The sequence below is a fragment of the Zophobas morio genome, unplaced genomic scaffold, assembly GCF_036711695.1.
Source record: "Zophobas morio isolate AGI-343-1 ecotype UQ-CSIRO unplaced genomic scaffold, CSIRO_AGI_Zmor_V1 ptg000006l, whole genome shotgun sequence".
Taxonomy (NCBI): domain Eukaryota; kingdom Metazoa; phylum Arthropoda; class Insecta; order Coleoptera; family Tenebrionidae; genus Zophobas; species Zophobas morio.
Genome location: NW_026972111.1, coordinates 8679847 through 8924513, shown reverse-complemented (window position 1 = coordinate 8924513; position 244667 = coordinate 8679847). Strand labels below are relative to the sequence as shown.

Here is a 244667-nt window from a genome sequence, read left to right as displayed (position 1 = left end):
AAGCAGATGTATCTTCGTAAATCTTCGCAGAATCATCAATAGTTATTATTTTTTCAGGTTGCTCTGCGTTGGCCATTTTGGCTTACAAAAACCTGAAAATATTAGGAATATATTTTAACATTCACTTGAAAAAAATTTGGATTGCAAGTGAAACTTATTATTGATTAAGTAGTAAAGAATAACAGAAGTAGGCTCCATTGGACTGAAATTTTTATCTGTGGCAGGATTCATTAATAAATCGCCGACTAAGAAGTTTTTGTTTTTGAAGACACATCCGTTACATTTATCTCCGACTTAAATAGGGTTTTAATTTGTAGAAATTTCATAACGAGTTGTTTACTTGTTTAGAGTCTTGTATTTAAAAATTGTTTCAAATATTTGCACCTAGAACTATCTGAAATTTCAAATTTTGTTAAATTAATTTTATCTTAATTGAGTGAGAGAGGTAATTTGTGTGCAGGAATTGTTTTATCAGAGAGGACTAACTTGATGTCAGAGAATGTTTCCTTTTTTTGAAAGCCAACATGCATATCTTGCTAAATAATCTTTAGGTTTCGATTCCTCGTTTGCTGGTTTAACTTACAAAAACCTGAAAATATTAAATATACATTTTAGCAATTAGATGAACATAATTTGCATTGCAACAGCCACTTATTTTTGATTAAGTTTATGTTTATCTTTTATATTGTTGAAGATGCTTTCTGTTTGCCACTAGATTTCTTAACTTATTGATAAGATACCTAACAATTATTATCAGAGATAGGAGACCTACAGCTGCCTTTATTTCAGATAGTATTTCAGGTTATTAAGTATTTTTTTTTTAATTTACAAAGAAATAAAAATACTTAATCCATAGCATTTAACTTGCGTTAGAACATTCAATAAAATTCCTCCCAGTATTTTTGAAAGATGTTCGTTGGTAAAAATTAGATAGTGACTGAGTAATAGTAGTAATTAGGAGGACGTGTATAAACTAAATCTTTAGGTCACTATTAAATCAAACTTGACTGGGATATTATATTATCCAAGCAAGTAGTTAGTAATATTTGGAATGCATTCAAAACTAATAGTGTTTGCCTTTGAAGACACTACTCTAATGTATCTAGCTTCCTGTTACTCAAATTATATATTCTGGACATAGTAGCAACCATATTGACTGTAATCAATTAGATTGTGCCAATTTTCTAAGTCATCTAAAGTTTCTATATAGTAGGAAGAATTGAGTGATCTAAAATTATTATTATTCAAATGCCGGAAAATTTCCATTCTTACGCGATTGAAGCACATAATAATCTCTGCTAACGACGACTTATTTGTAAACTTGGGTTTTAAGCCCACTTGGTTAGTTAAAATTGACTTACGTTAAAAATTGACCTACAGATTAGTTTTGAACCTTACATGAGGACCGTCTCAATTAGGAGGACGTGTATGCACTTCAAATCTTTAGGTCACAATTTAATTCAACTTGATTGGGGGACTATATTATCCAAGCAAGCAGTGAGTGATATTTGTACGCATTGAAAAGTAATTTTAGTGGCCTTAATGTCTCAGCATTTATCTTTTGGACACATCACTTGAATATATTTAGCTTTATGTTGCTCAAATTATAATTTCTGAACATAACAGTAACCATATTGACTGTAATCTATAAGGTTGTGCCACTTTTCTAGGTCATCTGAATTTTATATGTAGTAGGAGGGATTGTGTGATTTAAAATTAAAACATTACTGGAACTCCTTAAGCATATCAGTATTTAACCTGGTATCTCCATTTTCACGTGGTTAAAGAATCTATTCGCCCTGATTCATTTTTACAGTTCTCGGCATGGGAAGAACCCTATTCTTCTCTTTCATTTTCTTCTAGTGACATTGCTGTGTATATTCGAGAAATTTCTTTAGCATTGTGTGCTCCTATAGCAATATTTTTACTTTTTATTAAAAACGTAAAAAATACGTTTCATCAGTATTTCTTATCTTAAATTAACAAATCATAATTACTTTTTGGTATTTGGCGTGGTTCCTCCTTTGAACTGTTATTTCTAATTTTCGCCATGGCATCAAAAATCGAACGTTATTAACTAGGTACTTTATAGACAATATTCACAATTTCATCCTCCATTAACCAACCGAACACATTCTGTAACTAAATTATCAACGTCTTCGTTAGCTTTACAACAGTTTTTCACTATTTTAAAAACATGGATTTCCTCGGCAGGAAAGAATTACTCTTCAGGAATTTAACACTGGATTTCTGGAATTCAACACTTGCATCAAAAATAATAGAATGCATAGCGCTTTACTTGTGTTAGAATATTCAGAAAATTTGCTCCCAATTTTCCTGGGAGTTGTTCATCGATAAAAATAAGACAAAATGTGTCGTAATTCACCTATCCCATGTTCGTTCGCCTTATTTAATAACGAAAAAACGTTTGATATGTTCATAATCGATTTTTTTTCTTCTTTTTCTTTCCAATGGTTTTAGCGAGCAAATGTTTACTGTAATGTGTCGAATATGTCGTCACCAATTGATAATTTGATACAAGCAGATCCTGTAATTGATTTTTAGAAATTTGCTTACTTGTTTGGAGTCTTGTATTTAAAAATGGTTTCAAATACTTGTACCTAGAAGTATTTGAAATTTCAAATTTTGTTAAATTAATTTTATCTGAATTGAGTGAGAAAAGTACTTTGTGTGCAGGGATCGTTTTGTTAGCCAAGATTAATTTCACGTCCGAAAATATCTGGTTCTGAAGAAAACAGATGTATTTTCGCAAATCTTCGCAGAATCGCCAATATAGTTATTATTTCTTTAGATTGTTCTGCGCTGGTCATTTTGGCTTATAAAAACCTGAAAATATTAGGAATATATTTTAACATTCACTTGAAAAAAATTTGGATTGCACGTGAAACTTATTATTGATTAAGTAGTAAAGAATCACAGAAGTAGGCTCCATTGGACCGAAATTTTTATCTGTGGTAGGATTCATTAATAAATCGTCGACTAAGAAGTTTTTGTTTTTGGAGACACATCCGTTACATTTTTCTCCGACTAAAATAGAGCATTGATTTTTAGAAATTTGATAATGAGTTGCTTACTTGCTTGGGGACTTATATTTAAAAATGGTTTCAAATATTTGCGCCTAGAACCATCCAAAATTTCAAATTTTGTTAAATTAATTTGGTGAGAAAGGTACTTTGTGAGCAGGGATTGTTTTATTAGCTAGAACTAACTTGATGTCAGAGGATGTCCCTTTTGTTAGAAAGCGAACATACTTATCTTTCTAAATAATCTATAGGTTTCGATTCTCCGTTTGAAATTTTGACTTAACAAAATTCTGAAAATATTAAATACATATTTTAGCAATCAAATGGACAAAATTTGGATTGCAACAACCACTTATTATTGATTAGGTTTGTGTTTATCTTCTATTTTGTTGAAGATGCCTTCAGTTTGTAATTAGATTTTTTAACTTATTGATAAAGTACTTAATAATTTTATTAGACACACTAGACCTACTGCATGCATTGTTTAAGACAGTATTTCACGTTATTAAGTAAGGTTTTTAATTTACAAAGAACATGCGTTGGAACATACAGAAAATTTGCTCCCAGTATTTTTCAAAGATGTTCGTTGATAAAAATAAGACAAATGTTTCCGAAATTCATCCACACCGTGTTCGTTGGAGTTGTTTAAAAATAGGCATACATTTGATATGTTAACAATAGAAGTGATTTTTTCTTTACAATATTTTCCTATGATTTTAGCGAGTGATTATTTACGTACCAACTGCAATATTTCGAATATGTCGTTTCCATTTAATGATTTAGTGAAAAAAAATCCTATGAAAATTTTTGGAGACAAAAAATGTTTTAAAAATAGGGACTAGTTCTTTCCAAATTGTATAAATGAATTTTAGGACTGAAAATGAAATTCAGTACTGCTTTGAATGTTTCTAAAGATACATCCGCTGAAATTATCTTCGATTAAAATAGGTCATTGATTTTTAGCAATTTCAAAGAGTTGCATACTTGTTTGTAGTCTTGCTATAAAATGGGTTCAAATATTTGCGCCTATAACTTTTGTTAGAAAGCAAACATACATACCTTCCTAAATAATCTTTAGGTTTCGATTCTCCGTTTGCCATTTTGACTTAACAAAATTCTGAAAATATTAAATACATATTTTAGCAATCAAATGGACAAAACTTGAATTGCAACAACCACTTATTATTGATTAGGTTTGTGTTTATCTTCTATTTTGTTGAAGATGCATTCAGTTTTTAATTAGATTTCTTAACACATTGTATCTTATTGATAAGGTACGTAATAATTATTATTATCAGAGACAGGAGACCTACTGCTGCATTATTTAAGATAGTATTTCAGCTCATTAAGTAATGTTTATAATTTACAAAAAAAATGCATTAGAACATTGAGAAAATTTGCCCCCAGTATTTTTCAACGATGTTCGTTGATAAAAATAAGACAAATGTTTCTGAAATTCATCCACACCGTGTTCGTTGGACTTGTTTAAAAATAGGCATTCATTTGATTTGTTCACAATCGAAGTGATTTTTTTCTTTACTATGTTTTCGTATGATTTTAGCGAGTAATTATTTACGTACCAACTGCTATATTTCGAAAATGTCGTTTCCATTTAATAATTTAGTGAAAAGAAATCCAATGAAAGCTTGTGGAGACGCAAAATCTTTAAAAAATAGGGACTAGTTCTTTCCAAATTGTGTAAATGAATTTCAGTACTGAAAATGAACTGCTTTGAATGCCTTTAAAGATACATCCTCTATAATTATCTCCGAGTAAAATAGAGCATTGATTTTTAGCAATTTCAAAAAACGCTGCATATTTGCTTGAAGTCTTGCTATAAAATGGTTCAATTAAGTATTTGCGCCTACAACTATCTGAAATTTCAAATTTTGTTAAATTAATTTTATCTTTATTGAGTGAGAAAGGTACTTTGTGTGCTGGGATTGCTTTATCAGCTAGAACAAACTTGATATCAGAGAATCTTCCGTTTGTTAGAAAGCGAACAAACGTATCTTCCTAAATAATCTTTAGGTTTCGATTCTTCGTTTTCCCATTTTACCTTACAAAAACCTGAAAATATTAAATATACATTTTAGCAATTAGATGAATAAAATTTGGATTGCAACAGACACTTATTATTGCTTAAGTTTATGTTTATCTTTCATATTGTTGGAGGTGCTTTCTGTTTGTAATTGGACTTCTTAACTTATTAATAAGGTACCTAATAATTATTATCAGAGATATGAGACCTACTGCTGGCTTTATTTAAGATAGTATTTCAGGTTATTAAGTATTTTTTTTATTTACAAGGAAATAAAAATTCTTAATACGTAGCATTTTACTTGCGTTAGAACATTCAATAAATTTCCTCCCAGTACTTTTGAAAGATGTTCGTTGGTAAAAATTAGATAGTGACTGAGTAATAGTGGTAATTAGGAGGACGTGTATAAACTAAATCTTTAGGTCACTATTAAATCAAACTTGACTGGGATTTTATATTATCCAAGCAAGTAGTTAGTAATATTTGGAATGCATTCAAAACTATTAGTGTTTGCCTTTGAAGACACTACTCTAATGTATCTAGCTTCTTGTTACTCAAATTATAAATTCTGGACATAGCAGCAACCATATTGACTGTAATCAATTAGACTGTGCCATTTTCCTAAGTCATCTAAAGTTTCTATGTAGTAGGAAGAATTGAGTGATCAAAAATTATTATTATTTAAATGCCGAAATATTTCAATTTTTATGCAATTGAAGCACATAATAATCTCTGCTAACGACGACTTGTAAACTTGGATTTTAAACGCACTTGTTAAGTCAAAATTGACTTACGTTAAAAATTGACCTACAGATTAGTTTTGAACCTTACATGAGGACCGTCTCAATTAGGAGGACGTGTATGCACTTCAAATCTTTAGGTCACAATTTAATTCAACTTGATTGGGGAACTATATTATCCAAGCAAGCAGTTAGTGATATTTGTACGCATTGAAAGTAATTTTAGTGGCCTTAATGTCTCAGTATTTACCTTTTGGACACATCACTTGAATATATTTAGCTTTTGGTTGCTCAAATTATAAATTCTGTACATATCAGTTACCATATTGACTGTAATCTATAAGGTTGTGCCACTTTTCTATGTCCTCTGAATTTTATATGTAGTAGGAGGGATTGAGTGATTTAAAATTAAAACATAACTGGAACTCCTTAAGCATATCACTATTTAACCTGGTATCTCCATTTTCACGTGGTTAAAAAATCTATTCGCCCTGATTCATTTTTACAGTTCTCGGCATGGGAAGCACCGCATTCTTCTTTTTCATTTTCTTCTAGTGACATTGCTGTGTGTATTCCAGAAATTTCTTTAGCGTTGTGTGCACCTACAGCAATATATTTACTTTTTATCAAAAACGTAAAAATCACGTTTCATCAGTATTTCTTATTATAAATTAACAATTCATAATTACTTTTTGGTATTTCGCGTTGTTCCTCATTTGAACTGTTATTTATCATTTTCGCCATGGGATTCAAAAATCCAACGTTATTTACTAGGCACCTTATAGACAATATTCACAATTTCATCCTCCATTAACCAACCGAACACATTCTGTAACTAAATTATCAACATCCACGTTAGCTTTACAACAGTTTTTTACTCTTTTAAAAACATCCATTTCCTCGGTAGGAAAGAATTCCTCTTCAGGAATTTAACAATGGATTTCTGGAATAGAACACTTGCATCAAAAATAATAGAACGAATAGCGCTTTACTTGCGTTAGAACATTCAGAAAATTTTGTTCCCAATATTTCTGGGAGTTGTTCATCGATAAAAATAAGACAAAATGTGTTGTAATTCACCTATCCCATGTTCGTTAGCCTTATTTAAAAACAAAAAAACGTTTGATATGTTCATAATCGATTTTTCTTTATTGTGTTTTCCAATGGTTTTAGCGAGTAAATATTTACTGTAATGTGTCGAATATGTCGTCACCAATTGATAATTTGATACAAGCAGATCCTGTAAAAGGGAGTGATTTTGTCCAACCTGTATACCTAAATGAAATTCAACACTGTTTCGAATGTTTTTGTGGACACAACCGTTACTATTATCTCCGACTAAAATAGAGCATTGATTTTTAGAAATTTCGTGACGAGTTGCTTACTTGTTTGGGGTCTTGTATTTAAAAATGGTTTCAAATACTTGCACCTAGAACTATCTGAAAATTCAAATTTTGTTAAATTAATTTTATCTGAATTGAGTGAGAAAAGTACTTTGTGTGCAGGGATCGTTTTGTTAGCCTTTGACACACCACTCTAATATATCTAGCTTCTTGTTACTCAAATTATAAATTCTGGACATAACTGCAACCATACTGACTATAATCAATTAGTTTATGCCATCTTTCTAAGTCATTTAAAGTTTCTATATAGTAGGAAGAATTGAGGGATCTAAAATTGTAATTATTTAAATGCCGTAAATTTTCCATTTTTATGCGATTGAAGCACATAATAATCTCTGCTAACGACGACTTATTTGTAAATTTGGATTTTAAGCCCACTTGTTATGTCAAAATTGACTTACGTTAAAAATTGACCTACGGATTAGTTTTGAACCATACATGAGGACCGTCTCAATTAGGAGGACGTGTATGCACTTCAAATCTTTAGGTCACAATTTAATTCACCTTGATTGGGGAACTACATTATCCAAGCAAGCAGTTAGTGATGTTTGTAATCATTGAAAAGTAATTTTAGTATCCTTAATGTCTCAGCATTTACCTTTTGGACCCATCACTTGAATATATTTAGCTTTTTGTTGCTCAAATTATAAATTCTGAACATAACAGTTACCATACTGACTGTAATCTATAAGGTTGTGCCACTTTTCTATGTCATCTGAATTTTATATGTAGTGGGAGGGATTGAGTGATTTAAAATTAAAACATTACTGGAACTTCTTAAGCATATCAGTATTTAACCTGGTATCTCCATTTTTACGTGATTAAAGGATCTATTCGCCCTGATTCATTTTTACAGTTCTCGGCATAGGAAGCACTGTATTCTTCTTTTTCATTTTCTTCTCGTGACATTGCTGTGTGTATTCCAGAAATTTCTTTAGCGTTGTGTGCTGCTATAGCAATATATTTACTTTTTATTAAAAACGTAAAAAATACGTTTCATCAGTATTTCTTATCTTAAATTAATAAATTATGATTACTTTTTGGTATTTCGCGTTGTTCCTCATTTGAACTGTTATTTCTAATTTTCGCCATGGCATTCAAAAATCGAACGTTATTTACTAGGTACTTTATAGACAATATTCACAATTTCATCCTCCATTAACCAATCGAACACATTCTGTAACTAAATTATCAACGTCTACGTTAGCTTTACAACAGTTTTTCACTATTTTAAAAACATCGACTTCCTCGGCAGGAAAGAATTACTCTTCAGGAGTTTAACACTGAATTTCTGGAATACAACACTTGCATCAAAAATAATAGAATGCATAGCGCTTTACTTGCGTTAGAACATTCAGAAAATTTGCTCCCAATATTTCTGGGAGTTGTTCATCGATAAAAATAAGACAAAATGTGTCGTAATTCACGTATCCCATGTTCGTTAGCCTTATTTAAAAACGAAAAAACGTTTGATATGTTCATTATCGATTTTTTTCTTCATTGTGTTTTCCAATGGTTTTGGCGAGTAAATATTTACTGTAATGTGTCGAATATGTCGTCACCAATTAATAATTTGATACAAACAGATCCTGTAAAAGGGAGTGATTTTGTCCAACCTGTATACCTAAATGAAATTCAACACTGTTTCGAATGTTTTTGTGGACACAACCCTTACAATTATCTCCGACTAAAATAGACCATTGATTTTTAGAAATTTCGTAACGAGTTGCTTACTTGTTTGGGGTCTTGTATTTAAAAATGGTTTCAAATATTTGTACCTAGAACTATCTGAAAATTCAAATCTTGTTAAATTAATTTGGTGAGAAAGGTACTTTGAGTGCAGGGATTGTTTATCAGCTAGAACTAACTTGATGTCAGAGAATGTCCCTTTTGTTAGAAAGCGAACATACATATCTTCCTCAATAATCTTTAGGTTTCGATTCTCCGTTTGCCATTTTGACTTAACAAAATTCTGAAAATATTAAATACATATTTTAGCAATCAAATGGACAAAACTTAGATTGCAACAACCACTTATTATTGATTAGGTTTGTGTTTATCTTCTATTTTGTTGAAGATGCATTCAGTTTTTAATTAGATTTCTTAACACATTGTAACTTATTGATAAGGTACGTAATAATTATTATCAGAGACAGGAGACCTACTGCTGCATTATTTAAGATAGTATTTCAGCTCATTAAGTAATGTTTATAATTTACAAAAAAAATGCATTAGAACATTGAGAAAATTTGCCCCCAGTATTTTTCAACGATGTTCGTTGATAAAAATAAGACAAATGTTTCTGAAATTCATCCACACCGTGTTCGTTGGACTTGTTTAAAAATAGGCATTCATTTGATTTGTTCACAATCGAAGTGATTTTTTTCTTTACTATGTTTTCGTATGATTTTAGCGAGTAATTATTTACGTACCAACTGCAATATTTCGAATATGTCGTTTCCATTTAATAATTTAGTGAAAAGAAATCCAATGAAAGCTTGTGGAGACGCAAAATCTTTAAAAAATAGGGACTAGTTCTTTCCAAATTGTGTAAATGAATTTCAGTACTGAAAATGAAATTCAGTACTGCTTTGAATGCCTTTAAAGATACATCCTCTATAATTATCTCCGATTAAAATAGAGCATTGATTTTTAGCAATTTCAAAAAACGCTGCATATTTGCTTGAAGTCTTGCTATCAAAGGGTTCAATTATTTGCGCCTACAACTATCTGAAATTTCAAATTTTGTTAAATTAATTTTATCTTTATTGAGTGAGAAAGGTACTTTGTGTGCTGGGATTGTTTTATCAGCTAGAACTAACTTGATATCAGAGAATCTTCCGTTTGTTAGAAAGCGAACAAACGTATCTTCCTAAATAATCTTTAGGTTTCGATTCTTCGTTTTCCCATTTTACCTTACAAAAACCTGAAAATATTAAATATACATTTTAGCAATTAGATGAATAAAATTTGGATTGCAACAGACACTTATTATTGCTTAAGTTTATGTTTATCTTTCATATTGTTGGAGGTGCTTTCTGTTTGTAATTGGACTTCTTAACTTATTGATAAGGTACCTAATAATTATTATCAGAGATAGGAGACCTACTGCTGGCTTTATTTAAGATAGTATTTCAGGTTATTAAGTATTTTTTTTATTTACAAGGAAATAAAAATTCTTAATACGTAGCATTTTACTTGCGTTAGAACATTCAATAAATTTCCTCCCTGTACTTTTGAAAGATGTTCGTTGGTAAAAATTAGATAGTGACTGAGTAATAGTGGTAATTAGGAGGACGTGTATAAACTAAATCTTTAGGTCACTATTAAATCAAACTTGACTGGGATTTTATATTATCCAAGCAAGTAGTTAGTAATATTTGGAATGCATTCAAAACTATTAGTGTTTGCCTTTGAAGACACTACTCTAATGTATCTAGCTTCTTGTTACTCAAATTATAAATTCTGGACATAGCAGCAACCATATTGACTGTAATCAATTAGACTGTGCCATTTTCCTAAGTCATCTAAAGTTTCTATATAGTAGGAAGAATTGAGTGATCTAAAATTGTTATTATTTAAATGATGGAAAATTTCCATTTTTATGCGATTGAAGCACATAATAATGTCTGCTAACGACGACTTGTAAACTTGGATTTTAAGCCCACTTGTTAAGTCAAAATTGACTTACGTTAAAAATTGACCTACAGATTAGTTTTGAACCTCAAGTGAGGACCGTCTCAATTAGGAGGACGTGTATAGACTTCAAATCTTTAGGTCACAATTTAATTCAACTTGTTTGGGGAACTATATTATCCAAGCAAGCAGTTAGTGATATTTGTACGCATTGAAAAGTAATTTTAGTGGCCTTAATGTCTCAGCATTTACCTTTTGGACACATCACTTGAATATATTTAGCTTTTTGTTAATCAAATTATAATTTCTGAACATAACAGTAACCATATTGACTGTAATCTATAAGGTTGTGCCACTTTTCTAGGTCATCTGAATTTTATATGTAGTAGGAGGGATTGTGTGATTTAAAATTAAAACATTACTGGAACTTCTTAAGCATATCAGTATTTAACCTGGTATCTCCATTTTCACGTGGTTAAAAAATCTATTCGCCCTGATTCATTTTTACAGTTCTCGGCATGGGAAGCACCGTATTCTTCTTTTTCATTTTCTTCTAGTGACATTGCTGTGTGTATTCCAGAAATTTCTTTAGCGTTGTGTGCACCTACAGCAATATATTTACTTTTTATCAAAAACGTAAAAATCACGTTTCATCAGTATTTCTTATCTTAAATTAACAAATCATAATTACTTTTTGGTATTTCGCGTTGTTCCTCCTTTGAACTGTTATTTCTAATTTTCGCCATGGCATTCAAAAATCGAACGTTATTTACTAGGTACTTTATAGACAATATTCACAATTTCATCCTCCATTAACCAACCGAACACATTCTGTAACTAAATTGCCAATATCTTCGTTAGCTTTACAACAGTTTTTCATTATTTTAATATCATCGATTTCCTCCGCAGGAAAGAATTACTCTTCAGGAATTTAACACTGGATTTCTGGAATACAACCCTTGCATCAAAAATAATAGAATGCATAGCACTTTACTTGCGTTAGAACATTCAGAAAATTTGCTCTCAATATATCTGGGAGTTGTTCATGGATAAAAATAAGGCAAAATGTGTCGTAATTCACCTATCCCATGTTCGTTAGCTTTATTTAAAAACGAAAAAACGTTTGATATGTTCATAATCGATTTTTTTCTTTGTGTTTTCCAATGGTTTTAGCGAGTAAAGATTTACTGTAATGTGTCGAATATGTCGTCTGCAATTGATAGTTTGATAAAAGCAGATCCTGTCAAAGGAAGTGATTTTGTCCAACCTGTATACCTAAATGAAATTTAACACTGTTTCGAATGTTTTAGTAAAGACAACCGTTACAACTATCTCCGATTAAAATAGTACCTACCTACCGTCACGGACTGCCGTCCCGATGAAACGTACTCGTCCCGCCTCTGGTGAGGCCCCCAGAAGCCGCATCGACGAGCCAAGTACTTTGACGTACCGGGAACCGCCCTGTCTTTCTCCATTGCCCCCACCGACAGCCTCGAAACCAACCGCGCCGTCTCCAATCAGAGAATTGCAACCGTCACTGCCGAAGCGTCCGTCTCTCGTGCCACCACCGGCACCGACACTGGGTCCAGGTTTGCTACGCACACCAGCGGGACACCTGTTGGGATCCCTGGACCTGGTGCGCAAGGGCCGTATCCGTTTCGATGAAGAGAGCGACCCCGTGGCGTTTCTGAAGCGCGCCAAAGAGCCCGAAAAACTCATACCATCATCACTGTTGTTGTCGTTACCGTCAGAAGTCGAAACCGTCAAGCACGCGATTTCCCGTTTCAAGCTCGCTGCCTCCAAGTCCAGGAGGAGCCCGTCCTGAAGGAAGTCGCCGACTCGGAGGGAACCACCGTGCTGGACTATTATTCTTTTTTCTTTTGTAAAGTTCGTTTTGTAATTATTTAAGTTAATTTTAGCCGTAAGATATATTTTAGCCGTGTAATTGGTGGCAGGAAATAAACCCGATTTATTGTAAAATATTTCTTTCCGTTTTATTTTATTTTATTTTATTCTTTTGTTTTCGTGGGTGCTCACACCTGAGATGCTTGAGAGCAACACCAACGCTGGCGCCCAAGCCTCCCCCAGTGGCGTGAAGGTGTCCGCATAACCCTTGGTGGGACAGACGTGTTTCTATTTCAGCGGCACTACTTGGCCCAAGGCTTGACACCGAGGTACGCCGCCCCCTTACGTTATCAGCGAGATTCCGGACCACCAGAATTTCATCGCAGCATGGAGAGTATAATAAAAAACTTGACATTTTTTTTAATTTATCATAACCCCGCATGTAGCTACTCGAATAAAGTTTGAATTGCAACAGTCATTTCTATACTATTGACAATACTTTAAGTTTATAATCAGAAAATTTGCTCCCAATACTTCTGAAAGATGCTCGTCGAAAAAAATAAGACAAATAAAACAAACATTTGACATACTCATAATCGAAGTGATTTTTTTCTTTATTGTGTTTTACAATGGTTTTAGCGAGTGTTATTGATTAGGTTTATGTTTTATCTTCTATGTATATTGTTGAAGATGTTTTAGGTTTATAATTAGATTTATTAACTTATTATCTAATGAGGTAATCATTCTTATCATAAAAAGGGTACTGTAGGTTTTTGAAATATAAAATAAATAAAAGTAATGTATTCTCACAATTGTTTTATCCACAGTTACAAAGAATTTAACAAAAAAAAACCTACCTGCATTTGAAACTCAGAAAGCTCCAAAGCTCTGCGTTTATTACCAAAAGTCTAAAGAACATCACGAAAAAGCATTTGTTGTATTTAACAAGTGGATCGAAAAATGGAAAGTATCGGTAATCAATGAGGAAGTCATGCCGTCATATTTTCTAAAAGATACAAAGTAAAGAAAAACGGAGAAATATTGAAGAATTTCTGACAAATCCTCCTGATGAACAGTATTTGATGACTCAGGTAAACCTTTATCTTTTTGTTAATGTTAGGTTTAAATTTTGATTTATTTTAGGTTGGGAGTCGCCGGTGTATGTAGATGTTGTGAATTGATGAAACATAACAGTGATGACGTAGAAAATACTTTCTCATATTTATTGGTTTCGATCAGTGCTGTTAGACTTTGTAAGAAGTACATTTTGTTATATCCAAAGCTTCTTTCTACGATATATGGATCAAAAAAGTACTGCGCAGATACTTACCTTTCAAGTTGCTTTGTTTTTAAACATGTCTAACGCAAAAAACCTACAGGCCACTGCATGAGACGAGCTTCAGCAATAGCAGAAAGTTATCCCTGAAGATTCCATAAACGAATAAACTGAATATAGGAAAAAAATCAATAGGAATTTTCTAGTTCCGCGCAAAAAAACAAATTCACAGTTCCCATAAATTTGTCGAAAACTGTGTGTTATATTAAATATAAATGTTAATGTAAATACGTAATTATTCAATAAAGTTTAATTATTTTTATTAATTATCCATACTACTTTGTAGCAGTGGAATAAACTAACTTTATTCCACTAATGGATAAAATGTTAGTTAAAAGGGTCCATAAGTGTGGATAAAAATCCAATTATAAGTTGGTTGAGAATAAACAGTTTTTAATCAACATTCTACAATCTCTACATTAGTATCGGTGATTCACTATAGTTTTTGATAAATCTGTTATTTGCTGCTTGGTATACGTTTTAAACTGAACTTGCTTCGACTAATTTGATTATTTATTCTAGAATTTTCAAGGTCAGTATATCAGCCAAATCTAAGAAAGACATGGTTAATCTCTAAAAAAAAAAATAATTATCACAACCCGTATATATGAAATTAAAGGTAAGTAATTAAATTATAAGTAAGTAATCATCTGTTAAGTATATTCCTAAAGTGAAATTTAACAACATATCTTAAGGTACTGAGGACTCCATGCGTGGTTTTCTCGAAGTTTCATAGCAGCCACAATATGAAAAAATAGGTCTCTCGTTTCCATCTCTCAGTCGTTTGTCGTCCGTATCGATATTTATTAAACATCTCTGAAACTATTGGAGCAATTATTATCAAATTTTATGTGTATTTTAGGAATATCGTATAGGTGGTAAAATTGATAAAACACTAACTAGAAACATGTTGACATCCTCGCAAAATTTTGCATACTAAATGTTACTATTATAACAATTTACATATATGTGATTTATGAATCTGTCATGAGTTTTTACCATGGGCATCTAGATTTTTGGAAAAAAAAATTAAAATGATATAACAACATTTTACAATTTAATATTCAGTCACGCTTTTAACATATACTTGATTTTAAAAATATCTTGAGCAAGACTTATATTTATGCAACTGTCTCGTTACCAGTCTTTAAGAGGAATTGGCTTGATAAAAATCAGGAATCTGTTAAATATCAGATTATCAAAGATTTATTTTTAGAAAAATTTTACAAACAATATACTAATGTTGAAGTTATATGCGACATGATCCAAAATCTTCATTATTTAAAATGAAATGACTTTATGTCGTCAAAAAATCTTTAAATATCTAACACCAATAGTTCTCAGATATAGAAGTATGCATTAGAATATTTCCAATCATCTAACAAAGACGTAAGGTTGTTAAAAATTTTTCCAAATATTTTAAAAATATTTAGGAAATATGTGTGACTTACGTCATCAACGCCTGTTGAGAGCACTTTTAGTTCCGGTTGCAAAATCCTGAGGCCATCAAGGACTAAATTAAATGACGAAAGGTTCGAGTTATTGTAATTTTTAAAAGATAACAAAGAGTTGTTATTAATATAAGATATTTTAATGGTAGGAAGTGAAGTTATTATACCTAGTACTTTATCTGTATTTTTATTAATACATATACAGTTGCCGCCAAAAAATTTCAGACGTCAATGTCACTCAGTGGTCAGATAGCGTAAGGCAACCTTTAGATGTTTCTAACCTAAATATTTTACGGTCATTTTTAACTTTTACATTTGACACTTATATGAATGTGCTGTAGCGTAAGCTGGAATTTTTAAAGTTTCCAGCTATCCGAAATAATGACAATAAGGAATAAAGCATAGACTACATTAAAATTTTTGACATGACAGAAAAGTGATGTTTGAAATTTTTTGTCGGAAACTGTATGTATATTTTGGCTAAGTACTGTTTTATTTATACTTACTTTAACTACTTCTTAACTACTCTAACTACGTAGTTAGAAATGTAGTCAAATTGTTTTTACTGAACCTATAGTTGAAATGTATGTGTAAGAAAAACAACATGTATGATAAATTTATTTTATTATTTGTCATATAAAGCATGCGTTTTGTAAACACCATGTTAGCAATAGCCAGATTTTTCATTTAAGTATTCTTCATCTCGGAGGGACATTCGAAGTGCGACATAAGAAAATCCTAGAATTTTGCAAGCGAAAATCGTTCATTATAAGTTCAAACACTCAAACATTGTAATAATATTAAATTATATGTTACTCACGTCGAGTAAAGAGTCGTAAGTTCCGGTTATTCTAATGAAAACCACAGCCCTTTCTTCAAAATGAAGATTCTGCCAAAGTGAGCAATTTTCATTTCTTCGATCAACAGCAATCTCCCAATCTGAATAATTGATAGAAGTTTCAACCAAATAATTATAGTGTCTGGCATCAGAACAATCATCTAATAAAAATCTCATTGTTGAAATCATGTAAGGTTGAGCTGCAGATTAGTAATTTTTACAAACAAAAATTTAAGATTGCACTGAGGTACCTAGTTGTATTGTAATATGTCCATGGTCTATTTTGTGATAGCAATTAGTGCGATCTAAAGAACCATCAAACAAGTCGGAGAGACATTCTCTTAGAAAATGATCGTTACTATTATTATTATTCTACATGTATTCTTTCGCTTACCCTTCACCTTCAATAACAATCGCTTTCTTGTCTACAGTTGCAACATTGTAATTGGGGCAAATAATATCATTTCTCATTGTAGGTATATCACTTTTGAAATATGCTTCAAAGGATATGATGTGAAAATCCTAATTTAAAAGTAAATAAATGACCTGAGTACTGTTTATATTCTTACTTGATTGGCTGTATTTTGCGTCCCTACAATTTTTATATACTGAGCCATCTGCTGACTAAAAAACAGGACCTGGTCTGAACCACAACAAATACAACTGTAGTCGATAACTGTTCTCCAATACGTCTGATCAAGAGAAACCGAAATGTAATAAGAATAAGAACTACAACGAATTTTCTTAAAACTGTAAATAATATTTTAGTACGTACCGGTTATCCCCATCCCATAGTCTCATTTTGAAGTGGTTAACAAAACATGGAGTACCAAGCTTCACAATAATTTCACTTTTACCGTCTATAGTGTGGTATGCATATTTCATTCCTATGTTTCCATCGCCTGTCAACAACCAAGATGTATTTTTTCCAAGAATCACTTCAGCGTTGTGTTCAGCAGTTGCTATATTTTCGCCCAAAACTTAAAAACTCTCATTTTATTTTTATCCCGAATTTGGAGAAAAATTCTTACGATAGAACCCTCTTGAAGTGGAAGTTTCATCGATCTCGGCAATGGCCTGTAACAACTTTTCACAGTCGAATAGTTTCGAAGGCCAGACTGTAGTTACTATGTCCACGACAGTCATCGACGATAAACGAACACACTGTATAACTAAATCATCGACATCGTTGTTAATTTTGCACCACTTAGCCACGCTTTTGAAAATTTCGATTTCAGGAACAATAAAACTATTGCGTTGTAAAAGTTGAATCATCGATTTCTGTAACAAAAGTATAACGTGTGTAAATATTAACACTACAGTATGACCTCTATAATCCGAACCCACGATTATCCGAACATCCAGTAATCCCACCAGAGGCTAGTTGAAGTTGATGTCTCTTTAATCCGAACAAAAACTCTATACTATAATCCGAACTGAACTTGAAAACGTGCACCATGTACCTACTTGCAAAAATGACACAAGATTTTCTTTGTACACAGGTTGCATCGAATTTTTTGAAATTTTTAAAATTTGCGATATTTCAATGCACTGAATTAAAGAATTCTGGAAAAAAGCGAAGTTATCGAAGAAAAAGTATGAAATTTGGAAAATTGTCCAAAATGGGTCGAAAAAATGAGGGAAAATTTCATTTTTGTAGAAGTTGTGTAAAAGTTGTCCTTAATCTTTAGGGAGGTAATACGAATACATAATGAAAAATTTCATTTTTGAAAAAGTCATATAAAAATTCTGAAAAAATTCAGGAATATAAATCCCTACGTGTTGATTCCAAAAATATAGGGTGTTTATGGTCACGGAATAATAGTTTTTTCGAATGTATCAATTATCAATTGTTGCTTAAGAATACTTTATTCCTATTTAATAAAATTAAGGTTTATTTCTTGAAGTTTCTTTTCACCAGTGTATGAAGTTGTTATTCAATTCCCTTTCAGATTTTTGGGAAATTCGCGGATTCTAACAAATCGCTAATCCGAACACACCTTTTCCCCAATTAATTCGGATTATCGAGGGCATACTGTACTTTGGTTTTACTTGGGACAGGTCGGTGAAACAGTCACTAGTGACGACTTCAGATGCGTAAACGTCCATGAAAGAATAGCAGGCTTCGAGCAGTTCTTCTAACTCGTAGAGATTGGCAGTGTTGAGGACGGCGCAAATATTTTTCAAATTTAGAAGGGGTTTTAGTTTTTTTACGATGGTAGTTTGTAAGTCTGTTAATGAATGTTGATGGGCAAATTCAAGTATCTGAGGGATTGAATCGACATCGATGGTATCTGAAATTTATCCATGAATCTGGTTCTGTTGTAAAAACTGATGGTCCACCTGTATAAATGTATTTTAATAAACCACGTAAAGCGTCAAAAGGCATATTGGTTATTCTTATTTCGGTCTAAAATTTTTGTGTAAGGATTATTTTGCAAAAAATCCTCAAATCTGTTACCTGGTTTGTGTTTTGCGGATCTTCGTAAAGTATAGACTCAAAGTATTTACTCCTCACGGCCAGAATCACCTAAAGTGTGTAGAGTAGGTTTCACCACGAAAGAGTACAGCAGGTGGGAGTGCGCCGAACACAGTTTTGGTTTGGTCTTACGGATATCGTGAAAGCAGTGGCAGCGGTGTTGAAAATTTAAAAACATGCTGGATGTAATCCGAGAGGTAATCAAAATATTATTACTTTGAAATATTAAAATATTGTTTCTATTTTATTAGCGTTGACGTTATAGAAAGCGAATTTAATGATTTGTTAATGCCGTATTACGATACAAAATGAATAAAATTGTTGTTTAAAACCGAAAACACCAACAAAGTCAAAATCACGTAACTACTTTCCAGAAATAGGAATCCTATAGAAAAGAAAAGAAACTGTCCAAATAAGTTAACGTCTCATTGCCTGTCTTCACTTTCCTTGTCTCGTCTCGTCTTTTTCTTCTTGTCTACATTTATTTTCCTGTCTCTCGTGCTTGTTGACTGCTTTTCCGCGTTTCGTTGTGTTTTTGCTTTGTTGGAGTTTTTGTGTTTTGGAAGTTCGTTTTTAAGAGATCTGTCTTTTTCAAGACAATTTTGCTTCTGTTCTTTTTTTTTGGTAAAAATAAAGTGTCGTAATTTGTTATATTACAAAATAAGAAGTCTTCTGAGAAAAAAAATCCGTCAATTTACAGTGCGTTACCGCCTTTTTTGGATTTTAAATCAAGTGAAAATGTTTACTTACTGTAGGGCAGCTACTAGAATTTCGAAAAACGCGTATCACAGCATCGTAAAAGAGCAAGGAAAAGTCAAATCTGAGGAAAAATCAAGCTTCTCTACACCGACAAAAACAAAACCTATACCGAAAGTCATTAATTAGACGAAAATTTTTCATCTATTTTTTATCAAACAAATTTATTTTTGTTATATGATTGTCTCTATTTTTTTTTGGATATGTTCTTTTTTTAAATTGTATTTAAAAGAAATATAACTCAGCAGAGCCTCCCTTCTCAATACATCGATGTTACGCCACTGCTAGCCAGACTACAAGTTGCACAACTTGAGCCCCGTCCCTGTCACATTTCGTGGTGAAATTACTTCTAATACATTTTTGGTAACTCATACCAAGTAATTGTAGACTAACCTTGTGAGCGTATAACTTTTGACCATCGACGAGCAACGTAATATCAGAAAATTTCTGGTTGAGGTAGAGAGATGCGACATCTCCGAGTAACTCGGTGGTGTCTGTAACAGTCACAGTCTCGTCACTTTCCAGCATTTTGTTTAGATTTTACACAGTTTAATAAGACGGGCTCAACACTGAATCACAGTATAGAAATGATTCAGTACGAATCACTCGTATCGGCGCCTTGTATGTTCCTGACCCGAATTTTAAGCCGTCATCGGTGGTCGTTGCCTAAAATATTTCTAGATGTCGCCACCCAAATTAAAAAGAATCACAATCGCTTCATATGAACATTTAAACATCGTGAATCACAAAAGAAAAGAAAAAAAATTATCTTTAATCTTTAAACGTAATGATTTGTTTCAGATTTTAATTTATTACTCGCACAATTCACACATTCTTTCTTAGAATACTTGCAGTTTTGTCATGAATATCAAAATAATGTAATAAATACGTATAAAAACAAAAAGGTTTATTTCGAAAAAAATAAAAAAATACAATGCGAAAATGAAAAAAGTTAATGTCAAATTACTATTATTACAACAGGTAAATAAATATTTTGATATATTTTTTTTCCTTTGCACAAAGTTTCTAACACTAACATTTTGTAGTTCATTTTAGAAACCACACAGTCTATCATAATAAATAATAAATTAAGCGCCCTACAACAGAAATACCGTGTTGAAATTCAAATTTGGCCCCACTTCTAGGATAACAACTTTACGTTTTATTTAATTTATTTTCTATGTCCAGTTCAAGTTTTCAAAATTTTTTCTTCGATTAGGGACGAATATTCTAAAAGTTCTTCAGGAAGTGTCGATTTATATTAGGTTTTATAAAGAATATTTTGCAAATTTTAGAGGTTGTTGATAAAATCTTGCGTCACAGTAGCAATTATAAATGAAAATAGAAATGTTGTTAATTGTTAATTCGGGAAAAATAATAAAAAATGAGATGTCATAGGACTACGAAAGAAAAATATCTTCCTTGAAGATTTCATATGCGCTTTTGATTTTGCTGAAAGTCTGAAGTGACGGAAACATTTCTAATTTATAGATATATCAATAAAACCAGAAGTGGTTAAAAAATTATCTAAAAAAAAGTGAATAATACGGAAGAACAAACAGGAAACTTTAGTTTTTTTTGAGAGGACGCAAATAACATCAAGAAAACTGTGCATCTATTTCAAGAATTATGTGTCTTGGACCCATAAAATATTGTGAAAAGGTATTTTTTACTGATGGTATACCTAATGGTTAATGGTAATGCACACCATAAAACTATTCTTTGAATAATATTGCCATCTTTTGGTATCCTACAAAACAATCTTTGTTGTCTGTCGTAAACGGACAATTAGTGTCAATTAAAAAAGAAACTTTGCAAAACTACTTTTATCCTCTCTTTATCTTCATTTAGTTCTTAGATACTGTTCGTTTTGATGGTCTGCGACTAAGATTTTCGAATAATTCCGTTTGAAAGCCAAATTTTTAAAGATTATAAAAATTGCTTGACAAAATGATAAGAATTAAAAAAAAAACAAAAACAACTTCTGGAGTTCTGTAAGAGAAAAAAAGACGTTGACGATGCTCGAAAAAGAGTCGGTCAAAAAGTTCATACTGAAAAATTGAACTAAACCGAAAAACATGGTGTGTTTATGGAGATTTTCGAAAAATTGGGTTTCAAAGTCATTTTTTTTAATACTAGAATTTATACGACTTTTCGAAGAAATGAAACTGAAAATAACTTCATATGTCGAAGTTTACAAAAAATATGTTTCGGTAATTTTCCAAAAATGAAAAAAATTAAAGAGTTTGACGTAGAGGGGGAGAGATTGAAAAATGAGTATTTGAAATAGTTTTTCGAAACTCTCGCTTTAAAAGGTTTTTTTTTAATCCTTTAATCCCTAATATTTAATTTATATTGGCGATTTTGGAAAGACGCTAGGAGTTTAAGTAATTTTCGAACTGAAATGAAGCTAAAAAAACTTCCAGATTCCAAACTCCACAAAAAATCCCTCTAGGTGATTTTCGATTGTGGGCAAAAAATGGGGAGAATTTTAAGAAGGCGGATGAGTATTCAGTAATTGAGTTTAGGAAGAAGTTACTTAAACATAAAAAAAAATAATTCTGAAACATAAACTGATTTCGACGAGCTGATTCAAAAAACACGATGTTTTTGGCCTTGGACCGAGATTTTTGAAGATTCGGTTTGAAAGCCATTTTTTTAATCCTAAAAATTATGTATGTTATATTGGCGATTCTGGAAGAATGAATTTTCGAAGAAATGACACCGAAAATGAATTCTACAAGTCGTAACCTAAAAAAAAACTTCTGTAGGTTATTTTCGCAAGTGGTCGAAATGTTCAAAATTGTTTGGTATTGAAAATTTGAGCTTTGCAAAAAATTGCCTAAAAGTTACTTAAAATACAGAAAAAATCTGAGAAATAGATCTCGACGATCTAATTCGAAAAACATAGCATGTTCATAGCCTCAGAATGAGATTTTCGAATATTCAGTGTAAAAATATATTATTTTTATTCCTAAAAATTGACACATTTTAAGTATATTGCCGAATATGGCAAAATGGATTTTCGAAAAAATGAAACCGAAAACAACTTCTAGAAATCAGTATCTGTAAAAAAATATCTGTATGTACTTAACTTCTTAAGGTGATTGAAAAAAAGTCAAAATTTTGTGCCTACTGAAAAGCTAAATTTTTGAAAAATAGCGTGTTCGCGGTTCGGGACAAAAATTTTCAAAAATCCGGTTAGAAAGTCCAAATTGATATTGTCAGATTTTCGAAGAAATGAAGACAACAATGAGTTTTAGAGGTTGAAATCTACAAAAAATCATTGTAGGTAATTTCGAAGGTGATAAAAAATGTCGACATTTTCAAAATGGGAAGGGTATTGAAAAATTGAGTTTGAAAAAGTTGCCTAAAAATTCACAATTAATCTCGAGAAGCAGATTCGAGAAACAAAATATGGTTATGGTCTCGGATCGAGATTTTCGAAATATTCAGCATGAAAGTCAAATTTTGTTCCAAAATTGCCACATTTTATGTTGGCGACTTTAAAAAGTGATAAAAAGTATTACTGAACTGAAGCCGAAAATAAATTCGAGAAGTCGAAATCCTACAAACAAATCCCTGTAGGTAATTTTCGAAAGTGCTCAAGCAAATGTAAAAAAATTCATATTGGGGAGTATGTATTTAAAAACTGAGCTATTGAAAAATGCCCTAAAAATTCACAAAAAATTATGGTTTATACAACTCAAACACTGATTCGAAAAATATGGCATATTTATGGGGTCACACCAAGATTTTCGAAATATTCGATTTGAAAGTCAAATTAAAAAATAATAATTCTGTAGTTTAAATTGGTGATTCTGGAAAAATAGTACGGATTTTCGAAGAAATGAAGTAGAAAATAACTTGTAGAGGTCGAAATAAAAAAAAAACTTCTTTAGCTTCTTTTCGAAGGTGGTCGAAAAGAGATCGAATTTTTCAAAAAGGAAAGTACCTACTAAAAAATCGAACTTAACAAAGCTGTCTTCAAATTCAGAACAAATAGTGGAATATAGATCTCGAAGAGCTGATTCGAAAACAAAGGCTCGGACCAAGATTTTCGAAATATTTGATTTGAAGGTTGTATTTTTTAAAAATCATAAAAAAATTTCACTAATGACGATTTTGGAGAAATGAAAATGAGAAAAACTTGGAGAGGTTTAATTGTACCTTCACAAAAATCTTTGTAGGGAATTTGTGAAGGTGACCGAAGAAAGGTCGAAATTATCAAAAGGAAGGAATATTGAAAAATTGAGTTATCGACAAAGTTGCGTAAAAATCCACAAAAATTCTGGTACACAGATCGTATATATTATTATTATTCTACATGTACTCTTTCGCTTACCCTTAAATAATAATCGCTTTCTTGTCTAAAGTTGCAACATTGTAATTGGGGCAAATAATACCATTTCTAATTGTAGGTATATCACTTTTGAAATATGCTTCGAAAGATATGATGTGAAAATCCTAATTTAAAAGTAAATAAATGACCTGAGTACTATTTATATTCTTACTTCGTTGGCTGTATTTTGCGTCCCTACAATTTTTATATACTGAGCCATCTGCTGAATGAAAAACAGAACCTGGTCTGAACCACACCTAATACGACTGTAGTCAATAACTCTTCTCCAATTCTTCTGATCAAGAGAAACCGAAATGTAATAAGAATAAGACCTAAAACGAATTTTCTTAAAACTGTAAATAATATTTTAGTACGTACCGGGTATCCCCGTCCCATAGTCTCATTTTGAAGTGGTTAACAAAACATGGAGTACCAAGCTTCACAATAATTCCACTTTTACCGTCTATACCGTGGTATGCATATTTACTTCTTATGTTTCCATCGCCTGTCAACAACCAAGATGTATTTTTTCCAAGAATCACTTCAGCGTTGTGTTCAGCAGTTGCTAGATTTTCACCCACAACTTAAAAACTCTCATTTTATTTTTATCCCGAATTTGTAGAAAAATTCTTACGATAGAACCCTCTTGAAGGGGAAGTTTTTGTTTTGGCGCCCACGATCTCGGCAATGGCCTGTAACAACTTTTCACAGTCGAATAGTTTCGAAGGCCAGACTGTAGTTACGATGTCCTCGGCTGTCATCCACGATAAACGAACACACTGTATAACTAAATCTTCAACAACGTTGTTAATTTTGCACCACTTAGTCACGCTTTTGAAAATTTCGATTTCAGGAGCAGTAAAACTATTGCGTTGTAAAAGTTGAATCATCGATTTCTGTAACAAAAGTATAACGTGTGTAAATATTAACACTACAGTATGACCTCTATGATCCGAACCCACGATTATCCGAATATCCAGTAATCCTACCAGAGGCTAGTTGAAGTTGATGTCTCTTTAATCCGAACAAAAACTCTATAATCCGAACTGAACTTGAAAACATGCACCATGTACCTACTTGCAAAAATGACACAAGATCTTCTTTGTACACAGGTTGCATCGAATTTTTTGAAATTTTTAAAATTTGCGATATTTCAATGCACTGAATCAAAGAATTCTGGAAAAAAGGGAAGTTATCGAAGAAAAAGTATTAAATTTCGAAAATTGTCCAAAATGGGTCGAACTTTGCATGAGGGAAAATTTCATTTTTGAAAAAGTTGTAAAAGTTCTGAAAAAATTCAGGAATATATATCCCGACGTGCTGATTCCAAAAATATAGTATGCTTATGGTAACGGGGCAATATTTTCGGAAAATTCGGTGTGAAATTCGATTTTCCTTTTAATTTTTACAATTTGTATATTTCAATAGACGATTCTGGAAAACGGTTTAGGTTATCGAAGAAATGAATGAAGCCAGAAGTTATTTCTGCGGCCCAAAATCTACAAGAACCTTAGTATTTACTTAAATTTCGAAAATCGTCGAGAATGGGTCGAAATTTGCATAAGGCGGTAATACGAATACATAATGGAAAATTTCATATAAACATTCTCAAAAAATTCAGGAATATAAATAAATCCCTACGTGTTGATTACAAAAATATAGCGTGTTTATGGTCACGGAATAATATTTTTTTCGAATGTATCAATTATCCATTGTTGCTTAAAATTACTTTATTCCTGTTTAATAAAATTAAGGTTTATTTCTTGAAGTTTCTTTTCACCAGTGTATGAAGTTGTTATTCAATTCCCTTTCAGATTTTTGGGAAATTCGCGGATTCTAACAAATCGCTAATCCGACACACCTTTTCCCCAATTAATTCGGATTATCGAGGTTATACTGTACTTTGGTTTTACTTGGGACAGGTCGGTGAAACAGTCACTGGTGACGACTTCAGGTGCGTAAACGTCCATGAAAGAATAGCAGGCTACGAGCAGTTCTTCTAAATTGTAGAGATTGGCAGTGTTGAGGACGGCGCAAATATTTTTCAAATTTAGAAGGGGTTTTAGTTTTTTAACGATGGTAGTTTGTAAATCTGTTAATGAATGTTGATGGGCAAATTCAAATATCTGAGGTGTTGAATCGACATCGATGGTATCTGAAATTTATCCATGAATCTGGTTCTGTTGTAAAAACTGATGGCTCACCTGTATAAATGTATTTTAATAGACCACGTAAAGCGTCAAAAGGCATATCGGTTATTGTTATTTCGGTCTAAAATTTTTGTGTAAGATTATTTTGCAAAAAATTCTCAAATCTTTTACCTGGTTTGTGTTTTGCGGATCTTCGTAAAGTATAGACTCAAAGTATTTACTCCTCACGGCCAGAATCACCTAAAGTGTGGAGTAGGTTTCACCACGAAAGGGTCCAGCAGGTGGAAGTGCGCCAAACACAGTTTTGGTTTGGTCTTACGGATGTCGTGAAAGCAGTGGCAGCGGGGATGAAAATTTAAAAACATACTGAGTATAATCCGAGAGGTATTCAAAATATTATTACATACTTTGAAATATTAAAATATTGTTGGCGTTAATAAGAATACCAGTTTTCTAATATTTTATTAGCGTTGACGTTTGTTGCGCGTAGGGGTTGGCAATTCAAACAGATTGGGCAGTATACCAAATTTATTAGAAGGAAATGTCGCTGGTACGGGTGTTGGTTACAATTATCCCTTGTCTGCTACAACTACAACTACTTCTTCAACTACAAATACAAATACAACTAATACAACAACTTCTTCAGGTGCGAGCCAAAAGTTATATATTGACAACTATAGTCATGTGACCGGCCATAGTTGCGGAGTAATGACATGACCTCCTTAATTTTGATTGAGTCGATACTTAGCAATCGCGGAAAAGGAAATGCAACTCAGCTTGACTTCGGACTCGCTTCCTTCTAACAACGCTTGCACATGCTGCCGCAGCAACCCCAATTAAACAGGATATTTCACAACACGTTATAGAAAGCGAATTTAAAGATTTGTTAATGCCCTATAATAATATGAAATGAATAAAATTGTTGTTTAAAACAGAAAACACCAACAAAGTCAAAATCACGTAACTATTTTCAAGAAATAGGAATCCTATTGACAATAAAAGAAACTGTCCAAATAATTTAACGTCTCATTGCCCGTCTTCTCCTTTTCTTGTCTCGTCTCGTCTTTTCTTGTCTACATTTATCTTCCTTTGTCTCGTGCTTGTTGACTGCTTTCCCGCGTTTCGTTGTGTTTTTGCTTTGTTGGTCGTTTGTGTTTTGGAAGTTCGTTTTTAAGAAATCTGTCTTTTACAAGATAATTTGACTTCTGTTCTTTTTTTGGTAAATATAAAGTGTTGTAATTTGTTGTATTACAAAATAAAGTGTTTTGAAAAAAAAACCGTCAATTTACAGTACGTTACTGCCTTTTTTGGATTTTAAATTAAGTGAAGATGTTCACTTCAAAAACTAGCAAAACCCCTTCATTTTCAAAATAGAGAAATAATGGCAGGGATCATGCATTTCATGAAATAAGAAACTGAAGAAGGAACTACAATTCCCATAGCAAATTATAGAGAACGTGTCAGGGTGGCTACTGGAATTTAGATAAACGCATATCACAGCATTGCAAAAGAGCAAGGAAAAGTCAATTCTGAAGAAAAATCAAGCTTCTCTACACTGATAAAAATAAAACCTGTACCGAAAGTCACTAATTAGACGAAAATTTTGAGAAAATCATTCGCCAATTTTCATTTCAATACCTGATAACATTTTTATTTTTATTTTTGAACGATTTTTTATCAAACAAATTTATTTGTATTATATGGTTGTCTCTATTTTTTTTTGTACATGTTCTTTTTTTAATTGTCTTTAAAAGAAATAAAACACAGCCGAGCCTCCCTTCTCAATACATCGATGTTACGCCACTGCTAGCCAGACTACAAGTTGCGCACCTTGAGCCCCGCCCCTGTCACCTTTCGTGGTGAAATTTCTTCTAATACATTTTTGGTAACTCATACCAAGTAATTGTAAACTAACCTTGTGAGCGTATAGCTTTTGGTCATCGACTAGCAACGTAATATCAGAAAATTTCTGGTTGAGGTAGAGAGATGTGACATCTCCGAGTAACTCGGTGGTGTCTGTAATAGTCACAGTCTCGTCACTTTCCAGCATTTTGTTTAGATTTTACCAGAGATATGTAAAAGACAGATGCGGTTATAGCTTTCCCGATCTAGGGCCAACATCTATGATCTAAGAGTAGCAATACTTTGTGTCGCCTATCCTTTTCTATATCAGCACCAGTACTATGGAATGCCAAGTGTAGGCTACATCGATCACTCTCTAAAAGGTGGTTGTCTTGTTATTGGCCCGTTCTAATGGCGGCAATTATAAATAATCATAACCACCCACAGTCTGAGTGGTCTGACAGGGACCGGCACAAACACAAGAACGGCATCAACGACAAACGTTGCGCCAACTGATTGGTTGCGCCGTACAGAGCGAGACCTTCAGATATCGGGTTACCTTTATACGTGCTAGAGAAAAAGAGGGAGATATAAACGTACAGTGACATCTTGGCCCTAAACGTATGTCCACGAGAACATTAAATGTCTGTATCTAGTCTTTTACATATCTCTGGATTTTAGACAGTTTAATAAGACGAGCTCAACACTGAATCACAACATAGAAATCCTTCAATACGATGAATACGAATAACTCGTGTCGGCGCCTTGGATGTTTCCGACCCGAATTTTAAGTCGTCATCGGTGGTCGTTGCCTAAAATATTTCTAGATGTCGCCACGCAATTTAAAAAGGATCACAATCACATCATGAAAATTTAAACATTGATTCGTGTACGCAATGTACTACACACTACTTTGCTCAAATCGTACCATCGTGAATCACAAAAATAAAAGAAAGAAATTTATCTTTAATCTATGTATAAACGTAATGATTTGTTTCAGGTTTTAATTTATTACTAGCACAGTTCACACATTCTTTCTTAGGATACTTGTAGTTTTGTGATAAATATCAAAATAATGTAATAAATACGTATAAAAACAAAAAGGTTTATTTCGAAAAAAATAAAAAATACATTGCGAAAATGAAAAAAGTTAATGTTGCCAAATTATTTTCATTCTATAATTTTTTTCATCTTTGGGATTTGTAAATTTAACTCTGGCATATATTGTTATATGCCCAATTCCGGACTAAGTTTTTTTTTTTGTTCACTCTTGTGAACAAAAAACACCATATTTCTTAATATGGTTTCCTAGACACTAATTCATATGGTACTACAGATGAAGATACTATATTCATAGTCATAGTAAATGAACAATAAATTAGTAATCTTTAAAAACTAAATGCGTGGACAATTTTAAAAACAACAGGTAAATATTTTGATAGAGTAAAAGTCCTGTTTCTAACTTTGTGCAAATGAATACTTACAATAATATTTTGCAATTGATTTTAGAAACCACACAGTCTACCATCATAAATAATAAATTCAGCGCCCTACGACAGAAATACCGTGTTGAAATTCAGATTTAGCCCCACTTTTCGGATAACAACTTTACGTTTTATTTAATTTATTTTCTATGTCCAGTTCAAATTTTCAAATTTTTTTCTTCGATTGGGAGAAAATATTCTAAAAGTTCTTTAGAAAGTATCGATTTATAATAGGTTTTACCAATGATTTTATGAAGAATAATTTGCAAATTTTAGAGGCTGTTGATAAAATCTTGAGTCACAGTTGCAATTATAAATGAAAATAAAATAGAAATGTTGTTACTTGTTAGTTGAGCAAAACTAATAAAAAATGAGATTGTCATAGGACTACAAAAGAAAAAATATTTTGAAGTCCTATGACAGCAACATTCCTTCAGTACTTCAGCAGAAGAACAAACAGGAAACTTTAGTTTTTTTGAGAGGACGCAAATAATATCAAGAAAATTGTGTATCTACGAGTATTTCTAACAAGAATTATTTTTGTCTTGGACCCATAAAATATTGTGAAAAGATATTTTTTACTAATGGTATACCTAATGGTTAATGGTAATGCACACCGTAAAACTATTCTTTGAATAATATTGCCCTCTTTTGGTATCCTACAAAACAATCTTTGTTGTCTGTCGTAAAGGGACAATTAGTGTCAGTCAATTAAAAAAGAAACTCTTCAGAACCACTTTTATCTACTCTTAATCTTCATTTAGTTCTTAGATGCTGTTCGTTTTGATGGTCTGCGACTAAGATTTTCGAAATATTCCGTTTGAAAGCCAAATTTTTAAAGATTATAAAAATTGCTTGACAAAATAAGAATTAAAAAAAAACAACTTCTGGAGTTCTATAATAGAAAAAAGACGTTGACGATGCTCGAAAAAGAGTCGGTCAAAAAGTTCATAGTGAAAAATTGAAGTAAATCAAAAAACATGGTGTGTTTATGGAGTCGGACCAAGATTTTCGAAAAATTCGGTTTCAAAGTCATTTTTTTTAATACTAGAATTTATACGACTTTTCGAAGAAATGAAACTGAAAATAACTTCATATGTCGAAGTTTACAAAAAATATGTTTCGGTAATTTTCCAAAAATGAAAAAAAGTAAAAAGTTTGACGTAGAGGGGCGGATTGAAAAATTGAGTATTTGAAATAGTTTTTTGAAATTCTCGCTTTAAAAGTATTTTTTTTAATCCTCTAATCCTTAATATTTTATTTATATTGGCGATTTTGGAAAGACGCTAGGAGTTTTGGTAATTTTCGAACTGAAATGAAGCTAAAAAAACTTCCAGATACCAAACTCCACAAAAAAATCCCTCCAGGTGATTTTCGAATGCGGACGAAAAAAGGAGAGAATTTTAAGAAGGGGGAGTACTGAATAAATGAGTTTAGGAATAGGTTGCTTAAACATCAAAAAAAAAAAAAATTCTGGAACACAAACTGATTTCGACGAAGTGATTCAAAAAACACGGTGTTTTTGGCCTTGGACCGAGGGTTTCGAAGATTCGGTTTGAAAGTAATTTTTTTTTAATCCTAAAAATTATGTATGTTATATTGGCTATTCTGGAAGAATGAATTTTCGAAGAAATGACACCGAAAATGAATTCTACAAGTCGAAATCTATAAAAAAATTTCTGTAGGTCATTTTCGCAAGTGATCGAAACTTTCAAAATTGTTTAGTACTGAAAATTTGAGCTTTTCAGAACGTTGCCTAAAAGTTACTTAAAATACAGAAAAAATTCTGAGAAGTAGATCTCGACGATCTAATTCGAAAAACATAGCATGTTTATAACCTCGGACCGAGATTTTCAGATATATTCAGTATAAAAATATATTATCTTTATTCCTAAAAATCGCCACATTTTAAGTATATTCCCGAATATGGCAAAACGGATTTTCGAAAAAATGAAACCGAAAACAACTTCTAGAAATCAGTATCTGTAAAAAAATATCTGTAAGTACTTAACTTCTGAAAGTGATCGAAAAAAAGTCTAATTTTGTGTTTTGTACCTACTGAAAACCTAAATTTTTGAAAAATAGAGTGTTGGCGGTTCGAGACAAAAATTTTCAAAAATTCGGTTAGAAAGTCCAAATTTTTTAAATCCTAATTGAAATTTTCAGATTTTCGAAGAAATGAAGACAACAATAAGTTTTAGAAACATGTCGAAATTTTCAAAATGGGAAAAGTATTGAAAAATTGAGTTTGAAACAGTTGCATAAAAATTCACAACAAAATCTCGAGAAGCTGATTCGAAAAACATAGCACAGTTATGGCATCGGATCAACATTTTCGAACTGAAACCGAAAATAAATTCGAGAAGTCGAAATCTACAAACAAATCCCTGTAGGTAATTTTCGAAAGTGCTCAAGCAAATGTAAAAAAATTCATATTGGGGAGTATGTATTTAAAAATTGAGCTATTGAAAAATGCCCTAAAAATTCACAAAAAATTATGGGATATACAACTCAAACACTGATTCGAAAAATATGGCATATTTATGGGGTCACACCAAAATTTTCGAAATATTCGGTATGAAAGTCAAATTAAAAAATAATAATTCTGTAGTTTAAATTGGTGATTCTGGAACAATAGTACGGATTTTCGAAGAAATGAAGTAGAAAATAACTTTCGAAGGTGGTCGAAAAGAGATCGAATTTTTCAAAAAGGAGAGTACCTGATCCGAAAACAAAGGCTCGGACCAAGATTTTCGAAATATTTGATTTGAAGGTTGTACTTTTTAAAAATCATAAAAAAATTTCACTAATGACGATTTTGGAGAAATGGCTGAATTTTCGACGAAATGAAAATGAGAAAAACTTCGAGAGGTTTAATTGTACCTTCACAAAAATCTTTGTAGGTAATTTGTGAAGGTGACCGAAAAAAGGTCGAAATTATCAAAAGGAAGGAATATTGAAAAATTGAGTTATCGACAAAGTTGCGTAAAAATCCACAAAAAATTCTGGTACACAGATCGCGACGATTTGATTTTTAAAATATATTTTTAAGAATTTCGAAATGTTGGGTTTCATAGTTAAATAGTACATAAAAAAAATCCTAAAAATTCACATACATATTTTATATTGGCAATCCTGGAGAAATGGTAGGAATTTTTAAAGAAACGAAGCCAAAAATAACTTCAAGAAGTCGAAATCTACCAAAATATCTCTGTAAGTAATTTTTGAAGATATTCGAAAAGATCGCAATTTTCAAAAGGAAGTATTGAAAACTTGTGCTTTTAAAAAAATGGCCTAAAAATCCCCAAAAAATTCTGAGACAGATCGTGAAGAGCTCATTCGAAAACTTATTTTTAAGAATTTCGAAATACTTGCTTTAAGGTTAGTTAAATAAATATTTATTTCAAAAATCCTAAAAATAGCTGCGGAGAAATGGTACTAGTCTCGAAAAGAACTTGGAGAGGTCGAAATCTAAAAAACATCACTAAAAAGCATTTGTTGAATTTAACACGTGGAGCGAAAAATGGAAAGTATGAGCAATCAATGAGGAAGTCATATTGTCATATTTTGTAAAGGATACAAAGCAAAGAAAAAGGAGAAATATTGAAGAATTTCAGACAAATGCTCCTGATGGACAGTATTTGATGATTCAGCTAAGCTTTCATTTTCCTGACAATATTAGGTATAAATTTTGATTTATTGTAGGTTGGGAGTCGCAGACGTATGTAGGTGTAGGGAATTGATGAACTTGAATATTGGTGGGGTAGAAAATACTGGCTCATCTTTATTGGTTTCTATACTTGATACCAAGACAAATATTTCAAGTAGGCTCATCTTTATCGAGAAAGGAGTTTTTTATAGTAGGTACTTTGTAAAAAGTACATTTCGTTATATCCAGAGATTCTTTTTACGGTACATATTGATCCAAAATGTCCTGCGAAGGTACACTGTTACATCTTCTTCAGAATCTGCTAGAAGAGTTGCACCTTGCACCTGAACGCCTAAAACTATGACTCGTGAATTCTTCTAGACTTCGAAGGCCTAAAAAATGTGTAATTTTTCTGGGAATTATTGAAAACGTGTTCACTCCCACTTCGAGTGTGAAGACCTTGGATTTCTTTGGTCTGTACCCTACAGATTGTTGTTTTACGAGAAGTAGTACTTCATGAAATCTATAACAATGAATAGTTTAAACCTCATGAAAAATCATTGCGATGTCACGAGCCTGATTATATCAATATTTTCCTTCATAAATAACATTTTTTTCAGTTGGTAATAATACGACCATAATGACGAAAATTTAGCATTTTTAGACCGTTCCGAATTATAAGCCAAAATTATTCTTTCGCCCACTTTTTTTGCATGCCGTTTCCCCCATTCACAAAAATTCGTATACTCTTTATCATATGAACGCTTGGATTTTGCTGGCACCACTTTATTGATAGCTTAATTCCAAAGCTTCGTCCGTGACTGCTGAGGAAAACTTCATTTTCGTCTTCATCTTGCAAATGCCACAAGTGTCACAAATTTAGAAACATATAAACAATTTATTGTTAAACTGTTTGTCACGAGAATTAGTTTCGCAGTCTGCACGATTTCTCGAGTGGAATTCCTATTATGATTCGAATTTTTATTTATTAAAAAACAACAAAAAACACCACTGACGCAAATCTTTATTCTGTTGCAAATCTATCGTCTTGCAGTATTTCTCGAGATTATGAGTCAACATTGTACAGGAATTTGATTTTCTGTTTTTCGACGTTATTCTTCAGATATGCTATACTATATGTGTCCCAGTAGTCCTAATAAAAACCATCGCTCTTCCCTTAAACTCAAGATTTTGCCAAGATCTACCGCAGGAAATGTTTCGAAAAAAAAATCTGTAACTCCTTTCATCTTGGTCTCACAACAACAAACTCATGCTCAACAATTTACAGTTAGTACACTGACCCGTTCATCAGCTTTCAAGTCTTTGCTTGATATCAAATATTAATTTTCACGTACATTTTCGTATTCGTATTGAAGTTAGTAATAAACCTCAATTACAACATAAGCTGATTTTTTGTTTTCTCAACACAAGTGAAAACGAAAGAGTCTGTGTTACGTTCCAGAATGTTTTTGAATTACAGACCACATTTAACCCCATTCTAAATATTGACTCCTATGATTAACAGCTTTATTTTTATTTTTAGTTATCGAATACAATTATTAAAAATCACGTGTGTGTGTGTGACAAATTTATTTTAATATTTGTCATATAAAGCATGCGTTTTGTAGACACCGTGTTAGCAATGGCCAGATATTTCAGTTATTTCCATCACATCTCGGAGGGACATTCGAAGCGCGACACCAAAAATATCTAAAATTTTAGAAGCGAAAACGGTTCAATAGTTCAAACATTCAAACATTTTAATACTACTCACGTTGCTCAAAGAGTCGTCAGTTCCAGTTATCCTGATGAAAACTACCGCCCTTTCTTTAAAACGAAGATTTTGCCAACACTTGCAATCTTCATTTCTTCGATCAACAGCAATCTCCCAATCTGAATAATTGACAGAAGTTTCAACAAAATATCTATAGTATCTGTAACCATCCGCTTCATCCAAGAAAAATTTCATTGTTGAAATCATGTAAGGTTGAGCTGCAGATTAGTAATTTTTACAAAAAAAAATTTAAGATAGCACTAAGGTACCCAGTTGTATTGTAATAGTTCCACTATCTATTACGTGATAGGCATCTAAATCACCATGAAACTGAGACGGAGGTTCTCTTAGAAAATGATCGTAACTATTATTTTTATTATTCTACATGTATTCTTACATACCCTTCAATAACAATCGCTTTCTTGTCTGAAGTTGCAACATTATAATTGGGGCAAATGATACCATTTCTAATTGTAGGAATATCACTTTTGAAATATGCTTCGAAAGATATGATGTGAAAATCCTAATTTAAAAGTGAATAAATGACGTGAGTAGTGTTTATATTCTTACTTGGTTGGCTGTATTTTGCGTCCCTACAATTTTTATGTACTGAGCCATCTGCTGACTAAAAAACAGAACCTGGTCTGAACCACAACTAAAACCACTGTAGTCGATAACTCTTCTCCAATTCTTCTGATCAAGAGAAACCGAAATGTAATAAGAATAAGAACTACAACGAATTTTCTTAAAACTGTATATACTATTTTAGTACGTACCGGGTATCCCCATCCCAGAGTCTCATTTTGAAATGGTTAACAAAAGATGGAGTACCAAGCTTCACAATAATTCCACTTTCACCGTCTATACCGTGGTATGCATAGTTACTTTCTATGTTTCCATCGCCTGTCAACAACCAAGATGTATTTTTTCCGAGAATCACTTCAGCGCTGTGTTCAGCAGTTGCTAGATTTTCGCCCAAAACTTAAAACTCTCATTTTATTTTTATCCCGAATTTGGAGAAAAAATCTTACGATAGAACCCTCTAGAAATGGAAGTTTTTCTTTTGGCACCAACGATCTCGGCAATGGCTTCTAACAACTTTTCACAGTCGAATAGTTTCGAAGGCCAGACTGTAGTTACTATGTCCACGACAGTCATCGACGATAAACGAACACACTGAATAACTAAATCATCGACATCGTTGTTAATTTTGCACCACTTAGCCACGCTTTTGAAAATTTCGATTTCAGGAACAATAAAACTATTGCGTTGTAAAAGTTGAATCATCGATTTCTGTAACAAAAGTATAACGTGTGTAAACATTAACACTACAGTATGACCTCTATAATCCGAACCCACGATTATCCGAACATCCAGTAATCCGACCAGAGACTAGTTGAAGTCGATGTCTCTTTAATCCGAACAAAAACTCTGCAATCCGAACTGAACTTGAAAATATGCACCTACTTGCAAAAATGACGCAAGATTTCCTCTGTGCACATGTTGTATTGAATTTTTTGAAATTTTTCAAAATCTCGATATTTCAATGGACGATTCTGGATAAACGGTTTAAAAATGTAGAAGAAAATGTATTTAGTTAAATTTCGAAAATCGTTGAGAATGAGTCGAAATTTGCATAAGTAGGTAACACATATTGGAAAATTTCATTCGTCTAAAAATTCTGAAAAAATTCAGGAATACAAACAAATCCCTACGTGTTGATTCCAAAAATATAGCGTGTTTATGATCACGCAGTAATTTTTTTTCGAATGTATCAATTATCCATTGTTGCCTAAGAATACTTTATTTCTGTTTAAAAAAATTAAGGTTTATTTCTTGAAGTTTGTTTTCAACAGTGTATGAAGTTGTTATTCAATTCCCTTTCAGATTTTTGGGAAATTCGCTGATTCTAACAAATCGCTAATCCGAACACACCTTTTCCCCAATTAATTCGGATTATCGAGGTCATAATGTACTTTGGTTTTACTTGGGACAGATGAGTGAAACAGTCACTGGTGACAACTTCAGATGCGTTAAGGTCCATGAAAGAATAGCAGGCTTCGAGCAGTTCTTCTAAATCGTAGAGATTGGCAGTGTTGAGGACGGCGCAAATATTTTTCATATTTAGAAGTGGTTTTAGTTTTTTAACGATGGTAGTTTGGAAGTCTGTTAATGAATGTTGATGGGCAAATTCAAGTAACTGAGGGGTTGAATCAACATCGATGGTATCTGAAATTTATCCATAAACCTGGTTCTGTTGTAAAAACTGATGGTCCACCTGTATAAATGTATTTTAATAGACCACGTAAAGTGTCAAAAGGCACACCGGTTATTGTTATTTCGGTCTGAAATTTTTATAGTAAGGGTTATTTTGCAACAAATCCTCAAATCTTTTACCTGGTTTGTGTTTTGCGGATCTTCGGAAAGTATAGACTCAAAGTATTTACTCCTCACGGCCAGAATCACCTAAAGTGTGTAGAGTAGGTTTCACCACGAAAGAGTACAGCAGGTGGGAGTGCACCGAACACAGTTTTGGTTTGGTCTTCGTATTATGATACAAAATGAATAATATTGTTTAAAACAGAAAACACCAACAAAGTCAAAATCACTTAACTACTTTCAAGAAATAGGAATCCTATTGAAAAGAAAAGAAACTGTCCAAATAAGTTAACGTCTCATTGCCTGTCTCACATTCCTTGTCTCGTCTCGTCTTTTTCTTCTTGTCTACATTTATCTTCCTGTCTCTCGTGCTTGTTGACTGCTTTTCCACGTTTCGTTGTCTTTTTGCTTTGTTGGTCGTTTGTGTTTTGGAAGTTCGTTTTTAAGAGATCTGTCTTTTTCAAGACAATTTTGCTTCTGGTCTTTTTTTTTTTTGGTAAAAATAAAGTGTCGTAATTTGTTATATTACAAAATAAGAAGTCTTCTGAGAAAAAATCCGTCAATTTACAGTGCGTTACCGCCTTTTTTGGATTTTAAATCAAGTGAAAATGTTTACTTACTGTAGGGCAGCTACTAGAATTTCGAAAAACGCGTATCACAGCATTGTAAAAGAGCAAGGAAAAGTCAAATCTGAGGAAAAATCAAGCTTCTCTACACCGACAAAAACAAAACCTATACCGAAAGTCACTAATTAGACGAAAATTTTTCATCTATTTTTTATCAAACAAATTTATTTTTGTTATATGGTTGTCTCTATTTTTTTTTGTATATGTTCTTTTTTTAAATTGTATTTAAAAGAAATATAACTCAACAGAGTCTCCCTTCTTAATACATCGATGGTACGCCACTGCTAGCCAGACTACAAGTTGCGCAACATGAGCCCCGCCCCTGTCACATTTCGTGGTGAATTTACTTCTAATACATTTTTGGTAACTCATACCAAGTAATTGTAGACTAACCTTGTGAGCATATAGCTTTTGACCATCGACGAGCAACGTAATATCAGAAAATTTCTGGTTGAGGTAGAGAGATGCGACATCTCCGAGTAACTCGGTGGTGTCTGTAATAGTCACAGTCTCGTCACTTTCCAGCATTTTGTTTAGATTTTACGCAGTTTAAGACGGGCTCAACACTGAAGCACAGTATAGGAATCATCCAGTAGGAAAAACTCTTGTCGGCACCTTGAATGTTTCTGACCCGAATTTTAAGTCGTCATCGGTGGTCGTTGCCTAAAATATTTCTAGATGTCGCCACCCAAATTAAAAAGGATCACAATCGCTTCATATGAACATATTTAAACATTGATTCGGTACGCAATGTACTACACACTACTTTGCTCAAATCGTACCATCGTGAATCATAAAAAGAAAAGAAAAAAATGTATCTTTAATCTATAAACGTAATGATTTGTTTCAGATTTTAATTTATTACTCGCACAATTCACACATTCTTTCTTACGATACATACTTGTAGATTTCCGATGAATATCAACATAATGTAATAAAAACGAATAAAAACAAAAAGGTTTATTTCGAAAAAAATAAAAGATACATTGCGAAAATAAAAAAAGTTAATGTTGCCAAATTATTTTCATATATATGTATATGCCCAATTCCGGACTGTTTTTTTTTTCTTCGCAAGAAGTATGGTTTCCTAGACGCTAATCCGTATGGTACTACAGATGAAGATACTATAGTGGAATTAAAATGTCCATATTTCATAGTAAATGTTCCATTAATTAGTGCGAGTGTAGATAAAAAAAAATCTTTACAAACTAAATGCGTGGACAATTAAATTTAAAAGCAACAGGTAAATATATATTTTGATAAAGTAAACGTCCTGTCTCTAACTTTTTGCAAATGAATAATAACAATAACATTTTGTAATTGATTTTAGAAACCACACAGTCTACCATAATAGATAATAAATTAAGCGCCCTACGACAGAAATACCGTGTTGAAATTCAGATTTAGCTCCACTTCTCGGATAACAACTTTACGTTTTATTTAATTTATTTTCTATGTCCAGTTCAAGTTTTTCTTCGAATGGGAAAAAATATTCTAAAAGTTCTTCAGAAAGTGTCGATTTATATGAGGTTTTATCAGTGATTTTATGAAGAATAATTTGCAAATTTTAGAGCCTGTTGATAAAATCTTGAGTCACAGTTGCAGTTATAAATGAAAATAAAATAGAAATGTTGTTACTTGTTAGTTGAACAAAACTAATAAAAAATGAGATTGTAATAGGACTACGAAAGAAAAAATATTTTCCTTGAAGATTTTGAAGTCTGAAGTGACGGAAGAATTTTAAATTTATAGATATATCAATAAAACCAGAAATAGTTAAAAAATTATCAAAAAAAAAAACAAAAGTGAATAATACAGATATCTTTCAAGAACTTGATAACAGCAACATTCCTTCAGTACTTCAGCAGAAGAACAAACAGGAAACTTTAGTTTTTTTGAGAGGACGCAAATAATATCAAGAAAATTGTGCATCTATTTCTAACAAGAATTATTTTTGTCTTGGACCCATAAAATTTGTAAAAAGATATTTTTTACTGATTGTATACCTAATTGTTAATGGTAATGCACACCATAAAACTATTCTTTGAACAATATTGTCATCTTCTGGTATCCTACAAAACAATCTTTGTTGTCTGTCGTAAAGGGACAATTAGTGTCAATTAAAAAATAAACTTTTCAGAACCACTTTTATCTTCTCTTTATCTTGATTTAGTTCTTAGATGCTGTTCGTTTTGATGGTCTGCGACTAAAATTTTCGAAATATTCCATTTGAAAGCCAATTTTTTAAAGATTATAAAAATTGCTTGACAAAATGATAAGAATTAAACAAAAAACAAAAACAACTTCTGGAGTTCTGTAATAGAAAAAATTCGTTGGTTATTTTTTGACGATGCTCGAAAGAGTCGGTCAAAAAGTTCATACTGAAAAATTGAACTAAACCAAAAACATGGTGTGTTTATGGAGTCGGACCAAGATTTTCGAAAAATTCGGTTTCAAAGTCAATTTTTTTTAATACTAGAATTTATACGACTTTTCGAAGAAATGAAACTGAAAATAACTTAATATGTCTAAGTTTACAAAAAATATATTTCGGTAATTTTCCAAAAATGAAAAAAAGTAAAAAATTTGACGTAGAGGGGGAGGGATTGAAAAATTGAGTATTTGAAATAGTTTTTCGAAATTCTCGCTTTAAAAGTTTTGTTTTAATCCTTTAATCCCTAATATTTTATTTATATTGGCGATTTTGGAAAGACGCTAGAAGTTTTGGTGATTTTCGAACTGAAATGAAGCTAAAAAATTCCAGAATCCAAACTCCACAAAAAACTCCCTTTTTGAAAAGTTGCCTAAAAGTTCCTTAAAATACAGAAAAGATTGCGAGAAGTAGGTAGATCTCGACGAGCTGATTCGAAAAACATAGCATGTTTTTGGCCTCGGATCGAGATTTTCAAATATTCAGAGTAAAAATATAGTTTCTTTATTCCTAAAAATTGCCACATTTTAAGTATATTCCCGAATATGACAAAATGGATTTTCGACAAAATGAAACCGAAAACAACTTCTAGAAATCAATATCTGTAAGTACCTAACTTTTGAAGGTGATCTAAGAAAAGTCAAAATTTTGTACTTTGTACCTACTGAAAAACTAACTAAGTTTAAAAAAAAAAATCGTGTTCGTGGTTCGGGACCAAAATTTTCAAAAATTCGTTAGAAAGTCCAAACTTTTGTCAGATAATTTTACAACTTTACCAAAAAACGAGATATGTTTTGCACTGTATTTTGGAGGCGAGGGAAATTGGGTCTAAATAACTTTAGATCAGTTTTTAGAGGTTCCATTTATTTATTTGTTTTATTCGTACGTTGCTCGTTCGGTATCTTATTTCTGATACTCACAAGAGAATGCATTAATACATCGCTTTCTATTAACTTAGATGGCCAAACTAAATCCAAAATATGGTCTTCGGTTAACTCATTTAAACGAACACATCCGATAACTAAGTTGTCCGTATCTACATTATTTTTACACCAATTTGCTGCTAGTTTAAAAATATCGATTTCGTTGGCAGGAACCACATCTCTCTCCAGCAATTTAACCATAGAATTCTGAAACAAATACAACGCTAGTATCAAAAATATAGCATGCATACCACCATACTTGCGTTAAAACATTCAAAAAATTAGTGTCAATTATTTCCGGAAAATGTTTATCTATAAAATCAAGACAAATTTTCCTTAATTCCTCCATGTCGAGCTCATCGGCCTTATTTAAAAGCAAACAAACGTTCGACATATTTATAATCGAAGTCATTTTAACGGTTATTGTTTTTTCCAGTTTTTTAAGTGAGTATTTATGTGCTAGCTGCAATACGTCCACTATTTCGTCTTCTTGTGATGACTTTATAAAAATAGATCCTGTAACAGTTGTTAGAGAAGAAAAATCCTTAAAAAAATAGGGAGTGATTTTTGTCCAACCTGTATAAATGTAATTCAGTACGACATCGAAAGCTTTTGGAGGTACGTCCTTTAAAAAGATCTCCGACTAAAATGGAACATTGATTTTTTTAAATTTCATAACGAGTTGCTTACTTGTTTGGGATCTTCTGTTATGATTGATTTAAAATATTTGCACCTGGACGCAAGAACTATCTGAAATTTTAAAGTTGATTAAATTGATCTTATTGATCAATGGGTCAAAAAGCTACTTTATGTGCGGGGATGGTCTTGTTAGCCAAGACTAAATTTACATCAGAAAATGTCGTCTTCTGGTAAAAACCCGACATATCTTCATCAATCTTCGCAGAATCGGTAATGGTTATTATTTCCTTGGGTTGTTCTTCATTGGCCATTTTGATTTATTAAAACCTGAAAATATTAGGAATGTCATTAGTCAGTATCCGTGATTTTCTAAAGTTTTTGCAAAGTCTAACATTTGTTATCGATTGTTTAATATAAAATTTTAAAACGAGCCTCCTTCGTCTCTAAAGCCTAGCATGTCAAGGAATATTTTGTATGAAGGTTATTAATATTCTTGGAAATAAATCAGCAACGTGCAGATTTTGATTTTGGGATGGACTCATAATTCACCACTTATACATTTATCATTTTAATAAATGAGATTAATCTGAAATAATCGATAATTGATTTACCTATTTTCCTATTTATTAAAACGGAATCTTCAAGGCTGGTGTTTTGGTCAAACTTTTAGGACGTCTGTTAAGTATATGGTTAATCTCTAAAAAAAATTGTTTGAAATGTAATGATCCGTATGTAAAAAAGAAGACATAATTTTTATTTAAGACAAAAAAAAAAGAATAAAACAAGTCTCCCTGCGTCAAGTCCACGATTTTATTAATTTAATGTAACTTAGTAAACTTAACTTAAAAACAGTGGAAATCTACCAGATATTATTTGACAGTTGCCGGTGGTTGCCGGACTTATAATTCCAAAAAATCCGAAAAATGCAAAACCCAAGAAGTCTAATAATTCAGAGAAATAAAAACAGAAAATGCAAAACTCAAGTAATCCAATAATCAAAAAGATCGAAAATATGTACCCAAAAAAATCAAAGGATTAAGAAAATCAAAAAATCTAAAAAATTGAAACAATCCACAAAATTTAATCAAGAAACTCAAGAAATCCAATAATTCCAGAAATCAAAATAATGCAAAGCCCAAGATAACCAATATAATCCAAAAAATCGAAAATATCCAGAAAACTGAAAGAATTTAAAACATTTTAAAAATCCAAACAATCCACAAAATCTAAGAAATTCAAGAAAATCCAAAAAATCTAAAAAAATGCAAAACCCAAGGACTGCAATAATCCAAAGAAAAAGAAAATATCCAAAAAGAATCAAAGGCAAAATAAAAGATCCAAAATATCCAAAAAAATCAAAGAATTTAAGATATCAAAAAATCTGAAAGATTGAAACAATCCACAAAATCGAATAAATTCAAGAAACTCAAAGATGTAAAGCCCAAGAAATCCAATAACCCAAAAAATCGAAAATATCCAAAAAGAATTTACTAATTTTAAAAAATCCAAACAATCCACAAAATCCAATAAACCCAAGACACTCAAGAAATCTAATAATTCAAATCCAAAAATGCAAAACCCAAGAAATCCAATAATCCAAAAAATCCAAAAAATGAAAATATCCAAAAAATCAAAGGCTGAAAAATTCAAAAAAACTAAAAAAAAACAAAAATTCCACAAAATCCAATAAACCCAAGACACTCAAGAAATCCAATAATTCCGAAAATCCAAAAAATGTTACCTAAACCTAAAAATCTATGCAATAGTCAAAATAATCGAAAATATCCAAAAAATCGAAGAATTAAAAAAATCAAAAAATCTAAAAAATTGAAACAATCCACAAAATTTAATCAAGAAACTCAAGAAATCCAATAATTCCAGAAATCCAAATAATCCAAAAAATGGAAAGCACAAGAAATCCAATAATCCAAAAAATCAAAAATATCCAAAAAATGAAAGGATTTACAAATTTTAAAAAATCCAAACAATCCACAAAATCCAAGAAATTCAAGAAAACCAATAAACCCAGAAATACAAAAAATCTAAAAGAAAATGCAAAACCCAAGGACTGCAATAATCCAAAAAATCGAAAATATCCAAAATGAATCAAAGGCAGAATAAAAGATCCAAAATATCCAAAAAAATCGAAGAATTTAAGAAATCAAAAAATCTCAAAGATTGCAACAATCCACAAAATCGAATAAATTCAAGAAACTCAAAAATGTAAATAAAGCCCAAGAAACCCAATAATCCAAAAAATCGAAAATATCCAAAAAAATTAAAGAATTTACAAATTTTAAAAAATCCAAACAATCCACAAAATCCAATAAACCCAAGACACTCAAGAAATCTAATAATTCAAAAAATCCAAAAATGCAAAACTCAAGAAATCCGATAATCCAAAAAATCCAAAAAATGAAAATATCCAAAAAATCAGACTTTGAAAAATTAAAAAAAATTAAAAACTGTAGCGGAGCTTTCAAAGCGCTCCGCTAGTACCCTTTCGAGGGCGCTGTCCTCGGCAGCGCCGATACATTGATTAAATACATATAGATAGACCCATGCTATTGTTTGGAGCGAACAGGCCAACGGCCGGCGAACAAGAGATGGCGCACCAACAGTCGGCCGTCAAACGCCGGCGAAAAGCTTGGACACCAATCGCGCGCGTAGATAACCCAAATCGCAGCAACAATACATTTAATAAAGCTACCACTCGACAGAGGGCGACGAAAACAATGTGTAAAAATCTCATAGTAACCATTTATATAATTTGCAACGTTGCCAGATGAGCCTAGCACAACTTTGCCGTTATTTCTAGTCGATTAGATTTTATTTCGTTTAAAAGTTTCTGGTGAATAAATGGAATTATTATAATGAATAAACAATACAAACAAATTATTACTTGTTATTTTAAATACTTGTTAGTGTTGATGAAAACATAAATGGTAATTAAAGTTATTCTAAATACGGTCCGGTCCGGTAGCTCAAATTTTACAGTACGAGTGATATGTTTCAGGACGAGTAGGTAGCCGAGTCTTTAATTTCGAAACGAGTACTGCGAAAAGAGTTACCGGACGTATGTTGTTATGTATTTTATTTCATACTGTCAACATACTTTTTTATTCGATAATATTATTATTATTTTGAGAAAAAATCCAAATCGAGTCACTTTTTCTGACATCGTTAGCAACCGCTCTTTGGTAAATGTTTTAATTTGTTTATTCGTGCGAATCAGCATCATATGTTTAAACACATAGTACTTATAACACTTTACAGGACTTATTGTTTTGTATAATCCGACTCGATGGACGAATGTTTTGTGCAATCCGTCTCGAAGGACCAATGTTTGTGCAACTCGGCTCGTCCTACCAGTATTTTTTGTAATCTGGTTGATACGACAATGTGATACCGAATTGTACTTTGATATTGCTCCAAGGACCTTTGTTTTCTTGCGTGCGAGATAATAGACAGCGTTCGGTTTCGATGTTTAATACAGGACGGTTACAGAAATACTAAATTTACATTTGTATTTACAATAACAGGTAAAGCAAAAGAGACCCAAAAGGGTCAGTGGCCGCTTCCGGAAATGGAAGACTTGTCCTTTTTGGCCACGGAGGTAGAAGAGTGTCTCTTCTACCTCCGTGTTTTTGGCTCAATTTTATCGGACTTGTCCGTTTTCTTTATTTTACCGGAATAGTTCGATCCAGTAAAACGTCAAACTTGACATAGTATGAAGTAAAATAAATAAATTTTATGATGTAAATACAATTAAGTGTATCGATAATAATTCGCTACTGAAAATTTATTGAAATATAATTTGTGTTAAAAAAAGATTTTTGTGGTTTTATGGTTTATTAAATGTAATTAAAATAAATAATATCAAGAACTTGTATTATATATCAAAAACATTCATTGTAAATAAGAAAATTATGTAAATAAACCATAAAACCATACAAAATTTTCCTGCGACCTCTATTCAAAATCCCAGTTTACCAATAGGAATTAAGGCACAAAGATGTTTCACTGAATGAATTTATTACCGATTTTTCAAGAAAAGTATGCTTATAAGCCTATAAGCGTCTAATGGGTTAAAACAACAAATAATAATCACAATTTATTTGTTTTATATGTTCATTACAATAATCCCATTTATTTACCAGAAACTTCTAAATGAAATAATATCTGGTTGACGAGAAATATCCGCAAATTTGTGTTAGGCTCATCTGGCAACGTTTTCGGTAGGTAGGTATCAATGGAATAATGCGATTAGGTATACTGACCGTTTTAAGGAGTGCTCGTCCAATAGTGCGTAAACTAAAAGATTTGGTAATTTTCTTGGAAGAGTTTGTTTCTTCAATGAAAATTTATGGTTTTTAATTCTTCGGCCGCTTGAAAGTCTCGCCATGTGAAAATAGATTATTTGATAACCTGTTTCGTAATAATTGTAAATACGAACAAAAGCATATTTGCATATTCTAAACAACTGGCCATATCGATTCCAACCAAACTTGTACAGATATGTTTTTTATTGTTTCTGTTTTCAATGAAATAAATTTTATTTGCAAAATACCTAATGTCTAACGACATATCACGCATACATACTACCCCATTTACTATATTTTCAATCTGTGCATTTTTCGCTTCATTCGTAGGAGCCAAGTAAGAAGTATCAGTGAGACCGGCGGACTTTCAATAGCTCGTAAATGAAAAGATTTAGTAAAGTTTCCTAGAACAGTCTGTCTCTTCATAAAAAAATTTAGACATTTTTACTATGAAATATAGGTACAATACGGTATATTCCACTGTTTGTTTTCTTTGAGATACGACTAGTTCTTGTGCCGAAGTGAAACACCAAAAAGTCTAAAGTCCGGAAATCAGAGTGAATTTTAAAACACATAAAACGACTTCTTTATTTATTTAAATATTGTCCTGTAACGTCCTGTGACGTGGAATGGAGTTTCTTAATGTACAAAAGTATGTTAGATAATAACCGAAAAATTTTCTTGATTAAAACTAAAGGAAACACAATTATTACTTGGAATAAAAATAAAGAATATCAAGAACTTGTGCTATGTATTAAAAATATTTAATTTCAAATAAGTAAATTATGTTAATAAACCATAAAACCACAAAAATCTTTTTTTAACACAAATTATATTTCAATAAATTTTCAGTAGCGAATTATCGATATACTCAATTGTATTTACATCATAATAGTTATTTATTATACAAGCGGTTAAAGTGAATGTTTAATGAGCGGCCAGTTTAATGCGAGAGCGGCGTATGCCGCGAGCGCCTTAAGACCACGAGTTACACATTCATTTTAACCGCGAGTGTAATACAAACTTTTATTCAATTTTGACAACCCCAAGTCCCAAATTGTGAAAAAATTGGTGATTCAAAGTTCACATTCGAGAAACGTCAGAATTGACAGCGACCAAATAAAAGTTTTATATGCGTAGAATTTAGGTTACAATATCAGGTGTGTGTGTGTAGTATGTGACTCTGGCGACGGTGTTTGTTTATTTTAAACAAACTAAAATTATCGAAAAATTGCAAAATCATGCAAGATTCCAACGGCAAAACTTGCTCCCAAAAAAGAGCAAATCAGAAAGTGTATCAAAAGTTCCTTAGATGGAAAGAGCAGCAAGGCATTGGAGAAATTACAGAAATGGTAACCATGGTTTTAAAACAGCAAAATAAAAATTTTATTTCGCTAGCGGTTTAAAAATTTTATGGTGCTACCGGATAAACCAAAGCTTTAGTGGCCTACTGACGGCAAAATAAACGTTTGTTTACATGTCAAAATTGAATAAAATTTATTTATTTTACTTTATACTATGTCAAGTTTGACGTTTTACTGGATCGAACGATTCCGGTAAAATCAAAAAAACGGACAAGTCCGATAAAATTGAGCCAAAAAGGACAAGTGTTCCATTTTCGGAAGCGGCCACTGACCCTTTTGGGTCTCTTTTGCTTTACCTGTTATTGTAAATACAAATGTAAATTTAGTATTTCTGTAACCGTCCTGTATTAAACATCGAAACCGAACGCTGTCTATTATCTCGCACGCAAGAAAACAAAGGTCCTTGGAGCAATATCAAAGTACAATTCGGTATCACATTGTCGTATCAACCAGATTACAAAAAATACTGGTAGGACGAGCCGAGTTGCACAAACATTGGTCCTTCGAGACGGATTGCACAAAACATTCGTCCATCGAGTCGGATTATACAAAACAATAAGTCCTGTAAAGTGTTATAAGTACTATGTGTTTAAACATATGATGCTGATTTGCACGAATAAACAAATTAAAACATTTACCAAAGAGCGGTTGCTAACGATGTCAGAAAAAGTGACTCGATTTGGATTTTTTCTCAAAATAATAATAATATTATCGAATAAAAAAGTATGTTGACAGTATGAAATAAAATACATAACAACATACGTCCGGTAACTCTTTTCGCAGTACTCGTTTCGAAATTAAAGACTCGGCTACCTACTCGTCCTGAAACATATCACTCGTACTGTAAAATTTGAGCTACCGGACCGGACCGTATTTAGAATAACTTTAATTACCATTTATGTTTTCATCAACACTAACAAGTATTTAAAATAACAAGTAATAATTTGTTTGTATTGTTTATTCATTATAATAATTCCATTTATTCACCAGAAACTTTTAAACGAAATAAAATCTAATCGACTAGAAATAACGGCAAAGTTGTGCTAGGCTCATCTGGCAACGTTGCAAATTATATAAATGGTTACTATGAGATTTTTACACATTGTTTTCGTCGCCCTCTGTCGAGTGGTAGCTTTATTAAATGTATTGTTGCTGCGATTTGGGTTATCTACGCGCGCGATTGGTGTCCAAGCTTTTCGCCGGCGTTTGACGGCCGACTGTTGGTGCGCCATCTCTTGTTCGCCGGCCGTTGGCCTGTTCGCTCCAAACAATAGCATGGGTCTATCTATATGTATTTAATCAATGGCCGATATCAACCCCACCAAGCTCACCCCCACTGGAACGCACCCCACCTGAAGTTACTTCATTGTGCAGGTACTCCCACGCATCTCAACCCTGCCTATAAAAGGGCAACTCGGACGCTTTCCAGGCAGATGGAACTCCACCATCTCCACCTTAAGGGCTGCACTGTCTCGGTCCCCTTCTGGTGATCACCAGGGCTGCACTGTGTTACGGTCCCCTGCGCCGCTTCGAGATTATCACCAGGGCTGCACTGTTTTACGGTCCCCTGCGCTGCTTCGAGATCATCACCAGGGCTGCACTGTGTTACGGTCCCCTGCGCCGCTTCAAGATTATCGCCAGGGCTGCACTGTTTACGGTCCCCTGCGCTGCTTCGAGATCATCACCAGGGCTGCACTGTTTTACGGTCCCCCTGCGCCGCTTCAACGACGTCATCTCCAGGGTCGCACTCTCTAGGTCCCCTGTGCCGCATCGCCGACGTCGTCATCTCCAGGGTCGCACTCTCTAGGTCCCCTGTGCCGTATCGCCGACGTCGTCATCTCCAGGGTCGCACTCTCTAGGTCCCCTGTGCCGTATCGCCGACGTCGTCATCTCCAGGGTCGCACTCTCTAGGTCCCCTGTGCCGTATCGCCGACGTCGTCATCTCCAGGGTCGCACTCTCTAGGTCCCCTGTGCCGTATCTCCGACGTCGTCATCCCCAGGGTCGCACTCTCTAGGTCCCCTGTGCCGTATCGCCGACGTCGTCATCTCCAGGGTCGCATTCTCTAGGTCTCCTGTGCCGCACCGCCGACGTCGTCATCTCCAGGGTCGCACTGTCCAGGTGCCCTGTGCTACATACATCGCCGCCGTCATCCCCTACGACGCTCTGAGTCCCAGGAGCCGCCACCATCCCCGACGAGAATTGCCACCACTTCGATAACCCATACCCATATTTTGCTTTGTATTGTTTGCTTATTGTCAATAAACCGCTGAGCTACCACAATCTGTCGCCCTCACGTGGGGCCGCGAACAAGGGAGGATACCACAAAACCTACAAAATCCAATAAACCCAAGACACTCAAGAAATCCAATAATTCCGAAAATCCAAACAATGCTAAACCTAAAAATCTATGCAATAATAAAAAAAATCGAAAATATCCAAAAAATCAGGGAATTAAAAAAATCAAAATATCTAAAAAATTGAAACAATCCACAAAATTTAATCAAGAAACTCAAGAAATCCAATAATTACAGAAAATCGAAAATATCCAAAAAACTGAAAGAATTAAAAAAATTTTTAAAATCCAAACAATCCACAAAATCCAAGAAATTCAAGAAAACCAATAATCCCAAAAATTCAAAAAATCCAAAAATGCAAAACTCGAGAAATCCAATAATCCAAAAAATCCAAAAAATCAAAGACTGAAAAATTCAAAAAAATTAAAAATCCACAAAATCCAATAACCCCAAGACACTCAACAAATCCAATAATTCCGAAAATCCAAACAATGCTAGACCTAAAAATCTATGCAATAATCAAAAAAATCGAAAATATCAAAAAAATCAAATAAAAAAAATCAAAAAATCTAAAAAATTGAAACAATCCACAAAACTTAATCAAGAAACTCAAGAAATCCAATAATTTCAGAAAATCGAAAATATCCAAAAAACTGAAAGAATTTAAAAAATTTTAAAAATCCAAACAATCCACAAAATCTAAGAAATTCAAGAAAACCAATAATTCCAAAAATCCAAAAAATCTAAAAAAAATGCAAAACCCAAGGACTGCAATAATCCAAAAAATCGAAAATATCCAAAAAGAATCAAAGGCAAAATAAAAGATCCAAAATATCCAAAAAATCAAAGAATTTAAGAAATCAAAAAATCTAAATGATTGAAACAATCCACAAAATCGAATATATTCAAGAAACTCAAAAATGTAAGCCCAAGAAATCCAATAATCCAAAAAATCGAAAATATCCAAAAAATGAAAGAATTTACAAATTTTAAAAAATCCAAACAATCCACAAAATCCAATAAACCCAAGACACTCAAGAAATCTAATAATTCAAAAAATCCAAAAATGCAAAACCCAAGAAATCCAATAATCCAAAAAATCCAAAACACTCAAGAAATCTAATAATTCAAAAAATCCAAAAATGCAAAACCCAAGAAATCCAATAATTCAAAAAATCCAAAAAAAAAACAAAATATCCAAAAAATCAAAGACTAAAAAGTTAAAAAAAACTAAAAAAAATAAAAAATCCAGAAAATCCAATAAACCCAAGACACTCAAGAAATCCAATAATTCCGAAAATCCAAAAAATGCTAAACCTAAAAAACCTATGCAATAATAAAAAAATCGACAATATCCAAAAAATCAAAGAATTTAAAAAAATAATAAAATGTAAAAAATTCAAATAATCCAGAAAATCCAATAAACCCAAGAAATCCAATTCCAAAAATCCAAAAAAAAGCAAAACCCAAGATATCCAATAATCCAAAAAATCGAAAATATCCAAAAAGAATCAAAGGCAAAATAAAAGATCCAAAATATCCAAAAAAATCAAAGAATTTAAAAAATAAAAAAATCTAAAAGATTGAAACAATCCACAAAATCGAATTAATTCAAGAAACTCAAAAATGTAAAGCCCAAGAAATCCAATAATCCAAAAAATCGAAAATATCCAAAAAAATGGAAGAATTTATAAATTTTAAAAAATTCAAACAATCTACAAAATCTAATAAACCCAAGACACTCAAGAAATGTAATAATTCAAAAAATCCAAAAATGCAAAACACCAGAAATTCAATAATCCAAAAAATCCAAAAAATGAAAATATCCAAAAAATCAAAGACTGAAAAATTCAAAAAAACGAAAAAAAAAACAAAAAATCCACAAAATCCAATAAAGCCAAGACACTCAAGAAATCCAATAATTCCGAAAATCCATAAAATGCTAAACCTAAGAAATGTATGCAATAATCAAAAAAATCAACAATATCCAAAAAATTAAAGAATTTAAAAAAATTAAAAAGTCTAAAAAATTCAATTAATCCAAAAAATCTAACAAACCCAAGAAACTCAAGAAATCCAATAATTCCAAAAATCCAAAAAAATGCAAAACCCAAGATATCCAATAATCCAAAATATCGAAAATATGCAAAAAATCTAAGAATTTAAAAAGTTCAAAAAATCTAAAAAATTTCAAGCAATCCACAAAGGCCAAGAAACTCAAGAAAAAAATCCAAAAAAATGCAAAACCCAAAAGCTTCATTAATCCAAAACATCGAAAATATTCAAATAATCCACAAAATTCAATAAACCCAAGAAACTCAAGGAATGCAATAATTCGAAAAATCCAAAAAAATTCAAAATCCAAGATATCCAATAATCCAAAAAATCGAAAATATGCAAAAAATCAAAGAATTTAAAAAGTTCAAAAAATCTAAAAAATCCAAACAATCCACAAAGTCCAAGAAACTCAAGAAAAAATTGCAAAAATCCAAAAAAATGCAAAACCCAAAAGCTTCAATAATCCAAAACATCGAAAATATCCAAAAATTGAAAGAATTTAAAAAATTTTAAAAATCTAAACAATCCACAAAATCTAAGAAATTCAAGAAAACCAATAATCCCAAAAAAACAAAAAATCTAAAAAATGCAAAACCCAAGGACTGCAATAATACAAAAAATCTAAAATATCCAAAAAGAATCGAAGGCAAAATAAAAGATCCAAAATAATCAAAAAATCAAATAATTTAAGAAATCAAAAAATCTGAAAGATTGAAACAATCCTCAAAATCGAATAAATTCAAGAAACTCAAAAATGTAAAGCCCAAGAAATCCAATAACCCAAAAAATCGAAAATAACCAAAAAAATGAAAGAATTTACAAATTCTAAAAAATCCAAACAATCCACAAAATCCAAAACACTCAAAAAATCCAATAATTCCGAAAATCCATAAAATGCTAAACCTAAGAAATGTATGCAATAATCAAAAAAATCAACAATATCCAAAAAATTAAAGAATCTAAAAAAATAAAAAAGTCTAAAAAATTCAATTAATCCAATAAACCCAAGAAACTCAAGAAATCCAATAATTCCAAAAATCCAAAAAAAATGCAAAACCCAAGATATCCAATAATCCAAAATATCGAAAATATGCAAAAAATCTAAGAATTTAAAAAGTTCAAAAAATCTAAAAAAAAACCCAAGCAATCCACAAAGGCCAAGAAACTCAAGAAAAAATTCCAAAAATCCAAAAAAATGCAAAAACCCAAAAGCTTCATTAATCCAAAACATCGAAAATATTCAAAAAAATCCAAGAATTAAAAAAAAAATCTAAAAAATTCAAATAATCCACAAAATTCAATAAACCCAAGAAACTCAAGAAATGCAATAATTCCAAAAATCCAAAAAAATGCAAAACCCAAGACATCCAATAATCCAAAAAATCGGAAATATACAAAAAATCAAAGAATTTAAAAAGTTCAAAAAATCTAAAAAATCCAAACACTCCACAAAGTCCAAGAAACTCAAGAAAAAATTCCAAAAATCCGATTAACTTTTAATTGAGGTCCGTTGCTAGGTAACGTGCATGGTTTAACCAATCACGGGCTCTTATTGCACATTTTAATCCTCTGTTAAATTAATCGAGGATTATAGTATATTACATATCGAGGGTGGTAAGAAGCTAATTACGAACGAAGTTTATACACGAGCGAGCGTAGCGAGCGAGTGATGTAATATGAGTTCGTAATTAGCATACCACCAGAGTTGTGTCATATACTTTTTCTACGATCTATAATGAAGAATCGCTTTCAGAAGAAATTTTTTTGGGAAAGCAAATATTTATAGTTGCTATGGAAACTATTCAAACAGGCACGTAATATATATATATTACGTGCCTGTTCATTCATTACATGCCAGTGGGTGTAACTATGGTTTTACCACAGACTATACAGACAAGCCACTGCCCCACCACTGACAAACGAATATAGTCTTTAATTCAAGAGTCCAAACAGTCGATTTCAATTATTTTGCCCTTGAACACAAGAAAATGACGGTTTAGGTAAGGATGACCTTGATTCCGCTTAAAAATTTGCAAAATACTGTAGTGGCTACCCTGTTTAGTGGAAACTTTTAGGAGAATGTAACTAGAAAAACTAGAATTTTGACACTTCGGGTACAGAGATATGTAAAAGACAGATGCGGTTATAGCTTTCCCGATCTAGGGCCAACATCTATGATCTAAGAGTAGCAATACTTTGTGTCGCCTATCCTTTTCTATATCAACACCAGTACTATGGATTGCCAACTGTAGGCTACATCGATCACTCTCTAAAAGGTGGTTGTCTTGTTATTGGCCCGTTCTGATGGCGGCAATTATAAATAATCATAACCACCCACAGTCTGAGTGGTCTGACAGGGACCGGCACAAACACAAGAACGGCATCAACGACAAACGTTGCGCCAACTCTCATTGGTTGCGCCGTACAGAGCGAGACCTTCAGATATCGGGTTACCATTATACGTGCTAGAGAAAAAGAGGGAGATATAAACGTACAGTGACATTTTGGCCCTAAACGTATGTCCACGAGAACATTAAATATCTGTATCTAGTCTTTTACATATCTCTGTTCGGGTCAGAGATATTGAATATAAGTACATATATACATTTAAACCTCCTTGCTTTGGGTTGACAACATAACCACATATAACCTCAAAATGGGTCTGACCAAGACCTGTGAAGTGCAGCGCACTCCTGTGAGTCCTGCGGCGACAGAATACACAATACAATACAATATAAGTATTCACTCACTTTTAAAAAATGTATAAATTTAATTAATAGCACTCATAAATTTTTTAGCTTGTTTATGATTTTTTTTTTACTATGAACGTACGTACGAACGCCTTTATTATTTTAGTAAGTTAAACATAATATGACTTCTGTTGATGTATTTTTTTAACATTATATTGGCTTTTAACCGAGATTGTGTTGTAAAGTGGCAGTCCTCGCGTTTAAAAATCGCGCGTATGAAGTGACGGTTGAGGTAAGTCGTCAATAAGGGTCACGTTCGCTCAAAGTGGGTATGTGTCTTGTCTGGTAGTCTGTGGTTTTACTATCAGGCTAGACAGTTCGTAATTCATGGATTACTATGTGGAAGTAGAAAATAGTATATTATTAGCCAAGGTTGCAAAGCCAAGCATTCTAGGCCGAGCGCAAATTAGAACCCGAGACGCGCAGCGTCGAGGGCTCTGAAGTGCGAGGTCTAGAAGTGGCTTTACAACCGTGGTTAATAGACTATTTTTTTCACTAGTAGAAACCATAAGACAATAAATTGAAAAAATAAACGTTCAATTTTTTGACGCAACATGATTTTGTTTTGATTTCTAATCAAACTTAATTTAAATCTTCAACACAAAGAAAACCGTTTACACTTGTCGCCGCATTAATCATTTTATCTTCTACCGTCTACCAACTACCATGCGTATACTCAAGTAATATTAGTAGCACACATTCATTCATTTTTTAAGAAATAATTACATCAAATATTGGGTACATAACCTCAATCTTCTTTTTGAACCCGTGGTAGCAAAAGTTGAATTTGCTACCTCTAAATGAGTCGACATTTGCATGCTTCATGGCTGCTAGTGAAAAAAATATTTAATTCGCTGTTCTATAAACCGGCCATAAAAAAAATCTCCCTGCGTCAAGTCCACGATTTTATTAATTTAATGTAACTTAGTGAACTTAACGTAAAAGCAGTGGAAATCTACCAGATCCAGATATTATTTGACAGTTACCGGTGGTTGTCGGACTCAACACGATGATCATGCGCTCTGAGCAGAACACTTTTAAATTTTAATTTAACGTTTAAACATGAGTGTTTGGCAACTTTAGAGTTCGTTAAATTAAATTGGTTGCTCATAAACACTCCTGTATGATTTTGGGAATTTAACTTTTTCTTAAATTACGTTAAATTAAATCTTAATTTTTCGTGCATGAACCCACCATAACTGACGCTAACCTTCAAGTTCTTCCTGTTTTAATTTGGTTTAAAATTTTGCTTTTACATTATTTTGAAATAAGTTAAAAACAGAAAACTGTGTTTATTAAAAGTAGTTAAACCTGAGTTCCTAAAGAATTCATAACAATGTCGGACAAAAATACGCGTGCGGATACACGGATCAAAATTTCACAACACAAAATTGAAAATGACTAGCTGCTTACACTAATGACACTCCTGGATGTCCGTTGGGTCTAGGTGAGTTTGTTAAAAGAATTGTCGTTTGGTAAGATTTAACAAACAACGACAAAGCTTGGAACACCACTATTAAAACGTATTCACTTTGCACATAGGGAGAGAACAGGAGCAGGCAACAGGGGAACAGGACAACAGGATTCCGCTTGTAGTCCTGTGCTAGAACTTCAGTCCCCTTCTTCTTCCGCCTATAGTGAATTCCCCTACCCCATGAATGCGTGAAAGCATGGGTGGTTGACTATATTATCGAAATGACTTTTGTTTTCAAATGCGGTTTCAAGTCTAGTTTTTTTTTGGCGCGAATATTTTATTTAAAAATGCAGTGAACTATTATTATTACCATTACTTCGTGGTTTATTAGTGTTTTTCATACTGTATTCAAATCAACGTTTTCCAAAGCTATAGAGGCTTCCATTTTCCATATGTTTTGGAATACCTCCATCACCGGACGCAAATAATACGCAAGTCGCTGACAATTTCAGATTATAGATATTATATCGGTTGTAATCAAATAAGTGACAGATCCTTTCATGTTCGTCTAATGGTATTTCCATTCTAAAAGTCTTAAATAGATGAAACATCCTGTATGCTCAATGTTTACAGAAATTCAGTATCTCTTTCCGTTTTCAAGATATTAAAAAATACAATTGGGGCGTTTTTGCTCATCTTATTAAAGTTAACTTTTCCTATATATAAGAAAATAACAACAAAGCACTTTTAAAATTTTGCATCTTTCACAGCAAAAACTTTGAAATTTCAAATATCCCCAACTGAACCATTTTTTAATAAAGGAAGTATATGTAATATCTAACCTGTATACCAACTGTAATCTTTAGCTGTTGGTATTACTGGTATATATTAGTAATCACAACAATATGAAAAATATTTATTACAAATTTTAATTCACATTATAGTGGAAAACAAAGAATGTGACAAAATGTTAAAACTATGTGATTATTCCAACTTATTCAAATATATGTCTTAACATAATTACAAGATGTATGTGTAAAAATTTATTTATTTAAAATAAATTGTTTTTATCACTGTCTACCAGTGCGCTTGCCTCAGCTTAGCCACAGTTTCAATAAAACTGGAATGACTAGCATATAAATCGAGCCCTTTGTCAACATCCACCCACTTCACACTCTGGGCGTCATCTCCCGCCTGCAGCTTAAATTTACCCACAGTTTCATTCTTATCATCGTGAAAATTCACAGCCACTGTCTCCATCCAAGCATTATCAGTATTCCTAGGGTCATCTACATATCCACGAAAAATCTCTTCACCTTTCTCAAAAAACTTCCCCACCATATCTTCAGTAACCTTTTTCTCTGCAAACAACATTTTCAAATTTGTTAATTAACACTCATGGATCAAACCTCGCCCCATCTCCAAACTATTGAAAGCTTCTTCTAGGAACTCCCTTTTCAAAGTTTCACTGACTTTCTCACCTGGATCTACCATCCCGCCTGGAATCGCCCACTGGCCACAATCGCGCCTCTGAATGGCACAAAATTGCAAAATAGGCCTATACTACATAAGTTGTACATCAGCAGTCCTAACTCACAATTTTGATATTGGGTGTGTGTCTTTAATCCCGTTGGAGAGTTTCCATCGGGTTACTACGGGGTCTGCAGCGTGATTGGGGCCCCACTTGCCCAAGACACCGCGTCCCTTTAAGCCAGTGCGTCCCTCAGGATTTAAAGGGCGTCCATCTACTACTTTGTAGGGACCTGTGTGGCTTTGGCGGTTGACTGTACCATCTAAGCCATTCCATTTTGGATGGAAACTTGAAGAATCTAAAATGGCTAATTTGGTGGGTGAACTTTACAGTGTAAAATAGATACCAGTGGGAGGGTCAGCCCACGGCTTGTTGTGCAGCACAGGTGAGTCATAGTCCGGGGGGCTGTAGTTGTCCATGGGTGTGGTCCACGGGACTTGATCGTCTGAAAGGGCCAAACGTCGAATTTCACTGAAAGGATATAACACGGTCCTGCATTTTATGTGTACCATTTTTATAATTCTTTTTTCTAATTTATAATAAGGGATTATCTGAGAAATAAAAATCAAGGTTAGAAAAAAATTGACATTTTCAACGTAAGTTTGGTCTACGACTCTGGTACTTTGGAGCTACAACACCTCCTATTATCTGATAATAAATTATAAACTTTAGTTTTTTCTGATTAGTGATACTATTGAAAGCTCAAGAAATAGAAACGTAATACAAAGTTTGTTAATAACAAAAGCAGCATAAAAGTAGTTCGATTGCTAGTAACTAGAACTACCCTTACCTGCCCTCAAACGTCAAACTCAAGTCAAATTTAGTTATTGAACATTTTGCTTGCATTCCAAAAATTCTTTTCATTTTAGCTATTGCCAAACAGTGGACGCTCTTAAGGACGTTTATTTCGAAAATAGCGACAAGTGGAACGATTATGAACGAATACTTTAAAAGGTAAATTTCGTGTTTTGCGACATTGATTTCAAACTTTTTTCTTCCAGTTGTTAGATTATTCAGAGTCTGTCTGATTCCTGACAGGTAAGTGTGTTTCGTTTATTTGTATTTGTTGTTTTGACACACACTGTTTTAGTTACCGAATTCGAATATTAGCTTTAGCAAGCACACGAGCAAAATGAGCAGTTTGAGACCCATTAGTTCCCCCAACTACGAATCGAAATGTCCTAGAAATGTTTACGAAATGAACAATGAAAGCATGGTGTTTCAGCAAAATGACTTGTTCCCTTTGGCTTTTCCATGTATGGAGGAAATTCGCCGACAGGGACGCCTTTGTGATGTGGTGTTAAAGGTAAATAGATAAAGTAAATAAACATTGACACATAGTGTCAATGTTCTACAAAGATAACGCTACGTGTGAGTGCACAACTAAGTTTTCTTATTTTATTCTTATACATAGTGCTTCCCTAGTCATTGAAACTGTGACCATTACCACATTCATACCAGATGTTTGATCACTTCCAATTTTTTACCCCACTGTGTACAATTCTGTGTTTTCAAATTACTAAAATTTATTCATAACGTCCAATGAATTGCTAAAAGTTTAAAAGGAATCAATACATACTTTTTAAAATAATAGATTTTAAGAACTTGTAAAATTTTGAATTTTTTACAACAATCCACCTGTATAATTTTAAAAATAATTATGGATTACTAAATACAAAGTGAAATTTACTTAACAAAATTTTGATATAACGTCATCGGTTTTTTGGAGAGACAAAGAACATTTAGTTAATATTTTGTAATCACTAAATTATTTTTAGTATGACTATATCCTTTACCCCGACTCTTAGCGTTTAATTCTAATTAAAATTCAATGTACTGATGATTGGTTGCATTTGATCATTTTGATTACAAGATCAATTAATTTCGTAATTAAATAAAATGAAAGTTTAGCAGGTTATCACTAAAACAATGAATCTGCAACTGAGTCTAAGATCTGATTTAAAACAGGTGGATTAAATTTAATTCGAAGTTAAATCTAATATGTGATTAATCCGTGAATCTGAAATTTTGAGTGGTTGATTCTGATTATGTGATCAGTTTTTTTGCGTGATTTATAAACTGAATTTGAGAACCGGCAGATAATTCGAATTAGAATCTAATGTGGAATTAATTATTTACTTTGCAGGTTCTAATTTATAAATACTTGTTTTAACACTCTAAATAATAAATATTAGGAATACTGTGTGGTCAAAATACGATACATCAGATAAAATTAATATAGTCCAGATTCGAATTCAAAAAAGGCCAAATAGTGTTCTTTCACTGTATATTACAGAAACAAATTTAGTTTATTTATTTATTTTTGCAAGAGAAGTTAAAATTATCGATTGCAAACTTAGTTAATGTTAAAAAATCTTAAATAATAGATTGATTGATAGTCCAAATCAAAGATATTTACTTTTATGTGCTGTTTTACTCCCTGCAAAAGTAGGGAATGCGATATTGTTACTATGAGTAATACTACAGTGCATCTACCCAAATTGATATACTTGTCCGTGCAAAAATGTTAATGAAGTCATCACAAAATTGTGTAAAAAAAACTCATTTGAAACAAAGGTGTGTGTATCACTCTTCTGTATATTTACTTAATTTAACATTCCATACTTTTCTTTATTTTAACGTATAGAGGTTCTTACAAAAAATAAATAAAATTCGCAAAATGAAATTTTGTCATTTTTTGAAAAAGTTGGATGTGTTATTGTACTTCAGGGGCGAGGGAAGTTCTGTCGAAATGAATCTTACCGCCTCGTTGTGATGCTTGATAATGATATTTTCATTGTATTTGCTTCCTTATAAGTAGGCAACCAGTAATTCAGCCGGGCTGATAACTGCTACTTATCTCAATGAAACGGTAAATTTTATTCAAAATCCCGTGACAGATTTTCCAAAATTAACTTAATGTTGAACATATCATAAGGTTTAGCCAAAATAAATAAATTACTTACATACTACGTAGTGGAATTCTTTAAATTTTGTGATTTATTAGTGTTTACAGAACATTAACATAATTTTATTTATTCATCCTCTTCAGAATTACTCCGAAAACTACAACAAAAAAATTGTAGAATTTGCTAAGATAAGACTGATTTTTACTTCCTGAGCGTAAGCAAAGGAAGTATTGTAATCGAGTCCGTCGGCCGACTCTATACTTTTACATTTTCTCGATCTTTCATGACCCCTAGAAGACGAAGAAATAGGTCTCCCTTTTCCGTCTGTCTGTTCGTCTGTCCGTCTGTCTGCCGTCCCGGATTTTTATTAGACAGATAATCTCCGAAAGTACTGGGCCGATTGTTGTCAAATCCCCACCACTAATGTGATGACGTCACTTAAAAATTATACATAGTAATTGGGTTTTAAATTGTATCAAATAGCATAGTCTTACACATGTAGTTTATGACCCCGAATTGAGATTTTAACCGAAACGTCCAGATTTTTCGAAAAAAAAAAAAACAAAATTAGGAAACAACATTTCGAGAGTTTTAATTTGGAATCTACAAAACCGAATGCTTTGAAATCTTGCAGATGGTTTACAGTTATGACAAGCATGATAAAATTTTAATCACAATATATTTAGTTATCCCCTCCAAAAAATTGATGACGTCACCCCAAAATTTTTCTGAATAAATCTTATCTAAAATCTACAAAATATGATGAGTCTCTTCTTGTGATTTATCATTCCATTCATATTTTTTTGATATGCATATACAGGGTGATCCAAAAAATTAATGAATGCGTGAATTTATTTTATTGATTTAATCAGGAACTACAGAACCGAATGCTTTGAGATTTTGCAAATGTTTTAAGGTTATAAAGAGCATAATAAATTTTTAGTCAAAATATATTTGCTTATCCCCTTCAAAAAATTGATGACGTCAGCTCAAAAGATTGCCGAATAATCCTATCTAAAATGTACAAAATATGATGAGTCTCTTCTTGTAATTTATCGTTACATTCATATTTTTTATATTTGGATATACAGGTGACTCAAAAAATTTAATGAATGCGCAAATTTATTTTATTGATTTAATCAAGAACTACAAAACCGAATGCTTTGAAATCTAATGCGAAAAAAAACATAATAGACATGCAGTCGTCACGTTTCCGACAGCGAGGGAAGTACTGTCTAAACTCTTTAGACCAATTTTTTCAAATGACATACATACCCTCCTCGACCGGTTTCTGGGTAGCGTTATCGTCTTTCTTCATTTTCATTTTCATTCATTACTCCTGTTATACATTCGGTGCCCCTTTTCCACATTTTTCCACAGTCCAAAATCGTTTCTCTCACATTTGCCAAAGTCAGTCTTATCTTAGCAAGTACTAGCCCCGCCCACCCACCCTCTATTTTCTTAGAGGATATATTATTTGCCAAAATCAGTCTTATCTTATCAAATACCAGCTCCACCTACCCTCTAATTTCTTAAAGAGTATATCATTTGCCAAAATCAGTTAGACCTTAGGAACTACTAGCGTTTTTGTTTTAATATGTGTAGACGTCTTTTCACAACATGAAACTTAAAACATGTTTAAAATGGAAAATTTGTATAAAGAAATATCGATTTTGCAATTGGGCTCCGCTTCATAATTGCAAAATCCATATTTCCTTGCAAAAATGTACCATTTTAACCATGATGTAAGTTTCTTGTTGTTAAAAGATGGCTATGGATATTAATAAAAAAACACAAAATATAAGCCCTGCCCGCCCGCCCTATCTCGATCCTGATGATTTTTGTTATTCGTCGTAAGCTGAGGGGCCAAGCTTAATTGTAAAATCCCTATTTTTCTACGAGAAAGAGAAGATCCACCCATTCGTCTCGATCTCAGTCGTGATGAGTTTTTTATTCGTGGTCAGACCGAGAGGCGGAGCATAATTGCAAAATCGATATTATGGCGTGGACGTCGTGACACGTACGTATATTTTTTTAAACTGTAAAATATGTATATATTTATATATAACTCATTTTGATAGACTGTTACGATTGCAATGATATATAACATGTAGATATTTATTTTATTTTCAGTTGATAAAAACATAATAAAATCTATAAACTTAAAAAATTGAATGGTGAGTGAAATAAACACTTGCATTTTACTTTATAATCAACAAGATCTGTTCCAATAGCTATTTATTTTATGATATGTTCAAACTATCGTAAAACAGTGGTAGTTCTTTAGTTCGCGGAACTTTAATTTTATACATATTATAAATTTTATTTATTTTTTTCAACTGAAAATGAAATAAATATCTAAGTGTTGTATATTACTGGATTACTGTAACTGCAATTTAACGGTCTACCAGAATCCGTTAAAAATATATTCTTTGCTATTTAAAAAAATATAAGTATGCGTCGCGACGCCGACACCATGGATACATCATATTTATAGCATACTAGATTATAGAATAATAATAAAGGTCTTTCTTCAAAAAAGAAAAAAAAAACAGAAAAAAATATGCATAAGCCATTCTACTTAACCCACAAAACAAAGAACCATTTAAACTATAAATATATAATAAATATTCAGTAAGTGATATTTTATCCCACAAGTAATTTTATTTTCATTTGTTTACGAAAACTTGGAAAACTTAATTTAGAACTAAACAAGCCACAAGAGTTGTACAATTTTACACAGTTGTACGACATTGACCTTTGAAAGATTGATGTATGAAAGACTGGCATAGATAAATGATGCGCATGTCGGAGGTTCACATTATGAACATTCCTTCTAGAATGAAACTGTTTCCTTATGTAATTTGGCGAAAAGGGGGCAAATGTGCAAATGTTTTATATGAAAATGCGAATAAATGATACTTATACAGCTTATCTACTTTCAACCAATTCAAATTAAGAATTTTTTGCGATACCTGGTAATCTTTTTTGAGTTTATGTACAAATCTACAGCATACATTCTGAATCTTTTACAGTCTATTCGTACACTGAACGTCTAAACAAGAGTGGTAAACTATCAGACAATAATTTAGACTTGTCTGGGTCTTCTTAACATTCGCTGAACTCGACTCGGCTGAATAATCTCGTTCCCGAAGGTGGCCTCCATTTGAACCCATGTTCCCTTCTCGATGTTTCCCAATCGAGGTGTTTCTGGAATCCATCGCGACTTCCGCTTCCAGGCCTTTCTTTAGCGAACTCATCGACGATGAGTCATCGGCGTACAGACTAGAAGCTCTCGATGTCCCATAGGCGTCGTACCGGGGCGGCAAATGGGTTTATTTTGTAACACTACAATACCTTTTGTGTTCTCTAAACTGTAGTTGAAATTCAGTTTTGAATGTTCAAGTTCTGTTTCATCGTTGATTTTTCTAATTGCACTTTTTAGTTTCAATGTTCAGAATTAACTCCCAAAAAAATTAAAATATTCTCTTTCAAATCTTCGATTTCGAACTCGAGATCCGAACTTGGCAATTTTCAAAATGTGGAATATTTTGAATTCAGAATCTTCAGCCTCCAAAAAGCTTGAAATTATTCCCTTAGAAGTTTCGATCGAAGTTTCAACTTTCTACACTTTGGAGACTTGAACTTTATTTTTTGAATGTTCAAGTTCAACTTCATCATTGACTTATATAAGTGAACTTATTAGCTTCACCACCATTTAAATTTACCTCCCAAAAAATTAAAATATTCGTTTTTCAAAACTTCGGCATCGATTTCGAGATCCGAACTTCGTAATTTTCAAAATTTTTGGTTGTGGATGTTTTTTGTATGGATTTATTTATGTACACATATTTACAACGAATGACATTTAAGCAACGTGGTTGTGTTGGAACTCTGCGGCGACGAGGAGCGCGGTGTTCTTGTGATCTTGCTGCTTCTGTGGACGATGGCGGAGAGAGCGAGTTGTGCTTCCATCAGGCCTTTTCTAGTCTCGCTTCTCGTTTTCGCTTCTGCGTGGTACGCCAGCCAATTAGCGGTGTTCTTTGCAGGCGTACGGTTGGTTGCCTATAGCGCAGGCAACTTGCTCGCCACAAGTATTTTGAATTTAGAATCTTTAACTTTCAAAAGCTTGGATTATTTTCAAGCTTGAAATTGTCTCTTTGTACATAAATTTCCAAAGTTTTAATGTAAGTTTTCAACTTTTTGAACCCCAGACACTTGAACTTCAGTTTTTGAATGTTCAAGTTCTGTTTCATCGTTGATTTTTCTAATTGCACTTTTTAGTTTCAATGTTCAGATTTCATTCCCAAAAAAATTAAAATATTCTCTTCCAAATCTTTGACTTCGAACTCGAGATCCGAACTTGGCAATTTTCAAAATGTGGAATATTTTGAATTCAGAATCTTCAACTTTCAAAAATCTTGAAATTACTCCCGTGGAAGTTTCAATCGAAATTTCAACTTTTTACACTTAAGAGACTTGAATTTAATTTTTTGAATGTTCTATTCTAGTTCAACTTCATCATTGACTTATATAAGTGGACTTGTTAACTTCACTATTCAGATTTAACTCCCAAAAAATTAAAACATTCCATTTTCAAAACTTCGGCATCGATTTCGAGATCCGAACTTTGTAATTTTCAAAATTTTTGAGTATTTTGAATCTTTAACTTTCAAAAAGCTTGGATTATTTTCAAGCTTGAAATTGTCTCTTTGTACATAAATTTCCAAACTTGTAATTTAAGTTTTCAATTTTTTGAATCCCAGACACTTGAACTTCAGTTTTTGAATGTTCAAGTTCTGTTTCATCGTTGATTTTTCTAATTACACTTTTTAGTTTCAATGTTCAGATTTCATTCCCAAAAAAATTAAAACATTCTCTTCTAAATCTCGACTTCGAACTCGAGATCCGAACTTGGCGATTTTCAAAATGTGGAATATTTTGAATTCAGAATCTTCATCTTCCAAAAAGCTTGAAATAATTCCCTTGGAAATTTCGATCGAAGTTTCAATTTTCTACACTTTGTAGACTTGAACTTCATTTTTTTAATGTTCAAATTCAACTTCATCATTGACTTATATAAGTGGACTTCGTAACTTCACTATTCAGTTTTAACTCCCAAAAAATTAAAATATTCCTTTTTCACAACTTCGACATCGATTTCGAGATCCGAACTTCATAATTTTCAAAATTTTTGATTATTTTTAATTTAGAATCTTTAATTTTCAAAAAACTTGGATTATTTTCAAGCTTGAAATTGTCTCTTTGTACATAAATTTCCAAAACTGTAATTTAAATTTTCAACTTTTTGAATCCCAGACACTTGAACTTCAGTTTTTGATTGTTCAAGTTCTGTTTTATCGTTGATTTTTCTAATTGCACTTTTTAGTTTCAATGTTCAGATTTCATTTTCAAAAAAATTAAAATATTCGCTTCCAAATCTTCGACTTGATCGCGAGATCCGAACTTCGTAATTTTCAAAATGTGGTATATTTTGAATTCAGAATCTTTAACTTTCAAAAAGCTTGAAATTATTCCCTTGGAAGTTTCAATCGAAATCTCAACTTATTACAATTTGAAGACTTGAACTTCATTTTTTGAATGTTCAAGTTCAACTTCATCATTGATTTATATAAGTGGACTTCATAACTTCACTATTCAGTTTTAACTCCCAAAAAATTAAAATATTCCTTTTTCAAAACTTCGACATCGCTTTCGAGATCCGAGCTTCGTAATTTTCAAAATTTTTGAGTATTTTGAATTTAGAATCTTTAACTGTCAAAAAGCTAGGATTATTTTCAAGCTTGAAATTGTCTCTTAGTACATAAATTTCCAAAATTGTAATTTGAGTTTACAAATTTTTGAACTCCAGACACTTGAACTTCAGTTTTTGAATGTTCAAGTTCTGTTTCATAGTTGATTTTTCTAATTGCACATTTTAGTTTCAATGTTCAGATTTAACTCCCAAAAAAAATAAAATATTCTTTTCCAAATCTCGACTTCGAACTCGAGATCCGAACTTGGCGATTTTCAAAATGTGGAATATTTTGAATTCAGAATCTTCAGCCTCCAAAAAGCTTGAAATTATTCCCTTGGAAGTTTCGATCTAAGTTTCAACTTTCTACACTTTGGAGACTTGAACTTCATTTTTTTAATGTTCAAGTTCAACAAGACTTATATAAGCGGACTTCATAACTTCACTATTCAGATTTAACTTCTAAAAAATTAAAATATTTATTTTCAAAACTTCGACATCGATTTTCAAATCCGAGCTTAGTAATTTTCAAAATTTTTGAGTATATGGGATGGAATACTTTGAATTCAGCATCTTCAACTTTCAAAAAGCTTGAAATTATTTTTTAAAATTGGAAATATTTTGTTTTAAGAAAGTTACATATTACTATCTTTAAACTTGAAATTATTATCTTGTAAATTAAAAAAAATTAATTGAGGTATCAACTTAACTTTTTATACTTCAAAAACTTGAACTTCATTTTTTTTTTTTAATGTTCAAGTTCAGATTCATTGTTAATGTTTCTAATTGAACTTCTTAGTTTCAGTATTCAGTTATAACTCTTAAAAAATTTGATATTCTTTTTTCAAATTCGACATAGATTTCGAAATCCGAATTTTGTAATTTTCAAAATCTGGAATCGTTTTCAATTCAAAATCTACAACTTTCGAAAAGTTTGGATTATTTTTAAGCTGGAAATTATCCCCTTGGGAATTTCAAGGATTCTATTTTAACTTCCAAGTTTTTAAACTTTGGATACTTAAATTTCGTTTAGTAAATGTTAGAGTCAACCTCATTATTGATTCTTGTAATTGGTTTTTTTAATTTCGCTATCCAGATTTAACTCCCAAAAACAATCTTTCTTTTTCAAAACTTCGACATCGATTTCTAGAGTCGAACTTTCTAATTGTTAAAAACTGGAATATTCCGAATTTGGAATTTTCAACTTTCAGAAACCTTAAGCTTAAAGTTATCTCCTTGGAAATTTCAAGAGCTTTAAGTTTCAACTTTTTAAACTTCAAAGACTAAAGCTTCAGTTTTTGAATGTCAAAAATTCAAGCTCATTTTTGATCTTCGTAATTGGACTTTTTTATTTCCCTCTCAAAAGAAAAGTAATTAAAATTTTCCTTTTCCAAAACTTCGAAATCGATCTGGAGATTCGAGCTTTCTAAATTTTAAAAATTGTCGATTTATTTTTTTAATTTGAAATTTTTGACAAATTTGTAATACCTACTTAGTTAAAGTTCACTCGAACCTCAAGGTATATAACGGCTTAAAAATGCTTAAAAAAACTTCCAGATTGACGGTCAAGACTTCAGCGCCCACAAGATCGTCCTAGCCGCCACAATCCCCTACTTCCATGCAATGTTCATGAACGATATGGTCGAATCTCGAAACAAAGAAATCGAAATGAAATGCATCGACGCCATGTCAGTACCACCACCCCTCCCTCACACGTCACTAAAGTCGCTTTTCCAGGGCCCTCGAAGCGCTCATCAACTTCGCCTACTCGGGTCGCGTCGTCCTAGACAAAAACAACGTGCAAAGCATCATGATCGGAGCTTCTTTCCTCCAGCTGAGCAAAGTGAGGGACGCTTGCGCCAACTACTTACTCCAAGGCTTGCACCCCCAAAACGCCATAGGCTTCCGAGACTTCGCCGACAGCTTGGGCTGCAGAACGTTGGCAGACTCCGCCGAGAAGTACATAGAGACCTACTTCCACGAGGTGTCGCTGCACGACGAGTATTTAAACCTGTCCTTGGCCGAAGTCAAAGATCTGCTCAACAAGAACGAGCTGAGGGTGGAGAGCGAGGAGCAGGTTTTTGAGGCTTGCATGAGGTGGGTGAAGCACAGGGATAGCAGAAAGGAGTTTTTGCCGGAGTTGTTGGCGTTGGTTAGGTTGCCGCTGCTGAGTCCGCTCTACATTACGGACAGGGTGGGGACGGAAGAGGCCATAAGGTATTCGCTGCAGTGCAGGGATTTGTTGGACGAGGCGAGAACTTACCATTTGATACCGGAGAGGCGAGCGTTGATGCAGAGTTTTAAGACGGAACCACGGGCTTGCGAAGTTAAAGGGTATATTTACGTTGTGGGGGGTTTGAATAAGCACGGTTAGTTTTGAGGGTGGCAAATGTGGAGGTTGTTTTTGTGTTTTATGTATTTTAGGGGATTCTTTAAGTACTGTCGAATACTATGATCCTAAGACGAATATGTGGCATACAGCGCCACCTATGTCGATGTTGCGGTCAAGGTTAGGAGTGGCAGTTTTGCGAAGTCAGTTGTACGCGTTTGGTGGGTATAATGGGAAAGATAGGTTGGCAAGTGTGGAGGTTTATGATGCTCTTAAGAAGGAGTGGTCTCCTGTCAGCCCCATGCAGTGTAAGAGGAGGTAAGTAATAATAATAATAATGCGTTTATTGACGACTTAATGTAAAAAGTACAGTTACAATATTCACTTAAATAATATTGAGCGTAATTTAGAGATGAGAAAGAATTATAAAAAGTTAACCTTATTTGAAAACAAGTTACAGGTGGAAGACAAACTATTTAGGGGAGAATAAATACAAAGCATATTATTGATCACAGTAATCAACGGAAAATAATTATTTAAGGATTAAACACAGACTTTGAGAAATATTCTTCAATTTTATAACGTCCATTAATGTTTTTTACTTCCCGAGCGTAAGCTAAGGAAGTATTGTAATCGAGTTCATCTCCAACTTTAGGATAGTAAATGTTATTTAAATTTTATAAATTACATAGTCCCCCACTTGTAGTTCATGAATCTGTGTTGAGTTTTTATCAAAATTGTATAACAACATTTTACAATTTAACTTGCAAACGTTTTAAGGTTATCGGACACATGGTAAATCGTTAATCAAAATGTATCCGTTTACGACCCCTGTAAAAACTGATGACGTCATTTCAAAATCTTATCTAAAATGTAACATGGGCAGAATTCACAGAGCATCAAACCGAGCTCATCAGTGCCAAAAATCAAAATATCGAGAAATCAAGAAATTATTTTAAAAATGGAACCGTTGAAAAATCAGAACATCAAGAATTTGAAAAATTGAAAAACCAAAAATATAAATCCAAAAAATCGAAATATCGAGCACTCGAAACGTCAAAAAATCGAAAAATTAAAGTATCGAAAAATTGAGTAATTGAAAACTTGAAAAATCGAGAAAAATAGAAATATCGAAGAACTGAAAAATCGAAAAATCGAAAAAATTTAGAAATTAAAATATGATAAACTGAAAATCGAGAAATTGAAACATAAAAATCGAAAAATCAAAAACCCGAAAAGTCGAAAATACGAGAAATCGAAACACCAAAATGCCGAGAAATTGAAAAATTGAGAAATTAAAATAGGCTTAAACCGAAAAGTTAAAAATTGTGAATTTTAATTTAAAAAATGGATAAATCGAGTAATTAAAATATCGACAAATTTTAAAATCCAGAATTTGAGAAGTTCCCAAAACTGAAATGTTGAAAAATTGAGAGAGTGAAAACTTGAAAAGTGAGAAATCTAAAAATCGAAAAGTCGAAAAATTTTAAAGATTGAAAAACCGAGATATCAATCGAAACATCAAATAATCGCAAAATTGAAAAATTGAGAAATGGAAAAACGTAAAATTTAAACCATCAAAAAGCTGAAACGTCAAAAATTTAAAAATTCGAAAAATTGAAAAAAAAATAGAAATATCGAAGAACCGAAAAATCGAAAATTAAAATATCGAAACACTGAAAATCGAGAAATCGAAACAAAAATCAAAAAGTTCAAAATTCAAAAATCTAAAATTTAGAAATCGAAACACCAAAATATCGAGAAATTGAAAAATTGAGAAATCGAAACATCCCAAAATCAAAAAATTTTAAAATCCAGAAATTGAAAAATTCGCAAAATTGATATGTTGAAAAATTGAGCAATTGAAAACTTGAAAAAATGGAGAAGAATAGAAATATTGAAGAACTGAAAAATCGAAAAATCCGGAAATCGAAAAATCTAAAAAATTGAAAAACTAAAATAAAGAAAAATTGAAAATCGAGATTTTGAAACATAAAAATCGAAAAATTGAAAGTTCAAAAATTTTAAATTTAGAAATCGAAAAACTGAAAAATCGTGAAATTGAAAAATTCCGAAACTGAAATAAGGAAAAACTGGGAAATCGAAAAATTGAAAAATCGAAACATCCAAACACCAAAATATCGAGAAATTGAAAAACTGAGAAATTGAAATAGGCCAAAACCGAAAAGTTAAAAATTTTAAATTTTAATTTAAAAAATTTATAAATCGAGTAATTAAAATATCGAAAAATTTTAAAATCCATAATTTGAGAAGTTATCAAAACTGAAATGTTGAAAACTTGAAAAAATGAAAACTTGAAAAATTGAGAAATCTAAAAATCGAAAAGTGGATTAATTTTTAAAATCGAAGAAAAACCTAGCTGTCAAGAAATCCAAACCTCAAATAATCGCAAAATTAAAAAATGGAAAAACGTAAAATTTAAACCATCAAAAAGTTGAAAAATCAAAAATTTAAAAATTCGAAAAATTGAAAAAAAAAATATCGAAGAACTGAAAAATCGAAAAATATAAAATTAAAATATCGAATAATTGAAAATCGAGAAATTGAAACATAAAAATAAAAAAATTCAAAATTCAAAAATCTAAAATTTAGAAATCGAAAAACTGGGAAATCGAAAACCCGAAAAGTTGACAAAACGAAAATACGAGAAATTGAAACACCAAAATATCGGAAAATTGAAAAATCGAAACATCCCAAAATTGAAAAATTAAAGTATCAAAAAATTTAAAAATCCAGAACTGAAATGTTGAAAAATTGAGAAAGTGAAAACTTGAAAAATTGAGAAATCTAAGTATCGAAAAGTCGGAAAATTTTAAAAATCTAGAAACATACCTTTCAAGAAATCGAAACATCAATTAATCACAAAATTGAAAAATTGAAAGATCGAAAAACGTAAATTTAAACAACCAAAAAGCTAAAAAATCAAAAATTGAAAAAAAAATAGAAATATCGGAGAACCGAAAAATCGAAAAATCTGAAATTAAAATATCGAAACATTGAAAATCGAGAAATTGAAACAAAATCAAAACATTGAAAATTTGAAAATCTAAAATTTAGAAATCGAAAAACTGAAAAATTGAGAAATTGAAAAATTCCGAAACTGAAATAATGAAAAACTGGGTAATCAAAAGCGCGAAAAGTCGAAAAACGAAAATATTAGAAATCAAAACACCAAAATATCGAGAAATTGAAAAATAAAGAAATCGAAACATCCCAAAATCGAACTGTTGAAAAATTGAGTAATTGAAAACTTGAAAAATCGAGAAAATATCCAAAAATTGAAACAAAAATTGAAAAATTGACAATTCAAAAATTTTAAATTTAGAAATCGAAAAACTGATAAATCGAGAAATTGAAAAACTGAAAAATCGAAACATCGAAAAACTAGAAAATCGAAAAATCAAAAACGCGAAAAGTCGAAGAAACGAAAATACGAGAAATCGAAACACCAAAATAACGAGAAATAAAAAAATTGGGAATTCGAAATTTCCCAAAATCAAACAATTAAAAATTATAAATTTTAATTTAAAAAATCGAAAAATCGAGTAATTTAAATATCGAAAAATTTAAAAATCCAGAAATTGAAAAGTTCCCAAAATTGAAATGTTGAAAAATTGAGAAATCTAAAAACCGAAAAGTCGAGAAATTTTAAAAATCGAAAATTTAAAAATGAATAAGCTGAAGAATAAAAAATTTAAAAATTTGGGAAATTGAAAAATAGAAATATCGAAGAACTGAAAAATCGAGAAGTCGTAAAATCTAAAATAACTGAAAATCGAGAAATTGCAACATAAAAATAAAAAAATTGAAAATTCAAAAATCGAAAAACGTAAAATTTTAAAAATCAAAAATCTGAAGAACTAAAAATTTAAAAATTCGAAAAATTGAAAAATAGAAATATCGAAGAATTGAAAAATCGAAAAACTGAAACATGAAAATCAAAAAATTGAAAATTCGACAATCTAAAATTTATAAATCGAAAAATGAAAAGTTCCGAAACGGAAATAACGAAAAACTAGGAAATCGAAACATCGAAAAACTAGAAAATCGAGAAATCTAAAAATCGAAAAGTCTAGAAAGTTTAAAAATCGAAAATTTCAAAAATCAAAAAGCTGAAAAATCAAAAAAAATTAAAAAATTCGAAAAATTGAAAAATAGAAATATCGAAGAACTAAAAATTCGAAAATTTGAGAAATTGAAATAGACCAAAACCGAAAAGTTAAAAATTCTAAATTTTCATTTAAAAAATCGATAAATCGAGTAATTAAAATTTTTAAAAAATTTATAATCCAGAATTTGAGAAGGTAGCAAAACTGACATGTTGAAAAATTGCGAAATCTAAAAATCGAAGTCGAAAAATTTTTAAAATCGGGAAGCCTAACTGTCAAGAAATCCAAACATCAAATAATCGCAAAATTGAAAAATCGAAAAACGTAAAATTTAAACCATCAAAAAGCTGAAAAATCAAAAATTTTAAAATTCGAAAAATTGAAAAATAATGGAAAAGTCGAAGAACCGAAAAATCCAAAATTAAAATATCGAATAATTGAAAATCGACAAATTGAAACATAAAAATCAAAAAATTCCGAAAGTGAAATAATAAAAATTGGGAAATCGAAAAACTGAAAAATCGAAACATCGAAAAACTAGAAAATCGAAAAATCAAAGACCCGAAAAGTCTAAAAACAAAAATACGAGAAATCGAAACAACAAAATATCGAGAAATTAAAAAATTGAGAATTAGAAAAATCCCAAAATTAAAAAGTTAAAAATTGTAAATTTTAATTTAAAAAATCGAAAAATCGAGTAATTAAAATACCTAAAAATTTAAAAATCCAGAAATTGAAAAGTTCCCAAAATTGAAATGTTGAAAAATTGGGAAATTGAAAACTTGAGAAATTTAAAAACCGAAAAGTCGGGAAGTTTTAAAAATCGAAAATTAAAAAAATTAATAAGCTGAAGAATCAAAAGTTTAAAAATTTGAAAAATTGAAAAATAGAAATATCGAAGAACTGAAAATCGAGAAATTGAAACATAAAAATCAAAAAACTGAAAATTCAAAAATCTAACATTTAGAAACCGAAAAACTGAAAAATCGAGAAATTGAAAAATTCCGAAACTGAAATAACGGTAAACTGGGAAATCGAAAAACTGGAAAATCGAAAAATCGAAAACCTGAAAAGTCGAGAAATTGAAAATTTCGTAATCATAATAGGCGAAAACAGAAAAGTTAAAAATTGTAAACATTAAATTAGAAAATCGATAAATCGAAAAAATTAAAAAAAATGGACGAAAAATTGAAGATTTGAAAAATTGAAACATCGAAAAATTGATAAATGGGAAAAACCGAAAATTTAAAATATCGAAAAATTGAAAAATCAAAAACCTGGAAAATCAAAAATTGATTCGGTTGTGCAGTTCCTGATTTAACCAATAAAACAAATTGACTCTCATTAATTTTTTTCAGTCACTGGATAAGTAATTCTAAAACTATGATCGCGTTGATAAACCACAAATATAGAGTTATAATATTCCATATATTTCAGAAAGGATTTATTCCCAAAATTTTGAGATGACAGCACCATTTTTTAGGAGGGGATAAACGAATAAATTTTGCATAACGATTTACCTTGATTATGATAACCTTAAAATGCTTGCAAGATTTCAGAGAATTCGGTTTTGCAGTTTCAAAGTTAAAGATTGTCCAGAATTATATGAATTTTATGGACTCCCAAAGGTAATTTGTTTTACAGCCCTGTTGTCAGTTTTATTGTTTAGCTGAAGAGCGGGGCGAACTCAGGTACAGAAAAGATCGGCTTTTCCCTGACAGGCTCTTTACCTGTACAATAGAATTGACGCCTGAGCTGTGAAACAAATTAACGTTGGGAGTCCATAAAATTCTTATAATTCTGGACAAACTTTAAATTGCAAAATATTGTTATACAGTTCTGAATTTTTTTCCAAAAATCTGGATGTCAAGGGTGAAAATTCGAGACGGATTCACACATCACAAGTGGGGCAGTATCTGATTTTATAAAACTAAAAAAAATACTTACTATTATAAATTTTGAAGATAACGTCATCCCAAAGGTAAAAATAGGTCACCCGTTGGTGTCTATCTGTCACTTGTCTGTCTGTTCATTATGTCTGTCGTCTGTGTCGATTTTTATTAGACAAATAATCTCCGAAACTACCGGACCGAGTTGAGGCCACCTCAAAATTTTGCTTGACAAATCCTCTTTAACTTTTATAAAATAACATACTCCTGTACTTATGGTTTATGAGTTCGCCTTGAGTTTTTGGTCAAAGCATCCAGATTTTCGTACAACATCAGATTTGTTCACGACACTGTTCTTACTGCGACTGGTATTATCTATGTTGTTTTTTCTAATTATTGAATTATTGCAATTTAGTACATATTTATAGTATGTATCATGTATCACTTAGGAAATTACATGTGGCTGAAATTACTTTCAGGTTTGGATTTAGATTCCTGTTTTGTTGACATAAACCAAGTTCTATTTGTAGTGAACCTGTTAAATAACAAAAGCGTCATTCTTGAACTAAATATATCTTATTGAGAAAATACTTCAAGGTCGTAAATATCGAAAACAGGCTTCAAAAAACCGAATCCAATTCCAAACTTGTAGCTTAGTTCAACTTCAGAGGCGTTCGTTATGTTAGTTATAACTTTTTATAACGGTCCACATGCATAAATACAGGGAAGACTGCTAATTGTGGATAAAAGAGTAATCACTAAAGTAATACTAATGAGGTACTAAAATTGTACAAAAGGCAGCCGGAAACGAGAGACCGACACTTTCGTGTTACACAACTTTGAAATGTCAAAAAACCACACCACTAAAAACAGAACCAAAATTCTATTCCATTTTCAAATTCCAGCGCTCTAGGCGCCACGGCCCTCGGTGACATCATCTACGTCTGCGGCGGCTACGACGGCGTCACCTCCCTCAACTCCGTCGAGCGCTACCACCCCTTCACCAACACCTGGTGCTCGCTCGCCCCCATGAATAAATCACGCAGCGCAGGCGCAGTCATCGCCTGCCACGGCTACATCTACGCCCTAGGGGGCCACGACGGTCTCTCGATTTTCGATTCGGTCGAACGTTACGACCCCAGCACCAACACCTGGACGGAGGCAGCCCCCATGCTGACCAAACGCTGCCGTCTGGGGGTGGCCATGCTGGGAGGAAAACTGTACGCTTGCGGGGGCTACGACGGGAGCACGTTCTTGCAGACTGTGGAAATGTACAATCCGACGACGAACAAGTGAGTACCGAATACAATCTTAACTTTAAAAGTTTTTGCGATGACGTCATTAACTTTCTGGAGGGGATGATACATTTATACCCTGTTGCTTGTAGGTGGACGTACGTCGCTCCCATGAACGCACAAAGGAGCAGGGTGGCGTTGACTGCGAATATGGGCAAATTGTGGGCTGTGGGTGGTTATGATGGGATCTCGAATTTGATTTCTGTAGAAGTTTATGACCCCAAGACTGATCAGTGGACTTATGCGGCTCCGATGGTTGCGCATGAAGGAGGGGTGGGGTTGGGGGTGATTTCTGTTCCTTAAGAGGAGACATAGATGGTGATTTTTAGATGATGTTACGCCATGACTGTTGTATATTTTGATTTAAATAGGATCTAGGTTAAGTGATTTATTTAAATTTTATTTATGATATAAATAAAGAGTCACAGGTAGACGGTGAGTTTTATTATTTAATGGTGGAGGTCCGGATTTTTTTTTAACAAAATACAAGTACAAAGTCCGACATTTTATTCAACCTTCACGCCATTTAACATGTCAAATCTACATTCGCTCGAAAATGAACTGAACGACGAAATAAAAATTGCGTGTGTAAACAATAATAAGAAAACAAGTGTGTACTTGTGCAACAGTACTATGAAATAAATAACGGGTCTTTAACTGAAAAGTCATCAAGGTGGCGTTGCTTTTTTGATAGAAGAAAACGTAGTGAAAACTGCATGTCTTTTATTAACCCACATTGTTGTGTACTGACAATTCCGCATTGTCAGCTGTCGTCGATTAAATTTTAGGTTAATTGTAGACATACTTCACAGTGTTTACAAAAATTAAGGCCAACTTGACAATTTTTTTTTTTTTTTTTTCAAACATACCAAATACCTAGTTTTCAGATTCAAGTTCAAAATTGAAATCATGCGACAAACGTCATTCCTAACAAAAAAAGTTTTAAAAATTTAGAAAAAAGAAATATTCACAATGGAGACTTTCTGTTCTTCTGAATGACGTGCAACTATGTGGCTTTTTAAATTCGAACTCTGTTTAGCTTTGTATGGACACTTTTTACACTGGTACCATTTGACATCCTGCTCCTCTAGGTGGCGCGCATTTATGTGTCTATCTAAACTCGACTTTTGTTTAGCTTTGTATGGACAGATTTTACACTCATACCACTTAATATCTTGTTCTTGTAAATGGCGAGCGTTTATGTGCTTTTTTACGCTATAACTGTCTTTAGCTTTGTACGGACACTGTTTGCATTCATACCACTTAATGTCCTGTTCACCCAAATGCCGCACTTTTATGTGTCTTCGTAAATGCGAACTGTTTTTAGCTTTGTATGAACACTTTTTGCATTCATACCATTTAATATCTTTTTCGTCCAAATGCAGCGCATTTATGTGATTTTTTAAATCACAGTTGCGCTTGGTTTTGTAGGGGCAGTGGTGACATTGAAACCACTTAATCTCCTCGTCGTTCAAATGGTGCACGTTTATGTGGGTGTTCAAAGAGCATTTTTGTTTACTTTTGTACAGACATTTCGGGCAGTAAAACCACGGTATTTCATCGTCGTTTAAATGTTTTGAAATTCTGTGTCTACGTAAACTAGACTTGTATGCAGTCTTGTATTCACACTCATCACACTTGTACCACGTAGCAAAACTTTTATCACTGTTCTCACTTGAAATGTGAATATTTTCAACATTTTTCAAACATCTTGCGACGTGCTGCAGCCAATTTATTGCAAAATCTGTCTCAAAGTCACACTTATCACACCTAAATTTCTGAATTGTGAATTCAGAAAAGTCGTTTGCTCTTTTAACGCTGTGGCATTGCTTGATGTGTATTCTGAAGGCGAGTGTCAGGTCTGTTTCAAAGTTGCAATCTTTGCAGAAATAAGGTTCCACTTTGGCGTTTTCACAGTCAAAAAGTATTATTGTTGATAGGTGGCGTTTCATGTGGTTCATCATGAGAAAAAAGGAGGTTGTGGAGTACGGGCAAACTTCACAGTTGTGTTCATTTTTACTGGAAGTTGTTAAGTTGTCGGCACACTTTTCAGTGTATTCCAGGATGGACATTTTATTTTGTCTGGAATAATTTTATTTCAGTGCGCAAATAGTTATAGGGGGGCTTGTCTCACCTAAAAATCTGTGAAAGGAGCGTTCAACATGTCCAAGAGTTGGTTGTTATCGAATTATTGATAACTTTCTTTAGAAAACGATAACAACATAACCACAAAAATTAAACTACGATTAGTTTGATGACGACAGATGCCACTTGTCGCCTGTGAGGTAGGCAACCAACAGTTTCATTTCTATGTACACTTTGTTAATAAGGTTTGTGGGCCATTTTGGGATTTATTATTTACATTTTTTTTTTTGAAATGGTGGGAAAGTTAAATCACACTAGATTTATTTGCTGGAAAATTTATGAGAACATAACAAATTTACTAGATTTTGACAGATTTCAGGTCAGGTCTTATGGTCAAAGTATTATTTCTCTATCTCACAATAACGCAAAAATATCTAAATTAAAAAAAATAACAAGTTCCAGTAGTGACATGATGTTTTAATGTTCGAAAATTAAGAAACTGACGAAAAAATGATACCAAATATTTTTTCTAAAAACATTATTCCTTACTATATGAATTATTTCAGTTTGCCAGCCAGTTTGTGTATTCGTATTTTTTAAAAAATTGTTTTGATTTGAAATACAAAAATGTTAAACATAAAAATAAAAATTACTTAGATGTACAGTGACGGCCATAGAAAACTGGACCACTAGGTTTGACACACACTTCCAAATTAAAAAAAATAGATTTAATTATGTTTTTGTTTTTTGACAAATCAAATGATTTTGCCACAGCCCAGCCCGTTTTTCAAATCAGAAGCGTATATACATTCAAATTGCTGTTATGATATTTAAAATAATAATAACATTAATAATAATAATAATAACCAACTAAAACTTTGTTACATCAAAGTGGTCCAGTTTTCTATAGTAGCGGTTGTACATTATTTATTTATTATTGTACATTAATTTGAATTTCAAAAAAAATTCAAACAAAAAAACCGTTAAACAAAGGCAACCATGTGCACGTTAATGCTTTTTGGGTAGTTGGTAGTCCTGCTATAGAGGTAGAATAGAGGTTGGTAGAAAAGATGGTTAGTTTAGTTTCGTGTGTGAGAGCATGGTGAAAGAGGCCGTAAGTTAGCTAGGTTAAATCAGTTGGCTTGGTAATTAATAACAGGGAGGAAGCCTTTGTTTAACGACAATTAATCGTAACGACGCCGACGCCACAGTTTTCCCCAACACGTGCAGCTAATTCTTGCGGCTTTCTAACCGGAAAAAATGTGCATTTTCGACCGACGCCAACCCGTGTAAATTTGATTGATTGTTTGTAAATTCACAATTCATGTTGGGATTTTAATCGTTAACTGATGCTACCACAATTTAACAGACATTAGATTTATTTAGATAAACACTCACTAGGAGATTTCATGAAATTCACTTAGTCAGGAATCAGTCTTTTGTTTAACAAAGTTACACATAAGTTTCTGAATGCTAATACTTAAGTGTTACATTATAACCAAGACGCGGAATAATATCTCACACGCTCGATCCAGTGCAGCACTGAGATAAAATTCCGCGCACTGATTATAACACTTCTTAATTTTTCACATAAGATTGCAAATAGGTCATTTACGGCAGTTAAATTAACCTAACGAAGAGTTTTCCTCGCAACGCCTGATACATAATTATGTGTTTATTTACATGTGTTTGGTTTGGGATAAACAGTTCACGATATAAACCGTCAAAACAAATTGTTTTATGTAAGTAACCAATCACTTGGATCATGGCATAATGTAACACAATATAAATTCTTTGTTTGAATCGTTGATAAAGTGTGGCAAATATTAATCTCATGTAAATTTGTTAGCTTTGCAATTTTCACCTCATACAATATTTCTCTATCTCACAATTTTAACTTCAGTAATTTTCTTTGTTGTATAATAATTTAAATTGAACGTAAACTTTCATGCCCTGCAGTTTTTAACCTCACGTAATATTTTTATTTGCACAAGTTTATTTCACACCAGATCATTGTTTTTTATAAATCTTTGCTAGTTTTGTTTTATGTGAATATTTTGTTGATGAATGTTACCATCATATAAATTATCTGATGTCCAATCTTAATCAAATAAGAATTATTTGTTGTTTAAATTTTCACAAGATTATATGGCGAATTTAAATGTTGTTTATTGCTCTCTTTGAAACTTTGACACTTGTTCAGTTATAAGAATTGAACATATTGTAATAACCCAAACTTCCCGCCTTTAAATTGACCTTGAAAAAATTTGAAAGGCCCACGAAAAATTCAAAATTTGGCCTTGGCTATGATCGTTTAACAAATGGGAACCTACGTTGTGTGTGTTTTTTTTTGTTTTTGAAAATGGCGGGAAAACGTTCTTTCATACAAGTGTGCATACACTGCGTGTGACTCGGGAGCGCAAGAAATAATAGACAAAAGTTTGGAAGGGGCCAAAATGCCACCCTTCCTTAGGAGGAAAAGAAACGAAGAGCGACAGTGACTCAGCGTGCCCTTCTGGCGGTCCCGCAGGGCCAAGTCGTTATCGGTCTTCATCCCCAAAAACCCCCTAGGGCTATATTCACAGACATATTACATTTCAAACACCTTAAGATATATGAAAGAAAAACACTCGCGAATTGACAGACATACACATATGAAAAACGAACAAACGCAAAATTCTATACATCTGTTTGGAATCAATGCAAATATTTGAATATCACAAATTTAATAAAAACAAAGCAAAATCTGAATTAAAGAAACTGGATGCAAATACACAAGTTATTACGGGCGTGTGGCGTCAGAGGTTAAAGTTACGGCAGTTAATAGGAGCACAACAAAAGTACCCCTGAGCATTCTAGCATAAGCGGAGTTTGGGGCTACCGATCTGGAGCTGTTCTCCCCCCACGACGGTGATTCTATCTATCGCAAAGCCTACCCGCACGCACCTCCATTACGATCTTGCTGTGCGAAACTAGGCCATTACGGTCGCCAGACCCGTAGGTGGAACTCGGCTAAGGACAGAAGCCGAGAACGTTACAACATCGGCGACAGCTCCTGAATCTATCCAAACCTGTGGACTTGTACAGGTGACCCGATAAATCTCGCCAGCTCGGCTAGGAACCGAACTTCGCTTCCGCCACGTTTTCTGTGTTATTTAACCTCAATTTCGTTTCATTCAATCTCTTATAACTGTGATATTGACAACAACTGAACAAGTGTTAAAGTTTCAACGAGCAATAAACAACATTTAAATTCGCCATATAATCTTGTGAAATTTTAAACAACAAATAATTCTTATGTGAGATATAAATTAGACATCAAACAATTTATACGATAAAAACATTCATCAACAAAGTACATATTTACAAAACAAAACTTAGCAAGGATTTATGGAACAAAAGATCTGGTGTGTGAAATAAACTTGTGCAAAGAGAAATATTATGTGAGGTTAAAACTGTAGAGCATGAAATTTACGTTCAATTAAAATTATACAACAAAGAAGATTACTGAGGTTAAAATTGTGGGATTAAAGAAATATTGTATGAGGTGAAAATTTGCAGAGTTAACAAAATTTACATGAGATAGTTGCCAGACTTTATCAGCGGTTCAACCAAAGAGTTTACATTATGTCAAATTATATTATGATCTAAATGATTGGTCACTTAAAAAAAACAATTTACTTTGAGAGTTTAAAATACCACGAACTGGTTACCCCAACAAAACACATAATAAAGAAACACAAAAATATCCAATCATCGCTCCGAGGCAAAAAGCGTCTCGGTGATGTAAATTTTAAATCGTTGCCAGGAATTTCCTCGATGATGTATGTTTTAGCGGTGGAAGGAATAAGCCTCGTTGATGTTATTAATCTCTAGCGTTACGACGGCGAATCTCGATGAAGTAATCAATCTGTAGCGTTGTGAGGACAAGCCTCAATAATGTAATCATGATAACGACGATAATAACGATGATAACTGCCTCAGGGAAGAAATTATTTTAACCCCCCTATCAGTTCGCAGTTTAATGAACTTTGTTTAACTGCCGTAAATGAACTATTGGCAATCTTGTGTGAAGAATTAAGAAGTGTTATAATGTAACACTTACGTATATGCATCCAGAAACCTATTCGTAATGAATCAACAAAGGTGTTTTCCCTGACTAAGTGAATTTCATGAAATCTTCTAGCAAATGGTTTATTTAAATAATCCTGATTGTTAAATTGTGTTTGCACTAGCTGACTATTAAGAAAAACTAACTTGATTGGTGAATTTACAAACAATGAAACAAATTTACAACACGTGTTTCGCATTGAACGGAAGTCCGCATTTTTCTGATTAAAAGGCCGCAAGAATTAGCCGTGCGGGTTGGGGACACGGGAGTGACGTTGGTTACGATTGACTGTCGTTAAACGAAGGCTTCCTCCCATTTTATTAACTACCAAACCAACTAACCGAAACCTAGCTCTTACCACGTGTTTACACTCACAAAGACACATTCAGACTGACGCTCCGTCATGCTGCCCCCTGTCTCTACCAACCAACCAACCAACCCTCTAACTAAAAATTCCCTAGCGCTACCAAGCCGCCATCTTACTCAATAATAATGCAAAACTAACCCCTAAGCGCTATTAATTGTCCGACTACCAAGCAGGCGTTTCCGTGCACCAAGTTGCCATGTTTAACGATTTTTTTTGATATTTTTTTTTCAAATTCAAATTATTCAAATGTGATTTCGCGCCGCTGTTAATTAATTTCAGCGCGAAAATTTTGATTTAAATTCGGTCACCACAATATAAATGGAGTTGAGGTTAAATAATACAGAAACACGTGATGCAAGCGGAATGCGCGGTTTCTAGTCGAGTGGCGAGATTTATCGCGCCATCTGCACAAAAGATGCAGGTTAGAATAGAATTCAGGGGCAGTCGAGATGACATAACGCTGTCGGCTTCCACCCCAGAGCCGGGACCCAACTGCGAGTTTACGACCGTAACGGCCTGCTCGTACGGCATGTCTGTAATAGAGGATTGCTGTACGACAGTGCTTGCGATAGATAGAATTACCGTCGTGGGTAGAAGAACAGCCCCGACCAGGAGCCCCAAACTCCGCTCGTGCTACAACGCCCTTATGGGTATTTTGTTGTGCTCTAAACTGAAATCGACATAGTTCGATCGTCACACTCCTTTAACGCTTTGATGTTGCTAGCGCTGCATAGTTTTTTATTAAAATTTTGCGCTCTTGTGGATTTGCATCCAGTTACTTTACTTCAGATTTTGTTTTGTTTTTATTAAATTTGTGATATCCAAAATATTTGCATTCATTTTGAATTTGATTTCATTTAAATTTCATCCAAAGTTCAATAAGTTTTTTTTTTTGAGTTGAGAAGCGATTGTGATTCGGGCCCCATTGGGCAGCCTGAGGGCAAGTCACGAGTCACCATCGCTAGCTGTTTTTTTTATCAGTGGAGGAATAAATAATTTTGGCATCCCGCCATTTTTCAAAAACACAACGTAGGGTTCCATTTGGTCAGACGAACACACCCAAGGCCAAATTTTTTTCACATGTGTTATTTAAGGCGGGATGTTTGATCTATCACAACCCAGAAAATCAATATCATTTTGGAAAAAAGTAGATGAACTAAGAATACACATATTTTACACATTCTTGAATCTCTAATTTCTGGCCTTAATGAAAGATTCAGTCAGGAATCAATGCAACTTGTATGTAGTGTGGGTCAACTTCTTTATTTTAATTGTGATCCTGATAACTATGAAAATTTGCAAAAAATTTTGACAGGACAAGCCACTTTGGTAATGAAATATCCTAGAATTTCGTTTTATGAACAACAAAAAAATGCGGGGTTCCAAGATATAAACAAGACATTCTTAAAAGTATTTGTAATTATCACAGCCGTCAATACATCAATAGAAAAATACAATAATTGCTGAAGACTTTAACTGCATTTATGAATAGGAAAATGCAATGCCGTTTCAATAGTCAAAAATTCCTTCCCTGTTGTCTTCATTCCTGCATACGCAATGCAATCGTTTGCAACTAATCCCGATGCTACAGTTTTATTCCCACCATTAACTGTCCCAGCCTAGAAATAACACAATTTTGTAACAATTTAAGACCAATTCATATTTCTTACAATTAACTGTAACTGCAGAAGCGATGATAAATCCTCCAATTCAGTTTTACTTGCATCTATGTGAACCAGGCCTCCATTGTTGTTCATGACACAATATGAACCTACTAAGGAATTATTGGCTATCAAGTGCCGAAAAACCTCAACTTTTAACGTGTCTGCAACAATTTCTTCACTTTCCTGTAAATACATAAGTTATGAGTGTTATTTGAGCAGAATTTTTACCCACTTTATCTAAATCTGGGTGGACCAAAGCAACGTGATCATTACACACAATCACGTTTCCTAAAGCAGACAGTCTGTCTTCCAGTGTCCTAACTTCAACAGAATCGGGCAACTCACGTCTTAAATGTTGCAGCTCTATGTTGGAGGTTGTTTCAGGTACGATCAGTCCATTTTTATTTCCTACACACATACGTCCTATTACTCTACAGCCTGCCAGTGAGGTTTTCACCACGGGAATGTCAGGCAAATCATCCTGCGCGACTCTAAAAGAAATATTTACAAGATTAATAATATTAACTAACGTTTTCTGAAAATTGTGAAATTACTTGCAAAAGTTGTCTGATTCCTCCTCATCACAAACGAGCAGATACGAATTCGTCAAGTTAAGAAATGCGCCAACATCGTCGCTATTACCAATGCTTGTTCTTAAAGCTTGTGTCCATTTCCTTTTTGTTTCCCATACATATCCATCATGTGCTCTTCGGGTACGAAACGCTTGGGCCGACAAACCCCCGGTATGTCCGTAAAAATATTTATAATCTTTTGAAAACCGAGCTATGTACCACCAACGATTTTTCTCCCAGGTGCTTGTATAATTACGAGTCGGAACTACTTCTGGTTCTATTTGTTGTTCTAATTCACCACTTTGTTCTGCGGACATTGTTAAAATTGTTGCAAACTTGTAATCACACAACGATGTGAATGCACTACTGAAAATTCGTGTACCAGTCCACAATTTATACGCTAAATTATACAGTCGTAGGATTTGTAACAATATTGCGCAATACTGAATTAATACTGAAGGTTATAACAACATTGTTTTAATGGTTGTCTAATTAAAAAAAAACTTATAGTCGAGAAGGCTGTCTCTATTTTATTGTTTTTTTCCGTATGTCGTAGTGTTTGTCACAGTCTCACAGTATTCAAGACAATTGTAATTTCGATGTCAAATTCAGTGGTATAAGTTTATGGATTGCAAAAGATCATTTTTACAAGATGTTCCATGAAATCTGTTTTCAGATACAACTGATAATATCATATTATGCCATAATACATTATAAAACTTTTAAATTAAAGCTTTCATTTTGATAAAAAAATGTAACCCTATTTTTTAAATTATTTGTGAAACAATATTCTTTTAGTTCTTTTTTTAATTGTTGAAGTTATTGTGTAAATAGAAATTTAAGTGGTGATTATGTACATTACACCATGTGGTCACCAAATTTGAATTAAAAATTTCGCGCTGAAAAAAATAATGGCGCAAAATCGCATTTGGATAATTTAAATGTGCAAGTTTAGTTCTTTTGGTAGTTGATAGCTCTCCTAGGGAATTTCTGGGTAGTGTCTAGTGAGAGGGTTGGTAGAAGTTGGCTTGCTTTGTAGAGGCTGGTGATCCGTTACTTTGGTTTGTTTGGTGTGATTGAAAGGGCGCGTTAAAGTAGCTAGATTAAGTTTAGTTGGTTTGGTAGTTTAAAAAAAGGGGAAGCGAAAAACGAAAAAAAATCGTATCGCGCAGCTAATTCTTTTTGGAAATTCACAGTTCATGTTAAGATTTTAATCATTAACTGGTTCGAACACAATTTAACAGTTATAAGTTTTTCAGAGATAAAGCACTTGCTAGGAGATTTCATGAAATTCACTTAGTCAGGATTTATCTTATATTTATCAAGTTATAAATAAGGTTTCTGGATGCTTATACTTAAGTGTTACATTATAACATTTCTTAATTCCTCACATAAGATTGCTAATAGTTCATTTACGGCGGTTAAATCAACCTAACGTTGTCTCACTCTGGGAAAAGGACCGTGAAGGTGCGGTAGAATTGTGGCGGTCCACCCTTGAGGAGAAACCGCAAAATACCGCAATAAGAAACTTCAGAACATAATTCTCTAACTCAAAGACTAAATTCGCATATTCGCAAAAAGTAAGCAAATTGCGCATGTCCAATCGCGTATGTATTACCCGAGGGGTAAGCCGCCGACCATCAAGTGTACAATTGATTTCCTTTTGACAATGATTTCCTGTTGATTTCTCCCGATTTCTTTTGATTTCCTCTGATTTTCTTTGATTTCCTGTGATTTTTTTGATTTCCTGTGATTTCCTTTGATTTCCTGTGATTTCCTTTTGATTTCCTATGATTTCCTGTGATTTCCTATTGATTTCCTATGATTTCCTTTTGATTTTCTCAAAATTTGTTTACATAATGTACTACAGGGCGATTGTTAACTTTTTTTTAACTTGACTTTTTTGTTTTGCCGATAATGATGTTGAATTTAAACCTTTTTTTACCAAGTGTTTACTAACGTACGGTGACTAGGTAAGCTGAAGTGTTTTCCCTTTAAACGAAAAAAATAAATAAATAAAATGTATTGTGCTGCTAAGCAACAAACTGAAATGTTTAAGAAAAAAAATCTGATTTTACTTACAAAAAGAATGCTACTCTGAAATGGAGGTTTCAGATGTCTAAATCAATAGAGTAAGTATACGTTCGAATTTTACACTTTCTTGGGACAAATGTTTGTTCTAAAAGTGGACATATGCAATATTCTAGATTTTTTGCACATTCAGTCAGAAAACCTTATGGTCTATTTTAATTTTGAAATTAAAAATGTCTGGTGTGTACAAATTAGTTCGTTTAAATCACTCAAAGATTTAATAAATACATTATTATTAATTTTTTAATAAATTATATTATGAAATTTTGCTTTTGACTTTACGAAATTAGAAGTACATAAGGCCAAGGATATTTTTAGTTACGTCAGCAGTTTTTACTTATCAGTGACTCATATTCATAAGGCAACAACGACTGGCTCATACGTTCACAGAGGTAATTAATGAATACCAAATAGTCCAAAATCATTCTATTAAGTTCATCTCTGTGTTGTGCATACAAGATCATGTTAAAGTTTGACCTACTAAATCAAACTTATAATAATAACTTAAGTCATTACTTTTTAAAAATTGACTTTATTCATTTATTATAGTAGCATAAACAGAAAAAACAAGTAGTTTCATTTATTTTATTAAATGTAAAAAAAAAACGGTAACTCTAATCATAAAAGTAAAGCATTTCTGTTGGATCATAACAAAATATCACAAAATAAAACAACTTCTTAAAAAATACTTATCCCATAACCTGGGTCGAGATTTGTGTATATATTGTAGATGATGTTGAAGTAAAAAACTGTGCTAAATTCTAGCTACCCATAAATACAGATGATAACACTTTTAATTTTTTGTTCACAACTTTCAAATGAAGCACATGAGAAAAAAACTTTTAAAATGCAAAATTTAACACGTAAGAATTTTTTTTTGCACAATAAAGGAGTGGATAACCCCACCTGATTAATTTTCAGAGGTAATTTTCCCCTTTAAAAGTGTTCATGGGCCCCTAGAATTTTGCACAGTTTCTTACTTTAGTTTTCTCTACGATATATACTTGTACAAATCTCGACCCACGTTGAGGTTACATTATCAAAAATTTTAATCACATCACTTAAGAAAAAACTAGAAATAAATCAAATATTTTTTCAATATTTTTTTTTTCAAAAACTAAACTGCCTCTTCTGAGTACCTGAGGTGGAGGTAGTTTCATTATATATTCATTTTCTTGGATCTCCCCCTGATCTTTAATGTCCGAAAACATAAAAGCATCCGGAATTTTTGGATTCATTTTCAAAAAATCACAAAAAATAGAGTTAAGTGATAACACTTTACCAATGTAACATTTTTTGTTTTGTTTTTGAGTTGTTAATTGTACTATAATATAATTGTCTATATTTAAGTCTAGTTTAGAACGATTAGTCTTACTATTTTCAGCCTTGAGATTCAAACGAGGATTCAAATCATCAGAATAATTGGAAGAATTCAAACTTTCGGTGTCCGTGCTGTCATCATATTCGATACTACTTGGGTTGTCTAAATCAGATGAGTCACTTGATATATTATAGCGTCTTTTTTGTTTTCCAATTTGGACTGGTTTTTGAATTTGAGATGCATCTTTATGTTGAAAGCAGGTATCTGTTTCTGAGTTAACTCTACTACTATTACATTTCTTATTTTGAATAAATCTTTTGAGACGATCCACGCTGACGCGATCCTTTTCATTGTCTAACAGCCAGCAAAGTGAAGACTTTTTCATAACTTTTGTTGTATTATCTAAGCGTATTCTGACTAGATCACGTATCTCAACAAAAATATCGTCACTATCAAAACTTCTAAGGTGTATGTCTCTGTCAAATTTCTTAGATTCGTACGAAATTGTGCAAAGATCATTCAGTAAATCTTCATCTTGGTCAACTGGATCGTTTTCCAAACTTTGAAAACAGTTACGTTTCATGACTATTTGAGAATTGTTGTAATTTTCAATGTGATAGCACTATTCTTCACTAAACATTTCATCTTCAACTTCGTCATTGCATTCATTGTCTTTACACGGAGGCAAAAATACAAAGTTGAAATCTATCACTTTCATTCCTAAATCTTCAGTGTCACGCAGACAATCCCGTAAAGCTGATTCTACGATGCTCTATATATATCTTTATCTGAAATGTTTCCTAAGTCATCATTTTTCACAAAATCTCTTTTCATGATTGAACTTTTTTTCCTGATTTCTCTAGGAAAAACGAATTTTTTATCCAAATCGTTTTTAATGTTGTTTATAGTTTGCAGTCTGTCACTTCGATGCAACATATCTCTTATAGTAAAATTAGCAATTGTGTTAAAAGTTGAGGTCATTGATCTAAGGGCTTCTAAACATACTCTCACAAGTTTGAGAGCTAAACTTCCAAGACAAGAACATATCATCAGTAAGATTTTTGCACGACCTGAACTTAATGAATTTGGTACCTCATATCACAAACTCAATTTTTAAAAACTAATTTGGGGTGAAATTATAAATTTGGTTTGTAGGTATAAAGCAATATAATGTGTCATTTCTCATCGGAACTGCACTTCATTAACTACAACTTTAATATTTGTCAAGCTGAAATATCATCCTGTCAGTTAATGATATTATACTGGAATTTTCTATCATTATGCCCTTAAATAGCTATTTATGGTATAAGTGAATAAAAGTGAATTTTATCCAACGAAAAAACAGTTTAGCACACGACGCGAAGCTGAGTGTGATAATGTTTTTGAGTGGATAAAATTCGTTTATTCACGTGTATCATACAAGATTTTTTCCAATTTCGCAAAATTTTTCAAAAAATTTATTGATTAGGTAATCCATATACATAATATTAATTGTACTATTACTAATATGATGAACATTTGAAGAACGTAAATTGCCTAAGCTGCCTGTACTTTCGTCACGGTCAAATTCAAACGATGCTCCTGGACTTTCATTAGGATTGTTTTACAGGAGGTGGACTATCAAGCGTTGCAAATTTTAGTTGAATATCCACACATCCATAGCAACGTAAATTTCAGTGGTAGTGGGAATTTTTATTTTTTTTTACTTTATTCGTGTTGTCAATGACAGTGTGAATAAAGTGTTGCTACAAACATTTTATTCATCCTTTCGATTAAACTATTGTTTTAATAGCGAGATTTGACATACAAAATGAGCATTTTATTAGTAGAAATTGGAAAATAGCTATTTATGGTATAAGTGAATAAAAGTGAATTTTATCCAACGAAAAAACAGTTTAGCACACGAGGCGAAGCTGAGTGTGATAATGTTTTTGAGTGGATAAAATTCGTTTATTCACGTGTATCATACAAGATTTTTTCCAATTTCGCAAAATTTTTCAAAAAATTTATTAATTAGGTAATCCATATACATAATATTAATTGTACTATTACTAATATGATGAACATTTGAAGAAGGTAAATTGCCTAAGCTGCCTGTACTTTCGTCACGGTCAAATTCAAACGACGCTCCTGGACTTTCATTAGGATTGTTTTACAGGAGGTGGACTATCAAGCGTTGCAAATTTTAGTTGAATATCCACACATCCATAGCAACGTAAATTTCAGTGGTAGTGGGAATTTTTATTTTTTTTACTTTATTCGTGTTGTCAATGACAGTGTGAATAAAGTGTTGCTACAAACATTTTATTCATCCTTTCGATTAAACTATTGTTTTAATAGCGAGATTTGACATACAAAATGAGCATTTTATTAGTAGAAATTGGAAAAAGGTTATTTAATCTCCACTTTTAAGATTAAATTGATATTTTCTTTCTTATGATGAATGCTATGACTTATGTCGTACATGTTACGTTTATTAGTTCTAGAAAATATCTAGTTTAACTGGATTTGCTGTGATGATTTTGGATTTCCTTTGTTTTCTTGTTGATTTCTCGTTAATTTCTCATTGATTTCCTCTTGATTTCTCGTTGATTTCTTTTTGATTTCCTTTGATTTCCTTTGATTTCCTGTGATTTCCATTGATTTCCTTTAGCGTGTCCAATTGATTTCCTCTGCGGTTTACCCCTCGGTATTACCCAACCACCAGATAATTGCAAACCTATATTTGCACACCATTGAGAAGCACTCACTCAGTCAACCCTAGCTAAACACCACACCCAAGCAAAAGTTCCAAGATGGTGACAGCACGTGACGTTAAAATGATAACAAGACAAAGAAGAATCCACAACGTTTGCACGTGATACTAACGACTTTCAATTAAAAACACAGAGGAACCAACAGCAAATAAATCACACCAAATTAACAACCAAAGGCTTCCGCATACAAACAAAATATAACTTTAGTCAACCAGTAAATAAGGCACACAGGCGTTACACAATAACGCAACGCAAGATAAAAGAAGCATAAAACAAACCAAATCTCACGCATTACCACCAATCTATTTTGCGACTTATCAGTCTGACGAAATTCCCGGAACAAGGAAACTAAGACTTATAAAACCTCTAAAAGTCCAAAAGGATTGCATTTTTATCAACTGACCCAAATATGAATACCACGATGCAACACGTGCACTCATAAAGATGCCACCAAAGACATAATTAATGACAAAAACGCCGTATAAAAGGTCGCAAAATCGAGAGTAAAGAGGAAGTCGAATCCAGTGTGCCACGAAGACGAGAAGTACCCACGACGATCAATACCCAAGTAGTGCCGTGTTGAAGCCTTGTCCAGCTGAGTGTTCTTTTGTCCGAAATTGCGAAGGAAGACTTAGAAAAGTTCTATGGTTTCCAGTAAGTTAAGATTCCAAATTTAAACCGTCATGCATGTGTTATCTTGCTTTTGTGCCTTCTTCGATAATAATCGACTGATGTGTGATTAACCCGAACCTCCGAATGGTCCACTACTATCATCAAGAGGGCGAACGTTTATCAATTAAGAACTGAGGAATTATCTGAGAAATTGGTTACTATTTTGTCGCTTAAATGCAAACGCCATTAATGAAATGACGAAGATAACGAAATCGGTCACTGCACTCTGGGGCCCCTGTTTTAGATGTGAATCGCGGCATTTTGATGGTTCTTGGAGGTTTTAGGATGACCCGCGTACTTTAATAAGACTTTAAGACTTGCCATAATTAATCAATAATCACGTAGTAATCTTAAATTAGTATTTTCATTTTTATTCGTTTTAAGGTCCGGAAACTTCTTTTCCTAATATTCTAATAGCTTTTTTTTTTATTTATTATTATTATTTTAATTTGTTTGTGTAGATTCTAATCTTCCCAAATTTTATTATTGTAACTTAGGCTAATAGGGGAAGACCCTTGTGAAAAGTACCATTCGCAGATTGGACCTCATACGTCCATGTCCTACCTATTTAACGTCATACTTGCATTTATTCAATGACATTTAATTTACGTTTTGGTGCTAATATTTTATTGATCAGGGATAGGAAAAGATTATTTAAGGATATTTTGAGTAGCGTTTTCGTTTTAAATAACTTTAAGGAGACGTAGATATTTGGCCCTTTTGTAGCAACTGTTGATTGCCATATATCTAAATAATTGAAATGAAGAGTAATTATTTTAGTTTTGTATTATCAAGTAGAGATTATTATTATTTAGCGGACGCGTCAAATATCGATTTTCGGTTTCGTAGTCTTAAGAATGCAATTATATTTAACCTTTGTTATTTTCATGCTCTGCGTTTTTTAACCTCACGTAATGTTTTTCTCTACACAAGTTTTACTTCACACAAGATTATTTTTTGTTTTATAAATCTTTGCTAGTTTTTTCTCATGTAAATATTTTGTTGATTAATGCTTCCATCATATGAATTATCTGACGTCCAATCTTAATCTCAGATATATATTCTTTGCTGTTTAAAATTTCACGAGAGTGTATGGCGAATTTAAATATTGTTTATATTTTTTTAAAATTTAACATTACTTGTTCAATTGTAGTTTAATATGAGAGTCATTGAAAGTGAACATTTAAATGGAATTGAAGTAAATAACATAGAAACACGTGGCAGAAGCGGAGGGTGCGGTTTCTAGTCTAGCTTGAGCAACACCAACGCATTCTTTGTTAGATTTGACAGTTACAGTTGTAGTGTCCCGATTTGAATTAAAATTTTGCATTAAAAAAAAGAACAAAGCCTCAACCATGGTAGAAGGAGACATGGTATAGGCATCCGATGTACCAATTTAAAAATGGTCTGCGCATCCATTTGTGACGTTAGGTGGCATCAACGACCTTGTGACTCTTGTGAGCTTCGCTAGGGAAGTCTAGGGAATTTCAGCTTGAGTTGTCATTGCTCTGTCCAATACGTCAATTAGTTGTCGGATAACGAATTGTATTTTAAATTTCGCGCTAATTTCACCCCACTTGACGTCACACCAGGTGCGTATGCCTATACCATGTCTCCTTCTACCATGGCCTCAACCATGTGTAGAGACCTTCAATTAGGGTAGACCAAAGACTTCAAATATATATAGACCGGCGATAGAACGAAAAAGCTGAAGCTAACCGGTCGCCATTTTGGATGTGACCGAAACCGCGGGAAGTTTAAAATCGTATACAATCGACTTCATATGAATAGTGAGTTTGCACATCATACACACACAAACTAATAAACTTCAACAATACTATAATTGCTGAATCTTAAATGCACGGAAACACGATCAAAAGAACCAAAGAAACTGTGATGACATCCACGTCACAACTGAAAGTGATACATAAGAAAGAAATAGGTTATGGATATGGGTTGTTGCGATGTTATTAGTGACAGAAAAGTGACAGCAATGGCGGCGATTTCTGTTGACAGAACTGCTTCACGAAATACAATAGAATTTAGGGTGACAGCCAGTCTATATATTTGAAGTCTTTGGGGTAGACCGTTTAGAGAATTAGTGAATGTCACTCTTTAGGTTGGTAGTTGGTGAGTCTACAGACTTGTTTTGGCTTTGTTGCGACACTTGTTGTCTTGTTGTTGTTTGTGAGTGTAAACACTTGGTGGAAATAAGGGTAGGTTAAATTTAGTCTGCAACTTCAAAAAGGGACTTTTTCTGATTTTCTGAACTGAAATGTGTGGAAAATCAACAATACGTCAACACGTGTTATTCTTTTTTGATGGTTTTAAGACAAGTTAACGATCATCCAGACTTCACTCGTTTGCTAATCAAGTTATAGACTTAAAACTAAAGTTCTGGTCGTTTTACTTAAGTATAACATTATAACACACATTTCTTGTAGGTTTAGTAATTTGTTTTTGCGGGTTGAATCTGAACAGTTATTCTCGATGAAGCGCAGCGTTTCCGGAACCACCGTATTTTAATTTTGAACGTATTGAATTTGTGTTTTTGTGTGATGAGGGATATCGGTTCACGAGGAAATTTGCGAATACATTTTCGTTTAATCAGTAACTCGAATTAACACAGAATTAAATGTCACGTAAATTCTTTGTTGGTTGAAATTCTTGATGGCATATGGCGTAGTTAATTTAAGTGAGTAATTTTAATTCTCATTCAGCCATCGTTCGAGAGAGATAGAATTTGACTTTAAATAATTAATCAATTAATTAAAATGGTGTAAGATCTACACTATGTTGACGATCATAGTTCAAAAATTTTGTTTACATGTCAAATTTTGGCGGGATGTTTGGGTTTATCACACTGTCGAATAAATGCAATTTCACCTCCTAAAAATTTGCAAGAAGTTAAAATATAATTAAGATTTTTTGCACATTTCATTTTTAGAACAAGCTAAACAACTAGCAACAATGTAGCTAAAAACAATATGAGAACTACGTTTTTAGCTATTATTACTATTATTTGGTGATAATAATTTCGAATTGAAGATGTCTTAGGTGAAATAACTTGTATGGTGTTTTACTCCCTAAGTGGTATACTGGAATGTCAGGTGTAATAAAAAATCAATTAATTGTCCACTTGCATCTATTAAAAATATATTTGTATGCATAAATTCATTTACAAATTTTGGTTGCCACTGACAAACAATATTAATAATATCATACTCTAGATGCCACGAAATAAAACACGTTTGAAAATGAATAAATAAATAAAAAAAAAAATAACAACAAGTTTAATAAAATATCTAATTTTGTGAAATATCGACATAATAGCAGCACCAAAAACCAGCAAAGTACAAAAAAACTACTTTTTAACTTCCCCTTTACCCAAATACTGTGGCTGAACGTGCCTTTTTAAATGCGAATTTTGTTTAGCTTTGTACACTCGAACCATTTAATATCCTTCTCGTCCAAATGGCGTGCAGTAACGTGATCTTTCAAACTCGCTTTTAATTTAGCTCTATACGGGCACTTTTCACACGAAAACCACTGAACATCCTCGCCTTCCAAATGATGCGTTCCAGTGGCGGCTCGTGACTTTTTTTCTCGAGGAGGCCACTATTGTATCATTATTTTTATAAATTTGTGCATTATTAAGAATGTTCCTTGCTGTTTCCAGTTTCACTGCACAAATTCAACGCAAAAATAAAACGTTTGACAAATAATATTTTTATGTACTTTGATTAGGATTGACGATATATACCGATCAAATAATTTAGCTCTACTCAACGTCATCGTTACAAATACATCTCCTCTTTGAAAATAATTGTTCAATAATAATGTTTAGAAATTTTGTATAAATATCGACCACAGTACATACAAAAATTGGTGTCGAAAACTGTGAAATTTGTTCCATATTTTAATCATATTTAAGACCCACCACTGACCCGGAAAAGACCGGCATTCAGACAAGACTTATTATCATTACAAATACAGAGGATAAGATAATAATGTTATGCATTGACAATTGGTTTTAAAACTTACCTGACCATAGATTGTCCCCGTGAGTCTTGTGATACCATACACTAAATTATTAAGGATCATAAAATTATTATGTATTTATTTAAGAGACTCTATATTTTAATGGAATCCGTCTTTCCTTTTTAGAAGCAAAATGATGTAGAATTTTGTCATAAAATAAAGGTTGTTTCATTAAATTTCGTACAAAGTCTTTTTCTATTGAAATTATTGCTAAATCTTGCAAACGATCCTGACTGACTGTATTGCGTGTGTATGTTTTTAAACGTTTTAACGCAGAAAAGCTTCGCTCAACTGAAGCAGATGTTACAGAAATTGTAAGAATAATACATACAATTTGTCGCTTCTATCAAGGATGCACAATCTCCTAGAATAGATGGATCATTATAAACAGCACGCAGCTGACTTTCTAATTTACTCTTATCAAAAACGTCGTAAAGTTCACAAAGATTACCAATTAATTGAATGGGAAAATCTTTCGCAAAAGTTTGAAATTCTTCAAAATTTAGCGACTCAAAAACTTGTAAATTTTCAATATCTAGGAACCTTACTTTTATCTGATCAATAATAATTTGTAATATTTCATCAAATTTTTCCTTATAAATAGTTTTTGGTTCATCATAAAATCTAGCTCTTTTTGTTGGTGGTTCAACATTATCCGTAAGGTCTCCAAAAATTTTATTAAAGTGTGTTTCCTCTTTTTGAAATCCCATTAGTATATCTATTAACTTGATTAATCATTTCTTAGCGTATGAAATGTGTGTCAACTTATTTTGTAAAATATTAAAAACTAATTCCGTTTGATCAAAAATTTTTTAACAAATTCCTTAAACCTACGGCTCCTCTGACAGAATTATCATCTCTGGCAAAACTATCACTATTAATAATAAAATCAAATACTTCAGTTAGTTTATCATTTAATGACACCACTGTTTGAACAGCTCTTGATGTAAAATTCCATCTTGTGTGTACATTACTTGGAATTCTTTTGTTACATACTTGATCTAAAATATTACATCGTTTCGTTGATTTTGAAAAAAAAGATGAAAAACCCGTCAAATTTTGAAAAAATATACGGACATCCCGGCAGCTTTTGGTTGCATCGCTTAAAACTAAATTTAAATTATGGGCATAACAATGAAAAAAACGTGCTTGAGGGGCAATTGTCTTTATTTTGGCTTGAAGCCCATTAAGTTCTCCAGCCATTACCGCTGCCCCATCATATGTCTAAGATATGAGCTTCGTATTTAAATTAAATTTTGAGACTTCATTAATTAATAAATTGTACAAATCGTTTGCTGAACGACCTGCACTAACATCGAAAAAAAAAACAGAAAGCGCTCTACGGGATTCCCTCCAACGACATAACGAAATATTACATACAACTGGGATTTACAGGCTATATCTGTTGTCTCATCAACTTGCCACGAAAAGAATGGGTTATCAAAAATTTCCTTATGGATCTCAGATTGAAATACGAACGCAGTGGATTCAATAATGTCATTTTGAATGGTTTTTGAGGTACCTGAAAAATCTGACCCCTCAATTCATATTTTTCATTGTAATTAGACATTAATGACACTAATTCCCGAAAATTCCCCCTGTTATTTGATTCTATTCTTTCATCATGTCCTCTGAAAGGCAATTCCTGTAACGCTAAATACAATACAATATTTGTTGAAGATTTCAAGTTCTTACGATTTTCGGTAACTTTTTGATTATAATTTTCTATTTCAATTTTCCTGGCATTATCGAGCATATTAGCAATATTGTTTGATTTGCCTAACATCTGATATTTTACATGCGCGGAAATGTGTTCTGCTGAGCAAGAGTGGCGACCAATAGCTCTTGACAAATTTTTTAAGTCAGAAAATCCATTTTTTACCCAGTTTTGATTTTCGGCGTTAAATTTACTAAAAAGAATAAAAAACCAACAAAACAGCTTATTATTATAAATACTACCAGTTAACCATTCACATTTTTTACCAATCTTTAGTAAACGAACGACACTTGGATCCATCCTTAACGGTCAAATCTGGCAAAGAAGGTGTCGGTTTTCCATTATTTTTTAAAATTACTTTTGTTTCGTAATTCAGTGATGAAAAAGAGTTGGTTATCAAAAACTTCACTAAAGAATTCTCACGTGACGCTTCAACTGAGAATTTTGTTTAGCTTTGTAAGGACACTTTTCACATTCATACCATTTGATATCCCGCTGATCCACATGGCGCGCATTTACGTGTGTTTTCAAGCAAGAATTCTCTTTAGCTCTGTATGGACACCGCTTGCATTCGTACCCCTTGATGCTTCGTTCAAGTGGTGGGTGTTTACGTGGTTTTTTAAGTTTGAAGAAAATTTACTTTGATAAGGACAGTTGTCACATTTGAACCATTTAACGGAGTCTGCATGTAAGTGGCGCGATTTTATGTGGCTCGTCAAGTTGGAGTGGTATTCCGTTTTGTACGAAAAGTCTTCACATTCGTACCACTTGAGATCCTTTTTGTCTGAATGGCGCATACTTATGTGGGATTTTAAATCAAAATGTTGTTTAGTTTTGTAAAGACATTGTCCACACTCAAACCATTTAATATTTTTATTTCTTCGTCGTTCAAGTGTTTTAAAGTTATGCGTTTTTTCAAAGAACCTGTTCACAGTGGTAGCATTTTTTATGATGATAATTCTTGAAAGAACTTAAAATTTCTTCCTGCAAATTTTGAAAAACTTTAATAATATTTTTAGAAAAATAAAATACATAACCTCAAAATATGTTTACGTCTGAGTTATGCAACACACAATACACTAGCCTTTACATTTTTTGATGTGTCGGACGCCAAAAATTTAACTAACAATATTTAAAAGAAACTCATTGTAAGACAAGAATGGTTATATTTATGTTTAAACCACAAAAAAAATTGTTTCGAGCTCAGATATACAAGTCAATCGATAAGACGCAGAAATTTATTTTAGTAACTTTCCGCTCCACCTTCCTCTAGGTTGGTATCTCGTTGCGGTGGGCAATTTATGACGTAAAACGTAAATGACATTTATTGCAGTGGTTGTCGTTGTGTGATAAGAGGAGGCGTAGGTGCTAGATGGGTGTCTAGAATCATCAATTTATTTTTAATTGCCCATTGTTGGTAAACGTTATCAAGACTGGGCGTACCGGGTAAATATGATTTTATCGGTTTATATTGTTGCATGTTTTCCGGAGGTCGCCCAATTACCAAACTAAAACTGCGTTCTACACCATTTTGTATTGATGTACCAGATTTTGCACTTTTTTCCCAACAATGAGAACGTACAGCATCCTACGTTAAAGTCAACAGTCTCACTGTCCATTGTAGTTGTTCAAATCGTGATTTATAATACCCGTGGGAGATGTTTTTGCGCTGTACTAAATTTTCCGCCAAAGCTGACCTCTTATATACACAATCGTTATCACTATCAGTTCAATTTTAGATTACATTCGAAATCGATAACATTCATAAAACATTGCTAATACGCAGTGGACGTTCTTTATTAAAAATGTCTTATTCACCTTTGCAGAACCGCACAATGTTCCCCAATAGGTTCAAGTTGGGGTCATCTCGGAACAGCGAATGGAAGTGTTTCTATTGTTTACATGTCAGAACGGCGACTATTCTGTTAGGGATATGGCACTTGGTGAGTCAAATTCGGGCGAAAATCGCTCTATATTGAAACTTCTTTGTTTGGTGTAGATACTGCATGTGCTCGCGTTGGCCGTTTTGGCACTGTTGATGCGTAATCACAATGTGATTATGCAAAGTGAGGAATTCGGACAGAGCAACTTTCTACCAACACCTTTGAGCAAAGTTAAGGATGAAGATAATCCCTATTATTTACCAACTACACAGGATGGTCGTACGATCTACTCAAGTGAGTTTCGTTGTGTTTTTGTTGTGAAAGTCGTACCACGGGTGTGTTTACAAAGAGCAAAGTTGCGTGAAGTCTTGTTTCGTGTTTGAAACTTGATCGCGAAATAAAGTTCAAGTGGTCAAAAAACTGAATCTAGAAAATGAGTTCATGCGTGATTAACACAGATAAGTAGTAATTATAAAAATGTTATAAGTCTAATGGATGTGTGAATCTATTTTGCAAACTTTTGTAATGTATGTATGATATTTTATCTAAAGCACAATTTAAACTCATGAGTAAGGATAACACAGATAAATTAAAAATTTATTTACGTTTTTTATATCAGCAATTAAATTTGGAATTTGTGGTTCAGGGGTTTCCAGGAACACCAATTATGTGCTAATCTATCAAAATAATTGTGATTTGATCATCAAAATCCTTGGAAAATGTAATTTAATTAACAATAGGTTGATATTTTATAAAATGTATATAATTTTTAGCGAAAGTTCCATAAATGGTCACTCTGACAACATATGTCATAATGTCAACATTTATTACTGCAAGTTAAGTTCTACACTAGTTGTTTTAAAATATTGGTGTGAACATGAATAAGACTTTTTCGGTTCCTGAACTCCGGCGAAAACAATAACCAGTGTTTTCGTAGAACACTTAAACCAAGAAATTCGTAATAATTCCATTATTTGCGTCGAGAATGCATTAGTATTCTTATTATTTTTTTTTATTTTTTTTTAGAATGAAAGTCGGGCCAGTAAATTGTTTTAGAGCTCCTCATCTTTCGTAAAAGTATTGACATAAAAGGATTTATTGAAATACAAATATTCGCAGTAAAACAACGTAGGTGTTTGCATGTTTTTGCTTTTTAATTAATTACTTTTACGTGTTTCGTTATACGTGATTATTGCCACTGGGTGTAGCGATTATTTTGCAGCTTGTATAAATAGCTATTGTGTGACATTTTTGCGACAAGTGTTAATTATTGTTGTTAGTATTAATAATACAATTTATGACTTTATCTAGCCGAAAAAATATTGTGACTCAATTTGGGTTTGTGACGTGTGCATTCGTTAATAACAATTTTTTTTGCTGCTGTCGAACAACCATTATGAACAAGGCTTATTTTAAACAATAATTTTTCAGTTTGCAATGGAGCTTTGGGTATTTCTGATTTTACTGGAAATACAACTGATTTTTTAAAAAAGGTGTATATTTACATTGATTCAGAATAATTAAAATATTGCGGGAGAAAGTTTTATTAAATTTCTGTTTAAAAATGCATTTCTTTTATTGTACCTCTGACGGAAAAGTTTTTACTTCAGAAAACTCACAAATTGCGAATATATTAGGCAAAGTAAAAATGAAATTTTAGAAAAAAAATGTAATTTTTCATTGCCGAACTGTCTTCAAATTTTGTAAAAAAATTGGTTGTACACATTTCAGAATTCAATTTTCCTATTTTTAGTATTGGAAGTTTATAATACAGTTATTGTACTTTGAAACGTGTATAAAAATTGCGCAATGTTGCAATTTATTGTATAGGGTGATTAAATTTATAACAAGTTGCTTTTCACATGAAAAATATTTAGCGTGAGTTAAGGAAGTACAGTAATCGAGTCCATCGGACGAATTGCCACTTTTATGTTTTCTCGACGTTTCATGACCCCTTGAGTACAAAAAAAGTAGTCTCCCGTTTCCGTCTGCATGTCTGTCTGCCTGTCTGTCTCCGAAACTGCTGGACCGATTGTCGTCAAATTTTGTATGTATGTTATCCCCACCAACAATTTGATGACGTCATGTCAATGGACCGTATTTTAAAATGAGTTGAATGTTTTACTCCTATACTTGTAGTATACGAATCCGCCCTCTGTTTTGAGAAGACAAAGTCATTCAAATCAATAGAGAAATATCAATTTTGCAATTAGGCTCCGCCCTTTGGTCTAACAACGAATGAAAAATTCATCAGAATTGAGATCGGGGCGGGTGGGTGGGGCTTAATTTTTGTTTGTTTTTTAAAATCTAGGGTTCTCTTTCAACAACAGGATAGTTAAAGATATTGTCAATTTCTTGTTGGGAAAAGAAGACTTCGCATATTAAGAAAAAATGGACAAAATATAAGCCCCGCCCACCCACCCCTTCTCAATTGTAATGAATGCGGTATTCATCGTGAGCTGAAGGACGAAGTTTAGTTGCAAAATCTTTATTTCTCTACAACAAATTACCATATGAAATGTGTTTTTAAAAGGGTATAATTTTCTAGAGAAATAATATGTTACAATTAAACTCCGCCCCTCGTCTGATTAAGAATGAAAAACTCATCACAATTGAGATCCCTTTCTTAATTTTTGTGTTTTTTTTTAATATATAGAATTTTCTTTCAACAACAAGATAGTTAAACATGTTTTCAGTTTCTTGTTGGAAAAAGAAGATTTCGTATATTAAGAAAAAATGGACCAAATATAAGCCCCGCCCACCCACCCCTTCTCAATTGTAATGAATGCGGTACTCATCGTGAGCTGAAGGACGAATTTTAGTTGCAAAATCTTCATTTCTCTACAAGAAATTACCATTTGAAATGTGTTTTTAAAAGGGTAGAATTTTCTAGAGAAATAATATGTTACAATTAAACTCCGCCCCTCGTCTGATTAAGAATGAAAAACTCATCACATTAAGATCCGGGCGGGTGGGTGGGGTTTATGTTTGTTTTTTTTTAATATATAAAATTTTCTTTCAACAACAGGATAGTTAAACATGTTGTATTCTTGTTGGGAAAAGAGGGCTTCGTATATTTAGAAAAAATGGACAAAATATGTATGAGCCCCGCCCACCCACCCCTTCTCCATTGTGATGAATATTTTATTCATCGTGAGGTGAAGGGCGGAGTTTAGTTTGCAAAATCCTCGTTTCTCTACAAGAAATTATCATGAAATATGTTTTTAAAACGGTAGAATTTTTTACATGTTACAATTAAACTCCGCCCTTCGGTCTGATTAGAAATGAAGATGTCATCACAATTGAGATCCGGGCGGGTGGGTGGGGCTTAATTTTTGTTTGTTTTTTAATATATAGGGTTTTCTTTCAACAACAGGATAGTTAAACATATTGTCAATTTCTTGTTGGGAAAAGAAGACTTCGTATATTAAGAAAAAATGGACCAAATATAAGCCCCGCCCACCCACCCCTTCGCAATTGTGATGAATGCGTTATTCATCGTGAGCTGGAGGGCGGAGTTTAGTTGCAAAATCCTCATTTCCCTACAAGAAATTACTATATGACATATATTTTTAAAACGGTAGAATTTTCTAGGGAAATAATGTTACAATTAAACTCCGCCCCTCGTCTAAAAATTGAAAAGTCGTGAAATTTCAAATCGAAAAACTGCAAAATCTAAAAAGTGAAACGTCCAAATGTTGAAAAATCGGAAAACTGGAAAATTTAAAAATAAAAACTCGAAAAGAGATCGTAAAATTAAAGAAAAAAAAAATTGAAAAATAGCAAATTGAAAAACTGACGAAACGAAAAATTGAAAAAAGTGAAATTTAAAAAAGACAAAATTATAAAATTTGGACATTGAAAAATTGTAAAAATAAAGAAAATAAAAAAAAAGAGACGAAAAATTGCGAATAGAAAATTAAAAATTGAAAACTCGAGAAACTCAAATCGAAAAATCGCAAAACCTAGAAATTGAATTGGAAAGTTGAAAAATTGAAAAATTAAATTTAAACTTCAGAACTCGAAAAAATGAAGGAACAAAAAAAAATAAAAAATTGAAGAAAAAAATCATGTCAAATAAGCTGAACTGGGAACGTTATTTACGCCACTGGTTTTTACTTTATGAAGGTTATCAGAAAACAAAAATTGCAAAAAAAATGATAATTTTTCAGAGAAGTGGGATTTAGTTGGCTGCACTTCAGGGGCGAGGGAAGTTCTCTTGAAATAACCTTCGACCAATTTTAGAAAAGATAGTTGGGACCCCCGAGAAGGTTTCACATTCTTAAAAAAATACGTTTGAGGCTCCTAGGAAGGTTTTACATTAAAAAAAAACGACATTTGGCGCCCCCGAAAAGGTTTTCCATTTTTAAATAAAGAGGGGCGTATTCTCACCTTTTCGAGAAAGTGGGGTAATTTCATAAATAAAATAAAATAGTTATGACGTCATAAACATACATAGATAACACAATGCGAGAGAAAAAGAGAAAAAAGAAAAAAAAAAAAACGTGGATTCGTACACCACACTTCTAGGACTACATTGTTGTATAACAGTTAAATCAAATAAACATAGAATTATTTGAAATGACGTCATCAAATTGTTGGTGGGGATGATTAGCAAAATTTTGGTTAGCATTAAACCATCTACAACTACATGATATTTCTAATATACATACAAAATTTGACAACAATCGGTCCATCAGGTTCGGAGATTGTGTCTAAAAAAAAATGAGTACACCAGACAGACAGACGGAAACGGGAGACTACTTTTTTCGTATTCTGGGGTCATGGACTCGATTACTATACTTCCTTAGCTTACGCTCGGAAAGTAGAAAGTAAACCTGTGGTAACGTAACATACTTCTATAGATGTAGTTTATGAATCCGTCTTGATTTCTTACCCCAGACATCCACATTTTTGGAAAAAAAAAATTATAACAATATTCCACAATAATTTAACTTTGAAACTGCAAAACGAGTGCTCTGAAATGTTGTAAAATTCTTTCTTTTATCCACTCTCAAAAATTTGAAGACATCATCATAAAATTTTGCCGGGATAAATCCTGTCTAAAATATGCAAAATATCATGAGTCGTGTTTCTTTTATTTGATACAACCCCTGTAATTTTTTTATTTTTAAAGATAAACATATAGTTCTTTGAGCAAATTTGTATGATTTTAAAAAATCACTTATATGAATAAATGACATGAGTGTTAATTTTTCAAGCTATTAATTAGATTGCCATCAATAAATAGGAATTTTTCGTCTATTTTATTGAACAAGTTTGTAAGTATTGATTTTAAAACATTGGTTGCTTTTGATTAAAAAAAAAATCAGTCTTTCCATTTGTGAAAACATATACCTAGTGTTCCATAAAAAAAAATGAAGTTGACGTCATTTCCGGTTCTATCGAAAGTGATAATAAAAATGTGAGGTTGCCATCACATAGATCTTTTTAAATGATACAAATCTGCTCAAAGAACTACAGGTTTTTCTTCAAGAATAAAAAACTTACAGGGGTTGTATCAAATAAAAGAAACACTCTGTATAGTTGTGATTTATCAGTACATTCATATTTTTGATTAGCAAAATTAAATTTTTGATTTTTGGATGACAGTTTTTCAATTTGTTTTTTTTTGTTCTTTTAAAACGCATTGAAATCAGACCTGTTTAATGCAGAATTAAATAGGAATTTAAAAGAGCAAATTGCTACAAATTTTTTAAAATCATTTTTAAAACCGGTTTGTCCAAATAAAACTGACTATTTTCGTAAATATGTAGATAACGAAAAAAATTCGAAACTTTCCAAAAAGCTATTTTCTAACTTGGCCTTCGTTTGGTTTAGGTGTTGAAACAAAACCTTCATTATTGTCAACAATGTCAACATGTTCGTGTGTACTTTACACAGTGTAAATTTTGTTAAGTCGCGTCATGTTTTAACCATCTTGGTGGTTACTCAGAACGGCAACCTAACGCAATACAAATAAAGTAGTTATTTAGCTTTTTAAAAATCGGTTAATGTTGATTGTTTCTTAAAATCTCTAAAATCGTGGAAAAAAATACAGGTTCACCGTCGTCTTTTCAATTTAAAATTTAACATGTAATATTTTATCAATTTTACAATAAATTCAGTAGTGTCAAAACTAATGGTATCTTTCGAAAACGCCGAAACAGGTCGATTTCTGTACCTGATACAAATACTTTATTGACTTTCCGTAAAGGATTGAGTTGTACTGCGGCGATTAAGGATGCTGAAAGCAGAACTTTACAAACTTTGTTGTCATGTTTTATTAATCAATAAGTCTTTTAAAGAAAAAAGAAAACTGCTTAGATTTCAATATTAGTGCAGAGATTGTACCAGATTTTAGCACTTATTGACAAATTTATTTGCTCTTTTTCAGCGGATATTGACATGGGCGCTTTGATGACAATATGCACTTTGTCTATCACTCTGTTGATGGTCTATGGAACCGTAAGAGGCAAATCAACTCATCTTCTCCCGTTCTTCTGTTTACAGCTGTTTGATTTTGCCATCACAACGTAAGTTAATAGTTGTTTTTATTTATTGTTTAGTACTTTCGAATGGTTAGATGGTATGCGTTGATTTTATAGATGCAATTTCTTTGGGGTTAACAGTTAAATAAGGAAAATTTTTGTAAAAATGAGTGAAAAACATCAGGATATTAAAAAATTAGAACGAACTGCGACAGAACACGGACCTTTTAACACAGACCAAAATTAATTCGTTCATTACTCAGAAAACTTCATTAGATAACTGAATACTGTTTTTCAAGTTGCATTTAGTTGTAATTGCAATTTATACTTCACTATCTGTTATTTGAATTGAGATAAATTGTGGCTTTAGGCAGCAAATTGGAGGTCATTTCCTTGCGCAACTGTATCTGACTCACTTAAAATTACTCAGTTATTAAATACTTACTTCCAGATGCATGTGCGCGAAATTCATTGTATAGACGATTTATATGCAAATTTCCGAGCTTCACTTTTGCTTTCACGCCGAAATCTATCCATCACTCGTTTTTGTTAACCAACTTGATGTTTTTCCTCTATAAATTTTTCATACTGATGGGAATATGTAGATAACGCTTGTTCGTTGTCGTGCCTATTACTCTTTAAAAGCACGTCGTTTGGTGCAATTTCCACCTCATGTTTATTTCAGACCTAAAGTACGCTATGCCTAAACGCGTAGTTGCGTTCCAAATAAACAAAAATAAAAATGTTGCGGCAATTAAGATGCCTTGATGCCTAGCAACCGCTCTCCCCGGATGCAACAGAAATCAATAATGCAACTTCAACGGTAAATTTAGCTAATCATTTTAATACATAATGCGATTTGTCCGCTGAAAGTGGGTGCCGTATTTTCTGTTCTTAGTTTTATTTTTAAAGGATTTGCGCCGGTTTTCCAGAAAATGAGATTTCCAGGGCTGGATGTTAAAAATAACTTGCACGTTCTCGAACGTTCGATTCAACGAAAATCAGTTACTTCAATCTGAATTAGACGCTGTAGATGTTGAAAGTGCCGGTTTGGCGCTTTCTGAAAACTATTTGTTTTGGGAATTCTTCCGGTTGGGAGAAATCTCTTTCAGGTGCGGATTGGAAGTTTTTAAATGGGATGCAGGAGAATAGTGCGGTAATTGTTATCAAAAGTGTCACTACCAAAAACCGGTAGAGTTTACGAGGTCCAATTAAATAGTTGGAAAGCACGCTAGAATATGCAACAGGCAAACTTTTACAATTTCCAGAGTTGAGTAAGTCGGCAGCACGAAAATTAATTACAGAGGATAGGTTTGATAGTTTCCGGGACGGCTTGGGTCATACCATTATAAAGGGTAGTGAAAGGTGGTTCAATTTTTGATCCGGAAGTACGATGATATTTAGGTCGCTTTAGCTTTCTAAATGATGACGGAAAAGTTGGGACACATTTTTGATGAGGAAAACTCAATTTAGTTGACAAATTGAATTTCGTGGTCAACACGGAATAATTAACATCAGAGTCGATCATTCAGGGATTAAATGGGATTAAATATTTTGCATCAGCTGCAAAATAAGCATCTATCCATAAAATGTTTCATGTCGTTAATAAGTAATTGAAATAGAAGCGGACCTGGTCGAGAACCTGGAAGATTTGAAAATCTCTAAAATTTATTTTTAATTGAGTTAGACAAGGTATTCCATTTCAGTTGAATGATCAATTCAATTCGAAAATACTATCTGCGTAGGAAATAAATTATACAATCATGAGTTTATATATAGAAACGCTAAAAATGGGTTTCGTTGGAAATAGGATTTTGTTTTAAAACTACCTCAAAGTTAATTTCATTACATTAAAATGTTTTGTGAAAAAAATTAGAGATCCGACATGAGGCTACAGGGGCCGAATAGTTCGTGACTTTTCTAATAAAGTTGAAGGGAAAGTTTTGAGCTATCACCTCTAACAGAACTACTTATACTAGTGACTAGTATTTGATAATATAAGACTAATTTTGGCACTTTTGACATTTTCGACTATTTTTCAACTACTATATTCGAAAATTAGTTGAAAACACTTTCTTGTAGATTTCAATATCCAGAAGTCATTTTCGGCTTCGTTTCTTCGGAAACTGCTACCGTTTTTCCAAAATTGCTATTTCGTGAAAATAGCTCACTATAAAAATTTTATAGATAAAAATGAAAATTCTTATTAATTTTTGTTTCACAAAATACAACTGTTACTTTGTAGTTTATATATATATCACAGAAACGTTTAAAATTCGTTTATTTGGGACAATAGAGAAGTCAGGACAGGTCAGATCACGTTGGGTCAAGTCTGGTCAGGTGCGTGAAATAAAAAATACATTTTATAGCAAATAGTATAACAAAAAAAGTTACGATTAGCGCGTTTTTTCTTACTTTATTCAGATCCTAGATTCTATTATTAGTTTCCACTCCCACTCGACAGAAGAACATAATTAGCCCCGCCCACCCACCCAGTCTCCTTTTCAGTGATTGATTTATCCGATCTGAATGAAATGAATGATCTTATACTGACCAGAAATTAAATTAGTCGTTCGAATGAGAAGAGAGGGGGTGGGCGGAGCTAGTATTTGCTAAGATAAGACTGATTTTGGCAAATTAAATACCTTCCAAGAAAATAGAGGGTGGGTGGGCGGGGCTAGTATTTGATAATACCAGAGTGACTTTGGCAAATAACATACCTTCCAAGAAAATAAAGGGCGGGTGGGCGGGGCTAGTATTTGATAAGATAAGAGTGACTTTGGCATTTTTGACATTTTCGATTATTTTACAACTATATCCGAAAATTAATTGAAAACATTTTCTTGTAAATTTCGATATCCAGAACATAGCAAATAGAATACCAAAAAAAGTTACGCTTAGCGCTTTTTCTTCACATCCTAGATTTTATTATTATTTTCCATTCCCACTCGACAGAAAAACATATTTAGCCCCGCCCACCCACCCGGTCGCCTTTTTAGTGATTTATTTATCCGATCTGAATGAAATGAATGATCTTATACTGACCAGAAATTAAATTCGTAGTTAGAATGAGAAGAGAGAAGGTGGGCAGAGCTAATATTTGCTAAGATAAGACTGATTTTGGCAAATTAATTACCTTCCAAGAAAATAGAGGGTGGGTGGGCGGGGCTAGTACTTGATAATATCAGAGTGATTTTGCCAAATAACATACCTTCCAAGAAAATAAAGGGCGGGTGGGCAGGGCTAGTATTTGATAAGATAAGAGTGACTTTGGCATTTTTGACATATTCGACTATTTTACAACTATATCCGAAAATTAATTGAAAATATTTTCTTGTAAATTTCGATATCCAGAACATAGCAAATAGGATAACAAAAAAACTTACGTTTAGCGCTTTTTTTCACATCTTAGATTCTATTATTAGTTTCCATTCCCACTCGACAGAAGACTTATTCACGATCTTTATACAATAAAGTAGGCTTTGATATTTTTTCTTTCAGTTGGATAAACTGATTTGATGATTTAGTATTTTGTCTGTCAGTAGTCTGATTGACATTTGCTTTGAGCTGGATTGCCACATTTCTACTTCATTTATTATTATAGATCAGAATTATTAGACGCAATTTTTTAATCAAGCAAACAAATGTTTTAATTTTGTCAGCATAGATAATAATTTGTCATTGTAACAGATTCACAGATCATTGCGACATTATTTAAAAAGAAAATGCCTAAAATAGTTTTACTGCAACAAAAAATTGCAATAAAAAGATGTTTTTGCAGTTTCGAAAAGATAAACCTGATCTTTCTTTCGAAGAAGTAACTATGAGGGTCTCGAACATATTTTCTGTAACTGCCCATTCACAATGGACATAAGACATAAGAACGAGCGCATAACATAATTTACGTTTTTGGTTTGTGTCTGGCTTATGCTTATCTACGTTCACAGTGGACAGAGTGAACTGTGTAAGAATTGTTAAACTGCGCAAACGCAGAACGGAATAACTCCCGGCTAAACATAGAAACGGCTAACCTCAAACTGAGTCAATCAAAATATCTAACCTACAATTTCATACGATATTCGAACTTGACAACTCGCAGTACAGAACAGACTCGCAGTGTGAAGCTTTGATTATAATTTATATAATATAATCAAAGGTGTGAAGTGCCAAGTGCCAACTGTCAAAGGGAATTCAACAGCAGCATTCAAAAGTCCCTAGATTTTAACATAAGTTTGACATAATTCGTGCACAAAGTTGAACTTGTTTCAACTTTGTGTACGCACACAAGGATTACATAAAACGTTCATAAGCATAAGAATTACGTTCGTCCACTGTGAACAGGGGTACACGTTTTCCATCGTTTCAACTTTATGTATTTATGTAAGCTTTATGTACTTGTTATGCCTTATGTCCACTGTGAATGGGCAGTAATGTAAAAATACGCTGCAAAATATTTTTTAATTTTTTTCTCACAGGTGGGAACATCAACTGTGACGAAAATTTTATCAACAGGGGACCAAAATTTAAAAAGATCACTTATCAGGCAAGCGAAAACCAACGGATTTATTTACAAATTATGTTTCGGAAAGCCCTCAACGGCAAATTTGGCAACTTAATGAAAAAAACAAATATTTCACTGTAGATACTCTTTTGGCATATTCTAGGGAACAGTTGGGATTTAAAGGGGGGCGAACTACATTATACAAAATTCTTAAGTCAATGGGTTATAAACCCAGGGAAGTAAATGGTCCCAAAATTCTATGTGAACAAAAACTTGTCGTTGCAGCCAAAATTACTTTTTTGAGAACATATTTACAGTTTCTAAATTCTTGTGAAAATTTGACTTTCGTGTATTTGGATGAAACATGGATCTATCAAAATGGTTCGTCCATTCGTCGCTGGGTGCACGATACTGATCTAAAGAGCAATCCCACCAAAATTAAAAGTGAAGGATCAAGGTTTACTATTCTCCACGCGGGTTGTTCAACGGGGTTCTTGGATGGTTGTAACAATTTTTTAAATTCAAAAAATAACGATAGAGACTCATAAAACGATGGACGGGACAATTTTTCAAAATTGGGTGGTTAATCACCTCATTCCTCCTTTGGCAAAATTTGAACCAAAAATGTGTGGTGGTTTTAGACAATGCACCGTATCATTCGGTTCAGTTGGATAAACCACCCACTTTTTCTAGTAAAAAGTGTGAAATGCAGGAATAGCTCTTTAAAAATAGTGTTGAATTTGACAAATTTTCGAAGAAACAGTTGTGGGATTTAAGTAAACCCTTCCCAAACAATAGAAAAAAAAAGATATTTGGTAGACGAGACATTAAGAGAAAGTGGCCATGAAATTATGAGATTACCTCCGTACCATTGTCAATATAATCCAATTGAAATGGCGTGGGGATTTTGTAAGAAACATTACAACAAGCATATAAATTCTCAACCTTCATTAAAAAATAGGGTGGAGGATTTATAGCTTGAGGCGCTTTCTAAATGTACTCCAAGCATGTGGCAAAATTTTTGTAAACATTGTGAAAAACTTATTTTGGCAGATACGGAAAAAAATATGGGAAATCTTTCGTACGAATCTATACCTTCTTTTATTATTTCGCTAGGTGAATCTGATTCAGAATTTAAATTTGAAAATGACGGTGGTGATACAGTTTTTCATAGCGAAATAATGGAAATGGAGTGAATTGTAGCTTGTCGGGGGGTGATATTTTTACGCATCTTTCGTTCTAAATTTACCAAGGTAGTATGTGAAAAACTACCTGACGTACAACAAAATAAGTATAATTGTAGTTATATCATCCACGTTGTTACTTTGCACCAAATTGTAAGCATTTTCATTTTTTTTGTAACTCTTCATGGACCTGGAGAAGGCGTATAGTAACGTTCTTATTAATAAGCGTTTGGAAGTACTTAGTAAAAGCAAATAAAGATCACTTACGCAAGCATTAGTAATAGCTATATAGATCAATCATTCAATTTAAGGCCGGAAAAATGTTTCAGAAGAGCTAAACCCATCAAAGCACTAGAGCAAGGTTGTTGTCTTTTACCAACCCTTTTAGTAATCTTAGAAAAGTGAAAAAAGAATTTGGAAGGTATGGAAATAGGCTGTTCATAAAGGTCGAAATTTCCATTTCCAAGAAGAGTGGGCGAGCAGAACGAACTGATGATTGAGAATTAAAGATGAGATGCTAAATGTGGCATGCGACAATAGTCGTATGCAGAACCCCCATTCATATAAAAACAATGTTTAAGTGAAATTTTAGTGTTTGTTCCTTACATATGAAATAAACACTTACAAAAAGCCGAATAACAGTTTTAAATAGCGTAAAATTTTATATAATGGATACCGTTAACTTGGTCATTGCTACTGAAAACTGAAAGCATCGGCAACAATATTTATATTTCTGGCATATTTTTTAACCTTTAATTTAATAAAACATAACCCAACGAAAAAAGTTCAGGGAATTTTTATTCTTCTGTGTCGAATACCAACAAACTCACTAGATTTTCATGGCCAACCCTACTATATAAAGATCGTGAACGAATAATAACTGTCTGATTTCAGTAATGCTGAGCTGTTGTTTAATTGTTTAATTCGTTCTGGGTTTATACAAAATGTGCTTCGTTTTATATTATGTGTTTTTAGTTTCTTTGAAGACTTTCAGCGGTATTTGTAATTTACTGGAGGAATTTCCTGTATTTTGAGTGCTATTGATCTTTAACTGCCACCCACGTAGTTGCATTTATTTTATATTTCTGTGAACGGCATTTTTCCCTTTTGTAAGTTATTCAAACGTAAAAGTTTAATAATACCTATATCATTTCACAAACTAAATAAAGTAATAAAACATGTAAAATGTGTAGTGATTGTAAAAACACTTCATGTTTTTTTTTAATACATCATAACAATGACAAATCAAAAAATCAACCTGTACTATATTTATATTAGTTTAAATCTAGAGGTAACATTTCAACGTGACTAACTGTAATGGACTTCATACCTTGACAATTTCAAATATGCAAGGTAATATGCGTTGTTATGCAATTGTGGACGTAAATACCAACATTTGGAATTCTTGTGGGAGTGGTGGCATGGACCAAGATTGAGACATGCGATATTTTGTCAATTACAAGAGTGTTCGTATGATTCCTATTATGTAATATTTTTGTAAAATTCGCAATTACACACATCGGTCTTATGAGTGAATGTAGAAGTGAAATTTGTTTGTTCTCGTTCCAGACACTAAAGTTTTCACATATAATATTGCAATGGTTTGATTTTTAGAAAAATTGCCGTTATCAGGTCTTTCTTGACGTGTGCGTATTTCTTTGATTGTGTTTTAACAACATTGTCCTTGATTTTTATCACGGCATAACATTTTGTCATGTGATTTGATTTTAATATTCTTTGTGTGTCATGCACGTATTTGAAGTGCAGCGGGTCAGAATTGACGTCAATATCGGACAAAAAATACATTTTAATAGGTAATTTGTCGTTTTTAATATGCTATATATTTTACAGCCCGATTGTAGTATGAAGTTGAATTGAAAATTGATTTGTATTATTGAGTGAAGTACCTATAACTAAATGAATTTTATATAATGTCTAGTGATGGAATTGATAAAATATTAAAAAATGCGCGGCTATTTTAACCTAAAAAACTTCTATAAAAATTTCACGAGACAGTCAAAAGGTCGACGAACAACATTGAATAAAATTATAAATTCAGTACAGACTTTAATTGGAAATTGACACGCAGATTTTAGTTGCGTTTATTTGTTTGCAGATATGAAGAAATCAAAATTTCGTAGGAATTATATTAAATACAAAAAACGGTAGCTAATAGTAATAATCTACCTGTAATTGAATTTAAAGCAAGAAAACCCGAAGGTGAACGTTCGCAATATTGCCTCCAGGATGTTGATCTGGGTTTTTGGGAAGGATGTAGTCTGTTGCGATAAACGCAATCACCGTGATTACTATCAAACAATGAACGGTAATACATTAAAGAATGGATCGGAAAACTTTTTGTTCCGGTATTGCAGTTTCACGGATATGAAACAGTAGTTATTATGGACACTGCTAGAAAAAAACGCCGACAAAATTGTGAAGCAGCTACCAAAAAAGGCATAGTTTTGATGAGCATGCGAAAAGAAAGTTGTGGGAAGACATAAATCTAACTGCCTAATTATGCACAACAGTTATGAAATTGACATAATTATGCGTGACTGGTGTGGTCTTCATTGTTTCAATGCCATTATAACCGTATTGAATTAGCTTGGAAAGACTGCAATCAATTACACATACAAGAAAAATCGTTCCATGGGAACTACGCAAATGGTAAACATGGTAGATCGCTAATCAATTTTTTGTTCATTCCGTCCAGAAATTTGTTGACACCATTTTAAAATTTGGCGGCTACATCTTATTAAAATGTACATTTATCGTTTTATTTCTTGAAGTTTTGGGTGTACAATGCTGTTATTGTATTAGTATTGGACTATACCTATCGAAATTGATATATTTGACCCTCTTAAGAAGTTGATGACCTTAAACCTTAAAACTACGGATTTTTGGACTTATGTTGATATGGACTTTTCATGTTATTTTTTTCAAATTTTTCGCATACATTGAGAATCACCCTGTATATCGTTTTATATAATTTACAATAAAACTTCTGTTTGCAAATTTTTAATATTTTAACCGATTTACTAAATAACTGCAGCCGGTGAGTCGTATATGAAACAGCCACCTTGTCCAAAACTTGTAACATTTAAAAGAAAAACTCAATGTTGGGTTAGATTTTAAAAAACGTATTAGTGTTAATACTACCAGGAACTGGATTTGTTGTTTTTTGAGCCTAAAATTCTTACTTGTTGACCGTTACTCATAGATGGCGTTGTAGCACGAGCGGAGTTTGGGGCTCTTGGTTGTGGCTGTTCTCCTACCCAAGCGCATGCCGCTCAGCACCCCTCTATTTAACGAAGAAACGTGCCGCTCTAACAGGCCCTTACGGTCGCACACTCGTGGTTGGAAATTCCAAGCCGCGAGCGTCCCGTCATCCCGTCCGCTTCTCTGACTTCTATTCAAGATCTGCGTCTTTTGTGCAGATGGCGCGACTGTCAGCTCGACAAGGAACCGCGCCCTCCGCAGCAAGGAATTCTTGTGTGAGATTAAGATTGGACATCAGACAATTTATATGATGGAAGCATTAATCAACAAAATATTTACGCTTTAGAAATAACTAGCAAAGAGTTATAAAAACAAAAAAGGTCTGGTGTGCAAGGAAAATTAGTCAGGCTAAAGTTGTGAGATACAGAAAAATTGCATGAGGTGAAAAATTGCAAAGCTAACAAAATTACATGAGGTTAATATTTGCCACACTTTATCAACGATTCAAACAAAGTATTTACATGATGTTAAATTATGCCTTGATCCAAGTGATTAAGCTTACTTAAAACATTTAGCTTTGAGAGTTTATATCGTGAACTGTCCCCAGCTTTTCCCAAACAAACACATGATAAATAAACACAAAATGCATCCTTGTCGCCAGAAAATCCGTCTCGGTGATGTAATTTTCCACGTCGCGAGAAATACGTCTTTTGATGTCCGGATGATACTCGTAATTGCCTCAGTCCACGATATTATGAATTCCACCGCACTTTCCACGGTCCTTTTCCCAAAGGGGGCAACGTTAGGTTAATTAAACTCCCGTAAGTGAACTATTAGTAATCTTGTGTGAGGAATTACGAAATATTATAATGTAACACTTAAGTATAAACATTCAGAAACTTTATTTATAACTCGATAAACAAAGGATGAGTCCTTACTAAGTGAATCTCATAAAATCTCCTAGCTTTACTACTACTACTAACTTTTACCTTTCGCCGTTACGTTGCCGTTGACGTTGGGTTTTCAACCAATCAAATTACGGTAGTGTGCAGTGCTGCCAACTTGAAGGAAAATCCCCTGAATTAGGGGGGACATTTTTCTGGCTGACAGTACTAATTCCACGAAAATAAAATTTCGATAGAGATATTGAGGTCCACTAATATTAAGATTAAAATCACCTGTTCACCGACACCCTCATATTTTAAATAAGCTGCCACAATTTTCTACACTGTGGCTTTCTGTCAGTACTTATGCGTTGTTAAAGGTAGTTCTCGACGTTTAAATCAGCAAGATTTATTGCTATTCTGTTGTGTAGTCTCCTTTTCACAACAAGCAAGGTAAAACATGCTTAAAATGGTAAATTTTTGTAGGAAAGTATCGATTTTGCAATTAGGCTCCGCCCCTCGGTGTGACACCGAATGAAAAATCCATCACAATTGAGCTTGGGATGGATATGGGTGGGGCTTAATTTTTGGCTTGTTTTTTTTTATTAATACACATGGTATTCTTTAAACAGCATGATACTCAAAAACATGTGTTTGAAGGATTTTGCAATTAAGCTCCGCCCCCGTGGCTCACGACGAATAAAAAAAAATTACAAATGAGATAGGTCGGGTGGGTGTTTTACATTTTGCCTTTTTTCATGATATTTGTAGTCATCTTTTCACAACAAGAAATTTAAAACATGTTTAAAATGGTAAATTTGTACAAGGAAATATCGATTTTGTAATTACGCTCCGCCCCTTTTGGTGTTCTTTTTTAATAAAACATTTAGTTTTCTTTGTATAACACGATTACTTACGGTAATTAAGTAATTAATTCAGTCTTTTCTTAGCAAGTACTAGCCCCGCCCACCCACCCTCTATACTTTTGGAAGGTATGTCATTTGCCAAAATCTGTCTTATCTTGGCAATTAGTAACACCGCCCACCCCCACTCTTCTGATTCTAACGACTAATTTTATTTCTATCCAGTATAAAATCATTCATTTTAAAATCAATCACTGAAAAGGAGACAGGGTGGGTGGGCGGGGCTAATTAATTTCTTCTGTCGAGTGAGAGTGGAAACTAATAATAGAATCTAGGATGTGAAAACAGTAAAAATTTGTATTTTAACTACGAGTATTTTAGGTTAGGAATACACAAATCATACTGACGAATAGCGCTGAAGAAGGCTGAAATATAGGCCGAAACATGTGCGATATAATATAAATACAATTTTAATAAAAAGTGAAGAGCAAGCCGGTGACCTCTAAATCAATTAAGACGGATTTTGGCAAATTATATACCTTCCAAGAATATAGTGGGTGGGGCTAGTACTCGCTAAAATAAGACTGAATTTGACAAATGACATATCGGTTCACATTAGGTCAAGTCAGGTCAGGTGCATGAAATGAGAAGTAGTTTCCACCCCCACTCGACAGGAGAACATAATTATTAGTAGCCCCGCCCACCCACCCTCTCTCGTTTTCAGTTATTGATTTTATGCGATCTGTATGAAATGAATTATCTTATAATGAACAGAAATAAAATTAGTCGTTAGAATGAGAATGGAGGAGGAGAAGGGGGCGCTAGTAATTGCTAAGAGTGATTATGGCAAATGACATACCTTCCTAGAATATACTGGGTGGGTCGGCTGGGCTAGTACTTGCTAAGATAAGACTGAATTTGGCAAATGACGTATCTTCCAAAAATACAGAGGGTGGGTGGGCGGGGCTAGTACTTACTAAGATAAAACTGATTTTGTCAAATGACAAACCCACTAAGAAAATCGAGGGTAGGTGGGCGGGGCTACTATTTGATAAGATAAGATTATCATTGGCACTTTTGACATTTTCGACCAATTGTTTCAAGAATGTACTTTGTGGTTTTTATATATTTACAGAAATGTTTAAAATTTGTTTTTTTGGGACAATAGAGAAGTCAAGACAGGTCAGGTGCATGAAATACGAAGTACATTTTATAGCAAATAGTATAACAAAAAAAAAAAAATACGATTAGCACAGCGTTTTTTTTTTACTTTTTTCACATCCTAGATTCTATTATTAGTTTCCACCCCCACTCGATAGGAGAACATAATTATTAGTAATTACATGGTAATTTTTCGTAGAAAAAAAAACACATTTTACAATTAAGCTCCGCCCCTTGGCTTACAACGAATAAAAAAAATCATCAGAATGGCGATAGGGCGGGCGGGTGGGGCTTATATTTTGCTTTTTTGTTTCTTTATATACATAGCCATCTCTTCACAACAAGAAACGTAGAACATGGATTTTGCAATTATGGGGCGGAGCTTAATTCGAAAATCGATATTTCCTTACACAAATTGTCCATTTAAACATGTTTTAAGTTTCATGTTGTGAAAAGAAGTCTACACAAATTAAAACAAAAAGGCAAAATGTAAGCCCGCCCACCCGCCCTATCTCAATTGTGATGATTTTTTTTTATTCATCGTGAATCAAGAAACAGGAGCTTAACTGCAAAATTTTTATTTCTTTACAAAAAATTAAAAACATGTTTTTGAGTATTGTGTTGTACTAATAATAATATGTATATTAAGAAAAAAAGGCAAAATATAAACCCCGCCCACCCACCCCATCTCAATTGTGATAATTTTTTTATTCTTAGAAACCTATAACACGTTAAAAATCTAGCCGTCTCTAGCTCTGCGAACGAATGAAAACTTCATTACTATTTAGATCTCGATATTCAAAAACATGTGTTACAAGGTAATTGCTTATAGAGAAATAATAAGGATTTTGTAATTAAATTCTACTCCTTTGGCTCTTGTTGATAAAAAAAAAAATCATCACAATTGAGATAGGGTGGGTGGGCGGGGCTTATATTTTTGCTCTTTTTCTTAATATATGTAGTCGTCTTTTCAGAACAAGAAATTTAAAACCAGTTTAAGGAGGTAAATTCTTGTAAACAAATATGGATATTCCCCTTGATCTGACAATGAATGAAAAAAATCACAATTGAGAATTGCGATCGGGTGTGGCCTAATTTTTGGCTTCATTTTTTTTCTAAATATACATAATAGTATTTTTTGAACAACACGATACTCAAAAACATGTTTTTAATTGCTTGTAGAGAACTAAGGATTTTGCAGTTAAGCTCCACCCCCTTGGCTTACGACGAATAAAAAAAATCATCACAATTGAGATAGGGCGGGTGGGCGGGACTACATTTTTCCTTTCTTTCTTAATATATGTAGACTTATTTCGATACGAAGAAACTTAAAACATGTAAATTTTTGCGGTAATCAACTTAAATCCCCCCTTTTTCTTCTACAACCCCTTTAAATACGGCAAAAGTTGAACATCTAAGCTACTATCATCAGCAACTTGGCAACGGAGTTTATAAGTGACAATTTCAAGCTTTAACAGTGAGGAACAGCAACTGCAACGGGAACTTTAACGTCAGCAGCAAGTTTATAAATCCCAGTTAATGATTAAAATCCTAACATGAACTGTGAATTTACAAACAATAAATCAAATTTGCACTACGTGTTGGCGTCGGTCGAAAATTCGCATATTTCCGATTAGAAAAACAGCAACAATTAGTTACGCTTCTTGGGGAAACTGTGGCGTCGTCATCGATACGATTTTTTTTCGTAGTCAAAGGCTTCCCCTTTTTTTTTAAACTACCAAACCAACTAAACTTAATCTAGCTACCTTACCGCGTGCTTTCACTCACACCAAACAAACAAGCAAGCCAACTTCTCTACCAAACCAACCCTCTTACCAGATGCTATCCAGAAATTCCCTAGGAGAGCTACCAACTACCAGAAAAAAGAACTAAACTTGCACATGGTTGCCTATGTTCTAACGATTTTTTTAGTTATTTTTTTTTCAAATTCAAATTTGGTCACCACAGCGATAAGATCTGCATTGAAGTAGATGGAATCTGTCTGTCGGCACAACCTACATGGGACCATGACCTTAAAAAATACTGATTTTTGTGGAAAATTCTAAAAAAAATAAGCGAAACGAATTTGTGAAAATGGAAACAAAGCACAATTTAGCTTGTTAAGCCGCCAGATTATAGACAGCCCATCGTAACACAAATTGTAAGTTCTAAGAGACGACCTACGTAATTTGGTGCCACAATGAATGACGAAAATTATATCCCAAATCAAAAAAAAAAAAAAAATGTCACGGTGGAATCGAGGTTTGTCGGAACTTTGTCACACATGGTTTTATGAATTGCAAAAACTGTCATAGTCTACGATGTTGTTTCTCACCTAAATCGATTATTATTATTATTATTATTGTTTGTGTTTCAGGTTAACCGCCACCGGTTACTTCTGCTATTTGCGTTCAGTCCACCGCCTAGTCGCCGAACACTGGCACAACCTCCCCTTCCGTAACGAGCTCCTCAAGCTCAACCCCCAATACTTATCCCTGTTAGTCTTAGCCGCCTTCTTAATTTCCATGCTGTGGAAAGCCTACTGCATCGGCATCGTGTGGCGCTGCTACAAGTACCTCACCATCCGCCAGCACTCCCGCAACAACACCATCACCTACATCCTCCCCGGAGAGGGCTCCGACCGGTTACCCGAACCTGACTACTCCACTTTGCTCCGCGACCAAGAGGCCGCGTTCGCCGGCTACGCCAAGCAGACTCCACCTCCGTCCTACCAAGATATCATGGAAGATCAACCCCCACCATATCCCGCGGTCCTCGTAAGCGAGGTCCACATCCTGGCTCCCGGTACCTACGTGGTGGACGCCGTGCAACCTTCGCAGTCGGAAGAGTGCGACGAAGAGTGCAGAAATGCAGGATGCGCAGATTTGGGCAAGAGGTGCGAGGGGGAGGCTTGTGGTAAATAAGCCGTGGTAGAAGTAAGATAGTTCTAAGAGTATATTTCGCAAATATAATTTATTATCTTTCGTTGATTGGTTTTGATATGGAGATGTTTTGGGTATGACGATTACATTTTTCGATTTGAGTTCGTGTGTCTAGGGAATGATACCCTTGTATGAACGACGGCAGAATTTGTGCATTTTATAGACGGACGATTAATAGAGTTTATTTTTGGATGTGTTTACTCTTTGGTTTCTGTGCAATTATACTAATAGATATAGTTACATATACATCGTATTTAGATGACTGTAAGCGAGTTAGTGTGAGCCGTGACCAGTGAGCGGTTTGGAAGTTGCCGTGGTCACTTTACCTAGATTAATAATCTAAGACTCCATCGCTTGGAAAAGATCAGAGATGATCCCGGCGGTTTTCAGGAAGGTGATTTCACGTTTCTTAAAAGTCGCTTCTAGTTTTACTCTGATCGGTTCCCTAGGGCTCATAGGCGACGGACTACTTAGTATTCTATCAACTTTAACTACATTCCACGTTTGTTTGTGTAATAGAGCACCATAGCGACAATATTGTAATAGGTGTATTGTCAAAATTGAATATTGGTAACTTTCGCTCTTCTCTCTTTTATCCGCAAAGTTTCGGATGAAACGTCGGAAGGGCTGTTTAATGAATGTTCCCTACTCACTTCATATCCTATTTTCCTATTTCTAAACTATCAAGTGTTAAGATTAAGATTTATGTGACAATTCTCCCATTCTGACACGAAAGGAGCTAACAAAATGTATAATTTAAAGATGTTAAGTGCCACTGTTTTGATATTTGGTAGGGGTAAAATCTGAATATCGAAACGTGGTACACAGTTAATGTATAGTGTTTTTTTTATTTTCTTTTTTTAAACGAACGTCCAGACGATCCCGTTTGGAACGGATAGAGAAAGCTTTAAGTTTTTAGCAATTTTATTAGCGAGAGGGAAGTCTGGTTGCCGACGCAGCCTATGAATAGTCTATTTGTTTTTAATTTTATCTAAATCTGTAATTCGGATATAACCTTAGTAAAAAAATTAAAATGTTTGGAAGTTGTGGTTTTAGTAGCAGCACCTACCTACCACATACGATGGTTGCTTTTTCGCGAAAAAAAATTTTAATTGCACAGGGAGTTTTTTCAGATTTTTAGTTAGGACAAGTTGTCATTATTTTCACAAACGTCTAACATTTGTAGAAACCTCGGCGCTGGTTGATCAGTTTTGAGCAACACGTGGCTGTTAAATTCCATGGCCACTGCAAAATATTTTCAAATAAAATTGAGAATTGTCAATTTATATGTGGTTGAATTTGAGTAATGAACAGTGGATTACAATGTTTTCTGTACACCGTCAGGACAGCCTATGAAATATAATAAAACTTCAGTGCGCTTTTAAAATTCATGGAATGGCATCCAAAGAAGTCCGGCTCCTTGGAAACAATGCTGTTGGCGTATTTTCTGGAATTCTCACTGCTCCAATGAAAGGATCGACTGTGTGGGCACCACATTCCATACTTGGTAGTACATTGCGCACTAAAAACAGCGTGGGTGTTTCCAAATACTTGAAGTAAATTTAATTTTAACTGATTGAAATTCTTTACAGGAGTGCAAATTAATGGATCTCTAGAAAATGCCTTAACGAATTTTATTTGACAATAAATGATGTAAGTTAAATATACCCGTGTCTTGTTTCCTTTTCCATCTTAACTTCTCAGGTATTTCAAGTGTAAAACGGTTAAATTGACACAAAAGCATCTATCAAGTGTATATCGCCTTTGGATTGTTAAAAAAATACGATCTCGCTGTTTACATGGACCCGTCGAATGTCTCATATACTTGCAAGTACGAGAAATGTAGAACGATTAACTGAGATAACAAAGTTTATATCGTTGCCATCATATCTAGGCTGGTTTTTCCGCAAATTAGTTCAGATTTGTTATCAGTGATTTAACAGCCTTGTGATTATTGTTGAAACAAAATGTGGACATATTACTTAGTTTTATTAAATGGAAGTCCCTACGTATTTTTACATGGCCTAGTTGGACTCTAAAGATTTTACAAGCATATTTTCCTTCAGTTATTACTTCCAGAGTACCTTAATCATAATGAAGTATTGTAATCGAGTCCATAGGGCGACTGCTACTTTAATGTTTTCTCGACGTTTCATGACCCTAGAGTTCGAAAACATAGGTCTCCTGTGCTCCCCTCCTTTCCCCATTGATTATGTCATCTTACAATTTTGTCGAAAATGTTATTTAAATGTTAAACAAGTAACAAAGTCCTGAACTTGTGGTTTATGAGTTCGTGTTGATTTTTATCCTATAAATCGGGATTTTTGGAAAAAATACAAAGTTTAATAATTTTTCGATTTCGTTGATTTTTCAGTTTTTCATTCTTCAATTTTTCGATGTTTCAGTTTTGAGATTTTTTAATTTTTCGGTTTTTCAATTTTCCTGAATTTTTTGATTTATCGGTTTAGCATTTTTTCGATATTTGAGTTTTGGGATTTTTCAATACATATTTTTATTTTTCAACTTTTCAATGTCTTGTTTTTCAATTTTTCGACATTTTAGTGTTCGGATTTTTCAGATTTGCGATTTTTGAAATTTTTGGATTTCCCCATTTTCTATTTTTCGATGTTTCAGTTGAGATTTTTTAATTTTTCAATTTCCAGATTTTCGATTTTTCAGTTTTTTATTCTTCGATTTTTCATTTTCTTGAGTTTACAGATTTTCAATTTTTCGATATTTTAGTTTTGGAATTTTTCAAAATATCAATTCCTCAATTTTTGTTTTCGATTTCTCAATTTTCGGATATTTCAGTTTTTTCGATTTCTAAATGTTTCAACTTTTTAGGAATTTGATTTTTCAATTTTTCGATGTTTCAGTTTTGAGATTTTTTAATTTTGTGGTTTTTCAATTTTTCTTCAATTTGTCGATTTTTCAGTTTTTGATTCTTCAATTTTTTTATTTTTCATCATCTCGAGTTTACAGCTTTTTGGTTTCTAGATGTTTCGATTTTTCAGATTTTTGATCTTTCAATTTTTTGGACGTTTCAGTTTTGAGATTTTTTAATTTTTCGGTGTTTCAATTTTTCTTCGATTTTTCGATTTATCGATTTAGTAATTTTTCGATGTTTCAGTTTGGGATTTTTCACAAAACATTTCAATCTTTCAATTTCTAATTTTTTCAAATTTTCAATTTCTTGTTTTTCAGTTTTTCGAAATTTTACTTTTGGGATTTTTTAGTTTTGTGATTTTTCAAATTTTCGATTCTTCAATTTTTCTTCGATTTATTGATTTACAAATTTTTCGTTATTTCAGTTTTGAGATTTTTCAATACATATTTAAATTTTTCAATTGCCTGTTTTTCAGTTTTTCGATTCTTCACAATTTTTCAATTTCCAATTGTTTCGATTTTTCAGTTTTTTATTCTTCGATTTTTCATTTTCTTGAGTTTACAGATTTTCAATTTTTCTTCGATTTCTCGGTTTTTGTTTTTTCAATTTTTTGACGTTTCAGGTTTGAAATTTTTAAATTTTTCTTTTTTTCAATTTTTTTTCTTCAGTTCGATTTTTCGATTTAGTAATTTTTCGATCTTTCAGTTTGGGATGTTTCAATACATATTTCAATTTTTCAATATTTTAGTTTTGGGAGTTTTCAATTTTGCGATTTTTCAATTTTTTGATTCTTCGATTTATCCATTTAGTAATTTTTTGATATTTCAGTTTTGGGATTTTTCAATACATGTTTCAATTTTTCGATTCTTCAGTTTTGAATTTCCAAATGTATCGATTTTTCAAATTTATAATTTTTTAATCTTCCCATTTTCAATTTTTCTTCGATTTTTCGATATTTCAGTTTAGAATTTTTCAATACATTTTTAAGTTTTTAGATTTTTTAATTTTTCAATTTGTTATATCAAGTTTTGAGATTTTTCAAATTTCAAATTCTCAACTTTGTAGTTTTAGATTCTCAAATTTCTGATTATTCAGTTTACGATTTTTCAGTTTTTCGATTTCTTAATGTTCCGATTTTTCAGTTTTTTGATGTTTCAGTGTTGCGATTTTTTGATTTTTCGGTTTTTCAATTTTTCCTCGATTTTTCGATTTAGCAATTTCTCCATATTTTAGTTTTGGAATTTTTCAATACATATTTTTATTTTTCAATTTCTCGATTTTTCAACGTTTCAATGTCTTGTTTTTCAATTTTTCGAAATTATAGTTTTGGGATTTTTCAATTTTTCGATTTCCCCATTTTTTATTTTTTGATTTCTCAATTTTCCATGATTTCAGTTTTACGATTTTTCGGAGTTTTAACTTTTCAATTTTTCGCCGTCTCAGTTTTGAGATTTTATTTTTCGATTTTTCTTCGATTTTTCAATTTATCAATTTGGTAATTTTTCAATATTTTAGTTTGGGATTTTTCAATACATATTTCAATTTTTCAATATTTTAGTTTTGGGAGTTTTCAGTTTTGTAATTTTTCAATTTTTCGATTCTTTGAGTTATCCATTTAGCAATTTTTTGATATTTCAGTTTTGGGATTTTTCAATACATGATTTAAAATTTTCAATTTCTCGATTTTTTTAATTTTCAGTTTCTTGTTTTCCAATTTTTCGATTCTTCAGTTTTCAATTTCCAAATGTTTCGATTTTCAGATTTACTGTTTTTTTAATTTTTCGATGTTTCAGTTTTTGGATTTTTTAATTTTTCCATTTTTAATTTTTCTACGATTTTTCGATATTCCTGTTTAGGATTTTTCGATGCATTTTTCAATTTCTAGATTTTTCAACTTCTCGATTTGTTGTTTTTTCAATTTTTCGATATTTTAGTTTTGGGATTTTTCAATTATTTGGTTTCTAGATGTTTCGATTTTTCAATTTTTTGACGTTTCAGTTTTCAGATTTTTTTATTTTTCGATTTTTCAATTTTTCTTCGATTTTTCAATATATCGATTTGGTAATTTTTTGATATTTCAGTTTGGGATTTTTCAATACATATTTCAATTTTTCAAAATTTTGGTTTTGGGATTTTTCAATTTTGCGATTTTTCAATTTTTCGATTCTTCAATGTATCTATTCAGCAATTTTTTGATATTTCAGTTCGGGGATTTTTCAATACATGATTTCAATTTTTCAATTTCTCAATTTTTTTAATTTTCAATTCTTGTTTTCCAATTTTTCGATTCTTCAGATTTCAATTTCCAAATGTTTCGATTTTCAGATTTATTATTTTTTTTAATTTTTTGATGTTTCAATTTTTGGATTTTTTAATTTTTCCATTTTTAATTTTTCCACGATTTTTCGATATTCCAGTTTAGGATTTTTCGATGCATTTTTCAATTTCTAGATTTTTCAACTTCTCGATTTGTTGTTTTTTCAATTTTTCGATGTTTTAGTTTTGGGATTTTTCAATTTTTTAGTTTCTAGATGTTTCGATTTTTCGGAATTTAGTTTTCAGATTTTTTTATTTTTCGATTTTTCAATTTTTCTTCGATTTTTCAATATATCGATTTGGTAATTTTTCGATATTTCAGTTTGGGATTTTTCAATACATATTTCAATTTTTCAAAATTTTGGTTTTGGGATTTTTCAATTTTGCGATTTTTCAATTTTTCGATTCTTCAATGTATCCATTCAGCAATTTTTTGATATTTCAGTTCGGGGATTTTTCAATACATGATTTCAATTTTTCAATTTCTCGATTTTTTTAATTTTCAATTTCTTGTTTTCCAATTTTTCGATTCTTCAGTTTTCAATTTCCAAATGTTTGGATTTTTCAGATTTATTATTTTTTAATCTTTCGATGTTTCAGTTTTTGGATTTTTTAATTTTTCCATTTTTAATTTTTCTACGATTTTTCGATATTCCAGTTTAGGATTTTTCGATGCATTTTTCAATTTCTAGATTTTTCAATTTCTCAATTTGTTGTTTTTTCAATTTTTCGATATTTTAGTTTTGGGATTTTTCAATTTTTTGGGTTCTAGATGTTTCGATTTTTCAATTTTTCGACGTTTCAGTTTTCAGATTTTTTTATTGTTCGATTTTTCAATATATCGATTTGGTAATTTTTCGATATTTCAGTTTGGGATTTTTCAATACATATTTCAATTTTTCAAAATTTTGGTTTTGGGATTTTTCAATTTTGCGATTTTTCAATTTTTCGATTCTTCAATGTATCCATTTAGCAATTTTTTGATATTTTAGTTTGTGGATTTTTCAGTTTTTTGGTTTTTCAGATTTCCTATTTCCCCATTTTTCATTTTTCGATTCCTCAATTTTCCATAGTTTCAGTTTTACAATTTCTCTTTTTTTTTGGTTTCTAGATGTTTCGGTTTTTAAATTTTTTGACGTTTTTGAGATTTTTTTTATTTTCAAACTTTTCAAAAATTAAATCAAAAATCTGAAAAATACGAACGTTTGTATTTTCCAGATTTATGATTTTTAAATTTTTCGATGCTTCAGTTTTGGGATTTTTCAGTTTTTTGATTCTTCAATTTTTCGATATTTTAGTTTTGGGATTTTTCAAATTCTCAATTTCTCAACTTTGTAGGTTTTAGATTTTCAAATTTCCGATATTTCAGTTTACGATTTTTTAGTTTTTCGATGTTTCACTTTTGCGATTTTTTTGATTTTTCGGTTTTTCAATTTTTCCTCGATATTTTGATTTAGCAATTTCTCGATATCTCAGTTTTGGGATTTTTCAATACATATTTTTATTTTTCAACGTTTTAATGTCTTGTTTTTCAATTTTTCGTTATTTTAGTTTTGGAATTTTTCAATTTTTCGATTTCCCCATTTTTTATTTTTCGATTTCTCAATTTTCCATGATTTTAGTTTTACGATTTTTCATTTTTTTGGTTTCTAGATGTTTCGATTTTTCAGGTTTTTAACTTTTCAATTTTTCGACGTTTCAGTGTTGATATTTTTTAATTTTACGATATAGTAATTTTTCAATATTTCAGTTTGGGATTTTTCGATATTTTAGTTTTGGAATTTTTCAGTTTTGCGATTTTTCAATTTTTGAATTTTTCGATTTATCAATTTACTAATTTTTCGATATTTCAGTTTTGGGATTTTTTTAATACATATTTCAGTTTTTCAGTTTCTCGATTTTTCAACTTTTCACTATCTTGTTCTTCAGTTTTTCGATTCTTCAATTTTTCAATTTCCAAATATTTCGATTTTTCAGATTTATGCCTTTTTAATTTTTCGATGTTTCAGTTTTGAGATTATTCAAAATATATTTCGATTTTTTAAATTTTAGAGTTTTCGTTTTCTCGATTTTTCGGTTCTGTGATTTTTCAATTTCTTCATTTTTCCACTTTTTGGTTGTTTAATTTTTAGATTTTAAAAATTTCTGATTTTTCAATTTTTCGAGAAGCATTTTTCCTTTCCATATTATGCGCATTGCGGGAGCGTTATTTACGCCATTGGTTTTTGCATTTTAAAGATCATCGGAACACAAAAATCGCATTTTTTTATAATCTTTCAAAGAAGCGGGATTTGTTGGGTTGTACTTCAGAGGCGGGGGAAATTCTGTCAAAATAACCTTCGACCAGTGCATAGTTTCCCAAAAAATCACAGCAGGGCTATTTTTATTTTTGACATTATGTTGCAATATTTTATGGACAAAATTGAATCTTAGCATACAGAATGTTTCAACAACAAAACAACCATTTTCATTCGGTCAATTATAAATATTGACGTCGCGCAGGGTGGAAGTGAAATAAATTTAAAAAATAAGCAAAATTCGCCCGAAGTAGGCGAAGTCAAATGTAGCCCCTAACAACGTGGTCAATGACCACGTCCCACCGAAGGTCAACGAATTACATTCGGCAGTCACGACAACTACTGTGTACATGGATAATTTTTATGATGGAGTTTTTTTTTTGCTTGCAGTAATTGTGGTGTAAAGTGGGCCGATTTAAAAAGTGAAAAAAACAATTTATGATTAGTGCACTTAAGTAGTGTAACAAGACAGATAAGAAGATAACGTAAGTATACCATGATAAATTAAATGTGCCGGTACACAAACGTTGTGTAGTGGATGTTAATGTTTTTTTTGTGTTTTTAGTGGCAACGATAGGAATTTATTTATATTTAGAAACTTTTAGTCCAGTTTTAAACGTAAAAAATGTACTATTGCCCTTTTTAACGAAATTTGATATAGTGGTGTAGTACAAAATATTGTCTATTACCCAGAGTAGCTAATTATATATATAAATGAATAACTAGTAAAAAGCAGCGTTTTTTTCAAGAGGAACAAATAAAGCGCACACTTTTCTGTATTAATCAGGCTATTGAAAAACACACACCTTTTAGAAAATTATTTTATAGAGAAGCATAACAATAAATGAGAATGAATACTCTAGAATCTACTTTTTAACTATCTGGATGACATCTTCATCATGCATAATGTGGGAAGCTCCAACTCGTTGAGGTGAATACTTGGTGCTAGTACCCCAAACTAAGGCGTATTTAAATTGCTGAGCAAGATTCCTATGTATTGCGTGACAAACATGCTCCACGGTCACCCCCTTCCTGAGAATTAATCCATCACTAAAATCTGGAGGCTGCCCTGGTTTCTTCGTGTAAACCCTAATTAAATTCAAATATTCCCAGAGGATTATTAAGAGGTAGTCTAAATTGAGCTTCATGTTACAGCTACAACAGCAAACATTAAAATCCATCACTAACAATGAACTACCATTACCTGACCACAACACTATTAGGTTGCCTGGCTATTCTATCCACTTCTTCAATTGATATCTGATCAATCTTATTGTACACATAAAGGCAAGGAAGGTAAACGCGATTCGCACAAATAACATCAATAAGCTCATCGGCAGTGCAGTCTTCCCTGAATAGTACTTCAGCATTGAATATTTTGTATTCATGTAGGATCATTTGTACAAGTTTTTCGTCGATTTTTGTTAATGGACACGTGGAGTTGAAGGAAATGCCGCCTCCTTTTTTAATCTGAGACAACACTAAATTTAATTTTGCTCATACAAGCACTAGCAGTTACCTTAAAGTAAATGTTGGGTTTTCTCTTATTCAGCCGAATCCCCACACTCTCCAATTCTTTCTCTAATAAATGCCTATGCACGTCCTTCTTGGTTGCATCCAACATCATCAGCACCAAGTCTGCCGTTCTGGCTACTGCTATCACCTGCCGGCCTCTACCCTTTCCTTGCGCAGCGCCTTCAATAATCCCCGGTAGATCCAGCAACTGGATATTGGCACCATTGTAGTCAATCACTCCAGGAATGCACGTTAACGTGGTGAATTCATAAGACGCGGCTTCGCTTTCGGTTTTAGTTAGCGTTGACAAGAGGGTGGACTGCAAGTGTTTTATGAAAGTAACGATCGAGTTGAGTGTGAAGACTCACTTTTCCCACTGACGGGAATCCGATTAAGGCAACTCGAGCATCTCCACTCTTCAAGACATCAAAACCTTCACCTTTTTCCGATTTTTTGGAAGGTTCAAGTAACTGGGATCTGTATTTGGCTAGTTTGGCTTTCAAGAGCCCCAAGTGGTATTCGGTTGCTGCAAAAAGGGAAGCGGTACGGGGTGAAGGTTAAGTGATGTAATTACCTTTGTTTTTTTGTGTTCTTGATATTTCTTTTTCGATTTCTGATATTTTTTCCAAGATTCCCATTGTAGTGCACGTTACTCCGGCTTGTCAGGAGTTTGACAATCATTGGCAGGTTTGACAAGCGGAGGTACCACTTCACGCACCTGAAACCCCTAGATCGGAATGTCGATTTTTGGGTTTTGTTGCGGTCTGAATAACGCGAATTTCTGGTAGATGTTACTTTAGTCAAGAATTGTGACTTTTACTTCGATTTATTTGCGCTTTGTACGTCGGTGTAAATAATATAAAAAACGGAATTGTGTGGCGACATCTCGAGGGGGTCGTGCGACGTTTCGACAGAGCAATAAATCCGTCTGACAAACGACAATTGACAGGTAGCAGGACGCCATCTTGTCAGTTAGTTGTTTCGTGATTTAGGAGTGTGATTAAATCCAAATTGAAGCTGTATTTTAGTTATAGATACGAACATTGTCTGTGATTTTCTAATACATTCGTTCCAACTAGAGAAAAATGGGTCGCAAGAAGAAGAAGATGTCGAAACCGTGGTGCTGGTATCCTTTATGAAAACATCACAAAATTGTTTCTTCTCCCTCCTGTACCTCACAACCCGTTAAATTTAGCTTGTAGTGCGCCTATTTTTAGCGTAGATTTTCCTCAACCAAGTTTAGGTACTGCAACCGCGAGTTTGAAGACGAGAAGATCCTCATCCAACACCAAAAGGCAAAACACTTCAAATGCCACATATGTCATAAGAAACTGTACACAGGCCCCGGATTGTCAATACACTGCATGCAAGTCCACAAAGAAACGATCGACAAAGTTCCCAACTCGCTGCCCAACCGCACCAATATCGAGATAGAAATTTATGGAATGGAAGGTTCGTACCTAAACTCACCCAACCGCGACTACAATGCCCGTTTCAGGCATACCAGCGGCCGATCTGCGGGAGCACGAAAGACAGAGGCTCGGCAGCGTCTCGGGTACCATCTCTGGGTCCGACGACGAGGACGAGCCTGCTTCTAAACGGGTCAAACCTGAGGGCCTGCTGGGTAACGCTCCAGGTGTGATGTCCGGGATGCCGGGCGTGATGCAGGGGATGATCCCGCCGCCGGGCATGCCTCCAGGTCTTCCCATGGGCCCCATGATGTCGATGGGACCGATGGGGCCCCAATTCATGCATCCAGGGTAACACATTTTGTTGATTATTTTGCCGTTTGCTAATTGGGTTTGTAGGATGCCGATGATGCCTCCACATATGGCCATGATGCAGGGCCAAGGGGGCCCCGCTAAGCCGCTGTTTCCGAGTGCTATTCCGTGTTCGTCACCCGGAGCGTCAATAGTGGGTGCTGATTTTAAACCGATTTCGTCAGGTAAGGGCGCGGTTTGGAAGTGGGTTGTTGGAGTTATTTTTGGGGTTGCAGCGGCGACGATAAGTGCGCCACCTACAACAAACACTCCTAGTAGTAGTGACGGTGCTAAAGTTAACACGATAGCGACCACGGGGGCTACGAGTAAAATTATCCATCCGGCGGAGGATATTTCGCTGGAGGAGATCAAGAGTAGGCAGCCGAAGTATGCAAAGACTATTCCCACAAAGTCAGATGAGACTGCTTCGAGTTCAAGTACGACGGCGTCTGATGTAAGTTACGTGGAAATTGGTTCCTATTTTTGTTGATTTTTTAATGATTTATGGTTCGTGGTGGATGCTGTTATGAAACGAGAATTTCAAGTTTTGTTAAGCGGTTTGTGCAAATTTAAATTGGTCTAAACATAGCTAGAGGGGTCTTTGACAGTTAAGCGGTCATTCATTAGTAAATTTCCAGTGTATGAATCTAATTTGTTTCAAATCTTTTTCATTGTGTCTAAATAATTTTTATATTTTTTCAAAAATATTTACTTGATTTTGAGTTGCTTGTATACAGAATTGGCCTTCACTAAAATGTGTTTAATGTGGCTACACTTCTTGTTTACAGTTTGTAGGTGTTAAAAGTGGAAAACACCTATTTTCAAATTATAGAGTAAATAGTGTTCACCTTTTTTTGTGCAACAAGTTCTTTCTCTTAAAAAAAAATTAATCGTTTAGTAATTGTCTCCAAAAATCCTCCATTTTTTTGTTATTAAAACATGTTTTTACAATATTAATTTAATTTTTTATTTTGGTACATTAAATTGTTTTTTTTTCTGGATAATATCCAATGTTTGTTTAGATAATTCTTTTTTGTAATGTTTGGAGTAGAAAATCGTAGACAAGTACCAGACCAATTCTAAAAAAATATTTACGACGTCACTGGCTAATTTAACACCTTTGTGAATGTGTTTGGATGATTCATTTTGTTCTGTATTTTTTCATTTGGACGTTTCATTCGTTACCTAAATTTGAAAAGTAAACTCATGTAATTGTTTTAAGAGTCTTTGAATCACAAAAAAATGAGTTATTGAAGTAACGAAAAATTTTTATGTTTTTGTAACGTAACAAGATCAGAACGAAATTTAATGTTTTATTTAATTTTTTACTCATATATTATCTTCATTTTTCTCTAGTGTAAGTAAACTAGAGGCCACTTGGTGAATGATTAATTTTGTTTTTCGACGTTTGACAGCTTTTAGAACAGGAAATGTAGGTCCCTCGTTTTCGTCTGTTGCCTGTCATCTATTGGCGATTTTATTATACAGATAATTTCCGAACTGGTGGATAGATTTTTTCGAAATTTTAGATATGTATTAACAATATCGTGTACATAGTAAGATCGTGGATAAAATATATTTGATATTTTAATAAATCAATCCCATTTAAATTTTCAAAATAATACGCATCTGTACCTATGATTTAATAATCTTTTAATCTTGATTATTGGGGAAAAACGCAAAGTTGCACAACCAAATTTTACAATTGACACAAAACCGAGTGCTTTGAAATTTTCTAAACAAACCATTTAAAAAAATAAAAATATGTATGACTAAATCACAAACAGCATTTCATCCCGAAACATATTTCTTCTTATTTATTTAATAAATTTTGCGATGACGTAATTAACTTTACAGAGGAGACAAATTTGGTAGATTGTAAGACAAATCATAGAATTTGTTTTAAAAAATTGTATTTGTTTTCGATAATTCGTGTATATATCGTTAAAAATATGTATACGGTATAAACTACAAATGAAGATGTATCCAAAAAATTTTGCGATGGCGACGAAGTTTTTGGGAATGGAGGAACAGCTGAATTTTGATGAGCGATTTACCACGTCTACAAAAACCTTAAAATTTCAATTAACTGTACATTTTTTTTGGAACAATTTTTTTTTCCAAAAATTTACTTGTATAAGTTAAAATAAGGTAAACGACAAAAGACGGAAAGGGTGACCTATTACTAAAATGACAGTTCGCTGGGTGCTTCAGTTTTAGAAAGAATTTGAAAGCATGTAAAATATTGTGTAATACTTTTTTTTTTTCGAAAAATTACATGCGCAATAAGGCTTTGTTAATGAACCACAGGTATAGAAAAAAATTGTTTTGCGCATTTTAGATAGGATTTATTTAGCAAAATTTTGAGATGACAAAGTTTTTGCAATTTTGGCAAGATACTAACATACTAAAATGTATTATAATATTAAAACTGGTGCTTGTTCGTCTGTATGTTCCAACAGATTTAATGATTACAGGACGATTAAAATTCATTCATCTCCTGTGGAAGTTAATGACGTCATCGAAAATTTGTGTGAAATACAGATTTGTTAAATGTGCTTCATTATTATTTTATATGCACATTTTGAACAGTTATTGCATTAGTTTTGTTATTTTATTATTGTTTTTAAGTATTAATTTTTCTTGCTCTATTTTTAATGACAGTTTAAAGCATTTTTGACACATTTGACGTTTCTTAAAATTGAATAACTTTAATATTAAAAAATTATCGAATGAAAAATTTAGGAAGTATTCAAGAGAATGTATTGTGGGTTGCATAAATACAATTATTAAATCACGCAATTCGTGATTCACCTTGTATACCCTTTGTCATAAAAAATAAATATATAATTTCATAGGAGAGAGAAGGTGTGTTTAAATAATTTAGGTATATTTTTTGATGAAATATTATTACCTCAATTTGTGAAGTTACAACACTGTGCTGGTATGCAAGGCCAATGCATTTTGCAGCCCTGATGATTTTTTTTTTGTGTAATTAATTAAAAGTGGAATTTGATATGGACATAAAAACGTCATTTACCATATACCGTGAAGTGATAACATGTGCCAATTCCTTTTATGTTCAATTGAAGTCCCTGGGCTTCGCTAGAGTGCGAAAGAGGAAGTTTCGGTTTCACGCAAGAATTTAAAGCCGGATTATAAATACGCAAAACCACTTCCCAGATGTTGCAAGGCGGATATATTTACTCACATTTTACTCACTGCACTGTGTAAATATGAAATTTTGGGGGTCGCTTTGCGCAATTTAGTTTGATAAAAATACGCATTTGGTGGCGCAAATATGATTAAACTTTTGTGTATGTTTTAGTTGAACGATTAGTTGATTCTAAGAATAAAATTAGAAATCTATTTATACGCTTGCTAACACGTTAATTTTCTCTCATTCTTTTTGAATTTTATATTTGTCTGTCGTCTGTCATTTTGTTGGAGATTTTGTTAAGACAGATAATCTCTGAAACTAATGGATTAATTGTATTTTAAGAATATCCTGTAGAAGGTCGTCATCTAAAAATTTTGCTAAATAAATCATCATCTAAGAACCTCAAATTAATGTAGTTATGCATGTAGCTTTTTGAGAAAAAAATCGGAATTGTAGACTTTACAATTTATCTTAGAAACTTGGTAAATCGCTAATCTGAATTCATCTGTTCATCCCTTCCAAAAACCGAATGACGTCATGTTAAGTAAATTGTCCCTACTAAAAAGTTTAATAACGTCATCACAAAATTATTAAAAATACTCCAAATTTGTGTCTACTTATAACAGTTACCAGAAAAAAATAAAATTCGCATTGTCAAATTTTATGATTTATCTAGGAAACTGGAGTTGTTTGATTGATTGTACTTCAGGGGCGAGGGAAGTTCGGTGTAAATAACTTTCAGTTAGTCTATTTTTTACGTTGAAGGTTTAAGTTGTTTCGGCTTCAAAAACCATATTACAATTTTACTCTAACCTGTTGTACAGAGTGTTTTGATTTGAAATTTATTATTTTTCTTTTTTTTTTTAGATGGAACACGTGTATATGCAAAACTATGTAAGTTATAAAAGTTAATTAATAAGTAATCTTTCCTTGGGTACCTAGTTTGTGGATAGATATAATAGTAATTATTTTGCTACGAATATAAGAAGTGTAAGAACTACGCTTTTTTCAAAAATAATATTTACAAGATGACGACATAATAGCATTGATGTTATGACTTAGAGAGTGCAGCTACTACCCTAGGGGACTTGAAAAACAATATATTTTTTGTGAAATGCAAAGATTGTTTAAAAAAATCTGAAAACAAAATTCTTGGTTTTCTGTTTTGGAAACCAATCACGTCGACTTTAAATGTGTAAACTTTTGGCTTTTGGAACATCCCTGTTTCATTATCAATGGAGAAATGTCTACTTGTTTATATACAAATTTTAAGTTTTCAGGATTAATGTGGCGGTATGTAAAACAAAATGGCTATTATTAATTTTTTTATTGTTAATGTTAAATGACGTTTGTCTATTTCACCCAGATTTTTTCCTTTTCTGTATTCGTAATTAAAATTAATTGATTGTTAGTAATTACGAATTAGATCGTCTATAAATTTGCTCCAAACCGCAAAATACGTACTATATGCAAGAGAAATAAATAGTAGTGTGTGTAAATGTCGTTTAGGGTGCAGAATAATTCGATTTATTTGTATACTCAAGTATTTTATACACCAGGTTATGTACCTCACAAACCTATAGTTCTTTGGGCAGATTTGTATTATTGTAAAATATGTATGTCTGATGGTAAGCACACCCTTTTATCAATTTTTTTAAATGGAATACTCGGTATGTTTTTTTTATAAATGGAAAGCTTGCTTTTCTTACTACAAAAAATAAAATAGAAGCAATATTCTAAAATCACTAATTAAAGAGTTATTTTGCAAAATGAGTCAAAAACTATCAGTTTAATTCAAATCTAGTTGCTTGAAAAATATGTGTCAACGAACGCATATACCGGGTGTCTGGAAAATGGCGGATTAACTCTTCAATACGTTATGTGCGGGGGTTTCGGGAGTCCAAAAAAAATAATAAAAAAAAATTTATGATGTAGATTACGAAAAAAAAACGTAATTTTATGAAAGTAGAATTGGCAACACTGCACGCACCTAATGCGTGAATACTTTCGGCTTACTTTTTAATTTCTTAGTAATGATGATGACTGAAATCCACCTTTTATTTTTTTTAGGACAATAACCATGACAACAGTAGTCATTAAAAAAACAAGCTGTTATTTTCATTAATAAATAAATAAAAAAAAACATTTAATGAGACATTTATAAATTATAAACAAAAACAACAAAAGAAAAATCCATTAAAGCATAACCATCTAAACACTAGAGATTGTGCATATAAGTAAGCTCGTAATGTTTCCAAATTTTAATATTTTTTTGTAAAAGTTGGTTATCAATACTTGCTAAGATAAAACTGATGTTGGCAAATGACATACCCTCCAAGAAAAGAGAGGGTGGGTGGGCGGGGCTAGTATCTGTTAAAATGAGACTGATTTTTGCAAATCACATACCCTCTAACAAAAGAGAGGGTGGGTGGGCGGGGCTAGTACCTGCTAAGATAAGATGGATTTTGGCAGATGACATACTCTCTAAGAAAAGAGGGGGCTGGTGGGTGGGGCTGAAACTTTCAATTTTTGTCCAAACAGGAATACCTAGAACCTTAAGATTGTTTTAAATTTTCAAAAAAAAAAAAATTGTCCGCCATTTTCCAGACACCCGGTATATTTTTTCATAAGTAGTAATAAAGTTTAATAAAGAATTAATAGCAAATATTACCCAATACATAACTTAAACCGAATTTTGTGCGTTTCTATAGTTAATGACATTAAACAAAAAATTTTAAAAGCAAAAACTAAGTTTCATTAGTTGGTTAGGTACAATAATAATAATTATTATGGTGAAGTAGTGAGTGTTTTTGTTCCTGAACATGTTGTGGATGCTGCAAAAGCAGTGGAAGTCGGTTTGCTCCCAGAAAAATCTAAACGATTTTTAGCCAGCGAAGTGATTACAGTAGGGATATTAGACTTCTCCGCCTCCTCTCTGCGGGTTTACATAATCCCATAGCCACTTAGCTAGATAGACTACAGTGGACAAGGACCAAAATTTCCTGGCGTGATTACAGAAAATTTTGAATTCGAAACGAGAACTCTTGAGATAATATTTTAAATCATACACTAGATTGATTTTTTTGATACATTTATTACGGGCAGATTTTAGATGGGAATATTGACGGTTGAAAAATGGTCTATGACTAAAAATTAACAACGTTTGTGCCCGTTTAAATGACCAAATATCTTGTTAAAGAAGCATTAGAATCGAATCCATCGGGCGACTAGCCACTTTGATATTTTCTCGACGTTTCATGACCCCAAGAGTCTGTCGTCTGTCTATGTCAATTTTTATTCGATCAAAATAATCTCCGAAACTACCCATCCGATTCTTGTCAAACTTTACATGTAGGTGAGGAATATCGTGTAGATGGTAAAACGCTAATTAAATTTTGGATAATCGTCTCCATTTTTAGAAATGCTTATACAAGGTGACTCAAAAAAATTAAGTAATGAGGCGACATCTTTTATTATAAAAAAAATGTATATGGAAAAACGCTTTTTACCTGTACTTTAACAATCCACACATACATGTATTAATTTTAGCTCATAGGGATCATCATAAAAAAGAATAAAATTCTCAAAGTTACATTTTATAGTAGTTTCGGCAACACACTGTATATATCATCATAATAGAACAGATGCCTCATTATTACTTCTCCTCGCTGCTTGATTAATTAATTAATATTTAATGTTAATTTTTTTTTTGTCTACCACATCTTTTTTTAATGACACCCTATACACATTTTTTTTCTGAATTCATTGATATATCATTGGTGAAATTACTAACATATTTATCGTATACAAATCTAGTTACTTCATGCTAAAATATTTGTTAACAAGTTTGTGATTTTTTTTAGCTTTTGTTAATTGCCAACAGAAGTATTTAAATTTGAAAATTAAAATTCTTCTACACGAAAGTAATAATTAAATAGAAAATTTAATTGCAAATGTCAAGATGTGCTGTCAAAAAAATTGAGGTTAGGATGGTTATGGTTTTCATTCAAAACATGTTGTTTTTATTTATATTATTTTGACATTTTTGACAATTTTAAATTTTAAGTTTTTTCTACTACCAACTTACCAGTGTAAAAATAAGCTCTAGAGGAGTTTTATTTGATGTCAACTTAATTCAACAGGTGGTGGTATTCTAATTTTTGAAAAAACAGTACATCAGAGAGTTAAAAAAGGTTTTGATATACCGTTCAGGATGGTTTTAGGCAAAGGTAGGCTATGCAAATCTAGTAATTTAGTTGCCAACCTATTTCGTTTATGCAAAGATCCCTAACGAAAAATGAAATTTAACATATTAGGTTAAGTTAACACTGTTGCCAGTAGAAATTTAAAATTCACATTTACGCCCACCCACCCTCTATTTTCTTAGCGGCTATGTCATTTGCCAGAATCGATCTTATCTTAGCAGGTACTGAAGAGTTAATCCGCCATTTTCCAGACACCCGGTATAATTTTGAAGCAACGTCGTTGATGAGATGATTAGGCAAAGTTTTACCATCTACATGACATTCATAATATTCATATAAAATTCGCAACAATCAGTCCAATGGATCATCGGTCTAACAAAAATCCACACGGACGGCGGACAGACAGAAAGACAGATAGACAGACGGTAACCGGATACCTATGTTTGTGTAGTCTAGGGGTTATGCCACATTGAGAAAATATAAAAGTAGCCATGGACTCGAATAAAATACTTTGATACGTATACTAAAAATATACTGGGCGTTCCCTTAAAAAAAATAAAGTTGTTTTAGTACTTTTAGTACCGATCAAACTCCATTTGTATGTATTTTGAAAGAATACATACAAATATTATTTGTATGTATTCTTTACAATGTTTTAAAAATATATAAAATCAGTGAGTATAGATGTTTCGACTTCTGAATTTTTCGATTTCTTATTTTTTGATTTTTTGATGTTTGGATTTCTCGAGTTTTCAATTTTACGATATTGTAATTGTTCATTGTTTTAAATTTTTGATTTTTCGATTTCTCGATTATTTATTTTTCGGTTCTTCAGTACATATTTCTATTTCTCAATTTTTCCATTTTTTTTAAATTTGACAATTTTTAATATTTCTTTCAGTTTTGGGAATTTTCAATATTTCGTTTCTTCGAATTTTTCCACTTTTCGATTTTTTATTTTTTGATTTTTTAAACTTTGGATTTTTCAGTTTTTCGACTGTTTTATATTTCGATTTCTCAATTTTTAACTTCTCGATATCGTAATTTTTCATTTTTAAAATTCTAGATTTTTCGATTTCTCGAGTCCTCAGTTCTTCTATATTTTAATTTTTTTATTTTCCCAATTTTTAAATTTTCGATTTTTCAATTTTTGAGATTTCGATTTATCAATTTTTCCATTTTTAACTTTTCGATTTTGGCCTATTTCGGTTTCTCAATTGTTCGATTTTTCGACTTGTCGATTTTTTGATTGTTTGATTTTTTTTTTATTTTTTGATTTTAAGATTTCTCCATTTTTCAATTTTACGATATTTTAATTTTTCAATGTTTCAAATTTTAGATTTTTCGATTTTTCAGTTCTTCAATGTTTTTTAATTTTTCAAATTTTGACGTTTCGGAATTTTCAGATTTCCGATTTCTCAATTAATCTACTTTTTGATTTTCCAAAGTCTCGATCTTTCAGTTTTTCAGTTCTTCAATTTTTCGATTTTTCAGATTTTTGATTTCTCCATTTTTCAATTCTTTAACTTCCTAATTTTTGAATATTTTGTTCAATTTTGTGATTTTTCAGTTTTTCGACTTTTAGTATTTCGACTTTTCGATTTTTCTACTTTTTACGGTTTGGATTTTCAATTTTTCGTTTTTTAAACTTTCTATTTTTCAGTTTTTCGACTGTTTTATACTTCGATTTTTTAATTTTTCAACTTTTCGATTTTCTAACTTTTCAGTTTTTGTATGCAGAGGGTTAGTTTTGAGGGGAAACAATCTGAAGATATCCCTATCAAGTTAGGCATTCGTCAAGGATCTATACTCGGGCCGCTGTTATTCATTATTTTCACAAATGACTTTGCATCGCATTTGAAAAATATAAATTTGCCCAAAGAACAAGGGATCTGTATTGAAAAAAAAAGCATGAGATATACTAAAGGATGTCGCGTACATTTATAAAACGATCACATTTCCGCTAATGCGTGTTTCTTTTTCCTCAACAGCTGGCTAACGCCGTTTCCGCCGCCCAGCAGGCCGCCGTCCAGCAGGCGAAGCAGGCCGAGGCGATAAACCATGCCGCCATGATGCAGAGGTTTCCTGTGCGAGTTTCCGGTCCTCCGATCACGATGGCCCTGCCAGGCGGTCCAGTGATGGCCCCCATGCGACACACGATGATCCCGGGTCCGCCTACTTTGATCGGAGGACACTTGATGCGGCCGCCTCCCATCAGCATGCCCCCAGGTATGTGAGGTAGTTGTAAAAACAACTATCATACCGACACACAGTTATGAACGATACTTGAAAAACATACAATAAAAATGAAAAACTAAAAATAAGATTCAATCTCGATTAATAAATCTCGTTGTTGTGGAAGAGTTGTAAGGAGACTGTTAAAGACTGTTTAAACGGACGAAAGATACGAAAAGGCGTCGCTAGTATGTCTAGGAGATAATTCTGTTTTGTAAAGTTTACGACAGGGATTAGTTTTTTATATCTAGAGCTTGTCAGCTTTAGGGGTCGTTTCTGTCAGTTTAATTGGTTATTTAATTTAGCGAGATGTAATCAAGCGACGGTTTTGGCTGATGTGTCATCATAACGATTTGCGGCGAAATGGGGTTTATAGGTCGGTAGTAGGTGATAGGTAGTGTAGATTTGACAGTTTTTTTTATTTTTGTTTTTTTAAAAATAATTTTTTTCAGACTATTACCGAACACGATTTTGAAATGAGAAATGTTTCAAAACAACGTGCCAATGTTACTAATACCGGAGGATGAATCACGTTGACAAAATTCATATACTTAAGTTTTTTTTAGCGTAGTAAATATTTTTCATATTTTTTTAGTGTTGTTTACATTTTTGTATGGGTCAATAAATGCACACTTTGATAGATCGCAGTGGTTTTTAATACCTTATTATTTTCTTCACGATTATGATTTCTTGTGTGACGCGGGTTATGATGAACACTCGCCCTGCTTTTACATCTCGTACTTAAATAGTCAACGTTTCTCTCAGAATTGTATTCAATGTTAGACCTTGCGTTATACTTGGAAATTAGTTTTCTAAATTGTATAAGAGCATCGTTTCGTTCTAGTTTTAGATGATTTTTGTGTATAGTTTTTTACTTACTGATTTTCCCCACCACAGTGAACTGTATCAGTATTATCGCTGTTGTATCAAAAAAAAGTCACCGAATAAATTAAGAATGACAATGGCATTGTAATTTAATACTGAGTGTACTTGTAATAAACGGATGTGTTGTGACAATCTTCCTATACATATCGAAGACGAAACGAGTTGGGGGCATTTCGACACTGGTCCCAGGTATTAAAACTCACGCACTCTGTGTTGGCATGCCTGCATTATATATCTCTGTCACTCGCTTAGTTTCCAGTGGTTTTTACTGTCATTGATTGATTATTGATTGCATCATCATCTGACTGCGTATTATAATTATACATCGTGTAACTATTTTAAATCACTATTCACCAGTACGTGTTTGAATAATGTCATTTCTTTGTCATTGATATTCGCGCGTCTTTGTTGAAAGCTGGAAAGCGCACTTCGCCTGCCCGAAAGAGAGAGAAAGAGCGAAAACTTAGACGGAGACAACACACTCATACATTAAAACCGCATTAAACCATATTTTAAATGTTAAAATTGGTATACATACTTTTTTTTAAATGTATTATATTTTTTCATTTAGTGTGGCGAAAATGTATATTATGAAAAAATTATACAAGGTGTTTGAGCTAAAACTTAATACCGTATGTACAGACAGTAGGCTAAATTGTTGCTGTAAACATAGTATAATAAATAAACAGAAAATAAAATATACAGCAACAATTTAGTTTGTGTCAATTTTATACAGAGCTGTCATAAATGTTTACACGCCACGTGACCAAACATGTAGACAATCAGCGTCTTGGAGCAAACCGTCACAGATGTGTCCATTAATTAGTAACATCGCATGTGCCATAAATTGCAATTTAGTTAGTAGTCAACCAGTTTTCACACAGGTGTTAGTTAGAAGTGAATAACTGGTCACGTGGTTTACATTCATTTATGATGGCGCCATATTTCTTTTTTGAAGTTAAAAATTTGTGTGTAAATTGACAAAAATAGTTTTATTTTTTTTCATGTTTTCTGGACTTTTAGAGTACGAAACAATAGGTCTCCCGTTTCCATCTGTCTCTGTGTCGACTGTCTAGATTTTTATTAGGTAGATAATCTCTGAAACTACCGGACCGATTGTTGTTAAATTTTAGATGTATGTTGCGAATATAGTGTATATGGTAAATCGTTAATGAAAATTTATCCGTTTATGCCCGATGACGTCATCGTGATTTAATCAATACCTAGTTCTATCTTTTCACATGAAACCAATTTTTACTTCCCAAGCGAAATTTAAGTAATAAATAGGGTACATGAGGCGCTTGACTACTCTCATGTTTTCTCCACGTTTCATGCTACGTATAATACCAAACAATAGGTACCCCGTTTCCGTCTGACTAATGTCTGTCAATTGTTGTCAGATTTTATATGTATGTTCGGAATATCGTGTATATGGTAAAATGTTAACCAAAACGTGTCTAATCTAATTTATCCGTTTATTCCGCTCCCAAAAATTGATGAAAAATTTAATAAGATAACAACACTTCTGCACTTGCGGTTTATGAATCCGCTTGCAGTTTTTCCCCTTGATATTAATATTTTTTTACTTTATGGAGGCTAATGTTATAAAATTATGTGCAATTTTGTTAGAGTTCATATGCTGCTAATATCTATAAAATTTTTGAAATTTCGTAACACGTACTTTTACGTTTTCTCCCGTTTCGGTCTGTCTGTCTGTCTGTCTGTCTGTCTGTCTGTATGTCTGTATATCTGTCTGTCTGTATGTCTGTCTGTCTGTTTATGTCGTCTGTCCGGATTTTTATTAGGTAATCTCCGAAAGTACTGGGCCGATTGATGTCAAATTTTGTATTTATAATAGGAATACCATGTAGATGGTAAAACGCTAACGAAAATTTGTCTATCTCCACCAATAACGTGATGACATCACTTCAAAATTGTACATAGTAAATGGGTTCTAAATGGTATAAATTCCTAGTCCTACACATGTAGTTTATGACTCTGTGTTGATTTTTTATTCGAAACATCCAGATTTTTGGAAAAAAATTAAAATTATAAAACATTTAGCAAATTAATTTTGAATCTGCAAAACCAAATGGTTTCAAATCTTGTAGATATATTTGCTTATCCCTTCCAAAAAATGGATGACGTCAGCTTAAAATTTCGCCGAATAAATCTTATCTACAATATCCAAAATATTATTTATGAATCCAATCATATTTGCTTATACAGGGTGACTCAAAAAAAAATTAATGGAGCGTGAATTTATTTTATTGATTTAATAAGGAACTGCAAAACCGAATGCTTTGAAGGCTTGGAGATATTTTAAAGTTGTCATAAGCATGGTAAATTTTTGATCAAAATGTATTTGCTCATCCCCCCTAAAAATCACCTCAAATTTTTGCTGAATAAATACTGTCTTAAATGTGCAACATATGATAAGTCTATCACTGCATTAATATTTTTTAGATTTGATTATACAGGGTGCCTCAAAAAAATTAATGACTAAGTCAATTTATTTTAATGATTAAACCAAAAATTGCAAAAGTGAATACTCTGAAATCTTGCAGACGTTTTGAAGTTATTATAAGCATGGTAGTTTTTAATCAAAATGTATCTGTTTATCAACCTCAAAATATTGATGACGTCATTTGAAAATTTTGACAAATAACTCCTAGTCCATAATGATCAAAATTGATCAGTCTATACTTGTAATTTATCACTGCATTCGTACTTTTTAGATTTTATTGTACAGGTGACTCAAAAAAGTTAATAAATCAGTCAGTTTATTTTATTGTATAAACCAAGAATTGCAAAACTGAATACTTTGCCCTGCAAAAATGTTGTTGACGTCATCACAAAATTGTGTAAAAAAAACTCAATTCGAAAATGCTGGATACGTTTCATTGTACTGAGGGAAGTTCTGTCGAAACAATTGTCGACAATGTTTTTTAAACTTTTCTAAAAATGTATAATACTGCCAATGAAAATAAATAGAACTGCTGAATTTAAAGGTCAAGAAATGAGTTTATTTTTTAAAACGACTGATTGCGAAATATACAGGGTGATTAAAAATGGCGCACTGACTCTATGGCACGTTGTTAAGGTCTGTTTATCAACAAAGAAAAAATGGTTTAAAAAGTCCTTGGACCCAAATGTAGACGACAGAGGCTTTCAAAGTTTAATTTTTGTTTTAGATGTTTGATCATATTTTAATTGGGTATATGAAATCGATAGGTTTTTTATTATTCAAAATAATTTTCATGTCCTTATTTACAGTTTTCTTCATTTTATAGTACTACAAAACACGTAACAATTGTCCAGAGTGAATCTGACAACAGTGGCGAATTTTTCACCTTTTCTAATCCATTTATCTAAATCGATATTTTGTTTTTCAAAAGTCGACGTCTAATTAACGCAAGAAATTTTTTAATAATTTTTCTCGAACTAGACTTGCGAACTTAATAACGTAGCATCGGGTTAGTGCACCATGTTTGAATCACCCTGTATATATCTTTTTTTGAGTTTACACGTTGTTCAGCATCACAGTAGTGAGTATAAAATGGTTAGCAAAAAAAATAAATGATTTAAATAAAAATAATAAGAATTGAAACATTGTTTTGGTGTAGACTAAAACTGAGTTTAATGATAATTTGAGTAGTGCACCCACTGATTTGTTCCGCTTCTTTCGAAGTGTGTAACTGCAGTAAGACCAAACAAAATTATTATTGGCGTACACGTAGTTTTTTTTAATCAAAGGCATATTATAAGTTTTTTCCCCAAATACCGAAATCACAAAATATTTATTAACGCGTTTCGCCAACAAAGTTGGCATTATCTAGGCAGAACTAAACTAAAGTGGATTTACAACCAAACGCTTATTTATACCCTAATTAGGACTCCCTCCCCACACACATTTTTTGTATATATTTTGAAGTATAATTTTCATATGCTGTGCTCATATGACAAGCATTTAACATAAAAAAATACATATAATGCTAGTTGCATAACCTAAAAGATCGTGAAAAAATAAAATGTTTTTGTGGATAAACTGTGTCAGATAAGAAATTGGAACATTAGTTAATTTATCCATTATAGGTCTTGAAAATTATTTTAATTCAATTTTTTATTGTTGTTTTGAATCCAAACGTACTTCTTTCTTCATTATTAAAAAAAGTTCATGTAAGATTGTTTTTTTGTTTTTTTTGTTTTCTGGAAATATGATTTATTATAAGTATTAAAGTTTGTTTGACGAGTGACAAAAAAATTCGAGCAGACGAAAAAAGGAAATTTTGTGTTTGCAACTTTTAATCATCATCGAAAGCCGAAATATTTTTTTTAACGAGCAGTAGAGAAATTAGAAGCACTAGCAGTTTTTGCATTTAAGAGCGCACAATGAACTGGAGCATTTTGTAAATGTGATAGCAGTGTTGTGAATTTTCATGTTCCGATTTTTTGAGACCATTTCATTTCGCATGTTTTTGAAAAATGAAAATTGAACACTGTTTAAGAGAATCTCTCGTCGGGTCGATCAGCTTTCAGCAAAGACCGGTGTGGGTACAGTTTGTCTTAGATTTGTTTTCGTCCGGCGGTGACCACTCTTTGGTTTTCTGTAGTTCTTTTCAATTAGCTATGTGTCATATGCTAGGCTTTAGTAATTTTTGTTTTGGCCGAAGGTAAGTATTTTATTTTTTTGTTGGTTTTATTTATCCGTAATTAACCTGAACTGAGTGTATGATAGAGAAATGGCAGTCTTCAAACTAGCTCATCGAGCTCAATGATGAAAATCGATTTATGTAAAACTCGTTGTTTGTCACAGGGATGATCGGAGTACCGCCCGGGATGGTATATGGTGCTCACATGTTTCCAGCCGCACCTGTGCTGACACCTATGATGCAACCAAGGTTCAGATGATCTCCGATATACCTCGTCTATCACCCGCAAGTCTAATCTTTTTCTTTTATTTTTCGTTCAACTTTTAAGTTTAACTGCATGCAATGGATTCCTGCGATCGTGATTTAATATTGACACTGTTTTATTTTCGACAGGTTTTAAAACAAACGTTAAATTACCTGCCAAAACGGTATGTAAAAACTTTTTATTTTGTTGATAATAGAGGTTAACGCGCCACTTGAAAGGTTAGTGTATTTAAGTTACATTGGTTAGAGCACGATTTTAAGTTTTCGGCTTGGGTGTCGGCCATGGCGTCGTCTGACGTCACACCGACACTGGGTTGGATTTGCCTGTCTCGATAAAGTTTCTGCTGAAGCAGGGTATTGCTTCAACACACACTTTATGTGCCAGAGGCACGTCAGGTTTGTACAAAAACTTTGAAATTTTTATTTATTTATTTATTCCGAAGGTAAGCAGGTTTTCAACTATTTTCATTGTAAATATAAGACGATCCATGTAAATTTCTGTTGAACGTTAAAGTTTTATCGAGTTATTTAAAATTTTCATTGCTTGGCTACGATGTTAAAGGTAGGTTCACTTAGAACACAGCTGACACGCTAACTTTAACTGTTTAGGTAGTTGCATCGTAAATTAACTTAAAAGCAGAGATAATGTTAAAGTGTTTCTCGAGACGTCGTTGTATATTTTATGTCAAAAGGTACGGCATCACTATTTTCCTCACTGGTGTATGGTGTAAATGGGAAGAAAATTCATATATTTAACGTACGACCCTTCCCCGTCTTTAAGTATATGAATTTTCTCAACAGGGATCTTGTAGAGGCAGGCGATTGAAATGTCACAGCTTACGCTGTTGGAGTGTCCGACTCTCTATCTTACCACGAATCACGACCGACATTGTTTTTATTACTTCCTTTTTCTTTGTTTTTTTAATTTCCTTCCGCGTTTTTTCTTGTTGAACTTGGTCTTGGCGCAGTCGGTAAGATAGGTGATCGAGAGATCACAGCGTTTTTTCTATTTCATGTAATTGTTTTGGTCGCTGTTGGGTCGACATTCCCCTGCCGAAGTATGTGGCTTGACAGGCGATTGTTTTGGCTTTGCACCAATTCAATCACAGGTTTTCAACCTGTTGGACCAGATGAACCACTCCTGTGTTAAACAGTGCAATTGTTCTTATAGATTATGAGGGTTTGGTTCGATGGACCCCTGTTCTCACGCTGTCAATGTACTTTTATGTAGTAGTTTATATCTATCATTGTATTGTATAAGTTGTTTTTATAAATAAAGTTTATTTGGAAAGATTATGACTCTTCATTGCACTACCTGGATTTTCTGCAAGGTAAATGTTAAGGTTGGTAACTGTTAGTGACTTGCACGGTCGGAAATGTGTCACGTTTGTGAATGAAACGCAAGGGAAATTCGTTTATTGTAAAGTAGAGTGTTGAATCGTGTACATTGTGGCCCGTTTACTGAACAGATGGATTGATCACGTGCGAGCATCCAAAATATTTCTTATAAATAATATTAGATCAATTGTCCACAGCGTTGTCTGTATATCACAATCATTCGTTTTAAAATTTTGATGAAAACTGCGTTACGAAGTTTCCAATATTGATTTTTAAAGATACGCAAAGAAAAATTTCACCGACATGTTAAAAAGATGATGAGGGACAAGTTATATTTAAAATTTCATAACAATAAGTCTGTTAATAACAGAGATATTACAATCTGAAAATACATTGAAAATTCCATGAGTCAAACGTAGGGACACTCCTTAAATTTTTAAATATTAAAAAGCAGTGTGAAAATGGTTGTCCAATTCAATGTCAATATCCCTCGACCAATAATGTTAGAGTTTTAAAAGCTCATCCCCTTTTCAGCTCCATCTGTTCGGTAAACGGAGTAGAGTTAAAAAAACAAAATGTAACACCTAGGTAAGGTGCGGATTATGAAAAACGCTGTTTAATATGTTTAGTATTTTACTAAAATTTAAACAAAAAAAAATCTCCAAGTGCAAAGTTTACGAAATATAAATAGAATGTGTTATTCACTTTTTCTGTGAGGGATATTGCATTCCTGTTTCATCGTTTCCCGTGCTTTTCAACATGGTTTAGTGCAACAGCAAAATTTGCGTCCCACGCTTATGCGATAGGTGCTAAATCGGGTAATCTAGCTGGTGCTGCCTAAGTGGTTTGACTCTGCCACGGAAACCTTTTAGTAACTACAGTGATAGTGACTGCAGTTTTTTTTTGGAAAAATGTTTTCGGAAAGTCTAACGTTGGGTACAAACGAATACCAGAGGCCCGATAGTTTAGATGACATGTCTTACCAGACTCAGAGTTGGCTTTTATCCAGAATGATTTTGGACTAACGACCAAACGGAGCTTGCTACTAAAGACAATTGACTTCTCGTCACCCTTTGTCCCAGTTCGGTCTTTCCTTTCAAGGGTTAATATCCCGATGTGAAGGACGGTCTGTAGAAGCTCTTGCTTAATCGACCCAAAACAACGCAGAAGTTTGAAATCGACCTTTTATAGCGTAACATACCAAAAGATTTTGTCGTTAGATGTAGATCTCGCTTTGTACACCGCACGTTGTGATTTTAAATTGTCTGATGTCAGCACTATAGACTAAGAACAACAAAGGTTTGAACATAAATCCTTGAAGTACTTGAAGGTAAGCGAAGAAAAATGTTGCCTCGGTGGGAATCGAACTCCACGCCTTCCGCTTGCCGGGCACGTATCCTGACCACTAGACACGAGGCCACTTATCTTTCTCCGCTTACCGATGGGTTATTGTCAACATTTTTTGACATAAACGGCCTGCACTGAGTCGATATTCGGTATCAAACCACGTGTTTTCTAACCACAAGGAACGATACGTTGGTTTTCAGGTGTTGACCACGTGCTTTTATCAATAAATCTATCGAGCGTTTCTTGAATAGTAGCTCTGTTTCTAACATGTTTCGTTTTCATTTCTTTTTTGTCACCAAGCTAGGGATTTCCCCGAAATCACGGAATGTCGCAGCAGAAAAGTTCATAAAGAATTGTCGGGGTTTTTTCGAGCTTGTCTATTTGAGATATATCGTGATATTGATACTACTTTTTATAAAATTAGATTGGTTTACATTCGCGTCGTAGAGTGTTAAATGTCGTAAAAGCCGCTTTCAGTTGTGATAACTCAAATATTTCGCCAAAATTGAGTCTTGCGCACAAAATTCGGAAATCGCGAAAAATTTGAAGTGGCTATGAATTGTGGTCGCCAACAAAATGTAACCCTACGTTATGTTTTGAAATGGCGGAGTGCGTTCTAGTGCAAAGTGGTGAACCGCAAAAGTGGAAAAGTGACCTTGTATTAACAACACAAACATGTAGTTCTTTTCAAATGCAAGATTACAATTTCATTTTATTTCAAAAACGTGTGTTAAATACGATCGAAATCACACTTCGCTGTGAGAGGAGTATCCGAGAATAAATATTTTAAAATTCCCAAATGAGAATTTATTAAATTTAAATAAAGACTTAGGAAAAACCATCCATCTCTTTGGACATGTCGCAATTAAATATTATAAATATTGCATATATCGCTTGCATCGTAATGCTAATTTGTTCGTTATGTTACAAGAAAATAAAAATCAAATTTCTAGAGATTTCGAGAAATAAAGTAACAGTTTTATCCCATTACTGATCCCAACGCTAGTCTAAACAATAAATGACGCAATGTATGGAATTTACGACTCGCGTCGCAATGCATAAAATGGATGAATTGTTAATTAATATCGTCGTGATCTTTTACTTACAAATGGGGACACTACACAATTAACCTTTTTAAATTCAAATCTTGGTCAACAGATCCGGATTCGTTAACGTTGCAGTTCATACAGACTCTGGTACGGAAAAAGTATACTGGCACTAGAGATATATTGGTTTATGACTGTTATTTTAAACAAGGATTCGTGGTCCGTGGGATTTTACACTATCAGTGCTGCTTAACCGAATTCTGGAAAATCCTCTCTGCAAATAATTTTTCGGTGAGATCAATAGAATTCTTATAATTTTAGCAAGAACTGTACCAATTATGGCATCTGGTATGACACACTGTATTTGTGTAGGTAAAGGAATTTCCGCACTGCTTAGCATTTTGGAGGCGGAGACGATAACCTGCGTTAATGTAGTGTGTCAAACATAAACATACCCGTTTACAACACCTTGCCAAAATTAAAAGAATTCTACTATAGTAACGTTACCTAGTTTGGAGGATGATTATTAACATTCTCCACAACGTAAGTAACAATGTGGGAAGATACTTGGTTTCAGTTGTTTGTTTCGTGTTGCTTTAATTATATTTTAATAGTTTCTGGTAGTGGAAATTTGACAACATCGTTTTTTTTTCGACTTTTATGTGTTTTTCTTTTTGTGCTTCATTAATTGCACCGGTTGTATTCTCAGATTCATATTTAGAACGTTTTCCCTGAATTGCAACGATTTTTAGCATTCTTTTATTCATTACCATCTGCAACGGACCGTGAACTTGAAACTAACTGAAGGTTAATTTACTTATGATCCAGTCATTTTCGGTATGCAGTTGGAGTGGAGTTGTTCGCCGGAATAATTTGATCATTACACACTACAATGTCGACCTTTTGAACCCGTTTTTTTGATATTTATGGGTTTTCCTTGGCGTTGCTGTTTGGGTATTTTATTTATTTTTTAATGGTTTAAAGACACCTGCAGTAAATGTCACCTTGTTTTGGGAATAATATTTTACCACTACTTGAATTCCTTCTTTCAAACTTTCACCAAAAAAAGTTCGTCCATAATTTTAAAGCACTTTTTAACCCACTTTTTAAGTTTGTGAATCTTTGGATTTTTGAATGATAAAATATTTAATAATGAGGTGATACAGTCAGTTCTTGAAGCTTCTGAATTTATTTTGTATTTTAGTACATAGTTTAGTAATTTATATGAAAATTATAAAAAAATATCTCTAAATAAACGTACTTTAATGTTTCGGGATCAAGAGTCTTATCAACAGGTAATAAAATTAGTGAAAGTTCAGTGTAATTAATTTTTTCCCACCATGACGAGTTAAGCTGAGTGCTGTGGCTCCCTCTACAGCTGGGATTATGCGTGAAGTCAACAGTCTGTGGTACGTATTGAAGATTTTTAGATGTGGGTTTTAGGATCTGCATATGATTATTTAGTTTAACGGACTTGACTTCTCAGATATGATCTTATTTAGGCAGAACTTCTGCTTCTTTGTACCACAACTAATACCGTACCTTAAAACGAATTTCGCAATGAAATTGATTTCACAATCTTTTGCTATTAATTTATTGGATAACCCTCAAATTTTTGTTATTGTTCTACTAAGATTTCTATATGATACTGTGATAACCCAAACATCCCGCCTTGAATTGACATGTGAAAAAAAATTGAAAGCCCGCGAAAAATTCAAAAATTTGGCCTTGGCTGTGATCGCCACACAATGGAACTCTACATAAAATTGTACACAACTTATTACGGGCGTGTGGCGGCAAATTTAAAATTATGGGAGTCAACAAGAGAACAAAATTTTAATAAAAACTGTATGCAGCGACAGCGGCACTAGAGCGCTATAAGAGTGTGGCGATCGAACTATATCAATTTCATTCTAGAACACAGCAAAATTATCCATAGAGGGCGTTGTAGCATGAGCGGAGTTTGGGGCTCCTGGTCGTGGCTGTCTTCCTACTCACGACGGTGATTCTATTCTATTCTATCGCAAGCACTGTCGCCTAGCACCCTTCTATCACGAAGAAACGTGCCTGCACGAGGAGGCCATCACGGTAGCAAACTCGTAAACTATTCTAGGCCTTTATTCTTTGTGCAGACGGCGCGAGCGCCAGCTCGACAAGGAACCGCGCACTCCGCTTCCGCCACGTGTTATTGTGTTATTTACCTTAGTTTCATTTAAGTGTTCAATTTCTATAACTCTGATATCAACTACAATCGAACAAGCGTTAAAGTTTCAAAAAGAGCAATAAACAACATTTGAATTCGCCATACACTCTTGTGAAATTTTTAAACAGCAAAGAATTCTTATTTGAGATTAAGATTGGACATCAGACAATTCATATGATAGAAACGTTAATCAAAATATTTACGTGGTCAAAAGAAAAACTAGCAAATATTAAGGAATGTTCATTTTATAAAGCGGACACTGAAAAATTGCTACTAATTCGAGTACTTTGGGCTAATTTAATTTTTTTTTTTATAAACATGTTTAACAATGTTATATGAAACAATTATTCTTATTCTCTAATCAATTATATTCAGAAACTATCAAATTTTCTAACTATTGCGCGAATACCGCGAATCACTCTTTGCACAGGTTTGTTTGTGATTTTCTTCGTAGCAGGAGGCCACATTTTTTTAAATTCTCCAAGTCATGATGTTGTTCGGCCATCCTTTCTTAACACTGCTTTCATATTTGCCTATTATCGCTCAAGTGGACGAAGCTCAGGACAGTTGGGTGGTTTATCTTCCTTTTTTAAAAACTGTACATTATTGGCATTAAGAAGCTCCTGAGTGGCACCAGCATAGTGAACCGAAGCCAAATCTGGCCAAAACGATGGAGGGTTATGATGTTTGCGATAAACAGGCGATAATCGCGTTTTTATACATTCTTTCCTGTAATCATTGCCCCCAATTGTTCCAATCGTAAAAAAAAAACTAAAACTTTTTAACCCACAGAAACAAATGGCTTGCCACACTAAGACTTTTTTCCCAAACTTTTCAATTTTTTTTGTTTTCATGTCATCGAGGACATCTTCCCCTACGACTGCATTATAAAACTGGGAGCCGGGTAGTGTATTGCAATCCATTTTAACCTTCGTTTCGTTGTCCATCAAAACACAACGATTTTTGTTCCTGATCAAAATTGTTTATAACTTACCGTTTTTTTTTTGAAACTCTATGCGCTGCTTTTCGCTTCTTTTTGGGATTTTTTGCTTTAATACGTTCTACTGTTATTCTGAGTCTTTATATTTTGTACAGTACCTACGGTAATACCTTGCTTCTTCGGTATTTCCCGCACAGACATACATTTCGTTAATTTTAGCAGCTTAATGATGTTTTTCTCAATATTTTCGTTAAGCGGGCCTTTTCTCGGTCTGGATTTGAGCAAATCTTCTAAAGTATTAAACTCCCCAAACTTTTTGATTATTTGGAACACTGCTGATTTTGAATATTTAGTTATTTTAGCCAGTTCCCCCAACGGAAATTTTTCGTAGCATCACTTTTGCAAAAATAATTTTCTTGCCCCAATGGCGATTCGCTTCATTTTAAAAAGAAATAACGTTATTTTGAAAACAAAAATGGCATTTAATAGATATAATTTAAAGCTTTCATATACAAAAACTAGAATAATTTAGCTTAAAAATTAGAAAATTGGCGTTACTTTAAAGGTGTCCGTTTAATAAAATGAACACTCCTTAATAATAATAAAAAAAAAACAATCTGGTGTGAAGTAAAACTTGTGCTGATAAAAATATACGTGAGGTTAGGAACTGTAGAGCATGAAAATGTACGTTCAATTTAAATTTAAATTATACAACAAAGAAAATTACTGAGGCTAAAATTGCGAGATAGAGAAAAATGGTATGAGGTGAACAAAATTACGCGAGTTTAATATTTGCCATACTTTATCAACGATTCAAACAATTGACATGAAGTTAAATTATGCCACACTTTATCAACGATTCAAAATGCATCCAGCGTCGCGAGAAATGCTCCCCGGTGGTGTAATTTCCAACGTCGCGAGAAATTGTCTTGACGATGTGTTGATAACTGCCTCAGTCCACGATATTATGAATTCTACCGCATTTTCACAGTCCTTTTCCCAGAGTGGGACAACGTTAGGTTAATTTTAACTGCCGTGAATGAACTATTAGCGATCTTGTGTGAAGAACCAAGAAGTGTTATAACACTTCTTATACATTATAATGTATCACTTAAGTATAAGCATCCAGAAAACTTATTTATAACTCGATAAACATGAGTCCTGACTAAGTACATTTCATGAAATCTTCCAGCAAGTCCCTTATCTAAATAATCTCAGGACCGTTAAATTGTGTTAGAACTCGATTTAACGATTAAAAACCTAACGTGAATTGTGAATTTACAAACAACAAAACAAATTTACATGACGTGTTAGCGTCGGTCGAAAATTCGCATATTTCCGCTTGGAAAATCCGCAAGAATTAGCAATACTTGTTGGGGGAAAACCGGGGCTTCGCAATCGGTACAATTTCGGTCAGAAAATTGTGGGCAGTATCTTTCTGTCATTTAAAAAAAACACGAGGTAGTCTATGCTTTATTGTCATATGATTGACACTTTTAAAAAATAACGTCATATAAATTTTGACATATGTCATCATCCACATTCCAATTTACGTCAAAATTTTAAACATGGTAAATTTGAGGTTATAAGTACGTAAAGTCTGTTTTAGAGCTTTTGTTTGACCGAAACTGTACGATTAATTTTTGTTAAACAAAGGCTCTCCCTTTTTTAATTAACTACCAAACCAACTAAACTTAACCTAGCTTCCTTACCTCGTGTTTTCACTCACCAAAACAAAACAACAGTGACGCGTCATCGAACAGAAATGACGCATTTCAACCCTCTACAAAGCAAGGCAACTTCTATAGTTTCGGCCACAAAATCTTGGACAGTTCTGTCATTCCAGTGCCGTAAGCTCTAAAACAGGCTTTATGTACTTATAACCTCAAATTTGCCATGTTTGTCATTTTGACGTAGACTGGAATGTGGATGATGACATATGTCAAAATTTATTTTTTAAAAGTGTCAATCATTATGAAATTGTGCCAACCCTTTCACTAGATACTCCCGCACAAATTCCCCTAGGAGAGCTGCCAACTACCCAAAATGAGCTAAAAGTGTACATGGTTGCCTACGTTTAACGATTTTCTTGATTGATTTTTTTTGTCAAATTCTAATTATTCAAATGGGATTTCGCGCCACTGCTTTTTTTCAAGGCGAAATTTTAATTCAAATCAGGGGTGCGATTTTGTTTCTCGATCGAAAAAAACCGGTTAGCGATAAAATCTCGTTTGCTGATTGGTTGAGATGCTACTTTTCTGTCACATTTCTCGATTCTGTCACGAAGTCAAGTCTTCATGGAGCGATCTTTTCTCGATAGCTCTGAGTAAAGTGATAAATTTTGGAGACATAACCTCGAAATTTATATCAAAATAGAAGTTCAAAATCGTAATTCTGAGTTATAAGTTCTTAAAATTAAGGTAATTGTAAACCTTTGAGCATTTAATAAGCTTATATGCAAAGAATAAATGCAAACTTTTGCATTTAAAACCTACGTAATGACATTTAATTTATCGCTTCGATCGAGAAACAAAATCGCACCCCAGGTCACCACAATACATGTGAATATTTTCTTCTTCAGTGAATTGTGAAAAAAAAGCGTGAGTACCCCAGTAAAAAGTGGAAGTCTAAATAAACTTGTGCAAATAAAAATATTATGTGAGGTTAAAACTGCAGATCATGAAATTAACGTTCAATTAAAATTATACAACAAAGAAAATTACTGAGGTTAAAATTGGGACATAGAGAAATATTGAATGAGGTGAAAAATTGCAAAGTTAACAAAATCTACATGAGATTAATAGTTGCCGCACTCTTGATCTAAGTGATTGGTTACTTAAAATAATTAACTTTGAGAGTTTATCGTGAACTGGTTACCCCAACAAAACACATAATAAATAAATACAAAAATATCCGGTCATCGTTGCGAGGAAAAGCGTCTCGGTGATGTAAACTTTAGCGTTGCGAGACAATGCCTCGATGATGTAATCAATCTTTAACGTTGCGAGGAAATGCCTCAGTGATGTAATCATTCTTTCACGTTGCGAGGAAATGCCTCGGTGATGTAACCATGATAACTACTTAAGGGAAGAAATTATTTTAACCGTCGTCTTCGTTGATTCACTATTAAAGTCTCTCCAATTGGTTACAATCGTCCGACTTGTCAAAAGGGAAAATATCAAAAGATGTCACCCCCTTCGGGAGTTACAGGAACCTGTAATTAATCCGGTTTGCCACGCGCCAAAACAGTTTGTGCTTGAATTGATATTATCAAAATGTCCAAAAAATATTGCTCTGTGCCTGCTTGTGGGGTAATCAAGGATCACAAAATAATGCACAGATTCCCTTCAAACACTGTGAACAAATGGTTGTGGTGTAAAAAGGTTTTTAATGCTACAAGTAGGTACCCCAACATGAATCTTTTACCTAAGGGAATATATAGTCATTAAAACCATTTCAGGTGATAATATTGCCAATAATTTATACACTTGTGGTAAACACTTTTGAGAGAAGTTGTTATTATTCAAATAAAAGACTTAAACTCGGCTCTGTTCCTACTTTGTTCCTCCATGGTTCCAGGTCACCGCTACCTGTTCCTACTTCTTCAAGCTACCCAGCAAGCACTAAACGTGATCCAGAATGCAGCTTCATAATTCCTGAGACACATTCCGGTAACAATGTAAACACCTCAAAGAAAAATTTTCCTACTGCATATCCCTTTGAAGACCATCCACGCACATGGCGTTGTGACTTTGGCACCGGTACCGAAATTTTGCCTCTTTTTCAAGTAAAAACCGAAATACATGATGTCAAATTGTGTCAAAAAGTCAGACCATGACAGACATTTAGCTGACATTACAGATTCCTTTCCCTCCCGACGTATGCGCCCTCACATGTCACATTTAAGGGATTGGAGAGACTTTAATAGTGAATCAACGATAGTGATGCAAGTTATCGTTACATTTCGGTACTTGTAACTATTCGTTACTTTCAAGTACAAAATTCGTTACTTTATATTCGTTACAAGTACTCGTTCTCTCGGACCGGACGATAGACGCCTAGACGCGTTCGGTCGGTAGTCGGACTCTGTGACTGTTTATATTTAGGTATTCATTACTCGCTCTCGATTCTCGTTACTCCATCTCTTCGCGTTTACTTGCACATTAAAAAAAATAGATGATAAGGAATAATAATCAAAAAGAGGGTGTTGTATTGGATAGATTATAAAGAAAAAATATACAAAATATTGATTTTAAGCATCTAAAATTAAACTAAAATTAAATTAAAATTAAACTAACATCGGATCTGCGCTCGGCAGTCAGCAGAGATCCGAGGAGTACCTGATTGCATAAGTAACGAATATTTTCTCATGTGAGTATTCGTTACTTCGGATCTTCTCGGGTACCGAATACTCGAGTAACGAATAGTTACTTTTTCTGCATCACTAATCAACGAAGACGACGATTTTAACCCCCCGCCAGTCCACGACATAATGAATTTTGTTAATTTAACTGCCGTTAATGAACTATTAGCAATCTTGTGTGAAGAATTAAGAAGCGTTATAATGTAACACTTAAGTATATGCATCCAGAAACTTATTTATAATTAGACAAACAAAATCAAACTAGTCCTGACTAAGTGAATTTCATCAAATCTCCTATAGTAATTGTTTGTTTAGACAAATCTAATGGCTGCTAAATTGTGTTAGCACCAGTTAACGATTAAAAATCTTAACCTGATCGGTGAATTTACAAACAATAAAACAAATCTACAGCATGTGTTGGCGTAGTTTAAAAATTCACATGTTTCCGATTAAAAAGCCGCAAGAATTAGCTGCGAGTCAGCTAACTTACATGCACTCACACACACGAAAACCAACACAATAATGATCACGCGTTCACCATGTTCTCGCCATGCCGCTCTCTTGTCTACCATTACCGCCCTCTTATAACCACCCCTCTAACTAAACAACCCTAGTGAGCTACCAACTACTAGAAAAAGAGCTAAACGTGTACAAGTCCTATGTTTAACGATTTTTTTTATTGAATTTTTTTCTCAAATTCAAATTATTCAAGTGTGATTTCGCGCCACTGTTAGTTAATTTCAGCGCGAAAATTGATTCAAATTCGGTCACCACAATACCAGGCATGTTTCAAATATAGTTTCGTTTACTGGTGTTATCTTGTGTCGGTGTGTATGTGGTAGAATCAAATTCATATTTTGTGTTACATATATACCTCCTGACGTTACTTCCACTGAATTAGAACTATTTTTAAATGTACTAGAAGTACATTTACATAATGAGGACGTGATTCTAGTTGGTGATTTCAACGTCTCTCACTTTTGCGATGTTAATCCGCCCAATTATCTTAAAATTTCTCTCCTTCAACAATTTTGTGATTCCCGTTTTACGTCGTGCACCGAATTACACAATGAGTTGTTGTGGAAATAATTGTTTAGAAGACATATTCTGTTAAATTGTAACTATATTATTATTTTGTTTACATAATGATATATTTATTAATGTAGTGTACAATTACTTATTGTTATGGTGTAATTGGGAAATTAATGCTGTTGGACAATAAAGTATATATTATATATTTAAAATCTCACTGAGATGAACTTTAAGATATCGTTAGATATAAATAAGTTCAGTCTAAATAACTGAATTTTCAGTACTGCAACAAAATTGTGTTAGAACTATGAACGGTTAAAATCCTAACGTGAACAGTGGAATTTACAAAGAACGAAACCAAATACAAGTGCTGACGAATTTCGTCAAAGATTTATATCATTTCAGATTAAGAGATCGTTAACAAACAGATCGTACACCAATTACATTCGTTGCAGGAGCCCGGAACGTATAACGAAATTGATTTCGATTTAAAAAAAATTGCCTTTTTAATTTTTAAAACGTGTTTTGACTGGAACTGCAAATGCAAAACGAGAAGTGGTTCAAGATTTTACCTACTAAAAGCTAAACGCGTTAAAATACGGATGATTTTCAAATCCGTTTTCGCGGCGTGTTTTCTTTTGTCGGCGCTAAATCTAATTTTTAAGTCGGGACACCACAACAACAACAACAGTAGTATAATGTAATAGTATAAAAATAAATGTATTTTTTTAACGGCGTTAGAAAAACTAAACACGCACACATCATTTGACCAAAGCGTAAAAAGTTGAGGAAATTCGCCTGAAGTTTGCTCCTGTATCTAGGCAGCAGTTTTAAATTTAACGAATACTTATGGTTTATCTTTAAAAAAATATATAGTAGTACGCCCTGATAATGATCAGGGTTTTCGTTGTCGAATGCTGATGAAATCTAAATTTAAACTGTTCATTGCTTTCATATGCAACATATTTCAAATTCTAACAGTCTTATGAGCCATAAATTATTTTTTTACAGAGGTTCAAATATGGCAAGAAACAATGGCACATCCTGTAACGAATGATTTGTGACTCACTGTTTCACAAATAGTGAGGATCAAATTATAGTGTTTAATTTCAGTCCTCGGATCCTGGGCGAGCTTAACAAAATACCGAACAAACACTCAGTGGATGACACATGTGGAGAAGGCTGGGTCGGTCCTAGATTGTAGCCGTCTAGAACCGTTTATTTTTAGTCTCTTCGACAATTGAAAAGGAAACCAAATCGCAATTTCCACACATCTTTTTGTACATATATAATTGTGCATATTCTAACTAACTGTCTTAATTTCAAAGATCAACTCGTTCAAATTTTTTTCAGATAAAAAATTAAAAATGACTCTGCGACAATGGTTTTCGATTCCCTTTATCATCGTTATTAAAAACTTTATAAATAAAAGTGAACAAGTTCATAAAGGCACTTTATTGGTGTTTGTTGCCGATAAAAATATCGCGGTTATCTTAATTGTCCCTATGTATAAAAAACATTTAAAAGCAAAGTGCTTGATTATTAAATTTTCAGAATTTCATTACGTAATGGCACAAAAATCTGATAAAAGTATTTGGCACCACTTTATATCTTATCGTTATCGATAAGTCGTTATCTAGTTCAATCGTAATCATTCTTACAGCAATAAAGCCAATAACGAGCAGGTGAGTTTCTTTTAATTTTTCAAAATTTGACAATATTTTCAAACTTGCATTTCCACCAACACCACCATTTCTTCACAGTGACCTACTATTCACCCCTATTTTAGTTTTTCCTTCATTCGACACAACTTCACTAAAATGGCCTCAACTTTGTCGTCCACCCCTCCAAAAGGCAGCGTGCGAAACATAATTTCCATCTTCGAGAACCAAACAGTCGCCGTGAACAGCGAACCCACCTTCCTGATCCGACGGGCAAGGTCCATGGGAAGCTTAGCCCCGAAACCCACCGTCATCCAGCGAACCGTCGAGCGAATCGAACCGGAAAACAATCTTGAACTGGCCCAAATTGAGCAACAAGTTCGTCACTTACAAAACAACTTGAGCAACAATTATAGAACCTACTCACGAGAAAACCACATCTACTACCAAAACCAAATTATTTTCATTTTGACTGACTTGGGGAATGTAGAAACGAAGAACAACCCTACAACCATCGAAGACAAGTCGGAGTTAACCGAAGTACTGAAAAGACTGAGCAAAAAGCTAAACGCGCTACTTCCGTCTGGCGAGACGGCCGTGGTGACGACTACGACGAAGTACGACAAGTATGGAATGAAGGCCAGAACGGACTCGTTCGACGAAGATGTCGTCGTCACGACCAGTAGAGTCCACAAATTTGGCGCAAAGTCAAACTCGTTCGAAGAAAAACGCGAAATCAAAATGAACAAGAAGGAACCAGTTGCGGAGAGAGCTGAAGAGAGAGTTGTGGTGAAGAGAGTGGAAGAGGTGCAGAAGACGGAAGACGACGTCGACTCTCCTGCGGTTTCAGTAAGGAACTTGAAGGAACTGTTTGAGAAGAACACGAATGAGGGTGAAGGGAAAACTGAGTTTGGAATGACGAAAATATCGAGGAAGTTCATGACTTTTAATAGCACCTCTGATTTGAAGTACGTGCCTTATAGTCAAAAATTCAAGACGAATTTGGATGTGGAGTTCCGGGGGCGAGAGTCCTTGAAGAAGGAGAATTCATTGGATGTTAATGGAACTCTCGATATTGAAGATACGTCTTCTTCGCAACAGATACAACTTAAGTCGGACGATGAAGACAAGCCTGGAGATATGTCCCCGGATTCTTTTGACGGTTCAGGAAACAATTCCAGCAGTGAGGGTAAGAATTCCCCGAGATGATTTTGTGGAGTAATGGTGGCTTTGTAGGTTCCGATAGTGAACAGACCGCTAAGGAGTACTTGGATGACGAGTAATATTGCAAAGATACTTAATACGAATTTTTATTTACTTTTTTTTTGTGTAATTTACACAGTTTTCAGTTAAATTCATCCAGGAAAGGTGTGTTTAAAGTAATATTTTCCGGTTACCATCTTATATTATGTAAGTTATTTATCTTTATGTTTGCGTTGTATCTTTGTCGTTTTGATTCTTTCGACCTGTTACTGGATATTTAAGAATCCTTGAAAATTCCATGTAAGCATCACATGATCCAAAATAAATAAAGTCTGTTTTCAATATTGACTTATTGTAGTTGTTATTGGGACATTTTAGTACTTCGAAGATCTTCCACTGATCTTAGTTGGTGATGATAGAAACTGGTAAGTATAAAATTTTATTTGTTTTCCGGTAATAACAATACAAATTTTAAACAATATTTACCGATAAATCTCAACATGATTTGTATTAATAGAGATTTTGTAAGCGACGAATATTCAACATGTGTTAATTAAGCTGGCAAAAAATATTGAAATTAGTGTTCGTTTGCTCGTTTTATTTTAATTATCAATGGCACACGTCACGCGTGAGAGATTTCAAATAATTGATTTGTTAGTGAGTTGTAAGAATTTAATTTTTCTATAATTACGTGGTGAACGGTGATAATGATAAGGCTTGAGAAATCCACTGTTGTAATTCAGCAGTTTGAAGGTTCCTATGTTTTTAAATCGCATGCATATTCAACAAAATACCTCAGTACTAATTACCCCACTGTGTTCTGAAAATGAAGCGGACTTATTTTTTTATTGACTTTAAATTGGATCTTGTGAAACGGTCAAGGCGGTTGTAAAATTGCCAATTTATTACATTTAACTTTAGTGCGGCACTTTATATGCCGCTTTTTTAAACTTTGGCTGTGTAATTGTGGCTTAGTGACAAAAACAGAGCCTTGCACTAACTGTCATACTTACGAAATGTACATATATTTCCTTATTAAGCAAAAATTTACACCTTCGAGATAATTTTCTTCATCTAAAGATGCAAAGGTGAGTACTGGTGTGACTAATGGGATTGACATTGATGGGAATTAAGCTGAGAATCACCGGCGCGAGACGCAGCCAAAACTGGAGGAATTAAACTGATTAGTGGTGCCAAGGCTGCCAACCGCACAGAAACAAATAGTGGTTGTAATTTGCGTAAAACAGGGAAGTAATTATACTGTGTTGCAAATTTCCGTGAATAGTGAATTCTTGTTTCAGTAAAAAGCTCTTTTATTTTCACTAATGCAGAACGCTGTACACATGTACTTTAATTAAGTCTGCTGGTAGTTGTGATAGAGTTGCATTATTTCCTACCAACAGTGTCTGGTGGCAGTCTTGTCGCCTGTTAATTAAAAGCAAATTTACTATCGGTCATATCTGTGTCTGTAAGAAATGTTTATGAGCGACGTGTTCGTAGTTAGGTGACCTTGTCATAAAATAAAAATGTAAACAAAGGTGCACCCACCTGTGCACACTTTTTGAAATATGCGTTGCGATTGTTTGAAATATTTGACATTACTTTAATAAGTAGCGGTTGCTCAGACTAAACAGACTCTTAAATACTGATCGAGGCACTAAATTTCCAAAAACATTGCCAAAAATTTTTCGTTTCAGTGTAGTTTACCTTTAACCTTTGCATCAGCGAAAGTTGCAACTTAATATTTCGTTGTAATATTTAAATACTGTGGTTCTTTCGGCTCGGTAGCTCTTGAGGTCAGTGTTAATGGGAAATTTTCCCGTTCCTTTGTGAGAGTGTGTAACCAATTATAACGCCCATGAATGACAACGATTTTTGAAATAATTAAACTACGATGATGACTTGTATATTAGCCATATGGTTATAGCTCAGTAGTAGATCCCCGGGAAATTTGTGTTCGTCAAAGGAGACGACGAAATGAATTTGACGACAATAATGGGTCTATTGCCTTAAAAGTCATCAACACGATGTATAACAGTTCGCTGATTTTCGAACAATGCAGACGTATAATGGAAGGTGATGACTTTTTAGGGTGGCAGAGTGTGATTCTTTTGTTAGGTTAAATTGATTAAATTGGATTAATTATTAATTGCCCTGTGACAACTAAAGCAATATACATGGTGTACAGGTAAATCTGGCCATCTCGGAAGGCCAGGAAACCTTTTTTCGAGGTAATTTAATAATGTTTAAAAAATTGATTTGTTTTTAATAACTTCGTGTTTCTAGGAAAGCGCTTTTCGAATTTTTATGATATATTAATACTTACCATATTTAAACATAAATAATACTAATTATGTTTAAATATTATTTAATTATGTCATGATAACTTTTAAGCAGCGTTTGCACGAATTGATTTCACTAATAATTAAAAATCGTTAATTTAAAAACCATTAATGTGGACAGCGGCACCGCTTAATTCATCCGAACTGTCTTTTCCGACTTTTCATTTAATTTTCCTTCAGTGAGGAACTGACACGATTCTGTTTTCTTACAATTATCACTATTAATTCTAAAAATCCAAGGAAAGCCACAGACATGAGTATATTTTATATCATCACTGTCAATTAATTTAAAAACAAGTTTATAGTGTTGCTAAATAGTCGGCTATTTTCAAAAATAGCCCTAATAGCTGGATATTTAACAACTAGCTATTCACAAACAACACTACAAATTCATAGGAAATTGCAACGAACGGGAAAAATTGCCATCACAGCCGAAAACGAGAAAATTCCAGTTGGAACGATCGCCGATGTTGCCACCATCAGATCAAAATCAAAATTGAACACGAAGGGCCGAAAAACGTGACTTCCACTCGGGTAGCTCACACAGCAGTAATGTCATCGTATGTCATGTGAGATCGTTGAAATCGTCGGGGTTGATTTAACTTTTAAAAAGAAACTGATTTGTTTTTAATAACTTCAGTGTGTAGGGAAACGTTTTTCGCTTTAATTAATTATTATACTTGCCATATTAAAACATTATAAATACTACTAATTAGGGCTTTTAAGCGTGCGCAACTATAGTATTAAGTTTGTCATTCAAATTGCAATACTAAAAAATTGGTAGAAAGTTATTTCGACAGAACTTCGGTCGCTGCTGAAGTACAGTCCAACAAATACTGCTTCTCCGAAAAATGATAAAATGTGATTTTGGGGAATTTTACTTTTTGGTGATAATCTGTATGGAGTAAAAACCATATACTCATAGAAGGTACTAGTCACAGTGTAATAAAAAAAAGAAGGTTTCACCTTCTTAAAAAAAAGGACAGTTGGGAACCCCGAGAAGATTTGATATTCCTAAAAAAAATACATTTGGCGTCCCAAGAAGGTTCTACATTCTTAAAAAAGACGGCTGGGATCCCATGAAGGTTTCACATTAAAAAAAAGATATTTGGGATCTCCCAGAAGGTTTTAGATTAAAAAAAAAAACAGTTGAGACCCCCCAGAAGTTTTCACATTAAAAACAAATCATTTGGGGCCCCTGACAAGGTTTTACATTTGTAAAAAATACAGGCCGGACCTCCGAAAAGGCTTCACATTCCAAAGAAAAACATTTGGCGCCCCGAAGACGTTTTACATTTTTAAAAAAGATTATTGGGACCCCCGAGAAGGTATCACATACTTAAAAAAATACAATTGGGCCCCCCGAGAAGGTTTTACATTTTTAAAAAAGACAGTTGGAATCCCCATGAAAGTTTCATATTCTTAAAGAACTACATTTGGGGCCCCTAGAAGGTTTTACATTTGTAAAAAAGACAGTTGGGATCCCCGAGAAGGTTTCACATTAAAAACAAGTCATTTGGGGCCCCTGACAAGGTTTTAGATTTGTAAAAAAGACAGCTCGGACCTCCGAGAAGGTTTCACATTCCAAAGAAAAATATTTGGCGCCCCCAAAGAGGTTTTAAATTTTTAAAAAAGATAATTGGGACCCCCGAGAAGGTATCACATTCTTAAAAAAATACGATTGGGGCCCCTGAGAAGGTTTTACATTTTTAAAAAAGACAGTTGGGACCCCCGAGAAGGTTTCACATTAAACACAGGTCATTTTATCATATTCTTAAAAAAATACAATTGGGGCCCCCGAGAAGGTTTTACATTTTTAAAAAAGACAGTTGGAACCCGCGAGAAGGTTTCACATTAAACACAGGTCATTTGGGGTCCCTGAGAAGGTGTTACATAAAAAAAAATTGGGAACCCCTTAAAGGTATCACATTCTTAAAAAAAATACAATTGGGGCCACCGAGAAGGTTTTACATTTTTAAAAAAGACGGTTGGGACCTCCGAGAAGGTTTCACATAAAAAAGACATTTGGCATCCCCGAGAAGGTTCTACATTTTTAAAAAAAGACAGTTGGGACCCCAAGAAGGGTTCACATTAAAAACAAGTCATTTAGGACCCCCGAGAAGATTTTACCCTTTTTTTTTTAAAAGACAAGTGGGACCTCCGATAAAGTTTCACATTCTTAAAAAAATACATGTGGGGCCCCCGAGAAGGTTCTACATTTAAAAAAAAAATAGTTGGGACCCCGATAAGGTTCTACATTAAAAAAAAAGACCGTTGAGAGCCCCGAAAAGGTTTCACATTAAAAACAAATCAGTTGGGGTCCCCGAGAAGGTTTCACATTAAAAACAGGTCATTTGGGGTCCCTCAGAAGGTTTCACATTAAAAAAAAAATAATTGGGAACCCCGAAAAGGTATCACATTCTTAAAAGAAATACAATTGGGGCCATCGAGAAGGTTTTACATTTTTAAAAAAGACGGTTGGGACCCCCGGGAAGGTTTCACATAAAAAAAGATATTTGGCGTCCCCGAGAAAGTTCTACATTTTTCAAAAAGACAGTTGGGACCCCAAGAAGGTTTCACATTATAAACAAGTCATTTAGGACCCCCGAGAAGATTTTACCTTTTTTTTTTAAAAAAGACAAGTGGGACCTCCGAGAAAGTTTCATATTCTTAAAAAAATACATGTGGAGCCCCCGAGAAGGTTCTACACTTTTAAAAAGATAGTTGGAACCCTGAGAAGATTCTACATTAAAAAAAAAGACCGTTGGGAGCCCCGAGAAGGTTTCACATTAAAAACAAGTCAGTTGGGGTCCCCGAGAAGGTTTTACATTTTTGAAAAAGACAGTTGGAACCCGCGAGAAGGTTTCACATTAAACACAGGTCGTTTGGGGTCCCTGAGAAGGTTTTACATTAAAAAAAAATTGGGAACCCCTTAAAGGTATCACATTCTTAAAAAAAATACAATTGGGGCCACCGAGAAGGTTTTACATTTTTAAAAAAGACGGTTGGGACCCCCGAGAAGGTTTCACATAAAAAAGACATTTGGCATCCCCGAGAAGGTTCTACATTTAAAAAAATACAGTTGGGACCCCAAGAAGATTTCATATTAAAAACAAGTCATTTAGGACCCTCGAGAAGATTTTACCTTTTTTTTTTAAAAAAGACAAGTGGGACCTCCGAGAAAGTTTCACATTCTTAAAAAAATACATGTGGGGCCCCCGAGAAGGTTCTAGATTTTTAAAAAGATAGTTGAATCCCCGAGAAGGTTTCACATTAAAAAAAACTCATTTGGGGCTTCCGAGAAGATTCTACATTAAAAAAAAAGACCGTTGGGGTCCCCGAGAAGGTTTCACATTAAAAACAGGTCAATTGGGGTCCCTGAGAAGGTTTTACATTTTAAAAAAGATAATTGGAAACCCCGAAAAGGTATCACATTCTTAAAAGAAATACAATTGGGGCCACCGAGAAGGTTTTACATTTTCAAACAAAGACGGTTGGGACCCCCGAGAAGGTTTCACATAAAAAAGACATTTGGCGTCCTCGAGAAGGTTCTATATTTTTAAAAAAGACAGTTGGGACCCCAAGAAGGTTTCACATGAAAAAGAAGTCATTTAGGACCTCCGAGAAGATTTTACCTTTTTAAAAAGATAGTTTCCCAACTATCCCCCCCAAGAAGGTTTCACATAAAAAAAACTCATTTGGGGCTTCCGAGAAGGTTCTACATTAAAAAAAAAAGACAGTTGGGACCCCTGAGAAGGTTTCATATTAATAACAAGTCAGTTGAGGTCCCCGAGTAGGTTTCACATAAAAAAAACACATTTGGCGCCCCCGAGAAGGTTTTACATTTTTAAAAAAGATAGTTGGGACCCCCGAGAAGGTTTCACGTTGAAACAGGTCATTTGGAGTCCTTGAGAAGGCTTTACATTAAAAAAAAAAAACAATTGGGTCTCCCGAGAAGATTTCACATAAAAAAGACATTTGGCATCCCCGAGAAGGTTTCATATTTTTAAAAAAGACGGTTGGGACCCCAAGAAGGTTTCACATTAAAAACAATTCATTTGGGACCCACGAGACTTACTTTAAAAAAAAAAGACAATTGGGACCCTCTTGAAGGTTTCACATAAAAAAAGACATTTGGTACCCCGAGAAGGTTTTACATTTTAAAAAAATTGGTCGAAAATTGTTTCGACAGAACTTCTCTCGCACCTAAAATACAACGAAACATATATCCACCATTTTCGAGTTGAGTTTTTCTTTACACAATTTTGTGATGACGTCATCAACATTTTTGTAAGGACACGTATATCAAGTTGGATAAATGCAGTATAATCCTAAAAATAACAGAACTGTATTCCCAAAATTTTCTGGGAAAATAAAATGAGCCGTCCCTGATTTATTCGATGAAATAAACTGACTTATTCGTTAATTTTTTTGAGCCACCTGTTTAAGTAAATCTAAAAAATATGAATGCAATGATAAATCACAAGTAAAAACTGATCATATTTTGCACATTTTGGGTAGAATTTATTCGGAAAAATTTTGAAATGACGTTATCAATTTTTTGGGGGAAATAAACAGATTTCAAAGCATTCAGTTTTGCAGTTCTTGATTTATTCAATAAAATAAACTGACAGGTTTATTAATTTTTTGAGTCATCAATATTTTTAGGGGGGATGAGCAAATACATTTTTTTCAAAAATTTACCATGCTCATGATAACTTTAAAGCGTCTAAAAGATTTCAAAGCATTATTTCTAATATAAATACAAAATTTGACAACAATTCACCCAGTACTTTCGGAGATTATCTGTCTAATAAAAATCGGGACGGCAGACAGACGGACAGACAGACAGACAGGCAGACGGAAACGGGGACCTACTTTTTCGTACTCTAGGGATCATGGAGGGTCGAGAAAACGTAAAAGTAGATAGTCGGCCGATCATAGCAAAGATAAAGCCCCCTGAAACCAAAGCAAATTGTTAGTGCCTATAAGTAGCTGTCAGTATATAAAACGCATGGATTTTTCGTTGTCTTATTTATCCCACAGCACTTGTAATGTGATCACTTAATCTTTTTTTTTTCTCATCCAAACTCATTAAAGTCATTCTACAATGAAAATAGAATGATCATAGAGTCGTAAAACAGGGCATAAAACTTAATAAATTATTTATTCATAATGAAAATGGTAAGAGGGAAACAGCCTTGTAGAAGGTATCTGCGGCTAATTAGTCTATATGTTGCTACGACAAAAATATGATAGTTTATAGAATATTGAGTAGTTGGTTTATTAGGATTTATTTGCATCTAATGATAAAATACAGGGTTCTTTGTATATCTGGTATTTTCTGACATATTGATTTAGAGATCCGAGAACAATAAGTAGATACTTAAGTTTTATTTATTAATTAATTCCATCCACACAGCTAATGACGTCATTTCAAGCAATCTTAATTATATATATCAAGGCTCACTGTGGTGGGTGTGTGGCCGGAAATTTGACGGACTTTACTAGGAGTAATTAATATTAGCTTATTTTGGTATTACAAATTCTAAGAAATTGTTGATAGTGGGATAGTTGGAAAGTTATGAAATATTGTAATTTTAGTGTTATAAGTTAGACATACGCAAAAGGGGTTCTACAACACACTGATTACAGTTTACCTCAACTATGTGTGAGGTTAATGTTTTATCTAATATTTGTATCTAATACGTATTTATTTAAGTAGCGATGTATGTACTTATCTCTTACTTTTGCTTTTTACACTTATAAACACAATTTGACGACCGCAACTTTTAATAGAATACTTTTGCAACTCAAAGGTTATTAATAATTTTAATTATAATATGTTGCGTATATGTGATCACAATTTATTGATTAATTGAGTAATTTAATTATCGAATAAACACGCAATAATAATAAACAACTCTAATCGTAAATTATTGGATATCTGGTCTTACCACAGTAAATGAAAATAATCTATATGATTATAATTATTATATGTGGGATAAATTATAGAATCCATACTACTGAAGTCAGTAAAAATACAAAATTAAAAATTACTAAGACTGTATCTACTTAATAGTTTTTTCATTTAGAGTACAGAAAATACATATATTACATATTACGATGACGTCATCAGTTTTTAGATGGGAGGAGCCGTGGCAGTGTATTTATATAATTTTAAATTATCGGTTTGGCAGCGTCTGAGAAAAACTATTCTCGGTACTTCGCTGTTAACTATCGCTTGGAAGTAATTATGGTACCGTAACACGAAATTCAGCAAATGCAGAACTTTCATACCACACAGCGCTGGGAAAACCATGTAAAACATACGCATCGATCATTTTTAATGATATAACATATCTCTATTATATCGGAAATGGTTAACCAGTTTTATCTTAGTCATAATTACAGTGAAAAACGTATTTAATTTTCAATTTAAAGAGAACAACGTCGAATTGCGAAATTCTTTGCGGAAATAGTAGTACTTATGCGATAAAATTTATCTACTTGTTTTTTCTTTAGGAATGAGTTGTTGAGGTTGTATAATTTTTCCACTTTTCCAGTTCCCTTTGTTATTTCTTTGTTAATTTTCCCATTATATTCTGTTGATGCTCTCAGATAGTTGTCGCTTTTATAGTGAGTTTCATATTGTGTGATTGACAACAAAATGATTTAGAGTTGGCGTTGCCTGTCAAGTTTTGCATTTTGTATGGTACTACTGGTATCAATTTTACGTAAATCAATGTCAACATAACCTTTAATTAATCACTTTTTTGAACTGGGTGTTGATATCGTTGATAAATGCGGATACTTTGCTGCATGTGTTTAATTTTTTGACACTGACGAATGACAGACGTGTCAGCTAATAGAATAACGTAGTCAGTTCTGCAGTAGTACCACCCATAGATTTTGCTAGCTGATATGCGAAATGCATACAATCCACACTCTACCGATAACACACACTTTTACTGTCAAAAGGAAAGCTAGAAAAACGGGAAAATATGCGCAGACAATGAACTTTTCACCGGAAGAAGCATAAGATAAAATTTAATAACAGGACAATGCATTGTTAATGAAACAAGGTCGAACGGAGAAACAATAACAAAAAGGAAATTACCACGACAAAGCGATTTTAAGCTCACCCAACCACTCACAAACAAAAATAAGATATTTACTTGGTTTATTTACATCTGTTTTTAATTTGATTTTAATGCAGTGTGTAACACGTATAGAGCGTTTCATTTCAACTGGTAAAAATGATTTCAAAACTACTATCTGTGATTAAAAAAAAAAATAACTGAAATGTTAAGGTCAAGTTTATGACACCCTTGAATATATTAGACTAAGACCGTGGTTTTAAAGCAATTTTGATTATCAACTGAGATAAAGTACTTGGTGTGGGAGGTATAAGAATGTAAAAGGGCAAAAAAATGCCATTTTTTATTAAAGACCGGATTTTACTTTAGAAAAAAAGCCAAAATAGGCGATAGAAACCGAGGATTTGGGCCCGAAAAGGGGCAAAATAGCCAGGTTTTAGGAAAAATAAATTTTACTCAACCGTTATTATTGTCGCAATAAATGCACTGCATATTTCATGGTAATTTTTTTTTATGATCTTCACTATGAAATGAGGAAATTAAAGTCTGTCAGGTATCTTTAGTAAGAGATTTGTTTTGTGTACGTCAGTATTTTCATGTTTCTGTTGGCATGAAATCTACAGCATCTTCTATTTATTTTTCAAAAATTGATACATGTATTATTATGCCAATTTATGGAATTAATTTCACAACGATTTTCGGAGTGACACATTTATACAGGGTTTGGAAAAATTACTTTTAAAAAGTAATGGATTACAATTGCTCATTATTTAGTAACAATAGTAATTCATTACAATTACAAATTACTTTTTTTTAATAAAATGAATCAGTGAAATGAAGGCGGGATTAAATATATGTTCTTTTGTAGAGCGAGAATGGGAACTAATACAATGTAGGCTGTTAAAAAAAAGCGCTAACCGTAATTTTTTTTTATACTATTTGATATAAGATTTATTTCTTATTTTAGAAGAAAAAATGAGAGAACGGGTGGGTGGACGGGGCTAAGTTTAACTTTTTCTCACGGTCTTTTATCAGCAAGCAATAGCCCCGCCCACCCGCCCTCTCTTTTCTTAAAGAATATGTCATTTGCCAAAATCACTCTTACCTTAGCAGGAACTAGCCCCGCCCTCTATTATTTTAGATGGATCTTATTTGCCAAAATCAGTCTTATTCTAGCAGATACTAGCCCCGCCCACCCTCCCTCTCTTTTCTTAAAGGGTATGTCATTTGCCAAAATCGATCTTATTTTAGCAAGTACTAACCCCGCCCACCCACCCTAATTTTCTTAAGGGATCTCATTTGCCAAAATCAGTCTTATCTTAGCAGCTACTAGCTCAGATAAGACTGATTTCAACAAAAAAAGTTACGATCAGAGCTTTTTTTACTTTTCTCACATTTTAGATTCTATTAGTAGTTTCAACTCCCACTTGACAGAAGAACAAAATTAGTCCAGCCCACCCAACTTGTCTCCTTTTCAGTGACTAATTGAATGAAATGAGCGATCTTATACTGAACAAAATTAGCCCCACCCACCCACCCTGTCTTTTTTGGCAAATGATATACCTTCTAAGAAAATAGAGGGCGGGTGGGCGGGGCTAGTACTTGCTAAGATAAGACAGATTTTTTCCATTCCCACTTGATAAAAGAACGAAATTTGCCCCGCCCACCCACCCTGTCTCCTTTTCAGTGATTGGTTTAACCGAATGAAATGAATGGTTTTATACTGAACAGAAATAAAATTAGTCGTTAGAATGAGAAGAGGGTGGGTGGGCGGGGCTACTATTTGATAAGGTAAGACTGATTTTGGCACTTTTGACATTTTCGACCATTTTTCAATTATCTGCTAAAATTAGTTGAAAAACATTTTCTTGTGGATTTGAAAAATTTAAAAAATCGGATAACTGAAAATTTAGCAGTCAAAATTTGAAAAATTGGAAAATAGAAAATTTAAAAATTTGGAAAATTGAAAAATTGAAACAAAGAACTGAAAACTCGAGAAATCGAAAAATTGAAAAGCCCAAAAGTAAAAAATCGAAAAACCGAGAAATCCAAAAACCGAAACATACATATAAATTACAATTACTTTTTGTACTTTGAAAAATTTGATGAAAACACAATTTTTTGTACGGTTCCTCACGCACGAGGACTATATTCATAATTTAAATTCAATAATAACTGCGTGGTGACCAAATTTGAATTAAAATTTCGCGCTGAAAAAAAAACGGCGCGAAATCGCATTTGAACAATTTGAATTTGAAAAAAAGTCAGTCAAGGAAATCGTTAAACATAGGCAACCATATGCAAGTTTAGTTCTTTTCTGGTAGTTGGTAGCTCTCCAAGGGAATTTCTGTTGAGAGGGTTGGTAGAAGTTGATTTGATTGCTGAAGGGGCGAGAGGCGTCACTTTTGGTTTGTTTGGTGTGAGTGAAACCACGTGGTGAGTTAGCTGGATTAAGTTTAGTTGGTTTGGAAGTTAATAAAGATGGTAAGTCTTTGTTTAACGAAAATTTATCGTAACGACGACAACGCCACAGTTTCCCGCGTAGTTAATTCTTGCGGTTTTTCGAAGCGGAAATATGCAAATTTTCGACCGACGCCACCACGTAGTGCAAATTTGATTTATTGTTTGTAAACTCACAGTTCATGTTAGGATTTTAATCATTAACTGGGATTTATAAACTTGCTACTGGAAATTGTCATTTATAAACTCCGTTAGGATTTTAACTGTTACTGTTTCGAATACAATTTAAGAGTCATGAGATTTGTTCAAATAAAGTACTTGCTAGGAGATTTTATGAGATTCACTTAGTCAGGACTCATCCTTTGTTTATCAAATTATGAACATGGTTTCTTGATGCTTATACTAAGTGTTACATTATAACATGCCTCACACAAAGGCAGTTAAATCTATATAACGTCCTATTCTGGGAAGAAGACCGGGAAAGTGCGGTAGAATTCATAATATCCTGGACCTCAGTACGGGAGGATTAGATTTTTCCCCTTAGGCAGTTATCATCGTTATCATCATATTACATCATCGAGACATTTTTCTCGCAACGTGGAAAATTATATCACCGAGACCGAGACGTATATTCCTGGCAACGGTGGATGAATTTTGTGTTTATTTATCATGTGCTTTGTTTGGGATAAGCTGAGGACAGCCCACGATAAACTTCCAAAGCTAATTGGGATCACTTGGATCAAGCCATAATTTCACGTCACGTAAATTCTCCGTTTGAACCGTTGATAAAGTGTGGCATAATTTAACTTCATGTAAATTCTCTGTTTGAATCGTCGATAAAGTGTGGCATAATTTAACATCATGTAAATTCTTTATCTGAATCGTTGATAACGTGTGACAAATATTAAACTCATATGTTAGCTTTGCAATTTTTCACCTCATGCAATTTTAACTTCAGTAATTTTCTTTGTTGTATAATTTAAATTGAACGTAAATTTGCATGCTCTGCAGTTCCTAATCTTATGTAATTTTTTATCTACACAAGTTTTATTTCACACCAGATTTGTTTTTTGTTTTTATAAATCTTTGCTGTTTTTTTATGTAAATATTTTGTTAATTATTGCTTCCATCATATAAATTGTCTGCTGTCCAATCTTAATCTCAGAGAATAATTATTTACTGTTTCAAATTTCACGAATTTAAATGTTGTTTATTTCTTTTTTTGAAACTTTAACACTTGTTCAGTTGTCGTTTAATATCAGAGTTATAGAAATTGAACATTTAAATGGAATTGAGGTAAATAACACAATAACACGTGGTGGAAGCGGAGTGCGCGGTTTCTTGTCGAGCTGGCGGTCGCGCCATCTGCACAACACAAAGGATGCAGGCCTAGAATAGATGTCAGGGGCTATCGGAATGACGTGATGCTGTTGGCTTGGTCCAATAGCCGCCACCCAACCACGAGTTTGCGACCGTAACGCTAAAGTTTATTTGACCACAAACTTTAAATATTCTGCCCCTGTTAATCAATTATTCATTAAAATATTTTATTTCTGTAAAGCGCAATAGATTTTTTAATACAATTTCTACAAATGTATTTTTTGAAAATTTAAAATTGATTCATAAATAATGAAAACCAGATAATAGTCGTTGTAGTTTTTTTTGACAACAAAATTTAAAAAACGGAAAAGCAGTTTGGGTAGGGTATTTTTATGCTCATTTCAACGGTGTGAAGTTTATTACAATCGGACGTATACTTTTGGCAAAAACTTGGGCAGAGGTTTATTTGTATTTCCCTATGCTGGAATATGCTTTAGCTCACCCTTAAAATGAATGAATGAAAATATGGTATGCTTATGTATATTATGGTTACCTGGTTTCTTATTAACAAATTCTGTGCTAAACTCGTTTTAGATTTTACTCCCTACTGGGTTAATCTTCTGCTTGTGGGAACGAACCAGGTATAATCAGGTAAACGATTCCTAGAGAAAAACAAAACAATATTTTTGAGTATTTGGGTTAAAAGTAATTGCAAAAAGTGAGAAAAAAAATCGTTACAATTACTCATTACTTGAAAAGGAATTGAATTACAGTAATGAATTACTTGTAATTGAATTACTTTTAACCACTGGGTCAAGTGGTACGAATGCGAACAGTGTGCCTCCAGAACTAAATATAGTTGCTCTTGAAGCAGCATATAAATCGCATACATTCAGAAAAACCAGAATGGTATCAGTGTGCGAATTATAAATATCCACCATTCAGACGACAAGTTGTATCAATGCAAATTCTGTCCATATAAAACTAACTTGAATAGTTCTTTAAAAACTCACATAAACAGTTGCCACGCGGATGGGAAAGATTCTAAATGGCATCGTTGTAAACAGTGTCCATAGAAAACTAAAAATTCGTCATGTTTCTATAAACACAGGAAATAACACGAGTAGGTACGGGTTTTTTGTAGGTTTTATTTATTTATTTTGATTGATTGAATAAATATTATACTCGTAAAGAATAAAAATCCTTTATGTTTCTATAAACACAGAAAAAAAAAAACACACGAGTAGATACGGTTTCTTGTATGTTTTATTTATTTATTTTAATTGATTGAATAAATATTATACCTACTTGTAAAAAATAAAATGAATTATTGAATTTTTGTTTTTTGCCTTATTTGGTGTTTTTCCAGTCGGCTAAAATACGTTTCACCTTAGACGACACAAGCCCCGCCCACCCGCCCTTTTTTTTCTTAAAGGTATGTCATTTGCCAAAATCAGTCTTATCTTGGCAAGTACTAGAAACTTTGTTTTTGGAAGGAGGGTGTGACCGTATATTTTTGTTATAATATGTTTCATATATAATAAAATATAATCAAAATAGATCTTCACGTCAAAAATAACAGGTCGAAGCATAAATTTACAAGGATTGGGTTTATCCGGATTGTATTTACGTTGTGGAAAAAAGAATCATCAAACTGACAACTGTTGCATCAAAAAAAAACTTCTTTGTAATCTTTGTCGAAAAAAGGGGCACACAAATAAAGTATGCATTTCTACATTACTTCAAACAAATCGATAAACTGTCAAAAACGTCGACATCGGTTCAAATTCCTCTGTTGATGAAGAATTTCAAATAAATAATATTATCGACATCTTCAACACTTCTTCGTCAGCTTATGAACCAAGATTGTTCATTACAGTACAAATTCTTGACAAACCAGTTAAATTTGAATGTTATACCGGCAGTCCAGTCAGCATCACTTCAAAGAAAATCTTCGATGCATTGAATCTTAAAGTGACTCTTCGAAGTACAAACATTCAATTTCGTTCCTATACAAAACAAATATTTAAACCTCTGGGTTACATACGAATAGCTGCTACATATAAAAAGAAGAAGTTCATGGGAGATTTATTTGTCGTTTCTGATTATGGTACAGCCATTATGGGAAAAAGATGGATTCGAAACCTACAGATAAGTCTTCATGACTTTTATTTTATTTCTACTTGTCAACCATCAATGTTAGAAATTTTCAATCAATTCAGCGACGTTTTTCAACCAAAAGTTGGTGAAATTCCAAACTATCAATGCTCTTTATCTCTTCGAGCTAATGCACAACTAATTTTTATAAAGCCTCGCCGAGTTCCTTACGCTCTGCAAGAGAAAGTTGAACAGGAGTTAGATGACTTAGAAAATCAATGTATTATTAAGAAAAGTGATCACTTCGAGTGGGGAACACCTTTTGTTATTGTGCCGAAGAAGAATGGTGACATTAGACTGTGTGCTGATTACAAAGTAACTATCAACAATCAACTTCAAGATAATCAATTCAGAGTAGAAGATATTTTCAATAAAATGAAAAATGGTACCTATTTAGCTAAACAACTCTTCTTTGGTATCAAAACGGCTCCAAATGAATTTCATAAAGTCGTCGATCAAATTGTTCACGATTTAGAAGGTACCACAGCGTATTTTGATATAATGGTTCAAGGTTCTTCTATTGAAGAATGTAAATTTCGTTTAATTAAAGTTCTTGAACGATTACGTAATGTCAATTTTTCAAGAAGAGAATTCAATATTTGGGTCATGTAAGTGTTTATTTTTTTACCCTACGGGCTTAAAAGATTCTTGACACTACAATTTTTTTTTCCTAATTACCAAAAACCAAATAAATACATTTTATAAACCAAATAACTCATTTTTTTCCTTTACCCCATCCCCCCTTGCCCCAGCCCTGCTCTTGTCCTCTCCACTTCTTTCATTTATTCCACCCCTCTTCCGTCTTCATTCAAGATCTCTGCCACACTCTCCTCTCTTTCTTTGCTCTCCTCACAGTCATGCAGCATGTGCTCTCTCTCGCCCTTCTCCACACATCCTACACATTCTCTCACCTTCGCTTACCCAAAACTTATTATTTCTTTCTTCATTTCCACACCTAAATCTCGCAATTATTTTTTTTTCTTTCGCGCTTTCTCTGTCTAGGTACTTTGGTATTGTTTTTGTTATTATCTTTCTATAGTCCGCATTGTACCTAGATTTACTTACACTCGCTTTTCTCTCTTGTTTATCTATGTCTCTGTCACGCATACACAACTCTTCTCTCATACTCACCCTCATTTCTCTCTTTCTTTCTATTTCCATCCATGCATATCCTAGTCTTTCATAATATCCTTGTCTACCCTTGTGATGTTCTTTCCCTGCTTCCTTTTTTGTTTCCTTCCAGCATTCATATAATATTCTACATTCCTCTTTTTCTTTCAACCTTTCATCATACTTTCCAGCTCTTTTCCCAGTGTATACTCTTAATTTCTCTCGTTTACATTCTTCTCTTACTATATAGCGTGGTGTCTCTTTCCGTAGCCCTAACATCCTCCTCAAATATTTTTCTTGTACTGCCTATACTCCACACCATTCCCATTATCTGCATTGCTTTGACCCTTCTTTTTCTTATGTCTGCTTTTACCGTGTTAGTTGTTGTAAACTTAAATCCTAAATATTTAAACTCCTTTACTGTGTCTATGATTCGATCTTTCCAACGCCACACTTTTTCCTCCCCTTTTCTCCCTTTTTTTCTAAACACCATCATTTTTGTTTTTTCTACATTTACCTCCAGTTTCTTTCTTTTAAAGTATCTTTGCAGATTTTTTTTCATCTCATTCATTCCACATTCATCCTTCGCCAATATTACCGAAACATCTGCAAATGCCGAACACCATACCTTTTCCCTCCCCACCACAATTCCTCCCGCTTGTACTCCTCTAAACATTTCCTCGATATCGCTTATGTAACAAGCAAACAGACTGGGACTTAATGGGCATCCCTGTCTCAATCTTTTCGTCGTCCAAAACATTTCACTTTCTATTCCTCCCACTCTCACTAGTCACTGTCTCTATAAATCTCTCTTGCTGCTACAATTAACTTTTCACTCAGTCCTCTTCTCTCCATGCATTCCCACAAACACTCTCTGTCCACCGTGTCAAACGCGATTTTTAGGTCTACAAACAGTGCATATACCCGACCTCTTTTTCTATTAGATGATGCAGGATATATACATTGTCCATAGCCCCTCTACCTCTTCTAAATCCCGCTTGACTTTCCGGTAATATACACTTTTCGTTCATCTCTGTCACCAACCTTTCATTTAACACCATTGCGTACAGTTTATATGCCGTATTTAGGAGAGTTATTCCCCGATAATTCTCTACTTTTTCTTTACTACCCTTTTTATGAATTAGGCATATTTGCCCTACTCTCCATTCCCTGGGAAAACCTTTACCCGTACACACATCATTCATTAACTCGCTCAATCTTTCAATCATCCCATGCGTTCCAAATATCTACACTTCGTTTACCAACCCATCCCTCCCCGGTGCTTTTCCTCTTTTCAGTCTTCCTACTTGTTTTCCTACTTCGTCTACTCGAATCTCCGCCTCCCTTTCTCTACCACCAATCCCGGTTTTACTATCTTGCACTACAATTGTCTCTTCCTTTCCATTCAACAGTTCCATAAAATGTTTCTTCCACTGTATTATAGGTATGTCTTCACTATTCGTGATTTTGTTCTTCCGTTTTTTATTTATATATTGCCATGCCTCTTGCTCAGTTCTTATGGCTTTAATTTTTTCTTCTTCTTCTTGCTGTATCTCTTCTTTCTTTTCTTTGCATCGTTTTCTATAATTATTTTTTGCTTGCCAGTACTCTTCTTTTATACCTTTCCCGTTTTTCCACCTTCGTAAACATTTCCTTGCTTCTGTTTTTAAATCTCCGCATCTGCTATCCCACCATCTGTTTCTCTTTTCTAAATTTCTCGTTACAATTTCTTTTCTTATGGCTGCTTTTTCAATTTCTCTTTTTAATTCTTCCATTTTCTTTTCAGTTTCTTTTTCTGTAAATTCCACTTCCAACATTTTTTTTTTATAATGCTCAATTCCTTTTTCATTCCATACCCATATCTTCTTCTCTTTTCCTATTTCATTCCTTTAGCATCCGCTCCCTCTACATATGCCCCTCATTTTTACTTCTAGTGGCATGTGATCGGAGTCCACTCTTTCTCCTATCTTGAATGTTTCTACCTCTTCTTCTGCTAATCCGTTTACTATTATGTAGTCTATTACCGACTCCCCTCTTTTACCTATCCAGGTAAATTCCCCCTCCTCGTCCCCTTCTTTCACCCCATTCAAGACTTCCCAACCTCTTTCTTCAATTAATTCCCATAGCAATTTTCCGTCTTTGTTTTCTACTTTATCTTTCGATTTTCTTGTGTGTTCCCCGTCTTCTTCCCTGCTTTTGTTCCCTATTCTGGCATTAAAGTCCCCTCCTAACAGTAGAAATTCTTCGGACCCTTCGATTTTTTCTTGTATTTCTTGTTTCGTGTTTCTCATTCCTCTACTATATATTGTACAGATTCCCCATCTTTTTTTATTTACAGTCAGTTTTCTTTCAACTATGCCTTCCATTTTTATTGCCCCCTCTTCTATTTCTTTTATATCTTTCTTCACTCCTGTTATGATTCCACCTTTTGCTCTACCCTTGCCTTTTTCTTTTTTTGTCCCTTGCAATTTCCACTGAAATTCCTTTGTCAACACGTCTTTCAGTTTGTTCCAGTCTCTCTCTAGTATCCATGTTTCTGTTAGTCCCACAAAATCAAAATATTTGGGTCATGTCATTTCAGAAAAAGGACTCGAAAAATCTGAAGATAAAATCAAAGCGATCATAGAAGCACCAAGACCGAACTCTTTAGAAGAACTTCAACGTTTTCTTGGAATGGTGATGTATTATGCAAAATTTATTCCTAGTGTATCCAGCATGTTAGTCCATTGAACCGTCTGTTAAGAAAAGACACAAATTTTAAATGATCTGTCGAATGTGAAGCAGCGTTCAAAAAAGCCAAAGCTGAAATAGCCAGTGAACGAATTCTCATGTTTTTTACACCTGATTTAGACATAAAATTTGCCATAGACGCCAGCCCGTATGGACTTTCAGGCGTTTTCCAGACGGATTTGAAAGACCAGTTGCTTTTGCATCCAGGTCGTTGACAAAAGCTGAACGTAGTTATAGGCAATTAGATAAAGAGGCAACAACCATCTATTGGAGTTTCAAAAGATTTTTTTCGTTATATTTATGAAAGGAAATTTATTCTAATTGTGGATAATAAACCACTGAGTATTATTTTAAATCCTCAAAAACAACTTCCAGCCTTATCTGCAACCAGAATATTAAGATATGCACAATTTTTATCCGGTTTCAATTATTCCATCGAATGGCGAAAATCCATGTAAATGTTGATTATTTCTCCAGAAGTCCATTGAAATTATCGCCAAAAGAAGAAGAAAAAATTGATGATGAATACGTGTTAAATACGATTTTAATTAATTAGATTACGGAAACAGTCACAGCTCATGAAATTGAAAAAGAAACAAGAACAGATCCAGAATTATGTAAAATGAAGAAAGAAATTCTAAATGGAACTAAAAGAGATCTAGAATTTTCACAGCACGATTGAATAATATTTAGAGAACATTGTGTGGTAATTCCAACAAAATTACAACACATTACTCTACAAGAACTTCATTTAAGACACCTAGGAATGGTTAAAATGAAATATCTAGCAAGAAACTATTGTTACTGGAAAGGCATCGATTCTGACATCGAAAATATGGTTAAAAGTTGTCAAGCTTGTTGCGATGTTAAGAAAAATCCTACAAAGGCATTGATTCATCAGTGGGAAATGCCAGAAAAGAGGCCCATTTTACAACCATCATTTTCTAATTCTTGTTGATGCCAAATCCAAATGGCCAGAAGTGATTATGGTTAAAAATTCTCCTACACTAGCAAACAGCATGTATCATTTACGAGAAATCTTTAGCCTGTATGGATTACCAAAAATATTAGTTAGTGACAATGCAACCATCTTCAAATCAAATGAATCTAGAGCATTTTGTGGACGGAATGGTATTAGACAACGGATGATTGCACCAGGATATCCAGCCACAAATGGTCAAGCAGAACGATACTATCAAACATTAACAACAAAATTTAAATACATGATGAATGAACCCGGTGATTACACGCGAAACTTTGTAAGTTCCTCCTGCGGTATCGAATTACTCCGTTATCTTCTGGACACATACCTCCTGAACTGTTTTTGGGAAGAAATGTACGAACCAAGTTAGATTTTATGACACCAACTGAATCAGCAAAAAAGAAAATCAAATCGAGTTTCGATTCTACACTATTCAGTAGAACTAGACGATGGTTATGTAATTAAGGGTCATTACAATCAACTTCGTTCCTGTAATGTGGAGAAGAAAATGAATATCAACACTGAAACAGGTTTTGGCACTACCTTGAATCTAGAAGTTGATTGTAAGAATTCTCCAAAAACCAACATTCTGATTCAATCAACAGAAAACACACAAAATCAAGAGCTCATTCAAGTGAAAGAAATTAGGTCAACAGAAGAACACATCGTACCGGCAGGTGTCGAGTCACTACCAGTTATTGTTCAAAAAGATGATCAACTTGAACAACAGTTAATGGGTCCAGAAACAAGCGCACAGTCCGCGATACGTCGATCTACTAGAATTAAGAAACCAGTTCAGAGGTTAATTTTGTAAAATAATATAGTTGTTGCTCTATTGTTATATTCCAAGCTACTTTAATGCAAAAAAGAGTAAGATTTGGAAAATTGGTAGGTACACTTGGAAACACCGATTTAAAGAGGTTGCCCTCTAAAGCAGTGACAGACAACCCGTGAATGCCAAGGTGTCCAAGAAATCTATGAAAAAGAACCAATTTTTCATACTATAATACACTTTAGAGGAAAGTTAAATTAAATTTGCTCCTCTTAGTACTTTCAGTACCATGTTACCATACGATATCTTAAGTCAGTCAATAGACATTATCATAGACATCTTTGAGTTCAACTACTTTCGAGGGTTGTTCGTCGGTACCGTACTATCAAAAGGTAATCAAGACCACCTTGTCAACCGCGACACTTGCCCCACTTATCATTTTTAACAATATAGTTAACTTTTTCCTAACAGTCTTGTTCCCATTCTTCTCGAACCAATAAATTTCGATCACGAGAGAAGGTAACCTCAAGGTTCAAATGCATTTAGGTAGTTCTTGACCCACGTTCCACGCACATATAGGCCACCGAGATGCAACCTAGCCCAAAGCCAGGAAGACAGTCGCGTTATCCGCAAGCCTTGAAATCGCGTACCCTCACGCTGCACCAAGCAAGATCAACCCATCGGTGACCCAAATCGTGATCGAAAAAATCCCAACACCCTCGGTGCCATTGCTGGCACCACCTTGACGGCACCCAGCGGAATCGAGCGGAGGTCGTGCAGTCTCGGAAGCGGCAATTGTGTCAATGCTATCGCGTCCACGTTGGACCAATTAGCGCTCGCACTGGAAAACAAGTGAGCAACGTCCGATGTTATCGGATCGGTCCTTCCGAGGATGTGACGTGGAGCGAGCATTCCGACGACGCGAGGAGTCCTCTGACGTAGCGTTGCGGATTTCTTCGGCGCTGACTTTCACTGCTTCGGAGTGTTGGGCAAGAAGTGGCGAAGGTCAGTTGTGCCGCGGACTCGTCGAAAGACACACCTTGCCATGTGCTCGTAGAGAAAACAGTGCGAAGTTGGGAAAAAGTGCCATCGGCTGAGCTATTTGGTGAGTATTGGGGCTAGGAGGTGGTGCGTTGCGGGTGAACTGCCGGGAATTGTGGAGCGTGAGGTTCAATCGCGTGTGAGGGAACTAGGCGATAATTTGGTACAGTTGGTTTGTCGACTTGTGTGGTGCTGCTGGTGAGTGGTAATTAATAAACCGATAATGACCGATTGTGTCGTACTAATGGTCAATTGCGATAATTTCACGGTTATGGCAATATCTTAGCACTTTCCGTCTTGGAAAATGTGTGTATATAGGTAGTGAGGCTTGTAATTACGGTTGACGATGTCAGTAATTTTAAAATTATGAACCATTATTACATTCTTATTTCTGCATAGTGGTTATTAATAAAAAAAAAACTCAATACCGGTACTACTGGTGAGAGTACCATACGTAATCAGAACCAAAAAAGTGACCAAAATTTTTACAAAACGGTGCAACCACACCTACATTATTACATGCATCAGTTTGAACGTTAAAAATCTCCAATTAATGTGTAAGAATACGTTAACGCACTCGTGCGGTAAAGTCGAGGGAATAATTTAGTGCGGTTGTTTTAATAACAATAATAATAAGTTTTATTAACTACATGAGCACTGGTCTAAATTAACCGTAATTACTATTTTTGATAAAATATTGACAATTTACGATTAGTCTAAAGTTATTTATATTACAAACAGAACTTCCCTCGCTTCTGAAGTATAATAGTTAATTCTACTATAAATTCATTATTATTAATTAATTTAGTGATATGATAGATGTCTCACATTGTTTATATTGTCATTTGGACTGCTGAAGTACTGATTATGAAATTGACTGTACAGTAGAGACCAGGAATCCGTGAATTTTTAAAAGTGTTTTCAAAACAGAAAGTCAATGTTCACTATTTTCTGGTCTTCACTTTAACTAATCTTAAATACTGCCGCTTTTAATACCAATTAAAAACTTTTTACTTCCTAGAGTACGAGCACGAACCCGTTTCCGTCTGTCTGTCTGTTTGTCTGGCGTCTCTGTAGATTTTTATTAGACGCGTAATCTCCGAAACTACTGGACTGATTGTTGTCAAATTTGTTTTCAGTTTTTTAAAATACGATATTCCTGCACTTGTGGTGTATGAATCCGTGTTGAGTTTTCACCCTATACATCCAGATTTTTGGAAATATAGTTAAAATTGTATAACAATGTTTTGCAATTTAATTTGGAAATTACAAAACCGAATTCTCTGAAATCTTGCAAACGTTTTAAGGTTATCGTAATCATGGTAAATCGTTAATCAGAATTTATTATTCCTCCTTTTCCAAAAAATTTAAGATGTCATATCAAAATTTTACACAAATAAAAATTCCTCTTTGAATTATGCAAAATATTATCCGTCTATGTTTGTGGTTTATCAATGCACTCATACTTTTTAGAATTACTTGTACAAAAAGACTCGAAAAAATTAACTTACTAAAGTACTTTAAACATTACATACATATCTTTATTTTTACTTATAAGGGTTATCATAAAAAATCAAAGTCGATAAATGAAATCTTATAATTTTTCTAAAAATCTCGATTCAATTCTCTTTGACTAATTTTTTGATATCACAATTTTTCGTATGCCCTTTTTCTTCGATTTTACGGTTTTTTGTTTTTTCATTTTCTTTCATTTTCCAGTTTTTCTATTATTCAGTGTTTCTGTTTCATGATTTTTCTTTTATCAATTTTTCAATTTTGCATTTTTTCCATATTACAGTTTTTCAAATTTTGGGATTTTTCAATTTTTGGGTTCCTCAATTTTTCAAGTTCTTGATTTTTATGTTTTATTTTCCCGTCTTTTTAATTATCATTTCCTCTATTTTATATCAGTTTTTCGTTTTTTCATTTCCTTTTCGATGCTATAATTTTTACTTTATTAAATTTTCCAAAATTTCCCTCTGATTTTTCATTTCCTTGATTTTCCAATTCTTAAATTTTGCAATTTTTGGATTTCCAGTTATATGATTTTCCAATTTTTTCAATTTTCAATATTTCAATTTGACAATACATATTTCGTTTTTTCGATTTTTAAGTTTCTCAGTTGTTAATCTTTCGATTTTTAAATTTTTCGTTTCTTCAATTTTCAAGTCCTTAATTTCCATTTTTTTTTCTCATTTTATATTCTTTCGTTTTTTAATTTTTCACTTTTTAATTTTACATTTTTGCAGTTTTTCCATTTTTTTTATTCGAAAAGTTGAAAAATTGAAAAACTGAAAAATCGGGGAATTAAAACTCGAAAAACTGAAAAATTGGAAACAACTAAAAAATCGAAAATCTGAACCATCAAAAAATGCAAAACCGAAATAGTGGAAAATCGAAAAATTGTAAAAGAAGTGAAGAAACTAAAAATTGAAACACTAAAACCTAAACATCGAGGAACTTAAAAATCGGAAAAAATGTGAATCGAAAAACTGGAAGAAAAACGAATCGTATCAAGAAATTGAAAAACCTAAAAATTTTAAAATGAAAAAATTATAGAATCGTCAAAATTATAAAATCGAAAAGTTGTCACATTAAAAAATCGCAGAATTGGAAAGTCCACTAATTGAAAGAGTAAAATTGAAAAATTGAAAAATTTCACATTGAAGAAAAGAAAAATCATAAAATCAGAACATTGATAAACTGAAAAACTGAAAAAATAATGAAAATAAGAAACCGAAACGAAAATTTGCAAATCGAAAAATTGAAATATCCAAAAGTTGGAAAATCGAAAAATTGAAAAATTTAAAAGTGAAAACTCGAAGAGTTGCATGGTGTAAAAAAGAAATAAAAAAATGAAAAATTGAAAAATTGCAGATCGAAAAATTGAAAAAATTGAAATTGAAAAGACAAAAAATTATAAAATCGGCAACATTGAAATATCGAAAAATTGTAAAAATGAAAAAATAAAAAACCGGAATTAAAAACTGCAAATCGAAAATTTGCAGAAATGAAAAATCGGGGAATTAAAAATCAAAAAACTGTAAGATCAGAAAAACTAAAAAATCGAAAATCTGAACAATAAAAAAATGCAAGACCGAAAAAGTGGAAAATCGAAAAATTGTAAAAGAACTGAAGAAACAAAAAGAAACATTGAAAAATCCGATAAATGAAAGAGTTTTAAAATCCACAAATGAAAAATGGAAAAGTTCTAAAATTCTTAGTAAAATTGAAAAATTGAAAAATTTTTAAAATTGTAATCATTATTACATATTTCAAATGAAAATTAGAAAGATTGCAAATCAAAAACTAAAGAAACGAAAAATTGAAAAATCGAGAATTTGCAAAAACTAAAATTGGAAAAACGGAAAATTAAACCATCTAAAACTTGAAAAATCGAAATATTAGAAAATCCAAAAATTGAAAATTTTCACTTTGGAGAAAAGAAAAATTCTAAAATCAGAGCATTGAAAGATGAAAAAATAAAAAATAGTGAAAATAATAAACCGAAATGAAAATTTGCAAATCGAAAAATTGCAAAATCTAAAAATTGAAATATCCAAAAGTTGGAAAATCGGAAAACTTAAAACTTTAAAAAATAAAATTCGAAGGGTTGCATGGTGTAAAAAAGAAGAAACAAAAAAATGAAAAACTGAAAAATTGCAATTTGAATAATTGGAGAAACGAAAAATTGAAAAAATTGAAATTGAGAAAACACAAAAAATTATAAATTCGGCAACATTGAAATCTCGAAAAATAGTAAAAATAAAAAAATAAAAAACCAAAACCAAAAACTGCAAGTCGAAGATATGAAGAAATGAAAAATCGGAGAGTTAAAAATCAAAAAACTAAAATATCGGAAAAAACTAAAATATGGAGAAACTTAAAAATCGGAAAAAATGTGAGTCGAAAAATTGGAAAGAAGGAAAAACGAATCGAATCGAGAAATTGAAAATCGCAATAAAATTGTAAAATGAAAAAATTATAGAATCGTTAAAATTATAAAATCGAAAAGCTGTCACATAAAAAAATCGAAAAATTAAATATTGACAAATTGAAAAATTAAAACTGGAAACATTGAAAAATCGAAAAAAGTTCTAAAAAAGTAAAACTGAAAAAGTAATAATTTCAAAAACTATAATTATTATTACATATTTAAAATTAGAAAGAGAGAAACTGCAAAATCTAAAGTGAACAAGTGAAAAATTAAAACATCTAAAAATTGTAAACTCGTGAAACTGTAAATAGAAAAATTGCAAAATCTAAAAATTGAAATATCCAAAAATTGGGAAATAGAAAAATTGAAAAAATTAAAATTTAAAACTCAAAGAGGAGTTGCATGCTGTAAAAAAGAAGAAACAAAAAAAACACGAAAATCTGGAATTGAGAAACCAAAAAATTATAAGATTGGACCACTGAAACATAAAAAAATTGTAAAAATAAAAAAATAATAAAGCAAAACGTAAAACTGCAACTCGAAAATTTGAAGAATAGAAAAACTGGAGAATTGAAAAATCAAAAAACTGTTGAATAAATGAACAAGTTTTAAAATTCAATCATTCAAACTGGGAAAATTCTAAAATCGTAACATTGAAAAAATGAAACATTTTTGAAATTATTGTTACATAAGTGTTTAAAATGGAAACTAGAAAAAATGCAAATCAAAAATTGAAGAAACTAAAAATGAAGAAATCTAGTAAAAGTTGAAAAAGAAAAATTGAAAACCAAAAACTGCTAATCAAAAAAAAAAAATTAAAAATCCAGAAATTGAAAAAGTGCACATTAAAAGAAGAAAAATCATAAAATCACTGGAGAAATGGAAAAATTGCAAACAAAGACGATAAAAAAAAAGGAAAATACGCACGTTTTTGTTTAATAATGATATTTATGATTTTTCCGGTTGGCTATCTGTTTTCTATATTTTGACATTGTCCGTACTTCTGATTTGTTTAAAATGTTTCAGTTTTCCATTTTTAACTTTTCGATTTTGGGTTATTTCGATTTCTCACTTTTTCGATATTTTAAGTGCCGCGGAAGTGTTATTTACGCCACTGGTTTTAACTTTATAGAGGTTATAAGTTATAAGAAAACAAAAAACCAAAAAAAAAATATTTTTCAGAGGCGGGATTTGTTGGACTATACTTCAAGGGTGAGAGCGAAGTTCTGTCGAAATAACGTTCGACCGTTTTTTGTGTCGTATTGCTAGTGCTAGTAATTAATAAAGTAGTAAACATTGATTGTCAAGAATGTTAATTTCAATAATAGCTCTTGTCAATAACTTCACGCTTACATCAAGGAGAGATAACGTCATTACAGTACTAAAATTTTACGTGTCGGAAAATACACGTATGTAGGTAGGCTCACTTACAATTACGTTTAATGTTAGTAACTTTAAAATTATAAGGTTGTGCTAGTTAACACCGTTATTTCTGCAAGCCGGTTCTTCATCAAAATTGTCTTTAAAATATAGTAGCACTTATTTTCGAAAATCGTACTTTATCATTGTGCAAAGAACACTTTATTGATGCTTATCTCACTAATTTCGGTTAAAAAATAATGAGTGTAATTCACATCGATTGGTAATAACCTCTTTATCTCGTTTGTACAGTAAGCAACTATTATCGCACAGTTTGGTAAAATCTAAACTAAAATATAAAAATGAAATAAGCGTACGAAAGACGTAGGTGATGGTTACCGATGATTTATCCAGTGGTTTAATGCTGTTCGTGTGTGGTACTTACGAAGCGATAATCTTTGACGCTTTTGTTTTGTACTAATTGAGTAATACTTTCACGATTCTGATAAGCCAAAATAATATTTTTATTTAGAGAGTGTTACATACAATATTTTTCCTACGACTGCGACTGCAATAAAAAATAATAACAATAATGTAAAGTCAAATATAGAGATTGATTAACGTCAAGGTTCGGATGGAATTGCGCCTCTTCACGCAATCTGCAGCTCGGGGTCACAGGTAGCGTGAAATTGCGGCTCTCTTCGTAGAAAATAACATTAAGATTTCAAGTTGTTAGTTAAATTTGATAAAGATAATGGATGCATTTAATACCAGGTGACTATTAATGATTGAAACAAATTAATTAATAATCTTCCGGATATTCTGGAGACATATGACGACTTTAAAGTGTCATTCGTAAAACAGCGAAAGATTTTAATAGTGGAGATCGTGAAAATATCGAAGTTAATTTGAAGCCGGATGTTTCAGTGCCTTAAAGTATACCAGTTACATCCATTGATGTTTAACTGAGTTTTTCAGCAAATAAATCTATCATGAGGTAAGCGGCATGTTTGATTTTGCCCAAAGAAAACACACAATGTTGAACTGAAGCTTATGTATCATACTACGTATGACTTCACTTTTTCAGAATCTGTGATCTCATTTACGGCATAATGTTTATAATATTACATTGATTAATAGTGTCACAGATGAAAACATTGTGGTAAAATGTTTATATAAATGATAGCGGTTTTAGTTACTTACACGTAACGATGGTTTCAGTTATCATATCATTGCATTATCAGTCGAAAAATACGTCTCTGTTTTTCGTTTGCGTCGTATAAAAAAAGCGTTTGCTTTTAAAACAGGGTTTTACGGTCTAGTAGTCACCACTCCAGTTAGTCCAATTTACGTTAAATTATCGTGTTATTTTTAAAATAAGTAATTGAAATTAAGTAAGTAGGTTTTCGTTGCACTCTGACCACACTTCCAAGTCATAAATTTTTTATCTCATTATTAAGTACGGGTCAGTGATGGGGTCAATGGCAATGATATGTGACCATACTTGAAGTTCACTCAATAAAAGTTGGTGTGAAGAAGAACTTAAATGTTCACTTTAGTTTGAGTTGTGCATTTTTATTTTTGCTTGTTTCTACGATTTGAATAAAACCAGTGGTATTGTCCTGAAGTAACCGTGAAAAAACTGGAAGTGTATTTCCCAAAAGTCATCGGTTTTGCGCTGAGTAATTCTTCAAATTTACGTCGGGGTTTTCCGCACCTACTACCTACGTCTTCCTCTTCAAACATAAATAATTTAGCGACATGGTCGGAACTGATTGTGGGCGTGCAGACTGGGTTTCGTTTCATTTAAATTTTCCCGTCGAGATCGTACCAACCGTCTGTGAATCGAAGCAAATGTTGTGTGACACATGATGGGTAATTTATGACCGAAAAATGTTTTTCTTTTTTTTAATGAATTTAATTAACCTTTCTATCTTAGAAATTCCAATTATGAATGATGCATACTCGTATAATTCTAATTTAAATAACTCAGTCGTTTTACATACAAAGACCAGGAATAACTTGTGTGATAAAGTGGAAGTCATGATAACCACTTCCTACATAGGAACACCGGAATTTCCCTCATGAATAAATGAAGGTGTAAAGGTTATTGAAAATTTTAGAAGACGATAGAAAAATTCCCGTCGATGTGCGTCAGCGATGCAATAATTTTTCAATGAGTCAGCTATAAATCATATTTTAATTAGTTCACTCACATTTGGCTAACTAATGAAATAACTTTTGTCGCCAATAATAGCGCTTAAATTTACCCGAAAAAAAACTTGCGTAATACATAAACATCAATAATGATGCAAATATTTTTGTTATAAATGACATAATTAATAACAACTGTATGCCATTTACAATATGATAGTCTGTAAATTGTTTATTTATTCTTTATTAATCGAGAGATCTGATGTCAGGTTATGAAAAAAAATTCAGAAATTAAAATCGTTACAGTTCAGTCTTTACAATGTGCAATGTGTTATATATCTATTATTTTTTATTCATGTAAAGAATTACACTTAATTTTTATATACTGTTTATAAATAGAATTCAATAAAAAGATTCATTATTATTACATCTTTAGATTCTACAGAATCTAGTAAAAGAACATTTTTTATTAAAGCCAGAGAAAAAATCATAAACCAAATTTGTTCTTTATAAGTACAGTTTATTTTTGAAATTTTGAATTTTGTGGTATCAATTAAATCAGATTTTAACATTCTGAATGTTTATAAAAAAGTTTAAATTTTTGAATATTGATATTTCACTTTTTTCAAAACCCTGTAATATGTCTCTTAAAAAAGTAAAACATCTCATTAACTTTCAACTTTAAATATAGAAAACAGTTTACAAAAAAAGAGACCAAAAAATAGAATAAGATGCAGTACTAAAAAAATAGGTTATTCTATTTCAAAAAACTCAAATATTAATATCTGTTGTAACACAGATTTTAAAAATACCCTTACTGTGATTTTTTCGGAATGTCACATTGGAGTTTCAAAAATAACTTACAATTTTATTGTAACAAATAAATAATCAAGAGATCAATCACAACAAAATATATAGGATATTTCATTTAAAACAACTAAGTTGTCTGTTGCGCCTTAAAAATAGAACACTCTGTACAGTTCTCGTTGCAGTTACTGTTTCCGCTGACGTTGGCTTTAGAGATGAAAATTGTCGTTTACCATTTTAGACATGTTTTAAGTTTCTTGTTGTCAAAATAAGTCTACACATATTAAGAAAAAAAGAAAAATGTAGCCCCGCCCACCCGCCCTAACTCATTTGTGATGATTTTTTTTATTCGTTGTAAGCTAAGTGGGCGGAGCTTAACTGCAAAATTCTTATTTCCCTACGAGAAATTAAAAATATGTTTTTGAGTATCGTGTTGTTCAAAGAATACTATGTATATTAAGAAAAAATTAAAGCGAAAGATTAAGCTCAACTTGCCTTGATCTCAATAGTAATGAAGTTTTCATTCGTTGGCAGACCTAGGGGCGGAGCCTAATTCCAAAATCCATATCTCGTTAGACAAATTTATCCTTTTAAACGTGTTTTAGGTATCTAAGAAAAAAAAAATTAATCACAAATGAGATGGGGTGGGTGGGGTGGGGGGGTTATATTTTGCTTTTTTTTCTTAATATACATAGTACGGGTTGCCTATACCAAATCCTACAAACTTTTATTCTTTTCGTGTTTTTAATAAATAATTTCAAAGTAAAATCGTAAAATGTTCGCAATTTTGATTTCTCCTACAAAAATCTGGATGTCTAGGCTGAAAACTCGACACGGATTTATAAAATAAGCCGTTTTGTAGCCTAGTGGTCAAGGCACGTGCAAGATGTGTGGTTCGATTCCCACCGGGCAACATTTTTCTTTCTTTATCCAAAGGATCAATTTTGACGTTGATTTTGTTTTTTTTATAAATATATGGATCCGCTGGAATCATGGTCAAAATCTTTAGAAGTCCACAACTTTTTAAAAAATAATCTTAAAAATGTTAAAAAACGCATTAAAAAAACTTTACAACAAAAATTGACTTGTTTATTTTACAAGAAAGCCATAAAAAACTTCAACATCAAGATTGGCCTGTTTGCTTAAAACATGATAAAGTACCTTAAAAAGTAAGAGATTGTAAAAGAAACGTGGCGAATTTAAGTTAATTATTACAAAAATTTACCATTTTAGACATGTTTTAAGTTTCTGGTTGTCGAAATAAGTGTATTATTAAGAAAAAAAAGCCAAAATATAAGCCCCGCCCACCCACCCTAACTCAATTCTGATGATTTTTTTTATTCATGGTAAGCCAAGAGGGCGGAGCTTAACTGCAAAATCCATATTTCTTTAGGAGAAACGAAAAACCACCCATATCCCCCTGATCTAAATATGCAGTAATGAAGTTTTCATTCGTTGCCTAACTGCAAAATCCATATTTTCCTACAAAAATGTATCATTTTAAACGCGTTTAAGTGTCTAAGAATTAAAAAAATCATTACAATTGAGATAGAGATAGAGATAGAGATAGAGAAGAGAAAAATTTGAAGTCAAAGATTAAGCCCCACCCATACCTGCCCCGATCTTAATATGTAGTAATAAGGGCGGAGTCTAATTGCAGAATCCATATTTTTCTACAAAAATTTATCAATTTAAACTTGTTTAAGTGTCTAAGAATTAAAAAAATCATTACAATTGTGATTGGGTGGGTGGGTGGGGTTTATATTTTGTCTTTTTTCCTTAATGTTTTTAATTACTTGTAAACAAATAAGTATTTTGCAATTAACCTTCGCCCCCTTGATTCACGGCGCATAAAAAAATCATCATAATTGAGATAGGGCGGGTGGGCGGGCTTACATTTTGCCTTTTTATTTTAATATCCGTAGAATTTTTTTCACCATATGAAACTTAAAACATGTTTAAAATGGAAAATTTGTATAAGGAAATATCGATTTTGCAATTAGGCTCCACCTCATAATTGCAAAATCCATATTTCCTTGCAAAAATTTACTATTTTAACCATGTTTTAAGCTTCTTCTTGTGAAAAGATGGCCATGTATATTGAGAAAAAAAGGGCAAAACAACACTATACTCAAAAACATGTTTTTAATTTGTTGTAAAGAAATAAGTATTTTGTAGTTAAGCTCTGCCCACTTGGTTCACGGCGAATAAGAAAAAATCATCACAATTGAGATAGGGCGGGTGGGCGGGCTTACATTTTGCCTTTTTGTTTTAATAATTGTAGACTTCTTTTCACAACATGAAACTTAAAATATGTTTAAAATGGAAAATTTGTATAAGGAAATATCCATTTTTCCCTATAAATGCAACATTCGTATTTCCTTGCAAAAATCCACCATTTTAACCATGTTTTAAGCTTCTTGTTGTGAAAAAATGGCTACGTATATTAAGAAAAAAAAAAGGCAAAATATAAGCCCCGCCCACCCGCCCTATCTCAATTCTGATGATTTTTTTATTCGTCGAAAGCGGAGGGGCGGAGTTTAACTGTAAAATCGATATTTTTTTACGAGAAATTACCATGGGAAATATGTTCTTAAGTAAGCGTGTTATACAAAATGTATTAATTAAAAAAAGAAAACCCAAAGAGAAGCCCCACCCATTCGTCTCGATCTCAATCGTGGCGAATTCTTCATTGGTTGTCAGACTGAGGGGCGGAGCGTAATTGCAAAATCGATCTTTCCCTATACAAATTTACCATTAATCCATAAATATGACAGAAAACTGCACTGTGGAAAATGATGGCAGCTATTTAAAATATGGGGGTTTCGCCGCACAACTTCGGTCTTTGTATTTTTATTTACCCTGCGTAAGCTAAGGAAGTATAGTAATCGAGTCCATCGGACGAATAGCCACTTTTATATATTCTCGACGTTTCGTGACCCCTAGTGTACGAAAAAATTAGTATCCCGTTTCCCTATGTCCATCTGTCTGTCTGTCTGTTTGTTTCCGTCTGGTGTCTGTATCCATTTTTTTTAACACGTAATCTCCGAAACTGCTGCATCAATTGTTATGAATTTTGTACATAGTATAGTAGAAATCACATGTAGATGGTTAAATGCTGGTTTTTCCTAACCATCCAATTTTTTTCAAAAACATAACGCACGGTATAATAACAGCTTATCATTAGCCTAATGGTTACGAGTCAGAAATGCGGACCAGATGTCGCGCGTTCGATTCCAGACTTATAGCCTTCCGTATTTTTTTCTCTGTTTCTCTTGTATTGTGTATTACCTATGTTTATGACGTTATAACAAATTTTTTTCTGATGAAATTACCCCACTGCACTGTCTCGAAAGGGTGAGAATACACCCCTCTTTATTTAAAAATGTGGAACCTTCTCGAGGGCGCCAAATGTCTTATTTTTAATGTAAAAGCTTCTCAGGGGTGCCAACTGTCCTTTGTTAAAGAACGCGAAACCTTCTCGGGGGCTTCAAAAGTCTTTTCTTTTAATGTGAAATCTTTTCGGGGGTCTCAACGGTCTTTTTTAAAAATATAAAACCTTCCAAAGGGGCTAAATTGTTTTTTTTAATGTGAAACCTTCTCAGGGGTCCCAACTGTCATTTTAAAAAATGTAAAATCTTCTCGGGGGCGCCAAATGTATTTTTTTTTTTTAAGAATGTGAAACCTTCTCGGAGGTCCCAACTGTCTTATTTTAATAATGTGAAACCTTCTCGGGGGTACCTACTGTCCTTTTCAGCCAAAACCTTCTCGGGGACCCCAAATGTCTTTTTTTTATTGTGAAACCTTGTCGGGAATCCCAACTGTTTTTTTTTTAAATAAAACCTTTTCGTTGGACCCAACTGTTTTTTTTAATGTGAAATCTTCTCGGGGGTGCCCAGTATACTTTTTTTTGTAAGAATGTGAAACCTTCTCGAGGCTCCCAACTTTTTTTTTATGTAAAACCTTCTTGGGGGTCCCAACTGTCTTATTTTAAAAATGCGAAATCTTCTCGGGGGCCCTAAATGTCTTTTTTTTGTAAGAATGTGAAACCTTCTCGGGGCTCCCAATTTTTTTTTTAATGTAAAACCTTCTCGAAGGTCCCAACTATCTTATTTTAATAATGTGAAACCTTCTCGGGGGCCCTAAATGTAATTTTTTTAAGAATGTCCAACCTTCTCGGGGGTACCAACTATCTTTTTTTAAAAATGTAAAACCTCGGGTGTCTCAACTGCCTTTTTTTAAAAATGTGAAACCTTCTCGGGAGTAGATACCAACTATCCTTTTTTAAATAAGCCAAAACCTTCCCGGGGGTCCCAACTGTCTTTTTTTTTAAGATAAAACCTTCTCGGGGGGCCCAATTGTTTTTTTTAATGTGAAATCTTTTCGAGGGTCCCAACTGTCATTTTTAAAAATTTAAAACCATTTCGGGGGTGCCCAGTGTATTTTTTTTTTGTAAGAATGTGAAACCTTCCCGGGACTCCCAACTTTTTTTTTTATTCTTAATGTAAAACCTTCTTGGGGGTAACAACTGTCTTAATTTAATAACGTGAAACCTTCTCGGGGGGCCTAAATGTCTTTTTTTAAGAATGTGAAACCTTTTCGGGGCTCCCAACTTTTTTTTTTAATGTAAAATCTTCTCGGGGATCCCAACTGTCTTATTTTAATAATGTGAGACCTTCTCGGGAGCCCTAAATGTCTTTTTTTTAAAGAATGTGAAACCTTCTCGGGGGCACCAACTATCTTTTTTTTTAATGTGAAACCTTCTCGGGGATACCAACTGCCCTTTTTTTTTTCTATTAGAGTGTGACTAGTACTTTCCATATTGTTTTTACTCCATAGATGTTACCACGAAAAAGCAAAATTCCGCAAAATCAAATTTTATAATTTTTCAGAGATGCAGTATTTGTTGGACCGTAGTTCAGAAGCGAGGGAAGTTCTGTTGACCAGTTTTTTTTTATTTTTAATAATTGTACAGAATTACCTCACCCCTAAAGTGTCTTCGAGCAAATACAGTTTCTTCGCAGTCCGCACAGCATATGTTTATCCTCGATATTATGTTTGAAAATTTGGAAGAGTGCGTCTATTAAGCACGTAGCAAGTTCTCTTCAAAACAGAAAGGGCGATTAAAATTATTATTTATTATACTACAATCGGGCAAAACATTACGAATATTATTTTGGGTAAGTAGCTGTTATTATGATTATTCCTATTTTATTATCATTAAACATAGGCGGGCACTACATTACTGCATTTTCAAGTTTTTGAGAAAATAAAAAAAATATAGATAATGTAATACTAGTCACACTGTAAAAAAAATAATCGAAGATTATGCCAATTCTTTAAAAAGTTATTCAATTTAATTGTGCGAAATTTTGCAGCTTTTGTGATAACCTCTATAAAGTAAAACAAATATAGATAAAACCAGTTATGTAGTAAACTTGGCAAATGCGATACTGAATGCTCAGTAGTGTACTAGTGTAGACTTTTTTGCGAAAATTTGGATGCCTAGCGGAAAAACATAAGCCGAATTCATAAACCGGAATTATCAGGTGGCAAACAGACAAACAGACAGACAGACAGACAGACAGACAGACAGACAGACAAGAAATTGTACAACAACATAAACGTTAAACACTACAGAACCTAAAATTTGTATAAACAAATTTATATTTCTTTAGATTCTACACCATATGATACGGATTAAAACGATTAAAAGTTATTTGTGCATCCCCTCTTCAAGGTTAATAACGTCATCGTAAAATTTAATAAATATTTGTTTAAAAATATTCTTCTGGGCTTGTCTTTTTCTAGAATTGTTTTAACAAGGTGCTTAAAATTATTTAGATAATTATTATATTGGATGATTCTTTAAATTTCTGCTTAATTTCAGTGCTGACGTAAGGGTCATTTGTTCGAATTTCGTCCGCTTTATTTTGTGATTTACGTTGACTATTTTTTAATTTAGGTAGTTATGTCTAACATTTACTGATTTAAAATAAAACTGTTAAAATAATAATACACTTTAATGTCTTCGAGTAAATTACTATAAACTACAATTTCAAGAAATAGTGAATATTATTATTATCAGTTGATTTTAAACAAAAAACAACGGATAATGGTAAAAGTTGAAATATTTCCTCACTCATAAATGTAGGAGCTTTTAGTATTGCGAGTGTACATAGATATTACTGTTTATGATTATCGACCCATAATCGTTATATACGGAAATAAAAAACCATCAGCGTTCTGATAAAATGAGAAACCTTTGTTTAGGTTACCCTGACACGATTTCCCATGTTAGTAGAGTGTAAATCCACCATTTATTCGCCGTTTGACAGAATAACGAGCCTGATGATGTAATAATCATGACAATAAATAGCAAAAATGTTAATATTTTAAAATATTTTTGAGAACATGTTTCTGAATCATACAGGATGTTCCTGCAAAGATAATGATAAGGAAAATGTAAAACTAACTTAATAACCACGTTGGTCAATTTTAGTTTCTTACCTATAGACGGTGAACATGACATTCCTAATATATATACAAAATTTGAGAGAGAGGCATGAAACGTCGAGAAAAGATCGATTACAATAATTCCTTAGCTTACACTTGGGAAGCAAAAAGTAATGAAGTAATAGAGCTTTGGTTTTACACAAAACTAAACCTCCACAGAAATATTTCCACCACAAGTTTTGGTCTTTTACTTCCACAGAAGATGAACATTTCATTTAGACACAATAACACAAGCTAAGAAATTTGTATCTCAATAATTGATCACAAAATCAATTTTAGTAATGATGGAACTAGGACAGGCAGTAAACAATGAATAAATGACAAGCAATAATAAACAGCGCTATAATACGCCAGACGAGCTGGAAATTGGAAATGTAACAGCAAATTGATTCGTGGTATTTGTATCAATCAAGAAATAAAAGATAACGAGGGTGTGGCCGTATCGGTGAATCTTTCATTATAAATAAAGGTGTTTTAATAGTTAGAAATGAAGGAAATCTTTGATCAGTGAAGTTACCTACTGCTACTGCAATAGGAAAATCCGGGAATTACTTTCTGCGTTTCCGTGATTTTCTCGTAAATTATGTAAGTCTAGAAACTCGTAATGTTGATATTGTGCATTCCTTTCCATAAAAATTCAACTTTAATCATCGTGAATAACACGTAGTTGTAATATTGAAACAATTTGCATTTTAATAAACTACTCAGTACGTTCCACGTACACCAGTTATGCAAGAATTTCAAATTTATTTCTTATTTCAAATACCAACACTTGTTAGAGTAAATCCATACGTAATTGCACTTTTATTTTCTAGATAATGGGGCCCGCATACATATTACCACTCCTCTTCGGCGTGACCTTCGCCATGGACAACCTTGAAGTAGCCTATCAATGGAAACAATTAGACTTTGCTTACCCATCGGAAGAAGCTCGACAAGAAGCAATAAAAAGTGGCGAATTCACTCCCGCAAATAATCTACCTTTAGGTTTGGAAGTCCACGACGATCGTTTATTCATAACTGTGCCAAGATGGCGCAAGGGGGTTGCAGCCTCCCTCGGCTACATCAAACTAAGCGGTAAACGTTAATTTTTAAGTGTAATTAAGTGTTACTACCTCTGTTTTCTTTCAGACCCCATGGACTCCCCCAAACTCCACCCTTATCCCAACTGGCAAGCCCACAACCTTTCGGGCTCCCCTGAAATCATCTCCCCCTTCAGAATGCGTGCCGACAAGTGTGGAAGACTCTGGGTGCTAGACACTGGCGAAGAAGACATCCTCGGCGAAGCCAAAATCCACCAACCCACCACTCTTCTTATTTACGACCTCTCCACCAACACCCTCATGCGAAAGTACCAAATACCGGAAAACCAGACCAGCAAAGACAGCTTCTTCGCTAACATAGCGGTAGAAGACCACAACTGCAGCAACAGTTTTGCTTATTTGGGAGACTTGGGTGACCACCCTGCAATCGTCGTCTATTCCTGGAAGAACAACACCAGCTGGAAGGTCAAACACCACTATTTCCACATCGACCCCTTGATGTGCGATTTCAGCGTTACTGGGATCGATTTCCGTTGGAACGACGGCATTTTCGGGATGGCGCTATCTAAGCCGGACGCTGAAGGTTACAGTACGTTGTACTTCCACCCCATGAGTAGCGCTCACGAATTTGCCGTGAGCACCAAGTACCTGCGGGAAGACGTCTCCGATAAGAACTTCCACAAGTTTAGAAATTTGGGGAGCAGAGGGCCTAAGAGCCAGAGTGGGACGTCTTTCCTGGACCAGAACACAGGAGTTCTGTTTTACGCTTTGTTGAATCTGAATGCTGTGGCGTGTTGGAGGACCACGAATGCGGAGTATACTATGCACTCGCAAGGGAGAGTTTTTATGAATAATGTCACCATGGTGTTTCCCAATGATATTAAGGTTGATAGTAATGATGTCTTGTGGGTTTTGTCGGATCGGCTGCCCACGTTTATGTATAAGTTTTTGGATGAGAATGAGGTCAACTTTAGGATATTTAAAGCCAAGGTCGCGGATGCGATTAGAAGGACTGCTTGCGATTCTACGTTTGAGGTAAATAGTACGACGATCAAAACAATTACCATTGAGAAGAGGAATGTAGGTTTCAAGGTTGAAAGTGTGATGAGTATCGTTCTTGTAGCGTTGGTTGCCATATATAGTTTGTAAAGATTTTACCAATGATGTTGATATTTTGTAATTATTGTATAATTGCCGATTTTATTTATTTATTTTTAGTGTAAGATAAGTAAGTCACGAATATAGTTGTCGATACTTGTATCGTTGTTGTACTTATATAAAGTTTGTAAGTATGAAATGTGCGTGTCCTGGTTTTTATTGGCGTTTCTAGTCGAATTACAGTAGAGGGAGCTCCGCTTTCAAAAATATTTTGAAATCCAAAAATGTTGATAGCAGCAAGAATAAAAGATGTACGTAATGAATGTTTAAGTAGGTATGAGGAATTTTTGTAGATGTTTATTTTTGGAAATGCAAATAATGGAAGAATTTTAAAAAACAAACATCTCGTTTTTTAATAATAACTATATATGTATATGTATATATATGCACAATGTTAGAAAAACAAAGTAGATCTTAGAAATGTAGAAATACTTTAAAAAGAACCAACAAGTTTTATGGAATAAAAATTTTCTTCAACTATCTTTGTTTTAATTCTTGTTAGCTACTATACATATTTAGGAATACCCAAAAGCTAAATTGTCGAGAGTATATATTGTATGTTTAATTTCAGACTTTGTGGACGCACTATATACCATAAAGTTGGAGATTCTATAATATAGGCAATGGGTCAATTTTTAAGTTACTAGTAGATACATATTAAAAAAGATCGTAGAGAAAATTTTAGAGACCACACGTAGGATAAACGTTTTCAAATAACATCATTGATGAGAATAATGAGACAACAAAACTTTTCAAAAGCATTCTTTTTTAAGTACACTCCATAATTTCTTTTATTTATTCATATTGGTCATCCATATTTGTTTCTTTTTATCACTCACGCCAACTTCCAAATGGTTTATCCAAGTTTTATTTATGCCGGTTTATTTTAGTGATTCATTAATTCATTAAAATTTAATTTTAGATTCAGTACGATGAACTTGTATATATTATGGCAACCTTAACATTGTCGTTACCTTTTTTAAACTGAGACAATTTTCCATTACTTTTACGGTGAATATACACCGACAACTATTTCGTTTAAAGAAGTCCGTGAAGAAACTCGAGGAATCAAACGAATTTAGATCTGACTTCGATAGGTCAAAACCTAGATACAACTTTTTTATGTTGCTTGGTCATTAAACAGCTGTGAAAAAATGCGACTCACGACGGGTGGTATAGCTAATTTCATAACCTCATAAATAACTCTTAATCAATCATAATTCATGAATGATATAATGAAGAGTTTTATTATTAATTCTATACTTTCTTCATTTTACCAAAAAAGTACAATGGTAAAATGCTAAAATGGTATTTATCAATTATCATTTAATGAAATATTCAAAAAACAGACTTTCAGTCAACTTCGGTTAACCCTGACTTATTGCTTTATACTAGTCTGCAGCTGTCCTCTTAACTGTTTCGATTTTTCAGTTTTTCAAGTATTCAATTTTTCAGGTTTTTGATTTCTAGAATTCTCAATTTTTTAATATCTCAGTTTTTGGATGTTTCAGTTTTGGGATTTTTCAGTTTGTTATTCAATTTTTCTATTTTACAATGTATCAATTTTTCGATTTTACAATTTCTCAATTTTTCAATAATTCAATTTTACGTTTTTCCCGGTTTTTCGATTTTTCATTTCTCCAATTCTTAAATTTTTCAATGTTTTAGGTTTTTGATTTTTCAATTTTCCCCTTTTTTAAGGTTTTGATTTTTCGACTTCACTTTTTTGACTTTTTGATTTCTCGATTTTTCAATTTTTTATTTCTCAATTTTGAGATATTTTCAGTTTTGAGATTTTTCAGTTTTTCCATTCTTCAGTTTTTCTTTCATTTTTTTAATTTTTGGAAATTTCAGTTGTGGGATTTTTCAACTTATTTATTATTATTCAATTTTTCGATTTTACAATTTCTCAATTTTTCAATTTTTCGATTTTCAATGTTTCAATTTTCCAATGTTTCAATTTCAAATGTTTTCAATTTTTCTCTTTAATTTTACGATTTTCAAATTTGCTATTTTTCAATTTTTCAATTTTTGACTTTTCTAAATTGTCAATTTTCCGATTTTTAAAGATTTGGATTTTGCAATTTTTCAAATTTGACTTTTATAAACTTTCAATTTTTCGATTTTTCATTTCTTCAATTCTTCAATTTTTCAAGTTGTTAGGTTTTGATTATTCAATTTTTCAATTTTTTTTATGTTTTGATTTTTCTACTTCACTTTTTTGACTTCTTAATTTCACAATTTTTCAGTTTTTTAATTTCTCAGTTTTATATATTTCAGTTGTAAGATTTTTTCACTTTTTCCATTCTTCAGTTATTGTTTCATTTTTCAATTTTTCGAAATTTCAGTTTTGGGATTCTTTAGATTATTTATTATTATTCAATTTTTCGATTTTACAATTTCTCAATTTTTCAATTTTCCTCTTCAATTTTACGATTTTCAAATATTTCGATTTTTCAAATTTTCAATTTTCGACTTTTCTAAATTCTAAATTTTTCGATTTTTCAATAAATTGATGTTTTGATTTTCCCATTTCTTGTCTTGGAACTGTTTCGATTTTTCAGTACTTCAATTCTTTAATTTTTTCATTTTTCCGGGTTTTGGATTTTTCGACTTCACTTTTTGATTTTTCGATTTCCCAATTTTTCAAATTGTTAGATTCTTAGTTTTTGGATATTTCAGTTTTAGAATTTTTCAGTTTATTTATTATTCAATATTTCGATTTTACAATTTTTTCATTATTTCTCCTCTTGAATTTTATGATTTTTAAATATTTATTTTTTGCAATTTCTCAAATTTAACTTTTATAACATCTCAGTTTTTCGATTTTTCATTACTTTAATTTTTCAATTTTTCTATTTTTTAAAGTTTTAATTTTTCAGTTTTTCAATTTTTTAAAGTTTTGTTTTTCAACTTCACGTTTTGACTTTTTGATTTCTCGATTTTTTAATTTTTTAATTCCTCAATGTTTATATATTTTAGTTTTGAGATTTTTCAGTTTTTCCATTTTTGAGTTTTTCTTTCATTTTTCAATTTTTGTAAATTTGAGTTGCGGGATTTTTCAGCTTATTTATTGTTTTTCAATTTTTCGATCTTACAATTTTTCAATTTTTCGGTTTTCAATTTTTCAATTTTTCTCTATAATTTTACGATTTAAAAATATTTTGATTTTTCAATTTTTCAAATTTGACTTTAATTATGAACTTTCAGTTTTTCGATTTTTCATTTCTTCAGTTCTTCAATTTTTCAATTTGTTAGGTTTTTGATTATCCAATTTTTTAGGTTTTGATTTTTCGACTTCATTTATTTGACTTTTTAATTCCTCAATTTTTCAGTTTTTTAATTTCTCAGTTTTTATATATTTCAGTTGCGAGATTTTTTCAGTTTTTCCATTCTTCAGTTTTTGTTTCATTTTTTAATATTTCGAAATTTGAGTTTTTTCATTTTTCAGATTATTTATTATTCAATTTTTCGTTTTTACAATTTCTCAATTTTTCAATTTGACGATTTTCAATATTTCTCCTCTTCAATTTTATGATTTTTAAATATTTAGTTTTTGTAATTTCTCAAATTTAACTTTTATAACATCTCAGTTTTTCGATTTCTCACTGCTTTATTTTTCAATTTTTCAATTTTTTAGGTTTTTGATTTTTCAGTTTTTCAATTTTTTAATGTTTTGATTTTTCGACTTCATGTTTTTGACTTTTTGATTTCTCAATTTTTAAGTTTTTTAATTTCTTAGTTTTTAGATAGTTCAGTTTTGAGATTTTTCAGTTTTTCTTTCATTTTTCAAATTTTCGAAATTTTAGTTTTGGGATTTTTCCGATTATTTCTTACCTACTCAATTTTTCGACTTTAGAATTTCGCAATTTTTCAATTTTTCGATTTTTCAATTAATCGATGTTTCGATTATTCCATTTCTTCACTTTCGACTGTTTAGATTTTTCTGTTCTTCAATTCTACAATTTTTTAATTTATCAGGTTTTTGATTTTTCAATTTTTCGATTTTTTTAGGATTTCGATTTTTCCACTTCACTTTTTTGATTTTTGGATTTCTCAATTTTTAAACTTTTCAGATACTTAGAATTTTGACAATTCAGTTTTAGGATTTCTCAGTGTTTCCATTCTTCAGTTTTTCTTTCATTTCCAGTTTTTCGATATTTCAGTTTTGGGATTTTTCAATATTTCGATTCTTCGACTTTTCGATTTTTGACTTCTGGATTTTTTTTACTTTTTCGTTTTCGATTTTTAAATTTTAGATTTTTCAATTTTTAGATATTTTAATCTTTCAATTTTTAAAATTTTCGATTTTTCGATTTCTCGATTTTTCATTTCAGTTCTTCGATATTTCAATTTTTCAAGCTTTCGAATTTTTCAAATGTTTGATTTCTTCCTCTTTCGATTTTTCGACCTCAGGGTTTTAGATTTTGTTTTTCAATTGTATTTTCCGTTTTTTCAAATTGTCGATTTTTCAATGTTTTGATTTTCCGATTTATCGAGATTTGGATGTTTTTGATCGTTCAGTTTCTCGATTTATTAGTTTTTCAATTTACAACTTTTCGATGTTTTATTTTGGCTATTTCGCTTTATCAGTTTTCCGTTTTTCCGTTTTTTTATTTTTCCGCTTTTAGATTTTTCGATTTTCCAATTCTGCAACTTTTAACTTTCCGTTTTTTCGATTTTGGCCTATTTCGGTTTCTCAATTTTTCGATTTTTCGACTCTTTGTCTTTTGGTCTTTCGATTTTTCAGAATTTCAATTTTTCAATTATTCGAATTTTTAAATTTTTTTTATTTTTTGATTTTTCAAATTTTTAGGTTTTTGATTTTTCAGTTTTTCAATTTTTTAAAGTTTTGATTTTTCAACTTCACGTTTTTGACTTTTTGATGTCTCAATTTTTAAGTTTTTTAATTTCTTATTTCTTAGGTAGTTCAGTTTTGAGATTTTTTAGTTTTCTTTCATTTTTCAATTTTTCGAAATTTTAGTTTTGAGATTTTTCCGATTATTTGTTACCTACTCAATTTTTCGACTTTACAATTTTGCAATTTTTCAATTTTTCGATTTTTCAATGAATCAATGTTTCGATTTTTCCATTTCTTCACTTCCGACTGTTTAGATTTTTCTATTCTTCCATTCTACAATTTTTTAATTTATCAGATTTTTGATTTTCGAATTTTTCGATTTTTTTAGTGTTTCGACTTGACTTTTTTGATTTTTGGATATCTCAATTTTTAAACTTTTCAGATACTCATAATTTTGAAAATTCAGTTTTAGGATTTTTCAGTTTTTCCATTCTTCAGTTTTTCTTTCATTTTCAGTTTTTCGATATTTCAGTTTTGGGATTTTTCAATATTTCGATTCTTCGACTTTTCGATTTTTGACTTCTGGATTTTTCGATGTGTCAATTTTTTTACTTTTTCGTTTTAGATTTTTAAATTTCAGATTTTTAAATTTTTAGATATTTTAATTTTTCAATTTTTAAAATTTTAGATTTTTCGATTTCTCGATTTTTCATTTCAGTTCTTCGATATTTCAATTTTTCAAGCTTTCGAATTTTTCAATTGTTTGATTTTTTCCTTTTTAGATTTTTCGTTCTCTCGGTTTTAGATTTTGTTTTTCAATTTTATTTATCGAGATTTGGATGTTTTTGATTGTTCAGTTTCTCGATTTATCAGTTTTTCAATTTACAACTTGTCGATGTTTTATTCTGGCTATTTCGCTTTATCCAATTGTGCAACTTTTTACTTTCGGTTTTTTCGATTTTGGCCTATTTCGGTTTCTCAATTTTTCGATTTTTCGATTTCGGGACTTTTCGATTTCTCTATCTTTTGATCTTTCGGTTTTTCAGTATTTCGATTTTTCAATTTTTCGAATTTTTAAATTTTTTGATTTTTTAAATTTTCAATTTTTTAGGTTTTTGATTTTTCAGTTTTTCAATTTTTTAAAGTTTTGATTTTTCAACTTCACGTTTTTGACTTTTTGATTTTTTGAGATTTTTCGATTTTTCAATTAATCGATGTTTCGATTTTTCCATTTCTTCACTTTCAACTGTTTAGATTTTCCTGTTCTTCAATTATACAATTTTTTAATTTATCAGGTTTTTGATTTTTCAATTTTTCGATTTTATTAGGGTTCCGATTTGTTGACTTTTCTTTTTTGATTTTTGGATTTCTCAATTTTTAAACTTTTCAGATACTCAGAATTTTGACAATTCAGATTTAGGATTTCTCAGTTTTTCCATTCTTCAGTTTTTCGATATTTCAGTTTCGACTTTTCGATTTTTGACTTCTGGATTTCAGTTCTTCGATATTTCAATTTTTCGAATTTTTCAAATGTTTGATTTCTTCCTCTTTCGATTTTTCGACCTCCCGGTTTTAGATTGTGTTTTTCAATTTTGTTTTTCGTTTTCTCAAATTGTTGATTTTTCATTTTTAAAATTTTTCGATTTTTCAATGTTTTGATTTCCCGATTTATCGAGATTTGGATGTTTTTGACTGTTCAGTTTCTCGATTTATCAGATTTTCAATTTATAACTTTTCGATGTTTTATTTTGGCTATTTCGCTTTATCAGTCTTCCGCTTTTCCGTTTTTTTATTTCAATTTTTCGATTTTTTGATCTTTTGATCTTTCGATTTTTCAGTATTTCAATTTTTCAATTTTTCGAATTTTAAAATTTTTTGATTTATGGAGATTGAAATGTTTCAATGTAAACCATCAGCAGTTTACTGGGGGCTTCCAATATACACTTACAGACAATGTTCACTATTTCGTGGACTCTACTTTATAGTAGCAAACAATTTTTAAATATTTTATAATATACTTGAGAAAGTATATCTACATATATATTCTTTGTTTTTACATTACTTTGTAAAAAATTGATAGAACTTGTTCATGTGGGCATTTAATTTTTTTTTTTTTGGTATAAAAATATAAAATTATAACAATAAGATCAACGACAAGAATAATACCACCAAGTTTTCCATAGTCATTCTTTTATTAACCTGTTAGTCATGCGTATTTATTTTCTTTATAAGTCACATCAGCGTCAAATTTATCCAAGTTTTATTTATGTGTGTTTATTTCAGTGATTCATTCATTCATTAACATTTAATTTTAAAGTCAGAACGATGAACTTCCGTTCATTATAATACTTTAACATTGCATTAACTTTTTTAAACTAAAACAATCGTATATTAGTTACGTTTTACGAAACTCGAACAAGAAAAACTAATTTGGACCAGACATACATATACTAGATGGGTAAGTCGCAACTGCGCCGATAGAGCTTTTTTACGAAAATCATTACCAAAGTGTTCACAGTTTTAAAGATTTTGATTGTCAGTGTAGCGAGAAAAAGTATTTCCAGAAATGAATACAAACATGGAAAAATTCATTGAATCAATTTTAGATACTGTTTACACGAAATTAGATATGCAAGAAAAAATTACGACACGAAATTAAATAAAGCCTTCGCAGAACTGAAGCAGCTGTAAATTTCCACACATAGCAAAATAGTGTATTAACAACACACGTAAAAGCTCAGCAAAATGCGTCCAGGTGTGCTCTAGCGTTGTCAATAAACGCCAAGACATAATTTACAATGCAAAAAGATTAATCCAATAAATCAGAGATAAAGTAGATAGAGCGTCATTTTGAATCCAAATGTCTGAAATGTACTTTACCTTCTGATAACCGCGATGGCGTTCGTCAAAGTCAAAGAGTGTTTAACAGACCCTCGACAATTAGTCAAATTAATTCTCTTGGTTGTGTGCGTCTGCATCACGCTCTATCAGGTAAATTATCGTTTTCGGGATTCTCGCAACATAAAATTGTCTCTAGCTTTCAGAATGTGTTAATAAAATCATGCATCCACCTATTACGTCGTACTATAAGTTTAGACGAAACGATACTATTAAATACCCGGCAGTGACCGTCTGCAGACGACCGAAGTTCAAAAGTCATTTGTTTCCGGTAGGTAGCTTAAAATATGTTGTTTAAAGTACTAAGTGTGTAAATTTTAGCTATATGGATTGAGATCCGTAATTGGGGACTTAGCAGCTTATGATACTTTCAAGTTTTTCCGGTTTGATAGTTATACACTTGAAGAATTTATGAATGAAACAACCTATAGTCTCGACGAGACGATTCCACTGTATGGTTATAAGGGTTCTGGTTTGGGCGAAAGTAAGTACCTATTGGTGTAGTGGTACACATAACAATATGGATTTTCATGCGCCCGTTTTTAGACATTAACTTCACTAGTTCATACTACTCGGATCGCGGTCTTTGCCACACCATCATTCCCAAGGAAACAGCGGACACTTTTTCCGTGAGCACAGGATACTGGTTGTACCTCAAGCATACAACCAAAGAGAAAACCAAAGACGATAACGGTCAATCTACCTCTGGGTTCGAAATCCATATCCACGACCAAAACAACGTCAAAGATGATCTTACTATTAATACAGATTACTTATACATAGAAAGTGCAGAAATCGTTCATCTAACTTTAACTGTTCAAACTTATAACCAAATATCAACGACAAGCGATCCTTGTTTAGATGATCCAGCCTATAGTAAATCTAAAGTAAGTATACTAAAGTGAAAATGATGATCAAAACTGGTCAGTCATTGTTTCAGTGTGAAGAGAAGTGTCTTCACAATGCCGCTGCCAAAGCAGCTGGCTGCAAAGTTCCTTGGCTAAGACAATTAGAAAATGAATATCCAGAGTGTATCAATTCATCAGCCATAAACACAGTGAACAATTTGTTTGGAGAATTTAAGAGGTAGTAACTAGACACACGTCAAATCGGTAACTGATGTCATGATTCCAGAGAAGATATTTTGCAAAAATGTAACTGCGTGAATGCTTGTAATAACTCGATCTACTACTACCAGATTGAAAGCAGGAAAGATGCAGACACCATTTTGTCACCATCTAGCACCATTAGCATTTATTTCGCTTCCGACTTGGTTACAGATCTCACAGAAGTCATTAGTTACGACTGGAACATTTTCTTGTCAGATGTTGGTGGTTCTTTGGGGTTTCTTCTAGGTCTTTCAGTAATTGGTTTTGTTAATGTCTTGGAAGAAATTATTAAACTGGTTTTAAAAAAGGAAGACAAAACGGAAGAAAATTTGGTCGAGAATGAAAAGAAGTTGCCAGATTTTAACACAGAAGGTGGTAACATGGAGGGGGAAAATTTGAAGAGTGTTATGGAGTTTGTGGCAAATTGTGATATGTATCACTATATGCAAGAAAAGAAGATGATGGAGGAACAAGAAATTAGAGAAAATAAATATATCTAAAACGTTTTAAAATTTAATGCATATTTAATGTTATAGGTTATGAAAAATACCATTATGGTTTAGTAATTAATTAGTGTCAATTTTAGAATTTGGAACAAAAGTTATATAGTCAGTATTAATAAAAACCAATCGAAAATTCATAGTCTGTTAACATATATGTTCTAGTAAAGCAAAAATGACGCACTAAACGATTTTCCTTTTACTGTACTTTCCCTTTCGAGCTTGGCAATGCGTGCACCTTTTACACATTTTTCTGCATATTTTTGGAGACCGCCCCAGTAAAATCTATTTTTAATTTTATGAAAGGCTTTTACAATCGCCAAGTGTCCTGATATCGTTCCGAGTGATTTGTGTATAATATTTCATGAATTAAAGCCGACGTATAACCAATAAATTTTCCTAAAGCATTCTTTTTTACAAAAAACTCTATTCGTCATAAGAAAAATTTTTGCGATTGGTGCTGTGGTTATTTTTCTTTCGAATAGTTTAAGTGATATTTTATGTTTGACCAAATTTGTGGTAGTCGTAAAACTTGATTATGATTTAACATTATACTAAGGGTATCTGCTGATACGACTTATCAAAAATCAATATTTCACGACACCCTGGTACTCGAAAATGTTTTGGAATATTATATACTGTTTTCTGCCTTTTATACAGTTTTTGTTAATATTTTATATTTGTTAATTCTGCAGCCGTCATTCCGTCTTGTTGTTAAATGTCAAAAAATGCTTGCGAAAATTTTTACAAAAAATTACATGTGCATAGTCTGTTTTGAAATTGTTCAGGAACGTTATTTTTTGAAAAATTGTGAGTTGAATTTAGATTTTCTCGTCTGTCACAAAGAATAGTAAGTGTTATGACTAATATGTATGTGTGTTAGCTTTGTTTATTGTGATATTTTTTCTAGAATAGATATTTGTTTGATTTAGAAAGTTTCACAAAATAATATTATAGTGCCATATATGGTGGAGGCGCCGGGTCTTTTTTTCTATTTAAATTAATTTTATAGTTTTACACTTTGAAAATTCTACGATTTTGAGTTTATTTTTATCGATGGTTAGGCTACAAAACATTGAAGCACATTTTTATTGTTTATTTTTTCTACAATTAAATAATTCGAGAGGTTAATCACTCGTGAATTCTGCTGTTCACTTGAGGTGAATTCCATCAGAAATCTTTGCAAATTTCTGAAATCATAGGAACTCATTTGAACTTCTTGATGTTTTTATGAATTCCGTCTAAATTCTTGAATTCATGTTAATTCGCGTGAATTCTCTGTGAATTTGCGCGAACTCTCTGTGAATTCGTGTGAACTCTTTTTGAATTCTTGTAAATTTAATTGAATTCTATTTGAAATCTGCACGGTTTTGTTAACCTTGACTAAACCAATGAAGTCTCTTCGCGCCAACTCATGGTGCAGTGTGCAATCATCGGAGCAACCACTGCTATTCCCGGCCTAATTTGCAGAGATTTCTTGTCGTTTATGCCTTAACTGAAAAGAAAAAATGGGTGACGTTCCGAATCTTGATTTAAGTCGAAATGTAAGTATATATTTTTTGTTTTTATGTTCATGCATGCAGATAATAATTTTTTCCAATCGTTAAAATTATGTTTTAATCATTGTTTAGTAACCATGAAAGTTGGTCTTCGTTCATACTGTGATCAAAAAATTTTAATCATAAGTGAGGTAAAAACTTTGATCATTGGTCAAAAGTATCGTATTGTTTACGATATCTTTCTTCAAATTTTGTAGTCAGCAACTTTCCAGCTGCAGTCTGGGCTTCTTCTTCAACATCTGGAGGCGTTGTATCCATTTCTTCTACCAGTTCTTCCATACTTTCAACTCAAAAACACCAGGTAAACGGAATCAGACCATTCGAGAAAAATTGTTGATTTATTTGTGCCCGTCACTATGGATATTAAATTTATCTCCGGCAACTATGTGCATTCAACGATCTTTGATATGAACGAAACTTTTAAAAATTGTTGTTTTTTTATTTTAATTTTAAAATTTGTTGTTTTTTTATTTTAACTTTTAAAATTGGAAAAAATGGTAAACTTACTTCACGCGTGAGGGAACTGAATGTTAATCACTCATGGACCTTACCTCACTCGCCTACAGCTCGTGAGTTAAGTGGATCCACCTGTGATTAAAATTCTGAATCGATCACTGGCTGAGTAATATATGTACTATTAAAAATTAAATGAAACATCTTCCGGCTTTTATTATCTAAAGTATTATTCTTGGTATTTTATTTTCAGGTAAACTTAGTTGGCAGTGAAAATTTAAACTCTCCAACTCATGCAACCGTTGACAAAAATGTCTCAAAAAATGCATTTTGGGTAAAAATGCAAAACTCTTTAAAACGTGAGTTTCCAACATACTTAATTAACATAATGAGTCTTTGTGGATTTGATAATTCAATTGCAATAACCCAAATTGAAATGTCAGATATTCACGATATAGAAAAGTTTGCACGGTCAGACATGCAGTCCATTATTGGAGAAAATTCTTTTATGTCTGTACTTTTACGGCATATATCAGCATAGTAAGGACAAGTTCAAAATACTTCCCGGCCATGTAAAAATATTTTTTTCAATGAAGAACTACCTGCTATCCAATCATAAAGAAGATTTTTCCAGACGTATCCCTAATGAGAAGAGTGAGAAAGCACCAAGGAAGGTATCCACTACGAGTCAAATTTTGTCTAAAAAAACAATTGAGGAGACAAGTGATGAAAAAGAAAGAATTGTAAAACAAATTCATACTTGGGTCACAAACACATTGAAGAGCGATAAGAATAACACCATGCAGAAAATACAAGAACTTATTTCATTAACTTCTTTGGATATAGTACTTGAAGGAAATAATGCAAAAATAAAATGCGGTATGTGCAAAAATCGAAGTAAAAATGGAAGTTTTGTCACGATAGCAAGCTCACTGTTGAAAAATGGAAGGCATTGGATTATTTCTAATTTTGTGCGGCATGTAAAACTACATCATATTGAGATGAATAACAGTAATAAAAGTGGGGATAAAAACAAGCTGATAGAAAATAAAAAAGAAGAAAAGAAGCAGATTTCAATTTTGCAACATATCGTTGTTAAATCTACAAATAAGCCATGTATTATTACCCGTGTTCCAGAAGAAGAAACCTTTGAACGAACTTCACCTTTCAAAATAGATAACAACTCATTTATGTCGTCTTGTGAAACATCATTAATATCTCCTTCATTGTGTTCATCCACGTCCGAAACATTGTCTTCGGTCAATGAAGATCCGAATGGTGTTAAAGAGAACGAAACTGCTTGTAATAGCCTAGCCAATAACCTGCACAAGAAAAATAATAATAATAATAATGTAATAATGGAAGTTACAAATTTAAACGAGACTGATGACGATGATGAACCTTTGAAAAAGTATGCTCGCAAAAACAGTGACGACTGTATTCCTCAGCAATCGGGGGCAAATTGCACTGAACTAAGTAGGATTGTTCAGTGAAATAAATATGCAATCCTACATGTTTCTTTTAACAATGGCATCACGCAAAAATGGAAAGATCCAAAGTATTCTCTTAGAGAAAGAAGAGCGCGAGTATTAGAAAAAGCTGCTCAAAACTGTCAAACATTAGATTCCTTTGGGATAATTGTACATAAAATCGAAAATAAAATGGGTATACTTTTATGGTTACGTCATTTATGAAAAATAAAAGTAGAGCTCACAACCAAGAAAAGAGTCCAGTTCAACGTCAACATTTTTGAAACTCTTGAAAAAATCTGCAGAGACAGTTTCATTGCAAAAGTAACCGCTATGAAAATTCTCTAAAACTTTTTTCCACATATTTGTTTATAATTGCTGGACGATCTGCGTATCAAAGGTTATCAGCCAATTTGCCTCTTCCATCTGTACCAACTGTCTTAAGATCAATTCGAGACAGTGATAATTTTGTCTTAGAGGGTAAAGTAAGGTTACAAAAACTAAGCGAATACTTGACAAAATATAAGCTGCCTCGAGTGTTGTGGATGAGTGAAGATGCTACTGGAGTTACAGGAAGACTTCAGTTTGAACCTACCACCAACCAAGTGGTTGGATTTGTTTCTCTTTGGCAGAAAATGGATTTCTTGTTATTACAAATTTTCCAGCCGTAGATGCGCCAACTATAAAAAGTTATTTTGATAATGAAAAGGTTTCAAGATTGGTATATGTATTATGATGCAGCCCTTACAAGAAAAGGCCCCACCATATTGTTTATGTCTTTATGGAACAGACAATAAATTTACCAGTAAAGACGTAATGCAGAGATGGAACTTTCTTTTGCAAGAAGCTGCAAAATATGATATTATAATCTTGGGTGCATCTAGTGATGGTGACACACGACTTCTGAAGACGATGTTGTATCAAATGAAAATGGGCGAGCATTGTGATGAGTTTTGTAAATATTTGGCATGCCCTATGCTTCAAGCTGGTGGTGTGTGTGTTCAAGATACCATCCACATTGCTACTAAATTGAGAAATCGCCTATTGAAAACCAGTGCTAAAAGATTTGACAAGACGAAAGAGCAAAAAATGATATTAGGACAGTACGAAATTACTGTTGAAGATTTGTTCAGTCTAGTAGAAGATTTGCCTAAATCTAAACATCTGCTTAGCAAGTCAGATTTAGATGTTAGAGACAAGATGAATTATAAGAGTGTAGAAAAGATCATTACATCCAATATAATTAATTTATTAAAGGAACGTCATGCTCAGGCTACAGCCTATTACCTCGAAATGATTCAGAATTGTGTAACTTCATATATCAGTAATGACCTAACCCCGATGGAAAGAATTTTCAAAATATGGGTAGCCGTTTTTTTCTTTCGAGTATGGAGGTCATATATTAAAAATCGCCTAATCTGAAAATGGACGTTTTCGTAAGTTCGAATGCATACTTATGTTTAGAAATTAGTGCTCATGCAATTGTAAGTCTGATTCGAATCCTCAAACAAAACAATATGCCATCAGCATATTTCATTCCAGTTTTATATAGTAGCCAAACTTGTGAAATTTTTTTCCGTATAATGAGATCAATGACGTCAACACCTTGTACAATGGTAAACTTCAGCATTTTGGAAATATTGCATAGGCTAAAGAGATTACAAGTTCAAAATGAGATCATGAATTCTGAAGATGAAATGCATGGTTTTCATTTTCCTTCGAAAAACATGTAGAATACAACGAAACAGCGCCTTTGCCGAATGACTCAGGAATTATCGCAGTAATTGAAAACGCGAAACAGCAAGTGGCAACCATTTTCAAGGACTTGAATATTGTTGCAATAGAGAATGATTTTTTTATCACAAATTCGGCGTGTTGAAACTCTAGAAAAAAAAACTAGGACCAGACATGACAGTAATGAAAGTGATATTAGTGATTTTGATAGCGAAACGGAAGAGACTGATTTTGAAGAGACTCCTTACAACGACTCGAATGGGGTAGCAGAAATCTCCGAAGTGACTCTAGACAATTCAACAGTTACTGTGCAAGATGGCAATAAAACTGTTGAAATAAAAAAGAGTACTTATTGTTGGTTACTGCAAAACTCCAATTGCCATCAAAGCAGTGATAGTTTACGAAGAGTTATTGGAAAATAAAAGTCTCATTTGTATTTTGTTAAGACTTTTTATATTATTTTTGTTTTTTTGTTTAAAGAACCCAAGTTTTTTTTTGGTACTAATATTTATATGAATATTTTATTGTTCATGTTTGATTGTTTTTCTTTAGTATATATATATTTTTTAATTCGTCTCTTGCGTATTATTCTTTAACTAAAATCCAGATCCAGAAATTATACTGCAAGAAAAAATAAAAACTAGCTATAATGGACCTTGGAGTTAACATAAAGTTAACCCTCAGGTTAACCCAAAATCCAACCAACTCATTGCTATAAAATAATATTAAGCTGTGAACTCGCTTGGTTCGGCAGAAATTTATTTGAATGCAACATGAATTCGTGTGAACTTGCCATGAAGTCATGTGAATTCGCCATGAATTCATGTGAATTTGGTTTGAATTCATTTAAGTTTCCGAATCATGATTTTTTTTCTGAATTCTTCTTACGAATTCATGAAATCTGAATTTGGTGTACACAAATTTAGAAGTGATTAACCCCTCGGTTTTGTTGGACTATATTGTTACGAAATAAACCCATACGCCGCCCCGGTACGACGCCTATGGGTTCTCTAGAATGTACGAAAACGATGGGTCATCATCATCAGTCAAGACGGCGGAGCGGCGGTCACATAAAGAGAAGTCCGAGATCGGTTACCGGAAGTCTCGATTGCGGCGTCTAGGAAAGTGTCGAAGCGACGTTCGAAAAGCCTGAAAGCAGAAGTCGCGATTCGAGAAAGACCTCGATCGCAGAAGTATGGATTTAAATACAGACCACGATCGGGAACGATTATTATTATTCAGCCAGTTGAGTTAAGAGAGTCCAGTTAATTTGGACCGGAATTGTTAAAATTTTTTAAAAAATAAAGTTAAATTTCTCTGTCTATTTGGGATTTGGTGCATAATTTTGACCGCTGTAGGATTATTAAAAAAAATTACTGACAATAAAATCAAAATTAAATAATTCACTTGCTAGTCATAATTTTAGCACAAAAAGTACAAAATTACAATATTTTGACTTTATTTGGAAATTAGTTGTGAAATATAAAATTCTCGTAAAAGTTAACGTGCCCCTAAAATTTTTACAAAATAACTAATGAAGTAGAAACGTGGATTATTATTTTTAGAATGAAAATTTTAATTGTGTGCTAAATAAGTATAAAATTGGTCTCAATTTATTTAGACAGAGTTTACCTCGCGCCTGAAGTACAATCCAACAAAACCAGCGTTTTTCCAAAAAATTATAAAATTTGATTTTGGGAAATTTTTATTGCTTTAGTTAGATAACCCCTATAAGCGAAAATGTTTAACGTTATTCAGACAGCTCCCGAATTACAATACATTGATGAGTGGCTAAGTTTATGTTTATATGAAAAAGTAGGGCTTCCCTTTCCACCTGTCTATTTGTTGTCTTAGCGTAAGCGTAATCAAATGAAGTATTGTAATCGAGTCCGTCGGCCGACTCTCTACTTTTGTATTTTCTCGACCTATCATGACCCCTAGAGGACGGAAATAGGTCTGCTGTTTCCGTCTGGATGTCCGTCTGTCCGTCTGTCTGCCGTCCCGGATTTTTAAAATTAGACAGATAATCTCTGAAAGTACTGGGCCGATATTTGTCAAATTTTGTATTTATATTAGGTTTATTATGTAGATGGTAAAATGCTAACCAAAATTTGTCTAATCATCCCCACCACTAATGCGATGACGTCAATTCAAAATTGTACATAGTAAAAGGGTTTTAAATTGTATCAAATAACATAGTCTTACACATGTAGTTTATGACTCCGAATTGAGATTTCACCCGAAACGTCCAGATTTTTGGAAACAGATTAAAATTAGGAAACAACATTTTGACATTTAATTTGGAATCTGCAAAACGGAATGCTTTGAAATATTGGAGATGTTTTACAGTTATCATAGGCGTGGAAAATTTTCAGTCGAAATATATTTCCTCATCCTCTCCTAAGAAATTGATGACGTCACCTGAAAATTTTGCCGAATAAATCCTATCTTAAATGTGCAAAATATGAACAGGCTTTTAATCATTGCATTCATATTTTTTAGGTTTGATTAAACAGGTGACAAAAAAATTAATGAATCAGTCAATTTATTATTGATCAAATTAAGAACGAGCCACCCCATTTTCTGGAAAATTTGAGAATATGCTCGTCTTTATAACAATAAAATAATGATAAGGTAAGAATTATAATAATAACATTCAGAATATTTTGTTCAATGGAGGCTTATGAATAATTTTAGTCATCTGTTTTGGGGCGATAAACTCACAAATCAAACAAATGTCTACGTGGCATTCTTCCGATGTAATGTTTTCCTGTTTATAATGTGCTGTAAATAAGTTTTTTGCAATCGAAGTACTGTCTAAACTCTTTAGCCCAATTTTTTTTCTAATTTTGGAGCAAAATTCGTCGGTTGTTTTCTTTCTAATGAGTAGTGACTTATCCTACACCGATGGTTACGCTAAAAACTGCATCTTGAATAATTCTTAACACTATTTTGGAGAGACCGTAAACTCTTTATTCAGAAAAGAACACAGGAAACAGAAATTTAAACAAAAATGTCATCTTTGCCGACGTCTCAAATACTAGTCTTTCATTTACTCATAATATTTTGCACGTTTTAGATAGGATTTATTCCGCAAAATTTGGTTTCAAAGTCAAACTGTAATTTTTTCTAAAAATCTGCATATCTAGGTTAAAAAATCAAGATTGATTCATAACCTGCAGCTGTAGGGATACATCTAATCTCGAAATGATATCATCAAATTGTTGGTGGGGATAATTAGATACACTTTGGTTAGCGTTTTACCATCTACACGATATTTTTAACAACTAAAGTCTGAAGTTTTTTATTTCATAAGTACCCAGGGCTTTAAGTGAATCATTGCAGGATTAGGAACGGTGCGGTGCGTACAGGTAGGAAGTATTTATTTTACTTATTGTTGATATAATAAAGTCTCAGATCCTGTCTGTATTCACAAATTGAAAAACCCTAATAAAAAGTTTTAAACTCAATTATTATTAATATTTACACTAACAGTAAAATTTTAAATTTTCATTAAAGCTAATTTCGGAATAAAGCCAGATCTAAAACTTCTATAATTCTACAAGGATAAATATTCGAATGCTAGACAACCTTTGAAATATGCTGAGACCTAAGGAAATCGTAGCTGCAGTGTACAGATTTTCATTCTAACCACTTTTATTTTTTCTCCTAGAGAATCTTTTACACATTTTTCAAGGTAAGATTGAGGTGATTCATCAATCCATCACGTATATGGCGCTTCGAGTTGTACGTTCGAAACAATGTCCCGTGTATCTCTCAAGATTTTCTCATTTCAGGTATCGAACAATCTTTTTGGTGAATAGTAAATATTTTTACTTCTGTTTTTGTCGGATGTGACACCTTTATTGGATAACCTCCAGCATTTCCCATCGTTGCAACCACCTACAGTAACGCAAAATATTGAAATAAACTCGTAATGCTTAAATTACTGTCTAACTACTACACCCGTGCCAAAAAATACACCTTCAAGAAATGGTTGATTTTCTCTCTGGTGGGAATTTGTGATCGATTTGGTTGGTATCCAAAGTTGTATTTTTTTTAATAATGCTGCCAGTTTAATAAAATTAGTTATATTTATATCCACGCAGCAATATATCGGGTGTTTCAAAAGTGATTTTTGTAAACAATATTAATTACTTTTTTCCTTGAGATTAATATTGTATGTAAGTTAGTATATCAGAATATAAGTGAACAGTTATTAGTGTAGACTGGAAGCGGATGTCGCGATGGGTGTTCCAGAACAAGCCTAGAAGCGGTGACGGAGACTTTCCAGAAGGACCGCGCGGCTGTTTAAATGGGGAACCACTGTCGAGTTCAGGGTAGTGTAGTCCAGACAATGGGAGAATTCTAGTCAAATCCATTCCAGTCGAGTCGGAATTATTCTGTACAGAATCGCTGTATTTGTCGTGTAAATTGGAGTTACTGAGAAATAAAATTGTTGAGTTTTACCCACGCCGATTTTTAATCACCGCTCAACGTAACATTACCTTCATAATTCAGTAAGCCTCATCGGGAACCTCCTTCAAATATCCGTTCCTCTGTTCCTTGGTATATATTTTTGTTTTTTGGCTAGGTATCCTAATTTTCACCTTTAAAAAGCAATCAATTTAGTAAACTTTGAAATATCAAGATTGGTACTCAAGTTTACGTAATATTCGTATGTAACCTTGAAGACGACTCTAATGTATGTTTCCTACAACAAAATAAATAAGTATTTCACCCTTTTTCGGGTTCAGTGTTTTAAAAAACTAGAAAACGTTATATGTGTTCATAAGTCTAAAAAATTTGAAAGCAAGTATTTTGATGTTATATGTGGCTGTAACCTTGTTGTTTGTTGAGCACCTGAAAACATTAATAACTTATTATTTATAATTTTTTTAACACGCAAACACAACTTATTGTTTATTCTCGCATAGTCTTCAGGCTAATTTACAAATTAATTTTATTTTTAGTGTTTTGTTTTCTCTAAAAATAAAAAGAAATGTGCCAAGTTACTAGACAATTCTGGTTCTAAAAGCGATTTTCATTAATTCTGTCTGTACTAACTGTTGACTAAATTTATTAGTTAAATTCGTTGTTCTGATCTCTAGCTAAGAATTTAGTTGTAAGTTTACGTTTTCAGTCGTTACTTTTTACAAAAACTTTAGTTTTAAAATGGCCTACACCTCCAAGAACTAACCGAAATAGTACATTTGTATTATAAACATGGGAACTGTGCCAGATCCACTGTTCGTAGTTTTAATGACAATCATCCCGGAAAAAATCAAAGTAAGTGACAGACTTGATGAACTTGTGGTAACTGACGCTGTAGTTTAGAAGCTGTAGTTATCCGGAATCAATATGAAGATGTCAATAGTTTAATTTCCAAAGCAAAGAAAGTATTTCTTAGAGTTTATTTGAGGATCCAACCCTTTCGGGAAGCCTTACCGAATTGTCACTGCCTCCAGAACCTGTTCTGACAAAATGAGGTTCATGGATTGAAATATACTTTTGCTATAATTTTGGTTTGTTGATTGATATTGATAATTTGTTTGTGTAACTCTAAATTAAATGAAACATTTTAGGTTATTATGGTATTTGATATTTTCCAAAAAAATACCATGTACCAAGAGCTTAAACTTGTCAGCAAAGTATTACAAGCTGAAAATGTACAAAAATTTTTAAAAATGAAATCCACTGAAATTTCTAATTTTAAATATTGTCCTTTAATATCGTATGATGTTGAGAGATGTTTCCCTAGGTATAAAAATGTCCTTTTTTTTATTTTTCAAAACCAAGAGATATTTTTGTTCTTATCTTGGTAAGTGGGTAGTGTTACCATAATTAAACAATGTATTGCCATAATTCGTACAGAGGCAGATTCGAATCTTGCCTCTGTAGCGTACGCAAAATTGCTGCCGTTTAATATGTAAGCAGTCCGGCAACTGGTATGTGTTGAAAATATTCAATATATGGCCATTATTTGTTTTGTGATAAATCTTTGTTTATACAAATTTATTTAATGATTTGATAATACTAACTCTAAATAAATAATAATAAAAAAAAAACTAAAAAGGGTGGCTGTTTTAAAGTAACCAAATACCTGAAATTGTCCCTGCTTATGTTATTTAAGATACTTGACACACTTAGCAGTCTAAGTGATACCGACACCATTAATTTAAACCGCTATAACACTGAAACTTGGCTAAATCCACACTCCTGAGCGTGGCTTGTAGTACTTAAATCTCTTCACACTCTTGACACCTAAATGAGTTTTTTTAATTACCACTAGGCATTGTACAAGTTAGTGTTCTAAATTTTACAGTATTTTTACAATTAAACGTTTCCTCAAAATCAACCTTCCGTCTACGGTTTCCCCAGTCCGTAATCGTAATGACACACCCTCCCCACTTCACTCTCTCTTCCATCAAAAACCTCAACCGCCGTCAAAAATAGCTCTCTATTTAAGATCGATCAACAATCCAGCGAATCTGACCGTGAAGCCCGAAAGTCCCCGAAGCCCGATATTGTCTCTGTCTGATCCGCTCGAAGTGGGTCAACCGGTCTCGTTCTCATTGTCAGCGAGCGAGAGAGCCGCCAATCGCCGCCTCCCAGCGCCAGACAGAGACACGCTATTGTGCCCACCACCTTATTAAGCTCGGAATGCTTGCGCACCCGGCTTAAGCCGCTTAAGCTCAAGCTCGGAGCCGCTCTCTCGATTCATCCAGCCAGTAGTAAACATGCGTACGGTTATGATTATGATCGTTTCATGATCGGCGATATACACCGGGCGACCCTGAATGACTATTGATAGCGATAGGAATCGCATAACTGGTGGGTTATTGGGACGGCAGTGTTGCCAACTGACTCAGCGCGGCTATTTTCGTAACTGTGCTGTTTTATTTATGTTTAGGTAAAAATAAAACGATGCAATTTACGTTATTTAGGTAAATTTTGGTGCGGTTTTGATGGGCGGAAGCCAAGCCAACTCATGGATGACTAACATCAAATTATTATTACAAATTTCCTACACGGGTTCGAGCAAATAAACATCTGGTTTTCATCAATTACACACATCACTCACTGGGATGGAGGTTTGATGAAAAATTGGCACTTCGGCGCGGGCTGGGTGATGTCGGCCGTAGACTGCGGAAGATCTCTGAAATTATTACTGAAAGGGTGTCACGTGTTTCGGATTGCAAAAAATGGCTTATTGTAACAACTATTAGAGGGGGAAGTGCTTAAGCAAGAGCAGGAATGAACTCATTTTAGAAAAACTGAATATGTTTTTCTTTTTTTTTTATTGTTAATCATTCGAAAAATTAAGCCTCTTGGCACGAATGTTCCTTGGAAGATAAAAATTCGTAAGGTACGAAATATAGTGGGAGGCGAGAAATGCAGTGAAAAGCCAAATCGTGTTTACTAATATTACCAGGAAGTTTGAAATTTTTTCACCTTGTCACAACAGAGCTTTTTATCGCTCCCATATTACTTAGTCTTTCCTAGAACGAAATTCTTGCACGGTCGTCTTTCGACACTGTAGCTATCTTATTCTTTACTAGTTTGCAGCTAATCCATCTTCAATTTTGTTTTAATTCTCTATCGATTTATGAAAATTTTCTGTAGTCCATAAAATCTGTAAAATTTAGTTCCGCAACCCCATAGAGATTTTTTTTCTGGTAGTTGGTGTGCAGTGTACTAAGTAAGATTCAGGTATAAATATATCCACCTTGGTCCCTCTCTACTCAATAATAGAATCACACTATCACATTCCATTTCCGAATGTTCCACTTTCATCTATTCTTGGTTAATAATGTCAACTGGAAACATTGTAAGGATCCCCGAAAAAAAAAAGATTTTGTTCTGCTGCAGCATCTGAGTAGTCGTGGATTGGGTTCCTGCAGATATTTCCATAACTAGTAATGGTCTACTGATCACAAGGTTTTTTCGGTGACATCTTGCACTCTCTGAATAACTCTCCTGAGTATACTTATACATTAAAAAGTATTGGTGACAGTAAGCATCCCTGCTGGCCTCGCCTCTGATTGGCATATAAATTTTGTATCATACAATTTGTCAGTTTTTTAGTTGTTTAAAAACGGCTTTAAAAACGAGGTTATGAATTTAATCATTGGATGTGACAGTTGCCAAAGTTAGTTTTCTTTACTGAATGGTGTGATAAACTTCGCTGTTAATTAATTTTTATTCTTTGCTAATTTGTTTGATGTTTTACTACTCTATTTAAGACCGTAGGCGCAATTTATTCTTAATACATGTAGGTAAAGCAGATCCAAAGCTTGTCAGCATAAAAATGCAGCGCAATAATCAAAATTTTTAGAGTTAGGATTTGAAAACTTGTTTCTTCCAATTTTATTTAATAATTTCACCATAAATGTAGCCTGCCTATAAGAAAAGTACAAGGAACTATCAAACATAACGAGTTTAGACCTATAAATATGTTACCAACAACTGAAAAAATTAGTAGAATTTATCGATCACAACAAAATTCTAGTTGCAAATCAATCTGGCTTTAGAAAAAATCACATTTGCCAAAAAGCACTACCAAATGTCGTAGCAGATATGAAAGAACAAATAAAAAACAGTTGCAGAAAAATTTTATTCCAAGGAAAAATTCTAGGTCCAATATTATTCAACTTATACATTAATGACATAATAAACGCTGTAGACAAATGCACTGTCCATGTATTTGCAGATGATTTTATTCCTTCTGTCAGGCGAAAATTCAAATAAAATATTGGGTACATTAAATGAGGGAATGTTAGTAGTTAAATATCGATAAAACAAAATATATGATCATAACTCATAAGCAATAAAAATTATACAGATTATCTGCAACATGTAAAAAAATTGGTCCAAGGTTAGATAAATAGAACTTCCCTCGCCCTTAAAGTACAATCCAGCAAGTTTCATTTCTTTGAAAAATTATAGAAAATTTGTGTGCAAATTCCAAGGAGGTGCCGTCCGCTGATGTTGTACAGACAATATCAAATGTATTTAAAGCAAATAACCAACGAAAAAGAGTGTATTATTGACAGTGTATATGCTTAACTTCGATTGTTTATGTTTGTACATCGAAAGAATGTCACGTAGAAATTTGTTTAATTTGAATGAGTTATCTCCTCAAAACAGAAGACTAAAATTAAGCTACAATGGAACAAAGTGTTTTGAATATGATTATTATTAATTCTTATTTGATCATAATTAGAATTTTCTAGAAAATGAGGTTCTTAATTTGAGCAATAAAAAATTGGTCAAAGGCTATGTCTACAATCCGACAAATCCAGCTCTTTAAAATAATTATAAAATTTGATTTTACGATTTTCGTTTTGTGATAACCGCTGTGAAGTAAAAACCAGAGACATAACTAACATCCCTTGTCTTGCAGCAGCAGGTAATAGCAATCTGAAACTCAAGTGCTTATTTAAGTTTATACATCGAAAGAATGTCACGTAGAAATCAGTTTGATTTGAATGAGTTTGTCTTCTCAAAACACAGGACTAAAATTATTAATTCAACCACAATCGAACAAAATAATGTTCTGAAAATTATAATTCTTATTTTGTCATTATTATATAATACGTAGACGTACAAACACTGTTGGGAATTAAACGTTATTATAACTTGCAAATGTTTTTGCGAAAATTCGAACGTTTAGCGAAAAAACTGAAAGCGAATTCGTACACTACAAGTATATGAGTATATTTTTGTGTAATATTTAAGTCATTTTAAAATACCGTTCATTGAAATGACGTCATCAAATTGTTGGTGGGGATGAACACTCGGTCCAGCAGTTGCGGAGATTACGTGTCTAATAAAAATGGATACAGACACCAGACAGACACCAGACAGACACCAGACAGACACACCGACAGACAGGCGGAAACGGGAGACTGCTTGTTTCGTACTGTAGGGGCCATGAAACGTCGAAAAAACATAAAAGTGGCCCTTCGCTTACGCTCGGTAAGTAATAGGAAATCAAAATTTAAATCGTGTGAAGCTAAGATTTAGGAATACAAACGATAAACTGAGTGCTGAGGGATTCCATTTTCATTCTGCGCGAGTGAAATTGTTTGATTTGAGATAAAACTAATGAATTCAGTTGAATATTTAATAAAAAATCGTACTTTTTAACTACTAAATTTAAGGGGAGATTTAGTAATAAAAAAAGTTTTTATGATAAAACGAGAGACTTTCTTGGATATTTTAATAAACATAACTAGCATGGTAAATTTTTGTGGATGTGCGGTTGTGAAAAAAATTATAAATTGATTTGCGTGTCTCCTCAGTAATTATTTAAAACCAAAGGTATTTGGACAAGTACTTTTTTATTTTTCTTGAATGTATTTTTGTATTTATTTCCGTCACACAATTTCGTCTATTAATTAGTAATAATAGCCTGTTTTATACATATTTTCAACTATAACTCATCAATCAAATCCCCCCATTTCAACATCTGATATCATTAAGCTGCAGACCTTATTTTTGTACATAAATTAATTAATAATATGGGACCTGAGAATTTGAACAAAAAAATTTCAAAATATGAAGGCAGGACATATGTGCTTAGTTATATTACGGGAGAAAAAGGAAATTTATATATTTATATTATTATTATTATTAACAATAATTTTAAAAAATCCACTTTTACACCGCCGCGACGAGTGCAGTAAAAATTACAATCACAGCTAAAAACTTCCATCATCCTCCAAAATTTCCCAAAAATTTGGAGATTTACGATGTACGAATCACGGACCTCGATAAATTAAAACTCAAATCATATTTGCCCCATTTTCGAGCTTTTTGGAAAAATATCCACTAATACAGCAGATTTTCACTTATATTTAGTAGCAATAAATTAGAAATTTGCGAAAACGCGACCTCTACTTAGGCCACAGGTACGTTACGATGAGATTGCTAAAATTATTTTTCATATTTTGGCCGGGAAAGTGCACATTTTTGGGTTATTTTAACAATATGTGAACAAATTGAATTGTTTTTAATAACTTCATGTTTGTAGGAAAACGGTTTTCGGTTTAATTATGATATAATAATACTATTAATAGTAATAATTAAAAAAAGTCAGAAACCTTTCCCTTGTATAAAAGTTTGTTGGTTCCGGAAGTTGCATTTTAAAAATGTGAGATGACATCGCTTTAAAAAAATTATATTTCGATTTAATAAAATTGAGTCTAAGGGACCTTCTAATTTATATTCATGTCTAGTGTGTAGTTTTTAATTAAAAAATATAAACTTGATCAATTTTTAACCGACTTTAAACGGAGAAGTTCATGAGTTTAGAGTATGCCCAGTAGAAAAGTGTCAGCTTTTTTGTGATATCATTTATAAGCCTAAAAAATCCGCAACTGAGGTGTACAACTCCAGAAACCTTGTTCTAAAACTAAATTGTTGAATTGTGATCTGTGTGCTGTGCGGTTGGTTGCTGACTACCAGTTTCAGGCGATTTCGGGCTATGAAGGTAGATTATGTAGTGTAGCAATTGTACACCAGAAGGCGCTGGTTAACATTTTTTTGGAGAAGATATTGATATCAGTATTTTCGGTTACAATAAAAAAAAAAATGCCGGTTTCAAATTTCACTAGAAAATCCATGCTAGAAAACTCAATAACACGACCCAAAATTTTAGCATGGTCCGTGTTAAAAAAGGCACTGTATAATAAAAAATATATTAAAGTCATTTAGATAGAATATTCTCCGCTCTTGGAGGACAAATAATCTGTTCACACTAATTATTTTTAATTCTCTGTCAAAAAACCAAAACTAAAATTTCTGTCCTATTACATAATGCAGAAAAAACAACATTGCTGATTTGTATGTAATAAATACTACATGAATTCTGATCAGTGAGTTATGATGATCTCAATAACTGTGTGTACAAAACTTTAGAGCAACCTAATTTTTGTTGTTTCTAAAATAAACTTCCAACAGGTGTCGTAAAATGTTGATTTTTTATCAAAATAAATATAGATATGTAGAGTTAATCTCCAACTTGATAATGTACCTCGCGAGTTAGATAAAATCGCATTTTTTGCTGGTAATTTGTATTTTTTTAATTTAAAATCAAACATATGTTTTATTGTATGTCAAATTTATACTTTTCGTTCGTTTTTTCGATTGCTCACTGGATCAGATTGATCTGTTAATACCTTCCCACCTAAAATCTAGCCGTAATAAATTAGGAAATTTTAGTCTTTCTCCACTTTATTCACTATACCTAAGTGTTTATGGGATTGTGGAAACCGCAAAGAAGAGGCGGAGAAGTCGAATACTCTCACTGCTGCGTACCGACAATATTTTGCGTGCGATGGTATAGTCTGTCAGATCCTACAAGGTTATATGACCTCACTAAATTTAAGAATGGCATCTTATAATTCCTTTTGTGCGTCTGGTTACCGGCTCAATCCTAGCGTCATAAATCAAGGATTCGTCTCAATGTCTTGTACATTAAACCAATACAAACACAGTTGACAACTGTGGGTTTGCCTTATTAACTGCTTCATTGTCGTCAATCGTATAACCTTGTAGTATCTGACAGATTATACACTCATTGTAGTAGAAATGGTATGTTTCTGTCTTTGTCTGACACAGGTACGCAGACATCCATTTCCATGAATATTTTGTAAGAAACATTATATATAACAATCATATAAATTCTCGACCTATAAGAATTTTATGGTTTGAGGCGCTTCCTAAATGTACTCCAAGCATGTGACAAAATTTTTGTAACCATTGTGAAAAACTTATTTGGACCGATTGGGAAAAACTGTGGGAAATCTTTCCATGAACCTTTCATTATTTTCTTTATGTCAGTCTGATTTGCATTTTGAATTTGAAGATAACGATACAGATTTTATTAACTCAGTGTACCTATAAAACAACTTACATTGTATTTTTTTTTAAGTTTTATTTTCGCATTATTACCATCGTTCATTCCACAGTCGTTTTATTTCAAGACAACGCTACCTTGCACATCAAAATTCCTTTTCTTTGGACTTGTTCCATCATTTTTTTCGTACAATTGCCAGGTCTATGGCACAAAAACGTGATTACGCCGGATTTTTTAAATTATCCAATAAATTCCCCCTAGGCGCTTATTACTTAATCGTGAGTTAACATGGCAACAACGAAATTGTTCCCGCTATTTTTAGCACAGATTTTTCGATCACTCGAAACAAGTGTCGGCCAAATGCTGGTCACTAGCGCGGCCCGCCGGTGTTCCACAAGCGTCCACTTCGGGGACGTTATTTATGGTGACAATAATTCATACGTATCTCGATCTAGTTGGCATAGCTTTGATCAAGTACACTCGATGTTAAGTGGGCTTACAGGTGGCTCGTTTAAGAGCTTCCAGTCCGACGCGTGCTGGTGTTATTTTTAAAAATGGAGATGCTTACGAGTTAATAGGGCATGCGAGAGAGCGGAAGTGCGGTAAAGAGTCTATTACACTCCTGGAATTGCGACGGAAAGATATTCAACGTGCTTTTTTAGGATTCATACGAGTTTAGCGGTCTGGTTTTGATCACGTTGTTTATTATCTTATTGTTAGCACTGAAAGCGTGAGTCGGATTTGCGTGGATGAAGAGTTGAATAATTGCGAGGCGCCTAGCGGTGAGGCCTGATTATGTCATTATTGGCACAGAGGATACGTAGAGTGGCTATTTAAAAGGTGTGTTTAGGTAACGTCGTGCAAAATCCTCATTAATGCTCATATTTTGGACGCTTGTTTTCTAAATTGGTTTGGAATGGAGCTGACATAAAACTGGGAGCCAAAAACGATTATTAAAGCTGTGATCTGTGAAAGTGGAGATAAGGACTTAATTAATTTTCACTTATTATAAGTCCACAAATTTGGTCCTTGCAGCTGTCTTGGCCTTGCACATGTAGGTTTCGGCTTAAAAATACAATAAAATTGTATATTTCTTGTCTATTAGTTAATTTAAAATTTCAGTATTAACTCTTTTTAGTATTATAAGAATGTGCAGTTTATATACTTGCGAACGAGATGTAGCCAAAACTAATTTAAGATCAAGTTGTGTCGATAATGAAACATCACATTTTCTTTCAACGCCACAGGTTTCGCATTTGCCCAATAAAAGTTTCATCTGCTAGTAAAACCTTATGATTTAAATAAATAAATAATCTTAATTTGTGTTAGTCACCGTCCTGGTTTTAGATGAGTCAATAACAAAATAAAATTTATCGATAAGATATCTATCATGATTCCTGAAGCATAATTATACTAATTTTAAAAAGCGGATTTTAGGCTAAAAGAGTCGAAATAGGCCCCGTTAATAATAGACACTGTTTAGTATTCTATGGGACAATCAACATAATTTCTAATCGAGTCATCCCTGGAATTGATTACGTTTGTCTTCTTTGATACGTTTAACGCTGCGTCTAAAGCTACGCCATAGACGAGTTTTTAACACTATTAATTTAAATGGCCGATAGTTTTGAATAATATTTGAAACAGATACTTAAAGCGGCAAAAACTAAAATTCTGTGGGAAATAATTTGAATACATACGGGTTGTGATAAAGTAATGCACAGATTTCATAAAAAGTGCAACATTTGTTTTTGAAAAAAATGCAAAAAATGAAAGCATGAAATCAAGCTTTTTTGGTGATGATGATGATATTTATTAATGGTGAAAAAAAAAACAATTACAATAATAAAAAGCATACAAGAACTACAACACTAAATTAAAATCTTCCTGTGGATCGATGATTTAAACCTGGTATAAGAAATTCCCACAAACTCAATTTCATTATAGATAAGTGTCAGTCTAGCGATGACTAACAGGCGACTGAAATGCGTATAAAGTACGATGATATGGAATTGAAAGTATCAAACATTATTCTTCTCTTGGAAAGTAATGTGAGCCCAAAATAACTTATTATCATATTATAATTATAGTAATTAAAAAATATATTAAACTTAGACCCGGTTTATAGAAAGCGAAATTAAAGTTAATTCGCGATTAACTTTTAATTGAGGTCCGTTTCTAGGCAACGTGCATGTTTTAACCAATCACGGGCTCATATTCCACATTTTAATCCTCTGTTAAATTAATCGAGGATTAAATATTTAATTCGCTTTTCTATAAACCGGCCCTTATAGTATAGAACATGGATGAATTTTTTTGAATTTTTTCAATTCTTTGAGTGTGCACCTTATAATAAGAGCAATCTTAAAGCTAAATAACAAATTAACAACCGGTGTACACCAAATTCCAAGTTTTGTAGTCGAAGACTGTCGCTCAGTGTTTGTCAGACCACTTCATATGTTATTCAATCTTTCTCTAAAAACTAGTACCTTTCCCAACATTTGGAAGCAGGCTCGTATAGGTCTAGTCTTTAAAAAATGTGATCCGACCATGGCTGTTAACATATAGATCGATTTCCATCTTATCCAATTTATCAAAAGTCTTCGAATCTATATTACATAAGTACATCTATAATGCTATTAAATTGAATAAGTATCTCTATTTCACAGCATGGGTTTATGGAAAGACGATCAACGATCACCAATCTTGTTACTTTTTGTCAATTCCTTCCTGAAAATATGGATACACAAACACAAACTGATGCAATTTTTACAGACTTCAGCAAGGCATTTGACTCCATTGATGATTGCATTTTGTTATAAAAGCTGGAAAAATTTGGAATGAGTACTTCGTTATTAGAGTTATTCAAATCATATTTATGGAACCGCTATCAATTTGTTTAATTTCAGGGTGTACGTTCCAAATATGTTGTTCCAACTTCTGGCGTGCCACAAGGCTCAAATTTGGGTCCGTTATTATTTCTCATATTTATTGATGATTTACCTGGGCTTCTTAACTGCAGAAAACTACTATTTGCTGATGACCTTAAGGCTCGCGTCTGGATCGGTTTCGCCCTATACTAAATACATTGAAAACATCGTCGTGGTTTCCGGAGTTGCATTTTAAAAATACGAGATATATCGCTTTAAAAAAATTATATTTCGAATTAACAAACTTGAGTCCAGGGGACCTCCATATTTATATTCATATCTAGTCCGCAGTTTTTACAAAAAAAAATTATAAAGTTGACCAATTTTTACACCAGATTTAACCGGTACATTGATGCATTTTTTGAAGAAGTGCTGAAGTGATTTGCATTCTGAGATAGGAGGTCCCCTGGGGAAAAGTGTCAGCTTTCTTTTGATACCATTTATAATCCTAAAAAATTCACGACTGAGGTAAATAACTCTCGAAAAGACAGAATCTGTTGAAACGAGAAATCGCCATTAAACGAGCTATGATGCCGTAGCAGAATACAGGTTTACTTAGATTCTGGTTTGGTTGCAGACTTAATTTAATGTGGACCTTGTCCACCAGGGGGAGCTGTTTTTACTCAGCGATTTATCGGAATAAAATTTTGATATAGCATTTCCGATTTTACAATACCATTTCGGTTTTTAGAAGTGACAAAATAACGTATCCATCCAGTGGCGTAACAATCGCCTGTGTTCTACAACACTGTGGGACCCCTAATGAACAGCGAAATAAAAATATTTAACAATACGAGTATAATGAGTAAAGAATGAGTAGATTGCAATTAGCGCTAACGTTTTATTAAAATCATTCTACCTGAAACATTGAATTAAAAAAATAAAATACAATAATTACCTGAAGAAATATAATTAAAATATATGCAATATTAGAAACTAGCCGATCCGCCAAACGTTGTTTTGGCATATTTAGTGAATATTTTGGTACACAGTTAAATAAAAAATTAAATTAAAATAAATACATAAAAATTTATCGTACGACAATGATTATATTCAATGGCCATCTTGCAACCCTATTGCGCATCTGTGGATGAAAGCAAAGATACTCATATCGTTATTAAAAAATGGGGGTTGGTGGTAGAAGGGTCAAAATTTAGGGTTATATGTATTTTTTGATGGCAAATCTTAAAAAAATAAAAATAAAAAATGTCTAAAAAATAAAAAAAGTTTGGTGGGTCACCCTTATCACTTAGGGGTTTAAAAAATAGTTTACTAGACCTACCGAATATACACAAAAAAATTCATAAAAATCGGTCAAGGCGTTTCGGAGGAGATTGGTTACAAACACTGTGACACCAGAATTTTATATTAGATTAAATATTTTAGAAAAAAAATCTTTACCATAAAAAAGGTTATACTGAGTCGACCTTAAAAGATTGATTATAAAATATAAAATCACTATTATTTCTGATTGTCATTTATTGCAAAACGACATTTACACTCTGGTCGATTGGTGTAAGCACAATCGATTAGAATTAAATTTTGATAAATGCTTCATTATTAGTCATAAGTATTAAAATAAATCAAAAAATGGAATAATTAAAACAAAGAGTACGACGGATTAAAGTTAAGGCGTGTACTTAATTGCAACAGTTGACAAATAAAGATCACTTATTCTAGCTGATTCAAATGTGTCTTTATCAATTTATCAGTAATTTAAGAAATCTATAGATAAGCGTAAGTAATTCCAAAGGCATGACGGTAACATTTCAGTTTAATCAGTAATCACGTTACAATCGCTCTAAGAACTTTCTTCCAGCCGTTGCGAAAATATTTTTAGATTTTTACCAACCGAAATGGCAAACGAAGAAGAACTGCAACAAAAACTAATCATTACAGATTCAAATTTACGACGATATGTCACCGTATTACTTGAAGGAAACTTTTTCCGATATTCAGCTAATCTTATCCGATAAAACAATCCATGCGCACAAGGTAGGTTTTTCACTAGTTTGCACAAAAATTAACTTGTGAATAAAATTTTAATTTTCAGATTGTTCTCGCTGCCCGTTGCAAATATTTTGAGTCTCTTTTACTGCAAGACCCAAAACAAGTAAGGCAAATTTTTTGGGAAAATTAACATCCATAAACTGTTTTCAGACCCAGATTGAATTAATGAATGCCTCTTCAAAAGCTCTTGAAACAATACTGTATTACATTTATACAGGTAGTTAGTCAAACTTTGGACTAAATATTTTGAATACATTGATTGTTGTGTTGAATTTGTGACAGGAACCGTTATCATCGCATCACTAGATGAAAATTATGTGTCCCATATATTAAAGCTAGCACACGAATATTCGTTAAAAACACTGGTACAGACTATAAACGAAGAAATGGTCTCCATTGTTGATTTATCAAATGTTTGTTTCTTTCTAAACATAGCCAATGCACATGACATGGACGAGTTAAAAGAAATATGTCACACTCTTATAGATAGACATGTTTCACAAACGTATGAATACAATTTTTTCAATGATCTCACACAAGTAACATTTCTAAAATAGCTAGGTACACTTAAACATATAATGCCTCGTTTCAGAAATCTATGGTCAACATGTTGAAAAGAGATGCGTTTCCTGTTGAGGAAATCGATGTCTTTAAGATAGCGGCCAACTGGTGCAAGATTAATGGAGACTTGGACAACTTGGTTATTGAATGTGTTCGATTTCCTTGCTTAACCCGAAACGAAATCTTAAATCTTGTTCGGCCGTCTAAAGTGGTAGATAACGAAAAACTGCTAGATGTTCTTTCAACGATTGAAAATAACGGTACAAAAGAGACACAACGACATGTTTCTGAAAAGTGTAAGTGCGAGGATTGATTAAGAGAAAAGTCAGAAATGTAGACTTGTATATTTTTTTAGTTGTAGTTAAAAATCTTGTTACAGGAGAATATAATGTTAAAGTAATTTCTGGATTAAATACCACAATGTTGTTTGAAGAAACTAAAAACGGAGAAGATGGTGCTTATCATAATGAGGACAATAAAAACGGTATTAATGTAGATCTTGCTGGGGTAAAATGCTTCAATCACATAACGATGAATATAAGGTACCGTTATTTCTAAGTTTCCTTAGTGAATTTTTTAGCTGATGTGTAAATATCTGTAGAAAATCGTGGGTCGGTTACAAAATTGAAATTTCCACAGATCTACAAAAGTGGCATAACGTCATAGATTATAGTATGTACGAATGCAAATATAATCAAAATTTATATTTTGAACAACAGAAGGCTAGATACATTCGAATAATTTTAAAGGTAAATGTTAATAAATTATCATCCAAAGACAGATAAATTAAATTCAAATAAATGCAAGTATTTTTGCTTTAAATAGAAAGACAGAAATATGTGCCTAGATGCCAAAGCAAAGCTTGGCTTGAGAAAATAAAAATAAAAAGTAAGAAAAAAGTGATTTCTACTGTTGTCAAGAAGAGGAAAAAAAAGGTATTCATGTAGAAAAATTTATAAAGAAAACGCATTTGTTTTATTCATAAGTGATTGCCTTTTTTTGTTAACGAGTAACTGGTATACGAGACCTAACAACTAAATGTTCGGACACGTATTCTTTTATACAAAAAATGTAATTTAATGAAAAAAAATAATATTTTACAAAAACAAAACTAGAATAATATATAAGTAGGTATCTTTAATGCAATATTCTGAACAAAAATTGTAATATTATTAACTTAACAAAATTATAGCACAACAAGAAGCTGATGTGAACGAATAAACTTGGCAACTAAATATTCGGACATGAGTATTGTTTTTTAATTAGTATGGTGTAACATCTCCTTTTGCTTTGATTACTGCGCATATTCTTGCAGGCATAGTACTTACAAGACTTCTGCAGTATTCAGGAGTTAAACTTGCCCAAACTTCGTCGATTTTTGCTTTTAAACCTAAGAGTGTTCGTTGGGGGTTGTTGCGCAAAACGGATTTTATGTCGTGCCAAAGTGTCTCAATGACATTTAAGTCAGGGCTGTTCGCAGGCCATGAAAGGACTCTTATATCATGATCCCCAAACCATTTCTTAGTACTTTTTGCGGTATGACATGATGCACCGTCCTGTTGAAAAATATAATCCTTGTCCGGATACAGTTTTTCAACAGAGGGCAACAAACTGTTTTCTAAAATTTGTTGGTATTTCATGGCGTTAATAGTCGTTTCCACCAATTCATAATTCCCCAACCCTTTAGCTGACATGCATCCCCACACCATTATTCCTTCAGGAAACTTTACAGTTTGTTTTAAACAGTCTTTATTGAACGCTTCACTTTTTGATCTTATCACTCTTCTCCGCAAATCTCCCGCACACATCAAATTTTGACTCGTCACTAAAAATGACCTTTGACCAATCTTCCTTGGTCCATGCCGGCTTAGACTTTGCCCAGTTGTACCTATTTTTCTTTTGATTTGCCGTTATTAAAGGTTTTTCTTTGGCCTGTAACGGCACGGTGGAACAAATGTAAACCAAAAACTTAAAAATTACCTTATAAAAACTTAATCCTGACTTGTGAATCCATTTCCTACAACATTCTCGTTTGAGCTTATGCCCTATTTCATCCGTCCATTGTGCTGTTATATCCCGCAATGTGTTTCATCGATTTTTTTTACAAAGTTTTACAAGGAGCCTTTGACTTCTTTCTGAAACTAATTTCGGTCTTCCTGAACTTTTTCCTTTAACGTCTAGTCCACCAGTTTCGCGATAATGTGAGATTATATCCGCTACAGTGGACTTTGCTAAATTCAGTTCTTCACTAATTTCCCGAATTTTTTTACCTTGGCAATACTTCTTTACAATAAATGCACGTAATGAACCATTTTGTTAAAGAATATATATATTTTTCTATGAATCTTACAACACAGTTAGGTAAAGCAGGAAGAGGAGAATGATATTTATTAACAATCAAACAATTCACACCGCCTACTTAGTGAAAATTATTTTTTTTATTTATTTGACCGAATAGTTAGTTGCCAAAGTGTATTCACTTTTTCCGAAAAATCTAAAGTCATATTTGAATTAAAATTCTATGTAAAGTAGAACATTCAACTTTTTTATTAAAAACTATTCTTTGAAATCTTAGCTTCCTATTTTTATGTGATTTGATAATAAAAATTAAAAATTAATTCATAAAGAGTGGTTTTTGAACGCTCCGGTTAGTTTGTCCGAACATTTAGTTGTTAGGGCTCGTATACTGTTAAAAAAACAAAACCAATATCCGAAGCCCTGTTGCCAACTAAAAAATTAAAGCGAGTAAGTCAGATCCAAATTTTGTCGAAAAATAGCCATTTATTTTTCATAAGTGAAGCAAGAGTTCAAAAAACTATATTTACGTAAAAACTGAAACTTGTATGCGTGTTATGGGGCTGTTTTCAACTTTTCTTCGTTACTTTTAACACCTCGGCAACTTCAAATCCAGCCCAACTATAATCCTACTATCTACTCATAATTTTAAAAATAAAATGCTATAAATCTCTTTGTAGGATTCTTCAGCCAGAATTTGTAAATTTCAAGTTTACATGAGCAGGAATGTTCCTACAATACATAACCAAATTGTTTGCCCTTTTTCAAACGTGATAACTTCCGAAACAGTTATAGGATACGGGTAAGATATTTGTATTTGAACTAATGGTATGTTTACATTTTCATTTTTCCCCAAGCGTAAGTTAAGAGAGCAGCATTGTAATCGATTTCAGCAGGTGACTCGCTCCTGTCATGTTTTCTCGACGTTTCATAATCCCTCGAATACGAAAAAACTTATCTCCCGTTGTCGTCTGTCTGTCGTTTGTCGTCTGTGTCGATTTTCATAAGACAGATAATCTCTAAAACTACTAGATTGATTGTTGTCAAATGTTGGATGTATGTTAGGAACATCTTCTAGATGGTAAAACGCTAATTGGCTAATCATTTCCACCAACAATTTGATGACGCCCGCTCATTATATTCCGTAATTAACATTGCCTAAATTTTATGAAATATTTTAATGTACTCCTGTACTTGTGGTTTACGAATCCACCTTAGTTTTATTTATTATTATTGTTATTATATTTGTTTATTGTTTAATCCGTCTTTTTCTTTAGACAAATATACGGAATTTCCGTCGGCGGAGTGGTAATGCACTAACCCTGTAGATGAGAGGTCCAGGATTCAGTTTTCAGTACAACTTTTTTTTTGCAAAAATCTCGAACAGTTCACTTCTTTGCACAGTGAGTCAAACTAGGGAATCCTTAACTAAAAGTTAAAAACTGCAGCTCTTAAATTTTTTCTTAAAATTCATATTTCGTTTAGGTAAATTAATATCTGGAACAATTACGAGTGCACGTAATAGTATGATTTATCCTCTTGACAAAGTATAATATTCCGTTTCCTTGAGTTGTGGCAAATTAGACATTTGCAGATAAAAATCGTAGCCGTGTTGAAAGAATTTTTTAATAGTTTGTGACTACTTCAGTCCGAAACAATTAAAAGTCTACAACAAAACTACAACCCGTATTAGGAAATCTTTACACAGCTCTTTAATTTTTGAATTTAGTAATACGGAAACGGAGTTACAAAATTGGAAACTATCTACATATACTTTACAAATAAAAGCTGAATGGTTGAATAAAGTTTTTCGTTTTACTCTTCAAACTTTTGAGAAGTTCCAGCAATCATGAAAGATTTAATTAATTTCTGTTACGAAACTTTATACTTTAAATTTTGTTCTAAATTCTGTCGCACCATAAAAATATTAATTTAAAATTAAATTCCTATGTCTTCAAATTTACGAAACACTTTTTAGCGATCACACAAATCTCATTATTCTGCTTAATGCAAATATAATCTTTCCTTCATAACCGATTTTGGAAGCAGCGTACACCCTCGTGTGGATAATTAATTAAGCCATTTGGATCCTCAACTCTATTTAGAGTACATTCAGCTTAAAATTTGTACTTAGTGCCGAATAAGAAAATAGCGCTCATTTAGATTTTTCTTCAAAATAAACACTTTTTTAATGAAAAGTATTCCATATTGGATCCGCCATTTTTATTAATTTAAGTCCGACTACTAATTCGTGATTAATGATTTTTAAAATGTGTTTCCACCAAAGTTTGTAAATATTAAAACATACCTACATGGATTTTTGGCCATTTTTTTTTATTTTGAACCACGTTGTTTCGAAAATGTAAGAACACAGAATACATAATTAAATGTGTCCTCTCCTTTGTTTTGAGGAGACAAAATCAATCAAATTTATATTATTCGCATTTGTGCGGGCTGTACCTCCTTGAAATTAGCACCTTAACACTAATTTTTACTTAACAGAGCTGATTACAAAACAAAAGTCGCAAAATCAAATGCTATAATTTTTCAAAGAATGGGGATTTGTTAGACTGTACTTGAAGCACGAGGGAAGTTCTGTCGAAAAAACGTTCGACCAATTTTTTTCAATTATTGGTAAAACTATGTATGTAGACTAGTGAATTAAGTTTCACAGTTTCTTTTATCACTTTTTAAGAAATAAAATGTATGTAGGTAACCTTACCATCAGAACAACGAAAAGTAGTTACATGTTAAAAGTAAATGTAAGGTTTACTTACAGTGTGATGTGGGTAAACTGAGTTTTGTGATCACACGAGTAGGGTAACAAATGGTTCGCCCACGTGAAACATAAGTACCTACAGAATTTTATTCGGAGTGTCCAGATTTATTAATATCGATTTAAATAAATGAAATATATTGTTATTAGTGTTTGGAATAATAGTTGTACAACAATGAAACTCACTCATTTCGGTGGGATAAGTTAAGATTATCCCAGTGCTCTAGACAGAAACTGTTTTCAAACTTATCTTATTTATCAATATAGGGACACATCTCCTGGTTCATTCACTACGCATCTGTACTTAAGTAAGTTTGCTATTATTTGTAAAATAAAATAACATTTTCATTTTAGATCAACCATACATGATTTCACGGATAAAGGTTACGTTGCAATTTTACAAATCCATATCTAGTATAGAGACATCCAGCGACTGGTCGCACCGGGAAAAAGTTGAACTTCCAAAAGATAAAAACTTACTGCTACGTTTTAACAAAAGAATAGTTACTGATATGAGAATTATTGGTCAACTTTCTCCTAATGAGGTGAGTTCCATAATTTTGTTACCAGTTCTAATGATTGTTTACTCACTAGACTGCAAACGACTACAAACAGTTTTTGGAGGATCTTGAATGTTTGTAATTAAGAACTTCCAAGTTCAAAACTTTAGGTTAAGTTAAGTTATAATAACAATTAAATCTATAAATTTCTGTATTATTTTTTTTATCATGTTATCACTTTTTTCATAAACTACACCTAGAAAAAATTGAAAATAAACCACTATCGTCGCGCAAGTTTGAATCTACATTTGCCGTCTTGTCGAAATAAAAACTGAATAACTGAAGTAATAGTTGCAAGATAATGTGCTAAAAATTGGTCTAGTCATGTTTATGCTGAATTTCCTTCACCTCTGTATTAAACAAATGCAGCTTAATAAATTAATTACAAACATTTAGGTATTACTCAAATTTTATTAACAACAAGTTTTCCGTTAAAGTGAAAACGAGCTAGGATCTGTCCAGTTTTACAAAAAGTGACAGGTAGGTCAGATATGTATTAAACTATAGCAAAATTTCAATATAACCAAATTTTCTCAAAATTTTCGGCAGTTAAGAAAAATATGTATGTGTATAAATATCTCTCCCAATGAAGATGGTTTGGTAAGTAATCGGCCTACAGTTCGTAATTTAGCTACAATTATGCAATATTATTTTGCATAAACTTATTTATGGTAATATGTATATTGAAGGTGCCTTCAAACTTGATGGATTTCCAAAATTCTACGACTTTATTAGAGATCAATTTTACTGAAGCCATAAAACATGTTATCTTTAATTTCAACAATGATGTTTAGCTACAACATTTTAAGGTCCACAAAAATTTACAAAATTATATTTTACTCTCCAAAATTTACACTATATTGCCAGGGAATGTCATAGAGTACATTATAGGATTATCTTTGACCTTAATAAAATAAGTAAATCCTAGTCAAAATGTAAGCCTGTTTGGGCTGATGATGCCTAAATTAAAACAGTATCAGATTTGGTAAAATCCTAAAATCAGAGGAGGTGTATAAAAAAAGAGGTCCTAGTTGTCACGAAAGGCTTTTATAAACTTGTCTAGGTCTAGCTGCTTTCTGAAGAAACTCGCATTATTTTGGAAACAATAGAAATAGGCTGACGTATAATTGCAAGGATAACATAAAAGAAATTGTCCTAAGGGATAATTCAAATTCAGGTAGGTACCTAACCTAGAACATAAATATCACGATTACAGAATTTCATTTGTGAATATACTGGTGTTAGCTGAATTTCAGTATTAAGGACAGTTAATTGTATTAAACATTTAAAATCTGATAACTGCTTGCGGTTTTAATTTGATTCTAAACCAGTTCACACAGTAAAAACCAAATAGTTTGGAAAATAATATAATTTTATACGAGCTTCTAATGTCTTTTCTGAATATATGAAATTTTAACCTATTACGTTTTCTAAATGTATAAGTAAACCTTTAAAGTGTTCGTCTGTAAGGAATAAAAAAAAATGACCAACCACCTAAAATAAAAAAAAAAATTGGTCTCATGGTTTCAGACAAACTTCCCTCACTTGTGACGTGCAATCAGTCAAATCCCGTTTTTTAGAAAAAATTATATATAGCACTCACAGTGCAGGGAAATTGTTTTTTTTTCAAAATCTGGATGCCTAGGGCAATAGTTTAAGGCGTATTCATAAACCACAATTATAGTAGTATGCTATTTTATAAAATTTAAATAATAAATATATCTACAATGAAAAATTTGAGGTGACGTTATCGATTTGTTGGTGGGAAAGATTAGAGAAATTTTCGTTAGCATTTTACCACCTTCATGATATTTTTGAAATGTACCAAATTTGAATCGGTCATGTATTTTGGAGATTATCTTTTATAAAAAACAATAACATACCTTAAACAAATATTTTTACTAAATTACTATTTAATAACACAAATACAACCAGCGGGCCTATCGGTCCCGGGTTGCTCAGGTACACAGATAAAATGCATTGGCCCGATAAGAGTAAAACGCAGTGAATAGTGCATTGTGGTTTATGGTTTTTAAAATGCCATCTTACCATGGCTTAGATTTATTACGAGTGTGAGCAAGTGAAGTCGACGGTCAGCAAATTGCTTCGCAAAAGTTAATACTTTAGTACCTTTATTTGGTTATTTTAATTTATTGTGCTACAGCTATGACGTGTGTTATATGTAAGAAGAAGGTATCAAGATCGGCTGATTGTGTAACCTGCGACCTGTGTCGTGGAGCTGTCCATACCGAATGTGCAGATCTGTCGAGAGCTGAAATTGAATGCATACGGTCCAAGTCACGAAAAATACATTTCTACTGTGCAAATTGTGACATTGTTGCAACTATTAACAATTTAAAAGAAGAACTGGCTGGAGTCAAATCCGAGCTGAATGAATTGAAAAACTCTCAAGGTAAGGTCATTCATCAAGACTCCGTGGAAAAACTATCAGATGATGATATATTGATGGAAATTGAGGACAGAAATCATCGTGCAGCCAATCTCGTATTATTTAACTTACCAGAGTCTTCTGAAATGAATTCAAGTGAGCGAAAGAATGATGATATGTTTCGTTGTCGAAAAATTGTAATTCCAGAGAACAAAAACAATGTTGTCAATATTCAAAATTGTATCCGGTTGGGTAAATTCGATAATGATAAAGTACGTCCTGTGAAGATAATTTTTGAAAACCCTCATCAAGCTATAGATGCTCTAAGAACATATAAGCGTAGCGACAACTTATACTTAAACAGAGACTTGACACCCCGCCAGCAAAACTACAATTTTGTCATTCGCACGGAATTTAAAAACAGGCTAGAAAAGGGTGAAGATAATATATTCTTGAAGTACGTTAATGGAATTCCGAAAATCGTCCCCAAAAAGAATTTAAAAAACATGCAAATACCCAACAGCCAATAGAAAATAATTTAAACAACTTAATGATAAATTATCAAAACGTCAGGGGATTAAACACCAAGGTTAATGTCTTCTACCCTAATGTAGCAGCGAATGACTATGATGTTATAGCCGTTACTGAAACGTGGTTAAAATCTGACGTTTTAAGTAGTGAATACTTTAACTCGAATTATGTAGTGTACAGTAATAATAGTAAAGGTAGGGGCAGAGGGGTTCTAATTGCAGTCCGAGCAACTTATGTATCCAAGCAATTGTCACTAATATCTCCTATTCCTGAAGCTGATCTAGTCGGTGTCCAATTGTCTCTCCCTAATAATTATAAATTAAATATAATTAATCTGTATATACCTCCGGCAGTTTCATGTGAGCAGTACGATGACGTGTATGATTACTTAATGGCTAAATGTACTTTATCGAAATGTACTCTCATTTTGGGTGACTTCAATGTTCCACAATATGTTAAAATGGTTACTGCAAAAGATGAGCTGGATCGGCTAACAGGCACATGTATTCCGTTAAATGAATTTTTGAATATTAATAATTTGAAGCAGTGTAATTTGATAATGAACTCCAACCTACATTTATTAGACTTAGTCTTAACGTCTAGTGATCTTACTTGTAATGTTCAACGTTGTGATAACGCACTAGTCCCAGAAGATAAGCACCATCCATCTTTAGATATAGATGTCAATATATCAGTGGCTAATCATGAAGTGAAATTTGGTAAATATGGAGATACTAATGATAAGATGAAATATAATTTTCGAAAAGGCAATTATGTACAGTTATATGATGCAATAGCTACTAAAGACTGGTCACAAATTCGATCTGTGAAAGATGTTAATGAGGCATGTGACCTTTTCCACCAGGAACTAGATGCATTGTTAGACTATTCTGTTCCGAAAAGCACAGTGAAATTGTCAACATATCCTGTATGGTACACTGCATCAATTGTTAAGGACATAAAACTAAAACGCCGTCTGTGGAAACGGTTTAAAAAAAATGGGTTCAACAGAGATCTTGCTAGCGTCAATTCATTAAGGAAACGTATCAGAACAGAGGTGAATAAAGCCTACAGAAATTTTATTAATACAGCGGAAAATGATATTAAAACTAATCCAAGAAATTTATGGACATACATTAATTTAAAGAAAAATTGTACAAGCGTGCCTGGAATTATGTCCCTGAGAGAGAAGGAATTAACCTCGCCCCAGCAAATTGTTGACAGCTTCGCAGAGTTCTTTAGTTCTGTTTTTATTAGTGATAGAGACTGTGATAATATGAATTTACGTGATAATGCCTGTGATAGCTTAAAAATAGGTGATACCATCTGTGATATGCCTACCCTCCATAATTTTGTGATTAATGACGGTGATATTTACAAAGCAGCAAGAAAGTTTAAATCAAATTTCACAATGGGTCCTGATAATATTCCAGCATTTTTAGTGAAAGATTGTATTGTTTGTTTATGTGAACCTCTTTGTTATATATTTAATTTGATTATTACTCAAGCCACTTTTCCAAATAGATGGAAAATATCAAAAGTTATTCCAGTTCACAAGTCAGGCTCTAGAAATAATATTGAATTTTATAGACCTATAGCTTTAATCTCTAATTTCGCTAAGTTGTTTGAGTCCATTCTAGCTAAAAATTTACATAGTCATATATCTAGTCGATTAAGTCCTAGTCAACATGGTTTCGTTCAGTATAAATCAACCACTACTAGTTTATGTGATTTCGTTCAATATATATCTAATGGGTTAGAATCCATGGTGCAGGTGGATGTGATTTATACTGATCTTTCCAAAGCCTTTGATATTGTTAACCATCGCATTTTACTACACAAGTTACAATCTTTTGGGGTTTGTGATAATTTAGTTCAATTGTTTTCTTCTATTTTAGTTGATAGAGTACAGTTTGTCGAGTTACGGGGCTATCGTTCTGAGATGTATTCGACTCCCAGTGGGGTTACGCAGGGATCCAATCTTGGTCCCACTTTATTCCTGCTATATTTTAATGATGTGTTATCAAAATTTAAATGCCCCATCTATGTATATGCCGATGACTTGAAAATTACTCACTATGTTTCCTCGGTTGAAGACTGTCGACTCCTGCAGGAGGATTTGAACACTTTTAGCAAAGCGTGTGTTGAGAATAAGCTAAAAATTAATGTAAAAAAATGTAAAGCAATAACTTTTTCGAGATTACTTAACAACGTTCATTTTAAGTATGAATTGGAGGGCGCTGAAATAGAAAGGGTTAATCAAATAAAAGATCTAGGTGTCATTATGGATTCCCGTCTAACTTTTGTTCCCCACATTCAGGATATATGTGTACACGCCACAAAGATGCTTGGTTTTATATTTAGAAATACGGTAGGATTTACGAGTGTTGACTCTTTGTTAGTTCTATATTATACCTATGTGAGATCGAAATTGGAATATTGTTCAATAGTTTGGGACCCTTACTATAAGACTCATATTAATGTAATTGAACGCATTCAACGTAGATTTTGTAAACATTTACATTTCGTAATACATGGTTATTATCCTCCAAG

At 32.8% G+C, this 244667-nt stretch overlaps 15 protein-coding genes and 2 long non-coding RNA genes across 29 annotated transcripts; 8 read left to right on the top strand and 9 right to left on the bottom strand.

The window, feature by feature from the left end:
- Window positions 1-16103: 16103 nt before the first annotated feature.
- On the bottom strand, window positions 16104-28234 carry LOC135123509 (BTB/POZ domain-containing protein 9-like). Its single transcript, XM_064048234.1, has 14 exons — window positions 27977-28234; window positions 26233-26301; window positions 26116-26182; window positions 25825-26066; window positions 24546-24807; window positions 24290-24494; window positions 24084-24243; window positions 17366-17615; window positions 17110-17314; window positions 16904-17063; window positions 16729-16856; window positions 16586-16674; window positions 16317-16534; window positions 16104-16234 (listed from the first exon to the last, which is right to left on the bottom strand). Exons 1-14 carry the CDS (start codon window positions 28109-28111, stop codon window positions 16184-16186), a joined length of 2241 nt encoding a protein of 746 aa, XP_063904304.1. The 5' UTR covers window positions 28112-28234; the 3' UTR covers window positions 16104-16183.
- A 6315-nt stretch (window positions 28235-34549) lies between these two features.
- LOC135123510 (BTB/POZ domain-containing protein 9-like) lies at window positions 34550-38495 on the bottom strand. The gene is made up of 11 exons (XM_064048235.1): window positions 38209-38495; window positions 37208-37276; window positions 37089-37155; window positions 36798-37039; window positions 35842-36103; window positions 35587-35791; window positions 35381-35540; window positions 35212-35333; window positions 35080-35156; window positions 34811-35028; window positions 34550-34746 (listed from the first exon to the last, which is right to left on the bottom strand). The coding sequence occupies exons 1-11, from the start codon at window positions 38341-38343 to the stop codon at window positions 34705-34707; spliced, it is 1599 nt and encodes a 532-aa protein (XP_063904305.1). The 5' UTR covers window positions 38344-38495; the 3' UTR covers window positions 34550-34704.
- Window positions 38496-41093: 2598 nt separating this feature from the next.
- Window positions 41094-56211, bottom strand: LOC135123063 (BTB/POZ domain-containing protein 9-like). Of its 2 annotated transcripts, XM_064047564.1 has the most exons (7): window positions 56011-56211; window positions 42420-42505; window positions 41976-42135; window positions 41860-41919; window positions 41746-41812; window positions 41429-41685; window positions 41094-41376 (listed from the first exon to the last, which is right to left on the bottom strand). In XM_064047564.1, the coding sequence occupies exons 3-7, from the start codon at window positions 42117-42119 to the stop codon at window positions 41110-41112; spliced, it is 795 nt and encodes a 264-aa protein (XP_063903634.1). In that variant the 5' UTR covers window positions 42120-42135; window positions 42420-42505; window positions 56011-56211; the 3' UTR covers window positions 41094-41109. The 2 variants fall into 2 exon arrangements, with proteins under 2 accessions (XP_063903634.1, XP_063903633.1); XM_064047563.1 differs by lacking the exon at window positions 42420-42505.
- Window positions 56212-56913: 702 nt separating this feature from the next.
- Window positions 56914-58149, bottom strand: LOC135123508 (ADP-ribose pyrophosphatase, mitochondrial). The gene is made up of 4 exons (XM_064048233.1): window positions 57889-58149; window positions 57609-57840; window positions 57421-57569; window positions 56914-57372 (listed from the first exon to the last, which is right to left on the bottom strand). The coding sequence occupies exons 1-4, from the start codon at window positions 58052-58054 to the stop codon at window positions 57089-57091; spliced, it is 831 nt and encodes a 276-aa protein (XP_063904303.1). The 5' UTR covers window positions 58055-58149; the 3' UTR covers window positions 56914-57088.
- Window positions 58150-58200: 51 nt separating this feature from the next.
- Window positions 58201-76282, top strand: LOC135123506 (kelch-like protein 18). 3 transcript variants are annotated; one of them, XM_064048229.1, is made up of 9 exons: window positions 58201-58259; window positions 58412-58496; window positions 58544-58580; window positions 58633-58848; window positions 67764-67894; window positions 67944-68575; window positions 68631-68853; window positions 75460-75846; window positions 75942-76282. In XM_064048229.1, exons 4-9 carry the CDS (start codon window positions 58675-58677, stop codon window positions 76150-76152), a joined length of 1758 nt encoding a protein of 585 aa, XP_063904299.1. In that variant the 5' UTR covers window positions 58201-58259; window positions 58412-58496; window positions 58544-58580; window positions 58633-58674; the 3' UTR covers window positions 76153-76282. The 3 variants fall into 3 exon arrangements, with proteins under 3 accessions (XP_063904299.1, XP_063904300.1, XP_063904298.1); XM_064048230.1 differs by lacking the exon at window positions 58201-58259 and having other exon boundaries at window positions 58312-58496; window positions 67944-68303; window positions 68364-68575; XM_064048228.1 differs by lacking the exon at window positions 58201-58259 and having other exon boundaries at window positions 58312-58496.
- Window positions 76283-76341: 59 nt separating this feature from the next.
- Window positions 76342-78110, bottom strand: LOC135123507 (zinc finger Y-chromosomal protein-like). Its single transcript, XM_064048231.1, has 2 exons — window positions 77984-78110; window positions 76342-77931 (listed from the first exon to the last, which is right to left on the bottom strand). The coding sequence occupies exon 2, from the start codon at window positions 77919-77921 to the stop codon at window positions 76800-76802; it is 1122 nt and encodes a 373-aa protein (XP_063904301.1). The 5' UTR covers window positions 77922-77931; window positions 77984-78110; the 3' UTR covers window positions 76342-76799.
- Window positions 78111-83813: 5703 nt separating this feature from the next.
- On the bottom strand, window positions 83814-85120 carry LOC135123062 (eukaryotic translation initiation factor 6-like). Its single transcript, XM_064047562.1, has 4 exons — window positions 84631-85120; window positions 84309-84567; window positions 84083-84259; window positions 83814-84031 (listed from the first exon to the last, which is right to left on the bottom strand). Exons 1-4 carry the CDS (start codon window positions 84963-84965, stop codon window positions 83885-83887), a joined length of 918 nt encoding a protein of 305 aa, XP_063903632.1. The 5' UTR covers window positions 84966-85120; the 3' UTR covers window positions 83814-83884.
- Window positions 85121-96555: 11435 nt separating this feature from the next.
- On the bottom strand, window positions 96556-98226 carry LOC135123504 (uncharacterized). The gene is made up of 3 exons (XR_010279632.1): window positions 97728-98226; window positions 97225-97681; window positions 96556-97174 (listed from the first exon to the last, which is right to left on the bottom strand). It is a non-coding gene; the product is annotated as an uncharacterized LOC135123504 (long non-coding RNA).
- Window positions 98227-98564: 338 nt separating this feature from the next.
- LOC135123503 (lysosomal-associated transmembrane protein 4B) lies at window positions 98565-121420 on the top strand. The gene is made up of 5 exons (XM_064048227.1): window positions 98565-98692; window positions 99073-99189; window positions 99246-99423; window positions 105527-105665; window positions 119813-121420. Exons 2-5 carry the CDS (start codon window positions 99082-99084, stop codon window positions 120357-120359), a joined length of 972 nt encoding a protein of 323 aa, XP_063904297.1. The 5' UTR covers window positions 98565-98692; window positions 99073-99081; the 3' UTR covers window positions 120360-121420.
- Window positions 121421-121526: 106 nt separating this feature from the next.
- Window positions 121527-122195, bottom strand: LOC135123505 (uncharacterized). The gene is made up of 2 exons (XR_010279633.1): window positions 122046-122195; window positions 121527-121989 (listed from the first exon to the last, which is right to left on the bottom strand). It is a non-coding gene; the product is annotated as an uncharacterized LOC135123505 (long non-coding RNA).
- A 6489-nt stretch (window positions 122196-128684) lies between these two features.
- On the bottom strand, window positions 128685-130147 carry LOC135123502 (developmentally-regulated GTP-binding protein 2). The gene is made up of 5 exons (XM_064048226.1): window positions 129967-130147; window positions 129761-129918; window positions 129397-129711; window positions 129082-129347; window positions 128685-129032 (listed from the first exon to the last, which is right to left on the bottom strand). Exons 1-5 carry the CDS (start codon window positions 130028-130030, stop codon window positions 128744-128746), a joined length of 1092 nt encoding a protein of 363 aa, XP_063904296.1. The 5' UTR covers window positions 130031-130147; the 3' UTR covers window positions 128685-128743.
- Window positions 130148-130342: 195 nt separating this feature from the next.
- LOC135123501 (BUB3-interacting and GLEBS motif-containing protein ZNF207) lies at window positions 130343-147846 on the top strand. 3 transcript variants are annotated; one of them, XM_064048222.1, is made up of 8 exons: window positions 130343-130518; window positions 130636-130844; window positions 130891-131152; window positions 131201-131337; window positions 131389-131606; window positions 135180-135206; window positions 140509-140746; window positions 146454-147846. In XM_064048222.1, exons 1-8 carry the CDS (start codon window positions 130478-130480, stop codon window positions 146546-146548), a joined length of 1227 nt encoding a protein of 408 aa, XP_063904292.1. In that variant the 5' UTR covers window positions 130343-130477; the 3' UTR covers window positions 146549-147846. The 3 variants fall into 3 exon arrangements, with proteins under 3 accessions (XP_063904292.1, XP_063904294.1, XP_063904293.1); XM_064048224.1 differs by lacking the exon at window positions 146454-147846 and adding an exon at window positions 141205-141394; XM_064048223.1 differs by lacking the exon at window positions 135180-135206.
- Window positions 147847-160398: 12552 nt separating this feature from the next.
- LOC135123500 (uncharacterized) lies at window positions 160399-162034 on the top strand. The gene is made up of 4 exons (XM_064048221.1): window positions 160399-160507; window positions 160612-161672; window positions 161720-161762; window positions 161826-162034. Exons 2-4 carry the CDS (start codon window positions 160643-160645, stop codon window positions 161965-161967), a joined length of 1215 nt encoding a protein of 404 aa, XP_063904291.1. The 5' UTR covers window positions 160399-160507; window positions 160612-160642; the 3' UTR covers window positions 161968-162034.
- Window positions 162035-162046: 12 nt separating this feature from the next.
- On the top strand, window positions 162047-201152 carry LOC135123499 (protein yellow). 4 transcript variants are annotated; one of them, XM_064048219.1, is made up of 3 exons: window positions 162047-162111; window positions 199289-199550; window positions 199605-201152. In XM_064048219.1, exons 2-3 carry the CDS (start codon window positions 199292-199294, stop codon window positions 200663-200665), a joined length of 1320 nt encoding a protein of 439 aa, XP_063904289.1. In that variant the 5' UTR covers window positions 162047-162111; window positions 199289-199291; the 3' UTR covers window positions 200666-201152. The 4 variants fall into 4 exon arrangements, with proteins under 4 accessions (XP_063904289.1, XP_063904287.1, XP_063904288.1 ...); XM_064048217.1 differs by lacking the exon at window positions 162047-162111 and adding an exon at window positions 183519-183764; XM_064048218.1 differs by lacking the exon at window positions 162047-162111 and adding an exon at window positions 183789-183898.
- Window positions 177030-177677, top strand: LOC135123806 (uncharacterized protein K02A2.6-like). The gene has a single exon (XM_064048683.1). It carries the CDS (start codon window positions 177030-177032, stop codon window positions 177675-177677), a length of 648 nt encoding a protein of 215 aa, XP_063904753.1.
- Window positions 201153-208370: 7218 nt separating the features above from the next.
- Window positions 208371-210088, top strand: LOC135123061 (uncharacterized). Its single transcript, XM_064047561.1, has 6 exons — window positions 208371-208466; window positions 208513-208644; window positions 208695-208857; window positions 208920-209260; window positions 209314-209459; window positions 209508-210088. The coding sequence occupies exons 1-6, from the start codon at window positions 208371-208373 to the stop codon at window positions 209980-209982; spliced, it is 1353 nt and encodes a 450-aa protein (XP_063903631.1). The 3' UTR covers window positions 209983-210088.
- A 22668-nt stretch (window positions 210089-232756) lies between these two features.
- Window positions 232757-239351, top strand: LOC135123497 (BTB/POZ domain-containing protein 9-like). Of its 5 annotated transcripts, none has more exons than XR_010279630.1 (11): window positions 232757-232987; window positions 233046-233105; window positions 233153-233219; window positions 233285-233541; window positions 233595-233859; window positions 233919-234105; window positions 234165-234312; window positions 236539-236660; window positions 237136-237261; window positions 238902-238942; window positions 238989-239037. XR_010279630.1 is itself a non-coding variant. In XM_064048211.1 (11 exons), exons 1-11 carry the CDS (start codon window positions 232910-232912, stop codon window positions 239274-239276), a joined length of 1464 nt encoding a protein of 487 aa, XP_063904281.1. In that variant the 5' UTR covers window positions 232757-232909; the 3' UTR covers window positions 239277-239351. The 5 variants fall into 5 exon arrangements, 4 of the variants coding, with proteins under 4 accessions (XP_063904281.1, XP_063904283.1, XP_063904282.1 ...); XM_064048211.1 differs by lacking the exon at window positions 237136-237261 and adding an exon at window positions 239229-239351 and having other exon boundaries at window positions 238989-239179; XM_064048213.1 differs by lacking the exons at window positions 234165-234312; window positions 236539-236660; window positions 237136-237261 and adding an exon at window positions 239229-239351 and having other exon boundaries at window positions 238989-239179.
- Window positions 239352-244667: the final 5316 nt, after the last annotated feature.

Bases quoted from the DNA above. Each gene is read 5' to 3' on its own strand.
- LOC135123509 (XM_064048234.1), bottom strand. From the start codon at position 28,111: ATGCTGGAAAGTGACGAGACTGTGACTATTACAGACACCACCGAGTTA. The intron at 26,183-26,232 runs GTAAAAGATTTG...CAAAAATTTTAG, and splicing joins ATCCGCAAAACACAAACCAG to ACCGAAATAACAATAACCGA. The intron at 16,535-16,585 runs GTACCTCAGTGC...ACTAATCTGCAG, and splicing joins ACATATTACAATACAACTAG to CTCAACCTTACATGATTTCA.
- LOC135123510 (XM_064048235.1), bottom strand. From the start codon at position 38,343: ATGCTGGAAAGTGACGAGACTGTGACTATTACAGACACCACCGAGTTA. The intron at 36,104-36,797 runs GTAAAACCAAAG...CTTTTGTTACAG, and splicing joins GTTTCACTCATCTGTCCCAA to AAATCGATGATTCAACTTTT. The intron at 35,541-35,586 runs GTACGTACTAAA...AATTCGTTGTAG, and splicing joins CTCTGGGATGGGGATACCCG to TTCTTATTCTTATTACATTT.
- LOC135123063 (XM_064047564.1), bottom strand. From the start codon at position 42,119: ATGGCCAATGAAGAACAACCCAAGGAAATAATAACCATTACCGATTCT. The intron at 41,686-41,745 runs GTTGGACAAAAA...CAACTGTTACAG, and splicing joins ACTGAATTACATTTATACAG to GATCTATTTTTATAAAGTCA. The intron at 41,377-41,428 runs GTATGGTGGTAT...TATTTGTTTCAG, and splicing joins TTTTGAATGTTTTAACGCAA to AATTCTATGGTTAAATTGCT.
- LOC135123508 (XM_064048233.1), bottom strand. From the start codon at position 58,054: ATGGTACACATAAAATGCAGGACCGTGTTATATCCTTTCAGTGAAATT. The intron at 57,841-57,888 runs GTATCTATTTTA...TAGCCATTTTAG, and splicing joins GTGGGCTGACCCTCCCACTG to ATTCTTCAAGTTTCCATCCA. The intron at 57,570-57,608 runs GTGAGTTAGGAC...TATGTAGTATAG, and splicing joins ACACACCCAATATCAAAATT to GCCTATTTTGCAATTTTGTG.
- LOC135123506 (XM_064048229.1), top strand. From the start codon at position 58,675: ATGAGCAGTTTGAGACCCATTAGTTCCCCCAACTACGAATCGAAATGT. The intron at 68,576-68,630 runs GTTAGTTTTGAG...TATGTATTTTAG, and splicing joins GGGGGGTTTGAATAAGCACG to GGGATTCTTTAAGTACTGTC. The intron at 75,847-75,941 runs GTGAGTACCGAA...TGTTGCTTGTAG, and splicing joins TACAATCCGACGACGAACAA to GTGGACGTACGTCGCTCCCA.
- LOC135123507 (XM_064048231.1), bottom strand. From the start codon at position 77,921: ATGTCCATCCTGGAATACACTGAAAAGTGTGCCGACAACTTAACAACT.
- LOC135123062 (XM_064047562.1), bottom strand. From the start codon at position 84,965: ATGTCCGCAGAACAAAGTGGTGAATTAGAACAACAAATAGAACCAGAA. The intron at 84,260-84,308 runs GTGGGTAAAAAT...ATGTATTTACAG, and splicing joins TCCACCCAGATTTAGATAAA to GAAAGTGAAGAAATTGTTGC. The intron at 84,032-84,082 runs GTAAGAAATATG...TGTTATTTCTAG, and splicing joins TTCTGCAGTTACAGTTAATT to GCTGGGACAGTTAATGGTGG.
- LOC135123503 (XM_064048227.1), top strand. From the start codon at position 99,082: ATGTTCCCCAATAGGTTCAAGTTGGGGTCATCTCGGAACAGCGAATGG. The intron at 99,190-99,245 runs GTGAGTCAAATT...TGTTTGGTGTAG, and splicing joins TGTTAGGGATATGGCACTTG to ATACTGCATGTGCTCGCGTT. The intron at 99,424-105,526 runs GTGAGTTTCGTT...GCTCTTTTTCAG, and splicing joins TGGTCGTACGATCTACTCAA to CGGATATTGACATGGGCGCT.
- LOC135123502 (XM_064048226.1), bottom strand. From the start codon at position 130,030: ATGGGAATCTTGGAAAAAATATCAGAAATCGAAAAAGAAATATCAAGA. The intron at 129,712-129,760 runs GTGAGTCTTCAC...AAACACTTGCAG, and splicing joins GATTCCCGTCAGTGGGAAAA to TCCACCCTCTTGTCAACGCT. The intron at 129,348-129,396 runs GTAACTGCTAGT...GTGTTGTCTCAG, and splicing joins AACCCAACATTTACTTTAAG to ATTAAAAAAGGAGGCGGCAT.
- LOC135123501 (XM_064048222.1), top strand. From the start codon at position 130,478: ATGGGTCGCAAGAAGAAGAAGATGTCGAAACCGTGGTGCTG. The intron at 131,607-135,179 runs GTAAGTTACGTG...TTTTTTTTTTAG, and splicing joins CAAGTACGACGGCGTCTGAT to ATGGAACACGTGTATATGCA. The intron at 135,207-140,508 runs GTAAGTTATAAA...TTTCCTCAACAG, and splicing joins ACGTGTATATGCAAAACTAT to CTGGCTAACGCCGTTTCCGC.
- LOC135123500 (XM_064048221.1), top strand. From the start codon at position 160,643: ATGGCCTCAACTTTGTCGTCCACCCCTCCAAAAGGCAGCGTGCGAAAC. The intron at 161,673-161,719 runs GTAAGAATTCCC...GTGGCTTTGTAG, and splicing joins AAACAATTCCAGCAGTGAGG to GTTCCGATAGTGAACAGACC. The intron at 161,763-161,825 runs GTAATATTGCAA...TAATTTACACAG, and splicing joins AAGGAGTACTTGGATGACGA to TTTTCAGTTAAATTCATCCA.
- LOC135123806 (XM_064048683.1), top strand. From the start codon at position 177,030: ATGGGAAAAAGATGGATTCGAAACCTACAGATAAGTCTTCATGACTTT.
- LOC135123499 (XM_064048219.1), top strand. From the start codon at position 199,292: ATGGGGCCCGCATACATATTACCACTCCTCTTCGGCGTGACCTTCGCC. The intron at 199,551-199,604 runs GTAAACGTTAAT...GTTTTCTTTCAG, and splicing joins CGGCTACATCAAACTAAGCG to ACCCCATGGACTCCCCCAAA.
- LOC135123061 (XM_064047561.1), top strand. From the start codon at position 208,371: ATGGCGTTCGTCAAAGTCAAAGAGTGTTTAACAGACCCTCGACAATTA. The intron at 208,645-208,694 runs GTAGGTAGCTTA...TGTAAATTTTAG, and splicing joins TCAAAAGTCATTTGTTTCCG to CTATATGGATTGAGATCCGT. The intron at 209,460-209,507 runs GTAGTAACTAGA...TCATGATTCCAG, and splicing joins TTGTTTGGAGAATTTAAGAG to AGAAGATATTTTGCAAAAAT.
- LOC135123497 (XM_064048211.1), top strand. From the start codon at position 232,910: ATGTCACCGTATTACTTGAAGGAAACTTTTTCCGATATTCAGCTAATC. The intron at 233,860-233,918 runs GTAAGTGCGAGG...ATATTTTTTTAG, and splicing joins ACGACATGTTTCTGAAAAGT to TTGTAGTTAAAAATCTTGTT. The intron at 236,661-238,901 runs GTAAGATATTTG...TTATCAATATAG, and splicing joins GAAACAGTTATAGGATACGG to GGACACATCTCCTGGTTCAT.